Raw genomic sequence first — 288358 nt, 5'->3', positions numbered from 1 at the left:
GTCCTCGAAGGACCGCCTTAAAAGTGTCCCATTCTATTCCCACCGATGAAGCAGTGCCAGCATTTGTCAAGAAATATGAATCAATGGGAGTTTGAAAGAGTAGCCCAAGATGATGAGTCAGCTGTGCAGCGCATGGCAGTCGCCAGGTCAATATGTCAGGTTTTTTCGCCCCCAGGACAGTCTTAATTTTAACGGATTATGATTAGATAGTGCTTCTGTCAAATAGTCAGCCTGTAAGACATTGCCTAGTGCATTATCTGAACAATATATAATGTCTATCCTGGTGTACAAATGATGAAGCACTGAATAGTGCGAGTATGTGCGTGTCAAAGGATGTTTGCTATGCCATGCATCATGGACATGCATGTTAGAGACCCACTCTTTTATGTGTTGCGCCAGCTTGATGGATTGTGCTCCCAGAAGTGGGGGGGACGGGAGCCGTCCAGGCCAAGATCGTACAGCCCTTTAAAATCTCCACCCCAATACACAGGGACTGTGGGATCTACAAGCAAAGACGGCATGAGTGTTTGTAGGACTAAGGAGTGCCCTGAATTTGGGATGTATAGTGATACTAGTGCCAATGGAGATCCATTTAATTGGCCCTCCATGGCAACATAACGGCCTTGTGTATCCACACGGGAGTGTGTGAACTGGAGTGGAGTCCCTGATGCCACCCATATAAGCGCACCCCTAGCATACCCAGAGTACATAGGACCCAGGACCATACCCCTCCAACGCTTACGAAGTGACGTGAGTGTTTGTGCGGTGAGGTGTGTTTCCTGTAACAGTGCGAACGTAATCTTATAACTTCGCAGGTATTGATACACTTTGTGTCGCTTAGCACAGCCCGCCAAGCCCCTCATGTTCAAGGTCAACAATGTATAGTCCTCCGACATCAATAAGCTAACGGTGAGGGAAATGTCTGACACACAGTAGATCCCCACCGTCCACCTCCCCTCCACCCTGCCCCCCAACCCCCACCCACAACACCAAAATGCATTAGTAGCCCATGTTCCCTGCAATATATAGGCAATGGGAGACACCGACATTTTAAACATGTAGAAAAAGATTCCCAACCTCCCACCCTAGGCCGGCTTGCCAACGGGCAATTGGCCACTCGCACTAAAATGCAGTTCAAACGTGCAGAAAAATAACACATAACAAATATAAACAAAATTGGTGCTATATCAGCTACTTATCACTCACTGAAGGGGGCGCAGCCGGCAAGGTGTCGTTTCCGGTATGCCACCTCTCATAGTTCACCCTGGTGGCACACTAGGTTATTCGTAACATTCAGCCTCTACAATTGAAGCCCTGTTATTTGCTCTGGTGTGTTCAGCCCAGCGTGTCGGCAGTCTGCGGAGTAGGGGCCGATCCATCCCCCGCCTGCACCTCAAGCTGCGAGGCCGTGAGAGGCGATGTTTGGTGCAGTACCGTGTCTGAACATGAGTCCAGTCTGTGGGAGGATGTGGGGCTACCTATATGCTCTGTTGTCTTGATAGCCTGTGCACGCTCTTGAGCCAGTTGGGCTTTCGTTGGTCGACGTAGCCTTCCCCTGCCACGGCCTCTGTGGGGTTCCACCAATTTCCAGGCCTGCTGTGAGTCCGTCAGTGATGAGGGTGTCGTGTGTGCCAGACCATGGTGATCGATCTAAGCCCACTCCTCAGGTGTATTGCAGAATACTGTGCCTTCCTTGTGGCAAATGCGGAGACGCGCTGGGAACTGGAGCGAGTACTGGATATCATGGTCCCGCAAGCATTTCTTGACCTCCAGATAAGAGGAGCGGCGGCGATGTACTGCCAAAGTGTAATCTGGATAAATGTGGACTGATGAATTTTCGACTTGCCAGAGGCCTCAAACACGAGTAATTTGCAATATGTAGCTCTGGCTCTATAATTAAACAGTTTCGCCACCACTGGTCTGGGGGGAGCTCTGGGACATGGAGGGCATCCTGGCACCCTATGAGCACTTTCTATTGAAAAGAATTTCGAGGCCTTGCCTTGTAGAATGTCTTTAGCGAACCCTTTCTCTAGGTAGAGTTCCATGTTGGGTCCCTACACTCGTTCGGGGAGGCCTACAATGCGAACATTATTCCGGCGGGAGTGCTCTTCTTGGTCCTCCATGTGTGCTCTTAGGAAGTCCACCTCTTGTTGGAGGGATTGTAGCTGAGTAGTCGCCGCGGTCACTGTAGGGCGTAGAGACGCCAAAGTGGATTCGGACTCCTCCACCCTGCCTTTCAACTTCTTGTGGTCCTCCCAGAGACATTCCACATATATACACAGTGAGTCAATCTTCATACCTAGGGTGGTTTAATTATCAAGTATCACCGCCATCAGTTCATCAAGTCTGTGTGAGTGGTCGCTGCGGTACCCGAGTGGAAAGCTCTGGGCGGTCCACCCACTTTGCATTCTATGACATTGACTCCACTTCCGGTGGTTGCACCTGGGTTTTCTCCACTCTGGTTTTACCCATCTCAGCATCGGCAGAGGGCCAGGTGTAAGAGATTAGCAGAAGCAGTAGATGTCGGAGGCTAGGGTGAGTGAGGTTGTATCGCGTGATCCTATCGTTGCAGCCCGTGTCCACAGGATGCAAAACAGGCCGCCTGTGAATACCTCGCCTACGCTTGATCGTGCGAGGATATGGGAGCAAAGAATCAAAGTGCCATAGTGAGCTGTGTTACGAGTATGTTCCTGAGCTGCCCAAGGAACTGGTCAGAGGATGTCCCACGTATCAATACCCCCCACTATACACAGCCTCAGAGGGTCGCCCAGGGGGTGTAGGTTGCAAGACTCAAGGTCTCAAAAAGCCAGGCAATGAGGAGGATCGAGTCACTGCAGGCCCTCCGTCCCGTCCTGCGCAGCGTCGACACTGCTGTTGCCCCCAAAGAAAACCGTATGGAGAAAGGCAGATGCGCTGTTGCCAATTATTAAATGTCCACGTCTAAGCCACCCCATGCAGCACAGAGTGGGACAAGGTCTCAGGGATCAATACTGGCCTCCATTCTTTGCCCCAGTCCCACCAACAGGGGGAGTTCTCAATGTCAATCCAGTTCCACAGCACTTCCGGGGGGCACACCCGCCCCAGAGCAATTTGCCACAAATGCTGCAGGCCGCACAGGCCAATGCACTCACGGGATGCCACCGTTAATGTCACATGTCGCTGCAGCGGGATCGCGGCCGGCCCAGCCCGAGCCGTCAGTGAGTTTCGAGTAGGGACGGGGGTTTGTCACAGTCTTTCAGGCGCCAGAAATGGCCTACGTGCATGTGCAGTCCAAATCATTAATAACCTCCACTGAGCCTTTACAACCCTAGTCTGGGTCTCAGGTTCCTCCAATCTCGCAACACCCCGGGGGCTCACCTGTTCTGGAGTGATCTGCCACCGCGGCCACAGGCAGTGCGATTCAACGTTTCCGGGGACGCGTGGTGCTCCGCTGCTGCATCGCCATTAATGCCGCATATCAAGACAGCGGGATCATGGGCAGTGCAGCTTGGTCCTGCAGCATGCCTGGTGCAAGGGCCGTCTCGGTACCTCAGAGACAGTCTGTGGCCTAGATGTATGGGTGGGCTGATCAACCAACAGCCCCCATCAAGCTGGCACATCCCCAAAGTAGATCACAGGCCCTACTGGCCCAGCGCCGCACCTCCCGGAGTCGAGGTCCACACAGCCCCATAGATCGATCGTCCGCACCGGCGGGTACATAGGCTGGTGCGGGAGACGTCCGTTGCTGATTTCGCCAGTTTCACTCGCTCAGGACAAGGTGTTGGCAGGACTTTTCTTGTGGGCCGGAGCGGAGCTTAGTTCGGCGTGACCGCTCTCGCCGCCATCTTGGCCACACCCCCCTTCTGGGGGGTTCTTAAGGGTGATAATTGGGTGAAACCAAAACCGTAGTTATATGTTGTACATGTTCAAGCAATTCTAAATGCAGCATATTTTTATAAGCAAAGAATGTGCATTCAGATATATGACTACACAAAGATATGAAGATGAAGGTATACAACATGCAAAGATCACATGAATGTGTTTCTTGAGGGTGAGGTTGGTGTACATTGTGAACACAAATGACTTGGTATTGAATGAATGTTGGGAGTTCCAAACCGTCAAGGGTCATATCACTGAGCTGGGTTTTACAGTGTCTTATTTGTTGTTCTTGTCAATTAACAGGAATTTTGACTTGGTTATGTTTAGCTTCAGATAGGCGCTGGACATCTACGTCTGGTTTTAGTGCAGGTAGTGTGGAAACTGGATATCTCAAGCCAAGGAGACTTTCAAGTAGAGATGTTAATCATAGGCATCTTGGTGAATCTTCATGCTTTTATCTGTGAGTAGAGCACCAATTGGCTACATGTAGAGGATGAAGATGGTAGGGGACATCATGGAACCCTGAGAAACTCTGCACATAATAGGGATTGTTAGGAACCTGGAGATACCCAGGTGAACAAACTGATACCAGTAGGAAAGGTAAGAGAACCAGTGAAGGACATTGCTAGTGGATCCCATTTATAAATCCAGAGCTCGTGTGAGAGTGAGATGGTGGATTGTGATAAAGGCAGCTGAGAGGTCCAGATATATCAGGAGGCAGGGGTTATTTCTATCTGTGGTCAGAAGGGCAATATCTATGATGTGTAAAGTAGTGGTCTCTTTGTTGCAGTGTGATGTGAAGCCAGACTGGTAGTCATGCAGAAAATAGTTAGCATTAATGTGATCTTGGAGTTGAACACAGACTTATTTTTAATGATCTTGCCGATGAATGGTGGATGAGTGATGGGTTGGTAGTTGGAGATGTTTAGTGTAGGTTGCTTTAAGAGTGGGAGGTGCTGGCCTGTCTTGAGAGTTTCTGCGAAGATGTCTTGAGTACGAATGCTTTGGCAATGGTGAGTAGGGGTGAGAGAGCATCCACAGAGAGGGCTTTGATGAAGGATGGGGTTAAAACATCCTCTCTGTACATGGCTAGAATGTCAGGGCATTTCTCTGGTGGTTCAACATGTGCTGGGCTCTCTGTATGCCTGAGCGGACTAACTCAACCATTGATGCTTAGCAGATCATAAATGGAGTCTCCATCTCGAGGTGGTGAAAGGTCTTTTGTGAGACTGGGGAGAACCTTGGTTAGATCTGTTTGCCACTGCAGGTAATGCTCAATGTCAGCAGTTCATGGTGTGTTAGCCATCACTGCAGGTCTTTTGTAGTTTCCCCAGAGATCTGGACCAGGTTGGAGAGATTCCACTAATGATGCACCCACTGGGACTTCAGGTCCCACTGCAGAGCCCACATATGCCAATAGGCAGGCGTCACTAGCAGGACACAGGAGGCCATGAGCCCCAAAACAACCTCGGAGTCAGTCTCACCAAAATCCAAGATAAAGACTGACACAATGGCATTATATCTCGAATATCCTGAACTTGCCATGTGGGAAGATAAGCCTGAAAGTGTACTGTGTCCAGACCAGCCCAGATAAAAGGGAGCATTGGAGAGAGAGTCAGGTGTGACTTCGGCAAATTGATAGTGAGCTCCAGCGAGTGCAGCAGGTTCGCCGAAAGTCTGGAGGTGGGAGACGACCACTTGGGGCAAGCCCATCTTCACCAGTGAGTCGTCGAGGTAGGGGAATGCTGCAACCCCGGACCTCCACGTGTGTGCTGTTACCACCGCCATCACCTTGGTGAACACCTGAGGGGTATTGGTAAGGCCAAAGGGGGGCACAGGGAACTGATAATGCTCATGGCCCACCATGACCAGAAGGCAGGACGGAGGTGTGAAAGTAGGCATCCTGTAAATCCAGCACTACCATCAAGTCATCCATGGTTAAGTGCAGACAAAACCTGAGATAATGTAAGCATCTTGAACTTCTCCTTCAAGAAGAAGTTGAGAGGGCACAGGTCTAGAATAGGGTGGAGGCCTCTGTCCTTTTTGCGCACTAGAAAGGTGTGGGAATAGCAACCATGACCTATGTCTGATGCCAACACCCTCTTGATGACTCCTTTGTCCATGGGAGACAGCACTTCCTGATGGAGCAAGGAGAAATGGTACTCCATCAGCCGGTCTTAGGAAGGTGGCATTGTGGAAATTTAGCTTGTAACTGAACATTATCTGCGCCATCTTGCCTCTCCCCAGCGCCACGCACAGCGAACGCACGGCCATCATTTTAGGCACCCCACTCTCTACTCCGCTCATTCTCGATCGCCAGCGCGTTCCCCTGGCGCTGCAAGCATCCCCCGCGCGCCGGCCGCCCCCGCTCTCTCATACACGGGCCATAAACCCTCTCCTTCTGCGCGACCCTGCCATGGAATCACACCCCGTGCCTGACCAACACCTCCTTTTCATCCCATACATGGTCATACATCCTTCCTGATAACCCCCATCCTCCGCGCCAGATTGTCCGAACCGATCCCAGGTCATCACCTAGCCCTACAGATGCAGTCTATTGCCCCTACTGTAAGGAAAACACCCCACATCAAAGGGATTACAGCAGATCAAAGCCCCTACCCCCTGAGACCCGACCGGTTGCACACACTCACGGGAATTGGCGGAATGTCCAGCTGTGTGATAGCCATCTCCTACTGTGGGAGGGGTGGGGACTTCCACTGTAGATATGTGTGGGAACGAGCTCGAAGTGGGGATTCCGAGGATATTCTTTCATACATCAAAGTGATCTCAAGAATGTGCCATGTATGATAACCCTGCAATAAAGTCATAAACGTGTGTATAAGAGACCAGGTCTCAGAGATGCAGTTAGAGCACCTCGTGACGATACCTTGCTGTCTGATCTGATGTGTTCTGCTCCGACGGAATAAAAACTTTGTTTCCTGCCTTCCAGTCTCCGGCGCCTGCCTCTTTCATTGGTAAAATATCGAATGGTATGAGAGGCGATTACCGCCGGGCAATACTTGAAAGGTTATCGACTGAAACTGCCGCTACCATTTAACAATTGGCGTCCCAAACGTGGGGCCCATCAGCGACACGTGGATCCAGTGGGAGAGGTCCCGACGACAGAGTGAACGACTGCAACGATCGGGAGAGCTCCTGCCCGATAGACCCTCGTCTGGCAGCCGATCATCCGAACTTCACTGGCTCCGAGCAGACCTCTCTCGAGTGATCTACGGTCCTGACTGGGAACCATCAGGAGTGCCGCGGCAAATACGGAGAGTAGAGGACGATCGGGCGCTGGAGGCGGAAGACGAGAAACTGTCCACGCGGTCCGGGTAAGGTCGTGAAACACGAAAAATTGCGAAACGATTGATTGATTGATTGAAATACTAGTATTGCTTATTGATTGTTCTCTTTGAGATATTCGCTGTCTACAAACGGGGAGGAGTAGAAATACTCTCTCTCTCTCCCTTTGCAGATAGTGAAGGGTAGGTAACGCAGACTTTTGTCCCCGTTGAAACCCGTCGTGCCTATCTTTATCTCCCCACTGATTGATTGTCCGAACATTGATTGTTTTGAAGAATAGTGCTCTTTGAGATATTCTCTGTTTGCAAATAACGTAGAATAGAAATATTCTGTCTAGTCTTTGCAAATAGTGAAGGGTAGGTAACGCAGACTTTTGTCCCCATTGTAACCCGTCGTGCCTATCTTTATCTCCCCATTGATTGATTGATTGTCCGAACACTAGCTGTTCGATATTGGTTCTTTGGAGGTATTCTCTGCTTACAAATAATGAGGAATAGAGATATTCTGTCTAGTCTTTGCAAGCAGTGAAAAGATAGGTAGTGCTGACTTTTGTCCCCGTTGAAACCCGTCATGCCTGTCTTCTCCCCACTGATTGGTAGTTGGTTCTGCCCGGACCGCTTATTAGAGGTGAACCATCCGGCTCCTCTGGAAGGCACCCCTAATAAGGACATGCTCACTAAATACGAACTAATCGCCGTAGTTTGTAGCAAGCTATGGCATAAAATATACAAAGGGGGACCCCGAGAGTCAGTGGCCACTGGTGGGATCCTTTTTGACCCTACAAAACTAAAGAAACGCTAGGAAATAGCCCTTTGTGGGATATATGAAACTAGAGGAAGGAGCCAAGCTCACGGTCAAGACGGCCACGAGGTAGCCCGGCTCCATCGCTCTCGCTGCCTAAACATGTCTGCCCTACCACCCACCCCGCCCAATGAACACGACAAAATCCCACACAACCGGAAGCCTGCCGATACCCACCATCGACGTCACCGAACTTGACTAGGATCACGCACAATTGGACTATGCCCTTTTCCGATTACACAGTAACTAGATTGCAAATATGTACAACACTCCAACAAAGTAGTATGATTAAAACATTTTAATAACTTATAGGTATAACAACATTCCGACAAGGTGAACAAGTTAAAACACGTTTTAAACAACTATTTACATGACAATCTGCTGCGACCTCCATCCCAGAGCATTTACGTCCACGTGACACCGTCCTCGCCTCTCCTTCCTCAAAGTTGCAACATTGGCCTGTTTTGGGCGGTCCTTTTAGTCGGCTTTGGGCTATAAAAGCCATGCAAAAATCCATCAACATCAGTGGCGGACGATTGTGCGAATAGGCCGGAGGCTACACGCAGCGCCAAAACCCTGGCAACGCCGAGGTGGGCCTGCCACGTCGTGCGGATCTTCCCATTTTCTTCTTCTTCCTTCAATAACGAAGGGTGCCCTGGCGGGGGGAAGCGACGCAGACGGGCCTCCCCCGCCTCCCCAGGTGGAGGCTCACCAGCAGATGAGGGCACCCCAACCGTCTCTTTCACCGACCAGCTGAGTTGCACCCTGCCATTTTACTCGCCGGCCAGCTGAGTTGCACCCCAACCGTTTCTTTCACTGGCCAGCTGAGTCACCCCCAGCCATCTCACTCGCCGCCCGGATGAGTGGGCGCCCCTGCACTCACCGACCGGCTGCAACGGGACAGCCATTCAAGTCTTGCCTGCCGGATAGCCGCTCAGGCGCAGATCAACTAAGATTGACATTAGCGTTTCACGCGTGAAATGGGCCCCCGTGGCCGAGGGATCGAGGGACCCACCCCGGTGGCCGTAACGAAGAGCTGCTGCTGCTTTTGGACTCCGGCGGTCGGTTCTTCGGATCCAGGCCTAGCCCACCGTGAGACGGCCCTGGACTCGGAGGCTTGTCTGCTCGGGCGTGGGCCCCACCCTTGACAAAACGCCCCCTCATCTTTGCAGAGTCTGCGGGAGTCATTGGCACTCGACTCCCGCGGACTTCCGGTGAGGGCAAGCCGCCGCCATTGTTCTTTGCCCCGGGCGACAACCACCTTGCCTCCGCCGGATGCTATGAAAGAGACTGATTCAAGGCGGCGACAGCGAGACCTGCCTGCTGTCCCGCCCTGAGGATGGATCACGGCATCGCTGCGAGATCGTGGTGACGTCATGCTGACGTAAGCTGACGCTAACAAAAGTTCTCGAACTACCGAAAGGGATTCTGGTCCAGCAGCTAGTTAGAGGAAAGACTTAGACTGTGCACTGGACCCACCCGACCTCGCCCCAAAATGGCGTCGAGACGCCTCTCACACCGTGGCCGGCCTGAACGGTTGTAGGCCCGTATTTTGTATACTGACATTGTTTTAAATAAAGGGGCTTCTTAAAGGAATTACGGAATCAGTGTCATGACAAATCATCTAGGTTGGTAAAGGTTTCTCTTTTGAATAAATGATTGTTACTCCCAAGCAATAGAAAACAGATAATGCAGACCCCATTTGCCTGAATCTTTTTGATTAACGGAATTTGTACCCGTCACACCAGTCTTTTTCCAAGAGTTGTCAGAAAATGGTCAACTATAGCTTAAGGTATATGCCGAATGCAAGGTATGGTATCTTCCACCATAATACACGACCGATTGAGAAATGCATGTACGACCAGGGAACCCGAATTTAGGAGATGAATGAAATAGAGCATCTTTGTCTCGGAAGAAAAGAATAATAGGTCTGTGGTACTACCCACTCCTGCGGCTAGCCTGGTACGCGGTAAGTAGAACTTTTTCGTGTCTACGCGCGCTAATGTACTTTGAATACTGCACATCCCCTCCCCTCTTTTTCCCCTCTATAGGTCACGACGAAGTTCCGACTGAAGAATGGAGTGGACATGGACCGCACCGTGTTCAATATAGGGAAAAACAGACAAACGTTGTGGGATAATGCGCAAAGTGCAGACCACCATTGGGAACATGAAAAACTGTATGGTATGATTGTGCGTGTGTGCTACGATTACGCGGTATGAATGTGTATGCATTTCATGCTTGGGTCGCATGAAGGGAGCGTCATCGTATAATTGAAGTGCTCGTCCATCGATCAAAGGGAGGAGAATAAAAGGGTCCAACACCCCTCCCCAAGATAAACTACAAAATACTGAAAATACGCAGCATACATAGGAAAGAGGACAGGAAAAGGGGAGGTCCCCATATTCAACGTAACCCTATGTCTCCGACTTAAGTTTCTGCGCTTGATGTATGTACTGTCACGCTCTATCCGGTATTTGTGCGTACGTGATCACTGAATTCATGTCTTTCCCCCGCTTGTGTTTTCTTGCATAGAACTGACCCAAGCTACTCCATGTTGTGTGTGCACCAAGTAGCCTATTATCGTACACATGTCTCTCTCTCTTTCGTTTTGTGTCGTACGTATGCCAACTAGCCTACTTGATGCGCACGTCTCTCTCTCTCTCTCCTTCTCTCTCTCACTCTTTCTCTCCCTCTCTCTCTCTCTCTCTCTCTCTCTCTCTCTCCCTCTTACACCCTCTCCCTCCCTCGCTGAAGGCTTTCTTGCCCTTTTTCTTTTTTTTTTTTGAATAAATTAACGACACATACCTCTTCGGTAAGTGTATAATTGGCCTGAAACACGGCGGTGTTCGAACAAATTGACAGAAACAAAAACCGACCGTACTTTACCACGTTACTACCTTTCCTTTCTGCAAATGATGAACTTAATTGGCTGAGAAAGAAAGGACAGGTAAGACGACTGATGTCTCCCAATTTGGCCCTCATCACGGGGACTATATGTCAGTGTTTTTTTTTTTCGTTTTTAGAGCTTTAACAACACCATCTCCACCGCCCAGGATTGCCCCCGCCCAATTGTTCCGAATTAGAATGTCTAAAGCACCCCGTTCTCCCAAAATAACCCCAGCCCTATACTAGCCGTCTCAGAGTATTTCGAACGAAACAGCTGATGACCTTATTCTCTAAAAATACATCGCCTAAACTGATAAGGGTTACCTATTGTCTCCAGCAAGAATAATGTTTGGCTTATGTCCCTCCCCGAAATAGATACCTGTGAACCCATGACAGTAGCACCTCGCACTTTTTCATAAACTTAGCAGTCCACGGAGGAAAATGTGTATTAACAGAACTTGTGTTGAGATGAACGAGTCTCTACCGGAGAAGCCGGTTCGAATTTTTAATAGACCAGAAGGTTGACAGATGTCAGGCTTCCTGCAACGATTATAGGGCACAGGAATCGAAACCTAGCAGGCCAGACGATGGACAGGAACACCCACAGAAACCTGCACCACAGCAATGATTAATAAAATAGTAACACTCACTGACATAACAGTTAATAAACACCAACCATACAACAACCGATAAAAGCATTTCCCCAATTACTCGGTGGTTGGGAGAGAGGATGAAGTGTGTAAATGTCTTCCCTGCCAACTCTCTAAGATTTTGTGTCTTGTACTCATTCAAAGATAACCTGCGGCCATCGGAAGAGAGGGGTCGGACGTGACGCACAGCCTGGCTGCGGACCATGGAACATCTATGGCATCGACCAAGGGGGAAGCAACGAAGCAAAAAGGGCGTGAGACGAGGCACCAGTATCAGGATAATAAGCGATAGAACGAAGGGCTATATCAAAGCCCCCTGCTCACTGACCAGCGTGCCTGAAGTCCCAACCCGTCGGGCCCGATTGATGGGCCCAGTGCTAGAAGATTCTGCTCTCCTTGGTCCGCATTTTGATCCGATCCCACTCCACCCCCTCTTCCCTCGGCATCCCGAAGCACGTCACACCCTTCTCTCTCTCTCTCTCTCTCCCTCTTTTATATGGATTTTGAATTTGACTTAACTACAGAAGAACAAAAGGCGGGTACCCTGTCTCAAAGTACCTATGATGAACTGTGTTAGGGAACAGGACTGTGATCGGAGAACAGCGAATGGTCACACCCTGCCACGTGAGAAATTGGATTTGAGCTGGACCTTAGCTCCACCACCGGTGCTCAACAGTGCCAACAAAAGAAGAACAACAATAAGAGCTTACCAGTGATGGCTCTTTATAATAGGACACTGGAAAGAAGAACTCATGTTAAGTTGAATTCCTATCCCAACCACCTTTTTATATTAACTATCTTCCTATCGAGTTTTCATGATGCTGCGTCAGTCACTTCCGACTGTACACTGAGAAGTTAAGAAAATCTAACTTTGTATAATGACATTCATACAACACCAGCCATGCACACGACTGTACTGACTATTTTTTTGATCCACACGAAGTCTGGGCCTTAAGTAATGTACGAAATATCCCTTGTTTAATTTTGTGTGTATTACCTCCTCGCCTACTTTATCAAACTGTATGTAACTATGTACAAATGTGTCAGATTGCTCCTGCCTGTCCTAAAAACTCTGTACTTTTAAGGAATGCATGAAAAACATTCACGGTATTATAGCTAAAGGATTAACGAAGGTGAATGTCGGCCAGGCAAGCTGGCGAGATATGTTAAAAGGGAGGACTGTGGAAATTTAGCTTGTAACTAAACATTATCTGTGCCATCTTGCCTCTCCCCAGCGCCACGCACAGCGAACGCACGGCCGCCATTTTAGGCACCCCACTCTCTCCCCCGCTCATTCTCGATCGCCAGCGCGTTCCCCTGGCGCTGCAGGCATTCCCCCGCGCGCCGGCCGCCCCCGCTCGCACATACACGGGCCATAAACCCTCTCCTTCTGCGCGACCCTGCCATGGAATCACACCCCGTGCCTGACCAACACCTCCCTTTCATCCCATACATGGTCATACATCCTTCCTGATAACCCCCATCCTCCGCGCCCGATTGTCCGAACCGATCCCAGGCCATCACCTAGCCCTACAGATGCAGTCTATTGCCCCTACTGTAAGGAAAACACCCCACATCAAAGGGATTACAGCAGATCAAAGCCCCTACCCCCTGAGACCCGACCGGTTGCACACACTCACGGGAATTGGCGGAATGTCCAGCTGTGTGATAGCCATCTCCTACTGTGGGAGGGGTGGGGACTTCCACTGTAGATATGTGTGGGAACGAGCTCGAAGTGGGGATTCCGAGGATATTCTTTCATACATCAAAGTGATCTCAAGAATGTGCCATGTATGATAACCCTGCAATAAAGTCATAAATGTGTGTATAAGAGACCAGGTCTCAGAGATGCAGTTAGAGCACCTCGTGACGATACCTTGCTGTCTGATCTGATGTGTTCTGCTCCGACGGAATAAAAACTGCCTTCCAGTCTCCGGCGCCTGCCTCTTTCATTGGTAAAATATCGAATGGTATGAGAGGCGATTACCGCCGGGCAATACTTGAAAGGTTATCGACTGAAACTGCCGCTACCATTTAACAGCATGGGTGGTGGGGTTTCCAAATAGAGAGTCGGTCATGTCCACTGTCTCACGTTCATACATCTATTTTATATTATTCCTGACTTTGTCTGCCTTCACCTTTCATGCCAGAGGATTACCACACTTCTCTTCCTATTCAAAGTGTCCCAGTTTGCTGCTATCGCATCGTTTACATCCCTCTCTGCCAAAAAGAATGTGAAATCCTGCTGAAGTGTGCCTGATGTTTGTATTATAAACTCCTCCTCTTGTCATTTACATCCTGAGTTTTTAATAAGGTTTTGATATACTCTCCCCAGCTTTCCATCTGTCAATGCCTTTCTGCAATATAGCATAATAACTTGAGTTTTCTAAAGTTTTGCACCACATCTACTAAAGGTGGTATATCAAGGGGCAGTCTCAGGATAGAAAGTATAGAAACTCACCATACACTGAATGCATAAACAGATGACGTTTGAATTAAGAGGAACAACTGTCTGATGTGAAGGAAACGTATCCAGAAAGCGGAGTGGAGGAGTATATGCTAAATAAATGCACATCACACATCAGTCTATTTTAAGTTACATGGGGAAGTTGTATTTGAGTACCAATGCTCAGTAACGCAATTACTGATTTTGTTTGCCATTTCCATGAAAAGATGTGAGGTATTAATGGTTATACAGCAGCATACTAATCAGCGGCATCTCGTCCTCCAAGGAGGAGGCGCGACACCTCACTGTTCACTAGGAAAAATAAAATGATAATAACGTGGAGTTATTATTTTATTTTCCCTACTGCAGTGGCTCAGTTTCATGCGGGCTGGCCAGAGCAGGGGTGAGGACTGGTGGTCACTCTCTAAGTGTGCATGAAAGTTTTGCCGGCCGTCTTGGCCGGCCAAACAGTCATGTGCACATTGCAAGTTCCCCACCAGGCCATAATGCACAGTCTGATGGGGAGCGTGCACAGCCTCCCAGTCCCCGTCTGAGCGCTGTGACAGCAGCATCGTGATTGGCTTAGGGGAGCCTGGGAGCCCAGGTGATTCCTGCAGGACAGGATAGGAAGAAGATGAAACTTGGATGGTGCGGGGGGAGGGGAGAGTGGACTAAAAAACATAAAACCACAAAAAAAAAACACACAGAAAAAGCATTTAACTGGCAACGGCGTTTTTTTTTTAGTCCACCCTCCCCTCCCCCTGCACCATCCAAGTCTGGTAGCAGCCGCTACTGACACCAATGAAATATCATGAAAGGTTTCTACAAGCAAAAACATGGTAATAACCAGAAGTAAATACAACGTAAGACACTCACACCATTACTCCTTTGATTTTAATTACAAATCTGGATGGAACGCTTAGAGGTAACTTTAGTTCTGCTTTACCTTCAGGTATACTGTTCTACTCATTGTGAAAGTGTATAAAAAAGGGAGGCAGCATTCCTCTATTAAAGTAAAGATTCTGGGTACAGAGGTGGATAGCATATTTCATTCCACACCACCTAGTATCAAACAAGAAAATAGATGCATGGATGGATCCATTATGGTGTTTATAACACACTAATGGTATGGGTTTATGGGAAAAGTCACTAATGAATTGGCCAAGCAGTTTACATGTAGGCGTTTGCATGGCAGTACAAATACAATGATATCAAAGTGTTGGCTATGCATTGATGAGGTTGTCACAGTTTTACAATTTAAAAAGTTGTTTTAACTCCTGTGGAGGCAGTTGAAATTGAGTTGTCAATAGACATGTGATTCTAGGAATAAATTAGGAAACACAAGCCAACTGAATACCCCAATTATATAACTTTATTTCTAGCATATCTTATAATGACAGCCTTAGAAAGAAAATATTGGCTTTATATGAAATAAACTTAACAGCACTTACAGCATAAAATATTTTCTTTTTTTAGAGAACAATGCCTGCGAATATGTAAATAATCATTGTTATGGTAAACATTGCATAAAGGAAACTCATTGCTGATAAAACTGAACACTAAGTATAATTCTACGGCACACAGTATATCAAAGACCTATAAAATAGACAGAGTAGTATTCAAATAAGGTAAAAATAATTCTGAGAACACAAATTATCAGTGCAAATATGTGCATATTAATTTCAATTTAGGTCAAAAATCCCTTTTAAGTTATTAAGGCATAAGACTCTTAACATAATTCACATTGTATGCGTAAAAATAAAGGTAGTCCCACAGCATACCATGCATCATAAATCGTAAATAACAGCTTGATGTGTTTGGTTTATCCAGATTACAATCAAACAGTATGGTTATCTTTAAGGTATCAATTGTGCACACGCAGAATTGTGTTCCTAAATGACCTCAATTGGATGCTTTTTCATCTGTGCAGAGTGAAGATATTGCATGTCTGCCAAGTGGCTCAATGCCATATGATTACCTGCAGCTAGTCCTGGAGGCAAGTATCAGGCTTTATTTTCTTTTTTCCCAACTGAAGCATGTCTTAAATATCGGTGCAAGCAACCCTCTTTAGCTGGTTAAAAAGCCAGTGCTGTAGAACACGACATGGAGCCACTTAGCACTCAAGGTACTGAATAACTTAACTGGCCTTCCACCTCAGTGGACATGGAAAGCAGACCTCAATTAGCGGTCAACATTCACATTTGAAGCAAACTTACTAGATGCGCGCACCCAAGCAATACTGTCTACCACCAACATAAATCTGTATCAACAAACAGCACGATCAAACATAGATAACAAAGATATAAAATGGCAAACAGGACATGAGTCACGTTACTCCAAAGCAAATCTGATCTACCTTACTGGATAGGTCAACATATTACTCAATAGGAAGGAAATTATTGTCCACCACTGTAAATAAAGTTCCTATTTCTCAAAATGGGCAGTATAGGTTGCCCGAAGGCATGAATTGTGACTGTTCAGGTGCGCAGTGGTTCACAGAACCTTTTAGGCATGGAAGTAAAACTTACCAGTGCAAAAAAAGCCATTTCCAACTCAAACTTGCAAATCGTGGTGCAAAGAACCAAGGCTAATGGAATTTCTAAAGTACAAGGCACGTTAAAACATTTAGTAAAATCTGCTAACAGGGAGACTATTTTGCAGTGATAGGTTTAGGGATACAGTCAGGGCTGAGGAAGAGGGCGAAATTGTGGAGGGGTGGCATGGCCATGCAAAATTCAGTCAAAGCCGTCAAATGCAGGTAAAATAACCTGAGCAAAAGAGAGGACTGAGCACCTTTTCAGGGTGGGAATGGAAGGGTACTCCACCATGGTTCACTGGGGAGCAGTGTGGAGGGGGAACAGGCTTTTCATGTGGAGAAAAAAGGTCAAATAAATGCAATTTTGTAAATATATTCAGTGAATACTCAAATGGACTGTCTTGATGCAGACATCAGAATGGAGAGCACACAGAGGAATACGAGCTTGCCCAGAAAATCAATTTTGTTGAAGATTTCCCTCACGTACTCCTTTAGAGTTTTGTGAATTGGCAAAAAAAAAACATTACTATGCTAATTGGCAAGAATTAAACTTACGTGTGTTCCTAAATCTGGCCATGATCTATTAGCATAAGGTAGTCAGTGCACTGTAAAACAAGAAGACAATTAGCTACTGTTTCATAAGGCATTGTGCAGTAAGAGGAAAAGCATGTCTTGGGGAAAAGAGAAATATAATGCACCTGAGGGGAAGACACCATGAATATGCATCAAACATCTGTAGTGCAGGCACTTTAGTGCAGAACAGAAGCAACCGATGAGCATTTAATTGTAAACTTGGACTTTAAATATTAAGTAAACTGTAAAATTACAATACGTACATGCTGTACAGAAAATAATTGCATACCCTCATAAAACGCACAATGCCACAAACCTCCAGGTGTGAAGTTGCTCTATGGCAATGTATTCCTCTACTCAAACACATACTGTCAACAATTGTTGATAGGGTTGATGTATACCACAGGACATGCCTATTGATGTATCAGTACATGTGCTCATGTTGTTTACTGGTGGTACTGGAGCCGGGAGAGATTGAGGGTCTGATTGTAGTGCCACGTTGCCTGAGCTGTTTTTTTTTTTTAACTTACTTCTTTACAGACATCCTATGAAAGACAGTTTCATGTTTTCTGGGATACTGAAACAAGCATTGGCAAAAACCAACAGGTCTCACCTATGCGAGATCTATTTTGGCTTTGCCAATGGCATAGAGTGGTGTTGTAAGAAATTGAGTTATTGGTTGAGGAGGGTGAAACATTACTCAAGCAACAACCAAAATCCTTGTCATGGTGTACCACAAAAGTCAATAAATTAACCTGTGCTTAACCCTCTGGTAATTTGGCACAAAAGCAGTAAGGCTTAACTTAGAGGCACTCTGTAAAGTAATCACGCATCACACAAGTAGTAATAGTGAAATCACCACACAAGAAAATCCTAAAACAATTTTAGAAACATAGAGTAAATTATAATAAATAAAATGAGACTAAATCGACAAAAATCTAATCAGTAGCACCAAAGATATGCAATTTTAAAGTTTTAGGTAGTATACTGCCTGAAAGCACAAAGCACCACTGATAGTCATCTGGTTGTGCTAGACCGGGGGGATGGCACAAGTTCATGTCATCCCTTCAGAGAGGGCCAAGTCTAACAGGCATAGAGTGGCATGGAGTGGAATGGAGTGGCAGAGAGTGGTGAAGAGTAGAGTGGCGTACAGTGGAATATTGTGGTGCAAAGATGTGTAGAGTAGCGTGGCGTAGAGTGGTATAGAATAGAGTGGCACAGAATAGAGGGGAGTGCCGTAGAGTAGAAAAGTTGTGGGTGCAAGTAACTTAAACAGGGAACCAAGCAAATCAATGCAAAGGTATGAGGTATAAAGGAGATGAATGGCAAAAAGGCAATGAAAATAGACGTGTGGCGGCAAGCATTATGAAGGTGTAAATATGTTGTTAGTGTGGCATTATATATCATAAAAGCTTAATCTAACCCACGTAAAATGTAATTTTGTTTTAGTTGTAGGAGAATGCAAACAAGCTTGCTACACAAAGGAGTGGCTGTCATCTACGGAAGCCCTTGTGCAGCTTAATTTCCAAATGACATAGTGGTGTGGAGATTTCGAAGGAATTGTCCATGTTATGATCCCCAGCGGGCAAGGAACATCACCCTGTCATCTAAAATGCTGTAATGTCCTGAGTTGAGGGGGCAGTAAAAAGTTCAAAGCCCACCTGTGAGGAGCATAGGCAATTCAAGAGGTGAATCCAAATAACTATGATGCACAAAACCTGTCTCAGAGAATCGAACTAAAGAAGTAAACACACTAAGGAGAACAAGAATGGTAGAACAGCAAAACATAATACATAGCTGCTCTGGCAAACTGATAAAAATGAAGCTCATGAAATGAAATGAAATATGGGTTTTTGTAGAGTGCGTGTTTGCCGTGGTGTCTTAGCGCTTGCTGCCATATAGTGCAACCGGAAAATCTGCCAGCCTGTTAGATATGAGTGAATAGCCAAGTTTTGAGTTCTTTCCTGAACTGTAGTAAGTTGTTTTGAATTCTAAGATGCAGGGGCATGGAATTCCATAGCCTTGGGGCTAGATGTTGGAAACTTCTACCGCCCCATTGCAACGTCTTTACCCTTGGGACTACAAGCAGAGATGCTGATGCAAAGCGAAGGCATCTCTGTGGGGTATAGCGCTTAATGTATTGGCTGATATTGACCGGTCCCACCCCATGCAGAATCTTGTGTACGATGCACATTGATTTAAACTGGATCCTAGTCGAAATGGGCAACCAGTGTAGTTGTTCCCGAATGACTTGACTGGTGGGGCTGAATTTAGGGAGTTTTAGTAATAGCCGGGCGGCAGGGTTTTGCAAAGTCTGTAGTTTATGTATCACACTCTTTTTGGCTCCAAGGTAGAGTGAGTTGCAATAGTCAATTTTCGACAAAATCAAGGCAGTAACAACCATTTTATTAAGGGGCATAGGAATAAAAGGGAGGATCTTATGAAGGATTTTCAAGGTGTAAAAACACGAAGAGGTAATGCTATTGACCTGGTCTGATAGTAAAAGATGGTCGTCAATCAGAACTCCAAGGTTTTTTACCTTCTTTACAGGCTGGGGGCAAGGCCCTGCTGTCCCAGGCCACCAGGCAGAGTTCCAGAGTGAAATGTCCCTTCCAAACATAACCACTTCCGTCTTCCCAGTATTCAATTTTAAGCAATTATTCTGCATCCAGCTGATGATATGACTCATGCAAAGGTTGAAAAGTGCTGCCACAATCTCTGGTTTAGCAGCTAGGGAGACAATTTGCGTGTCGTTAGCGTAGCATATGGCTGTAAAGCAGAGGGAGCGTATAAGTTTCGCCAGTGGGGTAACATATACGTTGAACATGGTTGGTGAAAGTGCTGATCCCTGGGGTACCCCACACGGCATGACAAAGGGGGTGATTTATGCTCATCTAGCATCACAGATTGTTGTCTGTTAGCTAGATATGACCGAAGGATGCCTGCGGCTTTGTCAACAATCTCCATTTTGGCCAACCGCTGAAGGAGTATACGGTGATCCACCGTATCGAACGCGGCGGATAAATCAAGCAAAATGAGTATAGTCTTCCCTCCCTGATCTAATTGGGCACGTAGATTTTCGGTAGCTGCAATCAGTGCAGATTCGGTACTGTGCCGAGGCCTAAATCCATGTTGTGCTGGATCAAGTTTGTTGTTTGAGAACTGGCATCAGAAAATCAGAGGCTTGAGAGGCTGTATGATTGTGTCATCACTAATGTATTCCCAAAGAAAAGCAAGATTTAACATATAGATAACACAAAAAGTGTCTGGTGACATGGCTCATTTAAAATGGCCAATCCAGTTTCCCCAATACACAAGTATTGAAGGGTTGAATTGTGGAATTTAAGCTATAGTTTTGATGTAGTCCCGATTACAATTATAGAAGTACTTGTATCACTAAGTTAGACTCTTCTCTTTCTCCTTCTGCTCTTCAGTAGTGCCGAGGTCTATTTCTCTTTAGCCTACAGTTATTTTCTCATTGCACAGGGCAGTTGAACCAGGGATGTTTAAAACTGGACTAGACTGTGAATATAATTATTTTCTAGCATTGCATTGCCTCGAGGTTGGGTGCAAGCTTGCTATACGGAATCGTCAATATTATTTCTGTTATGTTCATTTTCAATAAAGATATTATAAATGTACAGCTCAGTTTAGAATGAATAGGGGTTGGTAGAGCATAGTTTGATATTTGCATGCTGCAAAAAAGGTAACTTGAAAAGGAGCTTAGTATGATTAAACTTTCTGAAATGTAAAGCAGATGCACAGGGTACTACTAATTTAAAAACAATTCTAACGGCATCTAATTGTCTCAAATCAGATATTTATGCTGAATGGACACTATAAAGCCTAACATCCAGCTAACCCACACAGAAAAAGAGTAACCTTTGCCTCTACTACATCTTTGTCAATATGAAATTCTGGCCATTGAGTACATATGTTCAATGATGAGCTCCGAGATAGTGATATTAGGGAGTATCACCGTATCCAAAACATCAGATACTATAAGTAATGGGTCAATGTATATAATGGGATTCTATGTAATAGGAAGAAAAGCATTACGACCAAACATTTTACAGAGGATAATCTTAAAATATTGACAATGATATCAACCACTTAATGTGTTATTGAGGAGAACAGATTAATTAAAGATAGGAATAAAAGCACAATTTAAGAGTCTGAAAATCAAGCAACATGCCTGGTAGACCCAGCGGTTTCTGGCTGGCTGGGACGCATCGAAGCCAGACAGAATCAGTCGCCCTAGATAGGGTGAGATGATACAATTGTCCAATAACCTGTGCTCACCCATGGGCAGCTTGGCACAGAGCAGTCAGGCTTAGTCTCAGGGTTAAAGTGTAAAGTGTTGGCACAACACCATCATCGCAACACACTGTGTACGGTACAAAAAGACTCCACACAGTATGTATAAATCATTGGTCTTAGTATTACACACACATTGAAATCAACACAACATACACATTGGGTATATACTTTACAATTATATGTAATTGTGGAACTCTCCGATTAGCAGCAGAACGGCATCAACATATATTCACTATCGAAAGGTATCCATAAAATCCAACATTCCTAATATCGCATACCCCATACAGTTGCAATGGTCAAGAAATCACAGGTTTTGACTACGCCTCGTGAACCAACCCCTTAGTCACTCAAACAGCACCAGTCAACGATACACATTACGCCTCCTGGCGACAGTTTGATGAGATTATCAAAACCACCTAAAGCAGAAGGAAACAGTTCCTGGGTTTTGTCCCTCCAAATTAGCCCTTCAGGCTCCCAGTGGCAACTTCACGAGTTCAGTTTCACTATGTCCCCCCGCAGGCAAAGGACTGTGACACTGGAAGCTGGGATGCTTCCAAATTGAAGAAATGTTTCCCCTACGGCGGAGGTGCAAGTTGATGTTGCTCCAGGCAGCCAGCCAAGACTGCCCACAAGGCACAACGAGACACCCGGGTCAAGCCATGATTTCCACAACAAAGTACCTTGTGGCGTGGGTCCGGGGAGAAGGAGCCATCAACCTCGGACTGAGACCGCAATGTCAAACCCCGTCGTACTCTCGATCCGGAGGTAGGAGACAGTCTAGGCGGCCAGCTCGGGTCCTGCGGACTTGGCAGCTTCCCCCAACCCCCTCGGACACCACACACTATGGAGTGGAAGCAAGCACAGGTATCCAGTTGCAAGCAGGGCTCCCTCAAACTCAGCAAACTTCCCCCACACTCTTTGAACTCCTCGTATTCCGGCACCCACGGCGGGCTGGTGATCTTTATGATCACACTCCTCTACACAGTGTGATTACGGCATAGCTAGGGAGAGTCCTTGTCCCGACTGACAATCCGTTCCACCAGTTTCCGCTGCACCGTCCTTACAATCTTGTGGAAACAGGGAAATCCTTTCTGTCCCTGGTATCCTGTGGACTGGAGGCCAGCCAACCGGCCCTTGGAGAGTGCTTAGGAAGCCGAGACACAACAGTTGCTAATTAGCTGCAAGCCAGCAACATCCAGGCAGAATCAACCAAGTGATAGTCCCCTTCCTAGAGAATGACAAGCCCCAGGCCACCATACGTCTGAGAATATTCCAGTTGCAGCCCCTCCTGCCCCAATAGTTCCTTTTGTCGCTGTCTCAGCATTGAACCAGCGTAGTATGCCTCCAATCCCTCAAGCGTCTCTAACTCCTGAGGAGGTCACCTTTGAAATGCACAGACCCTCTCAAACATTTGTCATCTGTATCTTTAGTGAGGCCAAGACCCTGTCCCGAGGAGCCAATTACACCCCCTCTTATCCATCCCAGGAAGGCCATTCAGAGTCATCAAAGATGTGCAGTTTACCTTAAGCCCCTAGTTTATGGCTGCCTACCAGAAATGCACAAAATGTAATTGTCCCCCCCACACCCTCCTCTAAGCACCCAGTTGTGAAGTAGAGACAGACTGACAGGCACATAGAGCCTTGAGCATTGAAATAACCACTTTAACAAAAGTAGTATTTCCATGTTAGTAATGTCGAATCCCCTCGCACCACCTAAAAGGATTTTTCATTACTAGCTCATCCATATCAAACAATATACTGCCACTCTTCTGCACGTAGGAAATGCAGCTCAATAGCCTATCCACAGATCCCACATGCCAATCCAATGTGAGAAGCTTTTTCAATGCCAAGTCGATTAACAGAGCCTGCACACGCAGGGCCCGCAAGGGCAACCCTGTGGCGTGTTTGAAGCACTACCTCCTTGGGTGGCACAAACAGTGCTGCAGGCCCACGGAGGAGCATTTGAGTTACATGCCCTAGGTATATGCCTTACCCCTAGACAAGGGACTTATAGTTAACTCAAATCAGCCAATCATGTATACACCAACTACCAGTATGTATATGACAAGAACAGCGCTTTGACACTAAATGGCAGTGTCAAAAGTGCTGAAAGTCCTAAGGATTGCACGTAAATCAGCGGAAATCCAATAAAGACAAAAGCAGAAAGTCGAGGGAAAGCACCCTAGAAAGGGTCTTTTCCAACAATGCTCACAACCAGCAACACTAAAACAAATGTATGAGTAATCAATACTCTCAAAGAAAATAGCAAAATAAGCTTAATTGTTATGATGCGCCTTTTGGAAAAGCAAAGCGAGAAATTACGACATTTATGCTTTGCAAGGACAAATGATGTAAACAATAAAATGAGGGAAAGCAAACTGATAAAAACGAATTCTATAAAGTGTATAAGGGTGAAAAAAGAGGAACATTTGTGCAAGAATGCTGGGGCAGGATGCACTGGAGCACGATAGTTTTTTTCAGTCAAGAAAAATGACCAAGTTCTAAGTTCATTGTACAGAGGAAACGTACTTCATTTTCCACTGCGGTGAGATTTCCAATTTCATTCACTCCTCTTATCTACCCACAGTTCATTTGCAAAACATTATTGAATGGATTCTAACTTTAGAGCAAATGGTACGGAGGGACAGGCATCCCCTATGAAACCTCCAATTTTGTGTCCCCTATCTGGTTTGCGCAAAGGAGTGTGTTAAGCCTGTTACTCCCATCTCTTTAGGCATATCAAACAGAATACAATGATGAAGAAGGAAACCTTACTTATTTCTTTATTTTAGATCACAGTGTTAGATCGGCCATTTAGTGTAGAGTCAAGGGTATATTTTTTCAGAAGAAATGAAGTGTCCAGTTGCTTTGCTACTCAGCTTAGTATGATGTGATGGAAAAAGAGATGCCTGGAGACATGGTCATTTTGAAAAAACCTCTCTGGGCCAGTTTTCCACAATGGTACGTTTATTGACGGAACATATGTTGCTTGCTAGTGATAATATTTTTCTGTACCCTCTTGTTGGATATGTTTAGCATTTTTATGCATCTTCTATTTCACTTTCATGTTATACTTAAAAAATGGATTAAAACTCCCCCAATTTTTTTTGGATGAGTACATCTTTTACAGTGGGTCTAAATTGCTTCAGAATGGCAGTTGCCAGAAGGCAAGAGTTAAATTGCAACTGATCGTAGATGTAGGGACTTTGAAGTACAGATATGCGAACATTTTAAAGGTCATAGAAGCAGAATATTGTGGTATTAGTGAGCATCAAATATGCTACATCACGATTATCATATACCACATTATAATCCACGGTAAGAAAGAGTAGATGGATCTTTCTGAAAACGTTGAACACAAGTTTGGCAGGGATGGGTGCCTGCTTCCATCACTTCTTTATTGACAACCACAATTCTACTTAGAATCCGAAATATTAGTGGCTAATAAATTCAGCAACCATCATAATTTGTCCAGAGTTTGACGAAGATGTGAAAAACGTGAAAACGACTTTAAAGAAGCGGAGCGAGGCGGTTTATACCATAAACAGATTCTTAATACTTTTACAAGGTCAAAACCTTAAAAGGGAAAGAAAGACAGATGGCAGAAGCTTTCTCAATGTTGCCAATGCATTAACACCAAAAAGTATTTTCAATTAAGTACTTAAAAAATAGTCCAACATGGCTGCTGTATAACAAAAGTGAGGAAAATTGGATTGGACATTTTGGAGGAAATTTAGTTTAAAATTGACAACTGGCTGATGTCCGTGGCTTTACACAAGTTACTTTACAACCATCAATCAGGTGGTTGACAAACAGCAATACGGTTGTCTTAACATGCGCAAGTGTGTGGATCTTGCAGTACTTGACAATGCCCTACAGAGATCTAATTTTGTGCAGGTCTAAAATTTGTGGTATGCAATGAAGGTATTTATCTACAATTCTCAATAAGTAACCTGAGCTAGAATGCTGCAATTAGGCCAACATAATTAAAATAATGTATTCCTCATGGGAGTAACTAGAGGCTGTAAAACAGTTTTTCCAAAATTGAAGAATGATATATTTATAGGTCCATAATGAACAGCAGTAAGTGTTTTAAAAACAAGAGTCCCAAATATGAATTAAATGAGGATTAAATGTTTAATATGTTAGTTTTAGTCCGGGGGAAATCTGTGATATATGTGAAGTATGCTGTGGTGTATAATATGTGGTTACAGTATACTGTAATGATGTATAGGGAATAACGTTAATATGTATATATTTTTAAAACAATATAAAACAAGCAATGGCAATGCCAATAGGTCTGGTTTGTAACTGAAATTACTTCTTCAGTCTCTGAGGTGTTTAGGCATTCAAGTCATCATACATGTACAATGTCTCTCATCCTTACACTTGCACATACATTCATCCACCCATTGACATTCTTGCATTAGGTGGCCATCTTCAAATGCTAAAGTATATCGTGTATCACTGTTGTACTGATCCAAGGTGACCAACATAATGTTTCGCAACATGGTGACCATCTTGGAACAGTAAAATAATGATACACTATGGACAATACCATAAGAAATAGTGTCCAAACAAGATGAAGCACACTGTAGATGAAATGATCAGAAAGTGAGTGGCCCAGGAGGGCTGTCTAGGGAGCTGCAGGATGACCTAAACAAAAAAAAAAAAGAGTGGGTGAGCGAATCAGGCAAAATGACACTACACACAGGGCAACAGAGCCAGAGGCTTAAATGGGATAACTGATCGCCTCATGTGGTATACTATCATGGGGAGAAGTGGAATGTTAATGACACTCCAACAGACAGAAGAGGGCTGACCCAAAGGCCCTGTATTTATATCGATGTTTTCCTTTTTTTAAAGTTTTTTTATTACAAGGACCTGGCAGACAACACCACTTACTGGGCCTCCAAAGAGGATTATTACAGTGCAAATCTTCTAGCCCCAGTGTTTGGTAAAGAAAGTAACCAGCACCACAATCTTTGTTTAGTATAATAACATGAGTTAATGCAAAAACAAAAAAAAGCCTGTCTAAAAGCATTAACACAGTGTAATGACAATCCACCATTAAAAGTCTATTGGCTTTAACATATGTTCGCAATATTTAAGTTAGGCCTGGTATCTTTGTCATAACTTTTCATAATAAACAGAAAAGTCCTAGGGCATCTGACATAACTTTAAAAAATCAACCGATCATTTCAATGTCACCAATGTCAGGCCTGTATCGAGCAGAGGCTTGTTCATAATGCAGCCTTCAGACAAACACTCAGCAAAATTACAAATACTTTGCAGTTGGCAGAACAATCACCTCGTCTTCGAAAGATCTAACAAGGGTTATCACTGTGCAAATCCTCTATCCCAGGGGTGTATTCCTTGCTTACTAAGCAAAATAACAGTCTACAGCCTTAAACACAGTGTAATACCAGTCCACCCTCATATACCTATTGATTCAGGAGTCTAGAATTCCAATAGCCCAACCCCCATGACATACTGTTTGGGGTTAAAGATAACACGTTTTTATGTTTATTCTCTCCTTAGGACAAGTAGGCCCAACCCCCTGTAGCACAAACCATTTGACTGCCAGTTTATAGTACATTATGGATGAGGGAAGTAAGTTAATGCTGTTCAAACTAGTATCTCAGGTTCAATAATGCAAAGCGTTTATTATTAGGGTGAGCACTCTAAAGAAATGTTCTAAGCTCGGACTGCACTACTACCAGTGGTTCAAGTAAACAAATGTGTACACACGTTTGCAGAGTTTAACGATATGAAGCTATGTTTAGTGCTCCCAGAATGCTCTCTGATTAGATGCAAACATTTGCAGAAGCTTGAAATAAGGATTGATGACTATTTCCTTTCAAAATAAAATGTTCACAAAGAAATGCAATTAGGGAAAACGTTTTGACAAACTACTGTGACATTTTAGGTACCATTTCTTTGAAGCATCGTTTAGTAAAATGTTTTGATGCATGCTAGTATTTTCACAAATAATCGTAATGGGAAATCAGTGTAACCAGTTTCAACAAGATTATGAAAAACATGAAAATAAACAAGCACTCGCAAAGCCAATAGGTCTGACATTGGTATTCAGCCTTTTGGTTTTGTCAATGCATTTCTTATTTTGACATGGATTTTGTAAAATATTATTGTTGTGAGACCTGCCAGACCTTCACCATTATGACCAATATTGGGAAAAAACCCAAATATTTTTTGGTCTCAAAAAGCACACATTACCATTGTGGCAATGAGTGCCAAGATGCTCCTTGTGAAAGAGTAGAACGATAGAGAGAGATAGAATTTTAATAAAAACAAAAGGTCTAGGTTAACGCTGGACCTAATTAGGGGCCCAATTCTTAACGAACGTCCTAGAGGTGCACTCATGGCATATGTTCTTGCATTAGTGCAGATTTATGGATTTCAAAGATTTAAAAGGAAATGGTACACCTAGAAGATATTTGAAAACTGCATTTTAACACAAGCAAATATGTATGTGTAGATTTGTTCAAGCAACAATCTGTTGAGCGTTTACAAGTTCAATTTCCCTTTAACCCATTTTTTCCAAACCCTGGAATAATTTTAATTCTGCCCTTGTCGGAGTAAATTTCCACTCTCTCAGTATGCAAAAAGATGAGAGAAGATCTGGTGAAAACCCCTTAAAAATGCAAGATAGTAGGTTTGCACAGACACAAAGGGGCAACACTGAAACTATTGCATACCGCTATCACCAGCCTCAGTATGTAGATGTGTGGAAAGGTGACACAATCAGTGAATTGCTAGTACCTACTATTGTATGAGCCCTGGCATAACCAGAGAGGCTATTATCAGAGCTCTGATAAATAGAGATTGCTGTCATAATTTGAACCCACACTACGAGGCACCAAAGGGACAAGTGGATTTCTTCACAGTACAAGTAGATTTATCAAGCAACCTGTCTTATGGACAAATGGATATTTTATAAACTTCCACACTCCTGTGGTTTTAATAAATTAATTTTACAATAAGTCAGGCATACTACCAGATCAGAGATATGGCATCGGACATAACTTTTCCCAATGCACCCATCAAGCCTGTAGTGTTTATCATTGACTAGTCACCATACCTGAGGCCATCTAGTAGTACTGGCACCCATCAGACATAAAATGACACATATATACACAATTACAATTTCCAAACTCTTTCAGAAAACGGCTAACATGGACTATCGCATTGCAAATCTCCAACCAACACCAAAAACCTTTGCCTACTATGATAAGCTGTGAGATTTTACATAACAAAATAGCAGTCTACAGTTTTTAACAAGGCACAATCTGTCCTAAAGGCCTATTGGCTTTAAAGAACAGTTTTCACTTAAGACCTACTGCCATTGATGCATCTTTTCATAACAAATGTACCAGTCCCTTGGCATCTAAAATAAAATTTCCCAAAGAACTAGTCATGGAAATATAATTTGTTACTGGCTTGTCACCACATCGGTTTTAGGTTTACAGACTTCTGCATCAGCTTTCCCACAAGGCATTGCTCAGGTATACAGTCAGAAAACGATAAATGTTCAAACAATTACTGCAAAGTAATATTCAACCCCTATTAAGAGAGTGAACGAGGATTACCAAAGTGCAAATCTACCAGCAGGGTTTGCTAGAGGGGAAAGCCAACTCCAAATCTTGCCTAATACAGTAATCTGCCAGAATCCATGTAACACAATACCAGTCTAGAGGCTTTAACACCATGCAATTCCAATACAGGCTTCAAGGCCTACTGGCTTTAACATATGATTTTTACAATAAGTAAGTCAGGCCCACTGTGTTTGTTGTAAGTTTTAATAATAACAAATTAGACCTATAGTCCCTAAAATACGTTTTTCCAATTGACCAATCAAGCTCATAGCCTTTATCACTGGTTTGTCATCATAACCAACTCAGGCCTACTATATTCCACATAAACATTGCAACATGGCAGATATCGGTATACAGTCCTAAAATGTAATAAAAAATATCTGCAAAATTACAGATGACAAAACAATATAAAAGTCTTCCTAAAATGGCGTAACAACGACTGTAAAAGGGAAAATTTTCAACCCTAAGGATTTGTCATAGGAGGTAAACAATACTAAGCCACTTGCCTACTATGGTAATCTGTGAGATTCCCTGTAACAAAACACCAGGTTATAAGCTTTAACACAGTATACTGACAATCCAGCCCTAAAGGCTTAATGACATAACCTATTCTTTTCACATTAATGTACTACAAAGTGAAGATAATGCGTAGAGACAACATACTTTTAATAAGTAAGGCCAGACTGACAGTTACAGTGACAGTTGTAAATTTTCACCAAAAGGACAAGCTCTAAAGGATATGGAAGAAAATGTCGCTTCAGGGCTGTTAGTCAACTCTGATGAGACGTCAGAAAATCTACATATTCAACCGAGTTGGAGTGAACTGTGTACGGATTATTATTGGCTTACGCATTCTAGGAAAAGTAAAAACAAAATATGTCTCTTCAGAACAAACTACGATTTAACATGTCATTTACAACAGCAAAACTACAATACTGCCAGTTACAAAAAGAGTGTAGTTGAGAAAGAATGAAATTAGTATATAAAAATATAAACTCTAATGTCCTGAACACTACGTACTTTATACTGTATAAAGATACCAGATAATCCTCTTATGCTAGAAGAGGTCATACCCAATAACAACCGTTGCTACTATACTTAATACGGATAATAAGAACGTTTCTTACTGAGCAACCATCATGTTTGCATGTTGGAAAATACCACAATAAATATAATGAAAGCCCAATAATACATTTAAATGCAGTTGATCGTATGAAAAGTTACAGTCTTAAAAATAATTAAATGTCACATTATCCATTGCAGTTTAAAAACTGTATTGAGATATTTTATAAACTTCATAGGTTCATTTTCATTACTCGAATCTGTTTCAAATAGGTGGACTAGAGCACAACGCAATTACACTGTCCCAAGGTGGATCTTCATTATTCTTCAAATTCTCTTCTCTTATCACTGAACACATTCTAAATGTTATTGGGGTGCCTTCTCCTAAGAAATACAACTAGGGGAAATGGTATCATTTCGGCTAAGAATCCTGGAGACCTATGATTTTCAAAAGAGATGCCTTGTATCTGCCCAGCAATCAATACATGAGATCGACTAAATGGGCGACAGGTAAGGAATACAAAACTACATCCCAGAACACCAGCCCAATTAGCATTAGAGCAAATGCGGTAAAGACAACAGAAAAATGTATTAATCACTGCCGAGCTTAAAATGCCCATTAGTTGTTGAAAAAGAGTGATAGAATGCTTACAAAGGGCAAACTAACAAATCACATTAAATGCAACTGCTGACATTCAGTAGATCACCACAAAAGCAAACTTAAGAATTTAAGGTTCTGAGGAAAAGCAGAAGTCTTCAGCATTCTCAAAGGAACAGACTGAGGCAAAGCAGTTTAGAACCACTGGGCAGATGCACCCTAAAGCATGCCTCAATATAGAAGGGCAGGTCAGAGAAAAAAAATGGTAAAACCAAACGGACGGTTTTAATAAGGAGCAATTTTGGAAATCGCAAAAAAGGTAAAAAATTAAATGGGCAAAATATCACAGATCCAGTTTTGAATGCTGTGTCCAGAAGATGTTTTTACCTACTACAAAAAACCCACATTTCTAAAATGAAAAAAGCAAAATGTATTATGTTTAATTGACTAGTAGGGCAATAGAAAGGCAAAAAGGGGTATAGGGTGATAGCAGTCCTGTTCTATTTCTAGCGCAAACCTAAATAGAAAGAAGAAAATGGTACAGGGAAGAGAAAGTAGCAGTAAAATTAAATTGTAAAAAGAAATACTATAGTGTAGCAACATAAGAGGAGAGTCAGAACAGCAGGAAGTGCAGACAAAGGCGAGGGGAAAAAATGTAAGCATAGAAAGGAAGAATAAGGACTTTGGGGGAAGAAAACTGGGGAAATTGATGACTGTATTATAGAGGATAGAAAGGGGGCAGGTAAATGGTATTGGGAGTTTCGCCCAAGAGATAGTGAGAAAGATTTCAGGAGTGGACTTCGTGAGTGAACACATCAACTAACACATTAAGGAACAAGAGAAATAAGTACATGGAATAAAAAAGAAGGGACAAAAAAGGGAAAGGATTTATGAAATAGGTTTGACAAAGTAAGTCCTTTGAAACTGATTTTATTGTGAGTTTCACCGGGATCCTTCCCCTCTCACAAGTGCAAAATTGACCCAACAATACTCAATCCTCTGAAATTAGATGGCTTCTCACTGTAGTCCATGGGAAAATCCCACTGCTTTACCATCAATCCCACCCCCACATTCATACCTCACATCAACAATGTGCATAAATCTGCAAATGTCTTTCTCCACTTTCTTAAGAAAGTTTAACATATTAATTTCATTACAAGACCGGAGGCTACATTATGCAATTACTTTTATTGCCGCTCAAGATATGCAGCCCTTTAAAGTGTAACAATTACATCATAAATAAAAACATTCTATACAGCACAACAAACTGCCATGGCAACCGATTATCTTCCTCTTTTATTCGCTGCTCATGGACAGTTAAGTATAACTTCTTCCTATCTCCCATATCTTGACGTTTTTTAGATGCAAATCTGTTTTATTCTGACATTCTTAACAGTAATCTTTGTTTCAGTTGACAAGGTAAGTAACCTTATTTCTCTCAAGTTTAGTAAACTTTTTACCTTCTCAGGTAAGTTTTAATCCCTTTTATTCACCCTTCCAATTTATGGTTGGGTTACTCACTTTCACAACCCAGTTGAGTAGATACATAATCGGAGTAAATACATAATCGGAAGGTAGACGCGCTTTAATTTAAGCGTGCCTACCTTCGCTTGACAAATCCCCATGAGACTAATTGATTGAGTCATCCGCTCTATATTGCGGACTGAATTTATTATCGGAGGATGGACACGCTCTAATTTGAGCGCTCCTTCCTCCACTTTGCAATTTTTTACCCTTATTCAAACTTAAAAGGCTTACTTTACTTTGTTAAACGATGTCAACCAAATGCTTTTCCCCCCGTAGCGCGTGCAAACTAAATGCGCAATATACTTCCGCATTTGCCGAAAGTGACCCGCTCACAAAAATGAGCGGGAGATACATTTTAGATGCGTGGGTTTGGGACCCACAATACAAAAATTTCAGACTTTGAGGCTGAGAGAGAGGCTCTTTTCTGCTTGCGCTGTGCGCTTCCATGGCAACGCACTGCGCGGAGCTAACAAACCGGGCTTTCCTCCAACTACTCAAGAAAATCAATTCATAATAGCCTAATTTCAACAATAATTCATTAATTTGACGAGTTTACTCGGACCTAGTGACTATTGTAAGATTATTGAGAAAACTGTTAATAATTAAAAAAAAACCTTTAAAGGTAATTTTATGCCTCTTGTTAACCTTTACTAGATTAAAAGAAACAAAAAAATTCAGAATAACACAGAAGGTGTTAATAATACACCCCTCACAGAGAACTCTCTAATGAGTCTCTTTGAAAAACAATTAAAGTCCTCCTTAAAGGAGGCAGTTGAAGCAGCTTTAAGTAAAAGAAAAAGGGACATCCCTAATGAAGATGATACATTTTCTTCAAGTGAGGAGGACCCCCTCCCTAAAAAAAGACGGTACGGTCTTAAAGAAGACGAAACATCTGGAAACTCAAGATAATCTTCGCGCTACAAGCGATCAAATCCTAATTATTGGTAGCCTACGCGCTACAAATGAACAAGGTGTCCCGAGCGGCACAAGAAGAATGATCGACCATCATGACGCAAGAAGTTCAGGTGCCCTCCACGGCACAATTAGACAAGGTGTCCTTCACGGCACAAGAGATGTCATCACCTATGATGACTATGATTATTTGTCCTCTATTGATGACACTGTTGAGGCTGACAAATATGTTTTTGATCCTTTAGAAAAACTGGATGACCTACTCGATGAGGATTTAAATCAACCCTCCACCTCAGGCTCCATTAAGGACCCGTCAGGGATGGAAATGTTTAACCCCTCAAAAATTACTCATCCTAGAGGTTCTGACTGGTGGCCCCTTGACCACGAGGCAAAATTTATCGAGGTTTGGATAAGAAAACCGCTTGAGAGGGACTCGCCTAACCTAATGAGGTCTGAATGCCCTAGACCATTTCTAGACAACAAGGTAGGCATGACCCCTAATTTAGACCCCGAACTATTGACCTTCCTTTTCAAAACCGGAAGGGACCCTCGTAAGGGACTTGAACGCTGCCTTAAACAGAGTCAAGATAAATTGCTGGACACGTTAGGCCCTCTTGCCAGAATCCTGTACCTCGCAGAAGAGTCCTCCATGAACGGTACTCCAGTTGACACCAAACCTTTAAGAGGTTGGAGTCAACGTGCCCTAAGAGGCATTCTGATGCGAATGAACCCAAAATTGGGCGACCTAGCTAATAAAGACATTGAGGGAGACCCTAATGACCTCCTCTTTGGGGGGGGGGGGGGGGAGTCATTTATTAATATTCTTGGCAAATATGTGTCCACCTTCTCTGCATTCAATAAAGCCCAAAGTAATATGAGACGTATGTTTGGGGGAAGATTGTTTTGGAAGGGCTGACAGGGGAGGACCGGCGGCCAGCCGTGGATATAACAGGTCCTATTTCTATCAACAAAACCAACGTGGCCACGGAAGATATTTCAGAGGGAACAACTCCTCCTTCCCTCAGAGAGGTCGCAACTACCGTTCTCGAGGAGGTGGAAACAACCGTGGAAGATTCCAAGGACAAGGTAACCAAAGTAGCGATTCCTCCTTTTGGTTCTTTCCTCCCAAAGGTAGGGGAAAGACTTTCTATTTTCAGCAAAAATTGGTTATCAATAACAAACGATCCATGGGTACGAGAAACTGTAAAAGGTTTCAAAATAGACTTCGTTACTATTCCTTACCAGACCTCAACGCCCAGGGAACTTATTTTAGACCAGGATCAATCCGCTCTAGTCGACGAAGATGTTCGTCAAATGTTAGACAAAGGGGCAATTTTCAGTGTCTCAAACACCGGCCACGGTTTTGTGAGCACAATATTCCTCGTTAAGTAAAAAGACAAAGGTTGGCGACCTGTAATAAATCTAAAAATTCTGAACTCCTTTCTCGTGTACAGACACTTCAAGATGGAAGGTATCCACCTTCTAAGAGACATCCTTCAAGAGAAAGATTGGCTCATAAAATTAGATCTCAAGGACGCATACTTTACCGTCCCTATGGATACGGTTTCCCAAAAATATCTAAGATTTGTATGGAAGGGCGTGACCTATCAATTTCGTTGTCTTCCCTTCGGTCTTTCCTCAGCACCTTGGTGTTTCACCAAGATCCTGAGACCGGTTGTGGCATCCTTAAGGAGAATAGGAGTCTGTTTGATTATTTACCTGGACGATATCTTACAGATGTCTCAGAGCCTGGAAGAACTACTAGTCCACATGAATTGGACTGTAGAACTTTTAGAGAGTTTAAGTTTTATCATCAATGTAGAAAAATCTGTCATGACTCCTTCACAAAATCTGGAATTTTTAGGCTTTCAAGTAAGTACATCTTCAGCCCTCTTGCAACTTCCTTAAAAAAAATTATCAAAAATAGAGAAAGAGGTCTCTTATGTTTTGTCAAAAGATTTGGTGAGTTTGAGAGAACTAGCAATAGTGGTCTTTTATCTTCTTCCATTCAAGTGATTTCTCCAGGACTGCTTCACCACAGAGCCCTACAGAGATTAAAATCCGCGGGTCTCTAGAAACGTCTTTGGTATTCAGACCACATTCCCCTGTCCCCGGAGGCTCGAACCGACCTCCTTTGGTGGCGAAACAACCTAGACAGTTGGAATGGGAAAGCTATATTCGGAAATACGCCGGATCACATTTTGGAATCCGACGCGAGCAATTTGGGATGGGGTGCCAGATTAGGAACGTTAGAAACAGGTGGGAAATGGTCACAAGAAGAAATCAGCTTACATATCAATTATTTAGAAATGATGGCGAGCTTGAACGCTCTCATGTATTTCAAATCAATTTTGAAAAACAGTGTAGTCCTGATCAAACTGGACAATTTTACAGCCGTTTCTTACATCAACCGTTTGGGGGAGCAAGATCTATGATTCTGGCCAATCTAGCAAAGAAAATCTGGTACTTTTGCTGGAGTCAGAAAATTATACTAAGAGGAGAATTCATTCCGGGCCATCTAAACACAAGAGCGGATTGGAATTCAAGATTCCTGAGAGACTCAAGCGATTGGAAACTGAATCCTCTAGTTTCCCAGAGAATTCAAGATTTATGGTGCCCATTCGAAATAGATCTATTTGCCAGCAGACTGACCTTCCAGATAGATCAATTTTTCAGTTGGAGACCAGACCCCTTAGCAATTGTGGTGGATGCACTTCTCCAACCTTGGACCACTCTCAATTGTTATGCCTTCCCCCCTTTCGCTCTAATCCAGAGAATTCTTCTGAAAGTTCGCTCGGATCGCTGCCGCATTGTTCTAATCACTTCCTTTTGGAGTTCCCAGATTTGGTTCCCAGGTGTGATGGAATTGGCGATGAAGTTCCACGTCTTATTCCAGGGAGTTTAGATCTACTTCTGGGTCTAGAAGGAGAAATACATCCTCTTCTTTTAGAAGGAAACATGAACCTTCTTGCCTGGAAGATTTCAGGGGTTCTTCAAGATACTCAGGCCTCTCAGGAGAGGCTAAAAGCCTTTTGGATCAGTCATGGGCTCCGGGAACAAGGAGAAGCTACACCGGTGCTTGGAAAAGATGGTGTAGTTGGTGCATGGAACGGGATATGGATCCCGTGGAGGCACCTGTAGTTGAAGTAGCAAATTTCTTCGCGGATCTTTTTAATTCAGGACTCTGCTATAGAACTGTAAATTGCTATAGATCAGCAATTTCTGCAGGACATTCCTTGTTAAATGATTTCTCTATTGGTACTGAGTAATGAAGGGTATGAGAATTAAACTTCCTCCTAAACCCAAATATGATTCCCTTGTTTTTGATCTTTTTTCATCTTGGCCAGACAATTCCTTCCTTACAAGGAAACAACTATCCATTAAACTAGCTACTTTACTTTGCCTTATATCTAGTATCCGATGTTAAGGCTCTAGAAATATGTAATAGGTTTTACTCCCCAGATGGAGTATTATACGAAATATGGAAAAGGACCAAGACCATGTCGGAGAACATTTTCTACTCTTATTTTCCAGATTCTCCTAACCTATGTGTAGTCAGTTGCATAAAGGTTTATGAACAAAAAATGAGTACCTTTAGACCTTTCAATGAAAACCAATTACTAATTTCATATGTTAAACCCTTTAAGGCTGTTTCTTCTGCTACAATTTCTAGATGGGTAAGAACAGTGATGTTTGAAGCAGGAATAGATTTGTCCAAGTTCGGCGCACACTCCTCGTGTGGCGCTATGGCAAGTAAAGTATTTTGGGGTGGAGGATACCTTTCTGATATTCTGAAAGCAGCAGATTGGTCTAACGCCTTAACCTTTGTTAAATTTTATCTTAAACCTGTAGAACATGTAAGCAATGTTGCATTGAAAAGCTTTGAACTTGCATAATGTAGCCTCCGGTCTTGTAATGAAGTGACGATTCTCCAATTTTCATGCAGAGAGAATCTTGATTTCATTAAAGACTATGGAGGCTGACATTATCCCTCCCACCACTCCCAGGTGGATGTTTTATTAAAATATGTGCTTATGATTGACTATTTACTCGTGTTTTTTTATGTACTTTACATTTAACTTTTGTCTTTCTCTGAACAATATTACCTTTTTTACTTTTCTTTACAGATTCAGCTTCGTTATAACCTTTTAATATCGTGGAAGAAGTTGAAGTTACAATTACTTTTCATCGCAGCTCTAAGAGGAAGATAATCGGTTGCCATGGCAGTTTGTTGTGCTGTATAGAATGTTTTTATTTATGATGTAATTGTTACACTTTAAAGGGCTGCATATCTTGAGCGGCAATAAAAATCATTGCATAATGTCAGCCTCCGTAGTCTTTAATGAAATCAAGATTATCTCAGCATGATAATTGGAGAATCGTCATTCTGCAGATCATAAACAGTGTCCATGACATTGTTTCCATGCTTGATTTTGCAAATAAATTTCAACAGGCGTGCAAATCACCTCTTGAAAAACTTTTCCTTAGTGACCAGAATAACTTCATCAAATAAAATATAACATCACACCCATGCTCGGTGAGCTCCCCCAGTTACCATTAAATGAAAGGGTCATTTACAGATATTGCTGTCTAGACTAGTTCTCAGTACCCATTCAATCTTCTTTCCATCTTTGGAAGAAGAACTCTTAAATCAAATAGCGCACTGACATAGTCCTCTAGATTCAGAACCAGGAAAGATCTTTCTCTGGTGCCACATCTACTGCTTAGAATCTACTTCTACTTAATACTGGAACTCTATCCTTGTTTGCTGTTTTCAGAAAGCATATATTCATTTTTGATATAGGTCTTGAACTAAATACGGTTGCCTTATTCCTTCACATTCTTTTCCTGTTAAGCAAGACATAACACAGCCTTGCTGGTCTTTAGACACTATTATTCCTTACCAATCGTTCCAATGTATTTTTGGGAAATGTGTTAAAGTTTTAGGACTGTTTTTTACCTCTGGGTATACCTCATTTGGTGTTTTTAATGTTGTTTTCGCTTGTTTCTTGCAGCGTTATAGCTATGGTGCTCATATGCCTATAAGTTAAAAATGTAAACAATGATCGAATAGAAATGTTCTTAATAAAGTGAAAAAGGTATTCTACAAACAGAAAAGTTTAAATCCTGTTGTACCATGTTGAAGCATGAAGGGGGAAGCCAGTCTCAAAAGGAAAATCAACTGTACCTCAACAAGCTCAGCCCTCACTGAAGAAGGATGAATGGGCATTCTTTTAAAATTATTTTTATTAAATACCGGGCATAGTTAAAAAACTGCGGTTACAAATTGAGACTGAATATGCACCTCATGACTCACAGCACATTGACTTAAACATGACATCAGTACATTTCTTACAGTAATTTTGACAGAGAGTTGCAAGCTAGTATCACTCCATCACCCACCTCAGTCAGAGCTCCCGTCTGCCGCCAACGGAGGCGGAGTACAAATGTATCCTCTATACTTATTGCACAAGCTCCCCATATTTGCTCCCACTTTTTGGGGCACCCTCGATGCACGTACGTTGCCTTTTCTGCCACCATGGCACCGTCCATGTCCCTGCACCAGTCGTAGTGTGTCGGAGAGGCGTGTGACCCCCAGTGTTTAGCTATATTACGCTTGGCGAACATCATTCCCAGCGTCGCCCAGTCCTGTGTTGCATGATTTAGATCAGTGGGCTCAGAGATATTCAGGAGGCATCTCTTGGGTTCCGGCAAAACCTGAACTCCCCCACCTGAGTAATGGTTCGTATCACGTTTACCCAGTAGGACTCTAAGTGGACACTCCCATATTGTGTGATAAAAGGTACTCTCTACCCCACATGTCCTCAGGCAAAGCGCATTTTCTGCACCTCCTATTCCGTGTAAGGTCACTCTGGTATAGTAAGTAAGATGGAATATTTTCAGTTGGACCAGTCTTAATTTTGAGGGTATCGCGACTTCGCGAGGGGACGAGAGTGCTTCCTGCCAGTCTGTGTCGTCTAGTTGCCCAAGATCATTGGCCCATTTTTGGTGAAGAGATGCCGTGGGACCTGGTAAATTGTTAACAAGTTTACGGTAAGTGAGGGAAATGGCCTTCCTGTACATGTAATCTGTTAATAGCCTATCCTCTAGGGGGGAGGCCTCTGGAAGTATGGTGCCATGAGTGCATGCCTAATTTGTGTGTATCTGAATATTTCTGAAGGTGCCATTTCGTATTGGTCCTGGAGGTGAGCAAAAGTAGCCACCTCTCCTTTGACCCACAAATCACCAACTGTCGATATGAAGATAGAATCCAATCGCTTAAAGCCTTTACTATTACTAAGTCTTCCCAGCCGTTTCCCAGAGCGGGGTGACCCTCCCATCCTAGTTTTCTGAGCGTTAGTCACCAAATTTGGACAGTGTGTGCCGTGGGCCAAATCAATGGTGCATTCCGTTTTTTGGTGTATAGGGCATTCTTAAAGACGAAACAGTTGTTTTGGAACATATATCTTACCCAAGGAAAGAAGCTTGCTTACTTGATCTTGTAGATCTTGTGGATCTACCAAGGACAGAATATTTGCTATGATGCATTTTTTTGTGTGCAAATTCTTCTAGGTAGGAAGCAAAACACACACATTTTATGCCATTTCTAAATTGACCCATGTTGGAGTTGGCCATTGTTGCAGGGTTATCACCAAACTTTTTGGTTTTTTCTCTTATTTTGTTCCTGACCTGTTGTTGGCTATGGGACTCTGGGCAATTTACCACTGCTAATCAGTGCTAAAGTGCATATGCTCTCTGTGTAAATTGTTATAATGATTGGGATTCCAGGATTGCCATATTTTGATTTACTAGTAAGTCCCTAGTAAAGTGCACTGAGTGTGCCAGGGCCTGTAAATCATTTGCTACTAGTGGGCCTGCAGCACTGATTGTGCCACCCATATGAGTAGCTCTGAAAATGCATCTCGAACCTGCCATTGCAGTGCCCGTTCGCAGTTTGTTAACTGTCATGGCGGCCAGGCAAGTGCACCCACTTGTCAGGCCCTAACCTTCCCTATTCTTACATGTAAGACACCCCTATGGTAGGCCCAAGGTACTCCCATTGGCAGGGTGCAGTGTATGTGAAAAGTAGGACATGTACTGGTGGGTGTGACATGTCCTGAAAATACTGCCTATTTCGTTTTTCACTATTGAAAGGCTATCTTGCCCCATAAGATATAATGGAAAATGCTTTGTAACATCGTACCAGCATACCTTTCCATTGGCACAAGATCGAGAAATACAGTTTAGGCTCTCTGAACTCAGAATTTAGTAACATCTTTTAGTAAAGATGGTTTTTAAATTGTGCGTTTGAAAATGCCACTTTCAGAAAGTAGGAATGTTTCTTGTTCAACCATTCTTTATGCCTCTTCCTGTTTGTGTATGACTATCTGGTTTTGGAGTGACAGGGGCTGGGGATGTACATTCACTGTAGACAGCCACTGGGGGGTTGGTGTGCGCCTCCCCTTCCTGGATGACTCAGAGCTGAGGTGAATGGGGCTTGGCTGCATTTAGAGTAGTGGGAGGAGATTTCCTTGCTGCTGAATAGGGCCTGTCTCCCTTGCACAATGCGGTCCCCACCCCCTGTGGTCATACTGCACCAGCAAGGACAGAACTGGTTTGGACTGGGCTTAGAGAACAAATACATTTTGGGGTATAAGTATTAGACCTAAAACCCCAGAACTTTAGATTACTTCTGGACTCAAGAGGAACCTTTGCCAAGGAGAAGAGCTGAAGAGCTGTGAGGAGTGCTGCCCCTTTTGCTGTGTGCTGTATGGGGTTGGCCTGCAGTTGCTGTTTTTGCCAAGGAGAGGACAAAGACTGGAACTTTGCTTTGAACCTGCTTGAAGAAGAGCTCCAAGGGCCTGAAGTGTGCTGGCCTCCTATTCTGAAGTCTCAAGGACACAAAGACTTCGCCCCCAGCTCCCCTGAATCTTCTTGCTGAGAGTTCTGACCTGCCAGGAAGTGCCTATTCCAGTTTTGGGCTTCTGGAGGTTTTCCTGCTGTTGGGAGCTGGAAGAAACCAAAGAGAAGCTAAAAAACCTGTCTCCGACGCCGCTGTCATGCCGCGACCTGCATTGTGGCCCAGGGCAATGCTCATGGAGTGAACGACGCACCACCTGGCCTGCACCGCAGCTCTGACGCACTACGATGCCTGGCGATATCTGCCGTGCCCGACGCGAGCGCTCGCACTGACTCAGTCATTGCCAGCGCCTGCAGTCTGTTATCACGGCGCTGATAACCAATGAGGGTGACTCCACAAACTCGCCGACTGCGCATTGTCACCGGAACCGACGCCTCATCGCCGACGCAACCGCCATCCCCTGTCCTGGACATGACACGTCGCCACAAGGACACGACGCCTCGCCTCCCCCCATGGCAGCCAGGGAGCAGGCCTCGACCTCGGCACCCACGCCTCACCTCCGTGGTGCCGTGCATCGTCACAGACTTTGTTTCCAAGGTATTGTTTGTTTGTGGGTCTGTGTGACTCTGTGCCAGATGCTGCGCTCCTTGTGGTCGGCGCCGTACTTTGGATTTATTGCTGTCACGACGTTGCAATAGCCCAAGGTGGAGCTATTTGTGTTCTACAAGCTTTAATTTTGCAATAACTGTTGTAAAGTCTTATCTTATTACCTGTATGTTGGATTTTTGTCGTTTTGGTCTTGTTGAGTTTAGATAAAGATACTTTATTTTTCCTTAACTGGTGTGGTGTCCATTTGTGGTATTATCACTCTATTACTGTGTGTTTTGAGTAGAAATACTTTACACATTGCCTTTGGGATAAGTCTGTCTGCTCGTGCCAAGCTACCCAGGGGGTGGGAAGAGGTTATCTAAAGTGTGTATCCCCCTTACCCTGACTAGAAGCAAGGATTCCTATTTGATAAAGGTACCTACCTCTGCCAACTAGAGACCCCCCTTTCTAACAACCCAGAACTCAACCTATTGTCTGTGTTGCCGTTTGTCCAGCATGTTCAGTGTTTCACGTGTTTAATAGTGTACAAAATGTTGGAAATGTTTTATCGTTGGCCTCAGATTGTTCACTAGTTAATGTATTTTGAATAGTGCCATGTTGTTAAGATGGACATTCTAATTAACACCTGAGCTGTTCAAGAAAACGTAAACTGGATTCTAGAATACCTGTTCAAACAGCTTCCACTGCATCATCGATTCAATTTGTTGCATAACCAGGTAGACATATGCAAAGAGGTAAGTGAGAGGTAGGACAAAGATGCATTTGGGAGACAGGTTACAAAGCAATTTGAGATATATAAAACTATAAAAATAAAACTGAATCAACTACAAAATTATCATCACATGCATATAAAATCCTGACTGGATTAGATCAGCTTTGAAGACTAAAATTATAAATCTAACCAAACGTCTAGCCTCTATCAATGCGTGTTATCAATGGATGCCTACATTTCACACTATTGTGGACTTGAATAAACGTGTACAAGGAGAACAAAAATGTTTTCAGAGATATATTAACAAGGTTCTAGATGTCCATGCCAAGTATTGCACATATTTACTTGCCGGTGGATATTCACTTTGGGTTTGGAGAGATTTTGGACTGTCTTTGATGTCACTAAAAGCCCCCAAATTTAGAGTAAAACATAAGAACGTAAATAAGTACACTGTACTGTGTTCCCTGCCCAGATATAATATTCTAGCCTACACACTGAAAAAAGAACCACAAATATCAATAAATGGGATGGAATGCTTCTGCGACTCCACTAACTTTGAGACTGTGCTCAGAACGCAGACCCGTTCAGTCTCCAGAAGACTGAAGGCCTCAAAAAGCATGCAAAGTTTAGATCATAGTTAGTTTTGAGCAAACTACATGTCCTCAACCAGAGATATGCAGAGTTTCCTTATGACTAAGTAAAATCATGGATTATCAAGAAACTGTTGTGTTTTTTGGTTTTTTTCCTAGGTTTGCACAATATAAATACTTACAAGACATTCATACCTATTGAAGGAAAAGTATGAATGAGAAAGTTTACTCTTGCAGGATCTGGATCTCATCCTTCAGAGAATTCCATGTCAATCTACAGAGCACTAAATGTATAATGCTAACAGAGAAATATGGGCTGCGGACAAACATTTGGGTGCGCCACCACCAGTTATATATTATGCATTGACGAGTGTATCTGGCCTTAGTTTAGTCTGCTAATCTTATTAAACAATGTCAGGATTCTCAACCTCACTGACATCATTTTTTGCGGAAGAGGCATGGCCTAGTAGTTATGGAATGCTGCACTTTTTGTAGGCAAGGCTGAACTAACTTACTCAAGGCTGGTCCATACTGCAAAGTCACATCCAAGCTAAAATGACTGAACGAAGTTTCAAGGACATACAAAAACTTGATCTCAGTTTAGAAGCTTAAGGACAGGTATTTCCATTACATTCTACTAAGATATATGGCTGTTACCCATCAGGGTTATGTCCAGACATGGATCATTTGCTCACTGTGATTTAGAGACTCAAGCAAAACAATTACTACTGAAGACCAACTAGGCAAGCAGCTTGTAATTCCATTCAGAGATGACATGGTTGCTTGTTATCTTCTGCTGAAGGGACATGGCCAAGCAGTTAAAACAGTCTTTTCCTATTGTGGTAGTCTGACTAACGTGAATTACCGCGGGCCCGTTGTGCAATGTCTCATGGATCAAAAGGGTGATAATCCCAATAGTTTTGTGGCATTGATTCTGCATCACATTTTCATCATGGTAAAAAAGTCAACTACTATGAAGTATTAGTTCATGATTCCAAAATCCAGAAATCTTAGCCTCTGAAATACTTTTTCTATCTCTTATTTTGGACTGTTCGAGGATCAGGTGGCTTGATGTTTGTGAAAAAGATTGTTAAAAGATACATTTTCAAAGCTTTATGTAAATGGCAATGTAGGGAAAATCATAATAATAAAAACAGCAATTTGTTTGCAAAAGAGGTTCACTTGTGTTTGAAATCGTCAATTATATTATGAAATGGCCATCTGTTCTTCAGAACTAGTTGTAATGCACCGGGCTACTGCTTCGTGCTGGAATGTTAGGACTTCAGTTGTCTTCAACTTGATTTAACCAATTCTAATGAGGAACAGTTCTAAACACAATATGTAGAAGGACTTTAGATAAAGTCCAACGTGCCATGGGTACACATATTACATTGACAACGTAACCCACACATACCCACTGAAGGTTCAAAAGTGAAAAGTACACAAGAAGTGGCAAGTCCAATGTTTATGGACATATTCTAATTCTTTCACAAGTCTATTCTAGGAGAAAGGGCAATTCTCTCTATTCTTCTCCCTAGCAGCATAAGCAACAGGAAGATACATATCTACAATGCAACAAACGAGGCACCGTAGTAAATATCTTCATAAATCCAGGTGTACAATCAATGGGCATATCTTGGCTCGACAAATTAGATTTTTATGTAATGTAAGTAAATGACTATCAGTTCACAGGTGCACAAAGAACACATCCGCCTGGACGTTGTCTTTGTGTACATATACCTATGTAACTAATTTGTGCAACTCATCAGGTTTACTATGTTAACATTTCATATACTTCCCAATTTCTTCTGTTACCAGAGATCACTTAAACCCTCATTCTGATGCACTCAGTTAATCAGAGACCAGCACAATTGTGTTGGCACCAGATTTCTGAATCCAAATGCTGTGATAATTTCACACCTACCCGCAGATGTCCACCACACACACCCCTGAAGGTTCTACCTGGAGGTATTTATGTAGAGTAAAAGGTCCAGACTCCAAGTTCTGCAACTTCGAACACGGTAAATGTGCATGGTAAAACCGATCTAACAGGTGAAGCTTCAATTGCACCAGCGGAAGATGGAATGGGAAGGTAAAACTGCTCATGAGAAAAACAATACGATGCAGAATTGGTGTTCCCCAGGCGATTTTATCGCCTGGCAATATTGCAGGCTCCAGAATTAAACCTGCTCTGTGAGGATTTGATAGATTGGGCTGAGAAACAAATTAACGTTGTCATAAATACAAATAATGCATTTTCATGTTTTTTAACCTTGAATCTGTATTTTCTGTTTTAAGTCAAAATACTTTGGTTGGCTGGAAAATAAATACATTAAAAGGTAACTCATTTTCTATTTAAAGACTTTAAAAATTAAAGTGCAAACGGGCAATAAATACCCTATATATCAGTAGCTCATAATTTGTTTGAATATGATTTGCACTATGTTCTGGTTTCGACTGAAAGGCAAAGAAACACATTTTCAGAAAGAACGAGAATATGACAGCTCGGAAAGCAATTGAAATTAGCCGTGATTGAAGATGCCCTCTTCAGTCTTGACAAAACATTCTACAAGACTAAGTTGGCATAGTTTTTCACAGATGGATCCCCTATACAGATTTCAAGGCTACAGAGTCGGAAATCTTACAAACCTACAAAGGAGGCACTCCTTCTCATTAAGAGGCACATTCAAATGCTCAGTTATCATGTTGTGAAAATATCAAGACAGAAAACCCCTTGCTTCAACTTGAAAAATAAAAGAACTTTCACACGATTTAAAAAACAAAAAAGTGACGTCAGGAAAATTTCACATTACATGATGTATGCTCCCATGCTGTTCTTTTAGACTCCTTCAGAAGAAAGTCTGAATGTTCGCTTAAAAAAATAAATTAAGAAATAATGCCACCACAGCCACACTATAAATCCAATACTTTTCAGCGTGGAGCAGGCAGCAAATCACTGTGTGAAGCTTTTTTTGATGAATACACGAGGGAAGCTGGAGTTCAGTTCTTGGACAACACTATTATCAATCTGTGAACAGAAGGACACGTCCAGTAACGCGAGTTCCTTGCAGGACTTCAACAGTTTCCTTAAAGCAGTAGGGCTCACCATCCGTGTTCCTGTGTAAATCCCACAAAGAGAAAAAACACAAAAGGACATAATTTAAAGAATCCAATGTAAAATCTTTTTAAATCACGCATTATGAGAGAAACCCGTCTGAATACTGAATACACTAATATATTATTTTACTGTGTATTCAAGTCTAACCATTTCCGGTTCTGAGATATTTCTCTTAAAGGACACCTACTCTCTAATTTATCTTTAGGAGTACATAAAGCATTAGAAGTTCTGACCTCAGTCTGTGCATCTTTCAGGCCGCCTGTACTCCCAGAAATGCTTCCTGGTTTGGAAGACCCAGATCACTCTGCAGTCTATGTCCAACCCTAGCCCAATTTTTGTGACACCTACTTCTGCACCATAACCTCCTGAGCCTTTTCAATGCAAATCAATATAAACAAAATAGATGAGGACGTGGTATTATGATACCCTGTCTTGAAAGCATAGGTTGAAAATCCTTTACAAGTAGTAGCCAATCGTATCCCCTCATGTTACAGGAGTTACAGCCCCCTCACCTGCTACTATCTGATGAAAAGAAAACTTTGAAGAGGGACAGGTTCAACAAGAGACATTAGAAAGAAAGGGGACTGGCTAGGGCAGTGCTTCAAGTTATGTGTTGATCCAGAAAGTGTATTTCTGGTTGTACATGCAGCCAAAAATAGGAGTAGATTTCTTTTAAAGAGCAGATAAATGCCCCCAAGCCTTTAGGCATCTCACTATTAATCAATCAAATTGGTCCTTCCTTCTACAACGCCCCCATATTCATCTTTGAGGAAACAAATGTAATTTATCCACAAATTGGCCCTGATGAATCAACATTGTACTTTCTGGTCACGAACATATGTAGACAATTGACCCTTGGAAAATCCTATAATGAGAGCTGCCCAGGCGCATCCTTTTCATTGTGCTTGCACCTGCTGCTGTTGCATTGACACTTTACTTAGACCTCTGCTTTTTACAGAACTTTAACTTGGGAACCGCACACACCATGTGCTTTATTCAAACCTTGCAACCTGGAAACATATCCACCAAATTGGTTCTTACTTCTTAAAGGTCCCCATCACTCGTCTTTTCGGGTAAGATGTAACCTCCACCCTGACATTGCACCTATGAGGAAGTATTATTGTTGAAGCACTGAGTAATCCCACCAATGTATGACACCATCCCAATATTCTTTTTCAGGGCAACAAATTTATTTTAGCCTAAAATTGTGTAAGAACTGTTTTGCCTTGTGCCCAAAATGCACCTTTTTAAAAATACAATGGCTGAAATATCACTTGAGTCATATTTATTTCCGTATACACTTGTGGTACACTTTCCACGATGAGCACATCTAGTGCCAGCATTCATATCACATATTTCAGGCGACCACACAAAGGACTTGGCTACCATGAATTACGGTGTGTCAAGCTCTTTACATTAGTTTATTTGTAAATTCCGTTTGAAAACCAGTACTTCTCACCTTTAGTGTTATTCCTTATTCAGGGTAGATACAAACTACTGCACAAAAACCAATTATATCATACCGTGATATAAAGTATGAACGTCAAAAACTCACATATCACGCCGTCACCTAAAAGGTTCAACTGAGTTTTGAAACATTATCCAATAGTACTATTAAATATTGACCTCCATCGAATTAGTATATTTGGATCCCATAACAAATCACAATAGAGATATCCACCTTGATATAGAGTGATTGTGCGGTATACAAATCTTAACAACAATATCTATAGGTACAGAACCTTTGGTAACTACCTGATCCCTGGTTATAAATTTGTCATTTCATGTTCAAGTTTTTGCTTATTAAAATGTCCACTATGAAATGTATGTGCACATAATTGCTGTTATATTTGGATCTTTGACTTATCCCTTTGTTTTTTTGTGCTTTTTCAGTGTTGCATATATGCATATTTCACCTCTTGTTTATACCTACTCCATTATTATGTTACTCAGAAATACCCAATCCCTTATGAATGATAAATAATATACAACAAGCCCCGATGAAGCGACATTGTACTTTCTTGTTGCAAAACATATGTTGTCTTGAGTTTTATTTGACACAATTTGAGCTCCTTTGGAATAGTAACAATAACCCAAATTATATGGAAAAAAATCGATTACATTCAGGTTCATTAAATGCGACAATTGAATTCTATTGAAATTGAAGCCACTGATCCGGTCTTCATTAGTTAAAGTAGATATTATTCTTCAGCTTCACAAACAGACCATGGGAAGTGGCTTAGCAGTTCACTCCACTAGTGATACCTCTTCTATGTCACTGTGCACGCTTGATGAGTGCCTACCATTCATTCATGTTGATAGCTACTAGGGTAAATATTTCCTTTAAAAAAAAAAAATCAGATACCACGATAGATGGGAGGGCAAAGCAGGTGAATCAGTTGCACTTGTGTCCACAAAGTGCTAAGTAACCAACTTAAGCAACATTTTTTCTAATCGGGGAAGGTGCTTTCTGCTTCCGATGGCTCCAGTTCTGTCGAGAAAGTTACCACAGTGTGCAACTGCCTTTTTCAATACAAAAGGTACTGTTGTGATACAATTTAAGGCATCAAATGTAAATGTTACAACAAATTACGGTAATATGATTTGGTATTGTTGTACAAGGTCCAAATGCTTCATAGGAACATACAGCTTTCTGCAATCAAACATGACAGCAGGGATTTAATTTTAAATGAATGTATGCTAGTTTTTAAGATGTGCGAATCTTCAGTTTCTTTGCACAGCACATTTTTATTTTAGTTTATTCCTAAAGGTGCACATCCGAGTTTAAATATATGCTTTGCCTGCCCATGCCTTTCAAAGCCAGGACTCACAAGATGGGTACTACAGCTTAGAGCTTACAGCACATTATTTAACTTCTGGTTACAGACAACATTAACTCTGATTACAGATGCTAATGAGATCGATAGGGTGCAGGTCTCTGCGTATTGTGGAAGGATACAGAGCCATTCGTCCTATTTTGGCATTGATAGGCTTAGGTAATTTTCAGCTGCATGATTTGGCTTGCATGGCACTCTACTTCCACTATGTATCTACTGTTGGTGTTGAGCAAGGCATGTGAGCCTGGCACGTTCACATGTAAATGCTTATTTAGTCATGAAACCACCATGTCGACTTGCAGAAATAGTACTTACAAGATTTACATGCAGTAGAAACGTATGCACTTATCAAATGGTGAGTAGACATATTACATTACCTAATATATCAAGGTGCTGCAGATGAGTACAATTTGCTGCCAGTTCTTCAATGTCTGCGTCACAGATGGTTCTGTTGGCCGTGAGGAAAAGCTTCCGTAGATTTGGAAGCTTGCGGGCGAGATTTGCAAAGCAACCGGTGCTACTCTGCAGCGTAGGACACCAACCTAAGTCAAGCTCTTCAAGCAGCGGGCAGCCAGAAGCCAGTTCTGCAACCCCATTTTCAGTAATATTTTTACATCTCCACAAGTCCAGTGACCGGAGTTTCTTGCACTTTGCTCCCATCATGCTTGCAATTACATCATAGTCTTCAATCTGTGAACAAAAGACAACCATGTTCCATCACTCACTGAAAACCCAGATAAAAGTAATGATCAAGCCACACAAGATAGAGAGTGCTATAATTAAATGTGTTCTGGAAAGTCATGCAGTTATATTTTATACAGACTGCACCGGTTTGAAATGTCTCTATTCTGGTTTATGGGAAAAATGCTATTTTTGACACATTTATTTTTTATGGGTAGATGATGGGAGATGTAGAAAAGTAATTGTTTGGCCTTTAAACATAGCGACAGCCATTTACTACAGATGGTTCAAATTGAAGCGTGTAATTGACCAGTGCAAGTTGGAAAGAAATGGCAAATTCCCAGATTTAATAAAGGCACTGACATGCATGCAGCTTACGTAGCACACACGGAGGTGGCCCAAACACCGGTTTAAGTGTGTTTGTGCAGCGAAAGTTAGGCCTAGGGGGTTTGGTCACAGAATCTGTGCCTACATTCCTATAACTCATCAGACTAGTAGCAGCGCAAGATGTGAGTTGTCAAGCAGAAGTCAATGCCTTCTGCCTTGCAAGGGCTCCTATCTCACGTCATGTGAAGTGGAAAGTGAATACTCGGATGACTGGGTAAGAATGACTACTCAATTCACTATAAAAGCATTTTTATTTAAGGTTATTGTCGCCAGTTTATATAGTTATAATAAATAGTTTGTTTTGCTTTTAGTAACTTGCTATCCTCCTGATGAATTGGATTTCCCAAACCACGTTGAGGGAATGTCATCATTAAATGTGAAACACATAAATGTTGTGACATTTTCAAATGAAAATACATGTGAAAAAATTGTGCATGGACTCTATAAACTCAAATAAAAGCATAAAAGTGAAACGTGTTCCATTCCTCTAACAGTGGAACTTGCTCAATATTATCCAACATTGGGATTTTGGCTGTGAAATACCCATGTTGTGAGCATCTTAAATCTGTGAATCGGTACAAAAAATGAAGTATGGAAGGTTTGGTTCCTGAATTTCTTAAGTGCTCCTTTCAAAATTTTTATATTTGCCCCTTGTCTAGAGACACTAACGAACTATACAGGATTGCACAGTGAGTCCCATAAGGTGGCTTTTTGCCCTGTGGTTCAGCAGCTACACATGCTGATGGACCACATACCGCAGAAACCTCCATGTTCAAATCACTTTTACCATGTGAGAAAAAAGAATTCAATGTTTTCGACAGGTACTTTAAGTTATTGTTCAAGAGAAGCTGGGCGGGGCAGTAGCTATGGCTCTTACCTAGCTCTTCAACACGTCGTTCCAGTGGGACAATACCAGAATGGTGTTTCATCTAAACCTGGTCACAAATCTGCAACACACGTGTATTGAGCTTTAAAGACATGCAACAAGGGATATTATGGTGGCAGAGTTGTTGGAGCCCGCCAGTTTCAAAATAAAATGGATTACTGTGAAATATTTCTGACCTGCCACGCAATCTTAGGTATGCCTGTGATACTACAATTAAATGAAGAAAACTACTCTTCATCAGTGACAAGACTGTTGCACTGCAACATGCTAATTGGAATGTAAGAAATGAATAGTTAACTTTTGCAGGAGTCCCACAGTTAACAACATCGATTACATCATCTTCTTACCCTAGGCGGGAATGGGAAATACAACTTACACTTCTCCACAAGCCAAGCATGACTACGTCTTCAAATTCTTACCTTAACACAGCTACCAAGATTGAGGTGCTGAAGCTCCGCGCAGAAGTTCAAAATGCTCAGCAGTGCTGTTTGCTGCCAATGACCATCACATCAGTAAAACATGTGGAAAGAGAAACGGAGGTGTTATCCAGATGGGACCGTCAATTATTTTAGAGAATCAGCCTGACCTTAATATCAAAGTATTTCCTTCACTAACAGGATACAGCCAGTCATTGAATATTGGCACAAGCAGTCTGCTGTCTAATGGCACAATAAATACACCTAGATGCACAACAGATCAAATACATCACCCATTATTTGGGGGCAACATTCACAATAAGAGAAAAAATGTATCCTTCTATATTGGAAGTCATGAAATTAAAAGAGCATGGAAATATGATTTAATTTTGCAGAATGGCTATTGTTAATATTTATTTTTGATTTGAAGCAATTAAATCCTTTTGTGAGGAAATTCAATTCACTTTAACCAAGATTATTAATGCCTTTCACAAAGCTAAGAAGCAGTGCAATTCATAGTTTTACTGACAGCAACCAACTTTTAAGTTCTTCAGTGAACATCATTTAGTTTCGGCCCGTGTTAACGCTGTTTATTTTCCCTTCTGTGCCTGGTTTTTAATCTGTTTTTCTTGACCGTGATAGTGTTTTCCTTCCTGTCTGCCCGCCTACCTCGCCGCCCTCCACCTTCCCTCCCCGCTCCCCGCTCCCGCCACCACCGCTGACCCCGCCCCTTTTTTCTTTCTCTTCCCTCCCCGCTCCCGCCTCCCAGCTGCTCCGCCCACCCGCGCACTTGGCCTTAAATGGCGACCGTGCGACGCAGGTGAGTGTGACCCACTTGTGGGACACCCCCGCGCCGCACGGCCACCAGCTGCTGCGTGTGCCCCATCGCCTTGCCCTCTGCCTCGCTGCCTGCCTCGCTGCCGGCTCTCCCGGCTGTTGTCTGTTTTGATTTGTTTTTCTTGTTTTGTTCGACACTTGTGCCTGTTTTTCCTGTCAGTTTCGGCCCGTGTTAACGCTGTTTATTTTCCCTTCTGTGCCTGGTTTTTAATCTGTTTTTCTTGACCGTGATAGTGTTTTCCTTCCTGTTTGCCCGCCTACCTCGCCGCCCTCCACCTTCCCTCCCCGCTCCCCGCTCCCGACACCACCGCTGACCCCGCCCCTTTTTTCTATCTGTTCCCTCCCCGCTCCCGCCTCCCAGCTGCTCCGCCCACCCGCGCACTTCACCTTAAATGGCGACCGTGCGAACGCGCAGTGGTCACGCGCAGCGGGCGCGCCGATTGTGCGCCGAAGGTGCGCCAAAGGTAAGCCCGTCTACGCCCGTCCGCGCCTGGACCGCGCCCAGTGCCAGGACCCCTGGCCCACGAGGACCCCGACCGACCCGCCTGACGTACACCGCCGCCACCCTCATCGCACTCAACACCGGCCGAGTCCCGGGATGCTGCAGAGCCACCCCACGACACACCCACGGACCCTTCAGCTGCAACACCTGCAAATTCACCTGCATCGGGACCTGCCCGACACCAGCACCCGCCAAGCCGAGCACCAGCAGCAACCACCTCAAGTGCATCCTGCTCAACACCCGCTCCGTCCACAGACACGCCATCGAACTCTGGAACCTCCTCGACACCACAGCCCCCGACGTCGCCTTCATCACGGAGACCTGGATGAACGCCTCCTCAGCGCCCGACATCGCCATCGCAATCCCTGAAGGTTACAAGATCACCCGGAAGGACCGCAACACCAACCAGGTGGGAGGAGGCATCGCCATCATCCACAAGAACACCATCCGCATCACGACCAGCACCGACAACACCCCACCCTCCGCCGAACACCTGCACTTCCAGATCCACACCGACCCGAAGACCACCCTCAGAGGCACCCTGATCTACCGACCTCCGGGACCACGCACACAATTCAGCGAAGACATCGCCGACTTCGTCAGCCCGCACGCCCTCCCCTCCGCTGACTACATCCTCCTGGGGGACTTCAATTTCCACCTGGAGAACAACAACGACTGCAACACCAGCACCCTGCTCGACAACCTCGCCAACCTTGGACTCAAGCAGCTGGTGTCCACCCCCACCCACCTCGCCGGACACACACTCGACGCCATCTTCTCATCCAGCAGAGACATCACCTTCAGCCACGCCACAGAACTCCACTGGACAGACCACAGATGCATCCACTTCACCTTCAGAAGAACGACGACCCACCACCAACAGCAACAGGTTGCCCGAAGAAGCTGGAACAAGATCACAGCCGACCAGCTCGCCGCCTCCCTGAGCCAGCACCCTCCGGCCAGCTCAGCGAACCCCAGCCAGGCCGCCACGAAGTGGATTAGCAACTGCGCAGACGAACTCGCCCCACTGAGGACCCCGCCCAGCAGACCCGGCAGTAAGAGAGCTCCATGGTTCACCGACGAACTCAAGAGCTCCAAGAAGGACTGCCGAGCCCTCGAGAAAGCCTGGAGAAGGGAACCCACGCCGGACAACAGGACCACCCTCAAGCTCGCCACCCGGAAACACCACCAACTGATCCGCATCGCCAAGAAAACAGCTTTCAAAAACCGACTAGACAACAACGCACACAACTGCAAGGAACTCTTCAACATCGTGAAAGAGCTCTCCAACCCCAACGCCGGAAACAACGACATCACCCCTTCGCAAGACCTCTGCAACTCCCTCGCTTCCTACTACCACAACAAGATCGCGGACATACACGACAGCTTCAGCACTCAACCGACGCATGCCACGACCGCAGGACCTCCACCCACCACCACCCTCCGCGCCTGGACCCCGGTCAACACCGAAGACACCGTCCACACGATGAACTCCGTCCACTCCGGATCTCCTACCGACCCCTGCCCTCACCACGTCTTCAACAAAGCCGACGTTGTCATCGCACCCCACCTGCGGGACATCATCAACACCTCATTCGACACCGCCACCTTCCCCGAGAGCTGGAAGCACGCCGAACTCAGCGCTCTACTGAAGAAACCTACAGCAGATCCCACCGAACTCAAGAATTACCGCCCCATCTCGCTCCTCCCGTTTCCAGCCAAAGTCATCGAGAAGACCGTCAACAAACAGCTGGCCGCCTTCCTCGAGACGAATGGATCCCTCGACCCATCACAGTCCGGTTTCCGTGCCAACCACAGCACCGAGACCGCCCTCATCGCCGCCACCGACGACATCCGAGCCCTGATGGACAACGGGGAAACAGCGGCCCTCATCCTCCTAGACCTCTCCGCGGCTTTCGACACGGTCTGCCACCGCACCCTAGTGCAGCGCCTCAGCAACGTCGGAATCCAGGAGAAGGCGCTGGAATGGATCGTCTCCTTTCTCGACGGAAGAACACAAAGAGTCCGCCTACCACCGTACAAGTCAGAGGCCACCAAAGTCATCTGCGGCGTCCCACAAGGATCCTCACTGAGCCCGACTCTCTTCAACGTCTACATGAGCCCCCTCGCGGCCATCGCACGCCAACACAACCTCAACATAATCTCCTACGCCGACGACACCCAGCTGATCCTCTCCCTGACCAACGAACCCGCCACCGCCAGAGCCAACCTGCACGAGGGGATGAGAGAGGTAGCCGAGTGGATGACGACGAGCCGCCTGAAACTGAACTCAGATAAGACGGAGGTCCTCATCCTGGGCTCCTCGCCCTCCGCCTGGGACGACTCCTGGTGGCCCCCCGCCCTGGGCACCGCACCCAAACCGACGGACCACGCACGCAACCTGGGTTTCATCTTGGACTCCTCCCTCTCCATGACCAAGCAAGTCAACGCCGTCTCCTCGTCATGCTTCAACATCCTGCGCATGCTGTGGAAGATCTTCTGGTGGATCCCCACCGAGACCAGGAAGACCGTCACCCAGGCCCTCGTCACCAGCCGACTGGACTACGGCAACGCACTCTATGCCGGAACCACCGCCAAGATCCAGAAGAGGCTCCAGCGCATCCAGAACGCCTCAGCCAGACTCATCCTCGACATCCCACGACACAGCCACATCTCCGGACACCTAAGAGACCTGCACTGGCTCTCGGTCAACAAGAGAATCACCTTCCGCCTCCTTACCCACGCACACAGAGCTCTCCACGACCAAGGCCCGAGCTACCTCAACAACCGAATCAACTTCTACGCTCCCAAACGCCACCTCCGATCCGCCAGCCACGCCCTCGCCGCCGTCCCACGCATCCGCAGAGCCACCACAGGAGGAAGGTCCTTCTCCTACCTGGCCGCCAAGACCTGGAACTCCCTCCCGGCAGACCTGCGCCTGACCCAAGACCACCTCTCCTTCAGGAAGAAGCTCAAGACCTGGCTGTTCGAGCAGTAGCGGCACCACCCCCCCCCCCCCCCCATAGCGCCTCGAGACCCTACGGGTAGGTAGCGCGCTCTATAAATGTCTTTGATTGATTGATTGATTGATAGATGAAAATGACTACTACAAAAAGTAGCAAAAAAACTCTAGGGGCCAAATATTTTAAAGTCTTTCCCATGTACAACAGCAGGTATCACATGTGCGGGTTGAGTTGGATCATTGGGAAGGTTCGCAACACACTGTACCAATGGAGGACAGTGTCACAAGCGGGGATAATGCAGTTTCTCTCTAATCCTGCCTCAGAACTGTTCCACACCTTGACAATGGGTATGGCAGGATGTAGCTATGCATCCACCACTTGTAGGTCAGACATTTGTGAGGACAGAATCCATAGACTGTAACAGCAAAGAAGGTCTCTTGCTCCCAGCTTCTCACACCACACACTATGTGAACGGAATAAAGGCCTGTGGTCAACCGCCTTCACAATGCATTACTTCCTGCTGTGTCTGAAACTGCTTGTATTTCTTTAGAAGAAATGGTCCTTTTGGTCAATGCATTAAAGAACGACATGGACTCCATTACATTTTGGCCCTAAACTGTGCTTGGAGGAGGCTACCACTTTAAATCTTTAAGGTGCCAGTTTGTTCCCACAACCTCTGCAGACATTACAATTATTGCTGGTTAGGATTAGGCTGTACCAATGTAAATGCCGGTGTGATTTAGATCCAGGTTGTGCACGAATCTGGGAAAGCACAAAGCCTACACAAACTCCTGCTGGCACATGCATGCACTTGACCAGGTGGTAATCTTGGAACGGTTCTTGTTATAATGCATAATTTCTGTATGTGTGTATGAACAGACCTCTTGCAAAGGTTTTAGCTGATCGCATGTGCGCCCACATACACGGGCAGATGTCTTTGAAAGGTTTTCAAATAGGTTTCTATGACAGAGAGGGAAACCCTATTTAAATATCTCTGCTCACAGCAGTGCTCTTACATGGTGCAGCGTACGACTAACCATAGGTGGCCCAGTAGCAGTGTGTGAGGACCTGCCAGGAACTTAAAGTAAAAAATAAAAATACCCAAACGTTTTTTTAAAAGTACCAAAAAGTTTGCAATAGAAAACATTGTTGCTTTAAAAAGAAAGATGACATTGGACCACCAGCTCTGGCACTCAAGACAACTTTTTTTTGCGACGAAGTGTACATTGTTTCCAAGCAAAATCGGTCACTGTCAGTTGAACAAATAGTGGGTGGAATTCAAATATGAATGACACATGGATGAAGACCGCTGACCAAAAACGCCTATGTGTATGTACATGGCTTAAACAATAGTTTATCCTTAAGGTCAGCCCTATAAAGGCATGCATGCTCAGCCTCTCCGATACTCCAAATGCCTTAAGTATGCACAACCAACATTAAGAAGGAACTGAGTTTAGCGACACAAATAGCAGGTAGAGCTGGACTTGCTTTCCTGTTCTGACCATTTTTTAAAATAAAGACAGTGGAGAAATCAGATTATTTTCAATGTGGAATTATGTGTTAATAATAGTAACACTAATATGTCAGTTGGTCAGTCAATCAGCTTTATTCAGTTTAAAACAAGGAAAACATACAAGCACAAGGCGTAAAACTCATATATACAATTATAAACATTTTCCGAACAATTTATTAGAGCAGTTTTTTCAGACAAGCCCATCAGCAATAATACACACTACAAAAGGATAGTCCATATCTCTTCCTAATAGACAGTGAGCGTCTAATGTAGTTCACAATCGCAAGAAATGTTTTCAGGGAGCTGAATTGTTATAAAAAACAAGCATCTGCAATGTAATAGATCTTGCATTTGCAAGAGTTTAAGATATTGGCATTGTAAAAATGACAGTGCCTTTTATTTGTGTGTTTTGATAATTAACACATAAATAAAAAGCATACTCATTTACAATGCCAATAGCTCAAACTCTTGTAAATGTTGGACCAATTTAATTTCAAGGAAGCGGACGCCATTTTCCCGGGCTGCTTAAAAAGTGAAAGCATGCATGGCGCGCTGAATGTTGCAGGAAAGCATGTCGTGCCTGCAATGGGACAAATTCATTAAAGAAAAAAGTGCTTACAGACCAAATAAGGCATACAACAGAAATAAAAGGGCCAGTCCTCTTGGGAGGCTACAAATGAAGACAAGGCGGTACTAAGGAGGGACTAGCAAGCCTATTAACTAATCAAAAGCCAGAATTTACAAAGGACAATGACACAACCCAATGAAAAATATGGGCGGAGAGTGGGCGGAGCTTCAAGTCCATACTCGAAAACAGCATTCTTCGCAGAGCAGCGCATGCGCTGCCCAGGCTCAACCTAAAAACAAATGCTAGTTTGTACAGACTAATATTGGCATCCTGCTAAATTGTCACTAAAAACGTTTCTGAATAGTCCTGTCTGAAGTTCAAAATAGCATAAAGCGAGCTGGGCTTTGTTCTGAGACAATGTCTCAGGAGCATTTAGGAAGGTCTGCAAACCAAGAGCCTTGCATGGGAAACTCCACTAAAAAACGGACAGTATTAGAATGAAGACAAGTCAAATAAAAATCTGTGCTGCGAGTTAGAAATGGTGGAAAGATAACATTGTAAGCCCAGTGTTAGTTTAATCATCAGTGATGACTACCTGTCTTCAATTTACATGACTTCCTCAAATCGAGTCTCTTGTTGAAAGTTACAAAATACGTTTTTGACCAAGTCCACAGATTTATTTCCTGAGTATTCAGGATTAAAAAACAGAGACTTGGGAGCCCACAGCTGATAAAAGCGGACTTCACGCATGGAAGCCATGGTATGGCAGACACATTCTCAAGGGATAAACAGTCAGCAATAATCATCCTGGATAGGCTCTCTTCTGGGGTCCCCCCATACCCTTTACAGAAGAAAACAAGGTGCTAAGTTTGATTTCGTCTTCTAGATACACCAGCCCACCATCTAAGCGGCACATAAAAGTAGGAGAGGATTGTGAAACAGCAAGTAACCTATCTATCTAAGAACCTATTTTCCACCCTTTGCAGCCATTCAACACTGAAATACCCCAGCGCCATAACACCCCATTGCCAGACATTTACTCTTATAGATACATAACATTTCCCGCTCTGGTTTATGGCCCAGTCTAGACGCAAAACGGAAGACAGGCTCAATCGTTCTTTGACGATGATGTGCCTTTAGTTTAAGCAAGATGTGCCAGCTAATTGAGGAGACAAAAGGGATGCCCAAATAGGCAAACGTTCGAACTTTGGCAACCTCGGCTCCATTATTTAAAAAGATCTTTGTTTCAGTATTCTTTGGTCCGCACATCATAATAAATGTTTAATTTAGATCAGATTTAAGACGTTGCTATTTCATAAAAGAGCTAAACGCATCCAATAGGGCTTTATGCCCATTTGCGGTTCTTGATATTAGTAACGCGTCATCAGCATATAAAAGTACTGAAACTGAGCAATACCCCCCAAAAAAATAATTAAATCCAAGTCTTAAATATCAAACTGGGGTTTAAATTAATGTATGCTAACCTAAAGGAATCACTACTAAAACAACCTTCTTTTATTTCCATAAATACATTATGTGAGAATATATGCATAATACCAAAATCAATATATTTATGCCAAGACCTTTTGATCTTCAACTAACAAAATATTTTCATTCGAAACACAAAGTCCGACCTATGCGCTGCAAAAGTGGTTTGGATGATCTTCTAAACAAGGCAATTCTATAAAAGAGGATACAGAGTGAAAGGAAGAAATTGACATACAAATGTTTACCAAAAAAACCTGTGTTCTTTCCTTACGAGGAATGCACGTAAGCAACAGTGTGCACTTACCTCTACTTTTGTTCGATAAAGTATAAGGCGCCGTAGGCCACAGACTTTGGAAATGTGGTTGAAAGCTTGAGGCTGTAGCTTATCACAGGAGGCAAGGTTTAACTCCTGAAGATTTGGACACATCTCTGCGATGATCTCCAGGCAAGCTTCATTAAGAAAATGACCGCATGCCAACTCCAGACGCACTAGTTCTGATCCACAGACTTTCAAAAATCTGCAGGAAAAAACACAAACACCTTCTTACACGCAGGAGTGAGTTTGAGTGCAGATTTTGTTTCTAGTTGTAGACAAACAAACAATGGCCCTGTGGTGATATAACACAAAAAACTTAAATTTTACGTGGAGGTTCAGAGAGAAGACAGTCCCAATGGTGTCTACAATTATAACTTTCTTCAATAACTTTTCAGAACATTTGTTTGAAGTTCAAAATGTCCGTAAAGAACAAGTTACTTACCTTCGGTAACAATATATCTGTAAGAAACATAGGTTAGTTATAGATTCCTTACCTTAGAATTACCCCCAGGCGTCAGACTGGATCCAGAGAATTTTTGTCAGCAGTACCCCTGCAAGTCAGAAGGTAGCGTCGGTCGACTCCACGTTCATCGTTGGCGTCGTGGTCGCCGGGATGACGTCACAGTAGCTGCATAGACGCCACCCTCATGCATTGACGTCAGTTCTGTACACGACTTTCCACGTCAGAAGCGCAGAGCCATGCAAGACAGTGACCACTGGTGCACAAAACTAGGGCCCTGAAAGGAAGTCCTTAACCCTAGAAGTCAGTTCACAGAACGGGGAATATGGGTGGGACAGTAAGGAATCTATAACTAACCTATGTTTCTTACAGCTATATCGTTACCGAGGGTAAGTGCCCTGTTCTTCTGAAAGAAACAGTTTGTTATAGATTCCTTACCTTAGAATAGATACCCCAGCAGGTGGGTCTGCAAACTAAGTTCACACCAGAAAGTCCTGGAGAACAGAACAGCCAAAGAAGCCGTCTCTCCGGACTTGGCTGTCCAGGCAGTAGTGTTTGGTGAACGTGCGCAGCGATGCCCACGTAGCTGCCTGACAGATGTCATTGAGGGGCTTCCCCGTCCCAAAGCAGTGGTAGCTGCCGTCGCCCTAGTGGAATGGGCGCGCAGTCCCACTGGAGGCTCCTTCTTTGCCACAGAATAGCAAGCTTTGATGCACAGAACGACCCACTTGGAGATGGTCCGTTTGTGCATGGCCCGACCTTTCTTAGCGCCCATGTAACCAATTAAGAGCTGGTCGTCCACCAGGAATTGTTTGGTGCGATCCAAGTAGAAGGAGAGGGCACGTTTTGGATCCAGACGGTGGAGCCTCTCTTCCTCTTTTGAAGGATTCGGAGGCGGAAAGAAGGTGGGCAAAGTGATGGTTTGGCCAATGTGGAAAGAAGTAACCACCTTGGTAAGAAAGGTAGGTCTTTCTAAGGACGACCTTGTCCGGATGGACAGCCAGAAAGGGAGGCTTGGAAGAAAGCTTGTAGCTTACTCACCCTGGGTGCAGAGCTCAGGGCTACCAGAAAGGAACTTTTCAAAGTGAGAAGTCTGAGAGGACAGTTATGTAGTGGCTCAAAGGGAGCGCACATAAGATATGCAAGAACCAAGTTCAAGTTCCACTGGGGCATTAGGAAGGTAATAGGAGGGAAAGGATGAGTAATGCCCTTCAGGAATCTATTTATAACAGGGGAATTAAAAAGAGAAGGTTGATAAGGAAGCCTAAGGAAGGTTGAAATGGCTGAGAGGTAGCCCTTTAGAGTGCCCAGAGCAGAGCCATGCTGGGCCAAAGAAAGGAGAAACACGAGAACCTCAGAAAGAGGGGCGGAAAGGGGATCCACAGCCTTTGCTGTGCACCATGCCACACATTTGTTCCATCTGCAGGCGTATACCGTCTTAGTGGAGGGACACCGGGTTGCGAAAATAACATTACAGACTTCGGGAGGCAGGTCAAACGACGTTAACTGCCGCCACTCAATCTCCACGCAAGGAGGTGGAGGCTGGACAGGTTCGGTGGAGGTCTGTCCCCTGCTGCTGCGACAGAAGATCTTCCAGAAGAGGCAGTCTGATCGGAGGATCGATAGCTATGTTGAGCAGCTCGGGATACCAGACTCCTCGTGCCAAGTCCGGAGCCACAGGAATGACTTGGGCCCGGTCTCGCTTGATCTTCTTCAGCACTCTGGGCAGAAGTGTTATAGGCAGAAAGGCGTAGAGAAGACCGCAACTCCACTTGTGACGAAAAGCGTCACCTAGCGAGTGCCGCCTTGGAAATTCCAACGCGCAGAACTGCTGACATTGTGCATTCTCTTCGGTGACAAATATATCTAACTAAGGCTCCCCCCACTGACGAAAGAGACCCTGCACCACCTCCGAGTGAAGACACCATTCGTGAGCCATCATGCACCTGCAGCTGAGATCATCCGCCCTGGCATTCAGGGAACCTGCCAGGTGTTGAACCACCAGGGATATACCCTGATGTTCCAGCCACATCCAGAGGGGGAGGGCCTACTGACAGAGGGTCCACGACCCCACCCCGCCTTGTTTGTTGCAGTACCGCATGGCAGTGGTGTTGTCCGTGAACACCTAAACTACTCTTACTCGGACAGAGGGAAAGAATGCTTTGAGTGCAAGACGAATCGCCCAAAGCTCCAGAAGGTTGATGTGGAGCCCGGTCTCCGCCGGAGACCAGAGGCCTCTGATCTCCGCCTCCCCCACATGGCCGCCCCATCCCAGAAGTGATGCATCGGTCACCACTGTGAACTCTGGTTGAGGAAGGGAGAGGGATTTGACGCCGACCCAATCCTGGTTCATCAGCAATTGGTGTGCAGTGCCCTCAGAGATCTGGACGCAATCGGACAGGTTCCCCTGATGTTGTGCCCACTGGAACTTCAGGTCGGACTGCAGAGCCCGCATATGCCATCTGGCATGGTCCACCACAGGATGCAGGAGGCCATCAGGCCTAGTAGCTGGAGGGTCATCCTGACCGAAACCCGGGGTAGAGGCTGAAAGATTGGAATCATGGCCCAAATATCCCAGACTCGCTGTTCGAGAGGATAGACCCGAAACTGCGTCGTGTCCAGAACCGCTTCAATGAAGAGGAGCTTCTGCAAGGGACTCAGGTGAGACTTTGGCACGCTGATAGAAAACCTCAGCAAATGCTGGAGGTCGGCCGTAGTCTGGAGGTGGGAGACTACAGCCTTAGGTGAGCCTGCCTTCAACAGCCAGCCGTCGAGATAGGGGAAGACTGGAACCCCTGATTTGCACAGATAAGCTGCGACCACCCCCATCACTTTCGTGACCACCCGAGGGGCGCTGGTAAGGCCAAAGGGGAGCACGGTAAACTGAAAGTGCTCATGGCCTACCGTGAACCGCAGGCAACGCCGGTGGGCCGGCAGGACGGGGATGTGAAAATAAGCGTCCTGCAAGTCCAACTCTAGCATCCAGTCTCCAGGGTCCAGGGCAGACAGGACCTGAGCTAGCGTAAACATTTTGAACTTTTCCTTCCGGGGTAAGCGGTTGACGTTCCTGAGATCCAAGATAGGACGCAGGCCTTTCTCCTTCTTGGGCACCAGATAGTAGTGGGAATAGCAACCACGACCTACTTCTGGGACAGGAACTCGCTCGATGGCCCCCTTGGCCAAGAGGGCCGAAACTTCCTGTTGGAGAAGGGCCAGATGATCCTCCGATATGCGATGGTACTGAGGTGGCATGGTGGGAGGAGCAGCCTTGAATGGGAGGGAGTAGCCCCTTCGGAGTTTTTGCAAAACCCACCTGTCTGACGTGATGGTCCACCAGTGGGGGAGGTGATGGCGAATCCTGCCGCCCACTGGCATTTGGTGGCCCTGAAAGGTCAAACTAGGAAGGTTTGGAGGCTGCTGCAGAGGGAGCTGTTGTGGACTGACCCACCCGCTGGCCCCCAGAACTACAGCGGTGGTTCCCACGTCCCTGGCCGCGCTGAGTCTGAACAGCGTGCGCCGGCCGTTGGCTCTGGGCGGGACATGGTGGGGCACCCCTTTAGTAGCCACGAAAGGGGCAAAAGGCAGACTGTGCAGGGTGGGTGGTGGAGAGGCCCAAGGACATGGGGTAGCCTGAGAGTCCTTAAAGCGCTCTAGCGCGTGGTCTGCCTTGTCACCCAATAGGCGATGGCCATCAAACGGCATGTCCATAAGAGTGGATTGGGCAACCCCTGAAAAACCAGTTGACCTCAACCAGGCATAGCGTCGAAGGGCTACCGACGTGGAAACCGTCCTGCCTAGTGAGTCGGCGGTATCCAGCCCATAGCAGATGGTAAACTTCGCTGCGTCTCTCCCTTCAGCAACTGCCCGGGAAAGTACGGACCGGACCTCCCCTGGGAAATGAGGCAGCACTTGCGCAACCGTATCCCACACGGAGTGGGTGTAATGGCCCAACAGACATGGGGTGTTTACAGACCGCAGTCCCAAGCTGGAGGAAGAAAACATCTTCTTCCCAAGAAGGTCCAGCTTTTTGGATTCCCTACCTGGTGGAGCGTTAGGGAATGCGCCTTTTGAAGTGGAGGCTTGGACCACCAAGCTCTCAGGGGTGGGGTGTTGGGAGAGGAAAGTGGGGTTGGCCGGGCCGGGCGGTGGCATCGGGCAATCAACCTATCCACAAGAGCCCTTATGTTGGGCCTGGACCAGGTGCCCAAAAGAATTTTCATCAGGGCTTCATTAAACGGCAGCAGGGGCTCCGAAGATCTTGCTGCCGGTTGAAGCATCTCTGTAGGTAGCTCGAGGCTAAGAGCCTCAGCCGGCCTATGCAACACCACTGCATACGAAGCTACCTCCTTCGTAGCCACGGTAGGAGGAGACAACATGCCAAGGTCTGGTGAGGTATCCAAACCACTGGCTTCCCCCAGTTCCTCTCTCCAGTCCGGTTCGTAACCTAACTGGTCTGTTAAAGGGTCTCCTGACCCCCTCCCAGCCCTCCTCACTCTCCTCTGGCTGCCAATCTGGTCTCAAAGAGCCAGGGTAGAACAGGGGCACAAAAGTACCCGTCAGCGCCGGATCCGGTGTCGGCCGATGCCGGTCCGGCGCTGTGTCTACCTCGAGTTGGAGGCCGGGGTCAACGTCGGCTGGGGACACAGCCGATGCCAGTTGCGGACGTTGTGAACGTGGAATCGGCGACAGGTAGGCGTAACAAGGTTGACCAGTGCCGATCCGGATCCAGGCCTGGAACCAAGGGTACCCTGCGAGGCCGGAGTCGGTGTCGAAGGCCCAGGGACGCCGGCTCCCGCCCCCCCCCCCACTTCCCGAGGCCTGAAGGCGCACCAGCGGAGTCGGGCTGACCAAAGATGCCATGCACCGCTTCGTAAAACAGACGAAGCTGAGCAGGGGTCGCTTCGGGTCCTGGGAAGGGAGGGAAGCCCGGAGTCAGCCTTTCGGGCTCCGTGCCCGGAGCCTTGGGGAGGGTCACCACCAGCATCCCTCGTCGCGTCGGCCGACTGACGAGAAGAGGTCGAAGAGTCATGGTGCTTCTTTGACTTCTTGTGCTTCGACTTACCTGACCCAGAGTGCTAAGACTTGGATGAGAAGTGATGATGGCTCCACGACCGGTGCCTCAACCTCCTACGCGACCGGGACCTCGAACGGCGTGGACCCGACTGCCGGGCCTCGAGAAGCTTTCTGGACTTTGGATTCATGGTACGGCAGTCGGAGCACGACTTGGGGTCGTGGTCGTGCTCCAGGCAGAAGAGGCACACACGGTGCGGATCAGTCACTGACATCAGTCGGCTACAGGAACCGCAAGCCTTGAGCCGGGCATCCCTCGTGCACCAGGAGTCGATGGATTTGAAAAACGATGTTTTCAAAAAGTGACTGGAGGTACCGCTCTCTCCGGATCTGCGCTTGCTGGCGCGGAAAAAGAAAGATCTGACGTCAGCGCGTGAGGGCGGCGTCTATGTAGCTACCGCGACGTCATCCTGGCAACCATGACATCAACGACGAACGCGGAGTCGACCAACGCCGCCTTCCGACGAGCAGGGGTACTGTTGACGAAAATTCTCTGCATCCAGTCTGACGCCTGGGGGTAATTCTAAGGTAAGGAATTTATAACTAACTGTTTCTTTCAGATTGGGCTGAGCACAGGGCCTGGTTTCAAAGCCTCGCAGCGTGGGCCATAGGCCATGCAAAATGGCTAATGTTGATGTGGAGTGAAGCAAAGCGCTTGCTCAAAAGTTGGGTGATATTCCATAAACATAAACAACAGTACACAACACATCAGTAAATAACAAATAGGAAAACAAATTGCGTTAAATGATGTCCGACTGAGGTGCAACTATATATATACACCACCACTTATAAATGGTTGCATGGCAGGAAGGGAGGTGATCTGCAGCCGCGACTTGCGATGAGAGGGCACCCTGCATGACAGCCGATGGACTTTTATTTTATTTTGATTTACTAACAGTTGGGTAAGTATTACGTACAGCGGGGATAGGGTGAGGGCAGGGGGTGTCACAGTTTATAAGGCATTATTACTTTTTGTGTTTACGATGGCGGTCAGCTAAGCCTGCATGAAACATCATAGGTCATTTCGCTACTTCTTCTTCTACGATCTTATATCATCTTGGTACATGCTCTTGACAGTTTCTACTTTGTATGCAGACAAGGGGTTCACCTCTGCCTGACAGGAGACCATTCTGGTGCAAAGTGGATCTCTTTTGCAACAATGAACGACCTGTATTCTGTGCTATCTTTTGAAAGTTGAAAACATATTTACATAAAATAACCTCTGATGTCATTATTTAATGTGTGACGTGTCTGAGATGATGAGCAGCGCACTGGGGGCGAGTTACGGTTAAAATGATAATATTTCCAGTGAATGTGTTTTCTTAAACAAGTGTTATCGTCTTACGAGAAACATTTTTGAGAACTTAACTTTAACAACGGTTTCTAAGCACATTTTTTGATTCCCGTCAATTGATGGCTTCAGTACGCTCTTCTGTGAGAGTGCATTAAATGAACGCTTTTGCAGTTGCATATTAAAAACAATGAAAACAAAGAATGCGAAGAAATTTTACAATTCGAGAATGAAAACCCAATCGTATATTTTTGGGGGCAACTTTATTTTGCCCACATCTTTGCCCCTCACGCATGAGGAGCCTGCTGCAAAACCCCTAGAAGGTAAACCATCTTGAGTGGCTGAAGATAATCTGCAAGTTTTCTGTCTGGGTGCACCTCCCCACACAGCCTGCACCCCCAGGCATCAGTGGATCCTGAGACGAGTCTGTCAAAGGAAGTGATAATGTTGCTCTCATCAGGGCAATCAAACTGGTACAAAAGGGGAGAGAGGATTGGGGTGCTCTTCTCAGTAGATTTTGGTCTCCAAAAAAAACAGGGTACTATGAACAATTATGGATCTCAGACTATTGAAAATCTACCTCAAAAAGGAGAAGTTCCGACTGAGGATGCTTGCTCAGGTTCTACAGACCTTGGATCAAGAGAACTGAATGGTGTCCCTCAGGAAGATTCTCCACTTTCTTTTGGAGTCAACCACTTCCAATTTACCGTACTGACCATACATTTATGTCTCAGATCTTTATGAAGATGATGCTTTTGTTCCTTTACACCTTCAGAGGTCAGGAATGTATGTATGCATTGCATCAACATCTGCCTTCTGAAGGTGGCCTCGCTACAGCTAGTTTTAGACCACATACAGACAAAGGTGTTATTGCTGCTCAACTTAGGGTTTTTGCAATAGCAAGTCCAAATCCCATCTTTTATTGGGGCTGTTCTGGACAAAGTTGCTATCACAACAAGTCCAGGACATTCAGGCTGGATTCATGATGTTTCAGGTTAGAGCTTCTGTTTCAGACTTGGTGGATCTGAGGCCACTTAGAATCTTGGCAAATGCATTTTACTGTTGCCTGTCACACACCTCATGACATACATCTCCAACAAGGTGACTCAGGACTGTCAGTTGTGGGTGACAGATGCCATTATGATACTTTGCAAGCTGATTTCCTTGCACCCTCCAAAGCCTACAGTAGAGACAGATGTGTCCTCTCTGGGCTGGTGAGGGCACTTAAACAAGGTGAAGATCAGAGAATTTCCGTTCAGATGGAGAATTGCCACCAGATAAATAATCTGGTGCTGCAAGTCATCCAGCTGGCCTTAAAGGCCTTTCATCAGGGACAAGTAAATACAGGCGCTTGTGGGCAGGACTGGCAGGTGGTACTACAAAAAGCAGGGTGTTCTGGGGTTTCCTACCTTCTGTCTAGAGACTCTGAGGCGTTCCAGATTTCTAGCACTTCCCTCAACATTAAGACAGACTAACTCAGCATCATCTTATCAATTACGAGTGAAGACTGCACCACGAGATGACTGGTGATATCTCTGAAAAGTGTGGCATACCTTCAACAGGTCTAATCGCTACCTCTGAAAATACTCATTGGGCCTGCACTTTAAGCTCTTTAGTTTCCCCCTCAAGTGTCCCTGAGAGAAGATTGTCACCTTTGCATGGTTCCTGACTTTATATATTTCACATTTTTGCATTACGTTTTTCGATTAATCAATGTGGCGTTACACAGTAATTTAATTCAATAAACATCACTTCACAGTGTACATTTGGAGAGATCTTTAACATTTCCAAACAATTAAAATGCAATGTCAATAAACACTGCTAAAGAGGTTTGTAAATATAATTCCAATCTCTCGTTTTCGACTGTACTATAGGTCTCTAATAGTGAGCCTCTCACTATACTAAAGATTTTAGTCTCATATATTTTGCTGAGCCAGGTTCACGATATATCAGTTATACTGAATAGGATTATACACCAGGCTTGTAAACATATGGAATTTCAACTTGGAGGGGGAAAACAAAGTGGAGTCCACAAGTAGTTCACATGGGTAGGTAGTTGAGCAGACGAGAAGGGTTATCCTGGGAAGAGGGATCCTACATCTAACCACCCACTGGAAAGAGTACTTTATGATGCATTATGAGCAGGGCGCTTCTTAGTTGTAAGTTCTTTTAATTGTATTCACATAGATTCCCAAGCTGATGCAATGGGGTGTGTCCGGAATCTATGGGATTCTTCCCAGTGTAGCGCTGAACTCTGAGTTTCTGACTTCATATACGTATTTCCACCTTTGCTGCTGATCCCACGGGTCCTAAATGAAATCAAACAGGAAGAACCTCAACTGATTCTGGTGAACCCAGAGTGGGCCAGAAGGGAATGGTACACTGAAATGCTGATCCTGAACATATGGTCTCTTATTATACTTCTTCTGCACAGCAAGTAAGGGTGTTGCACTTGAATCTCCACAGTCTACACCTTCATGTGTGGAGATTGAACCAAACCAACTGAGGGGATCTGAACTGCTGTCTAAGGTGGATGACATCATTGTGGCTGTATGTCGGCATTCCTCTGAATCAATTTTCTCAGGTAGCTGGGTCTACCCTTGTCACATGATGAGAGGAAAGGCAGTTTCACCTTATACAGGCTAGGATGTCCGATATACTTCATATTATTTTTGGCCCTGCAAGGCCTTGATGTGGATACTATTATAAATGGCTACTTATAGGACCTATCAAGCCTTTATTTGCCAAATGAGCCCTCGTTATTCAAATCACCCATAGTGATGAGTTTTTTTAAACAGATAACACATGTTTCTACCTGCCTTCAACATTTTGTGATGTGCTACTTTCGAGCATTGTCATATTGGTACTGTGAGACTCTTTACTTAGAAGACAAGCCTCTCATTGCCATAATTTCTGCATGTCATATCAGCAAGCTGTAGGCTTTGCCAGTTCAGCCTTTATATACTACTTTTTCACTGACATACTGGTGATTGAAACAAAATACTGTCACACTCAAAATCAGGTAGTCCCTCACGCTTCCGGCGTTCTTTTCTTAGCCACAACCACCTAAAGAGGAGGAGAGTCTACACACGCTTTAGTATCTACACTTATAGGACTAAAGAGTAGTGGGTAAATGATGGTGCGAAGAAAGGGCACGGGTTCCGAAAGAGACTATCCTGATAAATTGTTCTCTGCATTAAACTGTGCTATGCCCTGCCCTAAAAGTCCCCTTTGGAGGCCTTCTGGATAATGACACAAGAGCAAAGGCCGCAACCAATGCTTTAGTTCAGGGTGTTCAGGTTTTAGACATCTGCCAGGCAGCAACATGGGCACCTGTCCATACTTTCACCAGGCACTTATGCGCTGATTCGCAATTCTGCAGAGATGGCCAATTTGACTGCTCTATCCTGCAGGACTTTCTGGTGAAAAGTCCAATCCCCAGCCCCAAATTCTTGGAGAGGGCATTGCTTTGGTAGTGATTCACAAGGTGAGTAAGTATCCATAAGAAAAATAAGTTGATACTCTAACCGCAGATTCCTCACTTCCCGCCTACCTGCCCATTCTGTGGAGAGGTCTTTGAGGTAATAATAAGGTCCCAAAGTTAGCTTTTGCACATGGTCAGTGAAAGATCAATTTATTAGCTATGCTCCCCAATACTGGGCAGAGAGCTGTCTAATGATTAACCTGATGTCACCATAAAGGGGTAGCACCTTCATGTGGTTCAGAATTGTTATGTCCAGAGGGAGAGATTCAAAATTGTATTAATAGTGATAACAAGCTTATATATAATCATTCCACACTTTTTTCAGGTTTCGTATCACTATCCATAGGAGGTGCTACTATTTGCCATTTGTCTAATACTTCAGTGTATTATTTATCATCTGCTGAAGGATGGGGCATAAATATCTTTAGTGCAGCCATGCAGTGAAACCCAGGACCCAATATTATGATGGGGGGGGGGTGGGTACATTAAAGACAGGCCTATAGTTTTTTACAATCAGGGGCGTCTGTAAAAAATTGGATTATTGAGGTGGGTGACTACGCACTTCGAGGAATAATCACAACTGTTGGCAGAGTGAACAACATAAGTTACTATATTTATCTGACCTCCTGCCATGGTAGCTATAGCACTTGGCATATAGACTCAACTTAGGGCAATATGCAATGTATTTAAGCTTTCTTTAACAAAACAGTATTAACATTAAAATGGCGTTCAATAACAGTCAATCACTGCAGTAGGCAAAAACCTAAGCACGATTTAAAGTAGACAGCAATGGAGTGCGGATTGAATACACCAACCAAATTGAGCCTGGTTAAAGATTTTACCTTACGAGTTAGTCTTTTAAGATGCAACTTACAATTGTAAGGAGCTGGGAACTTCAGGAGAGGGCACTTAGAGACTCCCGGGGTATCAGGCAAAGGCCAACAGCAAAGTTCAGTCCAGGTTCAGTTGCGACCAATCTAGCTGAGCACTTTAGAAGAAGAAAAGGGAAAAAGGTCTCTTGCTGCTTGTCATGTCCCTGTTGCCACAGAAAGGTTCAGTCAACTGAGCCTGGGAGTCCACTTTTTTGTTGTGGATACCAGGGGAGTAGGTCCAGTCCTTCAGGACTCCTCCCAAGTCCCAGGCAGAAGTTCCAGTCCTCTTCTGTTCTTTCACAGAAGTGTTCTGAAGAGGGTGCCAAGTAACTGCCTGGCATCAGCTAGTAGGTGGGAGGGGAGGTGTGTTTTCTGGGAACTCCCTAACCAATAAGGTAACAGTTCCCGGGACCAACCTTACCCACTTTTTTAGTAGATCCTGTATGCCTTACTGCAGATGAGCCCAAAATACCATTTGTCAGGACATTTCCAAAATGGCAAATCTTTTGGACCACACTAAACTTGGACTTTGAGGGCTGGGGGGTGTTTGGGAGTACCATACGGGAATCACCAGTGTCCTCCCACATAAAACACTAAAATCCAGTTAGAAGCAATCACAGTACCCACAACAAACCAAGAGACATTAGTCTGGTAGGACAAAGGACAAAATCTGTATTCAGCAACTAGATAAGGGATCCCCAAGAATTGTCTCGGCATCCTGTTCTCTTCATTTTAAGTGTGCCCCCTGTGTTACATGTGGCTCACTAAACTTGTCAAGCAGAAGTTGACAGTGTGTACCAGCGAGCGTTCAGGGGCAATAATGGCCATGAACTGTATGTGGTATTGAGGTTTGTGCTTTTAGCACTGTCAGATACTCACTATGTACCATTTATTTTTTTTTTAATGAGAAAAATGCAGTCTTTCCCTCTTGCACTTGATGCCCAAGCTCAACAATGTTTTACAGTTCAAGTTCATGTTTTATTTTTTTAATTATTCATATTTTGACTTTCTAGTAGGACTGAATGATTTGCAACAATATACTTTGATATTTCTAATACCTAGGTGCAATAAACACGCTTTACCTGGTCGGGGAAGTTTGTGGAACACGTAACCAAACAAAGTTGCCAAGTAGATTGAAGTGCCTGAAAAAACATTAGCAATACCAATAGGTTTAGCTTACAAATTCACTGTCAAACCAGACCAGAAAATCCATGTAGGTCAATGACTGCCCTCCTCCCATCTGTGCTGCTGCCAGAGAAAAACACCATACATTATCTAGTTATCTGAGACACTTTAATAGCATTACAGTGTCTTGTGGGTGCCTATTAAAGTTCAACCACTATTTTTGTGGAAGCACACAACTTCTTCACAATCGAAACATGTACTCCTGGCTCCCAACATGTGGGCAGAGCCAAAGCCCCTCTTTAGTGATGCTTACATAATTGTCTGGCGAAAGCAGCTCTGTCAAGCCAGATCATCAAAAAGCATGGACTGCAATCCCGAGAGCAATGCGGGCAGGGTCAGTGAGCATGGGGGGTGGTCAGAGACAAGGCTGAAAATATCAAAATATTCTGCCACTATTTTAAAAAAGTAAATGCAAGTTAAAGTAAACAGCAGGAAATACTCTCTTTTTATGAGATCTCAATTGGTTAATGAGATCACTGCAGTTGTGTGTGTAACAGACAATCACAGAATGAAACCTGGCTCGCGCAGTGGCTCGATGTGTACACATAAGTATTCATAGTGCTACGAGGTCCCAGCCTGGACTTAAAGCACTCTGAATATTTACGTCATTATTTTATAATTGTATTACACACTGTGTAAGCTGGGCTGACACAAAATGTTGAAAAAAGATTTAGGGTCAGATACACAAAGCATTTTTGAGGTCGACAATTGCCTGATTCTGAGATTCAAGCTGTTTGTGACAGCAAAAACACCAAACTGCGATTCTACAGAAACACAATTTGTGTTTACAATTCGGTATTTGGAAGGGGCGTTTTTAGAGCGTCCTTCCCAAATTCCGAATCGTAGTGGTATGTATTAATGTTTTGCGACTGAAATGCAGTCGCTAAATATGAATATTTTACTGACACCTCAAAGGAGATGGCAACCCGTTTGAAAACGGATAGGGGTCCGTGATGGACCCCTCCCCTTTGAGAATGTTTAAAATTACATTTTGTGAGAGCAGGCAGTAGTCCCAAGGACCATTACCTAGTCTTAAAAATGTAAATTAAATATTTAATTTCTTTCTTTTTTTAAACACATCCAGTTTTCCTATAGGGAAAACAGGCTGCACTTTGAAAACAAAACAAAAAACAAGGATTGCTTTATTTAAAAGCAATCACAGACATGGTTGTCTGCTGACCCCAGCAGGCCACCATCCCTGTGATGGCTATCATTCTTAAATGGGTTGCAAACTGCAAACTACCTCATTAATATTCATGAGGTAGGTCGATTTGCGACCCACTAGAAATCACAATTGTAATTTTAAACCTTTAATACATTAGGAATTGCGATTTCCAAATTGTGATTCGGCAAAAAAAACAATTTGGAAATCTTAATTCCCAATATTAGTACATCTGGCCCTTAGTGTTTAAAGCAAATCAAGTGTTTTCAAACATATATTTCATTAGTAATATGCGATTGGACAGTACCTGGTACAAATTATTTTTTATCCGTTTCTGTTCGAAAGACACACTCAGCTGGCAAAACGTTGCGTTGCCTCTTGCTCTCAAGTCGCCTTTACATTTACCGATTAAACAATTGCACACATTTACATTAACTTTTCTTTCAGGTACTATCAGACTCGATTCTTCTTTCTAAGTTTTCCTTTCCCTCAGCTTCACAGAACAGAAGAAACTCCTCCTCCCCTCTTCACTTTCAGCCAGAGTCACCTCAGGCGCGACACTGACCATTCAGGAACGGTTGTTTGATAAATTAGGGGAACTGCTTAGGCAACATTTAAAAAGATTGAGAACGTTGTCCATAGTAGACCCTGCCAACTTCGACCACTGGCTGTATCTAGAATTAAAGTACAATAGGAAAGGACAAAAGCGAGATGGAACAAACATTACCTGGCATGAACCTACTATTTGTTTTTAAAAAGGACTGTAGACATTAAGACTGATTAAGAGACCTTATTTAAGCACCCAGAAAATCTGCCAGTAGACTGTATGTAATTCGGACTAAGCTGCTTCATATTAAAATGTCGAACAATCTCATATCTGAATACCTGTCCAAGAGAATGAGTAGACTTATCCCTAATTGGAACTTCGGGAGTTTAAGTTAAACACTCCTGACGGTACAGCAGTATAAACACAACTATAAGGGAGACTTGTTTCACAAACTCGTCAAGTCAAGGCTCCAACAATATTCAAAAGGATTTGATTTTTCAAGGTATAGGAAGGTCCTAGACAAGAGACTGCTGAGCAAGAATAGTGTGCATCTAATAGTAAATTTAGTCAATCAGCCGGAGAAGACACTTTGTTAATCTCCACCAGATGAGGTTCAAGGGTGACCTCGTGCTCCCACTCGTAGTTACCAGTAGGAAGTTCCAATAAGGATACACAAGTAGAGAACCAAGCAGGTTTTACACAAGTCCCAGAAGGTAATGGATCGAGAAGGGAGTATGTTCTATACTCTCATGCACATATCGAGGACTGGTACAGGGTTTGTTCTCTTCAGAAACTCTAAATTTGCAGGCTTGGATGAGCTCAGATGCCAAGCAAATGAATGTAAAAGGTGCTGGAGGAACCTATTAAGGCCAAGCTCAAGGCGGTCTGTGTCAGAGCCAAAGCTTGCACAATTCCTTCTTGTTGACACTAGCTAGCACCGTGACACGAACAGGCGAGGAGCGGAATGTGCAAGCTGTGCGTTTGTCTGGTTGCTTCTATATTTACTGCCACTGCTTGCAGGCAGGATGATGGACAGGGCAGCATAACTCTACAACATTTAACATGTCGATGAGTTCAATCTGTTGTTTCAACATGCAGCTGAAAGAGTATCTCGGTGCTACCCTGAAATACTGAACTGGCCCACAGGCAGACATTTCAGTTCAAACATAAGTCTGCTTCATACTGAAATGAAATGCGCCTCTCTTCCCAGCACTGATGTTTATTTATAGATGTGTTTCTGCATTCCTTTTTTCTACCATGCATTACCGAAACAGATGCACAGCCCTCGATAGATGTTGACCCATCGTTTATTTGAAGCATCGTTTTCGTCGATACTAGATTCCTTTAATTTATTTACGCAAAATTTCGAAAAAACTATGCAAAATTACAAGAGACACTTTTTGTGTGAAATGCCTTCTTGTGTCAATTTTTGGCGAGAGGACCCATTGAGTACTTACAAAGTGCAGAAAAACGACTGCTGTGAACAACAGTGGCTTGTGTTTTGTTTGTTTGCGTTGTTCCTGTGATACCCTTTTTTATCCGAAAGCACTTGAAATTGAACGACATTTCATTATTTCACATAACAAGCATTACAAGAAATGCAGGAAATTGTATGAGATCATGTCGCCGTAAAGAAAACTTCGGCTGGATTTGGAGAGAGACCGGGCAGCGAAAGTAAAATGGGCGGTTGAATATGGGAAAGAAGTGAGGCACGGAATGGGCCAAATCATGCAAAAATGTCTTGAAGTCCTCTCGCAATGTTAGATTCGAACTATCACAATTTCATATACTACACACAACATACTTGACCACCTGTGCAGTACTTCATTAAACAGATCCTCAATAGAAGTGGTAATTGTCCCAAATGTGGAACACCTGCGACATGTTTCACAGCCTGTTGTGAAAAGGGCTCCAAGATGAGGACCAGGAGTGGAAAAACTCTTGGCACACTGAACTTTGGATACAAGACGCTTCTAAGGCTGCCTCATTGGGTCTATTCTCCTGTCAGGCAGGGGATGGAACGAAAATCAAAGCAGCACAACTTGGTCAAACGTAGGATTGCAATTTTATGGACGAGTACCCAAGTCCCACCACCGAAAGACTGGTTGGTTAAGGGACACAGGTGAATAGTCGAAATTGGAAGAAATACATTTGAAGCTTATTTGTAGGGATGAGAAACTGGAGGAGCTTTCGAGGATTAGAGATCTTCCCTCGAAGTGTTGCTACATTGATGACATACCTTGGTGCCTAAGGTGAAACAAATATGTAAAATATGGTGTATTAGCATGACATTTCTCAGCGAACTGTCTCAACCTTACACCCCATTACGTCTCTCTTTTGAATGATTGACAACTATAAATGCAGATTACCACTACACACTGAAATATATTCCTGGTATTTGCAATATGCTAACCCAAACATGGCATGACCAATGTTCTATGCTTTTTAAATGCTTTGAGTTATTGTCCTGTGATTGTTATATAGAACTGCACATGAAGTTCTCTAAATAATATTCCCATTACTTCTTTAGAACTGTTAAGAGGTCTACCGCACCAAAGTTTAAAGCCTCCAAACACTCGAGAAGAAAAATCATATTTTTTCTCTAATTCATATATTTACAAAATTAAAAGATGATTACCTGGATGCGCTCAATCTTGAAGATACATTGTATTATGCCAGATATCAAAACCAGCATCTGCAAATCTTCTCAGTTTTGTAGTAGGTGCCTAAGATTAACACTTGAATGCACGTTCTTCTCATATTCGCTCACTTTGAAGGATACTCGCAAATGGAATAATGTACGTGGCTCTATAAATAGCACTGGCCACACACATTACCGTATCTGGACAAAGGGCCTCCTTCATTCAAAAAACGAGCAGGAACTGACAGAACTCTTTAAATAACGTCCTACGTGGCCTTCCCTTAGGGATTGTCAAAACACGAAATTGACATTTCTGATATCTCAAAAGACCTTTTCGGATACTATCCTGAAAATAAATTTAGTTCAAGCAGAAAGTTTCCTTGAAGCCTAAATACAAACATTTTTCATGTCTCTTAACCCCTTCGATGCTGCGCAGATTCCGCCGCTGTGCTGGCGGAATCTTGCGCGGGCGGGGTCATGACGGAATGGTTCCGTCATGAGCACAGCTCAACCGTGGGTCATGACGGAACCATTCCGTCATGAGCACCGAAGGGGTTAAATTATTGCAAAAAACCCATTTACATGTCAAAGTACACTGACTCAGGCAACCCATTCCAACTATCTTCAGAAGAAACTTCATTTTTTTCTTTAAAACGTTTTTATTGTTTTTGCAACAAAGACAATCAACAGATATAGAATCAGACCGTATATATAGTACATTAGAAAAATCACCGTGCACAGTCAAAATTATTTCAGATAGGCCCAGGTTAGATACCTGACAATCATCAGTACCGCCCACCCTCCCCTCCACCCCCTTAGCCTCCCTAGCCATCCGAATCAGAGGATTCCTCATCAGAGAGAGGTGGTGGATCACATATGTTACCCCTATATTTGTTCCATGCTCCCCACACACTGACCCACTTACGAGGACAACCCCGCCTGACAAAAACGGAGCGCTCAGCAAACATAGCCCTATCCATCTCGCCCTTCCATGTTGATAGCAACGGCGTCTCCACCGCTCCCCATTTTTGGGCTATGTTCCGTTTGGCCGTCATGTTCCCAAGCGTCACCCAGCCCTGCGCCTGACGATTGAGATCTGTGGGCTCCCACACATTCAAGAGACAACACCTGGGCTCCGGCAGCAGCGACACCCCGCACACCTGTGACATCGTGCGCAGCACTCGCCTCCAGAATAGCTGGAGAACGGGACAGTCCCAGATCAGGTGATAAAAGGTGCCCTCCTCCCCGCAACCCCGCAGGCAGAAGGGGTGCGGCGCTCTACCCAGTTTATGTAGCAAGCACCTGGTGAAATATGAGCGGTGCAAAATACGAAGTTGCACCAGCCGCAGCCTCGAGGGTATACCCGCCTCGCGTGGCGAGGCCAGCGCCTCCCGCCAGTCTGGGTCATCAAATTCACCGACCTCGCCAGCCCACCTCTCCCTCAATAGTCCCATAGAGTCCGGCAAATTGTTGACCAATTTACGGTACGTAAAGGACGTGGCCCTCTTAGGCATGTATTCGGTCAACAACCTGTCCTCCAGTGGGGAGGCCTCCGGAACCTGCACACCTGGGGTTAACTGCGTCGTCAGGGCATGTTTCATCTGTAGATAGCGGAACCATTCTGAGGGAGCTAGCTCGTATTGCTGTTGTAAGCGAGCGAATTGGACCACCTCCCCTTTATGTACCACGTCGCCTACCACCGAGATCCCGATGGCATCCCAAGCATCGAAGCCCTTGCTGTCCCTCAGCCGCCCCAGTCGTTTTGTATCCCAGAGAGGCGTTAGTTTCGTCAGAACTCCCCGCCAACCCAGCCTGGCCTGCGCCGCATGCCAGAGAGACACAGTCTGTCGCAGAGGGCCGATCAGCCTCGGGGCCAACCGGGCATCATAGAAACTTCATTTTTAAGAGATAATGCAGCCACTTCTGTGGTGAAAGCAATCTTCTGATTTTATTGAGGCCATTTTTTCTTCAGATCACTCACTACTTGTTGAGTTTAACTACTGGTACATTCTTTAGTAGCTACCCTTGGAATCCAGTCAGTCACCAGAATGAAGTTTTGGGGTTTTCATTTATTAAGGTGCAGAAAACAGTCTGGAAATTACAGAGTAACACCTACTCACCACCTTGAAAAAGAAAAAGTGCTTCTTGGCATTAAGAACAGGGCTTTGAGGCAGGAGCTGGATTTAAATTATTATTTCCCAAATATTTTATTTTACAGTTTTACGAAGACCAATACAAGAGAGAGAAAAGTGTCATCTATTCTACTGCAAGCTGCAGTATTAACGGACTTACATTCTCAAACATTTGCCAAATAGAAACACTGATAGGAAGCCTGAGAAAGTGTGTTATCACATCAGATGAGTAAACGAGCCCCTGTGGTGGCTCTGTGTTTGCTCATTTATGGAGTCTCTAATTGGCCATGTATGTAAATGCATCCAGGTCAAAAAGTGCCATCTCACAAATACCAAGTGGAGCATCTCTTGTTGCAGCTTCTAAAAGTCATAGGTCAGCCTGCAGAGGTTGTCAACCACACTATTGAGCAAACACACTTACAACCACTTTGGTCAGGAAGATAGTCTTAAACTGGAACAGTCCTTGAGGTGTCAGCCCTGGCAGAGAGAGGTAATGCGGGAAACTGTTATATCAGGGCGAGTTGTGTTGTGTGCTAATGTAGAACATGCATATGTAGTTTTACTGTAAAACAAAACTCAAAACCATAGTGAAGGGAATGTGTACTTCAGAGAACAAGAAATGACGAAGCCAATTTTCTGCTGTGAAAATATTTCATGGCAGTAAGCAAGACACAGCACAGATCAGATCAGATATTATACGGGATGCAGTAATGAAAGTTTCCCACAAACACTGAACAAGAATAGCATAAATAGCAGCAGTTCCGGTGTCCCACAGGTAGGCAAGTTGAATCAGGATTACAGGACATTGCAGCGGACACAGTCTAAGGAGTGTATGGGCCATATAGGCAAAGACAACTCAGGAGTCAAGGAGACAGGGGACATAAAAGTGTAGGGGGATAAGTAGTAAGGAAGGAGGGAGGAAGGCACAAGGGTTAATGTTGTGTAGGAGAAGAGGATCGCACAGAGGTATGTTGGCACAGCTTCAAATGATGGAAGGTAGAGGGGAACAAGCAGGAGTACACAGAGGCACATAAATAGGGAAGGACATAGGCAGAGAAGCACAAAAGGAATCACAGTGATCAAAGTAAGGAAATGCACCAAGGCACAACGACACGAGGAGACAGATGCACAGGGCAAAAGCAGGGAGGAGATGGATAAAGGAAGAACTGAGTTAAGAAAGCTACGAATGGCAGGATTAAATGGCACAGGGGCAGAAGATAGGGAAAACAGGAAGTTCTATACACAAAATACAAAAGATTTACAAGAGGGGCAGAGAAGGTAAGAATGGTAAAGGAAGAGGCATATGGAAATGGAAGATGCGGGTGGTAGTAGGAACGATGAAGGCATTGCATAATTGGGGGGCATGAAGCGTTGGATATATGGAGGTACCGCAAGCAAAGCAGAGGCAGAGGAAAAAATAAAAGATACACATGGGAGGCACAGGAGAAATAGGACAAGCATGGTGCCCAAGGAGCACAAAAGGCACTTGTGGGAGATACAGGTAAAACCCAAGAGGCTCTCCTACCTCTATGAGGCGCAGATTGTGTACTAAAGGCACCTGGACGCAGGTTAGTTGGCTCAGGGCAGTGGGGGAGGGGGCATGGATGCCACTGTGAGTACAGTAGGTGTTGGAGCACAGGGACATGAAAACACAGAGGCAACAAGGAAGGCATAGACAAATAGGTAAGGCACATGAGACATGCGGGCATGAGACAGAGGGCACAAGGTCGAGGAGACAAAGGTGTAGGAGAGAAAAGATTAGGGTAATGCAAATAAAAGAACTAAGGCTACAACATTTGATGACATATTTCTAACAACAAATACAGAGCAGACAGAAACCATTTCACGTGGTGACATGTGGCTGTTATGGGTGCACACTTCATCTGCGGCTCCGCCTGCTTGTTGTGTAAGGTGAGGTGTCGCCGACATCTCCGGTGTGCTCCGCCTGAAACCATCTTATAGGTTTTGCATCTCTAGCCAGCTGCACCCAACCATGTTTGGACTGTGGGTGAGAGAGACACAGAAGCAGGAAGCACTAACATGCTACATGGCCAGCAGCTGCTCGACTCGTTCACAAAAGTGAACAAGTTTATGGTTTATACACTTTCTGGTAACAGGTAAAAGAACAAACCAGTGAAGAGATTGTAAACCTTCTTTATAAGAAGACAATACAAAGAAGAAGGGAAAAAGATATTTCACTGCTCATGTCAAAAATCAGGTACTTGCTGCCAGTCTCGCGTGGGTGACTGAAAATCAGAGAACGTGTAGATACTGGATGATGAGCGAGAACGGATGGAGGAGTGATTGGGTGCCTAGATTAATGCACTGAAAATAAATTACAGAGTTCGTCGATGAGAAAGTACGGCTGAATGGGTACGACAAAAAGCAACTTCATCAATTGTCATGGTAATTGTAGGAAAGTAGGATCTGCTTCTTATGGTTACTCCCAATTTTTGCTTGATGTCACACTGTTTTTGACTGGGATTCTGCTAAGCAGGACCCCAGTCTATCTGCGTTTCCCCTAAACTGTTAAACTATGTACTTAGTTACACTCCAGATTGGATACTGGTGTACCCTTGTCAGTCCCTATTATATGGTACACTTGTACCCAGAGGCCTCCCATGGGCTGAAGCATGTATTAGGCCACCCATGAGAGGTCATGCAAAATGGAACTATAGGCCTGCCATTGCAGTCTGTGTAGGTTGGTGCATGCACCACTTACTTAAGATATAGGTTTACTATATCTGAGGGCCACTGCACTGAAAACCTATAAGTCACCCCTATAGCACTCCTTTACAATTCTGAAGGCAGGGTGCTTGGTTCTGAGTGAGAGGGTGCCATTGCATGAGCAGGACACCCCTGCAGCCTACGGAGTCCATTTTCCTTGGTTGTCAGTGAAGCAGCCATATACGACATATAGAGGGGCATTACGCGACTGCGTGATGACCAACTCTAAAACGGCTGAAACAAACCCTATCGTGTTTGGTGCCAAACATGTTGGAATAATACCGGTATGATTCCATCCCTCAAAAGTGAGCTTTGTGGGGTCCCTGGTGTTCCCGGTGCCAGCCTTCTAACTCCAGACAGCACAAAATGGTTGCTGCCGATCAGAGACCATTTCTACCCTCCAGCTGCTGAGCCAATCTCGAGCAGTGGAAGGTAGAACAATAGACATCCTGTCACAGTGAGGTGAGACCACCTCCCAGACAGGATTTGGTGTATTAGAGCGGGGTGAGTGCGCTTGCCAGCGACTGAAAGTCTGCATGAGGGCACATTTGGTGTCCCTGTGCATAGTCCAATTCAAACCAGTCCTGGGAGCCGCTGGCTCCCGCTCTGGCGCGAAACTGGACAAAGGACATGGGAGTAACCTCCCACCTGTCCAGACCCTCCCCTGGGGGGGTCCCCTCAATCTTTCCAACCCTCTCCCGTGGGTACTTAATGGCTAACCTGGCTGTAGGACATTAGATTCGTTGTGGACAAGATTCTAACCTGAAACCACTGCACTTCGACCGTCTGGGCACTCTGGAGTTCGGTTGGGCCTGACTCCGTCACCCTCTCAGTCTGCTGCATCGTCTGTGCCTGTGCACCATATGGGATACATGCAGGACCTGTGGAGCAATAAAGACAACTGAAGATAATCTCCTTTGGAGTGAAGGAGTCACTCCCCTGCATTCGCAGGCACCACAACACTACTGACCGGTCTGCTGATCCCGAGCTCCTATGGACTCTGAAAGGCTCAGCAACACAGAAGGTGGGTTTCTACGTCTCTCGAGGTCCGAGCTTCTATCTCACCAAGTTTGAGGTCAGAATCCCTCAAGGGGGCTGCAATACCCGAACCCCTGTGCACCGCATACTTTTGCAAATGCATGTGCTTGTTGGCAATTCTTTAACAAGTGCATTGGGCTCCGAGTAGTCCCAGCCTCTGGCACGACTTCCTACCAAGATCTTCAACCAGCTCCCACCGTGTGCTCAGTGGCCTGTTTTGTGAAGCTGCTCGAGGTCCTCTTGTGACTCCTGTGCCTCCGGCCTGTGGGTCCATTTGACGGTTAACTTTACTTTTTTTGGGCTCCCCTGGTTGCTCCAGGCTTGCCCTTACTCCCCTGTGTGTGGTGAGTCTCCTGGACCTTGCTGGTCCGAACCATACACTCCTGTGACCTTCTGCGTGGGTTGCCGTTGCCAAGGCTTGTAGGTGCTCCTGCCAGACACCGACCCCTCAGCACTCGGCATCCTTCGTGGGACAGCTTGTATACGGCTCCTGGTTGTCCTCGACGTAGCCTGGTCCCTGCAGCTGCAGAGTCAAGGTCCCCCTCAACTAGCCTGAAGCACCGGACATTGGTGGGCATTCATCTACCGAGCTCCGGGTCACCCTGAAGTGACCCAGACTCTGTCCCCTCTGCTTTCAGGAACTCTTCGACTAGAATCCACGCTTGGATTCCAATGGACATTCTTCTCCCTTCCAGCAGCGGCTCTTCTTCGAAGTCCTCCACTGGGTTAGACTGCAGGTTCCGAAGCCACTTCACACCTATGCATCCGGCTTCTCTGGGTTAGGTAACCCTGGGTACTTCGGTATCCCTGGGTGGGGTGGCTCTCCAATCTGTCTTCCACGGGGTTTCTTCGCAGTCCACTGGGAAGGGTCCTTAATCTCTAGAACTCCAAACTTGACTTTCACATAGAGCTGTACGGAGCACACAGTCGTGTTCCCACACTGCACCTGTCCTCCGTGGCGTCCCTATCTACTCACCTTGGGTGGTTTCTTGGTGTCCCAGCAATTCTACGTCCTCTTGACATCGTCCTGACTAGAGTCGTGGTTCTTATACCACTTTCTTAGTATATGGTTGGGTCCCCCTGTGCCCACTGTGTCTTAATGCTATATACTGTTGTTTCTGGGCTTAAGTGTTGTGTGCTTTGTGTCTATCTCTGTGTAGGAGATACTGTTACGTACTAGATAGAGTAATATAATAAATACATATTTTTTATAACTATTGTGTGGTTCTCTTTTCATTTAATCTATACAATAAAATTGCATTCTGGTGAGACAAGCTGCTTTACACTCCTTCAAGACTTAGCCTGAAGGCTGCTCTCCACAGCTACCACTTGAATAGCTTTCTAAGGTTGTCTGAGACCTCTTAAATCACCATAAGGGTTGTCTGGACTGGTGCAGGGTGCCCACTTTATTTAGTGGACAGCATATACCAGGCCAGCCTCTCACAGTAATGTTAGTAGCAAGAGCCTATTCTTCACTCAAGTCACCGTTGGTCGCTCACCCACTCATACATTCATACTCCTAGTCACTCAAACTTTGTGGAGTTTTATATAGCGCAAACTATAGCGCTTTACATGAGCACCAGTTACGTTACAGACGAACACATTCATTTTTGTTAGGCACAGGGAGATTAAGTGATTTGCCCAGAATCACAGAATGTTGAGCGTCCCTTCTGAGACTCGAACCCAGTTCCCCAGCTCCGAGGTCGACCACCCAAGCCACTAGGCCACATTCTCTCCCACATTCATACACAATCAAACATCCACTGCACTCAGTGACTTGCACCCATACAACCCACAAACACACATTCGCCCATCAATTACAAATCACTTTATCTCATAAAAAAACAGGTGAACTGGCTTTGGTAATGCCTGCATTACTTGCCACGTAGCTCTAGGCACACACGGATCGAAGGGATGCAGTACATTCATAGGTCTCCCTATTCTGGCTGAGCAACAATTAAATCCACCGGAACCAGCACTGAAAGTGGACTAGAAGCACAAGCATTCATAGGATGTGAGCATCACACAAAAAGCATAACAGATTGAGATGAGAGCGGAGAAGCAACATTAACAGGTAAAAGGATTTTTTTTTGGATGGGGGCGGAAAATACAGTAAAGAATATCCCATCTGCAGTGGTAGGGAAGTCAGGAAAAGGATTATAGACCCTAGAGGAAAATGAAACTGGAGCACAGACTGTAGCGAGACACAAGGCAAAGAAAGGGGTTGTACAAGGGAGGGGAGTGGGGGGGGGGGATGGAGAGTGAGAGAAAGAACAAATGGAGCAGGGTTTAAAAAAAATAAAAACTGCAAACGCGGGAGTGATCATCAGTGTGAAATAACAAATTAAATAAAATTCTTCTTTGGCAAGGGAAGAAGTCTCCAATATATATCTGTAAGAAAAGGTGAAAAATGGGTAGAACAAACGTACCATATTCATCTCTCTGCTGTCTGTGTTAGACAATGGCCAGCTACAACAGGTCGCCCTCTATCCACTTCGGAGAGAGAAAGCAGGCACAATTGGGGAAATGCCATTGCCCCATCAGTGAGTGCCAGATGCATACATTGGAACTCGGTTCTCCCAATGTCGCCACGTGTCACTGTAAGGTGGTATTTTGAGTTGCACTGGCACATGTAGCTGTTACCTTAGCCATATTTCGGAGTCTCTTATACAGTACATGTTACACGGGATGGTGAACCAGTGCCTGCCCACATCCTGCCAGACATTTTCATAATTTCAGTGTAATTGTGAGTGACATTTCAAAGACTATGAGTGACACTTTCTCACAAGCAAAATGAAGCAGTGAAGAACATATATATTAATTAGAAATTACACCGGAGAGTGAGTCTGAGGCACACATAAGTAACAGCCAGGCTGTGTTTTATGATGTAATACTAGTTTAGTAGCCTGAATCCCAGGGTTTTAAGTGGGATGAAAAAAATGGGGGGCTGGTGTCTCTCAAATGTAATTAAGGGTGTAGGTTAAAAACACGCAATGAGAAAAAACTGTGTTGGCATGTTGTACCGCCGACTGGTAATTTGCTGCTTCGGTCATTGCATCCAGATATATACAACAAGTAACATTACTGCTACAAGAAGTCAGGACTATTTAGCTTTGTCAGTGCTTATTAGTTGCATAAGATAAATAAGCAACAACTATAGCTTCACTGTAAATAACATTGAAAATGCTTCCGTTGTGACATGATGAGACTGTGAAAGAAACATAACGAGTATCTTTGATGTGAAATCAATGTCAGTGAAGGGTGTTATTGCTGTAGAATTAAGATTTTTTCATGCTGACGGTAAGGGCAACAAGCATTTGCAATGCAATAGGTCTCGCAATTACACAAGTTTAAGCTATTGGCATTGTAAATGGCAATGCCTTTTATTTATGTTTTTAAAACGAAAACAAAAATAAAAGGCATTGTTATTTGCAATGTCAATAGCTCAAACTCACGTAAATGCGAGACCTATTGCATTGCAAATGCTTGTTTAATTTAAGGCACTGTCTTCAGCATCATTTTGCTGTCTGGGTGATGTGCGGCAATAGCCAGCAGAAACATGTGACTTGTCGTCTCATGTCAATGGTTGAAAGAAACTGCCCGAAAGGTCTGATTGACATATGTGCTGCCAAAACCGAGACTTAAAAAAAGTACTGAGCGAAAAAACAATCTTCAATAGAAATGTGCAAATACATGGGTAACAAGTGGAGCTTCCCGCATACCTTGGTCTCCATCAGGCCGGTTTTGTATTCTCTGGAGTTTACACATCATAAGTGAACGAATGCTGAGATCTAGTACATTGTCCTATCTTAATCTGGTAGAGGTGAACGTATTTGAGACAAGAATATGCAGGCCAGACAGGCAAGAATATCCCAAACAAGACCACAACTGTGCTGATTTGTGGAGACAAAGCTCTATCAAATAGTTTTCCTCACATTTTTGACAAAGTGTGCAAAAAGTGGGCAGAGGTGCTGCCTAAGGTCATCATCTACACAGCTGAATCCCGAAGTTCTTCACTAATTCATCATACTCCACCAGCAAAACCTTCATCTCATTGCTCTTTAAAGTAAACAAGTTGCTTCCATTTCAGCGATGGATGGCACAGAACAATCGCTAAAGTGTGAGCAGAGTTAGAGACAGTCCAGTCCGGGTGCAGAATTATTTGAATGTCATCAGCTTGAGTGGAAAAGGTGAATCCAAAATTATCAAAGGTGCAAGGCGCTGATGTTGAGTAAGACGGGAGAGAGGGGGGATCCCTTCCAAACACCACAAGTGATCAGACAATAGTTGGAGCAGTAGGGACAGAAGAAAAAATTCTTGCTTTTCATTTCTCAGAAAGGAAGGAAGCCATTAGAGATCAGTCCTGCTATTCCTACAGAGGTTTGCTGGTTGATTGTTGTGTTATGGTCTACAATATCAAACATCAGATAATGATCCACGCAGAATTGGAACACAGGTGTTTTCGGAGTTCTGAATTATCTGAAGATTATCAAATACATGGATGGACAGGGAATGAAGATGCCATGTGTACAATAACCTCCTCAATGCAAATGCATTCAAAACGACCACTACATATATTTGATATACCTCTATAAATTACTTTGTTTGATTGGCATATCATTACCGACATCATGGTAAAAAAAGAGCTGTATAGCTAACGGTAGTTCTATATGCTCTAATCAACCTGTTGATTTTGGAAACATTGTTGCTCACCCTGGGTGGCCTATATAGATCACCTGCCAGGGCAGCCTGACTTCGATGCACAATTGTGGGATGCTTCTCTGTCACTCCTGTGTGGACTCTTCAGATCATTTGCCCTTGCAGCTTGCATCTTCTGCATGCCTGTGAGATGCCCTTTTTTTTCTTGATAGGCTCCAAAGTGCATTTAGCATGGCTGCTTATAAGTGCACTCCTGTGGCTTGTTCCTCGATAGTACAAATGCAAATAAGAGCTATAACGTTACCCTTTCTCAGAACACCGGGAAGTTCACATATGCAGCTGTCTCACGCTCATCTGTTCCACTTTACCCATTAACAAACCTATACATTTACAGTTACAAAGAATGGACTGCATTCCACTACTCAAGATACATGACAGCACAACACTTCCCACACAGACCCTGCTTACAACCTTTCAACCAGACAACTATGACTTAATGTAAAGTACTTGTATTCATCCCCTGCTCATCTTCTCTCCAGCTCACATTGAAGCTGTTTGACAGAAACCTGCATGACAGCATCAATCTGGTCAATTCTGATACACTAAAAGAAGACCCACTTAGCCGACCTGCAATACAAATCAACACTCTTCCAGGTTTAACCAAGCATGGCCTAGCACTAAAAGTATGCCGATGCCTTGCCAGGGGTATGATGCAATTTATAAACGCAATTAGAACAGGTGTGGTCAGAACACGTTTAATGTGTCACAGTGCGTGAAACTGAACTTACGCCAGAGGCAATGCGAGGATGAGTAGGGTAGACACATATTCAATTGTGATGTCAAATTTCTCCATAACCTACATCCCTAGTTAAAGAAGTGCCCTTTTCTAGTCACGTGTCCTGCTAATGAAATGCTCTAACAGCTACCAGAGGGATCTAAAGTGGCTACTGCAAGGAATGGTTTTGACAATTGCTAGCCCATACATAAAATACTATAGTAAGGTCAAGAGATGCTTACTAATAATTTACATGACAGAGAACACTGGATGGCCAATTTTCCTGGTAAAGTAGTTTGTGAAACAGTATATTCCTTTATCATGAGTTTGGTAGAAGCAATGTAGTCGCTGGCAACATATAGATTTCAGGATGTGCAAATGATGGAAACTCCCCAAATTGAATACACAGCAAGTGAATCGATCAGCATAGGGTGTGCTCTCCCAGGTACATGATGGATTTAGGAGATGTGTTTCCACCGCTGTCAAAGCATTCGAATTCCAGGGTGAAAAATATGCAATCGGGAAGAAAGGTCACCTTTTTTCTGCTTTCTTGGAATTTTCCCAAGTGTTCGATGTAGTTCAAAGAGAACTTCTTTAGTCAAGCCTAAAGAAGCAGGGCATGAATGCTCACCTAGGTGTCCAAATCTCAGAGTTTTACCTATTCTGCACAATGTGACTGATAATTCAGACCGACTTTTCAGGTTGTTCGAACCAAACATTTGATGCTTGCTAATCATTGTGCTATTCAACCCATAGGCCAGTGATCTCTTGGATGTACTGAGCAAAGTAACACAAGATGTCCTCAAATTTGAGTACTTCTTTATGCCGATTACTCTCCTTGCAAGAAGTGGGAAAGTTCTTCAACGTGTAATCCTATGAACATTTCCTGCAAAAATGTGAGACTAATTATCGAGAGAGATAATGATAGACATTTATAAAACTCATCTGCCAACCAACAGGGTATCCTGATATTAGAGGATACGATGGCAAGAAGCACGTCTGAGTTAGTACCTGCAGAAAGGAAAGTTTTCAGGAATTTTATTAAAAGAAAATGAACATCTATAATGCGATTGGAAAGCGGCAGCAAGTTCTAATGTTTGGCTGCAAGGTGAGGGAAAGAACAGCATGGAAGATTTTGGGCAAATTCAAAATTCGAGCGATAGATGGCACACATATTTGTTGATGGCAGGTGGAATGTAAATTGTTTTGAAGAAAAAGCAGTCCTGATTTATGAAAGGGAAATTGGGGGAGACAAAGGGATTTGAACAAGATGAAATTGGCAGCCAGTAACGAGATGACATACAGTGAGAAATATGAGCGGTTTTAGGTTGGGTAAAAATGAGGCGCACAGCAGCATGTTGAAGCCGGTAGAGCCGACTGAGAGCAAAATCCTGAGGCTAAGACAGTGTTAAAGTAGTCAAGATGATAAAGTATTACTGACTGAACAACAGAATGTTGCAAGAACAGAGGCAGGAATGGAACGATTTTTTCAAACTGGTTGTAAGTGGAAACAAGCGGCCGTGTGGCCGTGAAAGTGATCGTGAAAAGTAATTGCGGTAAACATCAAAGTGGCCGTGGGGCCGTGAAAGTAATCGTGGTCAAGCGCGGCGCGCGCGCACATGCACTGTAGCACTAGGCTGGCCTGGTAGCACTTTTTGGAGCCCTCTCAAAAAGTCTCGCCAGACCAGCGCATGCGCTGGTCCAGGCAAAACCTAAAAATGGAGAGCCCGATAGAGACCCATCTCGGCATCTGCTTTTCACACCGGCAGGACCCGGCCCACCTAAAGCCTTGCTAAACCCTAATAATCATTACCCAAACTGAGAGGTCGGCCTAAGGTGGCAAGTGGAGCCGCTATCTGCGCAGCCCTGCAGCAGGCACCAGCTCACACCAGCCGCAGGCAGGCTGTCACAGAGCTACAGACAGGCTATGCTGATAGTGACGCTCCGGCTCAGCGCTGAAAGCCCATGCGACAGGCACAAACATTACTGAAAGCAAAGATGAGGGCTAGGGAACCAGCACGAGGGTCTCAGACTCCAGATCCTGCCCCTCCCAGCACCATATTGTTAATTGTGTTAACACTGAAACCATATTGTGGTTAACAAACAGGGTGGAAAGTGGCTGAAACGACAAACTTACTGTGATCAATTTCAACCGGAAGCGTGATTGGCACGTCAGACGGTGACTTGCACTGCAACAAGGCTGCTGGGTGCTTATGCCACCAGTGAGCTACCCTCACGGCAATCTGCCTTATACTTCGGTCCAGGCTGCTGCTGTCCTCGCGGAGACCTGGCGGACCTGACAGTGACGGTCAGTCATGGCTCTCCGTACCCATCACTGCACAATTCTCTCTGCGGCCGGCTTGGAAATTTTAGGTGAATGCTGCGGCGGCCTTGATTATAATGGCCTCCAGCAGTGTGGCCAAGCCATCATGTGCGAGCAACAGCGCTGCCTGCCCCATGGTTATGTACGGCCGACCTGGCGCCTTCCTGAACAATTAACGCCGCCACTCTCGGAGCCAGCAGGATGTGACATACCCCTGCGGAGCCCTAGCTATTCATTGGGCAACGGACGTGACGTCAGGCAGTCTGACTCAGAGCCGCCGGGCACACGGCTGAGGGTGATTGTAGCAGAGAGCCTGGACTGGCAGGCCATAGCTTAGGTGGGATCACTGCCTCAAGACCACGGAATCAGCGCGCCGGCAGACCACCACAGGCAGTGCCTGCAGCCAGCTGCCACACTCACGTTTGCAGCCATCATGTACACCTGAGACTGCAACTATGCATTATGCGTGACAATGCATTTCAGTGCGGTGATGCAGAGCACCACACTGAAATGCGTTAGTGTCACGTCTGATGCGTGACACTAGGCAGGACTGGTTAAGAGTTCCTGGTGGACTCCATCACATCCACGCGCACCTGCCTGTCTGCGAACTCCGGAACCTCTGAAAGCAGGAAGTGTGAGGAGCTGGAGGAAGTCAACACCACTCCCGCAGCTGTCACCGGGCAACCTCCTAAGATTATCCCGTTGAACGAGAGGAACTTAGTTCATTCAATAAGGGGAACGCTAACTTCAAATAAATAAATCTATATGCGAGTATTGCTGATGTGAGTGAGAGTAGAAGGTATGCCCTGGTGAGTCATATTTCATATTTCGCCACAGATCAGTTATTTCTAATGTTTCCTTCATTTGAAATTTTGATGAGCGTACCTTCCGCATACGGTTACTAGGGCGAGTGTTAGTACTATCTAATATAGGAGATGGCATGCATTTAAAATCGCCACATATAACTATCAATCCCTTCCATGAAGCGAGTTCCATTGCAAAATTCTTATATAGAGAGGGATCATCATTATTTGGCCGATAAATCCTACACATTTTGAGTACAGTGTTATGAGGTATGACTTGAGCGACTGGCCAGCGAGCTTCCTTGCCACCGGCAGTTAGGTGTACTTTACATTTATTTTCTTTAATTCCTAAAATAGCAAACATGCTTTAAATTACACCCCAGTGATTATTATATCAAACTGGAATTAAAGTTCTTAAAACAATATGCCAGTTACATCTTTACAACTGTATGGAGGTCAATAACACCAGACTTAAAAGGCTCCGAACTCAAAAACGAGAAACAATATATTGTTTCTCAAACTCAAATATTCCCAAAATTAAAATGAGTAGATTAACTGGAGGCGCTAAAACTTAAAGATAGGTTGTATTATATTGACATCAAACTTAGCTTCCAGGAAGTTTCTCAGCTTTGTAGTGGGTGCCTAAGATTACCTCTTGAATGCACATTCTTTTCATATTGGCTCAATTCGAAGGATACAGGCCACACGCATATTACATTTTCTGGACAAAGGTTCTCATTAAAAAATGAAGCACAAATTAATGGAAATCTTTAAAAGACATCCCACGTAGCCTTCCCTTTGTGATTCTCAAAAACTAAGTTATAAGCTATGACTCGAACAATTTCCCAGGGAGCTTAATTGTCACTGCAGGTTGCTGTCCTAAAATGGCAACCACCCCTGGTCGTATAATATTCTGCACAACATGCTATCGTATCTCTGAACTGACAAAGCTAATCTCTAGATGGAAAAGGTTGACAACGGGGCCACTGCTGTGGTTGGTTAAAGGTGCTGCAGTGTTGCCTCTTGTTGCAGCATCAAGTAAATATGGTGGTCACCAGATTGGTCGCCAACAAGCCCTGGTAGCAGCAGGGTCAGCTAGTTGATACTTCGAAGTCCGTGGGAAAACAGCAGCCGACTGAAACTTGCTGGAGGTCAGGACTACGTTTTCCACAATGCACTTTACCATCTACTTTTGGACGATCTCTCGGAGGGACTTATGGCCAGCGATTCTTTGGTTCTGGGAGTCTGTTTTCACGAGTGGGCTGCAGGGGGACTAGTTGCACCAGTCCAAGGGAGTCTGGAGTTGCCTTTGGTGCTCAAAGGGGTCCCTTAGTCTGGGGGAGCCAGTCTTTGGTCCGGGACGACCAAAGACCATGCAGTTGCTGGGTGGTTTCCACAGATGCAGGTTATATTGCATTTGCTTTGTGCAGGTCCTGAAGTCGCAGACTCAGGTCTCTTCTCTGTCCTTAGTTGCAACTCTTCTCAGATCAAACTTTCTGCTGCCAGGGGTGCCTCTTGAATCCTAGATTTAGGGGTTTCCGGGATGACCAATGGGCTGACTGCCCCCGTTGCTAATCCGCCCCTGAGAGACCACATCTGGGGGGGTGTGTGTTACCTTCCCTACCCAAAACCTTCTGTTCTGACACTTTTGTCTGCACAAATGTCAGAACTCTTCTTCAGCTGTACAGACCGGGTAGCCCACCCAAGGGGTGTGGCTAGCATTCTGGGGGTGTACGTCAAATGACTATTTGATTTTCATCCCTGCCTGGGTGCAAATGTGCTTGGGGGCAGGGCTGTTTATTCCTTTTGGATCCAGCCTACTTGCATATCAGAGGCAGTGTATGCTTTTGAAGCTCACCGCCTTGATGTGCCACTTCACTAGCCAACCTTTCAGGGAGGGAGGTGTTACCTCTATCCCATGCAGGGCTTTGTTTCTAACTCCTGGGAGCATTCACACCTCTTTCCTTTTCAGATTCTGGTCTTGGCGGTAGGAGCTGCAGGCTGCCTGCAAAGGCACAGGAAAGGCTGGCACAACCAGGTGGGCAACTTCTAAAGTAGCCATCTGGGTGCATGCTGCATCAAACCTGACAATGGAATCATGTCAGGGGTGATGAAGCAAACTGTTTGATACCAAACGAACAAGTTACTTACCTTCGGTAACGCTTTTTCTGGTGGATACAGTATCTGCCTGTGGATTCCTCACCTTCTGAATACCCCCTGAGCCAGCATACCGCGGGAACATTCTTTCCTAGCTCTCCCACGTCGACGAGGTCATCACAATGGACAGGCTCCACACACGGCACTGTATGATGTCACCGGAGCCACAAAAGGACCTCGTCGGCATGCTGACGTCAGTTCCACCCATTTTTTCCGTGCCACCGAGGCAAACGGGTGGACCGACACATTTTCAAATGCACACGTAGCATATCAAATATATACATATATATAAATTCACAAATGCATAATCAAGAAAGGCATAGAGAAATAGCAACTGAATAAGCATTTCTCATCAGTAAAATATAAACATGATTAAGACATATTTAAAAACAATATTTTTTGGTAGAAACAGGTGGACTTTGGGGAGGCGGGTGGGAGCGTGAGGAATCCACAGGCAGATACTGTATTCACCAAAACCAGAGTGACCGAACGTAAGTAACTTGTTCTTCTGATGGATACTTCTGCCTGTGGATTCCTCACCTTTTGAATAGATTCCCAAAGCCGTACCTCTCCCGGAGGAGGGTGTCCACCTGACTAGACCAAAAAATCCTGCAAAACAGAGCGGGCAAAATGGCCATCCCTCCTAACCTCAGAGTCAAAGCAGTAATGCTTTGCAAAGGTATGGAGGGAGGCCCAAGTTGCTGCCTCAAGAACAGGAACACCTCTAGCCAAAGCAGAAGAAGTAGACTTAGCTCTGGTGGAATGAGCTCTGATACCTTCAGGCGGTTCCTTCTTGGCCTGGGCGTAGCAAATCTTGATGCACAAGATAATCCACCTGGAAAGCGTTCTCTTTTGCACTGCCTTGCCTTTCATTTTCCCAACATAGCCCACGAAGAGCTGATCGTCCAGCCTCATATCTCTAGTCTGATTCAAATAAAAGCTGACAGCCCTCTTAGGGTCCAACCAATGCAGTCTCTCTGTCTCCTTGGAAGGGTGAGCGGTAGGATAAAAGGTGGGTAAAGTGATGGATAGTCCCATATGAAAAGGGGTAACCACCTTGGGAAGGAAAGAAGTCCTGGTCCTTAGAACCAACTTATCCGCATGAATGGTCAGGAAAGGAGGTTTCGAAAGAAGAGCTTGAAGCTCACTTACCCTCCTAGCCGAGGTAATGGCAATCAAGAAAACTGTTTTAAAAGAAAGAAGCCTCAACGGGCAAGAGTGAAGAGGCTCAAACGGGGAACCCATTAAAAAAGTGAGCACGAGATTCAAATCCCATTGAGGCATAATGAAAGGTGTGGGAGGAAACTTATTTGTAAGGCCCTTAATGAACCTCATGACAATGGGGGACTTAAATAAAGACGGCTGGTCCGGCAAACATAAAAAGGCAGACAAAGCCGATAAATAGCCCTTAACAGGGGCTACAGCATGACCTTGCTGTGCTAAAGAAAGAGAAAACTCCAAAATATTAGACAAGCGGTCCTTCAACGGGTCAATGTCTCTCTCTCTCTCTCTCTTTGCACCACATAACAAATCTGGACCATCTGGAATAGTAAACAGATTTAGTGGAGTGTCGCCTGGATGATAAAATAACGCCCACTATCTTTGGTGGGAGAGAGAAGGAACTCAGGTTGCCCTGTTCAATCTCCAGGCATGAAGGTGCAAGCTCTGGAGGTGGGGGTGTAAAACCTGCCCCTGAGACTGCGAGAGGAGGTCTGCCCCGAGAGGGAGACGGAGCGGAGGGTGTGACGAGAAGTGAAGTAGGTCTGTGTACCACATCCTTCTTGGCCAATCTGGGGCGATCAATATAACTTGGGCCCGGTCTTGGCGAATCTTCCTCAGAACCTGAGGAATCAAGGGTATGGGAGGAAACGCGTAAAGGAGATGTGAGCTCCAATCCAATTGAAACGCGTCCCCCAGCGCTCCCTGCATCGGATACTGAAGACTGCAGAATAACGGCAGTGCGCGTTCTTGTGAGTGGCAAACAGGTCCAACCGAGGAGATCCCCACATCTGAAAGATGCGATGGACCACCTCTGGATGAAGCCGCCATTCGTGATCGGCCGAGTAACGCTGACTGAGACTGTCCGCACGAACATTCAGCACACCGGCCAGATGATTTGCAACACACAAATCCATTGGCCCTGAGCCCAGGACCTGAGTCGCATGGCCTCTCGACAGAGGCGAAACAACCCTACACCTCCCTGTTTGTTGATGTACCACATCGCGGTAGTGTTGTCCGTCAGGACCAGAACCGACTGACTGCGAAGGGAAGGGAGAAAAGCCTTCAGTGCCAAATGAATCACCCACAATTCCAGAAGGTTGATGTGAAGCAACCTTTCCTCTGGAGACCAAAGACCTTTGACCTCCAGATCCCCCAGATGAGCACCCCACCCTAGAGTGGAGTCATCCGTGATCACTGTGCCCACCGGCGGAAGAGGCTGGAAGGGCTTTCCTTGAGAGAGGTTGCTCTGCACACTCCACCAAGACAGCTTCGCTGCAGCTTCTCTGGAGATTCTGACCTTCTCCCCGAGATCTCCGTTGTGCTGATACCACTGCCTGCGGAGGCACCACTGGAGTGCCCTTATGTACCAGCGTGCATGGTTTGACCAACAGAATGCAGGAAGCGAACAGACCGAGCAGGCAAAGAACCTTCAGGACTGGAACAACCGCTCCATCGTAAAATAAAGGAATCATTTCCTGTATATCCAGAATCCTCTGCGGAGGCGGGTATGCTCGACACACAGAAGTGTCCAGTATTGCCCCTATGAACAGGCTGCGCTGAGAAGGCACCAGGTGAAATATGGGTAGATTTATCGAAAAACCCAATTTGAACAACAGATGAGTTGTCACTTACAAGTGGCGCGAAACCAACTCCGGAGACTCCGCTTTCAACAGCCAGTTGTCCAGGTAGGGGAAAACAGGAATCCCTGACCTTCCTGAGATGAGCCGCAACCACCGCCATCACCTTTGTAAAGACTCGAGGAGCGGAAGTAAGACCGAACGGAAGAACCGCAAACTGGCAATTTTGCGACCCTACCGTGAACCGGAGATACTTCCGATGCGACTTCAGGATGGGAAGATGAAAATACGCATCCTGCAGATCGATGGACACCATCCAGTCTTCCTGTTGCAGCGCAAGGAGAAGCTGAGCCAAGGTCAACATTTTGAACTTTTCCTGCCTGAGGTATAGGTTCAAAATCCTGTGGTCCAAGATTGGTCTCCAGCGACCATCCTTTTTGGGGATCAGGAAATATCGGGAGTAGCAACCCTGACCCCTTTCCTGCTCCAGAACCACCTCTATCGCACCTTTTTGGAGTAATGTAAGAACCTCCTGCTGCAAAAGCAGCAAGTGGTCTTCTGAACAACCACCCTGGCGAGGAGGGTAAGGAGGAGGAAACTCCAAAAATGGGAGGGCGTACCCATTCTCTACAAGATTCAAGACCCAACGATCTGATGTGATCAGTCTCCAATCTTGTAGAAAGTGGGACAACCGACCTCCAACTGGACCAACATGTTCTAAGATGGGGGATCTAGAACTGCTTTCCTGATGTACCAACAGTGGCGGGAGGGGAGGTAGAGGAAGAGGAGGAAGTCTGTTGTTGATTTGCACCCCTGGGCGTCTCTTATTCTTCCCTCTGTATGATTTGTACAAGGGATTCTGCTGTTGTTGGCTCTGCTGAAATTGTTGGGGGCCACGAAAGGAAGCAGATCTTCCAAAGCCCGATATCTTTTGTAACCTCTAGACTGCACCTGGAGGCCTAAAGATCTTGTGGTAGCTCTGCTGTCTTTGAAACGTTCCAAGGCTGAATCTGCCTTTGAACCAAAGAGCCTTGACCCTTCAAAGGGCAAATCCAGCAAAGTCGCCTGAACATCAGCCGAGAAACCAGAAGACCTGAGCCATGCCTTTCTCCTTGTAGCCACAGAAGACCCAATCACACGAGCCACAGAGTCAGCAGTGTCCATGCCTGACTGAATCACTTGACGTGCTGTGGCCTGCGAATCCGAAAGGACTTCCAAGAAGTTGGCACGATCCTCCTCCGGCAACTTAGGAGTCAATTGTACAACAGAGTCCATCAATGCATGAATGCATCTTCCAAGAAGGCAAGTTGCATTAGTTGACTTTAGAGCCATACTTGCAGAAGAGAACACCTTCTTCGCAGTTTGCTCCATCTTCTTCGAGTCTCTATCACCCAAAATGGTAGGAAAAGCACTAGAAGACTGCTTTGAGCAAGAAGCTTGGACAACTAAACTCTCCGGTGTCGGTTGCAATTACAAAAAAGCCGGATCACCAGGGGCAGGCCTGTACCTTTTTGAGATAGAACGAGATACAGCCGGAGCAGACAAAGGCTTCTGCCACAACTCCAGTATTGGATCTGTTAAGGCATCTGTAAAAGGAAGTAAAGGCTCAGAAGTTGATGAAGAAGTATTTAGAACTTCCGTTAGTACGTTGGACTTTATCTCCGCAGAGGGAAGTTTAAGAACCAATAAATCAGCCGCCTTCCTTATAACCACATGGTAAGGTGCAACGTCCTGTACAACACATCCACTTGCAGATGGTAAAAGTATCTAGGCCACTAGCTTCTTGAAGGCCTTCAAACTCATCCACAGAGTCTACAATTTCTCCTTCCTCCTGATCTTGTAAATACTCCTCCTCCTCAAGCAATCTCTGAGCCTCTCTCCTGGAGTGTTGCTTAGGCAACGGCGTCGGTGGAGCCACACGCGGGGCCGGAGAAGACACCAACGGCCTCGATGGAGGAGCCTCAACTTCGAACCTCGATCGAATTCGAGGTGGAGCCGCTGAAGGAGTCCGGGGAGCCGGAGTGGACGATCTCGGCGCCGGGAAATGCCAAGCCGGAGTGAACGGCAAAAACGGCATGAAAGGAGCCTGGGGATAGAACTGAGGAACACCCAGGTTGAAAGCCAAAGGAGCCACGGGGCCTGAAGGCGTGCCGGAAGGAGTCGAGGCTCTGGTAAATGAACCAAACAGCGCATTGAGAAAATGCGAAGAGTCAGCCCCAGGAGCAGGAAAAGGAGGATATGGATCCGTACCTTCCTGTAGGGGAGTCACCTGAGGTCGCACTGGAGCCTGCGGAGCCAGGGACGGCGCCTGCTTAGGTGAAGCCACACGGCCTGGAGAGGACCCACCCGGCTCCGGTGACGTCCCTGGAGCTGGTGAATCTTCATGTAGCGAAGAAGCCTAGGAAACCAGCAACGCCGCAGCCGGAGATGGTACTGACGTCGCTTGAGGAGAAGGAGTTGGAGTGATAAAGTCCCTTCTCCGAGGTCGCTCAGCCGGAGTAGGCGACCTCGATCTCAACCTCGAGATCCTGGCCTTCGAAGAACGATGACGAGGTATGTCCTCTCTTGGATTTCTTGTGCTTCTTCGACCTCGAAGTGTGAGAAGACGAAGACTTCGCCCTCTTCCTACCTCTCTTCTCCTTCTTGGCTTTCACCATAAACAACTTGGCTTCACGTTCTTTAATCGCCTTCGGATTCATTTTCCTGCAGCTTCTGCATTCTTCGACTTAGTGGTCCGAAGATAAGCACCAAAGTTAGTCATCATGCGGGTCCGTCATCGACATGTGCCCGCCACACACTCTGCAGGGTTTGAAACCGGTCTTCCTGGAAGTAGCCATTCTGAAACAATTTAAGAGATACAAAGATTTCCCCGATGAAAATGGAGAGCCCTGAAATAACCCGTTAAGCGTCGACGGCGCGGAAAAAAGGGAACTAAGGTCAGCACGTCGACGAGGTCCTTTTGTGGCTCCGGTGACGTCATACGTTGCCGCGTGCGGAGCCTGTCCATTGTGACGACCTCGTCGACGTGGGAGAGCTAGGAAATACTTTTTCCGCGGAATACTGGCACAGGGGGTATTCAAAAGGTGAGGAATCCACAGGCAGAAGTATCCTTCAGAAATGCCTATATTCAGCGGGACCATTTTGAAGCTGGCAACCGTGGGGGTGCCCGGGTGCTAGCCCATGTTCTTCTATGGCCCACTGACCACAAGGTACTTCTTAATGGAAAGTGGCTACTATAGGGATATATGATCTTGCACTTATATGTCCCACCTTTAATATAAGGCAACCTGCCTCCTGGGATTAGGATGCCTAACTTAGTGGTGACTGACATTAAAAATAGCGCATTGACCTTGCCACACATGGTGAGAGCAAAATCGCATTGGAGTAGTTTGCACTGTTCCTGCAATCTACAATGATAGGCCTGCTGTCATCGGTTTATTTGGGTCACTCGGGGTGGCACAACTAATGCTTCAGGCCCTGGTGACCCCTTTAACACCCATGCCCTAGGTATCCTTGGTACCTTTTACTAAGGCCTTATAAGGGGGCTACAGTACTTGCCAATTGGGTGTACCAATTTGCTTACATCATGTTTAGGGAGCGGGAACTGGGGCAAAAACAGCAGGCTCCAGTGCACTTTCAGAGTCATCAACCAGCAGTTAGAAGTCCAAATAGGGAAAAAAGTGGGGTGAACACTGCAAAAAGTTGGTTTTCCTACATTTGTCCCCGGCAGCACAATAACAGCACCATTGATGCTACGCAACTACTGAAAAACAGTGTCTCTTGCAGGAAGCCATGCCGTTAACATTTCACGTTAAAATTTGTAAGGTTGCCATACTTTGAATTGTATGTCATACTCTCTTGCTTGTAAGATTTCTCATTTTTGTATTTTAATCCTCTTTTATATGCCATCCCTTCAACCCCTATATTCAACCCTACATGAAACCTCCCACCCACAACTGTGAATCATATGTGCACATGGGCATCCGGTTAAGATGCAATAATTCTTGCTCGACCTAATTTAATCAGTGACAAACGATAATCCCACATCCATACCCTCCTATTCTAGACATCAATATCCATTTCTCTCAAGGCACATGCATTTTCTAATAACAATCTTTGAAGTACGTCCATGTCATAGAGAGTTTTAAATTTTCTTTGCAATAGTACTTTGAGTCCAGATTGGGAATGATTTGTGGTTGTAAACCAAGCCCTTTAAAGTCGTGAATCAAAGCTCGCATTTGCTTATGTCTTTGTGTTGACTCAAATGATACATCAGGAAATATATACGAAATTCAAAGAACTCTGGTAATGTAAATGATTTTGCTTCTTACCTTTAATTCTAGAGTCTTGAATATACACCAAAATTGTTGCACCGGATTTAGGTTTGTTAAAATTCACACAATGTGCTTGCCCAATTATGAGATAATGAGGGTTGTCTACAGGGAATGCCTTCAGCATGTGTGGTTGGTTGAGATTGGGCTCAATCCAGATTCTCTAACCCACGTTTCTGGAATAATGAATCTTAGATCAGATCTTCTGGATCTATTCTCCAGATCATCTTTCTTTTGAATTATTCTCTGAATTGAGTTTTCACGTTAATTATGTATGGAGCTACCCTTATTTTCAATTTGGCTATTTTTATTCCACCTCTGAGATGAGTTGTCATTTCTTCACTTTACTAACAGTGTCATGTAAAATAGTCTTAATCTCTGTAATCTCTTATCCTGCCTTTTTTTGGAGTTCATTTGTCCCTTGCACCACTCTTACAATTTAAGTGAGTTAATCATTTAATTTGTCGCTTCCTGACACTCACTTTTGTGGATATTATTTTGTTAGCCTCTTTTTGTTTTGTTTCTGGTAAGTGTGTTGACCCAGGCAGACTATATTTAACATATTTGCTTTTCTTTCCCAACAGTTGGTACAGTCATTTCCTTCATATTTACGTATAGAAAAGCAGCCTTTAAGTTGTTAATAACACTACTATTTCTACTTATGAGGCCAACTCATATTATTCTTCTGTTGATGATTCTATAGAAGCACATGCCACACTGATTTCGCTACTGATTTAATGGTTGTTTGGGTGACCTATCTCAATTTATGTCACAGTATCAACCCAATCCTCTTTCATTGTCAAGAGCTGCATACCTATTAAATACCTTCACACTGGATGTAAACTAAACATCTGCCATGACCCCTTTTACGGGCAGTGAGTGACTCTTTAGCTTTGACCAGGGTAATGCTTTGTCCTTCATAACTCCTTCTGCCCTTATTTTTGGCTTGTCCCACATCTGAGTTGCTTTACACATGTCTGCTGTGAGAAGTTGGCCTGGTATATGCTGGTGTGAGAAATTGGCCTGGCATATGCTGGTCACTAGTTATAGTGGCCTTCACTAGTTATAGTGGCCACCTTGCACCAGTCCAATTTGACTGTTATGGTAAATAGGTTTAAGACAACCTTTTAAAGAAGGCTATCCTAGTGGTAGCTGTGGAGAGCAGCCTTCAGGCTAAGTCTCAGAGGAATGTATAGCAGCTTGTTTTACCTTATAATCTCTTGAATTACCAAATGAAAGGACACCACACAGGTATATATACCAAATATATATGTATTTATTTCTAGACACACTCTACTAATCTCTTTATGAGATTAGAAGCCAGGAACACATTCAAATATCAACGTTTCATAATAAGTTAAGCACAAATATGGCTGGGGCCCTAGGGGCGTACCAGACCATATACTAAAAAAGAGGTTTAGGAAAGTCGACTTGCAGAATGACAAGGCCTAGCGTCTGTAGAATCGCTGGGGCTTCACTAATGCAGTAAAAGCAGGTAAGTAACAGACCCACGGGAGACGCATGCAGTGTGAGAACACAGCCGCGGGTTCCCTATTGATTACAATGGAGCAAGTCGCGGTTTGATTTTTTAAGTTTTAGGGTACTTCGAGGAAGTCTACAAGCAAGCCACTTACAAGGTAAGTAATTCGAGGGCCAACACACACTAGGGCACCGGAGTGCACGAGTTACCTCATCCAGGGAAGCCGGGTGCATAGGTGTCTTTTGGTGTCGGGTCGCGTCGCGTCGCTGTTTTCTATGGAGACCAAAGAAGATTTGCTGCTTGCGGCGACTGAAGAAGAGTCCGGTGGAATCCAAGGATGGATTCAAGATGCAGATGACCTGAAAATTGAAGGGACAGTGTTCACAGTCACTTGCCAGTGACCCGGGGCCAGGAAGATGGATGCCCACGGAAGTTGGATGATTTCAGGTGATCAACGGTGTTTTGACTCTTCGCTCACGAGGTCCAGGAAAGATCGACGATGACCAGCAGCTGGATTCGGAGTGTCCCACGACGTCTGCAGCTGACTGCGGTGTCGGCAACCGGATTGGAGCCAACAAGCCTTGGCAACAGCAAGTCTCGTGGAAAATGAATTTAGTCAATGGTGCAGACCAGCAAGGTCTGAGGGACTCATCCAGCGAGGGTGAGTGAGGGCAGGCCTGGAGCAACCAGGGGAGCCCTTTGAGTCGATAAGAAAGTCTTTGGGGGACCCACAAGCCAACGGGCAAGGGATCGCAAAGACGCCTCTTGAGGAAATGCTTCGCAGGAGCCCACGGTCACTCGGGACGGGGTAGGCCTCTGATTTTCGCTGCAAAACCTGCTGGAGGCTTGGGCCACAAATGGCCCAAAGCACAAGTTCGTAGAACGTCGTGAAGGGGTTGCACTCGACAATAGTGCACGGTTCCCAGGTATTGCGGTTCCTCGTCACTCGTGGGGTCCACTCGCCTCAGCTTTGCTGGGGACTCACAATGGCTGTCGAGAAGTCAGGAAATCCACTTCCGGGGCTGCAGGGACTTCGGACTCCGGCGGGAGCGGGAAAGTTTGCAACCGTTGATTCAAGTTTTTAGTGCCTGCCAAGCAGGGGAGTCACTCCTTGACTCCAGGGGAGATGTTTCTGTCTTCCAAAGGTAGTGGAACGTCGAAGGGCCAAGATTCTTCTTTGTAGAGCCTCGACCAGGGTTATCTACTTTGCAATGGCAAGGTTTCCTATCTTATACTGAAGATAGGGGAGGGACTAGCTCTAGGACCACTCCTCTGGGAGGGTCAGGGCAGGGGGGGTTACACCCACTGCCCTTTGTCCAGTTTCGTGCCAGAGCAGGGACAGGTAGCCCCAAAACCGGTTTGAGCTGGCATATGCACAGAGGAGCCTACTGCTCCCCCAGTGCAGGACTTCAAAGCACTCTGGGAGTGCACCCACCCAGCCCCAATACAATAAATCCTGTCTAGAAGGTGGTGACACCTCCCTGTGACAGGATGCCTATTGTTGGGCCTCCTCCACTGCGAGTTTCAGTCAGCAGCAGGAGGGCAGCCCAGTGTCTGTGCTGGTGGCATCCATTTTGTGATGCCAGGGCTCTTTCAGATTTCTACCGTGTTACCACAGTAGGTACATGTCGTCCCCTCTAGAAGGGTGTGATCATACTCCCACACCAGTTACTGGTGTGGGGGTATGATCCCAAGTTGTCTGACACCAAACACGACAAGTTTTGAAGCAGTCATTCCAAAGTTAGCATTTACCGGGAGGTTATAATGCACTTAAGAGAATATGGTTTAACCGCATCCACAAACAGCCACAAGGAATAGACCCTGCCAGCTGCAGAGGGGCCCTGCTCAGGCAGGGGCACCCCCTCACATGGTAAACCAAGCACCCTGCCCTCAGGATTGATAGGGCTTGCCACAGGGGTGACTCATAGGTTTATATGTGTGTACAGGTAGAGATATAGTGTACCTATATCTCAGTGAGGAGTGTTAACACTACCTCACCCAGGCTGTAGTAGCAGGCCTGTGGTGTCAGATTTAGTCTGCTTCCCAGGGGTGGCATAATACATGCTTCAGCCCCTGGTCGGCCTGTGAAGTACCTATGCCCTTGGTACCTAGGGTACCATATACTAGGGGCTTATAAGGTACCACAGTATCCAATCACTAGTGCATCTAGTATGCACTCAAAGTTCTTTAGAGAGAACAGAGAGACTGGGGCCCTGATTAGCAGGGACCCAGCCAGACTATAGCCAGAAACCAGTGTATACATCAGAAATAAAGTGGGGGCAACATAAGTGCAGATCCTACTCTCCTACAGCTGGTCACTATTTAAAGTGGCCACCTTGCACCAGTATAATTCGACTCTTATGGTAGATAGGTTTAAGACAACCTTTTCAAGAAAGCTATCCTAGTGGTAGCTGTGGAGAGCAGCCTTCAGGCCAAGTCTTTAGAGGAATGTAAAGCAGCTTGTTTTACCTTATAATCTCTTGAATCACTAAATGAAAGGACACCACACAGGTATATATATAAAATATATATGTATTTATTACTAGACACGCTCTACTAATCTCTTTATGAGATTAGAAGTCAAGGACATATGCACAAATCAACATTTCACAACAAGTTAAGCACAAATATGGCTGGGGCCCTAGGGGCGTACCAGACCATATAATAAAAAAGAGACATAGGAATATCGACTTGCGAGGGGACAAGGCCTAGGGCCTTCAGAAGTGCTGGGGCCTCACTAATCCACCCAAGGCAGGTAAGTAAAGGATCCACGGGAGACGCATGCAGTGTGAGAACACAGCCGCGGATCCCAATTGACTTCAATGGAGCAAGTCGCGGTTGGAATTTTAAAGTTTTAGGGTACTTCGGGAGAGTCTACAAGCAAGTCACTTACAGGGTAAGTAGTTTGAGACAAAAACCCACAGGAGCACCGTAGTGCTGGAGTTACCTCACCCAGGGAAGCCGGTGCATAGGTGTCTTTTGGTGTCGGGTCGCAGCGGCGTTTTCAATGGGAGCCAAAGAAGACTTGCTGCTTGTGAAGACAGGAGAAGTGTCCGGTGGAATCCAAGCCTGGATTCAGAAGAAAGAAGACCTGAAAGGAGAGGAGACAGTGTTCAAAGTCAATTGACAGTGACCCGGGGCTAGGAAGCTGGATGCCCACAGTCGTCGGGTGATTTCAGGTGATCACGGGTGTCTTGACTCTTCAGCCACGAGGTCCAGGAGGCGTCGACGATGACCAGGAGCTGGATTTGGCGTGTCCCACGAAGTCTGCAGCTTACTGCGGTGTCGGCGACCAGATTGGAGCCAACAAGCCTTGGCAACAGCAAGTCTTGTGGAAAGTGTAAAAAGTCAGCGGTGCAGACCAGCAAGGTCTGAGGGACTCACCCAGCAAGGGTAAGTCAGGGCAGGCCTGGAGCAACCAGGGTAGCCCTTTGGTTCTGTAGAAGAGTCTTCTGGGGACCCACAAGCCAACCGGCGAGGGATCACGAAGACGCCTCGGGAGGATTCACTCACCAGGAGCCCACGGTCGCTCAGTACGAGGCCTCTGATCTTCGGAGGAAATCTTGCTGGAGGCTTGGACCACACATGGTCCAATGTACAAGTTCGTAGAACGTCGTGAAGGGGTTGCACTCGAAAAAAGTGCCCGGTACCCAGGTATTGCGGTTCCTCGTCACTCGTGGGGTCCACTTGCCTCAGCGTCGCTGGGGACTCACGATGGCCTTGGAGAAGTCAGGAAATCCACCTCCGGGGCTGCAGGGACTTCGGACTCCGGCGGGAGTGGGAAAGTTTGCGACCGTTGATTCAAAGTTTTGGTGCCTGCCAAGCAGGGAAGTCACTCCTTGACTCCAAGGGAGATTCTTCAGTCTTCCAGAGGTAGTGGAACGTCGAAGGTCCAGGATTCTTCTTCAGAGCGTCGTCCAGGGATATCTAGTTTGCAATGGCAAGGGTTCCCCAACTTATACTGCAAGGAAGGGAGAGACTAGCTCTCTGACCCCTCCTATGGGAGGGTCAGGGGAGTGGGTGGCTACACCCACTTCCCTTTGTCCAGTTTCGCGCCAGAGCAGGGGCAGGTAGCCCCTGAACCGGTTTGAGCTGGCATATGCACAGAGGAGCCTACTGCTCCACCAGTGCAGGACTTCAAAGCACTCTAGGAGTTCAGCCACCCAGCCCCAATACACTAAACCCTGTCTGGGATGTAACCACACCTTCCTGTGACAGGATGCCTATTGTTGGGCATCCTCCACTGCGAGTTTCGGTCAGCAGCAGGAGGGCAGCCCAGTGTCTGTGACTGGTGGCATCCATTTTGTGATACCAGGGCTCTTCAGGATTCTACCGTGTTTCCACAGTGGGTACATGTCTATCCCTCTAGAAGGTTGGGATCATACTCCCACACCAGTTACTGGTGTGGGGGTATGATTCCAAAGCGTTTGACACCAAACACGACATGTTTTGATGCAGCCATCCCAAAGTTAGCATTTACCGCTAGGTTATAATGCACTTAAGAGTATATGGTTTAACCGCATCCACAAACAGCCACAGAGAATGGACTCTGAGAGCTGCAGAGGGGCCCTGCTCAGGCAGAGGCACCCCCTCCCATGGAAACCAAGCACCCTGCCCTCAGGATTGATAGGGCCTGCCTTAGGGGTGACTGATAGGTTTATGTGTGTGTGCAGGTAGAGATATAGTATACCTATATCTCAGTGTGGAGTGCTAACACTACCTCACCCAGGCTGCAGTAGCAGGCCTGTGGTGTCAGATAATCTGCTTCCCAGGGGTGGCATAATACATGCTTCAGCCCCTGGTAGGCCTGTGAAGTACCTATGGCCTTGGAACCTAAGGTACCATATACTAGGGGCTCATAAGGTACCACAGTATCCAATCACAAGTGCATCTAATATGCACTCCAAGTTGTTTAGGGAGAACAGAGAGGCTGGGGCCCCGATTAGCAGGGTCCCAGACAGACTATAACCAGAAACCAGTGTAAACATCAGAAAAAAAGTGGGGGCAACATAAGTGCAGATCCTACTCTCCTACATCTGCTGTTCCAAACAAGCCAGTTGGCCAATCAGTGAAAGGAGTAGACCCCGTCTGCTCCAGGTTGAGAGTAATCTCGGTGTATTCTCCGATTGAAAAGTCATCATTGCATAAGTTTTTGTTTGTTCAAGGCCTCCCCACATTATGTATTCTCATTTGTTTGCTCATATTGGCCCTTTGAGGAAGCTAATGTGATTACTTGGTGTGAGATTTGGGCACATTCTCTGACGTTCTTTCCCTTGTTTTCACTTTCAGTCGCCAGCATCTGGTATTTCTTAATCGTTCTCTGCAACTCTGACTCCTTCCAATGTATCTGGCAACGTTTCACTCTCTTTTGCACCCTCTTAATTTTGTTGTGGTCCGCCAGCCTGTTGTTTAAAAGTGTTTTTGATATATTATGTGAAAATGTGAAGCAGATTAATTGGTTATTTAATAACTGATAGATATTCTCAAGGGGAACAAAATCATTTTATGCTCCAGTCCAAGACTTTCAAAAAAGAACTTGAGAAAAAGAAGATTGTACATAACTTAATATACCTCCAATTCAAGATGGTCCCATTATGTGAATGCATATTCAGCATCCAAGGCACTTGCACTACAATTCTCAGTTATAAATTCTGTGTTCCGAGTGACTCTGTGGCCGTTTATTTACAGACACAGTACAAGCACAGTGCACCCGCTCGGTCCTGCGTACCTTTGCATGCATACTGTTTACAACAGGGAGCTTACCCGCAAGCTCATCACAGGTTCAAGAAGCATTTTGCCCATTAACACAGGTATTTACATGAGACAAACATAGTTGGGGGAGCCATCGATGTCTGAGCAATGGGTGCCAGGCCGTGTACACAATTGCATAAAACTGTCTACCAGTTTCAGCGCTCTAAAGTCACAAACGAAACACTTGAAAATTAGCATTTGTTATAATAAAAGAGCCTCTTGTGAGGCCACATCAAAAATGAATGAGGGAAACGTTAGTATATTGCAACAAGATTGTGAACCTCTTCGTAACCGGTCAAGTGTAACTGTATCCAGAATATATAGGATTTCAGTTTTTGCTCACCCTGATGGCATTGAGGGTGAATTTCATTGTGATACCACTCCACAAGGACAACCCAGAAACCTGGGAGGCTACCCTAGGTCAGAGACAACAAGCATTTGCAATGCAATAGGTCTTGCATTAGTAAAAGTTTGAGTTTTTGGCGTAGCAAATATTAAAGCAACATTACTAGCTCTAATTTTGTTAATGTAGACCTATAGAGTATAGTGTGGTACAGTGAAGTGGTGTAGTATAGAGTAGAAGTAATTATTATAGAGTGTAGTGGAGTTGAGTAGATTAGCGTGGAGTGGTGTTGAGTAAAGTGGAAGAAAGTTTATAGAGTGGGATTGTGTGTGCTTGTATTATGATTGGGATTGTGTGTGCTTGTATTTTGATAAAATATAGTAATATTATGTAGGAATGAACGTATGAGAAACATAGGTTGGTGGTACTACATTTGCTGTACCAATTTATTTATAACGTGTTTTGTTGTGCAAGGTGACTTTACTTGTAACAGGTTTTTTAGTTGCCTGTTTGGGCTTTAAGCAGTGCATATAAACAAAACAAGCTTCACGTTCATTTCCCAGTTCATGGGATCAGTGTATCTGGTTTATGTGATTGCACCAGCATCCCAAAATAGACTGCTAAAATATAGAGCCCATGTTTGCAACTAGTGGCACTGGGTAAGGTACTGCACTATTTGATATGTTGGCTTCAGGATCATGCACTACAACAGACTATTTGGAATTAGTGGTATTGTGCTTCTTGTGTAATTTATTTTGCCTGAGTACTGTGGTAATCTACTTTGAGTTTGATTGTTACCGGCACTCATTTTGTAAACTATTATCCCAATCTGTGAAATCTTGGCACATCCCTTTATCTGACTGTCAAGTGACTAAGGTTGCCTTATAATTTAGAGCACCTGGGATGAGCTATTGCTGACTCTCCCGATGAAAAGCCAAAACACAGTAACAAAGGTCAGTCCTCAGAGCGCGCTCAGTCCTTGCTCGCTTCTCAGCTCACATGCAGTCAGGCTGCAGAGCTGGGACTGCTGCGTGAAAACTGCCCACATAAAGATGTTGCTTTTTCCAAACTGAGGAATGGAGGGGAATTCAGAAGGGAGAGGCGAGGAGCCTGGAGAGGCCGCCAGACGAATGTGTCTTACAGGCTGGGTCCTCGGGCTGCCTATGACAGGAGTCAGAGGGTGGAAACTGTGGGCTGGGCCGAGAGCTGGGAAAGCTGAGCAAGGAACGGAGAGGCATTGGGAGGAACACGGACTGCTCGCAGCCCTCACTCACAGCACTGAGCCGTCACGGGCAGCAAACACCCGCCATTGAGTGTATAGGAACACAGGGTGATACTCACACGCCGGGTGTAGAAAGAGACTGTCTGCAGCTCACGCGCACTCTACAGAGACCTCATGGTAGCAAAAACATCCCTCGGTGAGTGTACAGGGGGCGGCTGTGCCTAGGGCCCTCACTGACTGCTCCCTGTGAGCCGTCACTCTGAGGAAGCAAATGTTCCTCAGTGAGTGCACAGGAGGACGGGCTGTACCTAGGGCCCTCAATGACTGCTACCCGCGAGCCCTCACTCTGCAGAAGCCTCGCGGGCAGCAAACATCCCTTGGTGAGTGTAGGGGGCGGGTGTGCCTAGGGCACTTACTGACTGCTACCTATGAGTAGTCACTCACTGACCCTTCATAAAAGTGCAGTCTGTCCGCACTCTTTAAATAGCCATGCAGATAGGACAGCAAACACCCGTCACTGAGTGCACAGCGAGGCAGGGTGTTAATAGGGCCCTCACTGTCTGCTGCGAACAGCCTGTTTCTATGCAGAGTCGTGACGCTGCTCTCAGTACTGGCATGGCCACTCCTGGCAGCAGATCCCGCCTGATCCGACAAGTAGACAGGAAGAGTAACATCTTGGCCTCCAAGTTGCAAACATCTGCGTTGACTGCTTGCCACCACACGCGGCATCTTATGGAGACGGTTACCCCTATGAGGTTAAATGCATACAGTGCCCCAGAGCCAGAGCCGTCCTAACTCGGAAACAAATCCTCCTTCACTATAACCCTTGCATAGGCTGCAAATGTCCATGAAGATGGCTGCACGTAGGGGTGAATGTCCGGAAAAGAGCTGCAGACACGAAGCGTGGGAGTGGAGGGTGGGCCCGTGGGCTGCAGCAGGAATGAGGAGTGCAGTCAGTCTGCCTCTGCTCGGGCTCGGCTGACTTCCCCTCTCTGTGATATCTGGAGCATCAGGATAGTCAGAAAGCTCCACGCGTGGAAGGTGCTCTCAGGTCTTGGAGCAAGGGGGCGTGTGAGTCACCTCTGAGAGAGCGGGGTACTGTCTGCTCGACCCTGAGCCACACCGATGCAGACTGACTAGCAGCCCCATCCCGTGCACACAAGAGGCGCTGAAATATCTCATCAGTGCACCTTCAGACCTGTGTTCTTTCTGGAAATGCATTAGAAAATTGTGCAGAGGAAGTTACGCGCGCTTGCTTGTGTGATGTATACACAATTTAACAGTTTCACTGTAAAGAAGAATATCGCGGTAGATGGTTTAAAAACCTAGCAACAGCCGAAGGAAATGAGTGGTGCGCGCGAGCAGCCCACCTCTCTTTCCTTCTTTCACTTAGTTGCTTCCCTGTGAAATGGATCCAAAAAAGAAGAAGCTTGCAAGTGGTGCGCGCGCACGCGCCACAGCGAGCCATGTGGTTTCAATTATCGTGCCCGTGTCTGGGCACGATAATTAAAACAACATGGCAGCGGTGCGCGTAATAGACACCAATAGGCCATGGGCGGAGCAATGTGCCCGCCTTTGGTCAATTGCGTGCTGTCTTTGATAAAAAGACGCACTCAAAGGCCAATACCGTGGGCCAAAAGGAAAAGCACACGCACGAGCGTGTGCGATTCCTAGGTCCGTTTTCAAACCCCGTACAAGAGGTCTCTCGCTGCGCGAGCAGTGCTGCGCACTGCAACGCTAGCTGCGACACCTAAAAAGCACAGCATACCTTACAGTGGAAATAAACCAACTCTCATCCCATCTTTATTTGCCCTCTACACTGTTTTCTGTAACTTTTCTGTCGCCTCAGAGTACCAAAAAGTATATTCTTCTCGCCATACGAGAGACTCGAGCTTCATTGGCTAGAATGCAGAGGAACACTTCATTATTTTTTGTTTAAAGAGGTTGAGAGCTTTCCTTTCCTTTACAGTTTCTCAGGCTAAGTATGAAACCAATTGAGGTCTTTGTACTGAGGTCTCCTTTTGTTTCACTTGCCACTCTGCTCCCTTCTTTGTCCCTTAGACAGCTGTATCTATGTCGGGGCAACGGTTTCCTTCTCTGAGTGAGTTCTAGATTGATATGAACCTACAGCATTTTTCAAAGTAAATAGGGTCATTCTAAATCATTAGCTCCAGCAAGTCCATAACCTAGTTAGCAATCAAGGAGGCAAGGCTGCTCATTTCTACTCCATCATGGACCCCCAGAACCCTGATCTGGCACTGTAAAATTGCATTCTCCAAGATCTCCATTGAGTAGGCCAGGGATATATTTTTTCATCACACCCAACAAGCTTTTGTCACCCTTGTCGATTTTAGGGGCATCTTGTGCATTTTGCTCTAGGACCATATCCAGTCTGTCTTCAAGATTGCCTGTGCTACCCTCCATTGCATCATCAACTTGTCAACCTTCCCTTAAAGTCTGGAGACAGACTTCTCTATTTGTCCTAGGTCCATGATCCAGATTAAGCGGTATAAATATTTTTAGGTTGAACTTTCACATCACTACTTACCCATTTATCGCTCCAACTGTACTGGGCCCCCTACAGTTAGACGGATTACAGCATTACTCTCACCAGGAAGGCTAAGGGTCCTCTGATAGATCATTCTCCGCCGATAGGATGATTATCTCAAGGTGGTTTGATTTGCCTCTTCAGGAGAATACAAGTCCTCCAGCCTGCACTAACTTCTGGCTATGTTTGAGCCCAAACACACGCCAATGTATAACATTTTACTGTGGGGACTGGTTCAGGGAGCAACATAAATCTTGTACTGTTGTCATTACAACAGAATCCATGTTGTGAGAGTCATTGAATACTCTTACTGACATGTCAGATGTTTTGAAAATCTATTTCTCAATCCTAAAACAAGCATCATAAATTGTTACAGTTTAATTACGTTATTCATAGTTCATGAATAAGCAAGCCAAATCATATTGGGTGGTTACAATGTGAATGTGAAAAGATACCCAAGTCGACAGAACATGCCTCATTCAAAATGTATAGTCTGTCAAAACTGTCCCGAAAATAAAACAATATTGTAAAATTCTCCTCCCATTACGAATAAGTTCAACCACAATGCCCAGAACTTTAAGTGATTGCCAATGCTCCATTTAGTGCTATATAAGGTCACATATTTAAATGAAAAGAAATTGCTTATTTGTGTAAATAAAGTCATACAATGAAATTAGTCAGAAGTATCATAATAAAGGAAACATTATTTACACCATCCAAAAAAACGAAAGCTATTGAACACGTGCATTGTAAATACACTTCTACAAGTATAGCCTCCACAAACTCAATCAATCAACCAAAGTTGGTGTGTGTCTCATCATCGTGTGGTAGTTGAGCAATTCATATCCAAAAGGTTATATCTGTATACTCAGAGTAGGTCAATACAACTGTAAACTAAAGAGCCACATAACACCATTGTCATAGCTAGTCAACCAAACTCAAGTTCTACAGAATTAATAACATTAGCTAATAAATAACAATTACATTACTTATTAGATAGTTTTTACATGACATACCTGAGGAAATTCCCTTAAATAAAATGGGAGTTCAAAAATGGTTTTAGTGTCTTAGCCACAGTCCAACTGCAAAACAAAAACACAATCCATTCTAATTAAGTATGCTAAAAGCATGAATGCCTGATCTAGAGGAAATGTTATTTATAAAAATATGATTTATGATAGTAGACCAACTAGTTCAACTACTTGAGTGAATTGTCTTTCAATATTAAATTCTTTTCAGACAAACCCCCCCCCCCCCGAAAAATCTTATAAAAATGAGAATGTGAAATGACTTAGCGCCAATATATGCCAGTATAGTATCACCCCTAAAATTCTTAATTCAGTATCCTTGTGGAATTTCATCGGATTCATGGTATCAGTCGGCTTAGGAGTAAAAGCTTTAGGGAAATTTCTACTATGGTGACAATCTTCCAAGAGAGTGTGCACTCTGGCCTCTGTTCACCTTGCAGAGACCCACCCACCATATATTTTAAGATCCTTGCCAGTTTGTATGCTGGAGGCTTCATTTGTCACTGCTAATGCAAAGTGGTTGCTATGTTTTTTTGGGGCGAGCCATGATGGTTTGTTTCTGAAAAAGAAAAATATAAATGGCCATGATGTACAAAATGTTTTCTCCCATCGTATATGGAACGTGAATGTTACCCTACCCAGATCGACCATGCAACGAAAGTGGAACCAAGCAGGAACAAGCATTTGCAAGGCAACAGGTCTCGCATTCACGCGAGTTTGAGCTATTGCCATTGTAAATGACACTGCCTTTTATTTAAGTTTTGGGTTTTAAAACATAAATAAAAGGCATTGTCATCTACAATACTAATAGCTTAAACTCTCGCAAATGCGAGACCTATTGCAATAAAGGGCCTTCTCGACCGCTTGTTAGATTGTAAATATCAGAGGAAGAGACCGGTCTGCGAAGTCTTCAAAGTAGTGAAAAATAGTGCAGTGAAGAAGATGTGTAAGTGTTGTAAACTACGCAGACACAAGTATGAAGTGAGAGCTACACATGATCCGAGCTAGAAACACTAACAAAGAGCTCCAACACCTTTCGCTCTGTGATTACACTGCCGCGGCTCAGGAGGAAGAGCGGGAGGGGGCGGGGGGCTATTTCCAGCCCTCTCAGTGATTTGAGTGTGCAGTGTGGCATTGCGTAATGTCATTGCTATCTTTGGCTTAATAAAAAACACTCCAGCTATAGTGGGCACTGGCTTCACCTCCTGGTGCAGGGCAGGCTGTGCTTTATGGCAGGCATGGAGGGAGGAAGGGATGGTCTCGGCTGCAGCTCCAGTCTCGTACAGTGCCCATGCTATTACTAGTGAGCGAGAGGAGCTGAGGTGGTGGTATTGGTATAGGTGGTGGTGGTATTGGTAGTGGTGGTGGTACTGGTGGTATTGATGGTGGTGGTAGTGGTACTGATATTGGTAGTGGTGCTGGTGATATGGTTATTGATGGTATTGGTGGTGGTGGTACTGGTATTGGTGGTGGTGGTACTGATGGTACTAGTGGTGGTGGTATTGGTGGTGGTGGTAATGGTATTGGTGGTAGTGGTACTGATATTGGTGGTGGTGGTGGTGGTGTTGGTGGTGATGGTATTGGTACTGGTATTGGTGGTATTGGTGGTTGTGGTATTAGTGATGGGGTATTAGTGGTGGTGGTAGTTTTGGTATTGGTATTGGATGTGGTATTGGTGGTGGTGGTATTGATGGTGGTATTGGTGGAGGTGGTAGTGGTGGAGGTGGTAGTGGTATTGGTGTGGTGGTGGTATTGCTTTTTGTGGTGATATTAGTATTGGTGGTGGTATTGGTACTGGTGGTGGTGGTATTGCTATTGGTGGTGGTGGTGGTACTGGTATTGGTGGTAGTGGTATTGGTGGTGGTGGTATTGGTGGTGGTGGTATTGGTGGTGGTGGTGTTGGAGGTGGTGGTATTCGTGGTGGTATTAGTGGTATTGGTGGTGATGGTATTGGTGATACTATTGGTGGTGGTATTGGTGGTGGTGGTAGTAGTATTGGTGGAGGTGGTGATATTGGTCGAGGTGGTATTGGTGGTGGTAGTATTGGCGTGGTGGTGGTGGTGGTATTAATGGTGGTGATGGTAGTGGTGGTGTTAATGGTGGTGGTGGTATTGGTGGTGGTAGTGGTGGTGGTATTGGTGGTGGTGGTGGTATTGGCAGTGGATGTATTGATATTGGTGGTGGTATTAGTATTGGTGGTGGTGGTGGTATTGGTTGAGGTGGTGGCATTGGTTGAGGTGGTGGTGGTATTGGTTTTGGTGGGATTAGTGGTGGTGTTGATAATAAAATAGGCTTTCGAAAACTACCCGTCAGGTGGCTTTAGTATAGATGACATATAACACCGATGTGCTGTTGTCAGCTTCAGCCCAATAGCACAAAATAATTTGCTACCTGGAAATCACATGACTTAATTTGCGAATAATTTCTAAATCCATTTTACTTCGGGGAGAGGGGGGTTGTAACAGACACAAGATAATGCCGGGTTAAAGTGAATGAAAGCGGGCGCCCGTGTTACTGGGGTGGCCGTGCTGCTTAAAAAACACAAGCAGTTTCAGCTGAAGCAGTGCATGTCCGGCCTGCACTAAGAGAAACTCAATAAAGTAAATAGCGCTTACAGACTAAATAGCAGGTCCCGCGTAACAACTGAAGTAAAAGGGCCAGTCGCCATGGGAGGGTACAAATGAAGACAAGGCCGTACTAAGGAGGGAGTAGCAAGCCTATTAACAAATCCGAAGGCAGCATTTACGGAAGACAATGACACAAGCCAATGAAAAATGTGGGAGGCGAGTGGGAACGGCTTCTCTCCCATACTCTACTACAGCAGTCTCACAGAGCGAGCAGCACATGCGCCCTGCCACTAGGCTCGTCCTAAAAATTAGTGAAGGTATGGGAGTCCTAAATCGATGGGGCAATAGTCTGTGACCTCGCAGCCTACCAGTCATTGGGCCGTCAAGTTAGGCGTCCTTCTAGTGGAGCTAGATAAAGCTCTGCTGGCACAAATCCAGCAGTTCTTCACCCCAAAATAGGAAGGGGGAAATGACAACTTCTAAATTACCCTTCCAGTTTTTATGCAGCTGGACTATGCTCAAACCAGTTTCTACACTACAACTTATATAAGTGAAATATTCAATGAAAAGTCAGCAATGTGTTGCATGAGGAGAAATATGATTGGCATGCACTAAGTAATTCCCTTTCCAACCGAAATTCAGACTGGAAACAGTTAAAGAAGACAAATGGCTCTTCTAGATGCCTCCGGTAGGATCTTTGCTGCTTGCGTTTTGGAACACTTAAAAGACTGGGCTTTTGAGAGAAAAGTGATCCCTATGTATCAGGCTGGGTTTCGCCCAAAGCATTCTACACTGGACAATATTGCTGTGTTCCAAACAGTACTTGATAAGTTTGTTACGTTAAATGCTCAAATTCTATATTGTGCTTTTATTGATTTTTCGTCTGCTTACGATAGTGTAGATAGATTGACCCTATGGAGAAAAGTGACGAATTTGGGGATCCCTAAAGATCTCTTAACAATAATAATCTCCCTTCATGCATCAACAAGGTGCGGAGTCCAAATGGGGGGAGAAAAAGGCCTAACCAAATCCAACCCTTCGCGGGCTGAAACAGGGATGCTTATTAGCTCCCCTATTATTTTCCATCTCTATTAGCGATTTACCGGGGTGTCTCTCTCAAATAAAAAATTACCCTCCTAAATTAGCACTAGTCGACATACTGTGTTTAATGTATGCTGATGATATCGTTATACTCAATCATACCCAGATAGGCCTGCAAAGAACCCTGAATGAACTAAATCATTACGCAACTGAAAATTCTCTGGTGCCAAATATTACTAAAACTAAAGCACTCCCTTTCAGTGGCAGAAAGAAAGCTTTACCTTATTTATGGTCATTAGGAGGCGAACCGATCGAGACAGTAAAAGAGTATGTCTATTTGGGCCGTATTTTTACTTCTAATTTACAATATACAGCCAACCTCCAACGCGTAAGTCGGAGGGCAGAATCCCAAGTTGGGGCTTTACAGAGACTGTATCTCTCTACGGGAAATAGACATTTTACACCAATGTTGGAGGTTTATGGCATGAAAATCCCTTCGATTCTATCATATGCCATGGAATACACACAGATTAAAACATGGCAATCTATAAAAGTAAAGGAAGGAACCATACTCTAAAAATTGTTAAAAGTGTCGCATTCGGTACCAGTTCAAGCACTCCGTCTTGAGCTATCTGAAATGTGAATCTTTGCTAGAGTAATTTCAAATATCATTAGGTGGGCGTACAACCTATTACATGCAGAGCCAGACACCTTAAGGCATCTGTTAAAACTGGAGACTTTTAGAGAGGAAGCGTCTGGGTATACTTTTAATAGGAATATGTTAAAAGCCTTTGAGGTCTCTCAATGCACTGTCGCCCTTTTACAGGAGTGGTCCCCAGCGCACTTGAAATTGTTTTTAAAACATTTGGCCCCTAGAATCAGCTATGAATTGGATAAAGAGCATTGCATTCAATTGAAGCATTATAAAGCGTTTGCAGAAAACATAGAATTTAAAACCTATGCTCCCTATTTACGTTTTCAACTAGAGCACGGGGGAAGGCGCTGTATACTACTCTTACGTTTGGGTATACTCCCTTTAGCAACATTCTTAGCTAGCTGGGATGGTACAAATAACCCCAAAGGCATATGTGAATTATGCAAAGGTGGCCGACAAGATGTGCTTCACGTTTTATTAATCTTTCCTAATGCGAGTATAGTAGCGGCACAACGACGTTATATAACTCAATTCAATTAAAGTATAATGCATTTTTGGCCCAAGATTTTATTATGTTGTGTAACTCTCCAGTCAATGAATTTGTGTGCCATAACTTGTATACGTTTTTAAAACGCTTTCTGAAGCTGTTCTAAAGTTAAAACGCACAATCAGAAGATTTTATCTTATTTTATTGAATGTTGTATGGGTAGGCGATAGAACATTGTTACTTCTCCATTTTATAGTATGCTTTAAAAGTAAAAGTTTTACCATCTTATTTACTATAAACTCAATAATAATTTTATATCAGTATTTGTTGATCTCAGTTAAGGTCTGAATCAAATAAAAATTTACTGATTACTGGTTAAAGAAGAGGTGTGAGGGCCACCCGCTTATTTGTTTCAAATTACTCTACTCAAATTATTATACAAATATAATTCTCCATAAACTGTTTACCTACCATATGATTATGAAATAGTCCAACGGTCATGGGGCCACAATTGGTACCATAGGCATCAGAACAACATTTTCCATAATTTTATTTAAACTGCTTAAGGACTTGTGACATGGATGGCACCATGCCACATACCACACACCAACTGGGATTCCTTAAATGTTATCTACACAATAGTCTGCCTTTGTAAACTGGGGTACAGAGGAATGGCGACCCAAAATATCCACACAAGGATAAGTAAGCACCGAAGCACAATAAGGTGTAATAAAAAACAGTCAGGAAACTAATGAGACATTTTGTTGAAAAAAACAACATTCTGAAAACGATCTAGAATGGCATGTAATTGACAAGCTGTCCCAGAATTTAGGCAATTTTAAATTGTTTCAGTTAGAGCAATGCTTGATCTAGCAATTAAAATGTTCAACATTTGGACTTCATGATGAAATCCAATGGCCACTGCTGTGGTAAGGACACAGATGAAGTCACCACCTGTTGATTCTGATATATAGGTCTTCTAAGATTGGATCTGGATGATAATAAATAAAGCTCAACCTTTATGCGGCAAAAGTCATGTTCACTGACTTTCGCAAAATGGTTCTGATAATAAATAAAAAAACAGAGGGGTTTGTGAGTAAATCTACCCCTGCCTCATTTATATTGAAAATACACTTGGATCTTGTACAATTTGTTGCACTATATCTACAATCCATAAGACCACATACCAGGAAATAAATATTCCCTGAATATAAGCATAATCCCCGTCTAGATGCAGGTACACTAATCTGGTATTAAAGATAAGGCTTTTCTTTACTACACTCCCTTATCAAGTGTGATAATGAACTGATTGTTTTGTCTCCCATAGAAATAGACTAGGAGATCCACTTTTGCATACATGGTGATAACGATACTCTACGGGTTTATCTTGGCTGTTGCAACAAAGTTGTCAAACTAAAGAAATTCCCAAGACCTTTCACTGCAGGGATAATCACACTATCATCATGCTCTGTGTTATCTTAAACATGCATGTCACAGAAAGCCGTAACGATGATACCAGAACAAGTAGCTACACTAACACCAATGAAATGAACTGTGAACTACATTTTCTTTGACTTTCATCGCGGTCATAGCCGCGCAACGTCTAATGATGACTTAGACATTAACTGTGAACTACATTTCCCATCCACTTAGATTGCATACGGCTGATTAGGTGGCCACGGAGCGTCACATGATGGTGTATTTGTCCCGCAATGCAGGTTCATGATGGGACTTAAATACCAGCTGTTCGAATGCTTTCATTGTTCGGCGGCCAGAAAGCCGGAAAAACTACATGTGGACACGCAGGAACATCCACTTAACGAAGAAAACTGGACCCGGGGGTTAGGCTTGAACACTGCACGCTAGGCAATATGCTTTGAGCCGCTAGACGACTGGAATAACAAACAGTGTCCTGGGTACTTTTCACATGTATAAACTCTGTTTTTACATATGTTGTGAGGTATATATAGATCACAGCTTATTGATAGTGTAGTTGTATAGATTTGAAAAAAAAACAAAAAATGAAATAGCGATGGACCGGCATAAATATACATCAAAATGCACTTGAAGACCCGTTTGCAATAAACGATGAGACATTAGAACTGTTATTGGCACCATTCATACCATGGTACCTGCTAACTGACAAAAGACGACTTTATTTTTTCCTTCCGTCCTGCTCCTATATTGGCATATTCTATAAATGTGCGACTTTAGGAGAGTGTTTCCCTATTCTGAATAGGAGTTGCTTAAACCACCCTACGTTAAGGGTAAGTGAATGTTACACATGTACACTTGAGTGTATTCTCCTAAGCATGCTCACAAGTGATGAGTGTTTCAAGAGTGTCTTTGCAGTGACCTTGCAAGAGATTCACTTGTTTGCCAACATTGGTGCTACAGAGATTGGAATGGTGTTCTCAGCTGCTAATTTTCAATGAAACAAGAAGACAGAATTGCAGTTTCTACACACGTAGGTGAGTGTTAAATATCTATGAAAAAAGTCTGTTATTAATTTTTGTCTCCTTGTGTTGCAATTATCTTTCCCACAGTTTATCTCTCACTGAAGAAATCCAGAAAGGTGAGTGCATTAGGCCTCATTTTACTGCATGGAATGACTGTGTAGTTAGGCAGGGATCAGAATAGCCCTCACGAAGGCCAGAGACCTGAATGGGCTTGCAACATGGCCGAAACATGTTGGCGTAATCTTAGGGGAAGATGGGACATGAGATCTCCTGCTATACCGGATGCTGAAAAGTTTCTAATTATATCAAAGGGAACCCGCAATAAAGGATAAATACATCCAGGTATACCTCAAGATATTTTTAACTGGAATTGGATCCCTGCATATATCCAATAATCATTTATTTAAGAACTCCCAGTAACGGTCAAGTCCACCATGGTGATATTCACCTACAATGGTGTAGAAAATTGCCTATGATGAAGCATGCCACCAGACGTTGTGGGTGAGGCAATTTGTACAAAATCTCCTTTTGATTTCGGTAATACACTGCCCATACTCTTTCTATTTTGAGTGACCTGGCCATTCATAGCTTGTTTAGGATGCTTCTTACTGTCACACTCGAGATTTGGGTCATGCAGTTCCAAGTGTATCTACACATAATATTGCGGTTAACCATAGCACTCGATTACATTGGATCACTGTGTTTTTAGGCCATGGTGTGTTCTCATTTGTGCTGTAAGTTTCTCTCTGCATCTTCTTCACCTGCTCCTATGTTTCCTCGTGATCAGATTTTCCAGTATCTCTGGCAGAAACATAACACTGGACAACTAGGATTCAGGGATGTTTCAGGTTGTCTGTGAAATCTGTTCCCTGCACCTCATCTTGACAATGTGACTGAGTTAGTCAGAGGTACATGCTCTTTATCACGTCTACTTGCTGTTTAAACAGAAGGGTGACTTGAACGTAACTACACCAACCCAAAGCTTAAGACTGAACAATTTCAACAGTAAAAATGTGAAAGATGAAGAAAAACGTTATTGTCGATTAATTTAAATCTTTACAATAGAAAAAACACTCTGATAATAAAATGTTGTAAAAAGAGATTCAGTAATACAAAAGTAAAAATGTTTGACAGTGCATAATTACATAAAGCCAAGAGGGTGCCGGATTTGATTTTTCATAATGTTCCTAACGGCATGCATTTTCTGTAAAAATAATATGTGCAAAGAGGCACAGAATGACTTTGTTTCTAAAAAGAAGCCCTTCCATTACAACACAATAAAAGAATTGGACAAGGCACAAGTCCAGAGAAGTCAAACTGTCCGATCCGCTCACTTTAAGGCTCTATCTGAAAGGAGGATGGTCCCTGCATATAGAAGGAAATGGACTCTGGTGTCTCGATGGAACACGGGCCATGAAGTGAAATGAGCAGCCAGTAAACCACACGGGTCCGCTAACAAGTTGGTCCAGAAAAAGATGTCATGACTGACTGCATTTTTGAGTGGGAAGAGACCCAGGGCAATAAGATGGAAATTTGGTTATTGGCACTCCCACTGTGTTAACCTTTCTGCCGCTCTTGTGACGAACTTGGTGAACTTGATATTGAGCATCGGGTTCTCTGGGTTCTTGGCTGCTATGATGGCTTGGCGGCAAGAGTGAACAGCAAGTTTATTCCATTTGCCCGGTAGCAGCATCCTTCTATTGTTGAGTAAGACAGGGCAAACACGCCGCGTGCTCAATCGACTCCGAAGTACACCCACACCCACTGCACATTGTAAAGTCATTTGAGCGATGCCAGTCTGGTAGATGGTGCAAGAAAGGCCATTCACCCATCCTGACAGCCAAAAATCTTTTTTTTCCATGCTACTGCACAGGTGCACAATAGATATGGCACTGCGGTCCCTGGCTTGAACCCCGATAAAACCGTCAAGGCATGTTTGCATTTTGCAAGTTGTGCCCTATCAGAGTGAAAAGACCAGGATCTGACTCTTTTTTTAATGTACATTTTGAGGGCCTGCTGGAATGGGTTAGTTCCTCAAATTTCAATCGCGTCCAGCATTTGCAATGAGTGTTATAGATGGCAGCAGTGTTTTAGTCACACTTGGCTGGTTAATATTTCTTGCCACAGCATAGCCTCCAGGCTTCCTTCGCTTTAAGTGCGCAGTTTGTTGCACATCTTGATAAAAGTGCCGGCAACAATCCCTCGATGGTCTAAAAGATATAACTCAAGTCTTATCTGAGCTGGGGATGAGGATTTTGGTAGACTCCATACTCGCTTGAAGATTCTTGTTATTATCTTGTTGACCAGACAGGAGTCTTTCCCCAGCATAATCTCCTGGCCATAAGATAAATAAGTGGAGGTTTTGGCTTTCATGATGGTTAGAAGAGGGGACAGACTAGGGCCGGTTAACTGCCTTGCAAGCTTCGTTAGTGCTGCCTCGATTGACAGAGCCTTTGCCCCGACCACTTCCTTCTGTTTGTAGAAGGTGCCCCTTGAGTCCATATAAACCCCCAGATATTTGTGAGAGGCGGTGCTTCCAATGCTTTTGTCGTTGAATTGCCACCCAACACTTAGCAGCTTCCTTTTCCCAAAGTAATCGCCTTTGATAGATTTAATTCTAGCTCATTGAAGGTTGTGCAGGGGAGCAACTGGTCGAGAAGCCTCTGCAAGCCGACACTTATGTGGCTTAGTAAGACGAGATCGTCTGCATATAGCAGATTGCTTACGCGGGTAACGCAAAGTTTTGGAGGGTGGGAATTAACATCATCAAGTAACTATGGTAAATCTGAGATGGAAAGTTTAAATAGAAGGGGTGCCAACATGCACCCTTGTTTTAAACCACCCTTGTTTTACACCACAGAATGTTTATATTTTCCTTGAGATGTGGGCTCCGTCTCCCAATTTTATACGGATCCTGGTGTTAGAGTGGAGCTGGATTATGGCCTTTAGGAGGGCAGAAGGGATCCCCCATTTCTGCAGATAAAGCCATTGAAGACCCATGGACACGCAGTCGAAGGCCGCCTTGAAGTCGACAAAGCAACAATAAAGTGCCATTCTTGAGGCTGATGCTTTCTGTCGGTACTGATAGTGCAAGCAGGTTTGTTGTGGTTCTTGATTTTGCCACAAAGCCAGTCTGATTAAAGAGTAAGAGGTGATTGTCGGTGGTCCAAGAAGACAGCTCTTTGAGCAACAGGCTAGAGTAGTATTTAGATTCAATGTCGAGAAGGGCTATCATCCTGTAGTTTTTAGTGTCAGATCTCCTACCCCCTTTAAAGATTGGATGGATGATGGCTCCATGCCAGGACTCTGGAATATGCTGACTAGACCAATAATAGGCGAGTAGGGGTGCCATATGTTTGGCCCACAACTCTATGTCCACTTTGTACAGGGCCTGAGGAAGGCCATTTGGCCCGGGGGCCTCATCCGAACGGCCGTTGCTTATGATTTGGGCCTTTCGAGTTATCAGTACTTCGGGTGCTTTTGATGCCTGAAGCTAAAGCTCATCTTGCTGGTAAGGGGTTTCGGTAATGTTTGCGACTTGTATCTGGGCGGGCGTGTCTGTTAGTTGCTCTGGTGTTCCGTGGCGTGTTGTGCCCAGGGGGAGCTGCGAATAGTTAGGGATGGTCGAGTAGGTGAGTGGTATTGGTTTAGCAGATCGTCCCTCTTCATTTTTGGTCACTTTGAAATGATCTGTTAAAAATGATACCCATTTGTTTTTGTGTATATTAGCACTACTTTTCCCTCTAGAGCCTTGTGTCCTCCTACTCACAAGAGACCAGAGTACCTTTGGATTAGGGTTTTTACTTGCGTGGACGAATTTTAACCAAAACTGGTCAGAGTTTTTTTGTTTATCTCGGAATATTGCTTGCCTGAATGCTTTTGGGGCTTGCTTGTAATTGGTTAATAGCGGTGCTTCCCCCAGGAACTTCCGGGCTTGTCGTATAGCGGAGTTACGTAAGGTTTTTAGTTCTTTGGTCTCTGTAGAAGTGAATAATAGGTTCCCAGTTGTGATTGATCGTGAGGCGGACAGGAATGTATTAAGTAATTGATTTGAAAAGGACTCCCATGCTGCGGTGGGCATTATATTAACAGAGCTCCTTGCACTTAGCAGGCCTCTGCACTTTATCATTATAGTCGGTATGGAAGAGTCTACCCATTTTAACCTTTGGAGGTTCTCTGTATAGATTCCGCTTGTTGCATAACTTGTTGTCGCGTGCCGGGCGACACTGGAAGACAGAATAATTACTTGAGGGCGATGGTCGCTCTCTCCTCGTGCCATAGTGTAATTTTCTGTCAAAGAGAACATTTCGTTGTTATATAAAGTGTAATCTAGAATGATTGAGTGTGTCCATTTTTTCTTGTTCAGTTTGGGGAGTATCCAAGGAAAAAAGGCCGTTTAGTGTTGTGTAACCCGAGCTGATGAATTGTAGGACGATGTATTCTCCTAGTTTACTTTATCTGTTGCTGGTGGGCTTTGTTTGATACATGATATGTGGTTTGCCCCTCGGATATATATTGTCAAGCTCACTTGGGGCATCTTGAAGGAGGTTTGTGTGGAAGTCGCCTGAAATTAGACAGGGTGTGCTTCCATGTTTACTTGTTAGATTGCACATGATCCGGATCAGGTGTTCCAATTTAGCCTTTTTCTCCCTGGCATTTGGTGAGATATATACATTAATCAGGAGCATTTGTTTGATGGAATTGAAGCTCCTGATCCTGATGCCAGTGATCCAGTCTTCTTCAAATGCAAGCTGGCTGATGTTTATGTTTAGCTTGCTGGCGACATATATCGAAAGGCCACCCCTGGGTCTACCGTGCTTGTGCAGTCTTAAGGTGGGAGACCGGAATTCCAAATAACCTTCTATTGGAATACTTGCCTCCGACCATGTTTCCTGGAGGAGTATGATATCATGTTTTTTTATTACCTTATTGTGTCAGGTGATTGGTATTTCGTAGTAAAGCCGTTAATATTCCAAGAACATACTGTGAGGCCAAGTAGGTAAATGTAAAAAATACAACCAAGCCTATAAAAATGTTCAGCAGATGAAAAGTATAACATGGCATATCTAGCAGATCTCTAGGAATACCAAATTGCAAATATAGAGCAATCAGGGACAGAAGCCAGAAGGGTAAAAGAGCTTTTGTACTGAGATAACTAATTCTTTGTGGAGGACCTTTTGTTGAAGACTTCACCTCTCAACTTTCAAGCTGATAGAAAAGGCAGCCTTCAGAGACAGTGCTTTATCTAGGGGCAGGTGGCATGCAACCACAGCCTGCTCAGATACAGATATGATAGCAGTGTATAACATGGACCTTCAGGTCGGTTTGGGTACCATCAGACAAATTACAGCTAAGTATGTGTTAGAAATGGGGGTATCTAGTTGGCAATGGCTGGCCACTGTCCAAGTAGGGACCCTTCTTCCTAAGTCAGAGTAAGCAGATTACTCCCTTTGCTAACCCCTGCTCAACCCTGTGGTAACGTAGCACGAGCAGCTAGGCTTATCTCAGAGGCAGTGTGTGAAGCATTTATGACCATACACAGTAACACAGTGAAGAACACTACAAAGGGACACCACTCAAGTAGTTATAAAAATAGGTATCTTTATATATAGACTTAACACAAGACCAATAACAGTAAAAATCCACAATACTAGAAAAATAGGGTTACTCTTAAAATGCTGCAAAAATAGTTCAAGGTGTGCAAAGAGGAGTTCAGTTCAAGGCAGTGTTCTCTGCGACCCTTTTACTCACAAGATACCTGGATTCTGTAGCAAAGCAACAAAAATGTCGCTAAGGAGTTGTAGCGATGATTTTCCTCACGCTAACCAGCGATGCGTTGAATCCTTGCAGCAAGGGAGGATGATGCGCTGATTTGTGTGCAGGACAAAGCGACAAACTTCTGCACGCTATGCCGGCAATGCGATAAAATCCTTGCCACGAAGGGAGGATGATGCGCCGAGCCTGTTGCGTGTGCGATCTTGTTGCGATGAAAGAAAATGGCGCTCCGCGAGGGAGCGATGATCCTGATGCGATGAAAATGGCGAACGCTCGGCGTCCGCTCTGCGATGTCGTGAAGCGATGAACTCGATGCGATGATCTTTGGTTAGCGAGCGCTTTCAGGCCCGCAAACATGCAATGCGATAATCTTCGGGTTAGCGAGCATTTGGCAGCCCGCAGACAGGTGATGCGATGATCTCCGGTAGCGAGCACTCAGCTGCAGCAGCGCGATGATTTTCCTTACACTCTTCAGCTGCGTCGGCTCGCTAACGGGCGTTAGCGACGATTTTCAGCACTCTCTTCTGCACAGTAGAACTAGAGGCCCTGGAACTCACCGGAGCCTCACCTGCAGATAGAAATCCTCGCTGGGAGGAAACAGGAGGCTGGTGGTGGAGTCTGGTGTGCCTGAGACTCCTGCAGGAGGCTAGCTCTCTTCTAGCCCTTGGGTGAGTGCTGTAGCAAAAATAAAAGTTCCTTCAAAGTCCTTTTCCTCTTCTTCCAAGTACAGTAGTAACCAATGTAGGCCAGTCCAAGAAATAGCACACAAGCACAAGGACCGTCCTTCTCCTGCAGATTCCTTCAGTTACACGGACAGAGGTTCTTCTTGTGGTCCAGGAGCAATACAAATTGTAGGGGTTTGGGCACAGATATTTATACCCCAAAATTCTTTGTTCTCAGAAGCTACAAGTCACTGAACCCAGCCAGAACCAGTTCTGCCCAGCCCTGGAGCACTTTGTTTGCCAGGCTGCATCCTTCCTTTCAGAAAGAGGAGGTCTGCCATCAGACGCACAGTGGGAGGTGGAGCCAGCATTCACCTTGCCAGGCACAGCCCTATTCAGGTCCATGAGCTACCCCTCCCCATACTCCAATGCAGATCTCTCTATTCAACCCAGGTCTGACTCAGCTTGCCCTGTCCCTCCAACACCAGACAGCCAATACACAACAGCAGAGCACACTGGAAGGCTTAGGCAAGAAAATACCTACTTTCTAAAAGTGGTATTTTCAAACACAGAATATGAAAATAAACTTCACTAAAAGATGTATTTTAATGTTCTGAGCTCAGGCATACTACATTCGTTTTTCTACCATGCTCTGTGGGTCAGTTAGGATTATAGAATGTAATAGCCAAACCTCCCATTCTGGCCTATGGAGAACAGGTAGCCTTACAGTAGTGAAAAAAGAAATTGGGTGTAATTCACTACCAGGCTACACACATCAGAGCATGTCCTACCTTACACATACAATGCACCCTACCAGAGGGGTGGCTTACATGATGCCAAGGGAAGGTTCAGGGGCTGGGAAGTGGGTGCACTTCACAGCCAAGATGGCAGTTCTAGACTGCACACAGACACTGCAGTGGCAGGTCTGAGACACACTTTACAAGCTGCTTCTGTGGGTGGCGCAAACCAGCGCTGCAGGCCCACCAGCAGCATTTGGTTTACCAGCCCTGGGCACACACAGGCCACGCTACTAGGGACTAACAGGAAAACCAAATAAGCCACTCATGGATATACCAATTCACATGTCATCTTTACACAGAGAGCATTCGCGCTGTGGCACTGAATGGCAGTGGCACAGCGCCCAGAGCATCTATCACCAGCAAAAACAGAGGCGACAACAGCGAAAAATGGAAGGGAGACCCACGCTAATGGTGCCAGGTCTAACAGTATGCATTTATGCCAACACTTTAAGGTTGAAGTAAATCTGAGGAAATATAAACAATAGATCTGTGGATAGGAGACAGTGAGTGTTCACCATCAAGCAGGTAGAATGGGAGACATTAATGGAATCAAAACATGAAAGAGGAACAATGTCCACTGAATTTAAAGTGTTCAACCATGACTGGCAGAACTTGCATGAAGGTGGACCCAACACCACAGGATGCTTGCAGTGTTCAACTAACAATGTGACATCCCAGCTGAGGTAATTGGTTCCTGCACTAACCTTGCCCAGAATGCATGTTGTCATCAACATGAAATGCATATGCACAAATAAAAATACCATAATGGAGAATTCACTCAAACACTCTATGTACACTATCATCTCCTAGCTGCCGGTGTGGCCAAGGATCAAATTATATATTACTATTTTACTGGAAATGTATAAAGCACAGCCTGGATCAAAAGTGGCACGAGGACGCTTTAAATGGAATACAAAAAAAGACTAGAGAAGGGGCACACTGAAATAGGGAAAGGAGACAAGGTTCATAGAGTAATAGCAATGAGTAGGCAACAGTGAATGTCAACTTCATATAACAAAAAGAAAAAACACGTAGCAGAAGAAGTGGTCTCATGGGTGAACATTCCTAGACAGACCAAGTATGGGAAATGAATTGTTTAAATAGACTGAGGGATAAAATAAGGATAGAAAATAGCTGCCTCCAGTTTGAAGAATGGCCTATTACATATCTGATGCAAATATCTTCAAGTCACTGACCAGAATTTCAGAATCTATGTTGGAAACACAGAAGTAACCCAAAGATGATTTTTGCTACCAGAAGTTCTGGCACCAATCCCTGAATTAGCGCATTGGTCATCAGAAATTACTGAAATGCCGTAGGTCCAGCACGTGCCAAACCAGAGATCTGGGTCGTTGTTCAGCTCCTGCAGCTGTTAACCCCCACACCACTATCTTCTAGTGCATACTCCAGGAACAGCGCACACAAATCTTCTGCTACATGCCAGCAGAGCTTTCCCTGACCTCTGCCCTTGGTAACACACTCTCCCAAAACGTAGCTGCAGACTATCTTAATTTGACCACACCATGAGCAAAAGGCTTAGAGTTTTCAATCTATTAGTGCAAGACAAGTCAATCCGTTTTGTACAAAGCTCACTACCTTTACAAAATTATGGCTCAGGATTGCGTGGTATTGAGTCAGCTAGTATTAACCTCATCCCAAAGAAAAGGGGTGCAGTTAACAGTAGAACATACTCTTCACTACATCTAAATGCATTGTGATTGTCCAGTTATATCCTGGAATCACTTACTGGAGAATGGCACAATTTGGGAAATCTGGTTGATGGTTCTCAGGAAACTCAGAAAGACAATAAGGATCAATGTCTATTAATTAATTTTAAGAAGTTCCCCCGATTAGGATTTTAGTCCTTGGTATTTCTGAGAGCTCTAATATACACCGACTTTGAACCCTAGGTATGGTTGCAAACTGCCATTTTGTATATATACAATAGTACTGCGCTTGCGCTTGCCTCTTTTTACAGTAGTTCCGTTAGCCCTTCTACCTCTTTCTCTCCGGTTTGGCACGTGCTGGACCTACGGCATTTCAGTAATTTCTGATGACCAATGCGCTAATTCAGGGATTGGTGCCAGAACTTCTGGTAGCAAAAATCATCTTTGGACAGCATTTTGGCAGGGAAATACATTAGCTGATTGGGGGTAAGAGGTTCCAAGATGCTTACAGATCTAGTCAAGAACTTTTGACACTACTGACCTTAAACACAGATTTCGGTGATGGTAGAATAGCTCCCTGGCAAGTCAAATGTAGTTGCACATGTGAACCTCTAGGTTTCTGAGGGACCTAAACAACTGGATGTTAATACAGTGATGTTTCTGAAGATTATGAGATGTTTGGGCCCTTCTGTCGGAAGCTTGTCTGCATTGAGGATGAATACTCAACTTACAATATTCTTCTATTGGAACTAAATTTCAGAGACCAATAAAGTAGATTACTTTTCACAGGACTTGAGGAAGGGACCCAATTATGCATTTCCATAATTCAAAATGATTCCGATGTTGCACTTCAGGTTAGACTTCCAAAGGCAGACCAGATTCAGAAACTGACGATTTGAAACTCTCATGTTTGTTTTTTGGGTGCTTTGAAACTTTCTGGAATTTTGCAGTCCCTCTTCCCCACTCTGATCCTGTATGGTTCAAAGGAGATATTCACCCTTGTGTGTTCCTGGATCTACTGCGCTTAGTGGCTTTGCAGTTTTCAGGGCACGTCTCAGGACTTTTAAAACAGACTCCTTTCCGAGTGAAACAAGCCTAGGCAGCAGGCACCAATAAGAGATATAGATCAGCCTTGAAACATAAGATGCCTTGATCTCATGGAGTCAGACATAAATTATATTTATAACAGAAGGTGATCGTTTGGCATACAAAACTGTCAATTCTTTTAGGCAGGCCACATTGGTTGATCAGGCCCAATAGAAGTTGCTTAGATGGCACCACTTGCTCGGTGATCCATACAACTTGATAGAGGGTACTCTCAATTATGGGACATGCAAAATGCCCTCTGATATGCTTTAGCTTCAGCTCTAAATTTAGCCCTATCTGAGAATTGAACGGAGCTAAGCTATCGATCGTGCAGTAGGTTCAGTGGCATCTGGACACAGGGGTGTGAGGTGCACTGAATTATGGTTTTTTTTATACTAATCAAAGGGGTGGGGGCTACTTTGCTTGCATTAGGGCCAATAGCACCTTTGCTACACTACTGATAGGAACAAACCCTTGGCAATGCTATGTAACAATGCCTCATTTCATGTAAAAATGGTTAAAACGCTGAGGTGTTGACTTGCGATGCACGCATGTTTACTACAGAAGTAACATTAATGGTTTCTAGAATAGCCAAATCACACATATGCATGGTGTTATACCAAACATTACCAGATCATCCAAGGTTGTGCAGTTTGATACCTCAGAACCTATAAAAAGGTGAGCAATGAATTCAAGTTTAAAGAGATCAACAGCTTCTAATATCATTCAGGAAGGCCTTTGAACTGGCGTCCTCTGCGATTTGATTAGTGAGCCAGATAAACAATGCATGAAGCAGGGTTAAGCTTGTCTGGGTATGGTGACCTTTCAGATAGTGGAGACATGGCCTCAAAAGCTTCCATGGGAGACACAAATAGATATTTAAAAAAATATTCATTAAGTCTGGTGGAAATTACTTCTTTGATGGAGAGTATGATTTTGAAGCATGATCACCGACTATGGTCATAGAATGAAGAATTACCAAATGATCAAGCAGTAAATATATTTCTATTAATGAAAAGAAAGTTAATGATATGCCAGCTTTGATTATCACATTTATTGATGCTATGATATTTCATAATTAAGGATACTGGGGTATTTGCATCATAAGTAGAAATATAGCTGGTGAAGGATGAACGATATTGTATTGTAGTAAAGCTCTCATGCAGAGAAAGACCCCACCATGGAGGTACAAAACCATTAAAAAGAGACTGGTCTTTCAGGACTAGGTCCTGGAAGCAGTTGTTTGGAGTTGCAGGAAATGCTTACTTATAAGATGTGCTGTTTAAGGCTGAGGTAGTCTAATATTAAACCAAGCTATACCTGGCTAATGAGCCCTAATAAAGGAGAAAACGGTCCTGCGTTGCTTGTGTTTGAGTTCATGGAGAACCTGGCGTTGCGGATCAGGCTGGACTGTTCCCATTAGAGCAAGGTCAAGACTGATTTGCATATTGCTTGATCCAAACTGAAGTGGCATGGTGTGCAAAATAATGTTGAATTTGGATGCGGCCCAAGTGCTTACCAGTGGCTGAGATTAAATCAAGCAATCCATTAATTTCTGTTTTTGTGTACTTTAGTGTGCAACCCTAAGTGGGGCAGGTATGCCCAGACATGGGTCCCGTGCACACTGTGTCATTGAAAACAATCTTTTCCAAGTTGATGAGCCTAACTTGGTTGAAAACGGTCCTGGGTTGCTTGTGTTCGGATTTAGGGAGGATCTTCCCTGGCATTTTGGGCTGACTGTTCTGATTAGAGCAGGGTTAAGACTGATTTGCATAGACTTGTTTGAAAGTGGAGGTGGCACAGTGTGCAAAAAAACAATAGATTGAGAAACAGATGATTAACGGTGGCTGAGATCAAGTCAAGCATTCAACCCATCACTTGTTTGTATACTACAGTGGGGCTTATTGATTTGGCAGTCCACACTCAATGTCTATTAAAATGTTGTCAACATACAGATGGAAAATGGCAAAAGAGGCCTTCAAAGGACTGCAGGCACTTAATCCTGGTGCAGTATATCAAGTAACTGCTGCCACCACAAGAAAAAAAGGGGACAGGAATGGGCCACGAATGGGCCACCTTCATGTTATCTTATTTTTAGTTGGCAGAACTTAAATAAATCCAGATTAAAACCAAGATCCTGTCATGAAATTTAGTAATTATACAATGTGATCTTAGTAAAAGACCTACATTCCTCCCATCCAAAAGAACAGTTTTGATTATTTAAATAGCACACATTGCTTTGCGCTTTCACAGGCACAATTTACACTAATGTATTGTTCTTATTTTCACAAGCCCAAATCTATGTTTATACAAATGCTTTTTAAATCCAATCTACGACTGAGGAGTAAGCCGTTTTCTATGTTTATACAAATGCTTTTTAAATCCAATCTACGACTGAGGAGTAAGCCGTTGAGCAACCTGCACAACTGAAATGTATTAATAAACAAATAGGAAAACAGGAGCTGGTGTAGAACAATTCAAACCAAAGGAGTATGGAATATGTTGCATTGGCAGAAAGAAGTCTTCAAGTGTCAACAGGGGTGTGGAATTTCTGTAGCCTGACGCCCAGGACATATTTTTTGGACTCAAGGACTATACGTGTTTATGTGGTAAGTAACAACAACCCCCTGCAGCACAAACCGTTTAGCCGCCAGTTTACAGTACCACATTATGGAGCATGGAGGGAAATTGTCTGCAGTTGAGATAATATTTGTATCCATATGTTAATGCTGTTCGAACTTGTATTTATGGATTATTAATGCAAAGCCTTTATTATTAGGGTGAGTGCTCTAACTAAATGTTGTAAGCTCGGTCTGCACTACGGACAGTGATTCCAGTAATACACATTTGTGAAGTTTAACAATATGAGGCTACAAATAATGTTCCCAGAATGCTCTCTGATGAGATGCAAATGTTTGCAGAAGCTTGAAAGCAAGATTGATGATTCTTTGCTTTCAAAATAATATGTTCACACAACATACGCACCCACAAAAAAAACCTTTTGCTAAACTACTGTGAAATCTTAGGTTCCATTTCTTAGGACCATCATTTAGTAAAGTGTGTTGATGCATGTTAGTATTTAAAACAAATATTCAGAATGGAAAGTCAGTGTAACCAGTTTCAACAAGATTATGGAAAACACAAAAAAACAAGTATTGGCAAAGCCAATAGGTCAGACATTGGTGGTTAGTCTTTTAGTTTTGTCAATGCGCATCTTGTTTTGCCATGGCGTTTGTAAAACTTTATTGTTCTGGGAGATGCCAGGCCCTCACCATTGTAACAAACATTGGCAAAAAGCAAAAATATTGTTGGGTCTCAAAAAGCATGCATTGCCGCAGTAGTTCCTACCACTGAACAAAATGACATTGTGTGTCCATATGCGGTTTGTGAAAGAACAGAATGCTATCATTCACAGTGAAGCCAGCTGATAGATGGATAAAGAGAGAGAGGGAGAATTTTAATAAAATCAAAACGTCAGGGTTGATGCCAGATCAAATTCTTAAAGAAAGTCAACAGAGTGCACCCATGGTATATGTCTTGCATTACTGCAGATTTACGTATTTCATGAATTCACAAGAATTGACTGAAGTAGACCAGGAAATCATACTACTAGAAAATAGTTGTAAACTGTATTTTAGCACAATTACATATGTACATGTAGATTTGCTCATCCAAAAATCTGTTGAGCGTTTACAAGTTCACTTTCCTTCCAACCACCATTTTTCCCAACCCTGGATGAAGTTTTACTTCTGCCCTTTTCAGGAGCTAATTTCCAACCCTTTTTTAGCATGGAAAAAGATTAGAGCTGGTGAAAACCCTTAAAATATGCAAGTTAGTAGGTTTGCACAGACTCAAAGAGGCATTCCAACCCTGGAACTAAATATTGCTTACTTTTCTCCAGCACAAGTATGTAGAGTTGCAGAAAGGTTTCAAAATAAGGAAATTTCTAGTATTATAGTCCTACTATAGTAATAACCCTGGCATAAGCATAGAGGCTATTATCAGAGCGCTTATATAATGAGATTGCTGCCATAATTTGTCACCCCACTATATGGCTCCAAAGGGATAAGTAGATTTATTAAGCAATCTGCCCCATGGACAAGTAGATATTTTATTAAATTCCACACCTCTGTTTCCATCTTTCTTTTCAAATTATAACCCATACAAGTTGGCTCCTAATCAGTGACTTAAATGGGCCACCCAGTGAACGATGTCAAAATAGTCTCATACATAACTCCTAGTTGTTCCAGTCATCTCAGGATTTGAATTTGAGAACCAATCAGAAGGTCTAGGTGACTCTCCTTCATCCAACAATGGTCATCTTTCAGGCAATTTAAGATTATGTTGGCCCCTTTAAGTCACTATTCATGAACTATAGACCAAAGAAAAACCAAAGATCTAGCAATGTAAATCTGCTAGTATAAGTCTGATAAACCCAGAAGATCCATGGTGAGAGATCAAAATGTCACATGCAGAGTTCAGCTGTTCTCTTAACGATCTTGGCCAAATCCTGGAAAAACATCCAACTTGGCAATTACAAAAAAATCAAAACCCTGAAAAAAACCACTTCAAAGAAGCTGTTGTAATCACACATAAAAAGATCTGGACTAACGCACTCACTCCCCCAATGAAGAGGTAAGCCCCCTATGTACGCAATTGGATTCCAGTTGAAGACGTGATCTTATCTATAGTCCAACTCCACCGAATATGCTACAACCTTGGTCACTTAAAGCCTGGATCCCTTTTCATTGATATAAGCACTTCAAAAAGACAATTCATCAGAAACCAACTATTAACAAAACTAAACTATGTAAACAAGCACGTAATGCATATACTGCAAATCCATCTAAGAAAGTAGGATGCCTTCAATGAAGACTGATAAGAGCTAATCAGACCTAGTAATAACTGACAAGAGCTTTTAACAAGCTGAGCAAATGTAATGGGGATGAAGATGCTCACCATAAAGCAGTGCCGCAGACTGATGGGAAATTGTATGAATCTATTGTACTGGTGTACATAAGTAGTATTTGTTTGTTGTAAAACAGGAAATGAAAATAAATGTAATGTCCATGACATGCTGAGTGTTTTCTCCCACAGTTTGTGCACAATACACATTTTTTTCTGCCCAAGACTACAACTGTAGTCCAGACACGGAGAAGCACAGGCAACTTGGAATTGAAAGGTCAACCCTGAATAGGACAACATTTTCAGTGCCATTTCAGTCACTGGATACTCCACTATGAGAGAGTTTCCGATGGCTTGTCCCATCAGTAGCTCTGCCAGCAGAAACACACTGGTACCCCCGCTTCTAAAAATTAGGGGGAACAGAGATTGACAGACAGGTACCTATGTCACTTTTTGATCGATGTCCCGTTATTAACAACCTCTAAATTAGGCCCTCTATAAAGAGTATGAATGCACCTTTTAAATACTAACTATCATAAATACAATTATGTGTCTCCCCACAATCAACATTCTTTATTTGCTGTGCAATAAAAGTAAATTGGTTTTGTTTTAAAGTATGTAATCAATTTTATTCTTCATTATGAACATAATATTACCAGAGTTAACTGTCTAAATCAGACAGGAATGTTAGCTTAGTCAAAAAGTAGGCAAATAAAATTACTGACCTGCTGAATCCTGGAACAGAGATGAATCCCCTGTTTCCAGTCCACGATAAATTCAACCACCGAACAAGGGTACAGCGGGTTTGTAGGTATTCCAAGGAACTATCATTCAGCTTTGCCCAGTATGGTTGTAAACTGAGGTGGATGTACTGTAGAGGGTCATAGCAGTGTCGGTGGAAAAGCTTGCACGTCTGTGCTAGTCTACACAGATCTAGTAGAGTAAGGTGGCTTACAATCAACTGGATAATCTGCATACAAGAGAAAAATATTGCTTTTTATAGTCATTATCAGACAGTATTATTATTTAGGTTTTCCCAATGCAAAATATTTTACAAAATGTATGTATACTTTAATAAATTCAACCATTTCTGTTATGCCTTACACAACACAACACAACACCAGATCCACAAGTGGTTTATGGAAAGTATTTATATTACAAATCTAAATCCAAAGATGAATGAGGAGAGGTTTAATGACAAGAAGGCATGCAAATTACCTCAAAAGGCTCACGTGCACATTCCGAAAATAAACTTCAAAAAGCTCTAAAACACGTAGTTACAATCCATTCAAATTGGCACACTTTAATTGCGCTGATGTGCAAGGAAGCCACCTAAAAGTATTGAAGTAGTCTCACTTGATGTGGATATCTTAGACTACACTGAATGCATTTTAACATGTTTGCAGCGTTTTTCAAATAATTAATCCACACTTTTTGACTAATACATTCTATGACAAAGTAATTACCATATTACTGAACTTGAATTTTTCCCCCAATATTTGCGTCCTTAAAACATACGAAAACAAACTTAGAGCTGTGTAAACAATGCCTGCAAGCTTTAATTAAAAATTGCCTGAAAATGCCATATCAGAAATATGAAAAGACCTGTGACATCGGTTAAACCAGCACTAGACTTCTTGGCTCTTTAATACAACACACTGAGAGGGAGCACTCATAACACAAAATAACTACTGCTAATGCCAATAGGTATAGCTTCAAAAGAATGCAGGATGGAAATGTGAAGCATTAAAAAGTAAAAACCTAAGGATTTAATATGTATTTGTTGGGGAGCCTAGGACTGTAGAATAATTTGGTGTTGGTTAAAAGGCCAGGTGACAGCTGCACTGTCAAGCCAGACCCAGAAATCCATGTAGATTAATGACTGCCATCCTCCCACCTGTGCTACAGTCAGAGAAAAACAACATACATTATCTAGTTGCCTAAGTCACATTAATTGCATTACACTGTTGTGCATGCCTCTGAATATTCTAATTCAGGCATCTGGATAAATAAACAAAATGATCAATCAATCAGGATTTTATAAAACGCGCTACTCACCCGTGAGGGTCTCAAGGCGCTGGGGGGTGGGGGGCGGCAGCTCCGGATCAGTTGAAGAGCCAGGTCTTGAGGTCTTTCCTGAACGTGTGCAGGGTCGGGGGGGATCTGATGTTCACAGGGAGCTCGTTCCAGGTCTTGGCTGCGATGTGGGAGAAGGCTCTCCGGCCCGTTCTGTTTCTGCGGATGCGGGGGACCTCTGCCTGAGCGAGGTCGGCAGATCGGAGGTTCCTCTTGGGTGCGTGGAAGGATAATCTCTCGTTGAGGTATTTGGGTCCAATGTTGTTGAGTGATTTGTAGGCGTGGGTGAGGAGTTTGAAGGTGACCCTCTTCTCGACGGGGAGCCAGTGGAGGTCTCGTAGGTGTTGGGTCATGTGTTTGTGACGCGTTGTCCCGAGGACGAGTCTGGCTGCGGCGTTCTGGATGGTATAGAGTTTGTGTAGAAAGGTTCTGTTGATACCTGCGTATAGGGCATTGCCATAGTCCAATCTGCTAGTTATGAGTGCGTAGGTGACGGTTCTCCTGCCGTCGGGGGGGGGGGTGGTGGGCGGGGTGTGGAGGGGAATCCATGTGAAAATCTTGCGGAGGATGCATAGGCAGTTAAAACTGGTGGAGGCGACGGCGTTGAACTGGCGGTTCATGGACAGGGAGGAGTCGAGAATGATGCCGAGGTTTCGTGCGTGGTCTGTGGGGTTGGGCTCCAGAGGGCAGCGGGCCACCAGGTGTCGTCCCAGGCGGAGGTGCAGGGTTCAAGGATGAGGACCTCGGTCTTCTCAGAGTTGAGCTTCAAACAGCTGTCTTTCATCCAGGCTGCCACATTCTTCATTCTTTCCTGGAAACAGAGTCTGGTGTCTTAGGGCTTCTTCGTGAGTGAGAGGATGAGCTGAGTGTCATCGGCGTAGATACAATGCTGAGCCCATGCTGTCTGACGATGGCGGCAAGGGGGGCCATGTAGATGTTGAAGAGCGTGGGGCTGAGCGATGATCCTTGGGGAACTCCGCAGTTGGTATCGATGGGTTCGGAGAGGAAGGGAGGGAGTCTGATACTCTGGGTTCGGCCAGAGAGGAAGGATTGTATCCAGTCGTGGGCGGTTCCTTGTATACCTGCATCGTGAAGTCTGGCTGAGAGTGTGCGATGTGAAACTGTGTCGAAGGCTGCGGAGAGGTCCAGATGGATGAGAGCTGCGGTGTGTCCCTGGTCGAGTAGCATGCGGATGACGTCAGTGGCAGCGAGAAGGGCGGTCTCGGTGCTGTGGTTGCTGCGGAATCCAGACTGGGAGACGTCCAGTATGGAGTTCTCTTCGATGAAGGCAGTCAGTTGGGTGTTTACGAGTCTCTCTGTGACTTTGGCAGCAAAGGGGAGGAAAGAGATGGGCCGGTAGTTTTTCATGTCCGTTGGGTCAGCCGTAGGTTTCTTGAGGAGGGGTTTAATCTACACCTGCTTCCAGTCGTCTGGGAAGATGCCGGACCTGAAGGAAGCGTTGATGGTCCGTCCTAGTTTGGGTGCGATGGCAGCGGTGGCCCTGTGGAATATGTGCGGATGGCAAGGGTCCGTTGGAGCTCCTGAGTGGGTCTTCTTCATGGTCGCGGTGATGTGTTCTATGGTGGCGGGATTCCAGGTCATGATGGATGGCTTATCGACAGCAAGGGGGGGGGTGGTGGTCGGTGTCTGTTCGTTGAAGTTGTCATAGAGGACCTTGATCTTCAGATGGAAGTAGGAGCTGAGCTTGTTGCAGAGTTCTTGGGAAGGTGTGATGTCCGTGGCTTCGCTGGGGGGTTGTGCGAACTGCTGTATGACGTTGAACAGTTCCGTGGCGCTGGTCTGGACTTTGTCTCTTATGATGGTTCATTTAGTGTCTCTTATGCGCTGGTGGTATTCCTTCAGAGCGCTCCTGCGATTGTTCCGTGCTTCGGTGGTTTTCTAGTTTCGCCAGGTTTTCTCTAGGCATCTGCAGGAGCGTCTGGTTTCTTGTAGTTCTGTGGTGAACCAGGCGGCCTTCGTGCGGCGTTGTTTGGCGGGGTGGCGGAGGGGTGCGAGTTTGTCGGCGCAGCAGGAGATCCAGCGGTGTAGTTCCCTGGCTGTGGAGTTGGTGTCGGTCGGCTATGTGGAGGGCAAGAACCTTTTTGTGGAATCACACATCTTCTGCCCAATCGGAACAAGTACTCACGCCTTCCAAATTGTGGGTGGAGTGAAAGCCCCTCTCTTGTAATTCTTACATAATTGTATGCATACCATAAAAATTAGGGACAATTCACCTACTGAGCCTTTACCGGATTGCACTACCCACGCCTTTCTTCGGGATACTACACAGACTGGTAAAGTAGTTTATGTGGAAGGACAAACAACAAGACTTTGAACTGAAAATCTAAAAGTGGTAGATTGTGGTAAATAATTTAATTACCGGGACTTCATCTGATACAGAAACATAATAAAATAGCTCAGTAAATAAGAGGCAGAATCCGTGGTATTAGAGGTTCGGAATGGGCTTTATTCCAATGGTCGATTATAATCGGTTGCTCCAGGTTCCATTACCACGAAGGTTCAGGAAGTGAAGTACATACGTTATTGACAATCAATTACTTTTACACAATAGGCATTACAGTGAGGCCAATACAAGAGGCGTAACAATTGATAGCAAAGATAACATTTCACATGCGTAGCAAAAATAGGCGTAACTGGGAGTGATTTAAAGAACGTCATCAGATGTGATGTCATAAGAGGGCGGTTACATGAAAGAATTTCGCAATGTCAGCAGAAATACTTGACAGAAATGCGCACGCAGCAGCATGACGTGTGATTGACGTGCATCTAGGGGGTGGAGGGGACTTGACATTTAGCTCTACATGTGGCGACAGAAGTCTGGAGGGTCAAGTCAACCTAATCCCAAATCATATCTAACATCCTATGTTTAAAGAACTATGTTATCCAAAAGAGAGGTCTCTTAGAGTAGAATCTTATTCTATACTGACTATACTGACTGTTAGTGCGTGTACAAGCGTCTAAGTGTCTACACTAGATGCGAGGGCAGGAATCTTCCATAGTAACAGGGCTATGAATTACTTGCATGAAGACAGAGAAACCGGGCCTTTGCTCGGTAGCTGGAAGAATGTTTACTTAAACTACTAGACAGGAATGCATTGGGCAGGGATCGGAGCAGATAATTTCGAAGGTGAAATACAGTTCTTGGCAGGCAGCAAGCTGATGTCAGGCTTCGTGAGCCGCGCAGGGAATGAGACAAAGTTCATGGTCACAGATGCAGGCTCGGACTGGAGCTTCAGAGACAGAAAGCAAGAAAAGCTTGATGACAGAATCAGGGCCTACTTGCCTGGACTGTAAAAATGGCATAAGTGAACCATATAAAGGCGGTGGCCTTTTGTACTTAGGAATGGAATATCCGGCCCATTCATGGCGGATCTGAAAGAGGACATGTTAACGGTGGACGCACATGTATTTGCGTCTTCATAACTGGAACTGGAGGGAACATACATGTACTTGTAACATGCACATAGAACCGTTGGGGTCCAAGATAGGGGACATAACTGACCAGAAAAATCCATATTTCCACATTCCCTCCTTGTCCCCTACTTGCCCGTCAAGAGACATCAATCTTCATCAATCCATTGATCTGTTCGTATAGCATCATTTGTTCTTCTTTCTTCTTCCGGGATTTTGAACGAAAATCTTGATGTGGAATGCACGATGTGGCACACAGACCACAGATCGCTGGTCCACATTGCAGGCATAAGCAGCAACTGAATAGTATGAGAAGGCCAATACCTAGGAAGGATAGAACTCTCCATCCCCAGGCTGATAACACGCTCCAAAACCAACCGGACCAAGTCCAGGTGCCTGGATTCTGGTGTATCTGGCTTACAATCTTATGGAGGCGGGTTATGGCTTTATATACAGATGGCGAATTTTCTGGTATGAAAATGCAACAGCTTGATCCGATGACCCTACAAGCTCCGCCCCTATCGGCCAGGATGACGTCAAGGACAAGACGATTTTGAAGCACAACAATCCGCATAGCAGACTGCTCTTCTGTTAAATTGCCTAAGGCGGAAATAGTTTCGTTCACTACTGCTTCAAGGGTTCTAGTTAATCTACGTATCAGTTTACTATTAGTAACGGTACCTATATAGGGAAAGAGACCTTTATTGAAATCTGTGTATTTTTCCCATGCTGTTTCAGTGTAATCGACTATTGGGAGATCTCTCCTTTCTCTATTGTGTACTAAATGAGTATTTCTGTGATAATCAGGAGGAGCTAGGAAAACAGGTGGCAAAAGAAATCCAATGTAGCAGGTACCATCCCAATCTAGAGGCAAACGTACATATGCCGTCTGACCACATATGAAATAGGAATGGCGGGAAGCTCTAAATGTAGACTTGCCTTGATCACTAAATTCTATTACAGTGGTGCATCTACTATGGCCCATATGTATGGAACCATTCTTTCTCACACATAATTCACCTTTTACTGAAAATACTGACATGGCGGGCAAACTTGGATTAGCTTCGGATTCGACATTCAAGATCAGGAGATTAAGCGTAAAATTACCTAATCCATATACTTCATTTTCTAGATCAGTTCCTGTTCTCTGGGGAAGTCCCTCCTTGTTGGGGTGGCAGACTTTAAGTAAAACTAAGTTCAGATTTCCCCATACCCAGTTATCTTGATAAACTGCAGAATTCGAATCTAGGGAATTGATTAAGCTAAACCATGCTCCACAGGAGCCGTTGTGTGTGAACGGATATGGAAAGAGAGGTAGAATTTCTTTATAGTTCTGATAGGGAGGGAGTCGGCCACATATCCAACAATTTGTAGCATTGCTAACCTGATGGGAATGATGTAACATTTTGATAAACGTGTTATTGCGCAGCGCAAATCTATATGACAATTCATGCGGAGGTAATTCACTAAAAGAATGTTCAGCAGTAACATTATAAACATGTCTAGAAATAGGATAATATATGTGCAACAATATACTTGCAGTAATTATTAAAAGACTTAAGGAAAATAAAATTAATAACGTCACTGTACAATGACTACGCAGTGATTTACAGTACGCCTGTCGTTTCAACATTTTTCGGGTGTTATCTCTATTCAGGTCCAAGGGATACATGTCAGAGACAATTCAACCGCTTCACCTCGGAGAGGACTTAAACAATCAAATTGCTTAACTGATTGGGCCTGAGTTTTAGTTTATAATGTTCGGAATTACTTCTTTCAACAAGAGGAAGTTTTGAGTCAATGGGTGAAGACACACGAGGTGTGGTATTCACATCTGATTGTAGTCCATGAAATTTCTTGATATGACTTGAGTGAATCCAGCCTTTTCTGCCCTCGATCTTCACGGCTGTCCTTGTCGTTAATAACACGAGCTGAGGCGACCTCCACCTAGGATCCAGCTGAGTCTTTCGATCAAAGTTCCTCACTAAAACGAGATCCCCCGGAATTACGTCATGGGGTTTCACCTCAGTGTTGTCAGGAAAAGCTGCAGCTACCTGTGAACGACAAGATTGTAGTGCAGACATCAAGGAAGCCAAATAATCTGTCAGCATATTACAGTCAATATCAGTTATTTTACGTGGTATAGGCGTCCCCCACATATTTGGTGGTCTGCCGAAGATCACTTCATACGGGGATAGCCCTGTTCGAGAGTGTGCTACCATTCTCATGTAAAAGAGCGCAACTGGTAATGCTACTACCCAGTCGACACCTTTCTCCCTGCATATTTTGGACAATCTAATTTTCAGAGTCCGATTATGTCTTTCTACGAGACCTGCTGCTTCGGGGTGTCGGACACAATGAAACTTCCACTGATATCCTAACAAAAGTGAAACGTGTTTCATTAGTTCGGATGAGAACGGCTGGCCGTTATCTGAGTGAACAACACGTGGTAAACCGTATCGTGGGAAGAATTCTCGAACTAACTGTTTGGCAGTAGTCGGGGCCGTGTAATCTGAAACCGGGTATGCTTCCGTCCAACGGGAAAGAGCACAAACAACTACGAGAACATATTTGAATCCTCGACATCGTTCCATCTGGATATAATCCATCTGGAGGACTTCAAAAGGGTGATCAGGAGGCTGAAATCCACCCTGTTCTACGGGAACGCTTTTTCCTGGGTTGAACTGACAACAGATCATACAGGTACGAACTTTTTGTTTGGCTGCTGCTCGTAAATGTTTATTAAACCAAATGTGTTGAATGCTATCTAGCATAGCTTTTTCTCCTAGATGTGCGGGACTATGGACAGTGTTAATAATGACTTGGACCATTGAATCAGGAAGGAACCACACAGACTTTTCCTTCATCATCCATCCTTGATCCGTTTGGATCCCTCCTAATTCAGTCCATCTCTTTATTTCTTCTGGTGTAGCATGTGTCTGTATATCAATTACGTCAAGAGTAGGATCTTTAACCGTCATACAATGTGCTGGCGTCGGGACTATTGTCTTTGTCATGTCGGATGTTTGAGTTTGAGCAGTCTGTTTAGCTGTTCTGTCAGCTAAATCATTGCCTTGAGAAATGATATCAGTAACTTTCGTATGAGCTTTACATTTCATAATTGATATTGCAGTGGGTAGATGTATTGCATCTAATAAAGCATGAATGAGGGGTCCGTGCTGAATGTGGGCACCGTGAGAAGTTAAATAACCTCTCTCTCGCCACAGCACGCCGAAGTCATGTACAACTCCGAATGCATAACGTGAATCAGTGTATATGTTGACTTTTTTACTTGTGGCTTGAATACAGGCTTGTGTCAGAGCGACGAGCTCTGCGGCTTGAGCGGACAAGGTATTTATGCAATTTGTTTCAATAATTTCAGTGTCTGTTGTGACTGCGTAAGCGGCCACTAGTTCTCCTGTACCTTTTCTCATACATGAACCATCTACATACAACGTCAGGTCTGGGTCTGACAATGGAACATCGGTTAAATCTTGTCTGGGTTTCGTCGTGATTGTAATAACTTCAATACAGTCATGAGCTAGTGGGTCTGTTCCATTTACAGGTAAAAGTGTGGCAGGATTCAATGTGTTACAACGTCTGATTTCTATATGTGGCTGAAACAATGTGAGTTCGTACCCTGTAAGTCTTGCTATAGTCAAATGTTGTGTTTGCGTTCGATTCACAAGAACCTCCACTGCATGTGGTACTTGTACTGTCAATGGATGTCCTAACACTATGGCATCGCTTTGTCTGATTGCTAAAGCTGTCGCTGCCACTGATTTCAGGCACGCAGGCAGAGCCTGAGCTAAGGGATCTAATGTACTAGAAAAATAAGCACATGGTTTGTGTGATCCTGCTTGTTCCTGTGTGAGTACTGACAAAGCAGTACCTTCGCGTTCTGTAACAAAGAGTGTAAACTGTTTACTGTAACATGGTGTTGCTAAAACAGGTGCTTGGCATAGAGCTTTCTTTAAGCTTTCAAAAGCTTGTGTATGTTCCTGAGTCCAAGGGAGAACAGTCGATGTGGCTGCCTCCTGTGTTGTCAACTGAATGAGTGGTTTTGCTAGAAATGCATACTGAGGGATCCACTGCCTACAATATGAAGTGAGGCCTATAAAAGCCCGCACCTCCTTTTGTGTTTTGGGTATTGGCATGTTAGCTATTAACTGAATGCGGTCGGGTGTAAGCTGCCTTCCCTCCTTGGACAGCGAGTGTCCAAGATAAACAACTCGCTGGACACAGAATTGCAGCTTAGAAGGGGACACCTTGTGCCCCTTTTCGGCTAGAAATCGTAAAACTGTCAGTGATGCTTTCTCACATTCGGGTTCGCTTCTCGCGGTGATCAGCAGATCATCGACATATTGAAGCAAAGCAGTGTTGACTGGCATGTGTATACTGTCGAGTTCTCGTTTCAGTGCTTGGCTATAGATGCTGGGGCTTTCTGTAAATCCTTGAGGTGCGCGTGAGAATTTGAAGCTACGTCCATTTAAACTAAATCCGAACAAATATTGGCTTTCCGGATCTATTGGGACGCTGAAAAAGGCATTTTTGAGATTACAGTAAAGAATGTTGCTTCGGAATCAATAGCTGTCAGTAATGACGAGATATCTGGAACCACAGGGAATTGTGGCACAATGCATTTGTTTAATTCGCGCAAATCAATAACCAATCGATATACTGGCGGGGCCTTCGGATCTGTTCGTTTAAGAATCGGAATTACCGGTGAATTACATACATTGGAGTCTGTTTCTACAACCACTCCTTGGGCAATGAGCTCGTCAATGATTTGCAGTAAAGCCATTACAGCATCTGGGGGTAACTTGTATTGTCGCATTCGTGGTAGTACCACTCCTGCCTTCAGTGTGACTCGATATGGTGTAATATTCATGCAACCAACATCAGTAGGGCCTTGTGCCCATAGATGTGTAGGTAAGGTCTGCAATCGGGGATCCATGTCTCTAGACACATAATGACCTTTAAAATCACGTAAAAACAATCTTACTCCTTCCGGGGAACAACATATTATAGCTCCTAGAGCTTTCAGTGTTTTTATTCCTAACAAGTTTTCTGGACATGATTTAGTAAGCAATAAATCTGTAGTTCGGGTCAAAGGTCCTATCGTAAGTGGAAGAGGCTGTGACACTTCATTAACAATAGGTTTTTCCTGAAAAACCAAGGGAAATATTCTGTGAGCCTGAGAGGGGTACCCCTGGAACTTCACTACGTTTTATAGTTGTTCGACTTGCCCCTGTATCGAGTAAAAATTTTCTGTCTTGACCTAATAATTCACTATGTACATAAGGTCCTTCTTGGTCTACAGGGACCTCGATAAGGGGTAAGTCAATTTCCTTCTCTAGGCTTGTTCATGCATATCGTTGGTAATCAGGATAGTCATACTGTGCGGTCTGGTACAGCTGTCGTGTCGTGGTTTGTGTGGCAGCAGCCGGCAACGCTGGTGCGGCTGGCACAAACTGTATAGACTGTTGTGGAGCTGGCATGGACTGTGCATGCTGCGGTGCTCCTTGTTCATTCTGATCCTGTCTAGGTGGCCGTGGTCTTTCTTTTGTAATACCTGTGGCGATATTACGCTTCAGAACTGGACAATCGTGTACATAATGACCTGGCTGTTTACAATAGTTGCATGTCCCTTTTACAGGTCCTGCTGAATCACCGGAATGTGTCGTACCCTTTTTATGTCCTTCAGCTGGAACTGTCTGGGAGACTAGCATTTTCATTTTCGTGTCTTTCATGCGTCTTTGTTCATGATCTTGTTCTTCTCTAATTCTATTGTAATGGTACTGTAACATTTGTAACATTTGTGATGGGGTATTACCTTGCCAGGTACTCTCGAATTTTAATACTCTATTCTTCACTTGGGGCAAAGAATTTTCAACTAATTTTGTCACAAACAGATGTGGGTATGACTCGCTACTTGCTTTTATACCACTATTTATACCAAAACATTTTTCGAATCGGGCATAGAAATCACTAGTGTCTTCATCTTGCTTTTGTTTACAGGCTGAGATTGCACCCCAGTCTTCCTTTTTCGTGGTTAATAAACGTGGCAGTACCTGTACTAGTAAACCTGGTAGTGCTTTAGTTTTGTCCCCAAGCCCCGAACCTGGACCTCGGGCCTTTTCTTCATTTTCTAATGCTGTCCAATCTATCTTTTGGTCTCCCACTTCCCACTCTTTTTCCTTCAGTTTTTCGTAAATGCCAGCAGGCATCAATACCTTTAATATGGTCATAATGTCGGGATAGGTATACTCTCCCATGAGTAACATGTCTTTGATTTCTCGGTGGAAACCCGCTGGGTCTTTGTCATGACTGGGTACCACTTTCTTCATTTCTAACAATTCTATTTTCGATATGGGCGTATATACATATACACGTTTAAACTCATTGTCCTCGCCCTTTATTGGGTGCACTTCTCGTAAGGGATTCTGTCTGTCCATGTAATACGTGGTTCTTTCCTTGATGGGCAGTGAGACATGTTCTGGGCATATAAAAAGAATGTACTGCTTTCTTGATTCTAGTATTTCTTTAATTAACTTAGTACCTGAACCTCTCCATCTATTCGTGAGTAATTCAGTCAATATATCAGGTAAGGGACCAGGATCTGAATGTTGGCTTTTATATAGTATAAGAAGTTGTTGAATCATATAAATCCCAGCTAAACGCTGTTCATCTGGGGTGAGATTCAAAAATGTGTGTGCTACTGTATCATCATCATACTTTCCGGGACTGTCAATCCAATGAACGGCTGACCTGGCTAATTCTTGTTCATCCATAGAATCAAGAAAATGATAACCCCTTCGTTCTCGCAGTAATTTGTCAGCGACTTGGAACGAATGCTCGGGGGACCTCATATTTATTTTAGGTGTTTGAAAATTCCTGTTATTTTCTAGACATATCGGACGTATCGGGTCAGTAAGACATCTAGTATTATTACAAGATCTTCCTCTACCTACATAGGCTATAGTTTCTGACTGTCCTGTGGGCAGTCCTGATCCTTCTTCCTCGCTTTGCTCGAACTGGTCTACCGCTAATCTTTCTTCGTGTAAGCGTTCTATTTCTTTACGGATCTTTCGGCACATGGCTATTATACAATTTTGCTTATCAGGTCTCCCTTCTGATATATTCTGGCTCCATCTGGTAAGAATTTGCATTGCTTCCGGGTCTACCCCCGGTCGGTCTTGATTTCTGATCACACAATTTATGAGGAAACGTAACAGTTCCCCCTGTATTTCCACTTTCTGGTTTTCCATAGCTCTGTTAATACTTTCAGAATCTCGCCCTGTTTGGACAAAATGGTATATATTATCTAGATGCATAGTCATTCCTGGTGACTTCCCTAAATACACCGCGGCTCGTCTGATACGTAATGATGCCATGATCATTTCGTCCTCTTTGCCGGGCACAGGGTCATATCTACAATCTATAAGAAGTTCCTTAAGCGTACGGGCATTTATGAGTTTGGGGGTACGTGAATGTGCTGACTCTTGAAAGGTAAGTTCATTTATTCTGGGTGGCGTAGAAAAAATGTTGGTAGCACCTCCCGTAGCCCCATCTGGGGTATCGGGCGTGAAAGGATTCGTTGAACGTGATACAGCAACTATAGGTGTGGACACAGCTATGGAAGTAGCTGTAGGAGCAGATGTGGAAACAGATGTGCTTGCCGGAACTTGTGTCGGAATTTGGTGCTGTAGAGATACAGATACAGGATCTTGGCGTTGAACCTCCCCGGCCAATGGTCTATGTGGGGCGGGGTTAGCATACTCGGGAGCTGCGTCATCTAAATATGAGGAAAGAAAAACATCTTCTGCGGTTCTAGGATGCCCCTTGGGATGTACTTTTATTGGAAATAATGGGGGTGGCAAGTCTTTTGGTATCCCCGCAGTAGCCTTAGGTAATCCTTCGGCCAGAAGGGGATACATACCTTTCATAAGGGCATGTCTTTGTCTGTCTACTTGTTCCGATTTCACTCGTGCACCTTCTTCAATTAATAGATTTTCTCGGACTTCATTTGAATTCTCTTTACTCTTCTCTTCCTGTCTACGTGCTTTTTCTGTACGTCTATACGATTCTTTACGCCATAACTCAATGGCGTCTTTCTGTGATTGTCTAGCTTTCTTTTTCCATAATTCTTCCTCTACTTTCACGATGCACTCTGCATCCCAGGTCCCAGCTGCGGGCCACCTCTGACTTTCTGGTAATTCCTTAGTGTAGTCTACCCATAAATCAAGAAATAATATAGCATCTAGGCCATGTTTATGATACATGAAGTACCCTGGAGTGTCCCTAGGAGGAATAGGAACAGCTTCTTCGAGTACCCCTTTTCTAGTTGTGATCTGTCTTAATTTCGAAAAGAGCGGCATATTGAGAACTGATCTGATACTTGATCTTGAACAAACTTAATACAATAAACACGATAATGAACAGTCATTCATACCACAATATGCAGAACGTATTAACACATTTAACATTTAACATTTAAATGAGCAAACAATGATGATGACGATCTAAGGAAAACTTAATCACTTAAACATAATACTCGGCATTATCTGAATTATTCTGAATTTATATGCTTGACATACTAGATATACTGCTAAACAGTACAGATACACTGCTGAAACAGTGCAGACCGGATTTGTGTACCCAAACCCGTCTGGACCGGCACAACTTATGTGCACGCCAGAACGCCTCCCCAGTAATGGTACTCACCGGGTAGCTCGGAACGGAAGGCCTCGGAAACTGAACTGAACTTGAACCGGACTGGACTGGACTCGACTCGAAAACTTCGGACACCGGACTCGACTTGGGACTTCGGAAACTGGTGGGCCTCTGTATACCTCGGATCTTGCTCTCTCAGCTAGGCTCTGGTCGGGATACTTCGCACTTCTCACCGCCTCGTCTGGGTGTTGATCGCAGCCTCAGTCGCCCCCGCTTGACCGGAGGGAGATACAGGAAATCCTGCTGGTACGCGTTATTGTCCGTCCAGCTGTGGCAGGAGACCGGGCCTGCAACGCACCGCCGGCGCGTGAGATGAGAAAGTGTCCCTATTCGGGCGCCATTCATGTGGTAAATAATTTAATTACCGGGACTTCATCTGATACAGAAACATAATAAAATAGCTCAGTAAATAAGAGGCAGAATCCGTGGTATTAGAGGTTCGGAATGGGCTTTATTCCAATGGTCGATTATAATCGGTTGCTCCAGGTTCCATTACCACGAAGGTTCAGGAAGTGAAGTACATACGTTATTGACAATCAATTACTTTTATACAATAGGCATTACAGTGAGGCCAATACAAGAGGCGTAACAATTGATAGCAAAGATAACATTTCACATGCGTAGCAAAAATAGGCGTAACTGGGAGTGATTTAAAGAACGTCATCAGATGTGATGTCATAAGAGGGCGGTTACATGAAAGAATTTCGCAATGTCAGCAGAAATACTTGACAGAAATGCGCACGCAGCAGCATGACGTGTGATTGACGTGCATCTAGGGGGTGGAGGGGACTTGACATTTAGCTCTACATGTGGCGACAGAAGTCTGGAGGGTCAAGTCAACCTAATCCCAAATCATATCTAACATCCTATGTTTAAAGAACTATGTTATCCAAAAGAGAGGTCTCTTAGAGTAGAATCTTATTCTATACTGACTATACTGACTGTTAGTGCGTGTACAAGCGTCTAAGTGTCTACACTAGATGCGAGGGCAGGAATCTTCCATAGTAACAGGGCTATGAATTACTTGCATGAAGACAGAGAAACCGGGCCTTTGCTCGGTAGCTGGAAGAATGTTTACTTAAACTACTAGACAGGAATGCATTGGGCAGGGAACGGAGCAGATAATTTCGAAGGTGAAATACAGTTCTTGGCAGGCAGCAAGCTGATGTCAGGCTTCGTGAGCCGCGCAGGGAATGAGACAAAGTTCATGGTCACAGATGCAGGCTCGGACTGGAGCTTCAGAGACAGAAAGCAAGAAAAGCTTGATGACAGAATCAGGGCCTACTTGCCTGGACTGTAAAAATGGCATAAGTGAACCATATAAAGGCGGTGGCCTTTTGTACTTAGGAATGGAATATCCGGCCCATTCATGGCGGATCTGAAAGAGGACATGTTAACGGTGGACGCACATGTATTTGCGTCTTCATAACTGGAACTGGAGGGAACATACATGTACTTGTAACATGCACATAGAACCGTTGGGGTCCAAGATAGGGGACATAACTGACCAGAAAAATCCATATTTCCACAAGATAACCGGTCTAAGGGTATCTTGAACAGACAATAATTCTAATGGGAGCGTAGTGTTAACTCTCCCATTAGAAATGTATCTGCATTTAAAGCTCTGACTCCATGATACTCATTGGTACCTCCACAAGAGCCTTCATTTCTAATTGAAATGTTTCACTAGTGCTTGATAGATTCTTCATGAGGAACTTAAAGCAACTTATACATTTCTGAATCCAACTTACACAGCCTTATGTGGTTAGGGCATTTGCTTGGGTACAGATTAAAAGGGACCAGGATGCTCTGCAGTCGCAAAAATACCAAGCACGTTGACTGTCAGTCCAGAACCAGTACATAGAGAATTGCTCTATGAAAGGTTTGAAACCTCTACTGCAGCTTATTAAGCAAGTGTTTGACTGCTGGTTGCACATTCTCAGGTAGTTAAGCTACACTGATGATAGCGTTCATATGAGGGAGATACTATAGTCTCCATCGGTCACCACCATAAATACCAACTGTAGATGTTTTCATATTAACAGCATATTGAGAGTACAAGACTTCCACAAAATATCCAATCACATTTGAAGGTTCAGTGCCACATCTGTTCGACATTGGAGATTAGGATTCGCAGAGGAAGAGGTTAGAAGCATTTGATGACTTAATTGAAACTCTTGATATTCCGGACACAACCGAAAAACAACCTCTTCCTGTAGACAGACACTTCTTCTTAACCTATACCAGATTTTTGCTCTTTATTATTTCTGACACTACATCAGGGGAAATAGGTGTTTGTGACATTCCTACTGCAAGTCTCAATTTATTTTTGCAGCCCTTGGAAACCTCCACTTGATTCTTAAGTTCAACACACAAAACGGCAGTGCTGGATCATCATTTTGTTCTTCAGCAACTACTTCTCTAAATGACTTAATGCTGCACTATATTACAACAAATCTCTGGGTTTTCTCTTTATCTAGCTTTATCTATCTAGATGGTATTAAAATGACAGCAGGATCCGGTATCTCAGCTCACCATAGAACCCAGTCTAATTTTATTTTGCCATATGTAGTTTAGGAATGGACTGGTCTGTTTAGCAAACTGGTGTGATCTAGGATATGATAGAATACATTTTATAGGATCCCAAAAGGGATGAAGAACCTCCAAAAAGTGTAAAGAAGCCAGACTGAGGGCTGGAGAACTGAAAGAGAATGGCGTGGGGATGACCCTAATCGTTCCCTAGATAAGGTTATCTGGCAGTCGTTTGCACAAACAATCTCAACGAAAGATATAAAAGACTTATCTTTATATTGGTCATTCAGCGTTGTCAGCTTAGTCATTAAACATAGTACATCCCACTACATGTGATATTTAGGTGAAATGCATAACAGGCATGCACCATGTCACTACATGGGCATATGGACTATAATTCCAAAACAAAACTTAATATGTACATGACTGGGGTTAATCCTGGTAAGGCAATTCAATTCAGCCCCCAGTTCTGCTTCCACCGGCCCCAAATCCGGCCAACCTTCCTTGTGCACCCCTTACTAGTGTAGGCAGGCTCTTTCAGGAGCCAGACACCAGTCAAAGTTGGAGCATTGGCCTGCAACCTCTAGACTGCTCAGCAGCCTGGTTTTATCTCGCATTCCTTTACACCTGTCCAGAACATCAAGATCTTAAAGCAGATCCACAGTGTGTACATAAAATGGCAATTTGATTACACCACTCAGCCACAAACCAAGTAATTCTATTAATTTCCACAGGTCAGCTTGCTTAAGAATATAGTTTGTAGAGTTTGCTCTCCGAAAGCCTGAATACAGAAAGGATCCCAATCTATCAGGGGTTCACCACTGACTCATCCTAATCTTGATCCCCCAAGGTGTCAACATCACTCATCCATTTAATTTGCAGCCTATATACTGTGTATTGGCTATTATTAACAAGAGTCGTATATACCATTGAGTTGACTTCCCAGACTGCTTTCTGCCATGCCCACGTTGTTCTGAAAATAAAGTTCCATCATTACCAAGAGTGTAATAATTCTAACATTTCAATTACCTGATATGCAGGTAGCATCCTTCGTATCTTATATATCAGAATCATTGGTAATACCGGGGAATAATCATACACACTGTGAGAACCAAAATGTGTACCATTACTATGTGCACAGAGCTTGTGGCTTAGAGAAATACCCATGTCTAGAGAAAATCCATAATCATTAGAATACAAGGGAAAATATTGTACACCCACAAGCTTTCGCGTTCAGCCAGATCTAGAAATCCATGTAGTCCAATCCTACTACATTTGCAAATCCCGCCCACCCCACTTTTATCTGGTCGTCAGCAATAGGAGCCACTGTGGATGGCACCCTGTCCCTATCCTCCCCGATGATCAGGGTACTATACCCATCTATAACAAGCGTTGCTTCTGCAAAAACCTGCAACAGTTTCTTCACTCTCTGCAAAGTTTGTGTCTGCAGCTTGGAGGAGTCAGTACGACAATAACACAGCTACAGCATCATTGACTCATGTATCCCACAATGCAGTATTGAAGTCCTTAGGATCAACACAGACCGTGTATTTAGTATACAATATCATCCACCTGAAAATGTCAGTATTCTTTCTAGAGTCATAAGATAAACCACATGTACCGGAAGAAGAGATTAACCCTTTCCATACATGCTACCTGCTCGCCACAAGGTGTGTCTTTTGTAACAGAGCCAAATCTACTTTGTGATGTAGCAGTGCTTGTGTTATTTCTCCCTCCTTTATCTTATCCACCAGCCTCTTCACGTTCCTTGACAGAACCTTTAATAAGTCACTCCTATATGTCCTGCTGGAACTACACACAGATTCTTTACCCATGGATCTTTCTACCTGCAGGACTGTACTGTGGTCTAGAAAGTAGGCATGCTGTTATGGTTCTAATTAGGGCCTCCCAACCATTGGAGCTGGCACCAGGACTCTCCGCATCCTTTCAATTGAGAAGAAGGTAAAGAGACCTCAAGGTGTCAGATGCTTGCAAATCAATTCAATTCCATGGACAACGCCTTGTCATCCACCCATTTCGGCACCCCATAAATTTCAGACACTTATGCACCTTGGCCCCCTCTGCAAATCCCCAGATAGACGGTAAGAAAATTAGATTCATCCTGAAAGTGAGGTACCACATCTCTCAGTACCTTGAACTCATCTGAGGTTTGTGTGGTCTTCTTTTGGACAGAGCAGAATACGAGAAGTAAAAAGACAATGTGCTCCTGTGTTAAGGAATCGTGTTTGAAATGCATAGGCTGAAATGTGAGCACAATAATTTAAGACTTAGTATGAGAGATGTCAGTCTCTTGACTCGCCAGCTTTGACACTGCTGAAAGGATGAGACTGGTATTGATTAATTATATTCTGGATAACAAGTCTGTTTCTTAGTCTGGGAAAAAATGAAGGACTTTCACATAAACGTTCTTATAGGAAAGTTAGTTAGGCCCCGTCGAGAAGAGGGTCCCCTTCAAGCTCCTCATCCACACCTACAAATCCCTCAACAACATCGGACTCAAATACCTCAACGAGAGTCTCCTTCCACGTACCTAAGAGACCTCGCCCTGGCAGAGGTCCCCCGCATCCGCAGAAACTGAGCAGGCGGGAGAGCCTTCTCCTACATCGCAGCCAAGACCTGGAACGAGCTCCCTGTGAACATCAGGCGCTCACCGACCCGGCAGACGTTCAGGAAGGACCTCAAGACCTGGCTCTTCGACTGATCCGGAGCTGCCCCCCCCCACACACTCCCCCCAGTGCCTGAGACCCCCACGGGTAATTAGCGTGATTTATAAACCCTTGATTGATTGATTGATAGATTGAAAGGATCAAAACAATTGCAATTAATTCACCTGGGGAACTCCACGTTCCAGAAGGCCCCAATCACCTGGGAAGTCCGACAGAGTTCTAACCTGTCCACAATCATCTTCAACCTCTATATTGTATTATTTGGGACTCCACCCCTGAACAGCAGCATCAAAATTCAGAAATGTGCCAATGATGCAGAACTCACTGAAGTCTCATTTGCTCCAGACATGCTACACCTCAAACACTGCTTTCACATCATCCAAATATAGATGACTAGCATCTACCCCAAGCTCAAACACACCAAGATAATATTTCGGTTAGTTGCAAACAACAACACAAATTAAATAATCCAGATCTGGCCCAGTGACATAAACCTTGATGCCTTCAAATCCCAACTTTCACCCAGTGCAGAGTCACATGGATTTATCCAGGACATCAATTCACCCTGACGGAAAAACACTGTCATGGAAACCAAGACAAGTCTCTGTACAAAAGAAAGTGAACATTTCCTTCCAGAAAGCACCTTCATAACTGCTGTGGAACTCCTTGTACTTTCACTTCTGGATGGCCACACAAGGAATAGATAATAGTGACTTAGTAGGCACGTGGCATTTGACATAAGGAGAATGAGACTTCCTAAAGCAAAAAGCTTGAGGCCCAGGGCCTCTCATCCTTTTGACATCTATTGGAAGGGGACATAGGGAAGACCTTTGGGTTTAGTTCAGAGGAAGAAACCTGAACCACCACGTTGTCTGGCAACAAGTGTAAAGGAAAGAATTTCATGTGACCCAAAACAGGTCTGTGGCCTTTGTCAATTTGTCTGTGGACTACTGGATCCGAAAAGGACTTCTCCCAGGGAGCCAAGACATGTTCCAGTGAAGCCTCATTGATTGAGAGCAAGGGCTTGGCTGATGAGGAACTTTCACTGATGAAGCACTCAAATAGAACTGTAAATTATGTTGATGAGGTGCAGAAAATAAGAAAACTGAAGATAGAGCACAGGTTGGGGCCTATTCGCTGACAGAAATGTCACGTATAGTAGAGTAGTGGCAGCCGCAGCAAGGTGTCACCTGGCGGTGCAGAGAAGATGCTGCTGAGGAAAGGCTCAGCTTAGTGTGACACCAAGGGAATTCTTCAAAGGTGAGGAATCTGTGGAAAGGTTCATCCATCATACTGGAATCAGAGTTGAAATGGTGAGGTTCAAGCACAAATCTGACCTAGAATCCAGAGTCACAAGAGCTAAAGCAAACAATGAGGGATGTATTTTTAACCACTTTCTAGCACTTCAAGGAAATAAGCAGTGCGGCACAGATGGAAAAGGATCACTGCCTTTGGTTCTGAAGAATGTGGGTGAATAAGACCCGTATTTCTGAATTTGGGTCAGATCAGCGAATACACAAAATGGAATATGCCTGCGTGGGCACCGAACCCGAATATTCGAGGGAACCCAAATATTTGTAGACACTCTAATGTTTTACATTGGCAGCTCAGTGCTTCCACTCAAGTTGATGTAGCAGTTATAGACACAACCCTCTTTCTGTAACCCAATTAAATTAGCGGAGTATAAAACAAATAGTGACCGGGACCACTCAAAAATTAAGGGCTAGATCAAAAGTACATTTAAAAGACTTATTAGAGGACAAGGCATTACAGAAAATATAGTAAGAAATATCATAAGGTCTCAGATACAGAAATACAAAATCAGCATCAAAAGTATTAATCCTAGTTACCACCTATTCCTTCAAGCTTAAGCGTTATACTCATAAAGAGTTCTGACAGCATTCTATGTATGGAAAATCCCAATAAAATCGGACAGAGTTTTGGGAGTAAAATAAGAAGCTGCTCGCGATCAATAAAACTAGGGGTTTTTATACACATTTTATCGAGAAGGAATTCGCAAAACTATAAATTCAGCATGGCATGATCATGGTTAACTTACTTTGGGCAAATCATAATAAACAGCGTCACAAATATTAATTCTTAGTACTAACCCATTTCTCAAGGTAAGGAAAATTTCCCCTCGCTCCTTAAGCAACATTAGTCCGGTGATGTGGAAATACAGTGTGAAATATTTCTAGTTAAACCAATCTCGAACACGGGCCTTATCCAAGGTTGAAGATCTAGTATGATTTACTGTGATCTACTGTGAGTTGTGAAAAAAGGAGTCCAAGATTCTCCATATACTTTGCAAGGTGATGGGGTTTCCCACAGCCTAAGTTTGATCTAAATGAGTGCATCTGAGGAATGTGACCCATGCCTACCATGTATGATCGGAAACTTTGTTGGCCTTCCAATCTAGAGGGAGAACATTGAGTGCAATGGTAATAAGTTAATCATGTAGGGTAAAATACAGATCTGACAGAGGTAATGGTGTTTCTAGTGCATATGGGCCAAGTACGACTGAAGGGAAGTCCAGTGAGATAGGTGTATTCAATATTGTACCTAGTTAGGCAGACTGTTCAGTCCAATAAGAGGTAAGCAGTGTACAAGAGAAGAACATAAGTACCGGGTTGCCACACTCTTTTTTCCATGACCAGAAAGAGTCTGAGTTTTAGTTTTGAATGCTTTCTTGATGTCCAGTAAGGATAGTGTGCAGAAAAAAATGTTGTTCTTCCTAATGCGGGGACAAGTTAACCAGAGAGCAAATTTTAACCCAGGAGTCTTCAGCCTCAAAGCCTTAAGCAAGAGAAAGTGCTTTCAAAACTCACTCCTCCATACTTCTGCCTGGCATGTACCTCGCAAACTAATGAAGCTACCCATCACTGATCTAGCTCAAAATTAACAGTGGTCCAGAAACCCAATGCACCATAGTAACAGTCTAGGTCTCTGACGTATTGCTGCACGTCGTTCGGAAGGCTCCCTGCATTACCTATTTGTTTATGGTGGACAGGGATCTGTAGGGTCAACTTTCAAACTGATGCTGGAGCTTTTTAGGTCTCACTCAGCTGTCTGTTTGCAAAAATAGCTATTATAAGTTTACAGTGGGCTTGTAGTCCACTCAATGCTTATCACAGGTTATTTTTCTCACTTTCATTTGCTTGCTTTTTTTTGCTAGCTTGTGTGGGATTTTCTCTCTCTTCTTGTGTCTTTTCTGTCCCTAGAGCATTACCTCATTAGTTGCGTCCTTCCACTGCTTTCATTTCAAGCACAACTTTTTTTTTTTGTTAAGCACTAAGAGAATGTGTGTGTTTCCAGCGGATTCTCTTGTGTACTTCTCTTCTCTGTCACTTTCCTTGTTGATTTCTCTTGGCTCTGTGCTTCTACCCCACACCCCTCCTTGATGCGCTCACCCTGGTGTGCTTTTGGCCAAGGGTTGCTTGTTGTTATTTTCCCACATAGCTCCACATGTCTCTCTCACCCGTGTGCTTCACTTCCTCGTATTGTTCCATGTTGCTTGCTCTATGTCGTGCACTTCTCTCCCCATCCTCTGTGTTGCTACCACCATTCCCTCCTTGTTGCTTTTCCACAACCCACGCCCTCCATATTACTTCCCTCCATCTGCACCCTCCGTGTTGGTTTCAGCCCCGCCCTCCATATATATATATATATATTATCTACTGGCGGTCGCCAGTAGATAGTTATAGTTAGGACCGTGTTTCCATAGGAAATCTGAAAATTCTATTTTGAATAACTTTGGCACCGGGTGACGAATCCTCGCGAAATTTTCAAAACTAATGGGGCGCTCCGCTCAGCTCCTACCCTGAAAGTCTCGTGGTGATTCGTCAAGCGGGGGCCGAGAAAAAAGGGGGGTCCCAAAACGAGTTTTCCCCATGCATTTTTCCATAGGACCTTTAGTCGAAGGTACAGCCCGAACGGCTGAACAGAATTACTTGAAATTTGGCAGAGAGGTAGTCCTCAGGTCAGGGAAGTGCCTTTTGCAGGTCTGGTGTCAATCTGTTCAGTAGTTCCTGAGAAAATAGCATTTAAAAGCATATAAATATCTATAAGCGCGCACCGTGCGAGCACCCTAACGTGCGCGAGCGTAATTCTGATTGGTGGTTACATGTTAGTCAACGTTCGAAATCAGGAAGTGTCGGCCACCATTTTGTTTGTTTTCAGTGCGAGAGTGAAAAAGGAAGGTGGCGAACGTGAAAAGGGGGCAGGGTAGAGAGTTCCTGAACCCCTAGCCCTTGTCAGGGGGTCCCTGAAGGACCCCGAAGGCAGAAAAAAAAAATATATTTTTTTTTTAAATCGCGGGGGTGCGCGCTCCGTGCGCGCACGGTGAAAAACCAAAAAAAAAATAATAAAATTTTAATACGTAATTTATTGTAAAATAAATATATAAAAAAAATAATAATACATAAATAACTTAGCATTTAAAAAAACGTACAAATTCACTGAAAAAACCATAGGTTTCACACACGTTGTAGTTAGAAATTAGCATTTAAAAAACCTTGCAAATTCACTTAAAAAACCATAGGTTTCACGCATGTTATAGTTAGGTGGATATTTCACTCGTAATAAACCAATGAAATTCCCCCGTTATAGTTAGTTCAGATAACTATAACTCGCGCGACCGCCACTCTATCACAAGGATGATGTCATGAGTGATGCCACTGACCAAGATGTAATATGTGACGTCATGAGCAGGATTGCGGGCGCGCAAGTTATAGTTATCTGAACTAACTATAACGGGGGAATTTCATTGGTTTTTTACGAGTGAAATATCCACCTAACTATAACATGCGTGAAACCTATGGTTTTTTAAGTGAATATATATATATTTACAGATCCAACTCAGATCAGTAAAGAAAAAAATGCCCACATCGTTATGTAGGCAGGCAAATGTGTTGTGCATGAACTCACAAAGGGTGTGGCTGGCTGCATCAAACGCTTTCTGTACAGTATCTATAAAAGCCACTGGAAAAGCAGTTAGTTCACAAAGGTGAGACCTATTGGCTATACCAATGCCTATTGGTACTGTGCTGTTTACTATTCTTTGCAATGGGAAACACATAACTTGTATGTATGCAGGTAAGCGATGCAGATTATCAAGCAGCTTTTGATCCAAACATTAAACATACACACATTGCGAGCACAAAAGTAGAGTTTACAGCTTGCGTGTTTTTGAGCTATCTTTTTCCAGCAATCCTGCAGACCACTTCTCTGTCCTTTTCAAGACCTTCATCTCACAATAAGAGGTATGCTGGGTCTAAGAACCCTACCCTTTTTCCTGACCCTACATTCACAAAGTGAAGAAAAAGTACTCCTATAAAGTAGCTTGATGAAGGCTGTTCAGCACACAGCACACAGCATATATTATGCAGAGGGTGCCAAAGGAAAAAGAGGGTGAACAAAGATATGCACACTGTGGCTGATAGAGGGCAGTATCTGGATGTTCAAAGAGGGCAGAATCTGGATGTTCAAAGAGTGGCAAAGGGTATGAATAGCATTCAGAAAATAGCATGAGGGTCTTTCTAACTAGTATACAAGATGACAAACTCTAATGGTTGGAGACCACATCAAGCCAAGAAGATAAGAGCTGAAAGCACTAGTGAATGGACAGGATGCCTTTGACAATGTAGTCAGTAAACTGATTATACTTGGGATTGTAAAAGAAACAAAACGAAACAGGTATAGTCTTTCATGGTTATATTCTTACCTCATAAGGAAGTTTATCAAAATATCCATTATTTGGCCATTCTTTCAAATATGTACTTCCAAATTGTCTGCTCAGGTTGTCCACTTCACCATCATCCTTATCATCAAAGTCCTCCTCATCCAAGTCATTCATATCAATAACCACTTTCTTAAATGAAAGCATGGGCCTCTCTTTGACACCATGTAGTTCTACAGCATCCAACTCAGTGTAGTATTCAAGAAGAGAGCTGTTGATTTCCAGTCGGATAAGGTTAGTTGGAAAACTGATTTCTTTGATACAAGGTGTGAACTGGCGAGCCTGCGGAGAGCTTATCTTCACGGGTTTTCCAGACCACAATGTTTCCCACCTACGAAATACATAAATGATCAGTCCAGCCACAAAAAGATTATCTCGGGTAGATACGTTTTTTCTAAGCCAGGACTGTATATAACCAACCACCACACTTAAAACATTTTTTACTTCATAACATGTAATAGACTTGTAGGAAGACTTCTAGAAACCAATATTTATAATGCACATTTGTAGAGGCAAAATGGTCAAGTCACAACAAAAAGGAACACTTACAGTTGTCTACTGTGTTATTTGCATTTCACATAATTAACAAATAAGAAACTGTACTCAGAAAAGATGATTTATAACTTTAAGATCCAACAGAACTTACTTATTTTAATGTCTGTATTTTAATATTTTCTAAACTGTTGCCCATCAATGCAGCCAGTTTTATTTAAATGCCAAGTAGGCGTCAATGTACTCAAGAAGAGTTAAGGGAAATACATATTTTATCACACAATTGAGGATAATTAACCTCATGTAAGTTACCTAAAATTTAAACTTTACTGCACTCGTATGTGGGAATCATTAATGCCCAGCATGGTCAACTCAACGTCCTGCCCAGATACCCCCCAAACCCTACCCCCAATAGTAGGCGATGTTGAATCTCAGCCATTTATGTTGGCTTTTCACAGTGAAGTTGTAGGTCAAGGGCCTAACCAAAATAGAAGGGTGGCTGTTATGACCAGCAGATGTGCTAAAAGACACACAATAGACAAGGCTGTCTCATTTGAGCCACTCCAAAATGAAATGGGCCCTAAGGTCTAAACCATAAGCCCATCAATCTGCCAACCTTCCTGCTGAGGAAATACTATATAGAAACATTGGTACCATGGCCAGATAATGGCCATAAAGAGCGCTCCTCCTCCATTCCCTCCCCTTCCACTCCCACCTACTGATTATTTCTTCTGTTGTTGCAGTAAGATTCTTCTTCTCAAAATGCTTTTGTGTCCATGAGAAACACTGCGAGGGGAGGGAGCTGGGTGTCTGAGGACCAGCAAAGAGCCAGACAAGGTTTGGATTTTTCTTAGCCTTATCAAGAGCAGTGTGAGAATGGTTAACATTTTTAGGCAAAGGAAAATGTCCTGCCTTTTTTGCCCAAAGTTGCAGCCTTACCTGTATCTTTCAACCCTCCAAATTTCTAGGAAGTACGATCCCTCAACTGAGATGGCAAGTGGTGCATTGTTGATACACAATGAAAAATAATTCAGATTATGGCTCAGTGGTTAGCTCATGGTAGCACAAGTTAGACAAACTGTGAAAGTTGTGTATCTTTGTGGCACTGTAATGCTTTTGTATATCAACCTTCCATACAGACATTCGGATGCAAAACTTGTGGGCAAGTAATTCCCCAAATCTACAGTCAATATTTTGTGGATTAATGACAACTCTGTGTAACACAACCTTGATCAACCAACTCAAATGACCACCAGCGGAATTGACATTTTTGGATAATTTGCAGAAACACAGTTTTTTGTGCTCATGATTTTGTCGCTCATTTTCCTAACTAATTGCAAGCATGTGGTAAAAACAGAAATAGGAACACAGACCACCATTTACAAATAATAAAACAATGCTGAACAAATGCTTTTCTTTTTCCTTTGAACCTCTCATTGAAAACTCAGAAGAGGAGGAAGTCAGAATAACAATCACTTTGTTAGTGCCTTAAAAATACGTTCTTCCATAGGAGTTCTGTTGATTAAAAAAAACAACAAAAAAAACATATTGATGCATTTACATAATTTTTTGTGTCACTCCGCTTTTCCACAGAAATGTTCAAACTCTGTGTACCATATAATGTTAGGGATGAGGAAACAATCCATTAAATTCTGCCTAAATATCTTTTATGTAAGAAGGGATATAAAGACTTGAGAAAGAACTATCCTAAACTAAATGTGACTAAATATTCAGCATTGGGCTGTCCTCAAGCAGACACCTAAAAAGGACAGAACATAAACCGTCTTAAGATGATCACAAATCATGCCCACAAAAAAACATCATCTCATCAATGCTAAAAGCTATCCAGGTAAGCTATTAAAAATCACCTCACTGTTACAAGACACCTCCTTTCCACCCTCAACATTAAATACATTTAAACAACACTCTGACAAACTGGGAAATGTTGCCACTGACGAGAATCATTAAAACCTTGAATATCATTTAACAGAATAGCAAGACCACATTACAATGCAAATAACATCATAAAAAAGGAGACGGTGGTACATAAAGCTTTGAATTATTGATAATGTATTAATATACAACATGAGAGTGACAGCTGTTAGACAGCACATGTGACAATGGAAAGTTGAAGCGAAGATCAAATGCTATTCAATAAGGTAGATATTAACAGATTTCCTACTTCTTAACATCATTGACTGCTATTCAGCTAAGCTTAAAGTGATTTTTTTTTTACAAATTTGAATGAAACATTAAATTATATATATATATATATATATATATATATATATATATATATATATATATATATATATATATATATATATATATATATATATATATATTTTCTTTGGTGTTAAAATAGGGGGGCATGACCCGCTCGTCCTGTCACAAGCCTAAGGATTGGCAGCGATAGTGTGACGGGATACGAGAAAGGGAGTGGAGCGAGGCAGACGCCTCTGTTCAACAGGTCCTGGACCCAGGGCTTAACTGACATTGTGGTGCAACAACGTGTAAGTGCACCAGTCTTATTTCCCGTATGGCCATACTTACCTGTTACTATCAAGATTGTGAGACCGAAGTTGGTAACATCACGAAGATCACACATGGAGCACGCTGTCTCACAAAGTGCATTATGGGACTTGAAGTGTGGCCATTTGACGGGTATGTGATCAGGCACAACTTGGACATTGCACTTAATGAGGACACACCTTTGATAATAGAAAATGCTGAAACGCGTCAGGTGCCTCTGTCATGTGACTGCCTGCGCCAATAGCAATAAAGCACCTTTTTCCAGGAACCGGGTGTTGGCGCATTTCTTTTTGGATATATATATATAACGGGTACGCAATACCTAGCCGCGCCGCGTTATGTCATGTACGTATGGGGTCGCGCCCGCTGCGCATGTGACGACTGCACGCTGCCAGGCCCTGTGTTACGTCAGACGTATGGTGCCGTGCCGGATATATATATATATATATATATATATATATATATATATATATATATATATATATATACACACTGAAAAAAACATAGGTTTTACAGACATTATAGTTAGGAATTAGCATTTAAAATACCTTAGAAATACACTGAAAAAAACCATAGGTTTCAGGGACGTTATAGTTAGTTGTACATTTCACTCATAGAAAACCATAGAAATTCCCCTGTTATAGTTAGTTGAGCTAACAATAACTCGCGCCCCCGCAATGCACTGCTGATGACGTCACATATTACATCATTCATGACATGGTCAGTGACATGTGAGAGTGCCTGTATGGATCAGTGTGTGCTTGGTTCATAACATTTTCCATTCTACCAGTTGGAAAACGCCACCCATTTTAGTCATTCTCTCTACAGCATTTGATGAGACACACCTCTTCTGCTTAGAGAGCTTTTTTGAAAACGTTTTGCTATATACACATATCTTACACTACACACAACATGCAACCATCATCTTCACCAATATTCATGGTCTGTAAAGTAGCCTTCCACCTGTGATAGGCACACACCTAAAACTTACATAACCGAAGTTTTCCCCACTGCCAGAGGTAACATGCTTGCATACGCTATCCACAGCACAATGTAATGTGGTACGGCCCAGGGGCACTATCCTCCATAGATAATGAACACACGGACACTGATAGATAGTGGAACTGGGTACGGGCATGTGCGCTCGACTCCTTTTTATTACCAGGGTCACAGAACCAGCCTAAAAATAATTCTTCAAGCAAATATACTAAAAGAATATTCTGTATATTTCAAGACGTTGTAGTTAGTTGCCTACTGAATTCTGTAATTAAACAATCACCACTCGATTTGAATTGTGAGCCCTGCTGACCGCAGTGTAGGCCAGAGGCTGTAGTCATTAACACCTCACAGCCACGTGCCGTTGGATTCGGATGCATGGAGTTGGTTGACCTGGTCGGAGGGGTACACAGAAATCATCACAGACTTTAATTTCTGACATCCTCAATCATATAATCAAGACCCCGTTTCACTGTTCGGACCTTCTGTACCGCGGTGTAGTCCTCCGACTACAGTCAAGCAAGCCCAATAATCATGTGCAGAAGTTAACTACGGAAGCACAGACATTGATGCACCTCAACGGAAACAGTTCTGTGAAAAGCAAGCAGCAGGTAATATCGGACACGGTCCATTGTGGGATCAAGACACCGTTCCACTATTGTGACCTAGAGTTGGTTGCACCTGCTCCGAGGGAGTACCTTCATCTCCACTCTCAGATCCAGTTCTAACATCGTCCATTGTGGGATCAAGACCCCGTTTCACTGTTCAGACCTGCTATAGCGCGGTGTACTCCAGCCACTGCAGTCAGCCAAGCCCAATAATCATGTGCAGCAATTACCTACGAAAGCACAGTCTGATGCATGTGAACAGAAGGAGTTCTGTGAAAACCTACCAGAAAATAATATCGGACATCGTCCATTCTGGAATCAATACACCGTTCCACTATTGTGACCTAGAGTTGGTTGCACCTGCTCCGAGGGAGTACCTTCATCTCCACTCTCAGATGCAGTTCTAACATCATCCATTGTGGGATCCAGACACCGTTCCACTGTTGGCACCTGTTCGACTACTGTGTTAGTAGTATACAGAGCACTCCACGCTGCTGGGCCTCAAACTGAACGCTGTGTGCCTGTGCAGCGGTAACCAGCGTTGATCTGAGGAACCTTCCGACCTCGCCCCAGGAGCTTCCGCCGGCATGTGGTGGGCCCTCTTTCACATAATGCGGTAGCGAAAGGTGAACTGTGGGGCATATGTGCGTCGCAGCGGCCACGACCGTTTCTGAGTACCAGCAGGCTGAGAGCATCATTCACGCAGCCACCTTAACTCACGAGGTCAACCTCGTGGACGTGTAAGCTGCGCAGACCTGGCAGACACGTTCGCCATTCCGGAAGAGAACCACACCCAGAAAAACGTGCCTTTTATTCATACCCCTACGCTAGCCTTGCGTACGCCGAGCCAGCCCACTACGCTAAAGATTTGGGGGGTGGGGGAAGGGCACGTATGTGCTATGTTTTCTAAATCTTCCATACTGACTGTACTATTATGGTTCCGTCCACTATCTACTTCACTCAATAGACCATCAGTGTATGCTCACATGTACATGTGTGTGCTCTGCATACTCCAGTCTGTCCGCAACTTCTCCTCAACACTTTCCATTGTATACTTTTATAATCGAGACTTACTTGCCACCTTCGCACATACTTTCCTCCCAATCTCTCCCCGCATTCTGCATTTTGTAACAGAGGTGCTATGCCATGTTTGCTTTGTGTACATGGCTAGCCACGGTTCCCACAGTACGTAGTGTCGTTGTGTCTGATAGGTGTACATGTTGTTTGTCATGTTTTATGCGATTATATACGGTAGCGCGTTTATTCACGAGCAGTGGGTTCTCCCATTTACATATCGCTGTCTTAAAGAGCATACAGAAGTTTTTCTCACAGGTGCAAACTGTGATCACAATGGCAGTCATTCATTACTATGCAAGAATTTCCAACTGCACGACACTTCTAAGCTTACAGCCCCCAATCTTGCCTGCTTTCTTGAAAGCACGCCAACTCCCACAATCACACCAACATTCACACAGCTTTCTAACAGCAGTTATCTGCTTCTCAATAACATGCACACCTATGGAATGTGAGGTGGCATACCGTATGTCCTTACTGTTTCAAACCGAGTAACTTCCTGTAGAAATGTCTATTCCCACCCACACAAACTAACTCCCAAACTTCAACTTGGCTTTGAATCCCTACTTTGCAGACAGATTTCATTAAACAAAACAAACTAAAGCGCTTTTCTTCAGAACAGAAGTGTCCCTCACTTCTGCAAAAGAAACGTATCACCTGCAGATAGCACGAACTTCCAGTAAAATGCAGTCCCTTTTAAAATTCGAACCTCCCATTACACTTTGTGAAGTGTTACCCAATTTTCACACACAAGGTCTGGCACACTTTTTTAATACGGTCTCCTCCTGCCTTCTCACAGCCTTTCAAACTCTTTTTGGTATAATACCACACTTCTTTCATTCGATCATCTCTGGAATAACAGGAACAGTGCCCAAAATTCTCGCTCTCTTTGCGGCCATCCTACTACTATTTTTGCTTGTAAAAAATTACTGTGCTCCATGTGGTAACAAGCATCTCCGACAGTATACGCCTCTACGCGAAGCTACATCAATACCGTGAAAAAATGGAACTACTTTTCGGCTGCCTGCCTCTATCTAACTGATTTGCATATGGCCATGTCTAAACTGGGGTGGTGTAGTGGGCAAAAGAACGATGGATTTAACCCAGATCTCTTGACTGGGGGAGAATGTATGCATTGTCAGCATTCCGTCCATCAATTGTTTGTTGTAATGCCTCTATCTATTATCAGAGCCAGCTACAACAAGACATTTATTTACAAATATCCAATGTGCGTCCAACCATCTTTCGATTGAAAAACTTGCCCATTCGACTGGCGAATGGATGTATGCCTTGCCAAACACCCAACAATCGCTCCCGATATCCAGCATGTAATGGAGTATCTTGAAAACCATGAACTCGACTGTTCAGGCAGTAGAGCAATGGCGGATGCAACGCAAAAAGGTATTGTGGCGGAATGGGATTTCTGCGCAGCCGCGAAAGATCTCCTGCAACGTACGACCTTTGACAACATCGCAGATTGCCTGCCAATTCAAATTGCCGTTCCAACATTCGAGGAACATTACTGTCCCTTCGAAGATATGCATTGGATAGCTTCCTTTTTCTCACAAGATGGCAACAATGACCTCTTGAAACATTACGCATCTCAAGCCGCTGAAGAACTTCCGGACTGCAATCTCCAAGACTTGTAAGAAATTCACGTTCTTCTTGGATTGATTTTTACCCACTTTTTTGACTTTTTCCTTTCAATTTTTTTAATACACTTCAATTGAACTATTTTCATATAATAACTTTCTAAGTATGCTCAGGCTTTTGAACTGTTTTCATTATTGCCCCTTACGTCTCCAGTCTAACCAGTGATGGGTGATGTATGGCCTATCCAAATACACTATTTACTTCCTAAAATAGCCTAAACCCAACATTTTGAAACCATCTCTATTCTTTGTGCACACGTCTCTCTGCCTGCCATCCACAAAGCCCTTTCACACAAATTTACTCATCCTCAGCCTCTACTCACGAGCTGGCGATCAACATAAAAAAACACAACATCGTTTAGGAACTGGTTGGCACAGTGTGCTAATCGTATCCTACCTTTATTTTCATTATAGAATGGAGTCATTCATGTCTAATAGCTATTGTTTATGTCACATGGAACTGTTACATGTAATGTGGAATTCACTAATGCAGCAGCTTCAGATTTGAATATAACACAATTGGTTGGAGTTTGCCTCAGCTCGGTGCCTTAGCTCTTTGCACAAGAATTGTTTTTTGAATGAGCTGAAGACAATAATGTATGGTTTGACGAGAAGGGTACCTAATGTGCTATTATCAATTCTGACAGGCTCCAGATAGAATCTACCGTACAAGAGATTGCTGACTTCTACTGTTGATAATTTTGTGTTACAACAAAGGAGTACCAGGGTACCGAAGAAGTTTGATGATTGCACTTTGCAATTTTTTTCTTTCTTTTTTTAAAGGATACATGTGCTAATCGTATCCTATCTTTATTTCCATTATAGAATTTTGAGTCATTCAAGTGTAATAGGTATTGTTTATGTCACATGGAACTGTAAAATGTTATGTGGAATTCACTGATGCAGGAGCTTACGTTTGAATACAGCAGAAGCGGTTGGAATTTGCCTCAACTGAATGCCTTACCTCTTGCACCAGTGGATCCATTTATGGCACTTAAATAAAGACACTCTTTATATAACTTTCAGACTCCATCGCTTTATTACACACAGCCACTTTCTTAAACACACCTGATTTCACCATTTCTCTTCTGTGGCATTGCAACATTATGCATTATATTCTTCACGATTATTTCTTTATTCCTCCTTCCTATTACACACACCCACTTTCTTAGACACAGCTGATTTCACCATTGCTCTTCTGTAGCATTGCAACATTCTGCATTATATTCTTCACGATTATTTCTTTATACCTGCTTCCTAAAACACTGCATTCGAGTCTTCAGAAAGTAGAGGTGAGTAGTTCGCTTCCCACTCCCTGTATAGTATAAACACATACTAACACTGATATGCTAACGCGGCCAGTATCCTACAGCGTCCACACACACCACCGGGGAGGGGAGAGAGAGAGAGGGAGGGAGGGGAGAGGGAGGGAGGGGAGAGAGAGGGAGGGAGGGGAGAGAGAGGAGAGAGAGGAGAGAGAGAGAGAGAGAGAGAGAGAGAGAGAGAGAGAGAGAGAGAGAGAGAGAGAGAGAGAGAGAGAGAGAGAGAGAGAGAAGAGAGAGAAGAGAGAGAGAGAAGAGAGAGAAGAGAGAGAAGAGAGAGAAGAGAGAGAGAGAGAAGAGAGAGAGAAGAGAGAGAGGAGGGTGGGAGGGAGGGACAGACGGACGGACGGATCTCATTCCCTCAAATACTTTAAGTCGATTTAGTTTACCCAAGTGTTTATCACGAGCCAGATGTCTAACCACTGTTAAAAGTTGTATGCTACAAACCCAAGTGGGTTAACACTGTAATTAATGCAAAGACTAATGACAATAACTCAAACCTCAATATTCTAGACCTTGTGGAAAGTGTCTTGGAAATGGGTATCATGACTAAGCGCGAGGGTCTTAAAATTCATATAGGCAGAAAATGTCACCAGTTGTTTTGTGGCTCTCCCTTCGGACTGGCTGTTTGGAGGAGTACTGGAGTGCTATCAGGGGAGCCTCCAGCTGGCTGGCCAGGAAGAGGAACAAGGATGACTGCGGATGAGGATGTGGGTCTCGTAGCGGGGCGGTTTTCGCGACTGCCAGCATGGGATGTGAATTCTCACCAGCAAGAACTGCCTTGCCCGGAAGTCTGACACCAGCTGGTAATTGGGCACCGCAGACGCCAACACGATGAGGTGGTTTTGGCGCTATCAATTTTGCTGATGAGTCCCCCTCAACCCAGAGGTTGTGCTATCTTGGATTTTATTTTAAAGTTGGCCGCTATTGTTTTCCGAATGTCATGTGCCTTTGACCCGATGAGAGACATTCTCGATACTGACCCTGCAGTAACATTTGGCTTTGATTATTACTTGCTATGCAGCTGCCTATCCAGTGACATTATGGGAGTTGGAATCCCGAGTGGGGTTGGGAGCACAGGCTCGATGGACTGTGGGCTACGAGTTCACTCTATGTTCAGTCTGGTGACCCAGAGAGGAGAATGTATTTATCCAGTCCCAGTGTCTTGTGGGTGTCTAAGTGCGTGACAATAACATTACGGCAGAACTTGAAGTGATTTAATAGTTGGGGTCAGAGGCCGAGCTGTTGCGTACTTGTTATCAGCTCTGGAGAGCTTTCCGGGACATTGGCAGAGATTATGGGACATGAATAGAAATGCTTTGCAGCAGCGGCTTTTCAAATTGCTTTTTATCTGTTTTTATTAAAGGCACTACAGGATTTATGGTCTGGCTACGGAGTTTAAATACCCACACTAATTCCCACTATGTATGACGTCTGATGTGATTTATATGCATAACTGTCCATGCAGTCTGAATTGTTGGTATTTTGGGCAACTACAATATATGCACGGTGTATAATATTTTTTGAAGGTATGCCTTTCCTGCATTTTGCTGACTTTCAGCTGTAGACACAATGTATACGATGTTACTTTGTTGGAAAATGATTACATTTACCATAGTATGTCTTCTATGTTCACTCAGAAGTCCAGTGGGAGGTGCTATATAATACTTTTTTAAAACAGTGCCAAACCAGATTGACAAAGGCCTCTTGAGGCCGAAACATGTCTCTCCGTGTGCTTGGGATTGAGGGCGACACCAACTAATAAAGAGATGCCGAATCCTGAACCACTTTGTGTCCATGCTTCCTTCCATGGTGTCACTGTGGGAGGTGGATTGTTTGATTGATATATATATCAATTTCACATTCCCTCAAATACTTTAAGTTGATTTAGTTTACCCAAGTGTTTATCACGAGCCAGATGTCTAACCACTGTTAAAAGTTGTATGTGACAAACCCAAGTGGGTTAACACTGTAATTAATGCAAAGACTACTGACAATAACTCAAACCTCCATATTCTAGACCTTGTGGAAAGTGTCTTGGAAATGGGTCTCATGACTAAGCGGGAGGGTCTAAAATTCATATAGTCAGAAAATGTCCTACTTATGCTTATATCTTGTATATAACCTTTTGGCCTTCAGTTTGAAAGTCATTTTCTCTAGTTGAGAGAAGTCTACCATTTAAAGCAGCTATGAATGGCTATGTGGTATATTAGCAATTGTTAACATGTTAACACTACTTTTTGCCAACATGTCAGTACAGTAACCATAGCGATTGTCCTGATCTTAGATGTAAATATAGCAAGTTATCATTGAAAACAATTATTTTGTCTGAAAATGTTGCAACATTGTTAAAAATTATGTTCTTTCTAGAACAAATTTATGTCCACCTGTCCCCAGCTTTGAGGCAATTGATAAAGATATTAACATTATCAGCAGGCAGTGTTTGGCACGTCCAGCACTTTCCTCACCATACTAGCCGAAGGATTTCCAGCTTATGATGGGTCCATATATATTCTTGGCAGTATTATTAATACCATCTGGAGATTAACACCTGGTTTTGATAGGTCATCTAAATACATATACCAATCTGATTCTGGGATCCCAGCATTTAACCAACTTCGCAACCAGGTTTGCTTTGGGATAATAGATGTGTATCATCATTTATGAGTAATTTCTAGATATCGGATAATGAAAGCGCAATTTGAATTTAAGATAAAACTAATTTCTTTTGTGCAAAATTGTGTACAATATTCTCCAATCACCTGACATTTCACTTTAAATGTAGGTATCCCCACAGTTTGCCATAGAGAAATTGAAATTTCTGCCCATATCTGAGATAGATAACATTTTATCTTTCCTTGGCATTACTTGCTCATTAATATTATGCTGTCCTTTATTAAAGGTTTCCAAAAATAGATGTGTTTTCTGTGTAAAAATAAAAGATTGTCTCAGATGGGTGTTTCTAACATTGTGAAGCTATTAACACAGTTTTGAAGATGTTAACACCTTTTTAAAACACCAATTTTAAAGAGGAAACTAGTGAACCTGTATTGTGAATCCCCATCACCCCCAAATTAAAGGTTACACCAGGAAATATTTGCTTATCCCCAAGGGAAAAATTGCTTGTTACACCCCTTCCGAAAACAAGTGTTGCGCGCTCTTCTCTATAACAAGTTAAGTTGAGCTAGATCCATACAGTTATGAGTCAGACAACCCTGCTGAAGTACTCCAATTTCTGAGACCCCAGAGGTGCCAGGGGTAGCACCCTATGACTTCGAGTACTTCCTGATGTGGTATTATAAAATTCTGCATATCTTGATAATATCACAAAGAACTTGGCAACAGAAGCTGAAATATGAAAAGACATCTTTATTAAACTCAAATGAGTGAGACTACGTCGCACAGAAGCCTTAGCAACTGAATGAGGCAGTCTCCAGAACAGAAACCAGTTTCCTTTTTTATACAGAATCTGGGCAACACCGCCCTTCTCTTGCAGTTGGTCATTCACATATTTTACTTCAAAGAACAAGCAGAGTCATGATTGCAATCTCACATTTCAGTTCAGCCAGCCCGCAATTATTTACCCATCAAGGCTCAGATCCCACATCAGATATCAACTGACCCCAATAAACATGAGCATCTCCTGTTTTGAGAAACAGGCCATAAAGCAGGAACAAGCAGGTGCGAAAGTGATTAGCCGGAGGCTTGTGTGCGATGAAAGGACTTTATGGTGTGTCAAGCCCTGATGCTAATCACAGGTGGCTGGAGGAAGGGGAGCTTGTATGACCGGACTGACCTGGGGCAGCGGAGACCAGCTGCCCAGGTCATGGAGAAGTCAAGCAGAAAGTACATGTATTCTAAAGGCCCGTACTTGCTTATAATGTGTTTGTCTATGTGAGGGCAACTTATAAGATGGCCACCACTCCAAGATGGAACCCACGGAGTCAATGTATAATAACGTATACATAGTGCATTTGGCAATGGGACGTTATGCAAAGCGCTTGTAAATACCGCATTGACCAATCGCGGTTTGCTAATACATGAATAAACAGGGGTAGGGCCCTGTCTCCTACGCGGTCCCAAATACCAAAGTACGACACTGCCAGAGAAGCTATTATCTGCAGGAGCTATTTGTAGTTGTGTGGACCCTCACCCTGATCCCTGAGAGCAGTAGGCATACACACAGCAGTTGGTATTAATAATGAATAGCTACTTATTATTTATTATCAGCACTCAAACCTTGAATATGAAAATGGTTTACAAACCTTGCGTTTGAAAATTATGAAAATGATTATCTCAGCAGCCATAATATACAACATATTAGAAAATCCCAAAGCCTTTTATATCACACATCGCTACTATCTGTAAAAATAAGTCTAACTTCTACCAAACAATTATATCAACAGTCACCTAATTATGTTATGGGCTAAATGACTACTGCCTTCCCTCACTACCATATGCCAAGCCATGTATTATCCCTGCATACCTCTAAGAAGCTCTCAGGCCTCCAGTCAGATATCAGCTCTCTGGCATTGTCCCCAAGCAGCCAGTCTCCGTGCCTGCCCTCACAAATATTTAGGTCTCTCTTTACCTTTCTCCTCAATGATTTTCTATGTGGAAGGGGAGAGACCACTGTGCACCTTATTGCATCCACATCACAACATGAACAGTGAATCAATTAAAGACAAATCCGAAAGACAAGCAATTGCATCAAAACATGCTTGCTTCCACAAGAACTCTCTGCGCGGCAAGATGACCTTGCAATGTTGCTATCTACACATAGTTTTCTCAACAGTTTTCCACTTGGCTGCACTTCCTTTTGTTTTTGTTAGTGCAACTAATGTCAGCCTGCTTAAACAGATTCACAATATTAGTATTCTAAGTCCGAAGACTTTCACATACACACACACTAATGAATTAGGGCAGTTATGCTCATCATACAATTAGGCCTGATCTGTATGTAAGATGTATGTGCCATCAGAAAACACCCAGTCGCATACTTCATCTCGTGCTATTCATACAAAAGAACTGAGATTTCTATCTCTTCACAAAGAGGAAGACTTCATTAGATCTTTGAACACTAAGGGGTCCATTAGGATAACGGGCGGATCGCCACTGCCCGTATGGCGGTGGCGATCAGCCCGCCAAAAACCTTTGCACGCTTAGGATTTTCCCCTGCCACATTACCATGGCGGAGGGGACCCCGGCGGACGGGAAGACTGTCTGCCGGTTTTCAGCCGGTAGGCAATCCGCCTGATTGCCTACCGGGCGGAAAAGCATTTTATATGGTGGCGGTGTCTGGTAGACACCGCCATCCATATTATTATGCAGGCGGGGACCTGCCTTTCCGTGGCGGCAATGCCACCACGGAAAGGCAGGCAGTTTTTGTCATTGGGGGCCCATCGCGGGCCCCTTGGGATCCTGGGGGATAGGAGGTGCACATGGGGGGTACCTATGGTACCCCCTGCAATTCCATGCACAACATGGCAGGCACCGTGTGGTGCCTGCCATGTTGTGCATGGAAGTGCACGACATGCCTTCTTGGCATTGTGGCGGGCGGAGCTTTCTGCACCGCCCGCCTCAATGTTAACAATGCGGGATGCGCCCGCCAGTGTGCCGGACGCATTCTAATTGTATCTGCGGGACCGCCGCATGCATTGCGGGCGGTCCCATTTCCCGGGGCTATGGCGGGCGGAGAAAGTCCGCTTGCCATGCTAATGGTGCCCTATGTTCTTGATAGAGACCCATGTGGGAGTTTTTAACATACTTGGTTTAAATCAATGGCACAAATGAAAGAAACTAAAGGCATGATGCTATTCACTTAAAATTGGGAATCCAAAGCAACCTTTTTTAACAGGAGCTTCAGTTTATCCAATAATATTGTGAAAAACTAATTTATTAGAAAAATTATTACATATCATAGGTTTGGTTCAATTAGTATATCTAAGTTGCCCTAAGCTACATTATGAAAAGTGCACGTTTAACCACTTGGGTACTATGGGCGGAACAGTTCTGTCCTCCGCCACAGTGCTCACATGCTGAGGACAGAACCGCTCATTCCTAGCACCCACCCACAGGGGAAGCGCTTGCGCTCCCGCTCCCGCAGTGGGACGGCCTTTTTACCTCCCCCAACCACGGATGGCAGCGGAAGCACTTCCACTGCCACCCCCAACCCACCCTTCAGCGATCTGATGACGTTGGCACGCTCATGGCGCTAAGTGAGCTTCTTGCTGGAATACAGATGCAGGGGAAAGGACTTTACCTCTGCATATAGTGGATTCCTGCTCTGTGGTCACGGGTGGGACTGCGATCGTAGAGCAGTAATCCACTCACTAAACCACTAGGCTTAGTTTTTTCGGCATTCTTGGCAAGCGACCCCTTAGGCAAGGGTCGCACCCCTAGTGGCATGTTTGGTTCATGTCCCCCCCTCCCTCCCTCCCTCCCTCCCTCCTTCCTTCCCTCCTTAACCCCCAATCATCCTCCTCGGGTGGTCAAAATCCACTAAAAGTCAGGGAATGTTTTATTATAATGATTACAGGGAGCTGCCCCTTGGGAAAGTCTTGTTCCCCTTGGGGGATTTTTTTAAATGAATTCTGCCACCCAAGAGGACAGATCGGCATTTTTTTTTTTTAGCCGATCTGCCATCTGGGGGCTGTCGAAGCCCACTAGACACCAAGGATTGTAGTTTCTTATATGTCAGGGAGTTGCTCCTTTGGCAAAGGTCGCTTCTCTTTATTTGAGGAAATGTATTGGCCATGTTCTGCCTGGCCATATGTTTAGGTCCAGAGCAGAAAAGCACTAGACACCACAGTTTTTCTTTAGTTATATGTTGGGGAGCGGCCCCTTGGGCAAGGTTGTTTCCCTTTCTTGAGGCAAAGTTTTGGCCATTTTCTCCCCCGCCCCAGCAGATCAGCCATATTTGTAGGCTCCATCTGCCCCCAAATATTTGAATTCTCTAGCTAAATTAGAGTTTTGCAAGGGATTTGGGGTAATAGAACTTGGTGAGAGCCCCACATGTCACCCCAGGCTGGATTCCAGTTTCCAAAAATGTACAAGTTTGCTAGGTTTCCCTAGGTGCCAGCTGAGCTAAGGCCCAAAATCCACAGCTAGGCACATTGCAAAAAAAGGTCAGTTTTCAGTGGAAAAATGTGATGTGTCAACGTTGCGTCGCGGGCACTAGGCCTAGCCACACAAGTAAGGTACCAATTTATCGGGAGACTTAGGTCAACACAAAATAGTAGTGTTATTGCCAATTGTCTTTCTTCGGATTTCTGCCTTGCAAATTTAAGACAGTGTGTAAAAAAGAAGTCATGTTGAAAAATGTGCTCTAATTCACATGCTAGTATCGGTACCCACAAATTCAGAGATGTTCAAATATAACCACTGCTTCTAAACTCCATATCTTGTTCTCATTTTGGTAATAAAAAGGTTTCCTTGATACCCATTTCTCTCTCTTTATATCTACCAAAATGAACTGCTGTATATCTGGTACAAGTTGCAGGGAAAAAAACAGGCGCTTTGTACTGCAGCACTTTTTTTTCCATCCCCAGGATGTTGGAAAACAAGGACGCAAATTGGGCGTGGATACCTTATGGGGGAGGGGGTTGGGGGGGAAAGGACACAGTAGCGAAGGGGTTCAATGTTGTTTACTAGCATTGTTTTCATTTAGCTTTTGTGTAAAGCATTGAAATTCAACTGCACAAAGCCCATCTCTGCAAGTTGAAGGTAACATTTTCCTAGCTTTATTGGCAGATAGGGTGTACTTTTGAAACATTACAAGGTTATGTGTTACATTTGTAGTTGCTGTGTTGATAGTGCAGAACAGCTCACTGTATTAAAATGCATTTCTGTTCCAAGAAAATAGTTTGTAAGTAGGTATTTTGGAAATTAGCAGTCTTACTGGCTTGCAGTACAAGTAACATTTTAGTGCTGCTTTATTACATGATGTCATGCCATGAAATGTTGTGCTGCATTTGTTTAAAACATTATAAAGGCTCTGTAAACATTATGTCATTAGATAATTTTACTATAGATCCTTTAGACATTTAAGCATTTTATACATGTTTGCAGTGCACATTTTCAAGTAAAGTGCTGCTTTAATTTAAAGAGGCATTGCTCACCTGATTGTTTGCTTATAGTCATCCTGGTGGTGTACTAGAGAGGTCTAAATGCTATGGTCTTTTGTTTTACGGATTTTTATTATTTTGCTGAATGCCATATGTGCTGCAGCTTTGTAATGTCTAAAAGGTACATTAAATTATTCCACTTTTAATGAATTTGGCTTCAGACTTTACCTTTTTACTTTCTGTGATTATTAATTTTAAATTTGAATAAATATACACACTGAGAAGAAGCCTAATTGCACAAATGCTTCAGCAATGGTCTTGATTGATGAATTAATCCCAGGTTTCCCCCTTCATGTGAATTAGCCCACTTTTATGTTAATTGTGTTGGTTTAAAGTGTTTTCATCTCCAGCACAAACCTCTTTGAACAAGTAAAGAATTTTAGGTAACAAATCCCTTTAAGAATATGCACACATCCACAACTCACCTCACAAACCATTCTTTCTGGAACGTAACAGTAATAGCTGTCATCATGCATTTCCCAGACCATTACCAACTACCACAAGTCTACTGTTGGCCTGCTGATCTCATCTAGGATCCCGATGAATCTACTGTTGTTCAACACCTGGCTTATTGTAAACGAGCTATTCCCTAGCAAAAAATTCCACCACCTTGTTAGGCGACTTTAATCTGCCTTTCGAAGTACTGGACGCACCCTCTTCCAAAAGATTACAAGATGATCTAGAGGCTCTTCAGTTCACACAACTGGTCTCTACTTCCACTCATGATAAAGAACACACGTTGGACCTTATATTCTCAAATGACCCCCAAGTCACGTTATCAGATAATCCCAGCTCCCTGGTCCGACCACTGTATTTTCCGGTTTGGGCTACCCAAACCTGTTAAACTAACTAGGAACAAGGGGGAATCTATTATAACCAGGAGCTGGTCAAAGATCAACACAGATTCTTGGCTAAACACTCTAAAGAACACATTGCCCAATCTAGGTGGCAGTCCAGAGGAGGATTTTAGGAATTGGGAAAACTGGATCAGCCAGGCACTGGAGTTGTGTGCCCCACTAAAAAAATGCCCAAACAAACATCAGCCCAGAAAAGCCCCATGGTTCAATGAACATTTGCTATAATTGAAAAAGCATTGCAAGAGATTAGAAATGGATTGGAGGAAGGACTTCAGCCCTGAAAAAAAAACTATTACAAAACTTCTATCAGATGCTACCATAAAGAACTAAAACTGCCACAAGTTAAATTCTACCAGGAGCAAATCACCCAGGCACTCAACTCTCCAAAGGAACTCTTCAGAGTAGTCAAAAATGTGACTACCCCACAAGAAACCAACGGTCCCCCGAGGGCCATGATAGAAAGATGTAACCAAGTAGCTTCTTTCTTTCACAAGAAAGTTGACAGATATTTATGGTTTCTTTCAGAACACCACTCAGCCCGCTCGAGAAGAGCTCCACGCAAACAGAACTCCAGCCTCTGCCCTTAACACATTTCCCTGGGCTTGAGGAGGAAGGTATACTCAAGCTGCTCAAGTTCATCAAATCAGGCTCCCCATGAGACTCCGCGCCTCCGCACGCTATTCTCAAGGTGACTGAGGCCATTCTTCACCCCCTAGTGAAGATTCTCAATAAGTCACTTGAGTCAGGGTCCGTCCCTCAATCCTGGAAGCATGCCATAATAAGACCTATTCTAAACAAATCCCACCTGGATCCAGACATACTCAGTAGCCTACGACCTATCTCGCTTCTCGCCCTCCTTGGCAAACTCCTGGAAAGGCATGTCAATCAGACTTTAGTCAACTATCTAGAGGAGAACCAGCTACTCCACCCCACGCAGATGGGTTTCCGTGCCCTTTATAGCACTCAAGCAGCACTCTTGGTAGTCACCGAGGAACTTAAAGCCATACTAGACAATGGAGGGTCAGCCGCCATAATATTGCTCGATCTTAGTGCGACATTTGATACCGACAATCACGCCATACTAAAAAACAGATTGAGGGAAATAGGAATCAGGGACAAAGCGACGGAGTGGCTAAGCTCCTTCCTGGACAACCTGTCTCTCCAAGTGATGGATCAAGACTGTCTTTCGGATAGCCTGCAGATAAAATTTGGAGTGCCACAGGGCTCCTCCTTTAGCCCCACTCTTTTTAATAAATATGTAAGACCACCATCATGCAGGAGTTTGGCATTTTAGGTGTTTCGTATGCTGACCAGTTGTCCCAAGATCACAACCAAGGCAATATTCAATTGGGGCCCTGCCTAAACAAATTGCCACATTGGATGTTAAACTGTTACCTAAAATTGAATGGTGAAAAGACTAAACTCATGATTCTAGGCAACAGGGCCATTTCCAGGCCACTGATCAACTGGCCGTCTTGTAAGGGCAACCCACCGGTTCCCAAGCTGGTGGTAAAAAATATAGCCATCTGGCTGGATAGCCTCCTCTCAATGAGCGAACAGGCCAACAAACTGTCTGGTATCTGCTTTGGACTTCTGAGAATGCTCAGAAAGATACTGGAACTTATACCGGAGCAGCTTAGGAAAACCGTCTTGCAGTCTTTGATAGTCTCACGTCTGGACTACTGGAACTCTCTCTACCTGGGTTCTCCCAAGTATGTGATCAAGAGGCTCCAGACGGTGCAGAATGCAGCGGCAAAGCTCCTGCTCAATCTCCCCGGACAAACCTCAGCACGAGAATCCCTGAAACAGCTTCACTGGCTCCCAGTAGCAGCGAGAATAAAGTTCAAGTCCTTGTGCATCGCTCACAGGGCAGTAAATAATAAAGGCCCAGAAAAACTCAGACATCTGATCGCGGCGCATGTATCCATCAGACCTCTAAGCTCCTCCCACTTACACCTCCTCCGCACCACCAGAATTAAAAAAATCAAGATGGGGAGGCAGATCTTTTTCACATTTGATTCCAAAACTGTGGAATGAGTTACCTCTGGGCTTAAGAGGGCTGCAGAGTGAATTGGCATTCAGAAAGAAACTGAAGACCTGGCTATTTCCTTTAAACCACTAATGGGCTCCATCTCTTACCACAGCTCTCACAGGAAGCCTTAACACTACATAAAAATCAAATCAATAATATACCCTCGGTGTGCAAAACAGAAGCACCTTCAAGCAATTTCTGGGAGGATGCAATGCTAGCAACTGATGATCAACAAATGATGATCAACAAATGTGCCTCCTAATACTCCTGGACCACAGTGGCTTTTGACATCAGGATATCCTGCTTAGTCATGTTGCAGAGGCAGCAAAGCCATAAACAGCTTTGTCTTGTCTCTTGCATCCTTCCTCTCCAGCTCTCACTAGGTAAAATGTGGAGTCCTACAAGATTCAAACCTCTTATTAATACTCTCCAGCACCTACCGCTGCACTTTCCTGAAGACTAAAAGTAAACATGGCCTACACTACTCCTACACTGATAAAATGAACTCCCTATGTATCAAAAAACCCAAATCCACAGCCATCTCTGTTCAACCTACTTCTCTGCAAGTGATTCAAGGATGGCTAGCAGTTTTGCTGAAACTACAAATGTAACAACTGTTTCTCGCTTACAAATACAGCATCAACCACACCCTGATTTTAACTTCCTCACTCTAAATAGGATATTCAGCCAACCTTGGGCCAATATCAAAAGCCTAGAAGACACGCTCAAATCATAAATACCTCAATGCTCATTTGAAGCAATAGGTTAACACTTACTTATATTTCTGGAAAGCTCTGCAAGGTTTCCAAATGGTGATTTCTGAGCACTTAGCACCACTACCTCTACCTCCTCTAGTACACTCTTATTTTAATTCTCCACTTATCCCTTTACAACCTTTTCCAAGAGCAATGCAGAGTTCCTCTGGGATCCAGCTTTAGATATCAATTCAACTATTCCCTCTCAATCTCCCTTGGCCTGCATAACATCAAAGCCTCCGCAGTCCCACCATCACAACTTAGTAGCAAGATTAAGATCAGTAGCATTTACACTGAAGTGCTGGTGTTCCATTACTCTCTAAACCTGAAACTACTACAGTGAAAGAGCCAAATCACTTTCAAGATCTGATGCCTCACTCAAATAGCCATACAGAAGATCCACACAGTACCGTCAACAGCAAAATTAAAAATAATACCAAGGGTATTACTCGCCTTGTACACAGTTAAAAAAAAAACTATTCCAATATCTCAAAAACAGATCACAGACATTTGCTGTCCAACAAACCACATAAAATCTAACCATATTGTCTTTAAGAAAAAATGTAAGCTTTTCTATTCTGAATATTCTATACCTTCTGCTTGCAGGGTGCCTTTGAGGAGGCACAGTAGCTTCTATAGCCCATCATGCCTTGTACTGGCAGCTGGCTGACAGCCTCAGTTCTTTGACTGAAAAACTCATTGCTATTGAAGCATAGAGCCAGTGGATGAGGGAGGGCTGTTGGCTTCAATGAAGATTTCAATTAAACAGAACTAGCATTACAAGTAGGTAACAATTCCTTCCGTTTTGAAGGATATGTTTCAAATAGACCTTGCGAATGGACTTTATCTGGGGGTATCCCAATTCTTTCTGAGAAGTCTACAAAAAATACAGACTGCCCTAGCCAGGTAATTACTGCACCCACATCATTCCAGCGTTTTAAACACTTCAAAGGCTACTATGGAAAGACATTTGTCTTTCAAGATCCTTTTCATTACCCAGTTGCTAACCCATTGCACTGGACCATCAATTATCAATGTGAAATTCCAATGATACAAGAAGAATAGAACTATCTGCTCTGGACAGGCCCTCCAAATGACCATCTCATCCTTCAAAGATGCGTACTGGTGAAATGTTTTTCATTGTTCCGGCAGTGTAAACCTGGAAATCTCTTCTTACAAATATCATATACATCTCTGATCATCAGGAATTTAGGAAAGTAGCAAAATCCTGGGAGGCAGAGCTTGCCAGGCTTCAAAATGGCTGCGTGCTAGAACGGCTCCTTCAGCTGATTTAACTATCCGGTATTATCGGCCCTTCCCCTGGGACCCGCTGTGTGCATTTAAGCAGTGGTGTGCACCAACGCTGGGGCAATGTTCTGGTGCCCATAGGAGAGCCGTAAACACCTTCCCCACGACGTTGCCCAAGAGAGAGTTGCAGCGGCCGGTGCCAGAGATTCTTCTCTGCGTGGGCGGAGCGGCCTGCAACTAACTCCAGTGTGCGGCTGTGCTGTGACTGTGGAGAGCTGGTGGGGACCTCCCACGTTTGTTGCCTGCCCCCGCCTCAGCGGTATCCAGCTTGGGAAGCGTTGCTGCCGTCTGCCGCTGGGCGGGAGCCGGTGCACTCCTATCCTGCGGTGTGTGGAGCGGGGGCAGTGGGTTGGCCCTCTCTCGTCTGGAGGGCTGTGGTCGCAGCTGGGCTCCCCCGCTGGCGCCTGGACTGCATTTGCGCTGCTTTGGCGTGGTGTTGCTGGGGCCTACCTGCTGGGTGCGTCCTCCCGGTCCGGTCATTGCTGCCCGGCCTGCAGAGACGCTTTGCCCTCCATTATCTGTACGTTTACCATGCTGCACCCTCCCGGGGGCTGATATTGGGCGTTTCTGACTGCACTTGCCTTGAAGGGCGCCCTCGGGTGTTGGCCACATTCACAGCTGGTCAATTGGATGCTTATGGTAGCGAGGACAAGTACTGGTGGTGAGTGCATTGGCTCTGCTTCTTCAGCCTAATAGCCTACACCTGACCTCCTGCCCCCTCCTCCCTCTGCTGGTTTTTGCCGGTGTTGATTCTCCTGCCTGGTGATCTGGAGGCTGAGCGCATTTCCTGGCCTCTGATGCTTTGGGCCCGGACTTGCTCCTGGACTGATTGACAGGCCGAGGAGGCTCGGTCTGTGGTCTTGGATCCTATCTTTGGGGTCAGTGTGCTGTTGCTCTCCTTGCCACCGGATTCACTGTCCGCCTCAGCGCCTGCTGCATTTGAGCCTCTGCAAGTTACTGTGTGCCCATGCAAAGGGCGCATTTCCTGCTACTGGGTTTTGTTGGCAGGCCCTATAGCGCTTTGGAGGTGGTATAGCACTCTCACTGCCACAACAGTTGCTATTACTGCTGCGCTTTGGTGATGACATTCACAGTCTGTGCTTGGGAGTGAGGCTCTCTTGGAGTGGGCGTCAGCTACCCACTCATACAATCACACCAGTCCTTCGCTTGCTGTCCTGAATGTGTCTCCTGATTGCTACTGATCATAGGCAGTGCCCTCCCCGCTTTGGGTGGCGACATGGGCAAGCCGGACAAAGCGCAATGCAAACTAAACTTTGAATTGCGGGAATCCAGAAACAGAGATGATGCCTCCGGGATGTCGGCTCCTGCATCTGGTGACGAATCTGAGGTCTCGGGCAGTGAATTTAAGCATATCCTAGCTACCATCCAGAAAAGCCTTTCTGTAACAGATGGTAAGATTGACTCCTTATCTTACAGAATAGACCATATTTCAGAGCGCCTTGATAAACACACAGAAGGCTTTGACACGTCCGAGCGGCGGATCTCTGAGGTAGAGGAAGCACAGATGGAGGTTAACAGCACACAGAAGCAAATGGATAAAGTGTTAACTATTCTTCAAGATAAGGAGGAGGACCTTGAGGCTAGGTCCAGGCACATTATGGGCCTTCCGGAGTAAACCACCATTGGGGTAATGTAGGTATTCATGGAGAAACTTCTCAGAGACTTGCTAGGCGCTGAGATTTTTTCCCCTATCTTCATCATGGAGCATGCGCAACGCTCTCTGGGTCCTCACCCTCCTCCTGGTGCCCCACCGCGAACCATTGTTGCCAAGTTACTCAACTACCGCGACAGACGCAGCTCTCAAGAAAGCCAGAGAATTAGGCGAACTGCAGTTTGAAGGCTCTGTTCTCTCTTTGTTCCCAGACTTCACGTTCAGAGTTCAGGAGGCTAGGAGGCTATTCGTCCCAATGAAACGCAAGATAAAGGAACAAAATATTGAATATGCAATGCTCTACCCACCAAGAGTCAGGGTTATGGTTAATGGCTATGCGAAGATTTTTACTGACCCGAAGGCCCTTCAAAAGGCTCTAAAAAGATTGGAAAATGGTGGAGCGGAATAAGAAACCCTCAAGCACTGAAGAAGTTGAAGCCGGCTTGAGTAGTAATCTGGGCGATAGCGATTGACTTTGTCTGAGGGCGCAAGTAACCTAGTGGCCTTTTTTATTTCCTCCTGGTCTGTTGTCCATTATCACACTAGAAACTATTGTAATGGTGAGGTTCTAGCTATATTCCTCTTATTGCAGCTGAGGGCTATCCCACGAATCCTTGCAATGATCTGCAGAATCTAGCTTGATCAGTGATAAGCCTATATAAGTATAATGTACACCTTGCAGAATACTGTTATGCGAATAAGGTTGTGGGCGGTCTTCTTCCCAGGGGGGGTGAGACATTTCTGTTTAGACGGCATGGTTTCTCTTTCCCCTCCTTTTTCATTTGTTGAATATTGCTATGCCTGGCCACACCCGCCTTCAAGGGTTCCCCCAGGATGTCTTATTTTGTTTTAGGACTATTCTTAATTGTTATTGTGCTATTTTGAGCTAGGGTGGGGATATGGTCGTATATGCCCAGTTGGGGAAGGCATTGCGTGGGTGGGGGCGGGTTGGGATTTTGGTCTGTATTCACGGATGGTGTACATGATTATTATGTGCAAAGTAATCACTCTGCAGTCCCATATAAGTGCACGCAGAGGCCATTATGAGTAGACAGCGACAGTCACTAGGCGACCCTCCTCGACGTTGCCAGGGAAAATTAGGCTCACTACCTGGAACATCCGGGGCTAAATGATTACAGGAAATTGCGTACAATACTAGCTTATCTCAAGTGGCAAGATATAGATATCGCATTATTGCAAGAAACCCATTTAGCCCCTAATAACTGCTTTCTCAACAACGAGAGGTTACAAGGCACATTTCATGCTGCAAGGTTTACATTGCATGCCAGGGGTGTCCTTACCTGGTTAAATCCCAAATCAGGCATTTCCATGACAGTTATTAAAACTGATCCTAATGGAAGATATGCTGTTTCAAGGTGTCACGGCTCTGAGTTAGATATTCAAGTTGTTAACTTATAGGGCCCAAATTATGATGACCCACTCCTTTTACCAGTCACTGCTAGCCCAGGTTTCCACCGGCCCGAACATGCCTCAGTTATGGGACAGTGACTTGAATTGTATTTTGAATCCCATCCTAGACAAATCGGATGGACTAGAATGCAGCATTTCCACTGCAGCCAAAGCCATCACTGACCCAGACTTGCAGTTAGACCTAGTAGATGTCTGGAGAGCGAGGCACCCGGAGGCAGGCGGATTCACCCATTACTCAGCCCCTCATGACACACACATGAGGACTGATTGCATACTACTGGACAGATCACTCCTCCCCTTGTTTGTTCCTGCAAAGTCATGCCCTGCACTTTTTCAGATCACTCTCCCATTAGCTTAGATGCTGAGTTGCCGCCACGGGTTGCTGCTCCGATTACATGGCGACTTCCCCCACATACCCTACTTGACACTGCGTTCAAAGGAGAGCTAGCCACCGCCATCACTGACTTCTTTGCTATTGATATAGACACCGTTCGGCATTTCACTAAAGTCTGGGAGGCATTTAAAGCATACATAAGGGGGGGGTCACCATTAGCAAGCATGCGGAGTGTTGCGCTCGATCATTAGTAGACTTACCACCTTAGAGACAAAACTTGTAGAATTGGAATTGGCTCCTCAGGGATGCAGAGATCCCCAGATAGCCAATGCTATGAAAGAAACGCTCGAGGAATAAAGTGCAGAGGCCGATGCAGAAGTCAGGCACATGGGGAAATATGCTATAGCTAAATCCTATGGAGAGAGCGACAGAATACTGGCTGCTTAGGCCCGACGACAGACGGACACAAGGGGGGGTTCAGAATTGGATGGGGGAGATGGTACCATCCTGACAGATCCTTCGGAAACAGAGCATGCATTTCGTCAGTATTATAGTGTTATAGTATTATCACATATCATGGTTCATGAGTCCGCAGTTCTCGACTATTTGGAGCATGTGCAACTACCATGGCTTACTAACTCACGCAGAGAATATCTCATGAGGCCGCTTGACGCAACTAAAATTTGCATTGCCTTGTACTCTATGCGCGATGGTAGTGCCTCGGGGTTGGACGGACGGACGGTTCCCTTCTATAAAACTTACATAGATCTTCTACTACCTCACCGTAGTAAATTATTTGAGAAAATTGCAGACACTGGTATAATGCCGCAATCTATGAAGGAGGTGCTCATAGTCACCCTATTAAAACCCCAAAACCCCCATCAATTGTGTGCATCCTACAGACCTCTCTCACTCCTAAATGTAGACACAAAAATATTTGTTAAGATTCCTGCCAATAGAGTTTCCCCTCTTCTCCCTATACTGGTTGGCCAGGTGCAAGCGGGCTTTGTCCCGGTTTGTACGCTCACTCAAAGCTTAAGGACCGTATTTGGTGTCATACAGCACGCTAAACCCAAACTTAAAGCTGCCGCTATATTTTTAGACGCCGAAAAGGCTTTTGATTCAGTGGAGTGGACTTTTCTGATGGCAGTGCTACGTAGGAGGGGGCTGGGAGATATTTTCTTAGGTTTGATTTCTGTACTATATAACCAGCCGTCAGCAAGGGTTAACATTAGTAATAGTGTCTCATCTTCTTTTACCATATCCTGTGGTACGAGGCAGGGCTGCCCCCTCTCCCCATTATTATATGCTATAGTAGTGGAGCCCTTAGCTTGTGCGTTGAGGGAATATCACGGGCATCGTGGTATACTTTTCCCTAACTATAATTTGATCAGGTCTGCTTATGCCAATGATATGGTAATATATGCTCGGGATCCTGCGGTCAATCTTCCCCCTCTAATTTGAGAAGTTATAAAATGTGGTTGTCTATCGGGATTAAAAAATAATTGAGATAAATCCATCGAATTTCCACTCACCCCCTCGATGGTCCAGTTCAACCTGGACTTCCCTCTCAAATGGACCACTGAGTCGTTCCGATACTTAGGCATACAAGTGCATACTGCCTCTCATGTGGTGCTGCAAGACAACTACGGTAGGGCAATCGCTAAGCTGGAGAGTGATATTGAGAAGTGGATCAAGTTACCACTATCTCTGGTAGGCCACGTATCTTTGATGAAGGTGAAGGTCTTGCCTAGACTGCTGTTCCTCTTCACGAACATACCTATGGTGATCCCTCAACATTTCTTTAAAACTCTCAAGGCTTTGATGGTCAGACTTGCGTGGGTGGGAAATTCCCCTAGGGTCAAGATGGACACCCTCACACTTCCCTACTCTATGGGAGGTCTAGGTGCACCAGACGTAGAGCTTTACTACAGAGCAGATCAGGGCCCGCATGCTTATTACTGGAGTCATGAACAGCACACTCTCCCCAGCATCTCCTCATAGAGAGTATTGCCTCTGACCCTTCCCACTTCCCTGGCAATTCACTCAGCCTCCCAACAGACATTATGGCATTCTCGACTCTGTAAATTCAGTTGTTCATGCCTGGAGTGAACTTGTAAAAAGACAGGCAGGCACTCTGCTTTACTCTCCACTACTTCCATCGGATTGGTGCCAATGGTTTCCCTTTGGGTACTGAAGCTGCTGTCACGGTAGCGCTCAGAAATGTCCGGATTACAAACATGGGTGACTTCTTCTCTGAAGGCAGAGTCCGGACGTGGGATGAGGTAGCCACTGCTGATCAGGGTGCTACTTTCTTGGTACAATATCAATATTTCAGGGCACGACATGCCTTGAGGGCGCTGTTGTGTGATGAATATTTAGAGCCTGTGGCTCTCTCGTCTTTCGCTTACCTTTTACGTGCTAAAACCCCATATAAGTTGATTTCCAACATATACACCTTGTCCCAGGAATACTGCCATGCCAATAACTCCCTGTTGAGAGAGCTCTGGCAGTCAGACTTAGAAGTTCCCATTGATGATAGTGTATGGAGGTACTGCTGCGAGGTCACCCAATCAGTGTCTTTAAATGGGAGGCATAGATTGATTCATTTTAAGTTTTTGAATAGAACGTATTATACACCATCCCCCCTTCACAGGTATGGCTTAAGTGAGTCTGACAGATGTGAGCGGTGTGGGGAAAGTGGTGCAGATTTTTTTCACATGGAATGGGCATGCCCACGTATTGCTGCTTTTTGGAAACAGATATTCATGGAATTGGGGAATATTGCAGGTACCACGCTCACTCCGGATCCATTGTTAGCCCTGTTGGGTTATACTAAGCCACACCCTAAAGGTATTCAGGAAGCTGCAGAGATTGGGCTTTCTCCTAGCCAAGAGGCAGATTGCTATGCGCTGGGCACGCGGTCCTCCTCCTTCCAAATCAGAGCGGGAAAAAGATTTTCTGTAATACGCAGTCCGAAACATATAGTGAGTTAATGCCCCCACGTAGTCGCCCCACAAATTTCTGGGGGCTGTACAAACAGAGGGTGTCGTCGGCAAAAAAAAGGTTGGAACTTTCTGGCCTGCCAAAGAGGGTCATTGTTAGCACAATTAAAGAGCTGCTTGATACAGTTGTTAATGTACAGGAGAAAAAGGGTAGATGCCAGGACGCAGCCCTGTTGCAAACCCTTATCGACAAAAATTGCCTGAGTTAACTCCCTCTTGTGCCACACTGGACCACATCGTAATTTCCCTCATGGAGATACAGGATTATATGTAACAAATTACGAGGGATACCCATCCCATGTAGAACCTCCCACCATTTCTTTCTACAGACCAGATCAAATGCAGCACGAAGATTGATAAATGTTATAGAGTTCTCCCCCTCCTATATCTACAGTCTTCCACTTAACCAAAAAGAAGCAGAATACCTAGTCAACTAGCCTTGGGCCTAAAGCCTGCTTGTAAGTCCGAGAGAATATGATTATCATTGGACCAATCCAAAAGCCTCTCCAAATCGTGTTGCAAAAAACCTTTTGTATGTTGTCTAAAAGGCTGATGGGCAATCTGATAATTTGAAGGCTTGCTGGAACTCCCCTTCTTAAAAACAGAAACAATATCTGCACCTTTCCATGTGGCAGGCATGGCTGTCCCCGCCGCAACTGCATGGAGACCGCATTGATGTAAGGAGCCCAAATAGAAGTATCTGAATTAAAAAGGTCAAAAGGAATCTTTTCTATCCTTGCCACCTTCCCTTGTTTCAATTAGGCTATTGCAAGAGCAGTCTCCGCTGGAGAGAAGACAAGTGGAGTGTGAGTTAGTTATAAAGCCCCACTCTAGGCAGGGATCAACCTGGACTAATTCCAGAGCACAAGAATAGTGGTCCCCAAAGTGGGCAACCCATTCACAGGGCAGGATAGTCAGCAGGCTTCCCAGATTTCTCACCGCATACATTGACTAGGTGCCAAAATTCCTTGAGTTTGTTGATAGCTGAAGCTTCAAGAAGATCACACCAATTTTTACATTCCCATGCAACTTTAGCTTGCTTTATTTCAAGTCGATATTGAGCTCTACATTCCCTTATCTTTTGGCTGACTCCCATTTTAACTGCTCTCAAGAGCTTGCTCTTTGCCTATCTGCAGGGTTGGGTGAAGCAACCATTTATGGAATTCACTACCGGAGTCTAGAACATTCTTTGACAAAGAAATATCTAAGCTTGCCAAATAATCGGTTGTGCTCGGCTATAATCACTTCATTGTTCCCCCAATTGTCAAGTATGACCTCCATTTGGTAAGCAAAAACTGAGTACATGCCTAAGAGGGCATTTTGGGAGCAGTACACCACCTCCCACTTCACGTTTATACGATTATCCGTAACTTCCAACTGTTGATCATACATCTTTTGAAGCAGGGAGCGGAACAAGGAAAATCAGCTTCTTCAAAGTTAATAATAAAGGGTTATGGTTGCTCTCATCATGCTCTAACACTGCCATATCTTCCATCTGCCTCCACAATCTAACATCCAAAATAATATACTTGTTAAAACTAGCAGACAACCCTCTCCTAAATGTGGGTGCAGGGATACTAGCAGAAATTGAGCGCCCATTACAAGCTCGCAGTCCATGTGCTAGGGTAAGATCTACCACTTGGAGAGCGGTCCATGTGAGGTTCCTCACTACTGGGGGAGTTAACTCAGAAATTCCCCACATTTGATCTTTCAAATCATTCAAAGTTAACTGGGGGAGTTAACTCAGAAATTCCCCACATTTGATCTTTCAAACTGGATAGATCTGGAGTTATTCTATTGGGTTCAAAGGTAAGATTTAAGTCACCTGCGACAATAATATGAGACCCTGAACGACGGCCCAAACCTTTATCTATTAAATGGAGAGTAGGTGATTTTTGTTGATGCTCAAGACTACGGTTTTAGATGTTTATCATCAGGAGAGGCTAAGCCTTAGGGAGAAAAAGGATTAGCCCTTGAAAGTCTGGTGAGCCAGACTAGAATTCAACTAAGGAAAGAGAGGTACTTGCTCAAACAAGCAACCCACTCAAAGGACACCCAGCAGAGAACCTGATTGCAGGAACACAAAAGCTCTTAAAACCGCTTCAAAACACCTGCTCGATTGCCCAGTTTTCCTAGAATAGGCAAATTGTGTGATTATCGATAAACTGGCTCATGCAGGCTCAGCAAGCTTGGACTTAATGCCAGCAATATTCCAGCTGGTAATAGCTATAGAATGAAATAATGAAATCGAAGAGAAGATGCATGTTTCTGCAGCAGGCGGAAGCTGCTGGTCAGTGGACATAAAATGAGCGTGTTCGCCGCTCAGCAACTGAGGATGAAGAGTAATAGCTGGTGGGTCTGATCACACAATTAGGGGCAAGAAGGAAGGTCTAGAAGAGCTAACCTTTGAAGCCCAAAATTGGGATAACTTGTTCTTTGAACCACGATAGACTGGGGATCCGTAGAGTTATCATCACTGTGCAGACAGTCTACTTCTTGAAGGACAGAGGGACCTCCGCAAGGACAGGAGGAATCAAACTAAAGTTTGTTCTATTGCTTCTGTGAGTCACTGGTCTGGGCAGACGAATTGCAGGCACATGCCTTGGCCCCAGGTGGCAATAAAAAAAAAAAACACAGCGGCATCAGGGAAATATTGGAATGTGGCCCACCCTGCTAGGAACATTTGACCAATAGTTTATGTACGATAGTAAGAGACCTAAAATTAACAATGACAGTTTCCGTCACAGCTTTTTTTTGCAAAAGGCCCAATCCATTTCACCCTTCTAACCATCAATAGATTTGGAGCATCCGAGTAGGAAAAATGGGCAAAAGTATGCAACCAATTACCTTGTTTGTCAGTTGGGGAAATGACTCACCTGAATTTACGGGTAAAAAGGCACATTAGATAACAGAATCACATAGTGGAGAGGAAGGTTAATAGAAATTAAATTTGATTCATTACCCGGTATGACAGACAAAGCGCCAGGCGCCCCCACTGGCCCGATCTATTCTTCTTTTCCCACCCTGGCCAGCCAGGCCAGTTGGCTCGATTCCCAATGGCTCATGGGTAGCCGTGATGGATCAATGTATGGGCACCCTGTTAGACCTGGCATCTTTTGGCGTGTTTCCCCTATTTCTTTGCTTTCTGAACTCCTGGTTTTGACCTGCTTTTGCAGGTTTCATTCTCTGTGCACTTTCTCACTGCTGTTCAGTGTTATAGTGCAAGTGCTCTTATTGTAAATTGTATTATGGATTGGCGTTTCCATGATTGGCATATATGATCTAGTAAAGTCCCTAGTAAAGTGCACTGAGAATGCCAGGGTCTGTAAATCAAATGCTGTTAGTGGGCCTGCAGCTCTGTTTGTGCCACCCACACGAGCAGCCTTTCAAAGGGGTCTCAGACTTGCCACTGTAGTGTCTGCATGCAGTTTTTACTGCCATGTCGACGTGGCAAGTGGCACCCACCTGCCAAGCCCTAACCCTCTCATTTATTGCATGTAAGTCACCCCTAAGGTAGGCCCAAAGTACTCCTATGGGCAGTGTATGTGAAAGGTAGGACATGTGTGTGAGACATGTCCTGAAAGTAAAATACAGTGTATTTCATTGTTCACTATTGAAAGGCTATCTGTTCCATAGGATAAAATGAGAGTTTACTTATAACATCTTATAAGTATAACTTCCCATTCGGACACGATAGAGAAATGGAGTTTAGTATGCCTGAACTCAGAATATAAAAATGTATGCTTTAGTAAAGATGATTTTTATATTGCGTGTTTGAAAATACCACTTTTAGAAGTGGGTATTTTCTTGCTTAGCCATCCTATGTGGCTCTGCTGAGTTGTGGATTGATAGTATGGCTTTGGAGTGACAGAAGTTGGGGATGTGCCTTCTCTTCAGACACCCACTGGGGGAGGGAGGGGGATGGTCGAGGTATGTCCTGCCTTTCCTGGATGAGGCTGGGCTGAATAGACCTGGACTGCATTTAGAGTAGTTGGAGGAGGTTTCCTTGCACCTGAATAGGCCTGGTCCGCCTTACACGATGCGGTCTTCACCTCCTGCCAGGAAGCTGGACCAGAGAGGACAGAATTGGTTTGGACTAAGCACAGATACTCTCTGCCACAAGAGAACAAAGGAAAAGGCTGTATAAATATTGGGGTCCATACCCCAGACCTTTAGAACTCTTTTGGACTCAGAAACCTGCCAAGAAGAAGCGCTGGAGAAGCTGTGAGGAGGAACTACCACTTTACTGTGTGCTTTGCTGTGTTGGCCTGCATCTGTCTTGGGCAGAGAAAGGACTGGACTGGACTTTCTGCAACTTCATTGTTTGAGTTTCTCGAAAGGCTTGAGGTAGAGCTTGCCCCCTGTTCTGGAAGTCTCAGGAACAGCAAAGACTTCACCTTCCTCTGGGTACCGCCTCTGGGATCGCGTGTCTCGGTTGTCACACAGGGAAACCGCAACCAGTCGCCCCCGCCGAGAACGTTGGTGGTTCCCTGGCCTGAAAGAACTGCAGAGGGCACCCCCGGTCTTCACACCGTAACCCTGGTCTCACCGCCCCCGAGCCGCTGCTTGCACCGCGTCCTGGTCTGAGGGCACCGCTCGTGAGCTACTCGAAGCACCGCCCCATCCCACACCGCAGCCGCGGCACACCGACGCCCTGGCCAAAGATGCCAGGTCTAACAGGAAGCAAATGTGCAACAGGGTCTGAATTCCATGACAAGGCACGGATGCTCTTAATATGCTTTCTCCAATCTATACTACCCATCAGCAGCAAAGAAATAACAATAACATTTCTTCCCACAGCTTCCAGGAGTACTGTAGTAAACACAAACAAAATATCTTATTCAATGACAGACCTCCCACAGTCTATACCATCCCTCTAAAAAAGCGTTTTCCTACTTGCTCCTCATCAGTGAGGTTAAGTGCACACTTAATTCTGTTCCCTTGGATCTTATAAATGTTCTTGTTGGGCGTAAAGGTAATCTTTGTGTGCATTTTGGGGGTGATTTGCCAGCTTTGTGCTTGGGCATGTTAATCTGAACGTTCTCATTGAGCAGACTGGTGCTAGCTTGGCTTCAGCCATCTTTCTTAAGCGTAAAAGTGCAATACTCTCTAGCAGGCTGCAGAATAGGCTGCTCCTAAGGCCCTAAACTAGTATAAGGCATTGAAGGTCTTCCCCCACAGGGCAGCGATTATTTGCTCAAGCATGTCGAGCTTCTGTGGCCGCTGGTAGGTGAAGCTGCAATTTGTGTTTCGTGAGAGGGAAATGGGGGTTAATGGTATTCGGCTCTTGTTTTTTAAAACTACTAAGATAAATCCACTTGTCCAGCGGCACATCACTGTGAGGCTCACTAGAGGGTTCATTGTATTGGATTGGCTGACAATGTGTGGAAGGAATCACTGCACATTACCAATGATCAGCACTCAGCACGGTCGATAGATGTAATACATGAGAAACAGAGGACAGCTGAGCATGCAGTTACCGAGATCTCATACTGAGACCTAGAGTAGTTCAAAGGCCTAGTTTTTATTTTTTGTCGATTTTCTTCCCTAACTTTGCCCATTTTTGCCTCTGGCCAGGCAAAACCTGGACCCTCACTCAAGAGGATGTGCAAAGGGGGAGAAGTGGTTAGTCAAGAAAGTGTGTTGGTGTCATTAGTCACTGCTGTCTTTAATTACTTTAAAACTGGGGAGACACCTGCTTTTGGTGTAATGTACTTGGTGTATATCAAAGCACACATCATTTAGAATACACTCTCTAGTTTAAATTCTTGCATAGTTTCTTAACTGCAGGACCATGGTGGTGCAGAGCACACACCTGAGGAGAGGGACCCTCCTTAAAATTCTCATGTAGGAGAGTCCTGTAAGTGACTCACTTCTAGCTCGCAGTTTCAAATAAGTCACTGTTGCTTTCCTGGACAACGGACGGCTTAAGAGACCTTTGAGCCCATTAAGGAGACATTCGATTGGCTGGTATGATGTGTGCCATGCCCGAAGAGCCATCCTGGGATGGAACCCAGGTAGAATAAAGCAGAAAAGCTTTTTGAGCAATTGGGCATAGAAGGAAAATGGGTTGGTACAAAGTGAGACAGGACAATCTAGGATCCTTGAGAAAGAGTAGCTGCAGCACCAGCTGAAGATGAACAGAGGCCATAAAACAGTGAAAAGAGGGAGAGCCAACAGCAGGGACTTCTTTGGAAGACAATACCGTTGACATATTGTGTGCAGTCTCTTGTTATGCCATGTTGTATCCATTTGATAAAGTGCAACGAATCACAACCAAAGGTATATCTCGGCACTCAACCTCCACATGAATCCCAACTAGTAATTTAGAACAGCCAGGTTTTTAATAGTCATTTAAACTGAGCAAAATCCAAACATCAGCAAAGGTGGCCAGGAGGCTGAATCTACGTCGTTGGAGCAATGTAGGAAAAGGCTCTGCCCCCATATCTAGAGACACGGGGAATGGACAGCAGCACCTTATCGCTGGATCTTAATGTGCGAGAGGTACAGTAGTAGCTAATTTGTCTTTAAGATACAAACGAGACCTGCCAAATAAGGCTTTATGAGCAAAACAAAAAATCTTAAAGACAATGCGCTCCGGCAGCCAGTGAATGGAACGGAGGGTAGGGGCAGAAGGAGAACCTGCCAGGACACTACAGACTAAAACTGCAGGATGCCTTTGGGTACTTAGGACAGTTCAACCTGGGAGGGGGGGGTGATTTTAGCAGAGATCATTAGGGAGTTGGGATCCACTGGGTTCCTATATAAAATTGATGCCCTCATTTATTTTTTAAAGTACAGTTAAAGGTTTTAAAGGCTGCACTGGGCTTATTTTTCAGTCAGGAAGATTCTGAATACTGGTTACTACTCAGACTATGCACCCATTTGGGATTCCCCGGGGACCCCAGTGTGTTTGGAGGCAGGTTGAGCCTGCCACTAAGAAAGGCTGGAATAGCTACCTTGGGGAGCTTTTTTCAGTACTACCCTGGGACATTTTAAATGCTAGGACTAAGGGGCTCCTCTTTGGGGTTCACACATCTGCAGCTGTCTTCCTGGCTCGCAAGTGTCACTACGGAGATGGGGGATGTTTGGGAAGATGAGACAATATTACAGTATGTGAGGCCTAAAAGTAAGGAGGTTGCCATATGGTATTGGATGTTTTAGATAGAAAAATGGTGGGCCGCAGTCAGGATGGGATGGAATCATCAAGGAGACTGAGCTACGATTTATATGGCAAACATCCTTGAAGTTATTGTATTCCGAGGTCAAGCCAGCTAAAATTTGTACAAGATCCGACATCAGATGTAGAAGGTGTGGACATTTAAAGCAAATGATGAACATTTATTTTTCACCTGTTCTGGGATCAGAGCGTTTTGGGAAGATGTCGAGAAAGTCGTAAAGGACATCTTGGAGGGGTCAATATCAAGCGAAGTCATAAGCTGGTTTTGATGGGGATGGATATGGTCTCACACAGCCTTTTGTGTAGAGCACAGAGGGGTCTGTTGTTTTATCTTGCACTTTTAGCCAGGAAAGAGATCTGCAAGCACTGGACTGATCCATCTCCTCCTTGTAAAACAGACTGGCTAAAGTGGTACATTGGACCGATCGGTTGGACACTGAGGGTAATTCTGGAGGGATGAATAAGATACGGGCCGATTTTTTCAGGTGGGGTGGTATGTTGGTACTGGAACTGACAGAATGAGTGGTCCTATGATTACACTGAGGTGCCGCTATCAGTGACGGGTCATTCAGCTCAGTCGGTGCGGCCCGTGGTCATTGCAAATGCGGCAGGCTGAGGGCCAGAAAATAATCAGGTGATAGCCTGAGTTTGCAAAAGGTATGGTGATATGAGGAGAAAAGAAAACTGTGCTTTATTTTGTAGCTAGTACCACGGTACTCCACAGACTTGTTTGTGAAGATTTAAATATGTTAAAATATGAAAATACAATGTAGTACATAACATTTGCGAAATATAGTGTAGTACAGTGTATTTTTAATTTTTTTTAACATATCTATATTAGTTTCACTTTATTTCAAGTACTGCAGTACCCCATACATCTTTTTTTGAAAATATACAGAAACGTATAATTAATTTTCCATTCTTTGGTGGCACACATCCAGTCGGACTGATTCCTCCAATTCATTTTCTGCTTGTACCAGTCTCCAGCAGGCCAAATTAAATGAAAAGGCATAAGCAAGAGAAATTAAAAATTACGTGAAAGCCTTTAATCAGAATTTATACAAGATTGCCTTTCTGTACTAAAGATTTCGCTTAGGCCTATCCAAAACTACCAACATTTGGAAATCATGTCTCCTCAGTGACAAACCTTCCTTCCCACCTTTAAAATAGACTAACAGCAACTCATGAGAGCTTTTTTTTGCAATGCCTGATCTTTAACTTAACCAACAATACTCTCATATCACTTCTTACCCACCTTCCTCCTAGTTTATGAGCCTTTCTACTTTTTGCTGCACATGCATAATGAACCAAATATACTTCTGTTCAAATATCTACTTATTTCAGAAGATAACACATGCTGGCTATACACAGCCTAATAGATAATGCAAAATTCTCAATTATTCACGAATCATTCCTGCAGATTTAATTATAAGTATATGAATCAAAGCCCTATTTGTACTAGCTTTCTATTTGTATTGTTTTATTTTAATGCAGAGTTTGATTCTATTTAGTCCCTGCTCCTAATCCAAAGTTTCTAATATTCACACATTTTTCAAACATGTTTGTATGAGCAATGCAAATGAAGCAATTTTAATGAAGAGATTAAAGTGTAAGCTTACCTTAAATCAGCTGGAGTGCTGTGGGAGTAAGGATTTGCAGAGCAAGCAAGAATCTTCACTATTGCACCAGGGTGATAAGTTTCTAAAACGTGAATCGCTGTGGGATAAACTGGTTGTTCGAAGACAAGTTCCACATACTCCTGGCTGTAAAAATCCAGTGGAGTCCGGTTGAAACGCAGTGGAGCACTAGGACACTTCTCCCACCAAGAGCCATAGGTTCGAAAGACAGCAGCCTGTGTGAAGTCGCCAGAACTTGGATAAACACTGGGAGTCCATGCCAAATTCCACATGGTGTAGGACATGCTGTTTTCACTCCCATAGTGAGAGCTAAAATCAACCACCTCTTTGGCATACTGAACTATTTCCGCTGGCATGGACAGTGTTCGGTTGTTAGTTTCAATAGCTCGACGGCTGTTCAACATCTCTCCCCTGGTAGCTGTCCGCGCCCGACGCCGAAGGCACATGTAATAAAACATGCTCAGAACTGTAAGCATGGGGAACATAGGAGACATCTAGATCTGAGTCACGATGAAGTAACACGCTTTTCTTCTCTTTGTATGGCGCAGCAAAGTCTCACGGGATGCTGGGTGAATACAACATCTAAGAAGAGCAGAAAACAAAATGTTAGCAGTCAAAACGACAAATAAGAAAAAATAATGCTATGGGCAATGCTATAAACTTTTTGCTAAGTCCTTTGAGTGTGTGCACTTTACTCCCAAAAACTGGATCTCAGATGAACAAGTTCTCATTAAACATCATAATGACAGCCAGACAGAGAACTGTGGAATAAGTACAGTTCCCATCTATAAAAGACTTTGATCCAGAATGTCTGTGATAATTAGTTTTATAAAGCAAAAATGTAAGTAGATATGTATTTAATTGTAAAGAAAAGCCACCAGTTTCGCCTGAACCTTAAAACTGCCATTCTCGGGGGGCGTGGCTTGCAGCCGAAGAAGATGGCCGATCCCACATCTATCCTGGCACGGATCCTGGCCAAAACCGGCAAAATATTCCCGGCGACATCCCCTGAATAACGGAGGCGCCGGCCTGAAAAGTTACGCGCCTGGCGGCGGACGTGGGGGCACAGAGCCGCGCGCCGCCGAAAGTGCAGCCTACGACGGAGAGCGGCGCCGGGGCCTCGGGTGACGGCCTGTCGGCCCTGAAGAACCTAGATGGGCGTGGCCTCAGCCTGAAACCCTCGAATTGCGGACGCCGGCGGCTGGGCTGTTGGGGCTGCCCTGGCCGCGAGGGAGAGTGACCTGCGGCTGGGCTCACTGCGGCGCCGGGAGAGCCCTGCACGGCGCTTTGGGGGAGGCCCAGAGTTGTTTGGTGCCGGCGTGTAGCGTGGAGGCGGGGTGCAGGCCTGGGAGCTGCACAGTGGAGATCCGGAGCGTCCCTGGCCCCCCCCCCCTCGTTTGGAGCCGGAGACCTGGCTGGCCCCTGCGACGTGGTCCGGTGACCGCCACACAGCCGGCTGGTGTGCGACGTGGACTGGGCAGTGAAGGTCCCGACTACGGATTGGAACGCAGCTGGTGTGCATCGGATACTCTGAGATAGCGGCGGGACTCCGGTGAACCCGACAGGCCGCACGTGGACGATCCCGTGGCAGGCGGCGGCGACAGCTGGATCTCTGCTGCACCTCCCTCTCTCCTGAAGACCCGGACCGCCAGGGGGACTCCCCGCCTGCACCGGCCATTATGGGAGGTAAGGGGCACCGTGGGGGGCCGCACGCCAAACTCGAAAAATTCGCCTACCGGAAGGGCCAGGCGGGCCGCCGCCCCCCCCCCCCCCCCGACGAGCCTAAGGAGATCACCCTACAGGACGTCCCAGATGCAGGTCTCCATAGGGACGATCTCAACGGACAGAACGCTGCTGAGAGCCGATGTCGCTAAAATGAATACGAGAATGTCTGAGGTGGAAACGGCTGCGGCGACCCTTACCAGCGACACAGCGGTGTGTAAACAGAGGATACGGACGCTGGAACTTGTCCAAAAACAGCTGTTGGACAAGCTGGATGACCAGGAAGGCAGGTCCAGAAGGAATAATGTCCGGGTCGTGGGTGTGCCGGAGAGCGAGCGGGGGCCGGCGATGGACCTCTTCATTGAAAAACTTATCACGGACCAGCTGCAGCCACGTGGGCTATCAAAATATTTCTCCGTGGAAAGAGCACATCGGGTGCCCGGAGGGTGGCCAAAACCGGGGGCCCCCCCACGACCGATTCTGGCGCGTATATTTAACTTTCGGGACAGGGACGCTATCCTGCAGGCGGCGCGTACCGCTCCTCCACTGAAGGTGGACAATTGCACGGTAACCCTATATCCGGATTACACCACAGCAGTGATGAAGCAGCGTTGCGACTTCCTGGCAGTCAAAAGGGAGTTGCGCGCGCGTGAACTCAAATACGCGATGCTCTACCCGGCGAAGCGGAGGGTGGAAGCGGAGGGACGAACATGGTTCTTCACTACGCCGACGGAGGCCACAGAGTGGCTGGAGGGGTGGTGCCCGGCGAGAGAAGCGGGCCGCGTGGGGCGTGAACGTAGACAACATTCTGGGTCCCCCAGGGCTCCGGACGACGCCGGCCCAGGGGGCACGGAGCGCACACCGTCGGAATGAAGCAGAAAGGGGAAGGACTGGACCTTTTGTGGTAAGGTGGTGCGGGGTGTCCCCGTGGTTGCAGGGAGCATGGCAGCTATCGGGGCGCTGAAAGACTGAACTTCGATATCCTCAATGACTGGTTTCTTGCATTGACCCATATGTGATGAAGGGAAAGGGCGATGGGCAGGGAGCAGCTACTCCCCCACACGCAAGTACCAAGTTATGGGATCTAAGCACTCTGCTAAGTTGGGGTGGCAGGTAGTTCCAAATCCGCTGGGCAGGGAGGCAGGGAGGGGGGTGGGGAGTTGGGGGCACCACGGGAATTTTTTTTCATGTTTTGTTATGTATGTTGCAGCTATACATTGGCGATTGACGCAACCTAGGCCTGTTATAAAACGAAGGATAGTGTACATTTTCAGCCACTTTTCTACTACCCTACATGACGGAAGCGGAACACAAGCCCACCTCGGAGGCCAATACTAGCTTAAATGTGGGGAGTACGCAACCACCCAGCCCCTTGTTCAGAATAATGTCCTGGAATGTGAATGGATTGGGGGATAAAATCAAACGGGGGCTGGTTCTCCAATACCTTGAGCGCAAGGGGCCTGCAGTTGCGCTCCTGCAGGAAACGCACTTAGTGGGCACGACTACGAAGGCACTGGATAGATGGGGGTTTAAAATGGTGATACATTCAGCATTCACGTCAGGTTCCCGTGGGGTGGGCATATTAGTAAATAAGCGCTTCCCCCTGATTATTGTTGACTCCCGTAGCGAGGATCAGGGTCATTTTGCGGCACTGACCTGCCAGTGGGAGGGGAAAATGTATAACTTAGTAACGGTATACGTCCCCCCAACACTCCATCAGGATACTTTCCGGGCGTTGGGAGATTTTCTGTTGTCGCTCCCACACGGGGAACTAATCATAGGTGGGGACTTTAATGCGACGATGGATCCGCTAATGGACAGGCCGTCCACCAGAGATCACGGTAGTACTACTCCCAAACTGCGCGAGTTCGCGGAGGCATTTGGCCTCATAGACACCTGGAGAACCCGCAGTCCAGAGGAAAGGCAATACACATTTCACTCGGGGGTCCATAACAGTCTCTCTCGCATTGATTACATCTTCGCACCAGCAACGGGGTTGAGGGGAATGACGGACGTCACGCACTTGCCCAGGGGCATCTCAGACCACTCTCCAGTTCTTGTTACATTTGCAACCTTCGCCCCACAGAACCGTAGAGTTTTTCCAATTCACCCTGGCTACCTCAAAATACCCAAAATTAATAAAGCCCTTCTGGTAACAACCAAACAGTATTTCGCAGAAAATAAGGACTCGGTGACCAGCCCAACGACACTGTGGGAGGCGTACAAAACGGTCCTTCGCGGGCAGGCAATCTCGATGGTGGCAGATCACAAGAAAACTCAACAAAGAGTGGTACTTGAACTGGAACAGGGGGGGACTGCGGCAGAGGCCAACCATGCTACGCAGTCGGACGATGACACCACACATAAAATGCTTCTGGCGCAACAAGAGTATAAATCATATCTTTGGGAGGCGGCGCGGGCTAGACACGCTACAACACAGCACACGATCTATGAACTAGGGGATAAGGTGGGTAGACTGCTAGCCTGGCTGGAGAAAAAGGAACGTGCAGCAAGATGGGTGGCACGGATCCAGTTGGAGGCGGGTGGCTTCACGTCGGAGCCTCGACTGATCGCGGAGGCCATGTCGGCGCATTACGAAAAGGTTTACACTCCGGAGGCCTCGTTCACAGTTGTGGACAATCTGGCGTTCCTTCGAGACGTTGCTATGCCTGTGCTGGCCCCGTCCGCGGTGGCGGCCCTAGAGGCAGACCTGACCGCGGAGGAAATTGCACTTGCAATAGCCGCCCTCCGCACTGGGAAGGCACTGGGGCCCAACGGAATTCCGGTGGAATTCTATAAGAAAGCAGCTACTCACATCTTTCCGCATCTATTGGGTATGTACACTGATAGCTTACAGAAAGGGATCCTACCCCGAGACCAGAGACTGGCCACTATAGTGGCCATCCCCAAACCTAACAAACCACCGCATGATTGCGCCTCCTATCGCCCAATCTCGCTGCTAAACGCCGAGGCGAAGATCCTTGCAAAGGTCTTGGCGACGAGGCTGCAGCCCCACCTTTCTGCCGTGGTACACCTGGATCAGTCTGGGTTTATGCCTAATCGTAATACCGCCCTGAACATACGGCGGTTGCACGGGGTCCTTGCACATCGCTCCTCGATAGAAGAGGACGCGGTCATCCTCTCACTAGACGCGCGAATGGCATTCGATCTGGTGGAATGGCCTTTCCTCTTTGCTGTTCTTCGTCACCTGGGATTTGGCCCCAAGATATGCGCATGGATCCAGCTCCTATATACTAAGCCGCTGGCGCAGGTCGTCGTCAATGGGCACATCTCGAACGCTTTTCCGTTAGCGCGGGGGACGCGACAGGGCTGCCCCCTTTCCCCACTCCTATTTGCGCTGGCGCTGGAGCCGCTCGTGGCCTGGTTGCGACAGGACCCGGTTATCCGTGGCCTAAAGTGGACGATGGGGTGGGAGGACCGCATCTCGCTATATGCGGAGGACGTCCTGCTATATCTAGCTTCACCAGCGCGCTCAATACGCTGTCTTCTGGACATCTGCGCGGCGTATGGGAGGGTATCCGGCTACACGATAAATTGGGAAAAATCCTACCTGTTTGTACTTCACGGCTCCCCGCCGCGGCTTCCTAGGGGATGCGACATTCGAGTGGTAAAAGACGGATTCAAATACTTAGGAATATATGTGACAGCAGACAGAGCGAAATTTGTTGCTGAAAACCTGGCGAAACCCCTGACACGGTTCCGTAGCGACGTCAAACACTGGCGTTCCCTGCCCCTGACACTGCTGGGACGGGCCGCCCTCTTTAAAATGATGGCGCTCCCCAGATTTCTCTACTTGCTTCAGAATACACCCTTCCCGGTTGCGTCCGCTTACTTTACCGCCATAAACAGAGGTGACGAGCCTCTTGTGGGAAGACAAGGCGCCACGGATAGCGCTCCATAAACTGACCAGAGGCTGGTACGACGGGGGTATCGCCCTCCCTAATATCAAGATATACTACTGGGCATCACAGCTTATGGTAATAAACCAGTGGCTCCATGTGCCAGGGGACGACCCGGCATACCGTATGGATCGTCAATTGCTGGGGACCGGGGGGTTATGTGAGCGCTCTATAATTACACTAAGAAACGTGGCTTCACGGGCCCCACGGCACACACTCTGCTGATATGGTTTGAGGCGCAACGTGCTTTTGGTTGGGAGGGGAAGATAACCCAGGCCACACCACTATGGGAGGCGAAACAGTTGGGAGTGCTGCGCACTACCAAGGGGTTTTTACAATGGGATCTGATTGGGATATCGAGGGTAGGTGATCTCTGGAAAAAAGGTGACATAGTCACGTTTGCCCATTTACAAGCTGAATATGACCTGGCAGACGCTGAACGATTTCGCTACCTACAAATCAGGCACGCACTCCGGGCGGCAGTCGCTGAACGATTTTGCTACCTACAAATCAGGCACGCACTCCGGGCGGCAGTCCTCGCCGTTGGAAGACAGGCTCCTCGCAGAACACCTGACTAAGAGAGCTACATCCCTGACATACCGGAAGGTGATAAACAACCAGCCAGACCCATTTTTGGCCATTAAGGCCAAGTGGGAGACGGAACTGGGGGAATTCGACGAGACGGACTGGCAGGCGGCGCTTTCCTCCCCTAAGGAGGTTGGGATCTCATCCAAACTGAAGCTTGTACATTTAAAAATTCTACACCGCACGTACTACACTCACACACTCCTATATAAACTTACACGGACCGACTCACCGCTCTGTCTCAGGCAGTGTGGCATGGACGGCAATCTTTTCCATACCCTTTGGGAATGCCCCGTAATTGCCCAATACTGGAAGGCGGTCATGCGCACACTCTCCCAGGTGACAAAAGTTCCAACGCTTACGGAACCGAGGAGATGCCTCCTCAATGTGTGGGAGCCTACAGATCTTAGCCGCGTAGCGCAACTCTGGGTGACACTGGGACTCCTGCTGGCAAAGCGCAATATAGCCCAAAAATGGGGATCTAGGCAGGCCCCTACCCTCGCCCAATGGTGCAGAGACATGGACACCACAATGGTTGTCGAAAAAACAGTATACATTCATAGAGGCTGCCCCAAAAAGTGGTCCCAGATATGGGGGGGGGTGGAACGCTTAAAGAGGGAATATATGTGAACCCCCGCGTGAGACCTCAGAATCTGAACTGAGTGACTGAGTTCCTATGGTCTAATCATACACCAAATGTGACCTGCTAAGCTACTGAGTGATGCAGTAGAAGTCCAATGTGCTACTATACACCACTAATGTACCAATGTCTAGTAAAGGTATTCTTTGAATCTATGTACGCTAGCAGACGAATGTGATACCGATGTATACAATGCCAATGTCTGTTGTTTTGTGTTTGAATTTCTTAATAAAAATATTTACAAAAAAAAAAAAACTGCCATTCTCTGTTCAGAAGAGAATCTAAAGCGTTCACTGATTATTCCCCACTCTCAGAAGGTTACATAGGTCTGTAAAATATTTGCTCGGTGGTGGACTGAGACTGGAACAGTCATTACTCCCTCAAATTAAAACTTCCAACAAAACTAGAATATTTGCAACAAAAGTGTGTCACTCAGCAAAACGTGCATAAAGACCAAAGTAAAGGTCAGTATTTAACAGCTTAATTGCTTTTATCACAATTTTTAAGGTTATGAATAAGCAATGCTGAGGGGTTTGGTCAGAATTATGCGTTATTTTCAAATGTTCAAATAATTTTGACTTGGTATTCAGTTAATGGAAAGAATCATAGTTATGCACCATAAAGAAAACCTCAAATAAATAATGTTTTCAAATAAAGCTTTATGATTTCAACAAATATCCAAAGAGGGGGACGTGTCTGAGCATAAGTAGAAGAAATACATTCGGATTTAATGTTGACAGAGTAATAATTTTTCATCAACGTATCTAATTACTTTTGTTCATTTAATACATCTTATGTACAGAAAGCTGTATGCATAACAAAACAAAATTGTTCTTGATACTTAGATATGTGCATGTATGGGTATAACAATAGATATTGCAATATTCTATACTCTTTTAAAATAAGAGCATTAAAGACCACAAGAACAAAACATCAACCTGAGAGGGAAGTGCTCTCGATATCGTGCCCTATAAAGCAGACACCTAGGTGAAAACAGGTAGTGGAAGAAGGAAATTTTGACAAGTGAAACATAAATCCTGAGCTTCACATCAAGGAAAAATAATTCAATCTACCTAATGCCAAATTTACAGATTCCAGGCAGTACTGGAAATTATGGATCTTTAGATCACGTAAACGTTACACAATATCTATAGTACAAAAACCTGGCAATTACTATATCAATTAATACACAGGTTACAACTCATATGACTGACATCAAAAGCATATACTGATATGTAAAAAGAACAATTATGCAGCAGGAGCGAAAGATACTCAACTACAATTCTGCACCAACGAAAAAGATCAACATGAACCATGAGTGGAAGGATATCTGGGCAAGAGAGTGAGTATTAGTAAGATCACATGCTGTGACTTGTTGACGCTTCTTTCACTTTGATTTATGGGAAATATATTTCTGAGTTTTGTTACTGCTTCTTCCAAGGCTGGTGTGAATTAGAAAAACATGTAAAAAGCGTATACTTAGTCCCCTTAATTCAACAGAACCTTTCCATCAAAATAGATAAAAGAGCAAAAACAAATAATCAGATTTACCGCTACACTTTGTGTGGGAGATTGCTAGTAACTCAAACTCCATAGAAAGGCACTCAAAAATCTCCCGAAAACAAACATTCCTGGCATGTGCCCATTTTTACTAAAACAAATCAGCTCGTTTATGGGAAAAAATAAAAATCATAATAATAAAAATAAGCAGGTTCACAAATCGCTATTTCTTCACAAATAATCCTCATCCAACTTGAGATCTATCCCCGGGCATCACAATGAAGTCTGGGCAACAGGTAACAAAAAAAAACTTCATGAGCAGTGTTGGACCTGAGTGACTGAGGGAGTACCCAGAAGTAACTTTGCTGCTCCATAAAGGTTTTGCTCATGTTTGTTACCTTAAGTCCTATATCCACAAATCAGACGCATGGGAATTGGAGCTAATCCACATTTTTAGAGCTCTATTCAACCAAACGGTATCTCTCTTTTGGTGGGGAACCATTCTTAAGACCAGACATATGTAACCGATCCTCATCAAAGGACATTTGGTGTTTTTATCTAATGCAACTATGGCCTGTGTTACTCATTGAAGCACAAGACGATTAAGGAATGAGACAGCGACAGATTAACAATAATCTCTCCTTTCCCACATTGCGTACCTACAATGGAGCTTTAACCAATAGAATGTGTGAAAAACTGAAACCTTGTCACAGACTTTGCTTCCTATTTCATACTCTGATCCTGAGGAGGAGTTTTCTTCTTTACTAGAGGCGTGAGAAAAATATATCCAGATCAACCAACAGATCCAATATCACGCAGACTGATGATATTAATGGAATCCTTCGGTCAATTTGTTTAGGTCTTGCTAGACCCTAGTTTGGTAGTGGAAGAAACCGCCCTACTTCCAGGCAGTTAGTAAAGGAAAATAAGGAAGCCATGGTTAGTCCAAAATAATTCTCATTTTCTCAGCCTAGTGTCATAAGACTTGTTGCCAAAGCAAAAAAAAAGTCTGTAATTCCAACCCTAAGCCCCTCCAACCTTTCCACCCAATCTAGAAATAAAGAGACTGGACTCTTTAAGCAGAAAGCTCAGGGGTATAAAAGTCCCCTGTCATCCTGACACATGTTCTCCTTCATAAGCATATGAAACAGACATTCAATAATATTATCTTACATGGGCTGGAGGCTTCCAAAAAAAAGAATGGCAATGACTGATGGAAAGGTAGGCTTTATGGGCCCTGGAGTATCATAAAGAAGGCACACATGGATGAGACCTACATCATTTGAAAGATCCAAACAGAGCAATAGAATGAGAAAATAAACAGGGCTTTCTTCTCCCCAAAACACACATGAACCAATTCTGAATATTACACTAACATCCGAAAACTGAATATATTCATCCAAGATCGTGCCCTTAATAGCAACAACCACAGCAATTCTATAAAGTGCACTCGGTAGGGGTAGAGTTGACAGTGGCCGTTGAAATTTCTACATCAACCGCCTACTAAACCTCTATGGTGGATAACACATTCCTTTTCATTCCTCAAATGTGGTGACAGAGGGCTGAGCTTACTGAAGAGGTGCAAGGCAATACCACCAGTTGACGTTGGAGATCATAGAATTGCGGTAATCCCTCTTATTCTTGAGAACTCCTCCCATTGGTCCTCAGTATTGATAACCTGCACAGTGAACACATGACCTTGTCTGGGCATACCTGTAGCCCTATGGGCACCACACTTAGAAAAACAAAAATTAAAATAAAAAGTGCTAGGTGGAATACATCTCAGCCACTGCTAATTTCTGAGGGTCACATTGAAGACCATCATTTTCTTGCCCACTCTGCGTCTCCGGACACACACCAGCTGTAAGAAAATGAATTATATGTCTGGGAAGATATGAGTCGTTCCAAGGTAAAAATTCCCAAATTCTATCAGGTAAAACACAGTTTTTAAAATGTAAAACTGGGCTAGCTCCTGGTAGATGTGGCAAAGAGCACATAGGTTCAATATTTAGCAGAATCTAAACTATTAAAAAGTAAAAACAAAAAAACAAAAAGATATGCACAACCAGTTTCTGAAAATCAAAAAATTAAATATAGAAAAAGGCACAGAAATGATTACATTCCAATACGGGTATTCCAAGATGTAGCTTTTAAAGGTTCTAAGTTTAAAAACCCCAGGAAACACCATGATGTCTATAGGGTGCGGTTGACCAGAACATAGGCACAGGTCGAGGCCAACCGCAATGCATTAGAGGGTCAACACGGAGAAAGATTTTACCTTCTGAAAATCTTTTTTATGAAAGTAGAAATCCTCCAGTGGGGCAAGGTTGAAGGCTGTATCCAGTGAAGTCAGATGGACACTGGACAAGATCCTGCTGAAGCCGTAGGTTTTGGTTGGCAAGCTCTGACAAGGAAAATTCAAATTTCCCCACCATTGAAGTCCTCTCACCAGTTGTATACTTTTCACACCTTCGCCTGGTAAAGGTTTTTTCATTAGGGCTTTGTCTATGTTTAGAGCTCAGTTAGTCGCAAGGATTCAATTAACTTTTCTTTCACCCAGCAAAAAGCTCAAAGCAGGAAAAACCAGCTGTAACAGTCTACACAAAAATTAGTGTGATTAAGCAAAGAGGCATTTTCTCACACCAGAAAAAAAAGACTAGACCCTGCTGCAACTGTCAAGCCACTGCCAAGCCATGCTCTACTCATATATTGCATCAAACTGCATTTTCTTGCATACATCTCTCTGGGAAGACTTCTCTCTGACACACCACAGTATAAGGTACGTTCAGCCCCTCCATAATTGGGCTCCATTGCCTTCATCGTGTTGGGGTCATGTGAGAAGAATGTCTTTAGTGTTCGGAATGTGCGTTGCACATACAAGCTGCTGAGTAGCATTTCACAGCAGAAAATGTGGATTTAATTTGTGTCAACATGGCGACATCCTTTATGGACATCCCAACTTGCACAAATACCCTTCCAGTCCCTCCCTGCTGAATTTGTTTTTCTGATGGCTGGGGAAGGTATCCAGCCCATTCCCACAACCTAAGCATATACATTCTTCTGCCTGGGTGAAAATCAAACATATGCCATTTCCTGTATTGTGGCCATTTCAACCAGCAATCGCAAGAGATGCAGAACTTAGTCTGAGGCCAATAGACAAAATCCCTTGACTGGGCTGGATTTGTCTGCATGCAAGCTATGTGCTCGGAAGCTCTCAAAATCAGGCCAACAAACAACAAGATGATACTCCAGGACTGCAAGATCACAGAAACATTTAGAAGCCAAACATCTGGTTGGCTCCGGTTCCCTGCATTCACCCGTAGGAGGATGATAAGTACTGGCCCCCTCAGCTAGTACTTGGTTTGTGTTTCATCATATGAACACTTGGGACACCTGCACAACCATTCAAAAATATAACACACCAGATCAGAAGTGAAAGCCATGCATTGCTGACACTCGTTCTCCAGACTTTGTCCAAGTTTGGAAAGGCCTTAGAAATCGCCTTTCTCATATGCCTGAAAAGGAAGAAATAATTTCATGTCAAGGAGCTGGGATTCGCCATCCAGGAGGACTGACATGAATCTGAGTAAATTCCGAATAAGGTACATAAGACAGTAGGCACCACAATTTGATGTTGGTTGGTGTACAACAGACAGAGATTGCCCAAGAGCCAAGATGTTGTCCTTGTTCACACAGAAAATAAGAAAAGCATCTGGGTCGAGGAGGTTCTCCATTACCTTCACAGATTGAGAATGATGTACCTGCAAATTTTCCAGACCCACACCTTCCTTTTAAAAAGCCTATCCACCCTTTTTCAGGAGGTCTATTTCCACTGACTGCATGAGGTACACCTGAGTTCTTGTTGCTCTTGAGCTATTGCTAGTTGAAGATGCAATCAAGCTTAACCCTAAACTGACCAGTTTGGATTTGAGACTGGTGCCACCAGCAAACATTTCTTGGTCTGATACCTCTGAACTACTGAATGGAGTTAAAGATCCTAACTTCCAAATCAGCCAGAGTTGAGTAAACGAAGTCTCATAGGATAGCAGACTAAAAGGGCCAATGTTATCCTACTCATAATACTGCAATTAAATTTATATAGTGGTTACTACCCCTGATGATGTGTTGAAGGGCTGTATGGCATGTAACAAGCTACTCCATAAGCTAAAGTTAGTAATAAATCCAGTGATTATTCATCATTGGTGAATACTTGTTGGTTATTGGGTTAGTCTTGTGCTCTGAGGAAAAGGAAGCATTCCCTCCAATTTCTGGTGATAAATTAGGTTAAAAATTGGTTAGGTTAAATTGTGTAATTATTGGATTGAGTCCAGGCAAATGAAAAAAAATGTGATAAGTAAATCGAGTGATAGAGGAGGTTAAACACTGAGATCGCAAGGAAAGTGTACACAGAAGGGTAAACTGTGATATGTGGGAGTGAGAGGAGTAGATAGTCTAGAAAGAATTAGGTATTGCAGGAATGGTTACTCTGAAGGAGAGTTTGAGATTTGTGAGGAGGGGTAAAGATAATTTACTGAAGTGTATTAGAGAGTAGGATGACAAGCATGCGAAAAAGAAAGGTACATTCATACAAAGAAAGGCAGTAAGGGTGGAGTGTAAGGAGACTATCATGTATATAGAAAGGTAGGAAAGGGACACATCTCTAGCTATAATTCAAGTTAATTTTCATGCAGAGTTTTTTGGGAATATCAAGATAGGATGCAATTTGGAGAAGTATAAAGAGTAGAAAATAAAGGTTGAAAGTTGATTACCTGTGGGCAGGTGATTTAAGTTGTTCCATCTTGGGTTGTTCCATTTGGCTTCTGATGGCATTGATTAGGTCTGTCCATTTCTTTAAATCGATACAGGATTTTATTGAGATTGTTTGACTTTGTACTTATTTTATCTTTGAGGTACTGAGCTATGTGGTAAGTCTGGAGAGAGGGTTGTTGGACTTTTTTGGTGACATTAAGAGGAGTGAATAATCCCTGGGGTTCGCCTGCTAATGTGTGCGCTTGAGACAAAAGCATGAGTAGCAGGTTTGTAAGCGAGACATGGTTCTTCCTGTTATTAGCAGTTGATTGTAAAGTGATTCTGTTGATTTAGCACTTCCATGATCTTACAGGGTCCTAAAGAATATCTGTTAGCAGGCAGAAAATAAGAATATCTGGATTCTTCCCTGAATTACACTAGGAATAAACAAGCTTTGACCAACCTTCTGAACTTAAGTGATTTTCAGTGACTCTGATGTTTGCAGACAGGTAGCTCCACAGATTTGCCCCATGAACTGAGAATTTTGTACCACCAATGGTTTCCTTCCTGTAGGCAGAAATTGTTAAACGTGGTGCCAGTGCACAATGTAAAATCCTGTGTTGGGAATATTTTGTGATGTTTGTGTGAATGGATTTTGGTCTTTTGCCATTAATAGCGGTGTGTGTGATGCACAATAGTTTCAAAGCATTGATATATTTGTGCTGTATCTTAGCTGCAGATGGTGCTAGCTACTTTTTATTTGTAAAATTAAAGTACTGATTCGACATTGATGTTATTGAGTGCTATAGGACGTAACGCAGTAATACCCAAATACAGACTTCTTATGAACGAAACACTCCAACGATACATTTTCCAGCTGGGAGTTGCATTTACAATGTAAATATACACAGCGGCAGTGTCTATTGTAATCAGAGACAGCGGGTAACGAGTAGGAGATACAAAGCACATGTCTTAACATGGAGATGCAGTTGCAAGTGATGCTTTAGAGCGTATTGACTTCTTTAATATTGTAAGGCAATGTAACCATGCTCTCAGAAATACTGATATCTTATTGTGCTAATATGTGATTCATGTTTGTATTCCAAAAAAATCAATAAAACAGATTTTAAAAAATAAAAAAAATTGAGTGCTATATGACGGAGAAAAAGACTGAGTTGAAGTGGTAAGAAGCTTGCTCGCAGAGCTCTCTGCAGCACTTCTTACCAAAATATCCCAAGTGCTTAATGCTTCTACAATTAGTTTCTTTTAACTTACAATTAAAGCAGCAATGATGATGAACAGAGTTGTGATTGCATAAATCACCACCCAGCACCAGTGGAGGTAAGTGCGAAACAGTACCCAGCCTACAACTGTGAAGTGTGCCCACTGCTGAGTGCCCCCCAAAGGACGCGAGCCTCACCAAGACAATAAGATGTGGAGCCAAGCCAGCGGAGGAAGCCATGTTGGAAGTTTTGGAACATCAATAACTTAACCACACCAAAGACTGAGAAAATCCTTGTGAGATTTTGCACTTAATATTCTTAGAAAAATAATCAGTCAAACTGGGAATAGAAATAGCCTCCATTATACTCTGAAACAAACGGCTGGTAAAAGTTTCTCCACAAAGTAGCATGGGCTAAAATACACCTGAACAGTTAAATATTCTCTTGTCTGGATCCTCAATGCCATTCACTCCCAAATGTTGACATACATCTCTATGTCAAAGGACTTTTTTTCTCATATCAGTATCTCAATGCTGAAGCCACCATACTGAAAGGAGTTTGGCCCTCCTGAACTGTAGAATAAACAAAGGATACCCTCTCTCTAGCTTCATATTAAATTCCTTCAACTGTCTTACACAATAAGATCTAACAGGCTGACTCAGAGAACAGATTGACATGAGGGCTATATAAAAATCTACAAAGTAAAATTACTTGGAAAACTAGTGACACATTCTTAAGACCACAGATCCTCCTCAATCAATAGCCACTTCCACACATCATATGGAGTAAGTCATGCTCTATGTCAAAGGCAGATTTAAGGTCTCCAACTCTGGTTACCAAGAAAATTAATATTAACTACAAAAGAAAAACCTACGCAAATGGGTCCAACTCTTTTCACTCTAAAATAAGCAAACATAAATGAGGACCTCGAGTACAATGCTGTCACCCCAAGCAAAAATGACATCTGTCAAAACAGAATGTTCATAGGAGGGCATTAGCCTAACAGAAATCAGAATGACTGGATCTGCCTTTCTGTACTTGGGACACTCATCGTTGGAACAATAGCTTGCCTGACCTCCTTAAGATCTCAAGCCTTATAAAATTTCCAGGGGATGAGCCTTGCTACCCAAATGAAGAAATGCCGAAGAGGATGGCACATATATGAAGTTGTTACAGTAATGATAATTCAAGCAAAGCATATACATCATGCTTGTTTAGCTGCCCTTTTTTATTGGGGAACTGCCCAATCCAACTCAGACATGTGATTAAACACTACCCTCTCAACCTAGGACTACCCTTTCCCAATAATGCCACTCAGGCCCCCCAAGTAAGTTACAACACACAAGACCCAATCTGCTAATACGGTAACTATTTAGACGCTTTGTGTAAGAGACTGAGAGGGATAAATTTGCCTTCTTCTACACCACTCTCCACCTAATACGAATGTAAGAGTGGTCCCTTATTCACAAGCCACCGTAAATCCATAAAAACCACAAGAACCTTGTCCAAAAGCAACAGTGAATGTGTTAAAAAACGACAAACCTTGCGAGATCACAGATGTAAGAAAGCCACCACCGTGTGGGAATCAGTGAAAAATATGTGCAAAACAAGGTAGCACCTCACGTGCGCAACAACAAAGCGGGCTTCAGCTGGATAAAGTATCGCCAGTTATGCCACGTTTATCATCATAGGTTGCTACCTTGAACAACAAAAAATGAAAACAGTGTACCAGAAAAAATACTGAAAAAAGGTGAACATATGTGAAAACCTCAAACACTTCAGTCCCAATTAAAATTGAGATCGATCCACAGCAACCATACTTTATTCTCAACTCGTGGATCAATTCAAAATAAAAACCTGCTGTATGTTAACAGACCAAATAGCGTTGAGCCGACATGTTTCATTGCCTTTCTCTCATGGCAATTTCTTCAGGGCACCAGGACTTCGTCCACCTTATCTGGACACTTGTTGCAAACTAACAGTGACTGTGTAAACAAAAGGACAGGTTCCTGCCATTATGCACTGACAGCCAGAACGGAACACACAAACATACAATCATTGCATTTAATCTATCTTTCCTTGAAAATGCATAAAAACACATTACCCGGTATTAGCCAAGGTCTCTCGTACCGGCTAAGAACCGAGTCACACAGGCACTGCTATTTTTTCAGTGATCCTGTATCTCACACAAAAAATTGCGTTGTCATAGTTCTGTGAAGGAAACAATAAAAATGGTGACTTAACCAAGATGTACTTTCTCTCAACAGCTTCAACTGCCTACAGACCCTTAATTCTTTCCATCATTCAAACAACACCTTCTCTATTGGCTGTTTGAAATACTAGTCTCATTTCTACAAGGTGCTCTAACATCCGCTTTTCTTTTTCAATTCCACTTGTGTATGCCCATGGTGCAACTCGTCACCTAACTTTCAATATTGAGCGCACGTCTCCCCACATGTAGCCAACAGTTCTGACCAAACAACTCTAGGTCTTGCCAGCTCAAACCCTCCTTTAAACTTCACACTGTATTCTTTTTAAACGCAGCTCCCCACACAAAAGCCTCGATCTTACCGCACATAACTGGCGAGCCGAGCTTCGTCTCAAACAGCACGAATCCCTCTGCGCGCAGCGTATATTTAAAGACTGGCTTTCCTACGGGTCGCGTTACATTCCGTATCACATGACCAAGGCTGAATAGCCGGCGCCATCTTTGAATGGTCACAAACTTCACATCCTCAAGTTAAAATCGCCTCAAATTAGTCCGTTTTTGAGAGAACAACGATAACCCCTGGGGGAGAAACACCGTTTTAAAAACAAAAAACGTTTTTTTCCAAAAGAAAAGTTCGTTTTTATCAAAGACAAACACCTTCCTTAGGAAACGACGAAAATCTGCCAATTTTAATATCATAACTATTGTAGAATGACAACGGGGCCACTAAAATACACTTTTCAAATTTTAAACCTTCCTGAGAATTCAAGGACAGTACCCCTATTCCACCTATACCAACAGCCAGGGTGGTAATGGCCATCTCTACAACTACACAGGCCATCTGTCCCACTATGCATACATCACACCAAGCTAGTCAATCCAGTGGGTATTATCAATTAACATGGTGCAACACCGCCAATGTTATTAGAAAAATCTCACTGACACATGGTGCTAGTGCAGTACGTACACTTGGGTACATCTGAACGCATACTGCACACAAAGGAACAGTCGCCCGGGTGTAAACTGATCAGTCTCATAAGGCAATTCTGTTCCACTCAATACAGTAATTGAGCCCAACTTGATCTGCTCGCTCTGAAAAAATCCAACGAGCTTCCCTACTCGCTAGCAGTCTATCCATATTGGAGACCTCGCCTCTTATTTTCTCCAATACTGTCCACGTCAAGGATCTAACATCATGCCTCTCAGTTATGAAACGTTGTAATAATCTAGTCGTATACTTTCCTATTCTGATAGTACTAAGATGTTCCAGTATACGAACCTTGACTTTTCTAGATGTCAAACATTGTAACCCACATTGACATGTAATGCGATAGATTACATTAGTTGTATTACAATTGGAAAATTGGGTAAGATACCAAACTTTACCATCCATCAGTGTCACTCTGTTGGTTTTTAAAGTCAAATCGCAAACGTAACAAGATCCGCATGGGTAATGACCCGCAAGTAAGTTGGACATTTTTTTGTCTATTTTAGAACGTGAATGGACTAATTTGTCCTTCAAATTACAAGCTCTTTTGAAGGCAAATCTCGGAGGGGGCATCTTAAAGTCTGCTGTAGACAATACAGGCCAGTGTTTACGCATCACTTGACGTAATTTGCTGGCCAACGGCTCATATGTCATGACAACTGGCAAACATTCACTTTTTGATCTACAATTCTTTTCCAATAAAACACTGCGGGACTGTTCAGAGCTCTTTTTCTTGCATTTTTCACCACTAACCTCGGGTATTGTCTCTGTACCAACTTCTCACAGAGAGCCTCAGATTGTTGCATATAATCACCAGTGGAAGAGCAGTTTCTGCGGTACCGGAGAAACTGCCCCACCAGTAAGTTATTCCTGAGTGCCCGGGGATGAAATGAGTTAAAATGCAATAGGGAATTTGTGTCAGTTGCCTTTTGATGTACAGTAGTTCTCAATTGGCCCTGTTCAGCATGGATATCCAGATCCAGATACACGACAGAGTGTTGACTGTACGTCCAGGTGAATCTGAGACTTTCGTCTAAGGTGTTTAGCCGATTGAGGAACACCAGCAGACCCATCTAAGTGACAGACCAAATACAAAGAACATAGTCAATATACCGCTTCCAGAGGCGGATATTCCTCTGGAAGGGATTAACCGGATGAAAAATATGATGTTCTTCAAACTGGCCCACATATATGCAGGCCAGACTGGGCGCAAAGGTTGCGCCCATTGAAGTACCCGATACTTGTAAAAACAAGTAATTTTTATAGCAAAAATAGTTCCTGGTAAGTGCAATTTCAATGCACTGTAACACAAACGACTGTGGTGTATCATAGAACCATTCTTGAGCCCCAAGTGCACGCGCTGCTGCCACCAGCGTGGCATCCTGGGGTATACAAGTGTATAATGACTCGATATCAATAGTGAACAGAAATTCATGTTATGTGTCAAAACAGATATTCCCCAGTACATTGAGAATATCTCTGGTGTCCTGTACAAATGAAGTCTGTTTAATCACTGATTGCCTAAGAAAGTAACATGTCATTAAGATTAAACCAGTACATGCCCTTCAGAACTTCTAACGTTCAGTTCTTCAATGGGATTTTAAAGTCTAGTTGCATAGGGATGTAGAGAGAAGTAGCAGCATCCAACGAAAACCAGTTCTTTGTCACCTGTATAGCTCCTCCGAGTAGATGCACCAGACAGTAACAACACAATGCAAGGGACAAACATTTAGTGTCTAGATTTCATCCACATTATTTCAGGACCCACACAGTCCACAAATCGTACATTTCAGATGGTGTTTGTTCTCCTGTTGCGTCATAACTTTATAATCAAATGTCAAGTCCAAATCCTTGACGAACCATGCTCGCATTCTCTATTTCAGAAAGCAATCAAACAAAAATGAAATTTCTGAAGACTAAACTATGAATAGGCCGCACCACCCATCAGATGCTAATGTAAAAGATCTTCTACACTGAAAAAACACAATAGAACTAGAACTATTAGGGCTCTGCAACTCAAACATTCTTTAAGCAGTCATACATGGTAACAATGAGCCTGAAAACAGAATAAAAGTGGTGAAAGATTCCAACAGCAACTTAAAGAATGCAGCAAAACGTGTAAGAGAACACCACAGAGTATAGAAGGCAAAGGCAATTATGTACCTACTCAAAGTGAGGCAACTTCGCAAATATTTCGAAGAAGTAACTAAGCTGGATTCATTAAAAGATGTTCCTATCAACCAAGGCCAACAGCACTAAAAGAACATAATGTCATTCTTTGACAATGAGTATTACACTATGAGATAACGTATAGGACAGCCTCAAAGCTCTTCCCAGTGACCAGATCAATGTTACTATCATAAAGTCATTTTTATCTTTCATTACTGTGAGCAGCATAAAAATCCTCAAAGCTGCTCATAAGCTTTAAGTCTTGAATATCTCACTTGATCCTTGCTTGGCTGCTACAATAAAGAAAGGTTTGCCATCAATGGAACAGCATCTACTGGGAATTATTAATGCTTTATTCTCTGAGGAATAGTGCAGGGCACCTTAATGCATACACTTGTTACTCCCTCACTAAAGAACCAAAAGGCTCCAGCAAACTCAAGACATGTGCCCAATCCCCCATTTATCAGTAAACACATGGTGGAAATCCCAACAACTGCAGACCTATTTTACACATTTCAGATCAGGGGGAAGAACCAAGACTGCTATTGTTTGCTTTAGAGCACATCCGTCCAATTTCCTTGATGCTGCATAACTGGAATCCTCACCATCTATACCCAAAGGAAGTGGTAACACTGATGTCAATCCAAAACCATCTATAAATTAAGCCAGAACAGAGGACCGCATTCTCCAGAATTCATCTCTATGGATGTGGCATCAGGAGAGTTCACATTATCTATCTATACAGGCATTGACATCACTTTATGCCTCCTCCTTACTTAAGCCAACTTCTCAGACCGTCCCACAGAATGGGCAGCACCAGATAAGGGCAGATACAGACATGGTGTTACATATTTGAGCCAAGAAGGTTCTTCAGCTAGAAACCCTTCGCCACTTCAATTATCTACAAGTTAAGAGTACGTCATGTGCCTCACCAAGCACCCAACACTAACCACCCCTACAGTCACATGAAGAGCTAGACCACACAAATACTCACACAACATCTTTATAATAAATAGACCCAACCTCATACACATCACACTGACCGCCTAATACCCTAAAATTACCAAACATGCACTCCAACTAGTGCTCAATAATACACTCTCTGCGGTATTCCGCACACTAGACCTACCGCAACGCTACACTCTCTTCAACAAAGAACCAATGGCTCACCCCCACATTCTATATCTACTGGTTCCCACAGCCAACAGCATCCAGAGTGCAGAACATGAACAACAGAGGAAGGAGGCCTTGCCATCATCAGTTGGTCCTCCTGGCCCTGCAGCATAGGTAAGCCAGCAACACTCAACTGCATGGAGGTCTTCAAATGCCACTTCCCACTCTTTGCAAATTAGTCCAACACCACGTGAACACAACAAGAACTTCACAAGCAAATTCTCATACCACCTCATCTGATACGTTCACACACCCATCTACTGCAACTTCAACCTCCCAGATAAAGCAAGCAGGAAAAAGCATGCCACCCAAAAAGAGACTCCAGGTTGGGGATGTGGAATTTGATTTTCTCTAGAACACCAACTATCTCATGCAAGCTTCACTTAGCTTTGGAATGGACAGATCACCTTGCCATACACCTCATACTAGTCAGTGTCAAACCAATCCACTGAATGCCTCATGATCAATCTGTGGCAACCATTGCATACACAACAACCTATAAGGCCTGGAATTATGCTCAAATTCACCAACACAACACTTTATTTGAATGAACCTTCTGATCCCAATAGCCAACATCTCAAATACCTCTTGCACCTCATTCAGACTTGGATGCCCAGCACCTACCTGAATCTTAACCACCACCAAAACAGAATTCCTGCTATGTGGCTAGAATAAGCAAGAATTAGTCCAAACCTGCCTCAGACATAACCACAAGTGAATTAAAACCCTATTTCTTGACAAATGCCAAGTCACTCAGATTCTCCCTCGACAATAACCTCATGCTCAAGGAACACATCACCAAGAAGCTGAGAAGGCCTGGTACCAGTTCTCTTAAAATAAATTGAAGATGTACCTCCCATCTGGATAGTGGCAGGCAATGCCATAAATCCATGGCCTCCACACAGGCTCCCCTTCCAGGAATCCTACAAGCCATAGCATACATCGTCAAGGGCCTGAAGAAATATAACGACATCACATCCACTCTGATGGAACTCCACGGGCTACCTTTGCCACCCAAAGCATCTTCAAATCTAGCTGCATCCTCTACAAAGCCATCACAACCAGCAGCCCTGCCTAACTGCCTGAGACGCTCACAATCTCCTGCAGATATGCAGCACTCTGCACACCTGCAACATTATGAGACTGAAACGAAGGGTAAGCCAAACAAATGAGAAAAAAAAGAAAGAGAGAGTCCTTATATCCATGCAGGACTGTAAAGACATCCTTGTATCATTCCGGACTGCTCCTGCCCTTCTCCAAATTTAGGGAACAGCTGAAGACACACCGCTGAACATTACATTATGATAAAACAGCAATCCACAATTGTTCTTAAAAAGCAGCTGGCACTACAATCGTATGTGGATCTTATCACTCACCATGTACAACACTACAGTGCCTTTTGGATAGGTTTGCCACATACAAGTACCACACAAATACATACTTGTCGACTCATTCACTGCTTATAATATGGAGAATCATAATACGCAGCTGGAGCATCTGGACAGAATGGGTCGCTATCAGAGACACACCACTTAAAGGTTTATAATTAGTTCTCTATAACGTAGGTCATAAAATTATAAAGAGTTCATACGCACCATCCATGAAACAGATATCATGTAGGGGTCGCACAGGGATCGGCACTGTCTCTTCTACTGCATCAAAGCAATCAGCATGTATGTGCTCTGTTTGAATCATCATTGTTGTGCCTATCTGATATATATCCTTTAACTGTACTCTCCTCACTGGTATTTTTTCAGATTGTGTAAACTTCATATCAGACTCATAAACCCGGAGGTGCAGGTATAATTCTTCAGGAATCCTGAATACAATAGCCAGCTCAGGTCTTGGATGATCATGATTATAACAGCAATCAGCCAACACATGCTTTGTCCAGAATGCAGTGAGCAGGAGATATAAAAGGCATGAGGAGCAAACAGACTGCCTCTTTTAAATGCGGCTTGCAAGCAGAAAAGTAACACTTTTATTCATCTTTATATTTAAGTAATATGTATTAATTAATATGTACCATACTTTGTATCTTGAAGGATTATGTTCTATCTATTGAATCTCTCCGTAGCGCTTCTAGCTTCACGGCTTTGAGCTTTGGTTTTGTGGGGTGATCCTGGGATTACCCTCCCCCCCTCCCACCCCCTCCCTAACGACTTCCTATTATGGTCGTCAGTCCTCGCCCGCTCTTCCCTGCCACTTCCTGAAGGAAGTACCCCTTGATGGGCTCTCCCTAACTCTCTCCTCCGTCGAGACGAAAATCACCAGCTTAACATCCGGCGTCGGCTACGCGCCGTCCCGCTCTTGTTTTTAATGGGAGGCGGTATCAACTGCTCATTTACAAGCTTGTTAGCATTTATTAGTTTTATTCGGCAATTCACCGACGCGCTCGCTCCGTGCTTACGAGCGCGTCTACACCACAGAGAAAAGTACCTTAGCAACGGTGCCGTCACGTTGCCCTCCTCACAACGGCCTTTCCTCTAATCCCTTTCTCTGGCAGCAGCAGAGCTCCAGCGAGGGTTTCAGTTACATCGCTCTCATCAGCTGCTGCCGGAGATCGCTTTCTTCACTCATAAAAAATAAAAAGTGGGAGAATATTACAAGGAGAATATTACAAGGAACCTTTGAGGCTCAAACAAAATATATTAACCCTTGCCACCCCTGCCCATTAACATAAGGCAGATTACTCTGAACCACCAGAGATTAACCACCTCTTCAAAGGCAAATTAATTTAAAAATCTATTCTGACAACATATTAAGGGAGACCATAACATATCCTTATCAGTACTAACATGTCAGAATTTGACTCAGACGACGCTACTGCCAGCTCTCCCAATCATGCTAATGATTCCTTTAAAGATTTCTTGCAGGCGGAAATGAGATCTTGTATGCTATCTACTCTTAAAGAAGTCATGTCTTGTAAGAGATCTCTCGCCTTCGATCACGACGATCTCCCCGACGAGGTCACTCTTCGTGGCAAAAGGAGCAAAATATCAAAACATTGCGAACATCCTTCTGATTGCACTATGGGAGGTCGTAGCACCTCAATTGATTTGAGAGGTCCTAGCACCTCATTTTTGATGGGAGGCCTTCACGCCTCAAATGCTACTGGTGCACCTCGCAGTACAAATATGATGGGTGTCCCTAGTGGCACAAATATGACCGGTCCCCCTCGCGGCACAAATTTTAATAGTGCTCAGAATGATGCAGACACTGACTCTGAGGAAGAAAGTTTTAACAATCCTTACGATGAATTTGTACTGGATTTAGATGACCAAGACCTCGAATGTAATAACCCTGGCGATGTCGACTCGCCTTCTTCCTCTAAAAACGTTATCCTCAACCCTCTAGGAGAGGAAATGTTCTCCCCTGTCAATATCTCCCACCCCATTAGCTTGAAATGGTTCCCTCAGGAACATGTTTCCAAATTTATTAGAAGATGGCTAAGAAACTCTCTCGAAAGAGAGACTAGGAACACACTTAAATCCGAGTGCCCAAGACCCTCTATTCAAGATAAGGTTTCGCAAACCCCTAACCTCAACCTCGATTTGATTAAATTCTAATTTAAACTAGGGAAGGACCCTAGAAGAGGAGGTCTAGAGAGAGCGCTCAAGGGCTGCCAGGATCGCCTACTTGACATCCTCGGCCCCCTCACCAGGATTCTAGACTTAGCCGAAGAATCCCACATCTCCAACACCCCTCTCGACGTCAACCTCATTCGAGGCTGGAGCCAAAGAGCCATCGTCCTCCTCGGCAATGTAAATTCAAGCCTCAACATCGAAAGAAGGAGAACCATCCTTACCAAGATCAACCCTAAACTGGGTGATCTAGCCGAAAAAGAACCCTCCGATAACCCTAAGGGCCTCCTCTTTGGAGAAGACATGATAAAATCTATAGGATAGTATGTCGCTACCTTTACTGCCCTTGATAGGGCTCAAGCAAATATGAAACCAACAATTCTATCCTCAACGAGGGAGAGGAAAACGAAACAGAAGCTACAGACCCCGTCAAAGTAAGTCTTCCTCTTCCTTCCTCTTCTTTCCCCCCAAAAGTAGGGGGCAGACTAAAATACTTTTACCATATATGGGAATCTCTAACTCAAGACCCATGGGTTCTCGAGACTGTTCAGGGTTTCAGAATAGACTTCATAGACACTCCCTTTCAATCACAGCTCCCAAAACCAATAACGCTTTATGAAGAACATCAGAAGATTGTCGAAGAAGAAATTTCTTCGATGCTTCAAAAAGGGGTTATCGTACAAGTCCCTTGGTCTCTAAAAACATTTGTCAGCACTCTTTTCCTCTTTCAAAAAAAGGAAAAAGGTTGGAGACCAGTCATAATCCTTCGGGAAGTAAACAAGTACCTAGTTTACAGACACTTCAAAATGGAGGGTATTCACCTCCTCAGGGACCTTCTTTTGAAAGGAGATTGGTTGGTGAAGCTGGACTTAAAGGACGCTTACTTCACCATCCCTATGGCACAAGAACACCAACGCTTTCTTCAATTAATATGCAAGAAGCGTCTTTTCCAATTTCAAGCTCTTCCTTTCGGTCTTTCCTCTGCCCCTTGGTGCTTTACCAAGATCATGAGGACTATTGTCTCTCTTCTGAGAAAGAGGGGTATTCGCCTCATCATTTATCTAGACGACATCCTCATCATGTCCCAACTCTACTCTCAAATCGTGAAAGACCTCAATACTACCATGGAGCTTATAGAAAGTCTCGGCTTCATTATAAACAGGGAAAAATCTATCCTTATGCCCTCCCAGTCTCTGGAGTTCCTCGGCTTCACTGTAGATACCTCGAACTGCCCTCTCCTTCTCCCTACCAAGAAAATCGCCAAAATTTGAAAAGAGATCAGGTATGTTCTAAAACAAGAATCTCTAACCCTTCGAGAGTTAGCCAGACTTCTAGACCTCCTTTCCTCCTCCATCCAAGCTATCTTCCCGGGACCTCTGAATTACCGTGCCCTTCAGAGATTAAAAGGAAAAGCTCTCAGGTCTGGTCTCTGGTACGGAGATACTGTGACCTTAGACCAGGAAGCCAGGTCAGAACTCTCCTGGTGGCTGGAGAATTTGGATGCCTGGAATGGAAAAGCAATCTTTGGTTCTACCCCAGAATTTGTTCTGGAATCAGACGCCAGCCTCCAGGGTTGGGGTGCTCGCTTCCTCAAGCAAAACACTGGTGGCGCTTGGTCTCTTGCGGAATTTTCCAGTCATATAAATTTCTTAGAACTTACAGCAGGTTTATACTCCCTAATGAGCTTCAAACACTCACTTCATGGCAGATCTGTTGTTCTGAAGATGGACAACATCTCCGCAGTCTCATATATCAACCGCCTTGGCGGTACCAAATCAGCAGACAAATCCACTTTAGCCAAGAAACTCTGGATGTTTTGCTTAGAACACAAGATTTCTCTGAAGGCAGAATACCTTGCGGGAAAGTCAAACCTTTCTGCGGATTAGAACTCAAGATTCCTCTCAGACTTCACCGATTGGAAACTCAATGTGAATGTTTTCAATGTTCTCTTTCACATTTGGGGTCCACTGGATGTGGACTTACTCGCCAGCAGATTGATATTCCAACTGCCGAAATACTTCAGCTGCATGCCAGACCCTGGCGCTCTATGGTGAACGCCTTTCTCCAATGCTGGTCCAACCTTCAGGGTTACGCCTTCCCTCCCTTAGCTATGATCCAAAGGGTCCTACAGAAGGTCAGAAAAGACCAATGCTCTTTGGTTCTGATAACCCCATTTTGGCCTTCTCAGGCATGGTTCCCGACTACTCTGGTACGGTCCTGCGACATCCCCTTCCTCATTCCAGCGAGCAAGGGTCTGGTTTCAAACGCAGACGGAGAAGATCATCACCTAATTCTTTCAGGGAATTTGAACCTTCTTGCTTGGAAAGTGTCAGGCAATCCAACGAATTGTCTGGACTTTCGTCATCAGCTCTCACTCTCCTCAGAGAATCATGAGCACCAGGAACACACTATAGATACAATAACATTTGGAAAAAATGGTTTTGTTGGTGCTTGGAGAGGAACCTGGATCCTGTGGAAGCTCCTAGCGTCAATATAGTGAATTTCCTTGTCGAACAATTTGACAAGGGCCTCTCTTATAGATCTATTAATTGCTATAGATCAGCCATCTCCGTTGGTCAATCCCTCGTCAATGGTAAAACGGTAGGTAAGAATGTTATTACTTGTAGAGTTCTGAAAAGCATTAGACTGAAAAGACCTCCTAGACCTAAATACCAATCCATGTGAGATGTTAAGCTATTTTAGATCTTTTCTCTTCTTGGCCTGATAATGCATATCTTAATAGAAAATGCCTCTCGATTAAACTTGCTACTCTTTTATGTCTAATGTCTTGTCGTAGAGTTTCTTATGATATGTTTGGCGTTAAGTTTGAAATATTTAGAAGGAGTAAAACTATGTCAGATTCTATTTTTTATCCCCGTTTTGATGTTTGCAAAAGACTGTGTATGAAAGAATATGACTCGAGAATGAAAGATCTTCGCCCTGTAGACGCTAAACAATTCCTTATCTCTTTTGTTAAACCCTGTAAACCAGTTGCTTCTTCCTCCATAGCTAGATGGGTCAAGTCAGCTATGAACCTCGCTGGTATTGACCTTTCTATATTCCTAGCCCATTCTCTCAGAGGTGCTATGACAAGTACATCCTTTTGGTCTGGCGGTAAGTTGGATGATATCCTTAAAGCGGCCGATTGGTCCAATGCTTCAACCTTTGCTCATCACTACTGTAAACCTATTGAGCATATGTCTGATGTTGTCCTTCAGGGCTACCAACATGCATAATGTAGCCTCCGGTCTTGTAATGAAATTGCGATTCTCCTATTAGCATGACAAGAGAATCTGGATTTCATTGAAGACATGGAGGCTATCATTATCCCACCTGTCCCTCCCTTGGACGGAGTACTTTTTACACTGTTTATTACTGTATGCATATGATAATTTTTGCCTTTAGCGCTAGTTTATGACCTTCTTATCATTCTCCTCTTTCTTTTCAGACAACTCCACCTGATGCCTTGCAAACATCACCCTTGGAGCCTCCTCACTTCGTTCCCTCGCTTCGGAATCCTCTCTCTCTTCACTTACAAGATCAAGTTGGATCTCTCTTTTGTTGAACTTTTGTTGCTTCGATTCATTTAAAAGAGGCAGTCTATTTGCTCCTCATGCCTTTTATATCTCCTGCTCACTGCATTCTAGAACGGTTTTCTTTGTGATGTAGTGCGGCTGCTTGTGATCTGCATTAAAAGATTACTGCTTAATGATAGCCTCCGTGTCTTTAATGAAATCCAGATTCTCTGGTCATGTTAATAGGAGAATCGCAATTACAACTGCAATCAGCCAACACATGCTTTGTCCCTTATACAAGACTTTTTGCAAGACAGTATGATGTATAAAATTGGAAGCGAAGGCGAGATGAAAATGGTCCATAAGTATGGTGAAACAGAATTAAAATAGCATATGCATTGTGGTATAGAAGAGCCGTGATTCACATACCAGTCAGTAAAATTCCAAAAGCATAACCTGAGCATCTCAAGAAGAGTGTATGCCAACCAAGGTGAAACAATTGTGCATAAGAAAAAGAGTCCCATAAAAAACAACAGAGAATCGCACGTGAGAGAGTATAAACAACAAGAGCCAAAGAACAAGCGGGGAGTACAGGTAGCAGTGTTATGATGCAGAAGGCCATGCCTTTTAACTGCATGTGATAAGGGAACATAGATTATAAAGGTCTGAGGTAAAACAGTAAGAAAAGCTGAATATAAGCATAAAACACATGTCAAAATCTGCCATGTCCATTAGCTTTGATAAAAGATGTTACCGTAAGAAGATTAGCAAGAAGAAAACTTTTGCAAAAATAGAATGATGGAAAAAGTTAATAGCAATGCGGATATATAACTGGTTAACTTACTGAGTAAGGGATTGGAATCTGGGGTAGCCGATGGTGGATAATGTGACAGCTCATGAATGCTACGCAATGTAACAATCTGGAAGAGAGCAAAGCGATATTGATAAAAAGGAAACAGGCATATGACTTGTGAGGACTAGTCATTTGGAAATGATTACCTGGATCTGTGTGACTGTTGCCCAGGTTATATTCCATTTAAAAGCAGTGGTCCATAATAAGAGTTGGAGATAGCGAGTGTCAAAGTTCTCGAAGTCAAAAAGGATGGGTAAAAATATAATGATCATTAAAGGTCAGAAAACAATTAAAGAAAGAATGTGGGCGGAGACTTTATATTTACCAATATGTAAAGGAAATGTATTCTTGTAGAGATTACAGAGATGCACATGGCCCATGATAAGGACCAAATAAGATAGTATATCAAGTAACGCTGAAAAATGTGCAAAATAAGCAACAAAAACTATAGAATAATTTATAAGATAGTAAACAGCAGTGCCCTCAAGGTAGCTGGTAAAGTAGTTTTTAGTATAATCTATGCAAGGACATTTCTTTGGATATAGAACATCCTCGTGAATGGAATGTTATGGAAGAGAATAGTCATTCAAAAACAGAAGAGGTGCCGCTGAAAGAATGAGGTTAGACATAAATGTGACGTATAGGTTAGGAACCAGCGGTTTACAAGTAAATATTAACAGCATGGTTAATAGTATCAAAGTTACAGGGTTGTAGAGTGAAAATGCTAATGAATAACTGCGAAGGAGAAAGGGGCCTAAATAAATGGAAGGGGCTGAAGTTAGCCCAAACGGTAATAAGGGGCAGAACTTGGTTGTACCCAAATGGCCGACATGTGTGAAGTGATCCGCAAGCCCGGCACCGCACTATGGCTAAAACCGTCCCTGGAAAGGTGCCAGACCTTGGAAACTGCAATTGAGAACATGGGGAGCAAAATGACCCAGGAAAGGGGTACATGGTGGCTGTAAGAGGGAAAGCAGACATTGAGCGCTGCGGAATATAGGCCTAGTGGGTGCACATTACTAAGTTGATGTTACCGATCTGCAGAAAGGGGCCTTTCTATACTTACAAAACAAATAGGATGCCATGGGGCAGGTGTCCTCAGCAGTTGCCACGAACCAGCTACACTGCAGGCCACACCATAACGCAGTGGCGATTCAAAGAATCAGGTGGGTCCACTCGACTACTCTGAAAATGTGCTATCTTCGCCGTTTTTACCTACAGCTGAACTAGATAACAGCTTTTGGGAAACAGGATTTTTCACAGGTCACTGGAGCAGATGCACACAGATGGGGAGGCGGCAGCAGATGACACAGCTAAACATTAATAAACAAGTGGCGACACTCATATTGACCACAGGCTAGTTGAGAAGATATACTGTACAAACTTAGAAATACCCGCTTACCCTGGAACAATTAATTTCTATATGGGTGTAGCCTGGGGACACATGGAACCGGTCGAGTGCTTCTGTGCTCCAGTGCCCATTGCCCGCAGAGTCCTTTTTGCTACCATAAGGGGGTGTTCCGAGGCGTCAAACTTAACAAGGGGGCGCCTGGGATGTGATGGTACCCGATGCAATACTCCAAAGGTCATGAGGAACTGCCCTAGGGGTGAGGAGAGAAGAGGGCCCGTTAGATGACGGTCAAGGTGGTTGCTGGTCCCCGGGACTGACTGACCGTATGGCTGACCTCCGCGGATTTAGCTCCCCCGGTTGCCCAAGCAAGGGTTTGCAGCGGGAGAGCAGGACACAGACTAGTGGGGCAATCAGGGCGGGAAGGCGGCCTCGGACAACGGGCCAGAGCACAGCTTGACCCGCAACAAGAGTGTGAAGGAGGTCAGAGGCCGAGGTGATTGTGCCTGGCGGGGGTGACTGTCGTGGCCCACTAAGGACTGGTGTTTTTCTCTGCCCATTCCCACCCTGTGCTGTGACGGGGGTGGGAGTGGGTTGTACTGGTTATCGGGCATCGGGTTATCGGGCACCGGTCACACCGATGCAAGACAAGGTGGCAGTGGAGATGATCGCTAAGGCAGAACGCTGATGGCCCAGCACCAGGCCCTTGATCACGGAGGATGGTCCGCATCAAGGTGGCGAAACAGAAGTAGCAAGAGGCCATCTTCAGATCGCGGCAGGCTACGGAGGGCTAGATGCAGGAAGTCATCAATCGGAGCCTGGAGGCACATACCGCAGCAATTTTGATGGCCATCAAAGACACCAAAGCAGCGCTCAAGTTCAAGATCGATTTGATGGCCCAGAAGGTGAGCCTGGACAGATCGCAAGAATCTTGAAGATAGGGTTAGTGACTAATACAACTGACACCCAAGGTGACTAGTGATCCCCACCGACTAGCACTAATGGAGAAAGAGATTGCTGCCCTGACTAATAAGCTGGATGACGGAGGGTTGCTTGTGTCACAATAATGTCCCAATAGTGGGGGTCTCTGAAATGAGGGACCCTCCACGATATTGTACATTGAGGACCTGCCGGGCTCGATGGTATTGGGAGGTCACCCATCTAGACTGTTCACAGTGGAGCACCCTTATCGGGTGCCGGGAAGGTCGCCCAACTGAGAGCTATTGTTGCAGGACTATTGAATTTCCACAACAGTGACCACATCCTTCAGGTGGCACGCTCCGTTGGCTTCTGGCAGCTGGAATGAGTAACTGAACATTTATCCAGACTACACCACCAGAGGGTAAAAGCAGAGAGAAACCTTCCTAGAGGTCAATCGACACCTAATGCAACTGCACTCCACTTTCCTGTGACACTGTAGGGCAGTCGCCGAGGCATGGGAATGGCTGGGGGCATCCAATTCCCGGCGATCTCTCCAAGGAATGCCCTAATGACTGGTGGAAATGGAGATCAAAGCGCACACCACGTTGACTGCCCAGAGCTAAACCCCACTAGGGGCCAGGTGAAATCAGAAAGGGCAGAAATACAGCACCACCAGGCCTGGTCCATGGAACATGGATGGGAGGTATTGGAAATGGACAAGGAAACTACTAAACGGGAGACCTCTGCTACAGAGGACCAACAGGACGAACTGCAGCCGCTGGTGGTAACCCCCCCAATAACTTATGATATGACCCTCTAGGCAGTCTCTGGATCATCTGCGGGGCCACAGCACACTATCTCATGCGCCACATGCCAAGGCACATGGACTGGTTGCAAAAGCAGTTAACCAAGGAGGGCGGGGGCCTCAAGCATTGGAGGGTGGGTAGTTCTAAACTTGCTGCATAAGGTTATAGGGTTGGGGGTTGGTCCAGCAAAAACCCAGAGCGCAATTTCGGGGCAAACAGGGGAGAATACACAAGCTCGGGGATAAGGCAGGGAAACTGCTGTCTGGTGACCTGCAAAGGGAGACCGAGGTTGATACATGGGGTAGGAGGGAGTGATGGAATCCTGCTGGAGACCCCATAGCACAGGTGTTTACCGAATGCTAAAGGGAATGCTCTCAATGGCGACTCCCCGGTAAAAGGGACAGGCATGAGGAATGTATCCGTGACATCTCAATTCCGACGCTAGGGGGACGGGCAGTCCCGGAGCTCCCTGGAGGCCGAGGTATCCGAAACCGAGATAGCCAAAGCACTGATACAACTGAAAAGTAGGAGATTCCCAGGCCTCGGCGGGCTACCTATTGAGTTCTTAAAATGTATCCACTCACAAACAATGTGATCCCTTAGGGGCTTTGTTCAAGAGAGCAAAAGAAGAGGGCATCCTGCCACAGGACCCATGGCGAGCCTCATTTGTGCTTACCCACAAGAAGGGAAAGCCGCTGGTGGAATGTGAATCTCATCGACCAATTTTGTTGCTCAATATTGAAACCAAAGTGCTGGTGCAGGTCTTGGCAAACCACCTGCTGGAAGGGGTGGATTCTCTAATGGCCACAAACCAATCGGGATTCAGGTCATGTAGAGCACCGAAACACAATCTCAGACGCCTTTTGGTTGCTTGGCAAAAGTCCTGTTCCTTGAAAACAAGAAGTTGGTTGATTCCATGGAATGGCCCTGTTTGATTCTCTTTCTGACTAAAATGGGCTTTGGCCCATCCTTGTTGAACTGGTTTAAATTGCTCTATAGGGATCCCATGGCACAAGTGAGAGTGAATGGTACTGGGTCAACTGAAATGCCACTGGGTAGAAGAACCAGGCAGGGCTGCCCACTGTCACTCCTATTATGTGGGGTCATTGGCCACTTGGATACAAAGAGATGCACATATCCGCGGCTTGCGATAGTATCGCGACTGGGGGGACGTAGTCTCCCAACATGTGGATGATATTTACCTATACTTGGCAGACTCAGACTGTTCCATTCTGCAGATTCTTGAGATTCTGTGCATATTTGGGACCTATGCAGGCATTCGCATAAATTGGAACAAATCAGTGGCCTACCCCCTAACAGACTGGTGGCCAAATGAGACTGGGTCCTGCTCGAATAGGTGGAACCCCAGTGGCTTTACTTACCTGGGGATTTACATTACGAAGGACTGGGAGCTCTTCTTGAATAACAATCTAAAAAATATATTAGCCCAGTATAAAAGTGATGTGGGGCACTGGCAGATCTTGCCCTTAATGTTGATGGGGAGAGTGGCACTTTACAAGATGATATACTGACACAAATTCCTCCACACCCTGCAGAACACCCCCTTTCGCGGTCCCCGATCAGTTTTTCAGTCAAGTGGACTCTGGCAAACTGATACGGAAGCCCTGGGACGGGGGTATTGCCCTGCATAATCTGAGGCTTTACTAGTGGGCGGCAAAGCTAGTGGTCACCAAAGACTGGATATTTATGGACCAACAGGAACCGACTCTGGGGGACTATAGACTGGCACTGGATCCGAGGGGCTCTGTCCGCTCTACATGGGAGGGGGAGGCGAGCGTGCTCCCACTACTGACAGCCATGGTGATCCAAATTTGGAAAAAGGCGATGGCAACGGCCTTATGGGAGGCAGAAGCCCTGACAGAGCTCAGGGCGATAGAGGGACACATTAAGTGGGACATGCTGGAGAAATCTACAGTCGTGGAAGTCTGGAGGAATGACAGGATGATACCCTTCTCCGAGCAGCAGGCCGAATGCGACCTAGCGGGCAGCCGATACCTCAAATACCTACAGATGCAGCATATGCTGCAGAGATACGGGGACCGATTGGAAGACCTAGCGGAGGAGTATCTGCTCGAATAGAGATTCTTTGCAGCCCCTCCTGACAAACAATCGGTCTCCCTGGTATACACTAACTTGTTCGCACACAGCCTTCACCAATTAGACACACTCTGGGCCAAATGGAAGCAAGATCTGAGCAAGCTGGAAGATGAGGCCTGGGGAGAGGCCTACCGCTACCCGAGGTAGGTGGCAATTCGGGCAGGTTTCATCTGGTCCTGCGCAAAATACTACATAGAGCCCATTAAACAAGGCTACACTGAATGGGTCGCAGTGACACAGACTGGTGCCTAAGGGGCTGCCAATAAAAAGGAGCACTGCTGCAGAGAATCTGGGAATGTCCCAATATGCGGGCATACTGGGAAATGGTGGGGAACAGATTGTCTGAAGTGATGGATGTAAAGGTACAGCTTACCCCACTGTTAGTGGCATTGGGAATATGTGGCGACTAAGCGCTTGAGAGGTATACATTATTAGGCTGCAATGTGGCACTCACATGGTGAGACGTGACAGTCAGGCACTGGAAAAGCACTTCGATCCCCACCATTAGGAAGTGGGGAATCAATATGGATTGGTGCATGAGAGCAGAAGAGCTAGTCTACAAGGCCCGTGGTGCCAATGCACATTTGCCAAAATTTGGGATACTTTGAAGTGCACAGAGGTGGACAGCTGATAACCACCTGGAAGATGGAGGGCGAGAGATGCGAGACCTTGGTAAGGGTGGGGGGCGAGGTCCGGTTCGGAAGGGCTCTGGACCAATTAGCAGAGGATTGAGTCGAGAAGGACATTCGCGCCACAAAACGCAATAAGGCCATGGAGACACCATCCGGGATGGGGTCCGGGTGATCGACATTATTGATGTTGTTCTTTGTCTCAACCAGTAGCTGAGTGGGGGTGCAAAGGGAGGGATCTCTTATTTTGCACAATGTTATATTGAGTAATAGATTATGCCTTGCCTGCAAGCTTTGTTGAGTTCCATTTTGGTTTTACAATTTTGTTCTTTGGTTATCTGCCGGTGGAAAATAGAATGTGGTAAACCGGACAACGATGTGTGAATACAGGCAGTGTATTACAAAGTGTATGTACAAAATAATTGTGGGGCCACCAAACGTTGAGCATTGTATGCTGTACTATAAGAAAATACCAATAAAGAAATATATATATTTAAAAAAAACTATTTTTACAAAGCTGGAATCCCCCGAGATGGTTATATCACAGCCCCCAGGTGACTCGACGACATCAGCTATATAAGTGCTTCCAAACATATGCAGAACAGAGATTCTTAAGATAATAAATCACCGGAACAAAGGAGTCTGAATCAGTGACAAAGAAAGAGACAAGCGAAAGACATTAAAATCCACTCAAAGACAGACACAAATCCCAAACTCCCCGAAGGTCTGACTCTCTGCCTGTGGTGGGGTTAAGCTGGTGTGGCGGACGTAGTCCCTCCTGTCAAGGACAGTCCGGTAAGATCTGCCCAGTGTGACATTAATCGCTGCCAAGATGATGAAATTATCATAGACATCTCTCTCAACAAAGGGTCATACTATTGGGCAGCGATAGCATAACACAACAAGATTATATGTTCCACTATATGCCACCTGAAGCTCAAATTGAGACAACAATTGTAATTATAATATTACGAGAGGCCAGTGTTCATACTTAGACAGCATGTAGGTGCTGGGTAAGCTCTGAAATGGATGAAAGGCTGCCTGTACAAAGTTGTTGTTTGTTGTAAGGTTGCAAATTACCCAAGGTGTTCTCTTAATCAAAGAGTTGTAACTTTATATTCTGGATCGCTAGTCCTGAGAGCACGATGTGTTCAATTATCGGCACATGGCTGTCCCGCCAACTTGCTGCAATTAATATATAATTCACATATACCCTGTTTTCCCGTGACAGACTATACAAATTATTTTCAATGGCTACTTGATTTGAGGACGTTTATGTTGTATGTCCTATGTTTGTCCTGTATGATACACAAAAGATGTAATTTCGGTTAAAAGACCACTAAGAAAACAAACTGTACAATGAATTGAGGTACGGGCTGTTTATAAATAAAAAAAAAAATCAGATATCTTAAGATCAGAATCTCAAAAACTATTTGAGATCATGGACTTGATGAGAAAACCACTGGCACATAATGACGTGTTTTGATGAATATTAGTTAGACCTTTGGGTTATATGTTCTGTGTCTGTCTTGTGTATAATGCATAAATGACGCCGTCCAAACCAAATGGGAGATTTAAAATGAATAGAGATACTGGTAATTAAAGAATAAATGAGACTCATAAATTAGAACCTTAGAGATCTTTTACTGTTATATCACCAGACAAATTGAGAGACAGCAACAAATCAAAAACAGTTGTTGTTTAATACAGTGAAGAATACTATTGTTAATATTTGTCCACAATGATTATCTTGAAGAGTTTGATTAAAGGGACATGCCCATTTGCTCACATTCAAAGAGGTCAGAATTAAACTTAAATAGGTTGAGTTAGGCTACTATCTGGTTAAGAGTAGTCATACATTTATGCCCTATATAGTGGTGACAAGCACAAACGTGATGTCACTATATATATATATATATATATATATATATATATATATATATATGTATCTATATATATATATATATATATATATATATATATATATATATCTATATATATATATATATATATATCTATATCTTGGATCGGTGTGGCTCGTGCTTGCAGGAATCGGCAAGCTTGTTGGTGGATACATATATATACAAAAACAACAGTTGATGGACAGAATGCAGAACAATGTCATACATTCACCCCAGTACAGAGATCTGGGGTGAATGAAAATCCATCGTTTTTTTGCTCACCATGCCGTTCCAGTTTGAACCCAGCCATATGCAAATCAGTCTGGACCCTATGCCTCATGGGAACAGTCCAGCCCGAACTGCCAAGCCAGGTTCTCCCTGGACTGGAAACAAGCATCCTAGGACCGGTTCGGGGTTTCACACCTCTTCAGCCAGGATAGCTTGATTCCAGTGGCATGGAGAGCAAAGGACCCACGTCTGGGCATACCCTTCCCACTCGGGGTAACAAATGCAAAAACAACAGTTGATGGACAGAATGCAGAACAATGTCATACATTCACCCCTGTACAGAGATCTGGGCCTAAATCCATCGTATATATATATATCCTTACTCCATACCTTCCGCAATGCCAAATAGACCAATGCAGACCCAGGAAAAGGTGAAAATGTTCTTTATTGAGGAACGCCCTGCACCACCGCCATTACGTGTTTCAGCCTACCAGAGGCCTTGATCACATGACACGCTATGGGAGAGCTCTTACCTACTTAAAGTGCTAGCACAAATCACATGACAGGGTTGACGGGTAACCATGGACATAAACACAACAAACTGATACATTCAAAGTCTGTCTTCACATCCTCTGTTTTTGAAAGTTCACTGTATGACTACAATAATTAATAATCATCATCCAATATATAACAGAATAAATTAAGCATTTAAAAAAATATGAGTACATACATATTTAGTGCTTAAAAAAAGATGGCATAAAATCATTAGAATAAATATAATGATAAAAATTAAACTAGAGTGTGTCATTGTTGACCCCTGTGCTTGGCATTAGTGGTTAGCTCAGATATAAGCAGGGTGTTTTTGAAGGACTGCCAGTAAGACATTTTTGAAATATATTTACAGTTGAAGGAGTCCACACCAGCGGATGAGGTGGTGTTTGGTTTGCAGTGATAACTAATGTGGTTGTTTGAGTCCCCCGAAACATGTTGGCAGAATGGGATGTTGAAATCATTGTGTTTTCATAGGGCATCCCAATTTTGATTTTTAATCATGATTTTAAATCATGATATGGGTACTCACTGAATAAAACTATCCAATGTATACCCATACACATTGTTACTTTAGCTGGATCCCTGCATCTGGACAGAATACTATTATATAAGAGCTTGCATTTTCAGTAGAGCCCATCCAGGTGGTACCGACCTACCTGGACGAGGGGAGACACCATGGATGGATGAAGCATGCCACCATTTAGTGGGTGAGGTGTCTTCTAATGTTTTAGTAACCGTGTAGGTTAGTGGCATTCAAAGTAAAAAATATAGGAACTAACAGAATCCTGAGCTCTTGCAGTTTGTGGTGTAGAGATTAGGTAAGAATGCTAATCAACGCACCATCATCCAATTTCGTTAATCAACACAGATATGGAAATATTAGCCAAAGAGCTCGCGAACTGGCTGAAAAATGTTTACTTAGCCTTATTCATGAATTACAAGTAGGCTTTGTGCCTGGCTGATCACCAAGGAACGAAATGCGGTTATTGACCAACATATTATGGCAGGTGAGGAAAGACTGCAAGGACAAGATATTGCTGACATTAGACTCTAAAAAAAACACAGCTGACAGGGTTGAGCGGGGATATTTATTTCATATGCTTGAAAGAGGAGGAATTTGACCAAATGCCTTGCCAAAATTAAAAAGGTTATATACAGACACGATCACCCAAATATACTGTGGAAGGGCACATATCCCAGACTTTCTTACCTAATGTAGGACAATACAGGGGTGCCATATCTCCCCACTTTTGTTTCAAGTGGTCTTAGACCCATCAGCAGTTGCTATCAGACAGACAAATCAAACCCAGGGAATAGAGACCGCAGTGGAGCTTACGAACGTTATATGCAGACAATATGCTTCTGATTCTCAGCGATCCTGATGAATCGATGCCATGCATTTTGTCACTTTTCAACACCTTTTTCAACACCTTTTCTGAATTCTCACAGTAGAGAATTAATTGGAGTAAAAAATAAAAAAAAGGCACTAGTGATAACGAAATACCCGTCAACACACACAGCTAATGACTATGGGTTTGCATGGAAGACCTTCAAATTGAAATATTTGGACATTTTCGTTAATAGGGGACTGGACAACCTACAACGCTTACCAACTAAAAGTGACACAGACTTTCTTAGATTCTCCACAGTACAACTCTTGTTGTGGGGCAGAGTGCAAGTGGCGAAAATTATGATGGTCCGCAGATTTAATTACGTTCCAGGAATGATGCTGATCCAAATCTCTAAAATGATAGTACTTGCTATAAACAAATAAATCAAAGACTTTTGGAGGTGGGCAGGAAACCCAGGTTTAAACTCTCTAAAAAGCATGCAGGCATGAAGCCAGGAGGGCTCCACCTACCAGACATGTATCTATACTACCTCGCACATCTACTATCACACTTGGTATAATTGTTGAATGACAGCACCGAACATGCAATGTGGGTATCAATGGAGCTTACTTCTTTCAAGGCCCCGCCTGGCTTAAGCATCCTCTACAGTAAAAAAAAGGTTTGAAAACCCTGCCGTTCACCTACAGTAAATGCTATGTTGACAACTTGGAGGGACTCAAATACATAAATAGGATGAATGACCCCCTTCACCTAGACGCGCCACTACGGTCCAGCGCTGATGTCATAAACGGATGGGAAATGATTAGATGAGAAATGTGGGATGGGTGTGGGGATTAAAGCACTGGGTGGCCTTTACAAAGGCTAAACACTCAATCCATTTAAAACACCGAATAATGACTTTGGCCTACTGTATTCACAACAATGGAAACGTAGGCAATTGAGGTACTGTTTGAGAAGTGGATTTTATCCTGACCTCATATTATTATATGAATCACCAATACAAAAACAGTTGGCAACATCGGGGAAACGCAGGAGTAGTCTCTAACATCTATAAGATTCTTATTTACTAGTTAACTCAGCCTCAACATGGCGGCTTGTAATTAAGACATTGGCAAATGTCTTTTAACATAGACTACAAAGACGAGGACTGCACAGCCTTACAGGGGATCCATGATCAGGACCTTAGAGAATCCAGACTCAAATACACATAATTTAAAGTGCCAAACAAATGGAATTTGACCCCATATGAATGAAAAAAAGCCTGACTCATTCTACCCATATCACATCACCCAAATGTTGTGGTGCAGCACACGAACCAACATGTATTGAAAAGACATCTGACATAAAATACACAACACCATTCCTAGCCTATTTAAAGAATCAGCCAAATTGGCCATCTTACACAACATGTCAGACACAAACGACACCACTTTTTATGGGAAACAATGGATGTCAACAACCTTAATACTGGCAAACGTTTGTGTTCTCTGCCATTAGCATACCCTAAACACACTAACCCACCAAGAATAGCCGACAAAACATTTTAGATTAGCTACATGAGCAAAGTATTGCACAAAATTAAGGACCGCATCCCTATGTTGATAGTATTTAGAACCCGATTTTACATACCAAGGATACCCAGGGTGATGGGCCCTCACAGACACAGCCTTTGATAATCAGCAGATATACCAACCAATAACAGTGGAGTAGCCAACAGTATTTGGTGTATACCTTACATGGTCCTATACATAAGCAAAGTGTGAGAGGGTTATCACTGAGAACAGGACAATTGTGGCTGTTATTGCAGTTTATGCTACCACAAAGTCTACTCCTGTTTCTTGATGTGTTCATTTTATATTTTTATTTCTATTAATAGACCTGGTCGATGACTTCTATGAATAGAACAAAGAGATTTTAGAAAAGATATCTGAAGAATGTGAGAAGAGACCTTTTTTCTTACACAGATAGATTCCTTTTATTAACCCCCCCCCCTTGATTTCTTGCCTCTGGCATTCCTCCTATCGCTGGCTCTTTCATCTTTCCCCCTACCTTAGTCATTCCTCTTTTCTATAAAAGACACCATGTACATAAGGTAGCACTGTTTCAATTCATGCTGACCCTCAACAAGCAGGCGTAACCCTCGCAAGGGAGGGGTAAGACGCATGGATTTGATAATGCTAGGAATATGGGGATAACGTGACAAACACATTTTTGGGTAAGGAATGTGACATCATTGTACTACTCATATTGATCATGATGGCCTTTTCTATCCTTGGGAATTGTCCTTGGAGTCCTGTATGATGAAAATGAATAAAGAAATTATTTTTTTTAAAGTAAACCTACTTGGTAGGTTACTACAAAATAGACAGGTAGAGGTTGTAGGTAGATAGAAAAGGTACATTGAAAATGCACAATTAGAAGATCATTAACGAAATCACAAACCTATGGGCAGATGAGCTTGGGCATTGTGATGTGAAGCAAATCTGGTTTGATTCCTTCTCTATTTTACGTACAGTTGTAAAACCTACTTTGCTCAAACGTAATTATCTTTTTACCACCCATAGGGTCTACTGGTCTCCAGCTAAATTATCAAAGACCACAGGTAACATTTACAACATGCCAAGATGTATGCTCTCATTAGCAGATGATCTACATTTGTTCTTGCAGTGCCCGAAGATTGCCTCTTACTGGACCTCGGTATGGGAATTTCTTGGTGAGGTGACTGATAAACAGATCAAGGTAAGCCTGTACCTTGTATTTTTTGGGCTAAATCAAGACGAGACGATGCGGCTAAACTCAGTTGCTTCTAAGTTTATTTTTTATGTTGTTTTGTTGGCGAGGCAGGAGATTTGTAGGCTTTGGAAAGCCGAAAGTTCTCCATCCTTTGCTGAGTGACTTAAAAGTATTATATATATGAGCCAGTCAGATATGGCGTGTGACCCAAGGAGCCAAGATAAGATCTGGTTAGGGTTGGTTGATTGGAGAGAGAAGGTGAGCGGGTCCGGTGATTAAGTTAAATACACTGTAGGTCCCGGCCACTCCTCGTATGTTGGTTCCCTATCATAAAGGCGAAGGAGATTGAGTAGGAGTAGAAACAGCAGAATACTTGCAGGGAAGTGCTCTTATCTCCTCTCCCTTGGTTACTAAGGGATAGGAGCTACCCTAGCAAGAGAGTTGGCAGAATGAAGACAAAAAAAAAAAAAATGAGCAATTATGTGAAAGTATTTAGAAAGTATGATCCAACTGCCCTAAGAATAAGAGGGTGATAAGCCAAACTTAAAGCTACATATCTCAAGAATTAGCCCAAAGCGGCATCAACTATAAATGTAAAATATTAGACTGAATTATCGCATCAGTCAGGGATGTGGTTCTTACCTTGCAGAGAGCTAGTAAAATTAGAGCCATATGTTAGTCATACAGAATGTGCAATGCACACAATAGCCTATTTAAAATGACCACAGGAAATGACGTATTACCCCAGTTAAGACGTGCAGCAAGTATAACAGCGTCAGTGGGCATCATACTGTAATGGTTTGGAAAATGAGAATTATTTTGATATGTATAGCAATAATGAATATGTGGTTGGACAGAACACGAAATAGTGAAAACAAGAAAATGACGGTTATACGTTAAATTGATGGCTGAGACAGGACTAACTTACAGTATGTTAAGGGAATGAAAGCAAATGACTTGCATGGGACGTATATTAAAGACAAGTGCAATAGCAAACACATTGCGAAGGACTGCATGGTCAAAGTAAAATTCCAAGAACAATCTAACTGTATACTGAAAAATGACGATTTTGAAATAAGTTGTGATGAAAGGTATAGGATAACAAAGGAAGTATATTGATTATTAAAATCACAATACTGATGAACGGAAGAATTTAAATGGTATGGACAGAAGTGCTAGGAAAAACACTATGTAGTCTAGTTATATAAAACTAAAGCAGTCAAGAAGATATAGAGTAACGTGAAGAGTAACGTATATTGAAGCCTATAAAAGTAAAGGCACTACATATAGTACAGTACCGAGAAGCATTTTAATATGCAGAAAGTTTAAGCCGTGTGAGGATCCTTAAAAGTAAAAATGTTTGGTATAGGACACTGGGATAAAAAAAAAATAGAGCTATAAGAATAGTGGATTCTTAGTACAGGTTATTTCCAACAGAAAAGGCTGAAGAAAAAATAACGGTGAAAAATAGTTATATGAATGAGGCTCTAGTGTTCAAAGCAGCTAAATCTACTCAAACGCTGAGTGAATATAAAAAAGAGAAAATAGGTAGTAGAGTAAATAAAAATTTACAAATAGATACGTAATTAGGAACATAATCTATTTCGGTATAACAGTTTTATGATAGGGCTAATAGATAAACCTAACCGAGATTTCATTATAGTGGCCAGAGAATAATAATATAATTTGAGGTAGCTGAGCTATATGCTTATGATCGTACATACAGATGACATATAACATTTAAGTATAATTCCAGAAAGAATTGTAGTTCTCTATCTTAGTTTAGTACCCTGTAAACTTCCTCTAATCTAGCATGAGTTTGTCTTAACATCAAGGTCCCATCACCCTCTCTGAGGTTAGATTTTGTTATTTCAATACCATGGAATTTGATCAGTATGTTGTTTTCGTACTGATTGTAGTTCAACATATAGTGTTTAGCCAAAGGTTATCTTTCATCCCAATTTTTAATTAACCCCCCAGAATACTGCAGCATTGATTAGGACATTTTGCAGCACAAAAATTGAAATTTTGCACCATATTATAGCATTTTTTTCCAGCACCTTATGTTAGGAACATGTAATAGTTATGTCCTAATGTGGTAAATAATTTAATTACCGGGACTTAATTTGATACAGAACATAATAAAAATAGCTCAATAAATAAGAGGCAGAATCCGTGGTATTAGAGGTTCAGAATGGGCTTTATTCCAATGAACGATTCGAATCGTGGCCTCCAAGTTCCATCACCACGAAGGTTCAGGAAGTGAAGTACATACATTATTGATAATTAATCACTTTTATACAATAGGCATTACAGTGGAGCAAATGCAAGAGGCGTAACAATTGATAGTGTAGCAAAAGTAGGTGTAACTGGGTGTGACTAAGGAACGTCATCAGGTGTGATGTCATAATAGGGTGGTTCCATGAAAGAATTTCGCAATGTCAGCAGAAATACTTGGCAGAAATGCGCGCACAGCAGCATGACGTGTGATTGACGTGCAGCTAGGGGGTGAAGGGGACTTGACATTTAGCTCTACATGTGGCGACAGATGTCTGGAGGGTCAAGTCAACCTAATCCCAAATCATATCTAACATCCTATGTTTAAAGAACTATGTTATCCAAAAGAGAGGTCTCTTAGAATAGAATCTTATTCTATACTGACTATACTGACTGTTAGTGCGTGTACAAGCGTCTAAGTGTCTACACTAGATGCGAGGGCAGGAATCTTCCATGGTAACGGGGCTATGAATTACTTGCATAAGGACAGAGAAGCCGGGCCTTTGCTCGGTAGCTGGAAGAATGTTTACTTAAACTACTAGACAGGAATGCATTGGGCAGGGAGCGGAGCAGATAATTTCGAAGGTGAAATATAGTTCTTGGCAGGCAGCAAGCTGATGTCAGGCACCGTGAGCCGCGCAGGGAATGAGACAAAGTTCATGGTCACAGATGCAGGCTCAGACTGGAGCTCTTAGAGGCAGAAGGCAGGGAAAGCTTGATGGCAGAATCAGGGCCTACTCGCCTGGACTGTAAAATGGCATAACTAAGCCATATAAAGTCGGTGGCCTTTCGTACTTAAGAATCGAATATCCAGCCCATTCATGGCGGATCTGAAAGAGGACATGTTGACGGTGGACGCACATGTATTTGCGTCTTCATAACTGGAACTGGAGGGAACATACATGTACTTGTAACATGCACATAGAACCGTTGGGGTCCAAGATAGGGGACATAACTGACCAGAAAAATCCATATTTCCACATTCCCTCCTTGTCCCCTACTTGCCCGTCAAGAGATATCAATCTTCATCAATCCATTGATCTGTTCATATAACATCATTTGTTCTTCTTTTTTCTTCTGGGATCTTGAATGAAAATCTTGATGTGGAATACACGAAGTGGCACACAGACCACAAATCGCTGGTCCACATTGCAGGCATAAGCAGCAACTGAATAGTATAAGAAGGCCAATACCTAGGAATGATAGAACTCTCCATCCCCAGGCTGATAACACGCTCCAAAACCACCCGGACCAAGTCCAAGTGCCTGGATTCTGGTGTATCTGGCTCACAATCTTATGAAGGCGAGTTATAGCTTTATATACAGATGGCGAATTTTCTGGTATGAATACGCAGCAGCTTGATCCGATGACCCTACAAGCTCCGCCCCTATCGGCCAGGATGACGTCAAGGACAAGACGATTTTGAAGAACAACAATCCTCATCGCAGACTGCTCCTCTGTCAAATTGCCTAGGGCGGAAATAGTTTCATTCACTACAGCTTCAAGAGTCCTGGTTAATCTACGTATTAGCTTACTATTGGTAACTGTACCTATATAGGGAAAGAGACCTTTATTGAAATCTGTGTATTTTTCCCATGCTGTTTCAGTGTAATCGACTATTGGGAGATCTCTCCTTTCTCTATTGTGTACTAAATGAGTATTTCTGTGATAATCAGGAGGAGCTAGGAAAACAGGTGGCAAAAGGAATCCAATGTAGCAGGTACCATCCCAATCTAGAGGCAAACGTACATATGCCGTCTGACCACATATAAAATAGGAATGGCGGGAAGCTCTAAATGTCGACTTGCCTTGATCACTGAATTCTATTACAGTGGTGCATCTACTATGGCCCATATATATGGAACCATTCTTTCTTACACATAATTCACCTTTTACTGGAAATACTGACATGGCGGGCAAAGTTGGAGTAGCTTCGGATTCGACATTTAGGATCATAAGATTAAGCGTAAAATTACCTAATCCATATACTTCATTTTCTAGATCAGTTCCTGTTCTTTTGGGACGACCCTCCTTGTCGGGGTAACAGACTTTGAGTAAAACTAAGTTCAGATTTCCCCATACCCAATTGTCTTGATAAACTGCTGTGTTTGAGTCTAAGGAATTAATTAAACTAAACCATGCTCCACAGGAGCCGTTGTGTGTGAACGGGTATGGAAAGAGAGGTAGAATTCCTTTATAGTTCTGATAGGGAGGGAGTCGGCCACATATCCAACAATTGGTAGCATTACTAGTCTGATGGGAATGATGTAACATACTAATAAAAGTGTTATTGCGCAGCGCAAATCTATAAGACAACTCATGCGGAGGTAATTCACTAAAAGAATGTTCAGCAGTAACATTATAAACATGTCTAGAAATAGGATAATATATGTGCAACAATATACTTGCAGTAATTATTAAAAGACTTAAGAAAAACAAAATTAATAACGTCTCTGTGCAATGACTACGCAGTGATTTACAGTATGCATGTCGTTTCAACATTTTTCGGGTGTTTTCTCTATTCAGATCTAAGGGATACATGTCAGAGACAAATTCAACCGCTTCACCTTGGAGAGGACTTAAACAATCAAATTTCCCGACTGGTTAGATCTGAGTTTTAGTTTATATTGTTCGTGACTACTTGATTCAACAAAAGGAAGTTTTGAGTCAATGGGTGAAGACACACGAGGTGTGGTGTTTACATCCGATGGTAGTCCATGAAATTTCTTGATATGACTTGAATGTACCCAGCCTTTTCTGCCTTCGATCTTCACGGCTGTCCTTGTGGTGAGCAAGACCAGTTGCGGTGACTTCCACCTAGGATCCAGCTGAGTCTTTCGATCAAAGTTCCTCACGAGGACCAGGTCCCCCGGAATTATATCATGGGGTTTCACCTCGGTGTTGTCAGGAAAGGCTGCAGCTACCTGTGAACGACAAGATTGTAGTGCAGACATCAAGGAAGCCAAGTAATCTGTCAGCATATTACAGTCAACATCAGTTATTTTACGTGGTATAGGCGTCCCCCACATATTTGGTGGTCTACCAAAGATCACTTCATAAGGGGATAGCCCTGTTCGAGAGTGTGCTACCATTCTCATGTAAAAGAGTGCAACTGGTAAAGCTACTACCCAGTCAACACCTTTCTCTCTACATATTTTGGACAATCTGATTTTCAAAGTTTGATTATGTCTTTCTACGAGACCTGCTGCCTCGGGGTGTCGGACACAGTGGAATTTCCACTGATAGCCTAACAAAAGTGAAACGTGTTTCATTAGTTCGGATGAGAACGGCTGGCCGTTATCTGAGTAGACAACACGTGGTAAACCGTATCGTGGGAAGAATTCTCGAACTAACTGTTTGGCAGTAGTCGGGGCAGTGTAATCTGATACTGGGTACGCTTCGGTCCAACGGGAAAGAGCGCAGACAACTACGAGAACATATTTGAATCCTCGACATCGTTCCATCTGGATATAATCCATCTGAAGGGCTTCAAAAGGGTGATCAGGAGGCTGAAATCCACCCTGCTCTACGGGGATGCTTTTACCTGGGTTAAACTGACAACATATCATACAGGTACGGACTTTTTGTTTAGCTGCTGCTCGTAAATGTTTGTTGAACCAAATGTGTTGGATGCTGTCTAGCATAGCTTTCTCTCCTAGATGCGCTGGACTGTGTATTGTATTTATGATAGCTTGGACCATAGAGTCAGGAAGAAACCATACAGATTTCTCCTTCGTCATCCATCCCTGGTCCGTTTGGATCCCTCCTAATTCCGTCCATTTCTTTATTTCGTCTGATGTAGCATGCGTCTGTATGTCAATTACATCAAGAGCGGGATCTTTAATCGTCATACAATGTGTCGGTGTCTGGACTATTGTCTTTGTCATGTCGGATGTGCGAGTTTGCGCAGTCTGTTGAGCTGTTCTGTCAGCTAAATCATTGCCTTGAGAAATGATATCAGTAACTTTCGTATGAGCTTTGCATTTCATGATCGATATTGCAGTGGGTAAATGTATTGCATCTAACAGAGCATGAATGAGGGATCCGTGCTGAATGTGGGCACCGTGAGACGTTAAATAACCTCTCTCTCGCCACAGCACGCCGAAGTCATGTACAACTCCGAATGCATAACGTGAATCAGTGTATATGTTGACTTTCTTATTTGTGGCTTGAATACAGGCTTGTGTCAGAGCAATAAGCTCTGCTGCTTGAGCTGACAAGGTATTTATACAGTTTGTTTCAATGACTTCAGTATCTGTTGTGACTGCTTATGCGGCCACTAAATCTCCTGTACTTGTTCTCATACATGAACCGTCTACATACAACGTCAGGTCTGGATCTAACAATGGAACATCTGTCAAATCTTGTCTGGGTTTCGTCGTTATTGTAATAACTTCAATACAATCATGAGCTAGTGGGTCTGTTCCGATTACAGGTAAAAGTGTAGCAGGATTTAATGTATTACAGCGTCTGATTTCTATGTGTGGCTGAAACAGTGTTAGTTCGTACCCTGTAAGTCTTGCTATGGTCAAATGTTGTGTTTGTGTGCGGTTCAAGAGAACCTCTACTGCATGTGGTACTTGTACTGTCAATGGATGTCCTAACACTATGGCATCGCTTTGTCTGATTGCTAAAGCTGTCGCTGCCACTGATTTCAGGCACGCAGGCAAAGCCTGAGCTACGGGATCTAATGTACTAGAAAAATAAGCACATGGTTTGTGTGATCCTGCTTGTTCCTGTGTGAGTACTGACAAGGCAGTACCTTCGCGTTCTGTAACAAAGAGTGTAAAATGTTTGCTGTAACATGGTGTTGCTAGGACAGGTGCTTGACATAAAGCTTTCTTTAAACTTTCAAAAGCGTGTGTATGTTCCTGAGTCCAAGGGAGAACAGTCGATGTGGCTACCTCCTGTGTTGTCAATTGAATGAGTGGTTTTGCTAAAAATGCATACTGAGGGATCCACTGCCTACAATATGACGTGAGGCCTATAAAAGCCCGCACCTCCTCTTGTGTCTTGGGTATTGGCATATTTGCAATTAGCTGGATGCGATCTGGTGTAAGCTGCCTTCCCTCCTTGGACAGCGAGTGACCAAGGTAAACAACTCGCTGGACACAGAATTGCAGCTTAGAAGGGGACACCTTGTGCCCTTTTTCGGCTAGAAATTGTAAAACTGTCAGTGATGCTTTCTCACATTCAGGTTCGCTTCTAGCGGTGATCAGCAGATCATCGACATATTGAAGCAGGGCAGTGTTTACTGGCATGTGGATACTGTCGAGTTCTCGTTTCAGTGCTTGGCTATAGATGCTGGGGCTTTCTGTAAATCCTTGAGGTGCGCGTGAGAATTTAAAGCTACGTCCATTTAAACTAAATCCGAACAAGTATTGGCTTTCCGGATCTATAGGGACGCTGAAAAAGGCATTTTTGAGATCAATTACAGTAAAGAATGTTGCTTCGGAATCAATAGCTGTCAGTAATGAAGAGATGTCTGGAACTACGGGGTATTGTGGTACAATACATTTATTTAATTCGCGCAGATCAATAACCAATCGGTATACTGGTGGAGCCTTTGGATCAGTTCGTTTAAGAATCGGAATTATCGGTGAATTACATACATTGGAGTCGGTCTCCACAACCACTCCTTGGCCAATAAGCTCGTCAATGATTTGCAGTAAAGCCATTACAGCATCTGGGGGTAACTTGTATTGTCGCATTCGTGGTAGTACCACTCCTGCCTTTAGTGTGACTCGATAGGGTGTAATGTTCATGCAACCAACATCTGTAGGGCCTTGTGCCCATAAATGTGTGGGTAAAGTCTGCAGTCGGGAATCCATGTCTCGGGACACATAGTGCCCTTTGAAATCTCGTAAAAACAATCTTACTCCCTCCGGAGAACAACATATTATAGCTCCTAGAGCTTTCAAAGTTTTTATACCTAACAAGTTTTCTGGACATGATTTAGTAAGCAATAAATCTGTAGTTCTGGTCAAAGGTCCTATCGTAAGTGGAAGAGGCTGTGATACTTCATTAACAATAGGTTTTCCTGAAAAACCAAGGGAAATATTCTGTGAGCCTGAGAGGGGTGCCCCTGGAACTTCACTACGTTTTATGGTTGTTCGACTTGCCCCTGTATCAAGTAAAAATTTTCTATCTTGGCCTAATAATTCACTATGTACATAAGGTCCTTCTTGGTCTACTGGGACCTCGATAAGGGGTAAGTCAACTTCCCTCTCTAGGCTGGTTCATGCATATCGTTGATAATCAGGATAGTCATACTGTGCGGTCTGGTACAGCTGTCGTGTCGTGGTTTGTGTGGCAGCAACCGGCAGCGCTGGTGCAGCTGGCACAAACTGTATAGACTGTTGTGGAGCTGGCATGGACTGTGCATGCTGCGGGGCTCCTTGTTCATTCTGATCCTGTCTAAGTGGCCGTGGTCTTTCTTTTGTAATACCTGTGGCGATATTACGCTTCAGGACTGGGCAATCGTGTATATAATGACCTGGTTGTTTACAATAGTTGCATGTCCCTTTTACAGGTCCTGCTGAATCACCGGAATGCGTCGTACCCTTTTTATGTCCTTCAGCTGGAACAGTCTGGGAGACTAGCATTTTCATTTTCGTGTCTTTCATGCGTCTCTGTTCATGTTCTTGTTCCTCTCTAATTCTATTGTAATGGTACTGTAACATTTGTAACATTTGTGATGGGGTATTACCTTGCCAGGTACTCTCGAATTTTAATACTCTATTCTTCACCTGGGGTAAGGAATTTTCAACTAATTTTGTCACAAACAGATGTGGGTATGACTCGCTACTTGCTTTTATACCACTATTTATACCAAAACATTTTTCGAATCGGGCATAGAAATCACTAGTGTCTTCATCTTGCTTTTGTTTACAGGCTGAGATTGCACCCCAGTCTTCCTTTTTCGTCGTTAATAAACGTGGCAGTACCTGTACTAGTAAACCTGGTAGTGCTTTAGTTTTATCCCCAAGTCCCGAACCTGGACCTCGGGCCTTTTCTTCATTTTCTAATGCTGTCCAGTCTATCTTTTGGTCTCCCACCTCCCACTCTTTTTCCTTGAGTTTTTCATAAATGCCAGCAGGCATCAATACCTTTAATATTGTCATAATGTCGGGATAGGTATACTCTCCCATGAGTAACATGTCTTTAATTTCTCGGTGGAAACCCGCTGGGTCTTTGTCATGACTGGGTACCACTTTCTTCATTTCTAACAATTCTATTTTCGATATGGGCGTATATACATATACACGTTTAAACTCATTGTCCTCGCCCTTTATTGGGTGTACTTCTCGTAAGGGGTTCTGTCTGTCCATGTAATACGTCGTTCTTTCCTTGATGGGCAATGAGACATGTTCTGGGCATACAAAAAGAATGTACTGCTTTCTTGATTCTAGTATTTCTCTAATTAACTTAGTACCTGAACCTCTCCATCTATTCGTGAGTAATTCAGTCAATATATCAGGTAACGGACCAGGGTCTGAATGTTGACTTTGATAAAGTATAAGAAGTTGTTGAATCATATAAATCCCAGCTAAACGCTGTTCATCTGGGGTGAGGTTCAAAAATGTGTGTGCTACTGTATCATCACCATATTTTCCGGGACTGTCAACCCACTGAACGGCTGACCTAGCTAATTCTTGTTCATCCATAGAATCGAGAAAATGATAACCCCTTCGTTCTCGGAGTAATTTGTCAGCGGCTTGGAACGAATGCTCGGGGGACCTTATATTTATTATAGGTGTTTGGAAATTCCTGTTATTATCTGGACATATCGGACGTATCGGATCAGTAAAACATCTAGTACTATTACAAGATCTTCCTCTACCTACATAGGCTATGGTTTCTGACTGTCCTGTGGGCAGTCCTGATCCTTCCTCCTCGCTTTGTTCGAACTGATCTACCGTTAATCTCTCTTCATGTAGGCGTTCTATTTCTTTACGGATCTTTCGACACATGGCTATTATACATTTTTGCTTATCATGTCTCCCTTCTGATATATTCTGGCTCCATCTGGTAAGAATTTGCATTGCTTCCGGGTCTACCCCCGGTCGGTCTTGGTTTCTGATCACACAATTTATGAGGAAACGTAACAGTTCCCCCTGTATCTCCACTTTCTGGTATTCCATAGCTCTGTTAATACATTCAGAATCTCGCCCTGTTTGGACAAAATGATATATATTATCTAGATGCACAGTCATTCCTGGTAACTTCCCCAAATACACCGCGGCTCGTCTGATACGTAATGATGCCATGATCATTTCGTCCTCTTTGCCGGGCACAGGGTCATATCTACAATCTACTAGAAGTTCCTTAAGCGTGCGGGCATTTATGAGTTTGGGGGTACGTGGATGTGCTGTTTCTTGAAAAGTAAGTTTATTTATTCTGGGTGGCGTAGAAAAAATGTTGGTAGCACCTCCGGTAGCCCCGTCTGGGGTATCGGGCGTGAAAGGATTCGTTGAACGAGATACACCAACTATAGGTGTGGGCACAGCTGTAGAAGCAGCTGTAGGAACAGACGTGGAAACAGATGTGCTTGCCGGAACTTGTGTCAGGATTTGATGCTGTAAGGATACAGATACAGGGTCTTGGCGTTGAACCTCCCCGGCCGACGGTCTACGTGGGGCGGGGTTAGCATACTCGGGAGCTGCGTCATCTAAATATGAGGAAAGAAAAACATCTTCTGCGGTTCTAGGATGCCCTTTAGGATGCATTTTTATTGGGAATAATGGGGGTGGCAAGTCTTTTGGCATCTCCGGAGTAGCCTTAGGTAATCCCTCGGCCAGAAGGGGATACATACCCTTCATAAGGGCATTTCTTTGTCTGTCTACTTGTTCTGATTTCACTCGTGTACCTTCTTCAATTAATAGATTTTCTCGGACTTTATTTGAATTTTCCTTACTCTTCTCTTCCTGTCTACGTGCTTTTTCTGTACGTCTATACGATTCTTTACGCCATAATTCAATGGCGTCTTTCTGTGACTGTCTGGCTTTCCTTTTCCATAATTATTCCTCTACTTTCACGATGCAATCTGCATCCCAGGTCCCAGCTGCGGGCCACCTGTGACTTTCTGGTAGTTCCTTGGTGTAGTCCACCCATAAATCAAGAAATAATATGGCGTCTAAGCCATGTTTGTGATACATAAAGTGCCCTGGAGTGTCCCTAGGAGGAATAGGAACAGCTTCTTCGAGTACCCCTTTTCTAGTTGTGATCTGTCTTAATTTCGAAAAGAGCGGCATACTGACAACTGATCTGATACTTATTCTTAGACACACTTAATACAAAAGCACAATAATGAACAGTCATTCATACCACAATATGCAGGACGTATTAACACATTTAACGTTTAAATGAGCAACAATGATGATGACGATCTAAGAAAACTTTATCACAAGACATAATCCTCGGCATTTTAACTGAATTATTCTGAATTTATATACTTGATATACTAGATATACTGCTAAACAGTACAGATACACTGCTAAAACAGTGCAGACCGGATTTGTGTACCCAAACCCGTCTGGACCGGCACAACTTATGTGCACGCCAGAACGCCTCCCCAGTAATGGTACTCACCGGGTAGCTCGGAACGGAAGGCCTCGGAACGGAACTGAACTGGACTGGACCGGACTGGACTCGAAAACTTCGGACACTTCTGGACATCGGAAACCTGGTGGGCCTCTGTATACCTCGGATCTTGCTCTCTCAGCTAGGCTCTGGTCGGGATACTTCGCACTTCTCACCGCCTCGTCTGGGTGTTGATCGCAGCCTCAGTCGCCCCCGCTTGACCGGAGGGAGATACAGGAAATCCTGCTGGTACGCGTTGTTGTCCGTCCAGCTGTGGCAGGAGACCGGGCCTGCAACGCACCGCCGGCGCGTGAGATGAGAAAGTGTCCCTGTTCGGGCGCCATTCTTGTGGTAAATAATTTAATTACCGGGACTTAATTTGATACAGAACATAATAAAAATAGCTCAATAAATAAGAGGCAGAATCCGTGGTATTAGAGGTTCAGAATGGGCTTTATTCCAATGAACGATTCGAATCGTGGCCTCCAAGTTCCATCACCACGAAGGTTCAGGAAGTGAAGTACATACATTATTGATAATTAATCACTTTTATACAATAGGCATTACAGTGGAGCAAATGCAAGAGGCGTAACAATTGATAGTGTAGCAAAAGTAGGTGTAACTGGGTGTGACTAAGGAACGTCATCAGGTGTGATGTCATAATAGGGTGGTTCCATGAAAGAATTTCGCAATGTCAGCAGAAATACTTGGCAGAAATGCGCGCACAGCAGCATGACGTGTGATTGACGTGCAGCTAGGGGGTGAAGGGGACTTGACATTTAGCTCTACATGTGGCGACAGATGTCTGGAGGGTCAAGTCAACCTAATCCCAAATCATATCTAACATCCTATGTTTAAAGAACTATGTTATCCAAAAGAGAGGTCTCTTAGAATAGAATCTTATTCTATACTGACTATACTGACTGTTAGTGCGTGTACAAGCGTCTAAGTGTCTACACTAGATGCGAGGGCAGGAATCTTCCATGGTAACGGGGCTATGAATTACTTGCATAAGGACAGAGAAGCCGGGCCTTTGCTCGGTAGCTGGAAGAATGTTTACTTAAACTACTAGACAGGAATGCATTGGGCAGGGAGCGGAGCAGATAATTTCGAAGGTGAAATATAGTTCTTGGCAGGCAGCAAGCTGATGTCAGGCACCGTGAGCCGCGCAGGGAATGAGACAAAGTTCATGGTCACAGATGCAGGCTCAGACTGGAGCTCTTAGAGGCAGAAGGCAGGGAAAGCTTGATGGCAGAATCAGGGCCTACTCGCCTGAACTGTAAAATGGCATAACTAAGCCATATAAAGTCGGTGGCCTTTCGTACTTAAGAATCGAATATCCAGCCCATTCATGGCGGATCTGAAAGAGGACATGTTGACGGTGGACGCACATGTATTTGCGTCTTCATAACTGGAACTGGAGGGAACATACATGTACTTGTAACATGCACATAGAACCGTTGGGGTCCAAGATAGGGGACATAACTGACCAGAAAAATCCATATTTCCACACTAATCAAAATGAAATCTGCAGCTAAAACCCTGGTCTACTCTCTAATAATTAAAACAACATTCTGCCCATCACCCCCACTCTAATCTCACACTCCAAGACTTAAGGACAATGCATTAACCATTGAAATACTTTATTTCATTGAGACTTCCTTTTATTACAACATATCAGAGCACCTTCAAATATGGGAATTCAGGATGCGTGCTGTACAAAACCTCTTCTGTTTTATGAAAAACGGCCTATAATGTTTCTCCCTCTATAATAAAAATCCAGGCCACATATAGGGAATATATGATAACTGACTTGCCTCTTAGTGTACTAATAGAATACTATCAGTATTTTCTTAGAGTTTCCAAAAGATAAGCACAAATTTTTCATCTGTAGCGAGTTCTGCTATATTTGAACTTTTTATACTACTCCTCGAGTGCACAGAGGAATGAGTTAAGCTTGGAGCAGTAAAAAAAATAATCAAATACAGCAGAGCTCAATACTGTAAAATGTTTTAATGTACTGAATTGAAATACATCAAAATAATAATGAAATACATTTTTTTTTCTTAGAACCTTTATCATAGGGCCAAACCAGAACCCTGGCTGGATTCTATTCATTAATTAGCTGGCTACTCATCTGTAAGCAGTACAGATACCGTGCAATTACTTCCCATTAGTTGAATAGGAAAGTAAGGTAAACGTTTTGATTTGGTATTGCTTTGTAAATAAACTAACTCTTCTGATTTGTTTATATAGCAGTACCGTAACAGAGCATTTACTTTTCATTCCAATTGCACTAATGCAAAATAAATGTTATCTAACAGTACTGCTCTGTAAATAAATCGTCAGTTCATGCCTTGGCACATAATGCCACTGCACTTTCCAAATGTGTGCAAACAATTGTTGCTCAAAATGGTGTTTTTCAAAAAATAGGCGAATTCATTTAACCAACAGTCTTCATTTTCACCCTCCCAATATGGCACCCTCCTCCTGAAATATTATTTTCCTCAGGGGCAGGAATGGCTGCAAGAAAGGCGAGCGTCATGTGTAGTTTGTACCCTAGGAAGGTAGGCAGGAAGGCAGGCAGGCAGGCAAATGCATGACACTTAAGCCAGCAGGTCATTCACAGTCTACCAGGCTTCAATCCACACAGCTCCTCTATGGACAGGCCTTAGGTGGGATTGCCTGTCGGTGCATGTCTGTGCCTACTGAAAGTTCATCTTGGAGTGCGGCTTGGCAGCAAGTGCATATTGTAGTGTGCAAACCGAGGGTCAAGTGCTGTAGTCAGAGTCGAGCGATAAAACAATAAATACATCACAGAAGCAACATTTGTTTTTTTTCGCAGCATCTGTGAATGAAATTGTGTGCATCGCGCACCTTGATCAATTTTTCGGTAAGAACATAATTTAAGAAATAGAGGAAAGCTGGAAAGTCTCTGTCTAGTGACTAACTTGTTCTTGAATTCTTTCTTGAGATTGTGGATGGGGCTGCCCACAGATTAACCTTTATTGACATATGTCATGCACTTAATGTTACAGTATGTAAAGTCATTTATTCTGTAGCATTTAATGTTATCTCTTAAATTGTCCCTTGAAAATTGGCACATGTTGCTTCGTCCACAATTACGTGCACCGTACAGATTTTGGGTAAGCCAATTGGTATAGGCAATCTATTTTTAAAAACACTCTGATAGATGTGGTCATGCATAATGTGTCCACGTCTGCATATTGTCATGGCTCTGTTAGACAATGCATCTGTAGTATATATACGATTTGTCAAACGGCACGAAAACTATTAACAAAACTAAAAACCAGTTTCATAGGTATACCTGCTCTAACTATACCTACACAGTGGTGAGTGTGTGTATGTATATGATATCTCTAAAAAGAGATCTACTTTTGTCTCAAAATAAACAGCAAAACAAAAAGCCCAACATAATTTTCCTGGTTACTGCCATCCTCGTGCAGTTAATGAATCTGGAGGCACCACACGGCTCAATTTTCAGTTTATTCCACCATTTCGTGCAGTGGGTATGGTAATCGGCTCTCTCTTGGCCTGTGAGAAAGGGCTGGATATGCCCAAAATGCGTTAGGCCTCCGTTTAAAGAGATGGGATGTCAATTGTTGGACTGATTCCAGTCTGCATTAAAAGTGGAAAACCTACCAGTGAGTGCATAATGGCCAGTCCAGCCGTGAGGACGCACCACCGCGAGAAGCAGCGGATCTGCGGTGACTTGGTATTGAGTCATCAACAGAACGGCAGGCCCTTAATGCATCACTTTTGATTTGAATCAGTTTGGCATTGTGACATTTGAATCTACCCACTTGGGATTTTGAATTTTTACTTATTTTTGGAGCGATTAACATATCCACTGGGGCAACAATGGGGTATTGCACCACAAGTACCATGATGCACTGTAATTTACAGCAAGGCCTACTGTGGGCGAAACGTTATCTCTCTCTCATGGCCTGTGAGCAAGCGCTGGATATGCCCAAAACGCGTAAGGCATCCGTTTAGAGAGATGGGATGTAAGTTGCTTGCCTTATTCCAGGGCAACTTCCTGTGTTTGATAGATAGATATATATATATATATATATATATATATCAGATTCTCCGCTCTCTGGACGGACACGGACCTCAATTTACCAGCGCAAAAACTATTAATTGCAGACAGTCCGCCATATTTGTTTCAGCTTTTATAGATATACATATATATATATATCCATCTCCGTGCATATCCTAACTAAAAGAGATCTACTTTTATCTAAAAATAAACAGCAAACAAAAGACCAACAGAATTTCCCTAGTTACACCTTTCAGTTGCCAGAGTTTAGATGGATATATATATATCCATCTCCAGTCTGGCAATTGAAAGGTGCAACTAGGGAATTTCTGTTGGTCTTTTTATTTTGCTGTTTGTTTTCAGATAAACATAGATCTCTTTTAGTTAGGATGTGCACAATTAGCACGTAATATACAGTTCCAGGATGTTGGTTTCCTGTAAAATGTACTAGCTATTTTGGTGTAACATCTAAATGTTCAAGGGAAGATTCACTATGTTGCAATGTGATGCTGTAATTGTTACTATTAAGATAAAAGGTCACAGAGCGTTACATTGCCAGTTTATAGATTATTACTCACATCATCTATGTAGCTGCCCCAGTATAGTATGTACTAAGTGTATAAGTGTATAAGAAGAAGTGGTTCTAAATATGTTGCTCTTCTGAGACTAGTCCATGTAAATACTGGCGTACAATGGAGTAAAAATTAGTTCTCATAGCTGCTCCATTTTTATTTTTACCATCATTGTTCATATGTGAAAACCGGATGTATGACGTTACAACGCACACTTTTACAACGCATGCACTTACAACGCATTTTTTACATTGCATAATCCATTACAACGCACTACACTTACAACGCATGACACTACAACGCATTTTTAAAAACTACCTTTACAACGCATACCATTACAACGCATAATATTAAATTGCATTTAAGGTAAGTATTAGATAGTATAGGGGTAAAAATTACTAATCTAACTCCAGGGGGTGCAACAGTAGGGTAAATGTTGGATAGTATAGGGGTAAAAATTACTAATCTAACTCCAGGGGGTGCAACAGTAGGGTAAGTGTTGGATAGTATAGGGGTAAAAATTACTATTCTAACTCCAGGGGGTGCAACAGTAGGGTAAGTGTTGGATAGTATAGGGGTACAAATTACTATTCTAACTCCAGGGGGTGCAACAGTAGGGTAAGTGTTGGATAGTATAGGGGTAAAAATTACTATTCTAACTCCAGGGGGTGCAACAGTAGGGTAAGTGTTGGATAGTATAGGGGTAAAAATTGCTATTCTAACTCCAGGGGGTGCAACAGTAGGGTAAGTGTTGGATAGTATAGGGGTAAAAATTGCTATTCTAACTCCAGGGGGTGCAACAGTAGGGTAGGTGTTGGATAGTATAGGGGTAAAAATTGCTATTCTAACTCCAGGGGGTGCAACAGTAGGGTAAGTGTTGGATAGTATAGGGGTAAAAATTACTATTCTAACTCCAGGGGGTGCAACAGTAGGGTAAGTGTTGGATAGTATAGGGGTAAAAATTGCTATTCTAACTCCAGGGGGTGCAACAGTACGGTAAGTGTTGGATAGTATAGGGGTACAAATTGCTATTCTAACTCCAGGGGGTGCAACAGTAGGGTAAGTGTTGGATAGTATAGGGGTAAAAATTACTATTCTAACTCCAGGGGGTGCAACAGTAGGGTAAGTGTTGGATAGTATAGGGGTAAAAATTACTATTCTAACTCCAGGGGGTGCAACAGTAGGGTAAGTGTTGGATAGTATAGGGGTAAAAATTACTATTCTAACTCCAGGGGGTGCAACAGTAGGGTAAGTGTTGGATAGTATAGGGGTAAAAATTACTATTCTAACTCCAGGGGGTGCAACAGTAGGGTAAGTGTTGGATAGTATAGGGGTAAAAATTACTATTCTAACTCCAGGGGGTGCAACAGTAGGGTAAGTGTTGGATAGTGTAGTGTAATATTATGCGTTGTAATGGTAGGCGTTGTAATGGTATGCGTTGTAAAGGTAGTTTTAAAAAATGCGTTGTAGTGTCATGCGTTGTAAGTGTAGTGCGTTGTAATGGATTATGCGTTGTAAAAAATGCGTTGTAAGTGTAGTGCGTTGTAATGGATTATGCGTTGTAAAAAATGCGTTGTAAGTGTAGTGCGTTGTAACAGTTGCGTTGTAAAGGTTGTTCCCCGTGAAAACCCTTCTCCAGAATTAGCAAAAACATTCTGGTTAGCATCTGAGTATGTGCAAGTAGAGTAGCTAGTCTATTGAATAAAAGGTTTTTGCTTTTCTGCCATATGTAGCTGTTATGGCGGCATACAATGAGCAAACATCTAAGATACCTAGTCCCATACCATTGTCCATTGTACTTCAGTCAATTTGCTAAGAATGTCCTTAGTATCTTGGTTGTAAAATAGCAGATTGACAACTAAGGTATATAGAAAATGATCTACACGTTCCGAACTTTTCTCAGAGGAGAAAAAACGCCTGCAATGAATGATCTGGCAGGTCGGGAAGAACCTGGCTTATGTATTTTAGGTAATGCATATATTGCTGGGAATCTAGGATCTATCATAATGAGATGCATTCCAGTTGTTTCCATTCTGTAAGCTTAGTAGCATTGTACTTTGTTATGGTATTAACGTAGTCAGCCTTGACCTTTTCATATGCATATGCCTGTGTATGGTTAATTATGTGTCAATTTGCCTAATGTTGTCAGCCCTATCCATAATGACAATTGAAACCCACTTGATCAACCTCCTTTATGACAATGGTTTTATAATCTTTTGGTGTATGTAAGGCCTGCCTTTCATTTTTAGTCAGGTTATCTACTTCGAAAGAGGAATATCTTTTAATGTGGTCTTCTTAACTACCGAAAGGCTTAGTAACATATAGTTTATAATAATCTTCTGTTTCTGTTTACAGTGGTTTAAGAGATGCAATTTCAAAAGTTGGGCATACAAAATTTGTGTGCAACAGGATTTAGACTATTCCATTTAAAACACTGACATGTAACACACAGAACAATGTGTTCCTTTTCTGAGCCTTCCTAAAGTTCCTTCTATTGCATAAAAAATAGACTTTTCTCACTTGCTCACAAAAGTTATTATTGTGCGATTATTGAAATGAGTATTCAAATATCCCAGCAAAATAACATTCAAATTGAATAGATAATAACATTTAAAAATTCTGGAAGGAACTTAAAGCAAACATTAATTCCCTCAAATTGTATTGACAAAATGTAATACATTTAACACTTGATGGCTTAAACTTTGACAGCTACAATTACCCTACCAACACCCAACTGTTTGTATTTAGGTCAACACCACAAGAAAGCTAGAATACCACAATGCCTTTAAATAGATTTTAAGCTCTGAAGTTACAAATGGCCCAAGATCCAGCACCCTCGATGACTAGCACCACTAACAATCCCCAGCCTCAGCTGGCCTGCTGGTATACTTACCAGAGACAGAGCAGTAGCTTAACTTTGTCACCAGTACTAGGCGAGGGTACTGCAGGTTCATGCTCCTGCACTGACAGGATTTCCGGGTAGAAAACTATATTGGTGCACGACTGTTCTATTGCCTCATTCAGGTAATCTGTAGTCACCTGGAAACAAACAGAGCACTATTAATGTTTATACCAATATGTTTGGAGTTAATACGTTCAGTATTAGATGAGATGCATAATCTCTTGGTTGCATCTATATTTCCATGCTGCACATTCTTAAGAGTTGAACATCAGCCTGTCTGTGGTAGCTTTTACTAATTTGTAGCTTTGGACACAAGCAAGGATTCCTTAAGATAACTGCAACCACAGCTGCATAAATCAGGAGATGTAAATGATTAATTGTTAAACACATTTATATAACACTTTACTACCCCTGACGAGGCACTGAATCGTTTTACGCCAGGCAGCACCCTTCTCCAGAACCCAAAGTTAGTAGTTAATTCAGTGGTTATAGAAGTTAGTCTTGTGTGCTCAAGGAGACCATTTCATACATTTACCCCAGTGCCTTTGTGGTGGATTAAATTAGTAGTGGTTAGTTGTGATCATTAGTGGGGGGTATGTGAGTTCTTGCAGATGGTTGGTGGGATATGGTATAGCAGGTTATGATTTTTAAAGAAAGACAGGTTGTAATCTTTGAGATGAGTAGCAGATTAGCAAAAATACAATAACAGAGATTAATACAAATATGCAAAAATTGAGGCAGGTTATACTCAGGGACAGGAAGCATACACAGGGTGGAAAGTAAGGAGACGGTCATTTGAAGACAAGGAGATGAAACATTTGAAAGGTCAAGCTTTTCATGCAGGTTTTAGGAACGGAAGTACGTAAAGTAGACTTCTAATAGCATGCACACTGAAGATGCAAAACTGTAGAAAGAAACATTATTTGCAAGTAAGATAGTGCTACCTTTGGTACATTTTGAAAAGGCCTAGAATCAGATGAATAGTCTATCTCTTGCCAGGCAACTGCAAGACCACCGCTTCAGCAAGGACAGCAGATCCGCTTGAGCTGGAAGCATAAAGTAATGGTGGGACGCCTACATAGGTTAATACTGAAACCTTTAGGCTATGTTTGAATGAAGCGGTAATCTCAAGATAAAAGCAAAGTAATAGATGCAGGGTAAACAATACAAACATTAAAAAGCAGATGATAATACAAAGGTTGAAGCGTAGGTCTTCTGAGGTTTACCCTTAAGGTTTGCCTCATAGTATTAATTACCAAAGTGAAGTGGGATCCATTTGGATGACCCTGGTTTAGCTTAGCACAGGATGGAGGGGAGGATAGCTCCACAGACAGTGGAAGTTTATTGCCTACATTCGTGTAGCTGGAGGGATGTGACCCAGACACTGAAGTGTCACAGGTCGCCTGCTGGTCAGTGTGTGCCAATCCAGAGTCAAGTGCAACAGACAAACTCCATCCCCACTAGTGCGGCACAGGTGGGCTTTACAATAGTGTTGTAGACTTTCAGGATTTCCCCTGCCTTTGCAAATGCACACCATCATTTCAATATTAGCCCACTATCCTGACAGAACAGCTCTCACTCAACAGAACCTCTTGCTCAATGTGACCACAAACTGTATGTTACAAATAGGAATGAACATAAGAAATATATATTTCACCTTCTATCAACAACAAAATGCTCAGGAAAACAAACACACAAACATAATATCCCTTCACTGAGGTGTGCAAGAGTTGTAGGGGTTGGGCTGCGGGAAGGGAGGTAGTGATGTGCTTGAACATTGGGACAGCGTCTCCCAAAGCTTAACCCACCAGCTCCCGGTGTACAGCGCTTCCTGCATCGTCTGTGGTCCAGCAGTAGTTGAGAGTGGGCTCCGGGGGGCTTGGTTCTCCTGCCTTTACTGCTAGCTACAGGTGCTTTCTCCTCGTTTTAGCTCTTTGCCAAGAGTTTTAGCTCAGGATTGATAGAATTGACTCTGTCGTGAATGTACCACTCTATTTGTGCTGCCCTACAAACTTGTATTTCATAGAACACAATAAAGCAGTGCTTCTGCACTTGTTTCCTCTCAGCTGCACTCTAAGGTTTGTTTTGAGTGGCGTCCGAGCTCTCTACATACAAAGTACTCATCTAATTGTCATGCAATAATTATTCAGCTAATGACTACCGCCGAAAACCTTTTGTTCACCAAGAGAGGCCAGCATTTTGAGTGAAAACTCACAGTGAATGTGGTTAGCTGCTGTCATTTTATAGATCTTTTTTACAGATAAGCACACAGTATAATGGATACATCTTCTACGAAGAGGATCTGTAAAACAAGTGGCACTCTTTTTTTTAATTTCATATGTGTAGTTTCAAACTGCATCTTAACAAGAAATGTTGTTAGTTTGTTTGTTATAGAAAACGATACATAAGAACTAGTAGGAATGATAGTTTAATCAAACCACAGTTGCTGTGGAGAGGATCACCAGTGAGCCTGTCCACACTGGACATATCCTTATACAAAGAGTTTCCTTGAGAGACCACAACTTAGTTGGTGCTTTTGCTTTACTGGTAGCCTTTACTGTGCTTTGCAGTAGATCTTAGTGCTAGAAGAGCAAATGTAGCACCCGGTGGAGTTAGGCTGGAATGCCGTCTTTGATTTCCTGGTAGTGAGGTAGTTCTTACATGTGAACCTGAATGCAGGTAGAGAGTTACTAATCCTCAGGCATGACCTAAATTGTAGGTTGTGGGTGGGTAAAGGCAGATGGAGGGCGCAAACTGTCAAAGAGACAAAAGGTGCCAGCCAAACATACTGAAAGGCATAAAACAACCTACAGTGTCACCAAAATATTTAGGGGCGCCAGGGTGAAGGAAAGAAATAATTATATGAGCAACTATTTACATTACAACAATTTACTATCTTTACTTTGAATACATACCTCACACTACTTTTATAAACAACTATGTACATATAAAATCTTTAGCACTCTTTGGTTTATTTACAACTCTAACATACCTCCCAAACATATTTGATGATGAAACATAGATCAAACCCCCAGATTTTCTTCACCATTCATATAATCATTACTCCTCACATTTAAGGAAGTTACGTTCTCATTCCTAACTCCAGTATCATCCACATCCTCCAGCCAATATCAGTTTTGTTGTTCCACCATCCCTTCATCTATTCCATATTTACATTTAGCCAATCTACGTAAATGTCATATCTTGCCATCACTTAACAAAGCTGAATTACCTAAAAATGTGCATACCTTTTAGGGCTCAGATAACGTACTTTCCCCTTTAAGTACTTTCCTCTCTCTCCCTTTACCTTCAACAATTCCAACAGGACCAATTTCCACCCACTGTTTTTTTGTCACACCAATCCTTATAGGCTTGCTTAGCTAAGGCTAATTTCTTTCTTACATTCTCTGGAAGAACATTCAGCCTGTAAGGATACAGATAACCAGGCCAAATCTTTACTAATAGGTTTATGACCCCTCAGGAAAACAAATCGGACTCTGATCTGTACTATTACTAGGTGTTATAGTGTAAGCCCACATCATCTTCATAATCTCAGTCAATTTACTACTTATAGCTAGCTGTATGGAACCTTTGATTACAAGGTTAAAGCGTTCCACTAAACCTATTCCTTCAGGATGGTATGCTGAGGTAGTTATGAGAATGATACCATTGCTCTTGAAAAAAAAACGTACATTTCTCAGAAGCAATTTACGGTCCATTATCAGAAACAAGACATTATGACAATCCCTATCTCATGAATATCTTGTCCAGAAATTGCAGAACACTCACTATCTGACTTTCTCACAATTTCAATCTTGGACCATTTTGAAAAATAATCCATAACCACAATGACATATTTTTGATCTGTGACTTCATCCTCTATTGGACCCATTATATCTGTGCCAGTCCTATTCCATGGCATATTTGGGCAAGAAATTGGCAAAAGGGGGAAATGGGAAGCTTTCTGACATTTGTCAGGCCTACTGCATTCCAACATTCTCTAACTAACTCTTCAACAGTCACCATCCAAGCCTGGCCACCAGTACACATTTTGATTCTTTGCTTGGTCTTTGTGATACCAAGATGTCCTTCGTGACACAATTTTGATATCTTCCTCCTAAACCTCACCAGATGTACACATTTTACACATCCTAAAAACAAACCTTTTCTTCACTCAACTCATTTCTCTGGCCATTCATTGTTCATAAACATCAAAACCTTTTGCGTACTTTTGTCTTTGGCCATTAGTTCTTCCCATTCATTGAAATTAATACCATACATTCCCTCCACAAATACAGACACCATTCAACCAAATATTGTCCACCTTTATCCTTTAAAGGTAAAGGCATCCGACTTAGGAAATCAACAACTGTCTTTAATACCCAGTATGTAGAGGATATCATGATTGAACCCCAAAGGTTTGATAGACATTCTTGCTAATCTGGGTGATGCTTTCTGCAAATCAGTAGTATTGAATTATTTTGGTAATGGTTTGTGATCAGTTCTCAGTACAACATGATAACCCCACACATTGGCGAAAATGAGTGAGATCCCACACACACACACACACGAGTCTTTCTTTCAATGACTGAATATTTCTCCTTTGCAGACGACAACGCATGTGAAGCAAATGCTACTACCTACTCATTTTTGTTCACATCATATTCAGATAACACTGCTCCTAAGTCCTTTTAACTAGCATCAGTTGTAATACAAATTTTACATGCAGGATCAACCCCTTTCAAAAATGGTACTAATTTCTGCTTTAGGTTTTGTAAATGCTTTCTGACATTCATCAGACCCAGGGCTTAATTTGAGCCAGGGGGTTCCAGCGTTGGACACCGGCGCTTAATTGTGGACACCGGCACTTATGACAGTCTGCTACAAATGGCACTGTTTGATTTCAAGAGGAGTCCAACAACAGTTATTTACTAATTTAATATACATTAAAATGACTAATACCTGCTGCCCAAGCTATCGTTACAGCTTTGGGGGCCTGGAATAGTCTGCATTGTCACACTTCCAGGAGTGTGATGGTTAGAAGTTGTGTTGGTACTTTCATGGGGAGCAATGGCAGGGGCAAGTGTGTGAATATAAAATCTGCACAACTAATTACATAACCACTAGTTTCAATACCCACCTCAACTCCTTTTTTTACTTAGGCTGTTTACCACTATAATAAAAACTTTACTTGTGGACTAACAGTACCTATTTTATATTCACACACTTATCACTCACATCTACACACACTAGGGCCCCTTACCCCCACTGCACCCATCGGCAGGAACAAAAGATCCCCGCCAAAGAGCCCCAATATTGGGTGCCCGTCAGGTATTGCAGCGCCGACCTGACGAGGGGCAGGCTCAAATGATGAAGCATGACACCTAGCTTGCTGGGTGTGTGAGAGCCCTAGTTCCAATAAGGGATTTCCCCCCCTTCCTGTTTCGACCTGCTTCACTGACAGCCAGGCCCACTTTTTCCCTTGACATATGACAATACATTTTTTTTCTCCCCCTTCTTGTCTTCGTTAGAGGAACTCTGTACCTTTTTGCATTATCACAAAATGGATGCCTCTGCCACAGACACCGGTCTGGCCTCCTGCTGCTGACCGAAATTCCGGCAGGGGAGGCCTGGACAATAGGTTTCCTGTCGAAGGGAGGTGTGACCACCTCCCCAGACAGGCAGATGTGTATTGGGGCTGGGCGGGAGCACTCTCTGGTGCTTTGAAGTCTTGCACTGGGGGCACGTTTGCTGTCCCTGTGCAAAGCCCAGTTCAAACCGGTTGCAGGGGCTACCTGTCCCTGCTCTGACGTGAAACTGGACAAAGGAAATGGGTGTAACCACCCCTCTTTCCAAGCCCACCCATAGGTGGGTCCTTAGAGTTAGTCCATCCCCTAAACTTACTATAAGTATAGGAATCCAGTCCCTAGGACTTTAGATTACCCTGGACGAAACTCTGCAACATATATCCTGGACCTTCGACATTCTATCCTGACTAGAAGACTGAAGAAATCTCCCTTGGGGTCAAGGAGTGACTCCCCTGCTTGGCAGGCACCAAAGAAGCAACTGACCGGTCTGCATCGCTGAAGCTCCCGCCGGACGCCGAAGTCTTTGCATCACCAGAGGTGGATTTCCAGACTTCCCTGAGGCTACCCTGAGTCCACAGCAAAGCTGAGGCCCGTGGCTATCGTGGGTGACGTGGAACCGTGACCCCTGGACACGTGAACTTTTGCAGCAACACTATCTTCCTGGTCCTCCTCGAAGTTGTGCTTTGGGCTCCGAGTAGCCCCAGCCTTGAGCACCTCCTGCACCGAAGATTGTTGGCCTCCACTCTACGAGTGACCCGTGGGCCAGCTTCAAGTGTGACCGCTTGAGGCTCCTTCGTGATCACTAGCCCGTTGGCTAGCAGGTCCCCACGAAGGCAACTCCTTTTCTACTTGGGCTTTCCTGGTTGCTCCAGACGTGCCCTGACTTACCCTCGCTGGGTGAATCCCTCAGACCTTGCTGGACTGCACCGCAGTCCTTTCTCTGAATTCCTGTGACTTGCCGTTGCCAAGGCTTGTTGGGTCCAATCTGGTCGCCGACACCGCAGCACTCGACAGACTTCGTGGGACAGCTCGAATCCTGCCCTTGGTCACTGGCTAGTGACCCAGACTCTGTCCCATCTGCTTTCACGTTTCTTCCATCCTAGGTCCAGGTTTGGATTTCTTCGGACACTCTCCTTCACGGCAGCAGCAGTTCTTTGCAGGCTCCCATTGAAATTGACGATGCGACCCGACACCAAAAGACACCTATGCACTCAGCTTCCCTGGGTGAGGTAACTCGAGTACTCCGTTGCTCCCATGGGTGCTAGCCCTAGAACTTCTTAAGTCCAAAAGGGTTTGGTCCTGACTCGATTAAAAGTGTCCCTAATCTTTAAATTTCCAACCGCGACATTGCCCATAGAAGATTACGGGAACCCGCGGTTGTGTTTACACACTGCATACTGTCCCCGTGGGTCCCCTGTGTCACTACCTTGGGTGGTTTCTTGGGGTCCCAGCGATTCTACAGGCTCTAGGCCTTGTGTCTAGTTCAGTCGTGGTTCTTATACCACTTGTTTGGTATATGGTTTGGTACACCCCTAGGGCCCAAACGTGTATTTGTGCTATTACTGATGATTGCTATCTTGTAACTTAAGTACTTCGAACTCCAGTCTCATAAAGAGACTAGAGGGGTGTGTGTTAACCTAAATACACATATTTTAAATATATACCTGGTGTGGTTGTCCTTTCATTTGATCATTCAAGAGATTATAGTCTGGTAAAACAAGCTGCTTTACATTCCTTCAAGATTTAGCCTGAAGGCTGCTCTCCTTAGCTACCACTAGGATAGCTTTCAATAAAGGTTGTCTTTAACCTATCACCATAAGGGGTTGTTTGGACTGATACAAGGTGCCCACTAGAACTAATTGACAGCATATATCAGGCCACCTTCTCACAGTCAATATAGGTACTGAGCTATTAGGATCCTGTATTACTCCCGAATCACCCTGATCAGACCAGCCCAGTACAGAAAGACCTTTCTTTGAAACATATGATTTGCACATAGCCCTTATACAAATTTCAGGGATCTTAATCCAATTAGATGAATACTCTCACCAGTATAACTTCTTGCTTTCACACCCACTTGTTCCAAACGTTTCCCAAGCACTTTTACAAATCTTTCCAAACATCCTCATTGATAATGGTAAACGGTGAACCAGAATGGGCAAACGTCCTTTACCATTTCCCCTCCAACACTCAACTCACTTTTTCCTTATTGCATATTCAACATTTAAAATATTGTATTCAATACAAAAAACACCACTAGCATCTGTATCCTCCTCTCGCTGATCAGAAACGGAATTATCTTCCTCTTGAAATACATTTTATAATGGTACCTTACCTTTTATTTTTATTTTACAAACCCTTGCATAATGACCCAGAACACCACATATTGACCCTTTTTGACTCTTGGCAGAACATTTCTTAAAAAATGTAAAATGTTCTAAACTGGCACATTAATAACATTTCCGTGGTTCTGACGAATTAGCATTCTCTTCCATTTCTTTTTTTGAGTTAATGGTACTGTATATAGCTGCCACCTCATTTTACCCTGTGCTGTGTCCCTAGCCCATATCCAACTCCTCTCTCCTGTCTATTTACCTGTGGACCTTGCTCGTGTCCCTCCCCAGCTCCCCCATTTCGTATTTTTCCAAGTTTCCTTAGCTCCCCCTGTTGCCAATAGAGGTGTATTTCCTTCCTTCCTTTTATATTACATTCATTTCTACAGAGTATTTGCGATGCTTAAGTTTGGATCCTAACGTCACTAAGTCCACACGGATGTATGTTAAGGAACTCATAACTTGAACCAAGAAGTTAAGCAACTGCATGATATGTGTATTTGACAATGTTCATTGATACTTGCCCACTTGCCGTGTATATATATATATATTCACTTAAAAACCATAGGTTTCACACATGTTATAGTTAGCTGGACATTTCACTTGTGAAAAACCATTGAAATTCCCCCGTTATAGTTAGTGCAGGCAACTATAACTCACGCGACCGCAATCCTCTGCTGATGACGTCAGATATTACATCACTGTATTTAGACACTTATTTACCCATGTCTTCTTCCATTAATTTTTAGCTATACATATATTACAAATATTTTCTTTTCAGAAAGACACATATGTCATCAGTGATGTAATATCTGACGTCATCAGCAGAGGATTGCGGTGGCGTGAGTTATAGTTGCCTGCACTAACTATAACGGGGGAATTTCAATGGTTTTTCACGAGTGAAATGTCCAGCTAACTATAACATGTGTGAAACCTATGGTTTTTTTAAGTGAATTTGCAAGGTTTTTTAAATGCTAAGTTATGTATTTATTTTTTATTTTTTTTTAAGGTTTTTCACCGTGCGCGTACCGTACCGTGCGCGCGCCCACGTTACGCAGTTCGCGGAATTTTTCCGTTTCTACCATACGCGCACGCTACGCGTACTCCGCGCTTTTTCGCAAAAAAATTAAAGGAAATTTTGGCCCTTGGGGGTACTTCTGGGACCCCCTGACTAAGGCTAGGGGGTCAGGAACTGTCCACCCTGCCCCCTTTTCACGTTCTCCACCTTTGTTTTTCACCCCCTCAGACTGCGAGAGACAAAATGGCGGCCGACACTTCCTGGTTTCGACCGATTCGAATGTTTACTAAGATCTGACAACCAATCAGAATCGCGCACGGCAGCGTGCGCGTACGGTAAGTTTTACCGTACGCGCACGGTGCGCGCTTACAGATATATATATTGATTTAGATGCTATTTTCTCAGGAAATACTGAACAGATTTACACCAGACCTACAAAAGGCACATCCCTGACCTGAGGACTACCTCTCTGCCAAATTTCAAGTAATTCTGTTCAGCCGTTCGGGCTGTAGCTTGGACTAAAGGTCCTATGGAAAAATGCATGGGGAAAACGCGTTTTGGGACCCCCCTTTTTTCTCAGCCCCCGCTTGACGAATCCCCCCCGAGACTTTCAGGGAAGGAGCGGAGCGCCCAGCCTATTTTGAAAATTTTGCGAGGATTCGTCAATCGGCGCCAAAGTTATTCTAAATAGAATGTTGCGGATTTCCTATGGAAACACGGTCCTAACTATAACTATCTACTGGCGACCGCCAGTAGATAATTATATATATATATATATATATATATATATATATATATATATATATATATATATTCACTGAAAAAACCATAGGTTTCACAGAAGTTACCTAACTATACCTACCTACTGGCGACCGCCAGTAGGTAATATATATATATTCATTCATTATTTCTTTTTCCATTGTTGTAACATGACAACTGCCTATTTTCGTTTTCCTCTTTATTGTACATGGCTGGATGTAACCAGAATCTCACACCAAAGACAAAATACAAAACCTCAATAAAAATGATTTTTAAAAAAAAATCAATCTGGTATTGTGTGGGACCTTAGTGAAATAATTACTTTAAACTTTCTTAGCAACTTTAATTATGTTAATTTGTTTAGCATTCTGTAACTCATCAATCACAGCTTTAGCACACCTGTTGGTTAATTCCGCTTTTTTTACTAAAACAATTACGCCTTTCAATGAAGCTTTGCCAGTGGCCCACAACGTATCCTGTATGTTAGGATTGCTGGTAAGCATAATGATTTGGTCACGTATAAACTCTTCTTGTAGTGCACCAAAACGGCTGGTAATGGCCAAATGTTTAGGTGCTGAAACATACTCATCCACCCTTTCACTTATCTTTGCTTGCGCTGGAAAAATGTATCTCTATCGATGGCCACCTACATTACTGATGACAAATGTGCATCAAGATCTGCCTAACGTCTTTTAAATGTTGTTATATGTTTTTAACCCTCTGGGTTCTACACATAACAAGATTTTATTTTTATTTTCTGGTGTAAAGTCATCTTAATCAAATGTTGAAATATAGTTCCAGAAATATCCTTTCCACTGTTGCCATCACATAAAAGGTTCCCCTTTAGCAGGCAAGAATGCTTGTAGAGCAGATATATTCAATTAGTTTAAAGCACACATGCTATATAACTGTTAATTGTGCCAAAATAGAAATGAATAATTGTAAAAGTGTTTTCCTTTTCCTGTTATGAAGTGACTGGCTACCTCTAAAATGCTACAGTAGTTGTACTTCACCAAAATATTTGTATATCAGGCAATAAAAAACATCTCATACTCGAATGTTCAAAAACAAATGAACATAAAAGGTATACACCAAATTACCTTACTACAGTGTGGCACATTTGAGCGTGTATATCTTGAGAGGGGCAGGGTCCTTGTGAGTTGGGGGTGATGGGTTTTCTGTGAATATGAGTAGTGTGAAGCCGAGTTGGGTGGGTGCCGCAATCGAGGATATTTTGAGAGTAAAAATAATGGGCTGCTGCTGAGTGAGGGTTAAAGGAGTGGGCTGTATGAGAGGAGAAGTATCAGGGCAAGAAAGGTACCTGCACAAGGGGAAACAATGAGACAGCCATTTGTACTGCCTGTAATAACAAGGAAGACTAACCTGTAACTGGTGCCTGAACGCTAGGATAGTGTGAGCAGAGATGTAAACACAGGAAGCGTGTAGGAAAGTTGGCTAGCTACCTGGTCCCAGTAAATGAACCCTCTGTCCCGTACCTGCTTGTCGACTGTTCCTGCAGGCCCAGGAGTCGGCTCCGGGACTCTCTCACAGATGGCACTCACTAGCAGTTAGAACGCTCTGCTCGCTTTTACTTATGACACTCACAGCAGCATTTCTGGTGTTAACTATCTATGTCAAAGACGCAGAAAGGATACAATTACTCTGCACAATGATGGCCACACTTCACTGGTGATATTTTGCCCTGCTTCCCTGAGTATTACGGAAGAATTATTACAAATGTCAGGCAGACAACAAAGAGCTGCCTAGGACAACGCTTGCTCACCATCCCAAAAATACCCATGCAGACAGACCCCCCCCCCCCCCCCCCAAAAAAAACCTCAGTAAAAGGAGACCTTAAGTTCCTTCTTTCTCAGTGCATTGAAATGGGATGTGCCAAGACCCTCAGGTCAGCCAGTGTTGTTGGCCGCCCCTGCAAAGGTTTTTTTTAAACGGCAAAAACTCTAAAGCTTAAGCTGCGTTGGGCGCTGAAAGGGTGCTCGGCACCCCCAGCCCCCAAAAGTAACGAGTGCGGAGCACAATCACGTAAAAATGCAGGTGTTGGTGGAAGTGGGGGGGCGGACTCACCGTCCCGGCGGCTGCACTAGTCGGAGGCGGGTTGTAAGTTGACGGCAGAAGACTAAACAGATCGATCAACACCTATGTACACCAGGCAACAAGAGTGACAGGTCTACGGTTTTCGCGAGGAGCACAGGAGGCGTCGCGCGCATGACGCACGTACAGGTCGGATGGCTCTAGTCTACGGAAAATAGAGTTTCCAATGTTTTTGCCTTCAGTTGTGCTGTCAGTGCAGGCGCGAATCTGGTTGGTTCACTTAAAGCTATCTCTCATTGGCTGCAGCTTTTTGCAGGCTCGAGTAAGGGAAGACGGGTCCGATTGGCCCAAACTTTGACATTAGTAATTATTTTCCTGGAGTCTGGACTCAAAGTTTCATGCTGGCGCACTTTTTAAACAATCGAAGCCGCGAATGCCGTGTTTTAAAACCTTCTCTACATGATTTACAGAAAAGTAGAGGTGCGGTATAGGGAGCGCGGGACTGAGAGCCGAGAGGTGGTTCACTACGGCCAGATCGGTCGACTCTGGAAATGTGAAAAACAGATTTCAGTTTAGGCGTCGGCCCAACAGACCCCGGGACTTAATCTCCATGTGCCTAAAAATGTGTTTTTTCTTGTGTTACGTAACCCGTTCTCATGTAAAGCGCCCAGTGTTCGCCCTATACAAAGCTGCAAAAATAGAGGGCGGTTTATGGTTAAAAGGGTTTATGGTGACCATATTTTGAGAAGCAAAAACCGGAACAGGCCAGAAATAAAAGTAAGACTAAAGCCATTAATCTTACGACTATATCTGACCTGTCCTGGTTTTTGCACGGCCTTGTAAATAAGTACCCCCTAGGCGTCTTGTGAATATATGCCTTTATGTGGAGTAAACATAGTCTTGTAAATGTGTGCACATATATATATAAATATATATATACACACATATATATATATATATTCTCCAGCTCACTGCGCAACAAGTTGCAAGCGCGTACTCCTTGCCGCAAAAATTAAGGCACAATCCAAATGTGCTTGGGGTAAGTTTATTGACGGTATCAAGCCGAAAAACCCAACGCGTTTCGGCGTAAACACCTTGATCACGGGTGGATTTACACTGTTTTAGAAACACTTATAATTACGTGTAACGTGAGTATGTGAATAAAGCATCACAAATTACGGACTAACAAAAAAAGAGGACTAGCACCATTTCACATATAAGGAATCGGCCATTTTTTAGTGGTTCTATGCCGTATTAGGAGCACTCAACATACAACTATGTATGTAAACTTACTGTAATGGAGCCGGATTGACAATCAAATTGTTACAATAAATTCAAAATTACAAATGTCATGAGCCGATATCAAATTACATCGCAATAGGTAGCGTACGTTCATATTTCGTGATCATCCTCGCATTCAGAATTACACAATTACTACATAAAATTTTAAAATTGCCAATATCACATACCGTTCCCCAATATCATCAAAATGAATAATACATGCTCGTATTTCATGATCGGTAAGGCTATTATGGCTGCATCTCTATAATATAATATATTATACGAGTGCATCCAGTGTCTAATGCAGTAAATGTCAAAAACAGCACGAAATAAGATGTATGCAAAAATTCAAATGTTGGCAGATGCAAAAAAATGTACACATGCTGCACAATAATGCCCAAGTGGGCTAATGCCCTGGATATCCAATTACCTTAGGAAATTTAACACTGACCTTAGGAAATTTAACGTAAGCCCTAATATAAACAGGCATGCACAATTATACATGAGAGAATAGCAGCAACATAGTAAACAATAATGCCCAAGTGGTCTAATGCCAGGGATGTTGCGTGGCATTAAAAAATCCTTTATCAATCAAGCCCCAGTGGGCCAAAAAATATATCTTTAAATAATCAGTATGTAGCTCTAGTCTAGGGTATGAAGTTATGTCCATAGTAGTTTGAGCATATACATTAAATTCCATAAATCACAAAATTGACATCAATTCAATAGTTCAAAGGAATACCACAGTTGTGCTCAGGGGCATATTCTGATTCTTCACCTGAAATAAAAGGCATAAACAATGAATCACAATATGGTCCTTATGACTGGTGCTCTATTCTATACAAAAAGCTATTACTGTAAAGGTGAAAAATTGTGAAAATACTCAAAGTGAAATTGGAAAATTAAAATTACATGTTTTAAACCTAATCACAACAGGGCACGAAGTTGGCAGTTTCGTCTATTAAATAGTGACAAATCAAATCTTCTCTATTAAATATAAACCAACCCTCAATTAATACAGTACCAGAACAAGTTAACAGCTTGAAGGGAAAGAAAGGGACTGGCAAGATGCATATATTATACAAGATCAATCACCCAGAAACCAAGATAATTCCTCTTCGGAATTCAAACCTTGAGGGGCTCTGGTATCTAACTCCAAAATATATTCGGATTCCAGTTGTCGTAGCCTGCGTATCCTGTCGCCCCCCCCCCCCCCCCCCCCCCATGGTCTGAGGGGCACGATCAATAACAAAGAAACGCAACAGGTTGCGGTTACTCTTATGTTGTTCTTCAAAGTGGCGTGCCACCGGATACACCTTATCTTTATTCTGGATAGCCCACATGTGCTCTAGAATGTATTTCTTAGCTGGAAACATAGTGCTACCCACATAATGCTTAGAGCCTGGACACGTCAGCACTTAGACACAGAAATCTGAGAGACAAGTTAGGTGTTTCTCTATCACTCTCAGTTTCCGTAACTGGGTAGTAGGCCTTTTTAACATTCATACTAAACTTGCATGCCTTGCAAGACATGCAAGTAAAGAATCCTTGTGTGCCAGAGTCTGTTTGTCTGGTAAGCAAGATCTCATTGGCACCCAGCCTATCCTGTATGAATTACCTTTCCTGTATGAAATGTTGGGATATTCAGCTAACACTTCATTCAAAGTAAGTTCTGTTTTTAAAATCTTCCAGTGTCTCCCCGGACACCATTTCAGGTCTTGTGAGGTCGTGTTATAGGTCGTATCATACCTAATGATGTTATCACTAGCATTAGTAACCTCACCCTTGGGAGCTAGCATCTCTTCACGTCTTAAACTGGCTGCTCTGTCACGTGCTTTTAGAATAATCTTGTCTGTATAACCACGGTCTTTAAATCTGGTTACCATACATTCACATTCTTTGTTGAAATCAATATCAGAGCTGCAGTTCTTCCGAGCTCGGAGGAACTCACCATATGGGATACACTGGATCAACATCTTGGAACGATCACTGTCCGCATGGAGTAAAGTATTACCTGCAGTTTGTTTGCGGAATAATCTGGATGTGATTTGACTATTAACCACTGCAACCTGTATATCCAGAAACTCAATACAAGTCTCACTGATATTGCCTTCAAATCTTAGATTAAGATCATTCATGTTAAGGGAGGAGATGAAATTAGCTGCTTGTTAGTGGCTAGCCTCCCACACAATGAAAAGATCATCAATATAACGCAACCAAATTTTTATATGGCCGGTATATTGTTTGTAAGCCTAGGACACATGCTGCTCCCACCGCCCCATGAAGAGGTTGGCATAACTGGTAGCAATGCAGGTGCCCATTCCAGTTCCTTGCCTCTGTCTGAAAAAGATGTTATTGAAAATAAAAAAATTGTTTTCAAGACAGAAATTGATCATGGTTAGTAACATTTCATTGTGCTGCAAAAAGGAAATAGAGTGTGACTTTAGAAAGTGCTTACAAGTCTGAATGCCATCAGTATGATTTATGGTGGTGTACAAACTGCACACATCCAAAGTTATCAACAGGAAATTGTCTTGCCAAACCACCTTTTTGATTTTATTCAGAAATGTTTTGCTATCCCGTATGTAGGAGGGTAACATCTTCACATACGGTCGCAAAAAATAATCCATATATTTGGAGGTGTTTTCCAATAATGAACCCATAGATGACACAATGGGTCTCCCTGGTAGTCTCAGTGCATACTTATGTAGTTTTGGCAACAAATAGAGAATTGCTATCATGGGATAGAGATTGAGAAGGTAAGCATGGGGAGAGGAGTTGGCCTAACGGCTAGGGTGCTCGACCTCGGACCTGGAGGAACTGGGTTCGAGTCTCGGTAACAACGTTAAACATCCTGTGATTCTGGGCAAATCACTTAATCTCCCTGTGCCTAACAAAAATGAATGTGTGTCTTCATGTAACGTAACTGGTGCTATGTAAAGCGCTCTGATACCTGATTGGATTCGGGTCAAGTTCGCGCTATATAAAACTCTGCACAACATTTTTTTTTTTTTAAAAGCATACTCATCCCATTCCAAAATACCCTGTTTATGCCAGGTTTTCACCATCTCATGATACAACAGATTTGCACTCTCTATATTCTCTTTAGGGATCTTCTCATAGCATTCAGGGGTTCTGCAATTGCAGCATACCTTCCTGCAAGTAATCTTCAATGTTTAATACAACAAAATTGCCCCCTTTGTCTGATTGACAAATGGCTATACTATGATCAGATTGCAACAACTTTACAGCCAGTCTTTCATTTTTGTTCAAATTGTTATTCCTCCAATTTCTTTTTTAGCCAATTTTTTCAAATCTTTGATTACCAAAGTTTCATTTACATTTACATGTTTAGAAAGATTTACCACATTGTTGCTATCCTTCATTTTCCCCGTCTCTTCTGGCCCCTTGTTTCCATTCCCACTGGGGTTGTTGCTGCTTTTGCGCCATTGACCTCTCCTTGTTTTTTTGTAGACATGGCTCTTTCTCCATTTACTTTTCCTCTTCCTCTGCCTCTCCCGCTTTGGGCCCTTCCTCTGGCCCGACCTCTGTCCTTCTACTAATTCTGCTGATTCTTATTCTGGTTCAGCAGACAAAATTCCTCCCCTAAATTTGTCGGGAAAGAAACAACTTTATCACCTACTGGTGTGCCATCTTCTGAGATGTCACTCTCACTGACATCACTCCCAGTTTCACTAATTACAGTTGTTTCTTCAGGCAACACGCATGCTCCTTTGTTGCTTGCATGGTCAAATCTCCGACTGAAGGTAAACACTCTTCCCACCTGATAATCGATTTTGTCTCTCAAAAATGTTCTTTCTTTTTTGGCTATGATCTCTTCTTCATGTTTGTCTATTCTTTTCACAATATCCTCAATTTTAGCTGTAAATACACCCCGGCTCTCCTCTTTTTTGATTTCCTCTTTTAGTTCCTCAGTTTTTCAGAAGGACTGTACGCTCCTTCCAGCCAAACATTATAAGGATAGACAACATATGATTGGAACATTCCAACAAATTTCTTGCCCATTCATTCATCAGTTCTGGATCTGGTTCCTCATAAGAGTGGGCAATAAGGATCTTCAGTCCTTGTGGGACCCTTCCTTCTTCAAGATATTTCTCTAAGGTTATGGCTTCCCACCATTTCGATATTTCTTTTTCATCATCTTCTCCAATGTTTGATATTTCTGATTTATTGAGGTGGGAAGAACCATCCTCTCTTGACCTTGTACTTGATTGGCCGCTTTGATAAACATAGTTTTAGCTCTAAGCCTTCTCCGTGCCTCTGTGTCTTGTTCCATATTGGCTATATCCACCACCAGTTGCTCCACATCCAAGGCCCTGCAGGGCGGATCGGTGCTTCGGGAATGGAGCCTCCTATATTAACTTTCAACATCACCTCCTTCTTTCAAAGAAAGGCACACCAACACCAACTGTAGAATTGTAAAAGCGCTTTAATCTTGCATGGGGTAAGTGCACAAGTAAAAGAAAACCCAAGGCGTTTCTGCTTATGAAAGCCTGGATCACGGGTAACATAGTCTCTGCTTTTCAACTGACCACATGATGTAAAGACGCAAGACGCAGTCCAATCATCTTTCAGAGTGCACTGGTTCAAACAGGTGTGTTATTCTTTCTGAAAGCAGTGTAAATAAAAATTATTCTTTCTTTTCTTTTCAATTGTCTAAAACGTCGCATTCATATATTGAATATAAATTGTTTGATGTGCGTTATTCATCATTCAACTGGTGCCGTACTGCCTTTACCTTTCTGTGCCACACTCTTCACCTCTTCAGCCCGCAAGTCGAATACATTTATCTTGCCTACCTTGCCTGTTCCAATATGAATTTCATTTTAGGAATACTCCTGTCTTAGTCGCATGGAAAATAGCCGGGCCAGACTCATATTCTAACAATCCACCACCAGTTGCTCCACATGTGAGTCCAAAGCCCTGAAGGGCGGATCGGTGCTTCGGGAATGGAGCCTCCTGTATTAACATCCAACACCACCTCCTTCTTTCAAAGAAAGACGCACCAACACCAGCTATAGAATTGTAAAGGCGCTTTAATCTCGCATGGGGTAAGTGCACAAGTAAAAGGAAACCCAACGCGTTTTTGCTTATGAAAGCCTTGATCACAGGGAACATAGTCTCTGCTTTTCAACTGACCACGTGATGTAAAGACGCAGTCCAATCATCTTTCAGAGTGCACTGGTTCAAACAGGTTTGTTATTCTTTCTGAAAGCAGCGAAATTAAAAATGATTCTTTCTTTTCTTTTCAATTGTCCAAAAGATTGCATTCATATATTGAATATAAATTGTTTGATGTGCGTAATTCATCATTCAACTTGTGCCGTACTGCCTTTACCTTTCTGTGCCGCATTCTTCACCTCTTCAGCCCGCAAGTCGAATACATTTATCTTGCCTCCCCTGCATGTTCCAATACTAATGTCATTTTAGGAATACTCCGTTCTTTGTCGCATGGAGAATAGGTGGGCCAGACTCATATTCTAACAATCCACCACTAGATGCTCCACATATGTGTCCAAGGCCCTGCAGGGTGGATCGGAGCCTCGGGAATGGAGCCGCTTGTATTAACTTCCAACACCACCTCCTTCTTTCCAAGAAAGGCACACCAACACCAGCTGTAGAATTGTAAATGCGCATTAATCTCGCTCGGGGTAAGTGCACAAGTAAAGGGAAACCCAAAGTGTTTCTGCTTATGATAGCCATGATCACGGGTAACATAGTCTCTGCTTTTCAACTGACCACGTGATGTAAAGACGCATTCCAATCATCTTTCAAGAGTCCACTAGTTCAAACAGGTGTGTTATCATTTCTGAAAGCAGCGTAACTAAAAATTATTATTTCTTTTCTTTTCAATTGTCGAAAACGTTGCATTCATATATTGAATATAAGTTGTTTGATGTGCGTAATTCATCATTCAACTTGTGCCGCACTGCCTTTACCTTTCCGTACAGCACTCTTCACCTCTTCAGCCCGCAAGTCGAAATACTTTCATCTTGCCTCCCTTGCCTGTTCCAATACAAATTTAATTTTAGGAATATTCCTGTCTTCGTCGCATGGAGAATAGGCCCGCCTATGCGGCAGGGCCTTGGACTCATGTGTGGAGCAACTGGTGGTGGATTGTTAGAATATGAGTCTGGCCCGTTCGGTACCAGCAATTTATTTGCTCTGATCTGTGTTTTCAATTTCTTCAAACACTACATATGTCCATTCTGGAGCTGTGTATTTCTTGTTCGGAACTCTTACTCTTTTCGTTTTACGAATTGATTCTTCTTCTGATTCACTTTGCTCACTCTGATCTGGTACTTCAATTATCGTGTCTGGTGCTTTTTGTTTCAGAGTGTATTTCAGTCTTTTCACTCCTTATGGCCACACATCACCTTTTTTTGCTTTCTTTACTTGAACTGCTTCTTCTGCATCAGTGTCAAAATCACAAGTTCTCTTAGTTTTTTTCTCTGTTGTACTTGCTTTTGGGTTTCACTCAAAACCTCTTTATTGTCTCCTTCAATAGCAATCTTACGAGACCCAGTAGTTGGTGCCCACTTTACTCAACTCTTTCCCTGTTCAATCACGTGTTCAACACCTTCAGAATCTGTAGCTTCAGACTCTGCGGCTTCGCGTTCTACAGCTTCTGGTTCTTCTTGTCTCTCCACCAGTTGCTGCTCTTCTTGTCTTTCAAGTGGACTTGGGACTCTTCTTGTATGACTTGCATGTATCCAATTCGTCAAGCCGCCATACTTCAGTGCTGTCGTCGTCATCAGTATTACCTGATAAGGGCCATGCCACATAGGTTCCAGACACGACTTTCTCACATGCTTCTTCACCAGGATGCACTCACCTGTACTTAAATCATGTGCTTGCTCCTGCTGTGTTGTGGTTGCAATTTCTCCAACCTGATGAGGCATAGAACGCACCACATCAGCCAATCCTTTGCTATAATCAAGCACTAGATCAACAGTAATATTCATCAGTTGATTTGCTGGTACAATCGGCTGTCTCATTGCTCTACCCATTATAACTTCATGTGGTGATAATCCAGTCTTTTTATCAGGAATGCTTCACAGACTCATCAATACCAGGGGTAAAGCATCTGGCCATTTCAGTGTTGTGGATGCACGCACCTTTGACAATCTGGATTTGATAGTGCCATTAATTTGCTCAACCACACCTGAGGCTTCTGGTCGATAGGCACAATGCAGATTTTGCTCAATTTGTAATGCTGCACAAATCATCCAAATTATTTCATTATTAAAATGTGTACCTCTATCCCTTTCTAAAGAGACTGGAAATCCAAATCTAGGAATGTTTTCTCTCAAAAGCAATTTAGCAACTGTTATACTATCATTTCATCTTGTTGGTTATGCTTCTACCCAACGAGAAAACAGACAAACCACAACCAACACATATTTCAGTCCATTACAAGTGGGAAGTTCTATATAATCGGCCTGTAATTTAGTAAAATGTCATTTCACTTCTCCAATGCGCCCCCAGCTAATAACAGTTTTTCTACATGGATTCTGCTGCTGGCACACTACACACCTCTGGCATAGACTCTCTGCAATAACCCTAAACTTGGGGTTGTACCACAACTGTTTGAAGAGTCTAATCATAGCATCTCTTCCCACATGAGTTATTCCATAGTACATCCTTGCCATCTTTGAAAGTAAACAGTCTGGCATTACTGGCCTTTCATCCACATACACCCATATTTCATCTCCAGGTCTCTTTGTACAACCTGATTTTATCCAAAGTTCTTTTTCTTCCTCACTGGCTTCTTCCTGCAACTGTCTAACTTCATCCCATGTTTCAACTATAGAGAACATCAAGTGACAATTTGTATTCTTTTTCTCTCTTCCTTTATTAATTGAAACTGAATTTTGTGCACAGAAACGAGCAACTTGATCAGCGTATCTGTTCTCACTGGTTACATAATCATTTCCTGATTTGTGTGCCGGACATTTGACCACTGCGATCACTTTGGGCAATTGTAATGCATTCAGCAAATCTTTCACATCTTTACTATTTCTAATTGGGGATCCTGAAGAAGTCAAAAATCCATGTTGCATCCACAATTGACCAAAATCATGCACCACCCCAAAACCACATTGACTATCCGTAAATATGGTTACTCTCACATTTTTGCCAATTATACAAGCCCTTGTCAAAGCGACCAACTCAGAAATGTGGGCTGAATTTATCCCTTTTAGACAAGATGCTTCAAGAACCATGGCCACTGAGCATACAGCATATGAAGCATGCAGAACACCTTTCTCATCTCTCAGACAAGAACCATCTACAAACATCACACAATCTGACTCTGAGAATGGTACATCTTTTATGTCAGGCCTTGGTTTCATACACAACTCTGCCACATCCAAACAATCATGTTCTGCTTCATCTTTTACTTATTCACAACTCAAACTCAGCAAAAAAGTTGCTGGATTCAGTGTTGTATATCTTGTCACTGTCACATTTTCAGCACCCAAAATCACTCTCTCATATCTAGTCAAACGACTACTTGTCATGTGTTGAGTTCTCGTCCGTGTCAACAAAACTTCAACAGAATGTGGTACATACACTCTCACTGGATGTCCCATTACAACTGATTCACTCTGCTCTAGACTCACACAAGTAGTAGCCACTGCTTTCAAACAACCTGGCAACGCTGCAGCCACTGATTCCAAGGTAGCAGAAAAATATGCCACTGAACTACATGCTATTCCATGTGTCTGTGTCAAGACTGAAAGTGCACATCAATCTCTCTCACAACAGAACACTGGAGATTCTTTACTATAATCTGGCATACCCAATGCAGGCGCTCGACAGAGACTATCTTGCAATTCAACAAAAGCTTTCATGCTTTCTTCATCCAATTGGATTGGAAGGACTACATCTTTGTGAGTCAATATTTGTAATGGCTTGGTAATCAGTGAAAACCCACTGATCAACTGTCTGCATTATCAGACCATGCCCAGAAACATTTGAATTTCTTTCTGTGTTCTGGGAGGACCCATTTGCAAGATCACAGTAATTCAATCTTGTGATACATTCCTGACTTCTTTTTCAATTTCGTGTTCCAAATATTGAACTTCTTTTTGACAAAACTGCATTTTTGATGGTGATACTTTATGCCCACCTACCGCCAAATGGTTCAGTAGAGCAGTTGTATCGGTCACACATGCTTCTCGTGTCTTCAATGTCACCAATAGGTCATCAATGTATTGCACCAATAGTGAGTCTTCTGGAATAACCAAGGACTCCAGACACTTTTTTTTTCAGAATCTGACTGAAAATTGAAGGAATCTCTGTATACCCTTGAGGAACTCGGCACCATGCCAAAACACGGTCTCCGAACCAGAAAGCAAAAAGATATTGTCTATCCGGATGTAGGGGTATCGAGAAAAATTCTTGGCACAAATCAATCAGTTTGAACCACTCCGCGTCACAGGGAATTTGGTAAAGAATTACTGCTGGATTTGGCACTATCGGACAACAAGGTACCACAATCTTGTTAATTTTCCTCAAATCTTGCACAATCCTATACTTGCCACTCGGTTTCTTAATTCCCATAATAGGTGAATTACAAGGACTCCCTAGTATCTCTCTCAGAAAACCCTGCTCAATTATTTGCTCAATTACAGGAGTAACTCCCTTAATAGTCGCAGGACTCATTTTTTTACTGTGGTGTTTTTGGAAATTCTGCACCCTGTTTAACCAAAATTTGAATAGGATCAACACCCTTCATCAATCCGATGTCTTTCCCTGAGAAATCCCACACATCAGCTGTCACTGTGTCTCTCACTTCAACAGGCAAGCCATTCACTGTAAATAAAGGGTACAAATCATTTACTTCTGTCCCTTGCTTTGCTAACATCACCTTGAAAGCAACATCCTCATCTGGCGTTTGAAAAGCAATATCATCCGGTGTACAATAGATGGTGCAATTCATTTTACACAGTAAATCCCTACCTAAAAGGTTCACCAGACTTGTGTCACACACCACAAACGGATGCAAATCCCTTAACTTTCCAATATGAACCTCCATTGGTTTGGTCACTGGAGTCTTAATATGCTTATTTGAGACTCCTACGACTTGAATAGTTTCTCCCGAGAGGGGTAGGTTCGTAATTTCTGCTGTTCTTACAGTAGAACAGGTAGCACCAGTGTCCACAAGGAATGTAATATCATTAGTTTCCACTTTCCCATCCACAAAAGGACCTGACTGATCTACCACTAGAGATGCGCCAAGAACGCACTCTTCCTCCCCCCTCAGGCACCGCCATTGAGATGAATCCGAATCACTCTAAAGGACACTGCAACCAATATTGTGAAACCATTTGCACATTTTGATTCTTACCAACTTGTTCACCCACGTGAAAACCAGCATCCACACTGTATCTCTTTACCTGAGCATTCACATTATTTGGCATAGGAGCTTGGGGCACTTGTACCTGTTGTACCTGTGGTGTAACTACCTGTTGCTGCTGCAGTTGTTGTTGTTTCACAACCACTTCATTCGGCATCTGTGGATTGAAATTTTTAACCATTCCATTATTTCCTAACAAATACTTACATTAATTCTTCCAATGTCCTAACCTGCCGCATCCATGACACGGATATTTCATTTCATCTCTTTTTTATTACTCTTACTTCTACCCTTTCCCGGTAATTGCACTTTAACACCACCATGCTGTACAATATTCATAGGTACCTGACTATTTTGAAAATTCTGAATCTGCCCTTTCATCTAAAAACCTGTTTGTGAACCATCAACAAAATTCCAATTTTTCTGCTGTGCCACTTTCACCTGTGCCCACATCATTTTCTCTTTCAATTTCTTATGTCTTGATTCAATATCATCACTACAGTACTTTGCATATCTCAGAATTCCGTCCACTGTCTTATTTTGCCAACAAATCAAATGCTGCTGAATCATATTACTAATCTCCGGTTTTAAACCAAACACAAACTTTAAGATAAAATGACCCATGTCTTTATCAGTTATACTTTCAAAACCACTACACTGTTTAAACACTTGTAAAAGCCTTTCATAATAAGCATGTACTGATTCTTTCGACTCCTGTGTTGTCCTATCAATCTTAACCCAATCAGTTTTTATTGGGGAAATCTTACCTTCTAATAAGTAATCATTTGATTATATTTCTTCATCACTTTTTCTGATGGGGCTTCAGTTTTAACATCTCTAGGATATTCTTCTTTTAGCCAATCAACTGCAATCTTACACTCAGTCCATAAATCAGCTGGAACAACAATATCAAACAAACCATCCAAATCTTTCCACAAGACCTTTAAAACCCTTACAAATCTCTCTACCTGTTTGTACCATTCTACAGGCTTTTCTCTCAACCTGGGAAATTCATTAGTAAAAGACAATATATCCTGTCTTGACCAAGGAATTTGAACATATCCACCACCCGGAACTTCTCTTATTGGATATATCATTTCAGCAGGCTCTGTCTCCCTTAACGGAAGTAAAGGAGATGCAGTCACGCCCTTACTTGCATGTATTTCTTCTTTCTTTTTCACCCATCCACCTTTCCAACATTCTAAATCACCCCACCTTTTCAATTTCAAAGTATTTATCAATTCCTTCATTTGCAATCGTTTACCAGATGCAATCAAACTTTCCAGATCCTTGTCACTCAAATCCAATCTATATGGCTTTTGCAAAGCTTTAGATTCTTCAATATCTACTCCATATTCTTCTGCAGCTTCTGCCAATTTCTCGTGTAAATATTTCACTTTCAATGTAATATTTTTACACAAAAATAACAACTCTTGGATGCCAGGTTTGAGGAGAACATGGCGGCCGGCTAACGCTCAGGTCCCGAGCTCTGTCGCGGGAAGTATATAGATGAATCGTTAACGCTAAAAGGCTTGAAGAGTTTCTTACTTTCAAGGCTCCTAAAGATTCCGGAGGGGAAAAGACTTACTTTTTGACTGCTGAGGCCGATTTGCGAGCAGCGAGTGCGGAGATCGGACGCGCCGTTGGGCTGGGTTCGAACAGCAGGTGAAGTCAGGAAGCAGTACGGAGGTGAAAGCCGACGGCTGTAGAAGGACTGCAATCCCGGAGGAAAGCTGCAACAAAAGTAAATTATAGAGGCTCCCCAAGCCGCCTACTTACAATTATTGGTAGGGCGATCACAACTGTAGAAGTAGAAGTAGAGCGGGGATGCAAAATTAAAATAAAAGAGGCTAACGAATCTTGTGAGGTACATAAGGACCATAAAAAATATAAAGAAAGTAAAGAAAATAAAGTCTCAAAGTACTCAGAGTGCATGAATCCAATAAAGAGGAGGGGAAAGGGTAAACAAGGGGTTCTGTTGGTCTCCAAGGTTGGCACGAAATCCTAGTGTTGGCCCCTACTGACGTAATACCTCAAGACTCCCCTCAAGACTCCCCCAAAAAATATAACATAGAATTAAGCGGAGTGGAAAGAAAAGGGATCACGAAGAGCCATACCCAAGATATAAGGTAAGCGCTAAGAAATAGAGGTTTGGCTCCAGCTCCTGAAGATAAAGATATAGACCAATTGCCCTTACCCGAAGTAGAACAAGAATCTACAACTTTTTCGAAGGTCTATACAGTTAATTATAAACAAAGAGGACAAAGGACAAAGAGTGGCACCGCCGTTGTGACCTCAACCAGTGCTGCCAAAGCAGCGAAAAAAGAGCAATCAAAAAAAGGAGCAAACCTAAAAGTAACACCTTCACTCCGTACCTTCTTTAAAGTTCAGGAGAAGTCAGTCCCTAAAAACGTTCCTAAAAACGTGATATTAGAAGAAAGGAGTGAAAATAAAGGGACTTTAGTCACACAAAAGCCATCACTTTCTCCTAATATATCTCCAATGAAAACCTTAAACCGGTTTCAAGCTCTCATGTTAAGGGACCCTATGGAAGAAAATGGCCCAGAGGTGGAAGAGGGGCCTGAGAGTGGAGATAATCTACTCCAAAGATCTTTGAACACGGACTCAGATTCGGAGTTACCCACGCAGGCTGAACTTGGGAACCTGATAGGTTCACTCTTTAAAGAAATGAAGTTGAGTTTTGCCAAGTCTGAAAAAAACCAAGAGAAAATACAAGCAACATGTGAGGCGCTGGAGTCAAAGGTCAATGCCTTAGTGGATCGAGTGTCTGCCATAGAAAACACACTGGAGCCGACCAGGGAAGAGGTGAAATCCTGCCAAAGCGATATTAACAAATTAAGATCAAATGAAAAAGAGCTTAGAGACAAAGTTGAGATTTTAGAGACTAATTCAAGACGGAATAATCTACGAATACTAAATATCCAGTGGATATACCAAAAAAGTAATTTCACAAGCTTGTGAAAAAGTGAAGAAACTTGTCAGATCAACATTACTTCCAAAACCCAAAGAAGATCAAGGGGGAGTAAATTCAATAAGATTTATAACTACCTACTCCAATAAGGCATATCAAGTTAGGAAGATATTGAACCAAAATTGGCACATCTTGAAAACTGATGCTGTATTAAATAGCTGTCTGAACGAGACCCCACAGATAACCTTTAGGAAAGGGAAATCATTGAAAGATGAATTGAGTCGGAATGTTGTAACATCAAGAGTAGTCAAAAACCCATGTCAGAGCATAAGTGGATTTGCATGCAGTATGCGCTGTAAAGCCTGTATAGGCAGCAGCAATTGTAAGAAAATATGAGTACCAAACAGCAATAGAGACTTTGTAATCAGAGGGACCTTTGATTGCAATACAGAATATTGTGTATACTGCCTGATATGTCCATGTAAAAAACTATATATAGGCAGTACCATACATAAAGCAAGAAAGAGAGTGCTAGAGCACAAAAGAGCAATTCGCCATAACAACGAGCAATATCCAGTAGCTCGGCACTTTCATGCTTGCCATGGCCAGAATGAAAAATTGTTATCATTTATAATTTTGGATGCGGTCGATTCTCAAGAGAGGGGTGGCGATAGAGAATGCCCACTAAGAGTCTTGGAATCAAAGTATATAATAGACTTTGAAACAATGTACCCCGTTGGTCTAAATTCCAATGAAGAGTTGGCTGTAAACCTAGGTTAATTTAAAATCATAGGTAAGAAAGTGTGACATAACACTGTACTAGATGCTAAGAAGATATTCTTTTTTTTAAATGATAATTGAGATCAGAAGAATATTTTACTGGTACTGAATATGATTTTAATTTAGTTTATTGTTTCTTAAGTAGGATTATTGTTTTCTTTTATCATTGTAAATAGGACCATGTATTGACTGAAGATATCGATTTTACGAGAGGATCAGGCTCAATGATATAGACATACTGTTGAAGAGACAAGTGCCAAAAAGTGAAGTGTTCGCTTGATCAAGATACTCAATTGCCTACTTGGGCGGAATAGACTGTGAACATTTATTTGAGTCATCAGGAGATTAACAGCCCACTGGGGCAAGACTCAGATATTGGTATAATGCGGATATATGAGCATTTGGTGATGTATTTAATGTCGTTTGGCATAATTTATTGAGAGATATCACTAGAAGGATCAAAACAGCAATGAGAAATATTTACTTGTCTTGGAAACATCTTTTAATGAAATGTTAAGTGGTCTGCTACCAATATTGCACTAAGCACATTGCACTTTATTAGATGACAGGGATGTTGGATTATATCGATGTCCTCGATGTGTAAGCATGAGCACATCGTGAAATGCGCATTTTACAAAAAGGAACGGTGTTTTGTTACTATCATAACATTATGCACTATGCACTTTAGCTGATTATAACGGGTGTTCCTTTGAGATATTCATGAACTTATTGGGTATTCTGATCATTTAAAATGTCTCACGCAGTATTTTGTATTTTATATAATATTTGTGACTGTAGTTCTACATTATAAGATGGCACAGATCCACGAAAAATCTCTAAGCAACATGGTTCACTTTCTTTGTCAATTGCAGATAGTATGTAAGCGGAAGTTAAACAATACTTGCTTTACCGTGACCAAGCCGTAACTGGCGAAACGCGTCGGTTGAAAGCTTTCAATTCTGCAATAAAGAAGAATTAAGCATCCTGGGGTGTCCTGCGTTTCTTTTTCAAAACGGAAAGAAATTGGATTTGCATATCGAGGGTTTCCGTACCCACGCAGGACCATCACAACTTTGAAGCCCCGCACTGCCGGACACTTTGGTTTTGTTTTATATATATATATATATTCACTGAAAAAACCATAGGTTTCCGGGGCGTTATAGTTAGCTGGACTTTTCACTCGTACAAAACCATTGAAATTCCCCCGTTATAGTTAGTTCAGCTAACTATAACTCGCGCACCCGCAATGCACTGCTGATGACGTCACATATTACATCACTCATGACATGGTCAGTGACATCACTCATGACATCACTGATGACATCTCAAATGACATCACTGATGACATCATCCAGTAAATGTGTGTTTTTCTGAAAATTAAATATGTTTTATATATGTATATCTCAAGGTTGATGGAAGAATAAATGGGTATATAAGTGTCTAAATGGATGATTTGTTTTTGAAAAATTGATTGTATAACTGACTGATTAAGTGTATCTTAGTGAATACATGGCTTGGTGAGTAATGTTTAAATATGTAAATATCTGTATCAGTCTCTCACTTTGTGTATAAGCGGCTGCATGGGTTGGCGAGTAGCTACATGAGTGTCTATATAGGTTATTAGTTGGTTTTTTTGAGTATCAGTATGAGTGTCTGAGTGTCTGTATGGTTCGGTTGAGGGTATTACGTAGTGCATAGGTGCATGAATGAGTGACTCACTGTTTGTATGTGTTGAAGACAGCATGTGTGCAGGACTGTATGGGTGGATGAGTGTGTGCATGGGTGTGCTAGTGAGTGAATGACTGTCTCAATAGTGTCTTTATGAGTAACTACATATGTTTTAAACTAGTATATGTGACTATTGGTGTATATAAGTGAGTATATGTGAGAGTGAGAGATTGGAAGAGTTCCTGTATGAATATGTATGTGTTTCTATAAGTGATTGTTTAAAAGACTAAGTATGTGTAAGTTTCTGTAGAAGTAAGTGTGGTGATGTGTGTATAACTGTATATGCAAGTAAATGGATGTTTGATTATTAGCATGAGTGACTATGTGTGTGAGTAACTCAATGGATGAGTGGTGTTGTGTAACAGGATGTATAGGTGTATGAGTACATACGATGAGTGAGTACATGTATGAGTGACTGTATTGGTGAATGAGTGTATGTGTATGTGAATCTTAGAATTACTGAATAGGTTGTTGTAACTGGTATTGGTATGTCCATTGTTTTGAAAATTTTAGTTTCTATTTTTGAATGTGTGTATCAAAGGTTATTTTAGGGGGAGAGGAGGTCTGCCACTCTATCACACGGATTATGTCATCAGTGATGTCATGAGTGATGTCACTGACCATGTCATGAGTGATGTAATATGTGACGTCATCAGCAGTGCATTTCGGGGGCGCGGGAGTTATAGTTAGCTGAACTAACTATAACGGGGGAATTTAAAGGGTTTGTACGAGTGAAAAGTCCAGCTAACTATAACGCTCCTGAAACCTATGTTTTTCTCAGTGAATTTCTAAGGTTTTTTAAATGCTAATTTCTAACTATAACGTGCCTGAAACCTATGGTTTTTTCAGTGAATTTCAAAGTTTTTTTAAATGCTAATTTCTAACTATGCCTACAGAGATAGGACATGTGAAGAAAGAAGAAAAAACGCACAGAAAGAAAAAAAGAAATGCAGAAAGAAGCAACAGAAGTCCTCAAAGACGAAGAAAAGTGCAGGAAGAAGGATAACGTGCAGAAAGAACACACAGAAGAGCAGAAAGAAGCCTTGTTGCAAAATCATCCTGTACCCTCAACTTTTTCAGACGGATACTGGTGGTAACTGAGTCTGACTAACCAGTCCTAGAGCCAGTGCTATGTTAAAAGACACTCAGAATACAGTGAAAACACCTACATACACTAGGGAACACTATGCGTTGGGGTCCCCCTGTGATGAGCATGACCTCCTCTGTAAGCCCCTAGTATATAATAGGGCAGGGAATTAAAACTACCTCTTAAAACGCGCCACAGGGCGTGTTTGCACACGTCACCTCAGGCCCCGTCCCCTCCCTTCCCCACTGTGTAAACACGCCCTGTGGCCGTTTTAAGTCCCCTTGAATCCTGAGGGTCCCTAGGGTCCAACTAGACCACTAGGTACCTCCAGTAAGCGCCAGAGAGCTGCGTTGCAGAGAGATGTAAAAAGGGGCATGGCCTAGACCACCTCTCTGCAACGCAGCGCAGTGGCGCTTACTGGAAGCACCTGGTGGGCTAGTTGGTCCCCAGGGTCCCTCAGGATTGAAGGGGAATTATTTCCCCAACTTAAAACACACCATAGGGCGTGTTTGCACACGTCACCTCAGGCCCCGTCCCCTCCTTTCCCCACTGTGTAAACACGCCCTGTGGCCGTTTTTAGTTGGGAGATTAAGTTCATTTGAATCCTGAGGGTCCCTAGGGTCCAACTAGCCCACTAGGTACCTCCAGTAAGCGCCACAGAGCTGCGTTGCAGAGAGGTGTAAAAAGTGGCACAGCCTGGACCACCTCTCTGCAACGCAGCTCAGTGGCGCTTACTGGAAGCACCTGGTGGGCTAGTTAGCCCCCAGGGGACCTCAGGATTGAAGGGGAATTATTTCCCCAACTTAAAACACACCAAAGGGCGTGTTTGCACACGTCACCTCAGGCCCCGTCCCCTCCTTTCCCCACTGTGTAAACACGCCCTGTGGCCATTTTAAGTTGGTAGATTAAGTCCCCTTGAATCCTGAGGGTCCCTAGGGGCAAACTAGCCCACTAGGTACGTCCAGTAAGCGCCATTGCAGAGAGGTGTAAAAAGGGGCACGGCCTGCACCACCTCTCTGCAACGCAGAGCAGTGGCGCTTACTGGAAGCACCTGGTGGGCTAGTTGGCCCCCGGGGTCCCT

The 288358-nt window shown here is 43.7% G+C and overlaps 1 protein-coding gene across 1 annotated transcript; it reads right to left on the bottom strand.

The window, feature by feature from the left end:
* Positions 1-45120: 45120 nt before the first annotated feature.
* FBXL4 (F-box and leucine rich repeat protein 4) lies at positions 45121-269261 on the bottom strand. The gene is made up of 9 exons (XM_085611122.1): positions 269119-269261; positions 257327-257472; positions 196504-197103; positions 159494-159839; positions 135034-135278; positions 59366-59579; positions 51194-51265; positions 49198-49510; positions 45121-45982 (listed from the first exon to the last, which is right to left on the bottom strand). Exons 3-9 carry the CDS (start codon positions 197013-197015, stop codon positions 45819-45821), a joined length of 1866 nt encoding a protein of 621 aa, XP_085467248.1. The 5' UTR covers positions 197016-197103; positions 257327-257472; positions 269119-269261; the 3' UTR covers positions 45121-45818.
* Between the last annotated feature and the right edge of the window lie 19097 nt (positions 269262-288358).

This window comes from Triturus cristatus, chromosome 6, assembly GCF_964204655.1.
Source record: "Triturus cristatus chromosome 6, aTriCri1.1, whole genome shotgun sequence".
In the NCBI taxonomy this organism is placed as follows: Eukaryota; Metazoa; Chordata; class Amphibia; order Caudata; family Salamandridae; genus Triturus; species Triturus cristatus.
This window is presented reverse-complemented; position numbering and strand designations above follow the sequence as displayed.

What these genes read in the sequence shown, in the direction of transcription:
- FBXL4 (XM_085611122.1), bottom strand. Translation starts at nt 197,015, where the DNA reads ATGTCTCCTATGTTCCCCATGCTTACAGTTCTGAGCATGTTTTATTAC. An exon ending in ATCTTGGTAGCTGTGTTAAG is followed by an intron (nt 49,511 to 51,193) that starts GTAAGAATTTGA and finishes TTTTGTTCACAG; the next exon opens with ATTGAAGACTATGATGTAAT. An exon ending in GCAGCACCTTGATATATTAG is followed by an intron (nt 45,983 to 49,197) that starts GTAATGTAATAT and finishes GGATTTACACAG; the next exon opens with GAACACGGATGGTGAGCCCT.